Source organism: Amia ocellicauda, chromosome 17 (genome assembly GCF_036373705.1).
Source record: "Amia ocellicauda isolate fAmiCal2 chromosome 17, fAmiCal2.hap1, whole genome shotgun sequence".
NCBI classification, from domain to species: Eukaryota; Metazoa; Chordata; class Actinopteri; order Amiiformes; family Amiidae; genus Amia; species Amia ocellicauda.
Window position 1 is genome coordinate 14,541,177 of NC_089866.1, and position 275,068 is coordinate 14,816,244.

Below are 275,068 nucleotides of genomic sequence, written 5' to 3' on the forward strand. Positions count from 1 at the left end.
ACGCCTGGCAACTCAGAGCATCCTGCCGCTGCGTGTGGATCTGTCTGACACACAGCGACACGCCGATACAGATCCACAATAATCCGTATTTAACAGCGAGGCGACGCCGTTCCCCGCCGCCGTCTCTGCCCCGACTCCCCGGCCGGCCCACTCAGTGTCAGCGGCAGGTGTCTGTTTAGGGAATATTTTGTATCGTGTGTGTGTGTGTGTGTGTGTGTGAGAGAGAGAGAGAGAGAGAGAGAGAGAGAGAGAGAGAGAGAGACGGAAGACACGGGTATCAGGAGAGCCAGAGAGAGAGTTTTCATAACGATACGCTGCTGTCAACCTATTTACACACACATACACACACATGCATGTATGTACCTGTGCACATGCAGCTGTGTACACGAACGTACACACGGGGATACCGCCGGGATAGCGAAGAGGCATGTGTGCGTTTCTGAGGCATGCTATTTAAATTGCATTTTCTTCCACTGCAAAGAAAATAGCTGTCAGTAACGGCGCTACAGTGCCCAGAACAACAATCAGAGTAAATCAGAATAATCATCAAATAACAATCTAACACGGCTAATTACAATGAGCAACACGATGCCGAAAAGCGAATCCAAAACCTCGCTGTTAAAATCCTCAGCGGCTATTCGGAGATCCGCCGCCCAGCCCGAGAACCCGGCGAGCGGTCGCAGGACTCAAGCTCGTCCGGTTGAGGAGTCGTGTTGGCCGGCCGACTGCGACACCAGCTCCCGGAGACCCCTGTGTCACCCGCACGCCGTCAGCAGCCGGGAGAGGGAGAGGGAGAGCGGGGTGAGGAGGGGGAACCGGAGCCAGTCACATGCTCCCCTCGCCCCCGGCTACAGTCAAGGAGAGCAGCCGGGCAGGGAGGGGGGCTGTGCGGTTGACAGGAGAGCGACGGACCGGGGAAAGCAGTCCAGACAGCACCGGCCCCCCAGCCAGCACCACCACCACCACCATCAGCACCACCACCACAGGCCAGGCCGGGGGGAGCATCCTCCCCTGCCGCAGCCAGGAGACCCCGATCCGGCCCGGCGTACCCCCTCACCTGCCCTGACCCCCTCCCCGCACTCCAAGCGCCCCAGCACTGAGGACGCTGCGTTTTTCTTCGAGCCGAGCAGCAGGGAGAGGAGCCGGGCAGGGGGCTCGTCTCTCAGCCTGGCCTCCGACCACTCTGCCGCCAACAGCCAGCTCTCCCCCGGCTCCACCTCCCCGCTGCCCCCGTCCTCCAGTCGCTCCTCCGGCCGCTCCGGTAGAAGCAGCAGCAGCAGCGCCGCCTCCACACAGCCCGACTCCAGTCTGGCTCAGACCCTACACCCGATCCTAAACTCTGTATTCGGCCAGGTAAGTCCTGGGGGCTATTTATGATGATGATAATGATGATGATGATGATGATGATTGTTATGTACTGATGCACGCTAATAAAACGTGCAGGTTGACAGCGCCACTGGGGCGGGTGAATGGGAAGCGTGTTGCTCTCGCTATGGGAGGGATGCTGATGCTACAAGTGCATTAGATGTAGAGACATCGTTCGTGCAACAGTGTGTGCACTCCACTGCAGCCGGCAGAGCAGGGCGATTCAGCGCTGGTCAGTGTGTGTAAGTGTAGAGGAACAACTCCGTAGCAGCCCTGCCTTCCCGGGTGAAGTGTGTCTGTGGTTGCGGGTTCGAGGTCTGGTTCCTTACAAGGGGCGCTTGAGATTGGCTGCCCGCGGTCGGAGAGGCGGACTTCATTCAATGCAAGTAGGTTTTGTGCACCTGCACAATGAAGCGTCTCGCAAGTGGGTGCCGGTTTGATTTTGGGGGGTGTTCTGGAAAATGATGCTGCCTATACTTTCAGGAATTGTGGGCGTTTTTTGTGTGTTTGCTTTTGCCATTGAGTGAGGAAACAAATGTTAATAATTAACAAATTAATTATTAATGAGTTAATTGAATGTAGAGATTCCCATGGACCAGCCTGTGAGCTGTGCAGAGAGCTGGGGAGCAAGGACAAGACCAGTCTTATTGATTGACTGATTGATTGATTTACTTACTTATATTATTTAGTGGGTCTTGCTGTTTGAGTATGCAGTGGCTACCTGTGAGGTTTCCAGTCCAGCAGCATTCAGCCCAGCAGTGTCCAGTCCAGTCACAAGAAATCCAGACTGAAGGTGTTGTTGGTTTCAGTACCTGCTCTTTGTCGTGATTGAGAACCTCTGTAATTATTTAATTAGGGGCCCAGGGTGATGGTGTGTGTGTGTGTGTGTGTGTACATGCTTTTGTATGTGTGTGTGTGTGTGTTACAGCCAGACCCCCTAGCAGGACTCTCCTTCTCTCTGCAGCATCACAGCAGCGGTCACGGTGGACACTGTCCCACACCTGACTGACACAGCAGGCCAGTGCCAGGAACTGCCTGTCCTGTATTAAAAGTAAAGTATATGGGTTGTGTAAGGCGGTGACAGTCCAGGGACATGGCTTTACTCAGCACGGAGTCCAGTCAGACTCTGTGCACTGAGGGAGTTCCTGGCGCGTCTCTACTGGTCACACAGTGGAAACAGACCCAAGGCTACTGAAGCCAAACCTATAGGACTTCTTCATCCACATGTTCATATTCACCCTCGCCCAAGCAAAGGCTTTCAATATAAAGCATTATAGCAACGCTACCCCAACAACAGGCGTGAGCACTACAACCTGCTGACGATGTTGTAACCCTGAACCACACGGACGCCTGACCTATACACCTGTACACACCTGCGCACATCTGTGCACACCTGCACCCCTGATCAGAGCTGTGAAGCATCTTCTTAGTGATTCATGCTGGCAGCATTCAGCCCCTCAGGGACGGCCTGAGCACCTCTGTCTGACTGTGTCAGATTAGATCCAGTAGTGCTGTGTCAGTACTGATGTCATTAGTGGGGTATTAGCACTGTGAGCTCAGAGGCCCTGTGTCAGTACAGTATTGCTGAGACTGTGGAACTGGTTTTGCACATTCCTAAGGCATTGTTATGTATTTATGGGTTTTTGACAGTGAGTCAGTCAGTCCATCCGCCTATCAGTCAATGTGTCAGTCAGAATAACAGTGAGTTAGATTGTCACTCTGACCGAATCACATATATTTCTGATGGTCGGTCGTACCCACCCCCCATCCCATTCCCTTCAGCTATGCAACTTAGCCCCCCCCCCCTCGCCAGCCCTGCTAAAGGCACAGGGAAGGACACTTTCTCACAGGAGACCCGTCAGCCTCACTGCTCTGACACATAAGTCTTTTTTTGTTTTGCATTTGGGTTAAACTAATTAGTCACTCTATCCCCCAGGAGCAGACAGGACATTTATAAAAAGTCAGTTCAGAAGTTCAGTTAATTAAAAAAAAAAAAAAAAAAAAATATATATATATATATATATATATATATATATATATATATATATATATATATGTAAGAGTCACGTCCATGTTGTGAGAGCCAGCTGCTGTGGTCGTGGGGTGGCTGTTCTCATTAATACATTATTATAAGTAGTACATTTGTACATGCAGTGAATACATTGGTATTATTACACAGCAACACAGCACAGCACTAAGCACATCACTACAGCACAGCAGAGTGACACAGCACAATGGCACAGTACGGCAGCACTACAGCACAGCACATGCACTACAATACAATACAATAAATGCGAATAATAAGATAAGATACAATGCAGTGCTTTCTAATTGTGTACTTCCCCCACATCAAACTCACTCTCGCACTAACCACCACACGCTCACACTCCCACACTGTCACTCTGTAATACTCTCACTCTCTCACTCTCTTATACTCTCACTCTCTCACTCTCCCACACTCTGACATTCCCACACTCTCACTCTCTCCCACTCTCCCACTCCCACACTGTCACTCTGTCACTCTCTCACACTCTCACACTCCAAGTATAAGATTCCAACTCTACCTGTATGACTCTGATACAGCAGCTCTGAGACCCTAATATTGATGTTGTAACAGTGAGACACATTGAGGTCTTCCAGAGTGTCTGTTAGTAGAGCAGTGAGAGTCCTTGCACTGTTCTGTATTGTACCAGCAGAGGGAGAGAGAGAGAGAGAGAGGAGGTCGAGAGGGAGACACAGAGGGTGCAATAAGGGATAGACAGAGGATGGAGAAAGGGAGACAGGTGAAAGAATACAGAAAGAGAGAGAGGAGAGGGTGAGAAGGAGGGAGAGACTCCAAGCAGCAGACAACATTGGCCCACTGCTAACTGCACAGCTGCAACTTACTGCCAGCATACTGCCAACCTTCTGTCAACCTTCTGCTGACTGACTGATTGATTGACTACTCCCTCTCTATGCCCCTTTCTCTCTCTCTCACTCCCCTGCTGTTGTCTGTATCAGGTTCCCATTAATATTACAGCAATAATGTATCAATCCTGAAATAATATCACTGAAGCCACAAACACACACACACACACACTTTCTCACACACACTCTCTGACACACACATACATACACACACACTTTCTTACACACATACACACACCAGCTTGCACATACACAAAAGAAACAGAGCTAGTGGACCATAACATAGTAACCCCTCTGACACACACATACATACACACACATCTACCCTATATCCCATTCTCTCTATATTAACTCTCACACTCTCACACGCACTGTCCAACTGAGCCAGACAGACAGGTATGTGCAATACTGTACTATACTCTGCAGGACTGTACCTAACTATAGTATACTGTACTGCACTGTACTTAACTATACTTACTGTACTGCACTGAACTATACTAAACTGTACCTATCTATTTTGTACTGTATTGTACTTAACTATTCTCACTGTCCTGAACTAAACTGCATTTTACTGCACTGTATGGCACTGTGCTGTTGCAGATTAGACTTACTGTACTCGAGTTCGCTCTGGTGAAATGTATTGGGCTGTGCTATGCTGCATTTAAATAAGTTGACCTGTGCTGTCCTATTCTGCAATGTCCTGTCCTGCCCTATGTGTGTGAGAAGGAGTGTGTGTGTGAGTTTGCCAAGGTGACAGTGTGTGTGTTTGTCTGCCTGCTAGTGCCTTTGTGATTGACAGCTCTACTCCCAGGGGGCTAAGCCACACAGACTCCTCTCCTGCTGTGATTGGTGCATTTTTCTGGTGCTCTGGTCCTTCATTGGTGCATTAGCCCCCAGCCCCCTGCTCTGATTGGTGCCTGGGGCTCCTCACGACCTTCTGGAAAGGTCCTGCAGTGTGCTAATCAAAACAGGTCTGTGTGTCTGTATGACACTCTCCTTCTCCTTCTCTCTTTCTCTCTCTTCCTCTGTCCTGTCCCTCACACCTCCCTCTCTCCCTCTCTCCTGTCTCAGGGTGTCAGTGCTGTAATTGGGAGCTCTGCACATTCTGAACTCCAGTTCTGTCTTCCTTAAATTCAAAACACATCCCTCCATCATCCCTCCTCACAGGGCTACGCCTCTCCTCTACCTGTGTGTGTATATATCAGTGTGTGCGTGTGTATGTGTGTGTGTGCCTGTATATGTGTACAGCTGCATGTGGGTGTGTGTGTGCATGTGTGTATATGTGTTTGTGTGTGTGTATATGTGCATGCGTGTGTGTGTGTTGCTGCGCACTTGCGTGTGTGTGCTGTGATGTAATTTGACTGTGTGAGGCTGATTTGTGCTGAAGTTCACAGAAGGAGCCTGAGGGGGCGGGGGTAAGAGTGGGGGGGAGGGGGCACTGGGCGGGGGGGCAGGCAGGGGGCATGTGGGGAGTGTCGACGCTGGACTATGTTTGTTATTCATAAGGATGAATCATTTCACTGTCCCTTCAGCAGGGAGAGAGAGAGAGAGAGGGAGAGATGGAGTCATGTGTGTACTGAGGTTTTGTGTTGTTATCTGTGCTTTGCTGTTTTTGAAACCACAGTTAAGTCATTTTACTGATCTGACAGACATTGAGACTGAATGACAGGTTGACTGTGTGCAGACTGACTTCTCTGAAGGTGGAGAATGATTGAGAACCTCTGTAATTAATTAACTAGGCAGGTCAGCACTGTCCCTAAGTCACCGCTGCAGTGGGGCCCAGGGTGATGGCGTATGTGTGTGCGTGTTGTGTGTTGTACGTGTGTGTGTCTGTGCTACAGGCCCTCCAGCAGGGCTCTCCTTCTCTCTGCAGCATCACTGTCACAGTGGACACTGTCCACACCTGGATCGACACAGCAGGCCAGGGGCAGGTGAATGCACCACGTCGTTTATTAACATGAAGTGGACACAGCTCTCCTTGCCCCCAAGTCCCATCAGACATCTGACCTAAAGAGATGGTTTATTCATTCATTTATTTGTTTCTTTATATATTAATTTGTTCTTATCTATCTATCTATCTATCTATCTATCTATCTATCTATCTATCTATCTATCTATCTATCTATCAATCTATCTATTAGATTATTTGTTTCTTTGTTAATTATGTTGTGCTGAGAGTTTCGTTGTTGCTGTCCAGACCAGTCACTCGGTCACAGCCTATATTCCAGAGGTCTGGTGTGCCAGTGTGCGGCTCTGAAACTCTTAAACTGGGGACCTGCTGTGGCCCCGAGCGGCTACAGTGGGCACAGGGCAGCCTGCCCCCCTCTGAACACACAATGTGCCCCAGTCTACGCATGGCAGCCGTGCACAGCGCACTAATGAAGCAGAGACCCATTCGTATTCCTCCATCTGTTTCTGAAATATAATTTGTAACTCCAAGTCTGCTTGAGTTAATTGCCCGTTTCTGTGTGTTTGTGAGTGTGCGTGCGTGCATGCGTGTGTGTGTGTCTTGTGAGTGTCTGTGTGTTTCTGTATTTGAGTGTGTGTTTGGATTAGTGTGTGTGTGTGTGTGTATTCAAGTGTGTGTGTGCGTGTGTGTTTGGATTAGTGTGTCTGTCTTTGCTTGGGGGAAGGTAGCACTGGTTGACATGGCTGTCTGTGAGAGTCTGTTCATTTCTCTCTCTCCCCTCCCTCTATCTCCCTCTCTCTCCCTCTCTCTCTCTCCATCTCCGTGTGTGGATGGCTCAGGCTCCAGTCTGTGCAGGACCGAGAGAGCGAGGGAGTGAAAGAGTGAGTTAGTGAATGAGTGAAGGAATAAGCTGCTCTTGCATCTTTTTTTTTAAATTTGTTTGTTTTCCACTTTCTGCTCTGAGCGCTTACATCTCTCACCAGGAAGAAATGCATGCATCTCTCTCTCCCTCTCTCCCTCTCTGTTTTTCTCTCTGAGTGGCTCCGTGTATGTGTGTCTGCTCCTTTGGTCTCACTCTCTCCTAAGTGACAGGACTTTTCTTGTACTTTAAACCCTCAATCTTTCCCTCTCTTCCTCTTTCACTCTCTCCTTGTCTGAGTTTTCGGGGGATCCCCTCCACCCCCCCAGAACCCCCATTCATGGCTGTCTTGCACCCCCTAGTCTGGGTGCCCCCCCCTGCAGGCAGGAGAGAGACGCACCGGACAACTTCATCCTCCCCCCTGATAGCCTGACTGCGCAACAGAGACAGACAGACAGACAGGCAGACAGACAGGCAGGCAGGCAGGCAGACAGACAGACAGAGACAAAGACAGAGGGGAGAGAAGAAGAGAGAGAGGGGGAGAGAAAAAGAGAGAGGGGAGCCAGGGCTGAACGATGGGTAACTGTGTGAAATCTCCACTCAGACGCCTTTCCAAGAAGGTAAGCACTTGTTTTCCAGGCTCCTGTGCTAGTATTAGTTTTTATTGTGTTTGTTTGGGTTGTTTTTGTAACGTTCGTTTTGTCTGAGTGTGTGTGTGCTTGGCTTTACGAGTTAATGTTGCTGTGTGTTTATGCTGTGACTCCACTGTGCTGAATTACTGTTGTGCTGTGCTGTGCTGGGCTGCACTATGCTGTACTGTATTACACTGCACTTTACTGCACTGTACTGTACAGTATTTTACTGCACTGCACTGTTTTGTACAGTATTATACTGCACTGCAATGTTTTGTACAGTGTTATACTACAGTGTACAGCATTATACTGCACTGTACAGCACTGCCTTGTTGCTGTAGCCCTGGCCAAGAAATATAAAAAATGGTCCAGCTGGATACTTCACACAGACAAGGCACTGGAGCAGCACAAGGCTGGACAAAGACTAAAGCAGAGTGAGAGAGAGAGAGGGCAGGGGATGGAGTGCTAGCTTGACAGATAGATAAACAAGCAGTAGAGTCAATCGCTTGTCTTCTTCTCTCTCTACTTCTCTCGACTCAATGCACTTCTCCTCCCTCCTCCCTCCCCCTCTCTCTTCCTCTCTCTCTCTCCTTCCTCCCTCCCCTCGTCAGTCCATTCCACAGGCTGTAAAGTGACAGGCGGCCACAAGGGGGGGGGTGGGGAGGAAGAGCGAGAGAGGAGGACAGAGGGCAGAGAGAGGAGGGAAGGAGGAGGAGGAGGAGAGATAAACCCAGGGCTACAGAGGAGGCAGCACTGCCAGGGTTAACACAGGGTCTCTGTCCTTCATATGTGTTCATATATGTGTGTTCTTATCAGCACTATGGCGGGGCACTATGGTTGGGGGCTTAAAAAATGAGATTGAATTCAAGCTGCTGCTACCTCCCCAGAACTAATAATAATAATACATTGTAGCCCTGGGAGGAATATGTCCCACTCTGCTTTGAGAATGGCTAACTGACCACACTATCCCAGTGAATGGCAGTGGGGCAGCCCTCTGTAGCTGAGGTTTAGCACCAGTGCTGTCCAGTCAGGCTGTGTGAGCGAAATCCAGCTCTTCTGCCTATTCTCCATCACCCCGCCAACCCCCACTGCACCGTCTCTCTTACACTGCTGCCCCTCACAGCCTACAACCTGAGGGAGGGAGAGAGAGAGAGAGAGAGAGAGAGAGAGAGGTAGAGAGAGAGATATTTATACTACAGATGTGGGAAATGAGAGAGAGGAAATAAGGAGAGATAGAGAGAGGGAGAGGGAGGAGGGGAGACTGGGAGAGAGAGGGATAGTTATGGAATAAGGGGCGACAGAGAGATAGAGAGAGATTTACATTTATAATACAGAAAAAGGGGGGAGAGGAGGGAGAGAATGAAGAAGTGTCAGGAGGAGAGAGAGAAAGGATGAGTAGGGCAAGGAGAAAGAGGGAGAGAGAAGCAGAAAGAGAGGGTGAGTAGGGAGGGAGAAAGTGGAACAGATATTTACAAATAGACATACTGATTTGTGCCAGTGCAGGGCCAACACGTCAACCCTCAGCTTATCACCAGCCAAACAAGCCAGACAGCTCCAGGTCAGCAATCAGGGGGTTACAGATACAGGTCGTCCATACATCTGTCCATCTGCCTGTCTCTGTCTCTCTGTATGTCAGTCAGTCAGTATGCAGTCAGTCAGTCAGTGTGCCAGAGTGCCAGGGTGTCCGTTAGTTAGTGTGTCAGTTAGTAAATTTGTCAGTCAGTTAGTGTAACTCACTCTTTCAATGTGGTTAAGTAGCCTTTCAATGTAGCCTCTTATCCAAATTATAAAATCCCTCTCTCTATCTCTCTCTCTTTCTCTCTATGTAAACACACACAGAGAGACTGCAATTAGTGTTTCCACTATGCCCGGGTTTAGCATAGGTATAAAACTGGGTTTGACAAAAAAACAAATCATACTTGTGTGCACAGTGCAACAGCAAATGTATTCTTTCGTGTATTTTTTAATTCGATGAGAAGACTGAAGCGGGAATGTTAATTCAGTAACCTGTTGGCAAAACCTACAGTATAATTGAGCACTGTAGCAAAAATACGAGGAGTTCAAGAAAAATGTTCCGATCCAATCTCAGTTTGGTTCTACTTTCTATAAGAAATAAATGGCCAATCAGCCAGATGCAAAAAGTATCCAAACAAGGTATTGCAAAGAGATGGGAGCTGTACAAGGTCGCTTCAGTTTATACAAATGATCAATACATAATAACTATGTGAATTAATACATAATAATAATAATGATAATAATATTATCATTATTATCATTATTATTATTATTATTATTATTATTAACTGATTTTGTGTTTAATTTCAGTTCCACATAAAATACAGACAACAAAAAAGGCATTTATTATTTTACTTATTTACTATTACCTTCTTGATATGGCAAGGGGTTCTCGTTTAATGAATAAAATAAGGGGAAAAATAAGATTTCAGGAGTTCAGTCAACTAATATGTTTTATGTGTCCAACAGTGTGTCACAGAGTGAGGCGTGCGCCTGCGAGGTGCCGTGGTGCGCACACTGGGTTGAAAGTATTGTATAATTGCATTTGAGAGAGAGGGAGGAGAGAGAGAGAAGCACCATCGGAAAAGTTTAGAGTGAGCTTAGTGTTTTTTATTTACTTATTTTTATTTTCATATTGCTTATTTTTCCTATTTATATGCCTATGAAATAATTTTGTCACAAAGCCCGGGTGCCCCAGGGACCCCGGTTTTATAAACTTTAAACTCGAAAAACCCAGGCCTGGAATTTTCTCCCGGGTTTGGAAACTCTAACTGCAATGTTGTAGTTGTGTGCTGATCAGCAGTGCACATCACAGCAGGTTATGGCCTCCTCTCCTACACTCACACTGACACACTCAAACACTCAAACACACTGACACACATTCACACTCTGACACCCTCACTCACTGATGCACTGACACACACACTTTCCTATCCCCCACCTTCCTTCTTCCACTCCTGCCTGACGTTCTCTCCCTCTCTCCCTTTCTTTCTCCTGTTTACTGTGAGATTGACAGTGTGCAGTGCTTCTCTGGCTACTGTGATGAGTCTCAGTAAACAGTTATGACACAATGAGACTGAAAAATGTCAGTGTGTTTTGGAGCTTTGTGTGTGTAAGTGTGTGTGTAGTGTGGAACATTGTGTGTCATTCAGTTGATACAACTAATATTGTGTTATTAAATAATGACTGAAACTGACTGACTGCCTGACTGACTGGACACCCTGGCACATTGACTAACTGACACACTGACCGAGACACTGACTGTCTCTCTGAACGAGTGCCCTCGTTCCCCCTTTCAGACCCCAGAGCTGTGCACTGTTAGCAGGTTCAGACCTCTCTCTCTAACACTGTCTCTGCCCCCTCCCCCCCTCTCCTGGGCCCTCCCCGGAAGATGCTCCAGGACGAGAAGCGAAGTTACAGAGCAGTGCAGTCTGCGGAGGAGCCGGTGGCAGGGGGGGGCACGGGGGTAGGGGTGGGGGGCATGCCGGGGGCATTCCAGGAGCCCCTGGTGGCGCTGGCACAGAACTGCGCCCTCATGCACAACCTGCTGGGACCCGCCTGCATCTTCCTCCGCAAGGGATTCGCAGAGAGCAGGCAGGCTGTACGTAAGTCTGTGTGTCTTTCTGTTTGTGTGTGTCTGTCTATCTGTTTGTCTGCAGTTACTGCTGGGTTATGCTGTGACTGGGGCAGTTACTGCTGGGATATGCTGTGACTGGGGCAGTTACTGCTGGGCTATGCTGTGACTGGGGCAGTTACTGTGACCGGGGCAGTTACTGCTGGCTATGCTGTGACTGGGGCAGTTACTGTGACCGGGGCAGTTACTGCTGGGTTATTCTGTGACTGGGGCAGTTACTGTGACTGGGGCAGTTCCTGCTGGGCTGTGCTGTGACTGGGGCAGTTACTGCTGGGCTATGCTGTGACTGGGGCACTTACTGCAGCCAATCAAAAGTTTCTGATCCACCTACAGACCCATCAGACGATATACGGTTGCGTTGTTGTTGGTTCTGGTCTGCCTTACCGCCTTGTCACGGGGCTCTGTGATTGGTTGCTGTGCCGGTGACAGCTACCTGCTTGACAAATAGTTGTGGCCCTGGTGCTGTGGCTCCTCCCAGCCTTGCGATGGTGGCTAGGTGGGGACATTCTGCGCTGGAGTTTTCACATTTTCATATTCAAAACTAACTTTATCGGAACGATGGGCTCACACAGGTGTTGCCAAAGCGTTTTCAGACACAGTAAAATAGAAAACAATCAACAAATAAAATGAAGCACAATCCTAAAAAAGTAAACACAATACACAGACTTTATAATTGTACAGATATATTTTACATAATTTATAGACAATGCTTCCATCAGAAATTTTACAGTGTAACCCCCAACTACCCCACCTGTGTCTACACTACTGTACAGCAGTGCTTGTCTTTGTATCAGGAGTTCACACCGTTTATTAAACAGCTTGAAGACACACAGGCCTCACTGAGCTCTGTGCACTAATGCAGTTTTTGGCAGCAGAGAGACTGGGTAGTACGAGAGAGGAGGGGAGGGGAAGAGAGGATGAGAGGGGAGAGGAGAAAGGAAGGGAGAAATTGATAGGGAGATACTTTGACTGTTAAATACACTTTATTAACTGATTTTAACAAAACAGAACAAAACTATTAATTATATTCCACCCCCACCCCCACCCCCACCTCATACCTCTAGGAGCAGAAGGAGGGAGGGGGAGAGAGAGAGATGGAGAGCAAGAGAGGAGGAAAGAGGGAGAATAGTGCAGTTAGTTCACTCAGCCAGTCAGTCATTAAGAAACTCAGCTGGTTGCAAATGAAGACGACATGGGGGGGACGAGGACGGGGACTGGGGGGCTACTTTGAGGAGACACACTTTCACACAGACACATCTGCTGGTGTATATTGGGTGTTTGAAACTACTCCTTTTTGTGCTCTGTTTTGTATTGTTATTATTGTGTTTTTTAATGCCAGGGCTATCTGTGAGAATGTGTGTGAGAGTGTGAGTGTGTGTCAATGAGAGTGAGTATGTGTGTGTGTGTCAGTGTGTGTGTGAGAGTGAGTGTGTCAGACTGGCGCTGTTGTTTATGTGATGGTAAGAGTTGTGCGTCAGCCTCAGTCTCTGTCATTAAGCAGACCCCCTGTGTGACAGACTGGCACAGCGCAGGGCTCCCTCTGTCTGTCGGTTTCACTCATTTTCTCTGAGTGTCTTTCAGTTTCTCTAATTCAAATTCAAATTGAGCTTTATTGGCATGACCTTTTTTTTTTTTGCTAAAGCATGTAAGATGCAGGTGATACATAAAAACAACAAGCAAATATATATTTATAGATCATTAGGTACATTAAAACATATACATTAAACATCATTAAAATACATGAATAAATAATAATGAAAAATAATGAGCAGGATAGCAGGAAGTGCGTCTCTATTTCAATCTCCTGCACAGCCACTCCTCTCTGGCGACCCAGGATGGTCTGTGGTCACTGAGTCTGTACCTTGTCGATGTCTGCCTTTCTTTGGGTTTTTATATTTTTAGGTTTTCTGCAAATGTAATATACCTGTTAAGTTAATCTATTAATTTTAAACAGTAATTTTCGTTTTATGTCTCCTACAGGTTAAGGTCAGTGGTTTTGATTGTTGTGGTGACTTGACTCTTGGCTCTCTCTCAATGTAATGGAGTCAGTGTGATAGAGTCTGTGTGATAAGAGTCTGTGTGATAGAGTCAGTATGATATTGCCAGGGAAGTACTGTTACAGCTAACTATGGTGATGCCCTGTTGTGACCTCTCTCTGCTGTCTTCCCACAGGACCGTGAGTTGAGACCAGAGGAGATTGACGGTGAGTCTGTGTCTGTCTATCTGTGTGTGTATCTGTGTGTGTCTCTGTGTCTGTTACGAACTGTCTATGTAACCATATCTCACTGACTCTCTCTCACCTGTCTGTGCGTGTGTTTGTTTATGTGTTTGTGTGTGCAGAGCTGCGTGAGGCCTTTAAGGAGTTTGATAAGGACAGAGACGGCTTCATCAGCTGTAAGGACCTGGGCAACTGCATGAGGACCATGGGCTACATGCCCACTGAGATGGAGCTGATAGAGCTGAGCCAGCAGATCAACATGAACTGTGAGTGACTGACTGACTGACAGACTGACACGCTGACTGACTGACACACTGACTGACTGAGACACTGACTGGCTGACTGACTGACTGACTGAGACACTGACACACTGACTGACTAACTGACTGACTGACTGACTGTCCATCTGTCTGTCCTGCAGTGGGAGGTCATGTAGATTTCGAGGACTTTGTGGAGCTGATGGGACCCAAACTGCTGGCAGAGACGGCAGACATGATTGGAGTGAAAGAGCTGAGAGACGCATTCAAAGAGGTGAGATGGAGGGGGAGAAAGGGGAGGAGGAAGAGAGATGGGGAGAGGGGGGAAAGAGGGAGGGAGATGCAGGGAATAGAGGGAGGGGCAGGGTGGAATTGAGGATGGAGGGAAAGAGGGACAAAGTTGGTTGGTGACAGTTCCCTCTCTTTCCATTCCCCCTCCCTGTCTCTCCCTCCCTCGCTCCCCACTCCCCCTTCTCTCCCCCTCTCTCTCTCTCAGTTTGACACGAATGGCGATGGTGAGATCAGCACGGCAGAGCTCAGAGAGGCCATGAAGAAGCTCCTTGGGCAGCAGGTGGGACACAGGGACCTGGAGGACATCCTAAGGGACATTGACCTGAATGGGGACGGACACGTGGACTTTGAAGGTGAGGGAGAGAGAGAGACAGAGAGAGACTGAGAACGACAGGGGAGGGAGAAATATTATACTTCTTGTGTGTTTTGAAAACCTGACCCAGGCCCTTACAAGTTGCCAAAGCTTTTTTCGTTTTCATTTTATCAAGACAGTTAATTTTATTTTAGTGCACAATGTAGCTAAAATAAACACAGTAACACTTTGAATCAACCTCAGTGTGACAGTGAGACCAGGTCCGACTCACCTGCGTCCACAGTGACATCTTACAGGTGGGCCCCGATCAAGTTTGGGTGCAGAATCTATACAGAGCCCAGACTCCAGCAGTGTGCCTGGGTTTGAAGATTCACCTCTCTCCCTCTCTCCCTCTCCCTCTATCTGTGCAGAATTCGTCAGGATGATGTCACGTTGAAGGGGGAGGGGCATCTGCAAGGATTGTCACTGGAGGAGAGTTGCCGACCTACACTGTCCCGGAGAGCGAGAGAGAGAGAGAGAGGACGGGACGGGACGGGACGGGACGGGGGAGAGAGAAGACTGACTGAGCCATCAACCCTGAGGGAACTGGAACAGCATCACTGACCTCTGACCTCCAAACTCTAAACCTTGTACTGAGGAGAAAGGCATTAGTATCATACCCCCTCTCCTCTCACCACCCCCTCATCCCTCTGACTGACTGACGGACTGACTGACTCACCGAGACACTGACTGACTGAGACACTGACTGACTGAGATACTGACTGACTGACTGACTGACAGACTGACTGACTGCCAGCCTCTAGCACTTTCTAACCCCCCCCCCCAATCTGTCTCATATCTTGGTTGGGGGCTGGGACCCCCACCCTCCCCCCTGTTAAAACTGCAATATCAATGAATTCTGCTAATTACTGCTACATATATGTATGTCTTTCTGTCTTTGTGTGTCTGTGTGTCTGTGCCGGGGCAAGTCCTTCTGTGTGTGTGAGTGTGTGGGTGTGAGTGTCTGAGTGTGTGTATCTTTTATTCTGTGTGTCTGTGTGTCCTATATCTGTGTTTGTATGCATGCCAAAAACTATATAATAAACTTTAAAGAAATCTGTTCTTATTCAAATATAAATTAATAAATTCTATAATGTGATGATCAGTGTGTGTGTGTGTTTTGGCACTAGTCTCCCGCCTGCTTCTCCCACTCAAGAATGTAAGAAATACACAAATAAAAAAATCATAAGAAGTGCAGTGGGCTTTGGAGACAATGTTTAAAATTGAGGAGAGACATAATTCAAGGTGCAGTAACAACACGGCCAGGGTGGAAGTAGGTCGCCTGCCGGTCTCCCCGCAATGACTTTCTCAATATCAGCTGATGAGGACCGGCCGACTGACAGCCCCGTTGCCATGGAGACCCCGGATCTGTCCCGGCTCCCAGAACTGTGTGGCCCCCCGGTGGCCCCGTCCGGAACTGCAGTTGCATTACTTTCGTAGCTGCAAAAAAATAACTACAAATATTGGAGTGGTGTTAAAAACGTATGAAGAACTATGCAGCACAATATTCACAGCGTTATGACGAAAAAAATAAATCAGTCAGTACCAGATACAACGAAGGTGATCTGGAGTGCCTGTATTTTCGTGAATACTTTGACTTATTAATTATTCTTTATTATTACTATTAATCATTATTATTACTAATTACTATTATTATTCATTTTGATTAACATCCGTCTCGAACTGCACAGCATCTACCATCGCCATGGCAACGTGTTCAAGCTCTCATTCATTCGCCTGGTATCCCATCATGCACCGCACGCACGCTGCGCTGGATCAACCTAATTGGACAAGTCTGGAAGAAGCCATTTTTCTAAGAAAAGGGATATATAGCTTGCCTTCTGCCTTATTTGTGGATATTCGCTGATCAATCTCATGTAGATAATGTCGACATTTATAAGTAACCCGGGCTATTGTGTCATGTGTATTTTGTCGTGGTTCACAACAGAGTTGAATAGCGTGTTTACGATAGTCCGCTTTCAATGTGTCTCCCTGCAGTCGGTGAGCTTGTGGTACTGTCTGTCGGAATGGCATTCCGCCAGGTTCAACCATTTTCATAGAAGGGTGAATCCGACAAAAGTCAATTGTTATTAATTTGTCACAGTCGGCTTGAGGAAATGATGGAATAAATTTAACGTCAGTTCTGTCACTTTATAATGTAACCATTGTTATCAATGTTGCTTAACAGGGAAACGCGACGTTATCTCTCTGATTGCGTGGATCCATTTCCCCCCCATAGTGACAAAGTGGACTCGCCTTCCGCATTCTGCCAACCGAACAGCTCTGCGGCGCAACCATACTTTAGACCCCCGCCCCCCACGCCTTCCTATTGGCCCGCGATTGCCGCTTCATTATCATAACGGCCTGAAATTCGAACCCCCAGGGTCGCCGGTCTTTCCGTTCTTCTATGTGATTGGTCAACTTTGAGCCTGCGCCTTAATGCATACTTATAAACTCATGAATATTAAATAAAACATTCACGCAGAGCCTCTTGATTGGCTTTACTGGTTGTCAGTCAGGCTAGGTGACACGCAGAGGAAGTTCGGTTGCTTCCATGTTGAACCTGCATCAACTCCGAGCCGATGTACCGTGCAGGCCTGAATGGACATTAAGGAGAATTATAATACGGCCGATAATATAAATAATAATAATAATAATAATAATAACAACAACGAGAGTAATAATTTCAGATACGACGCAAGATTAAAAAAAGAACTGAACACGGAAGAGCAAACGCAGAGAGACACGGAAGACAAGGCACTGTACATGAGAAGAGGCAGTTTGCAGAAATATTTATAAAATCGTGCAGGACGAGAGTGACAGCGTGTGGGACAGCTGGACGCGGGGCGCAGCTGCACACTGCGGCTCTGCAGGAGGAGGCATTTAAACAACGAGGAAGTATTACTCCTCAACCGAAATAGTTTGCAGATTTTTAATATATATATTTATTTATTTTAAATTTAAAAGTGTACAGAGACTTTTCCCCCCTTCCTTCATACAAACACGTTCCTGCTTATCTCTCTTGACTTTGCAAACGAGCAGACAAGAAATCCACCCAATCATTTCTCTCCACTGAACTGCTGCTGCCGCTGCACCGGTCGTTGCTGGATTCTGAGACCCGGCTCGGAGGTCTCATGCGGCGGGATGTGGCGGTGTGGGGGCCGGGGCTGGCGGTCGCTGTGCTCTGGCTAGTGGCTGTGTGGGAGCCTGTCCGGGGGGACGGCGGGGGCAGCAGCTCCGGCACGGGCAGTTTGGCCGACCGAGTGATTTGGGCCATTAATGCCGGCGGCGAGGCGCACACAGACATCTACGGGATCCACTACCGGGCTGACCCGCTGGAGGGGAGGGTGGGAAAAGGTGAGCGAGAGGGATCGGGGGTGGGTACTGGAGCATAGGTGAGAGATAGGGAAGGGAGGAGAGACTAGAGTTATTGGGGAGAAGGTTGACTGATAGAGGAGAGGAGGGAGGTGTACAGGGGGAAGAGTGAGTGAGTGAGAGAGAGAGGCGGGGGGAGAGGAAGGTGAGACTGGGCTCCTGGGAGGAGAGGAGAGCACTAGAAGAAAGGTGAGAGTGAGGAGGCCAGGGGAGAAAGGGAGAGAAGGTGGCTGTGGAGGAGGGGCAGTGGGGAAGAAAGCTTAGAGTGGGACACTCTTTCACTCTCCACCCCCCTCTCTCTCTCTCTCTTCCTCTCTCTGGCAGGTGTCATTACAGTTCATTTGCATAGGCTGTGTCCCTGTCTGTTTCTGTCTGCCTGTTACTCCAGATTTTACAGTAGTGTGTCTCGTCTGTTCAGTAGTGATGTTTACACCTCCTGTTATTCAATCCCATGTTCTGAATTAAAATTCTGCAGCTCCTGGTGCTGTGCTATACTACTGTACTACACTGTACCATGCTAACTTATACTACAATACTGTGCCACCCTACTACATTGTACTACACTGTTCTTTATTGTGTTGTGCTGTGCTTTGTGTTGTACTGTAGCGTGTTGCGTCTTGGTGTGATATTATATTCCAGATAAGAATCCTGCAGCTTCCAGTGACCTCTGCAGTGGCTTAGCCTGCTTTGCAGAGAGGGACTCTCTCTCTCTCTCTCTCTGTGTGTGTGTGTGTGTGTGTGTGTGTGTACACTTCCTGTTTCTATTGCTCTCCTGCGGTTATTTCCCTGATACTTTGAAGCAGTAAGAAGAGATAATGGTTACTAGGCAACCAGCAGGAAGTTGGGCACTGGAGTCATGTGATTGGATGTCACTACTGCGGGGGGGGGGGGGGATGTGTTTCACAGGACTGACCTGTCCTGCCTGTCAGTCAGCTTACTGCTCTTTCTCTCCCTCTCAACACTCCTCCCTGCTCCACACCCACACTCTCTCTCTCTCTCTCTCTCTCTAGGTTTGTACAGTTTTAGCATCCAGTGTGTGTGTAGATTAACACCTTTCTGCCTCCTCCTCCTCTCCCTTTCTCCTCTCTCTCCCTCCCTCCCTGTCTCTCTCTCTCCCCCCACCTTCAGCCTCGGACTATGGCATGCGGTTGCCCATTCTGCGGTCCAGCCCGGAGGACCAAGTGCTGTACCAGACAGAGCGCTACAATGAGGACACGTTTGGGTATGAGGTGCCGGTGCGGGAGGAGGGCGACTATGTGCTAGTGATGAAGTATGCTGAGGTCTACTTTGCACAGTCTCAACAGAAGGTACCGGCACAGCACCCCGTCTCTGTCTGTCTCGCTCTGCGTGTCTCCGTCTGTATTGCTCCGAATGTCTCCGTCTCTGTCTCGCTCTGCGTCTCTGCAGCTATGTGTTTGTCCTCCTCTCCCAGGTGTTCGATGTGCGTCTCAATGGGCACGTGGTGGTGCGGGACCTGGACATCTTTGAGCGCGTGGGCCACAGCACTGCCCATGATGAAGTCGTGCCCTTCTCGGTGCGCCGCGGCAAGCTGAGTGTCCAGGGTGAGGTGTCCACCTTCAACGGCAAACTGACCGTCGAGTTCGTCAAGGTGAGTGGGGCTACACGCTGACTGGCACAGTCAGTTCAGAACAGGAAACCAGAGATGCAGAGGTGGGGGGGTCTGGACACACACTTCCCCAGCTAATTTGCAGAAATTAACTGACTGTCTGTCCTTCTACAGGGTTATTACGACAACCCCAAGGTGTGTGCGCTCTACGTGATGAAGGGAACGCTCGATGGTGAGTGAGGGGGATTGTGGGATACTGGAGATGCTGTGCAGTAGACATTTCTCTTTCACACTAAATGCATTAAGATCGTTTTTCCACCGTCAAGGTGCTTTTTACACCAAACGTGTTCAAATTGTCAAAGCACAAAAAACATCTGTTTAACAGATAGTAGAAAAATATACATAAATCACGCATTGCATTTCGTTATTATGAATCAAATATAATGTGTAAGACGTGTTATTATTTGTACACCTTGTAGTAAAGACCAGTAGGAGTAAGTTGAGGGGATCCTCAGATATGGGCTGAGGAGACTCGGTGTGAGAGAACCTTAAAGGGTACCTGTAGTGATCGCATATGTATGTATAGATCAGGTGTTCCTGATACACGTTCAACCAATAACAGCCGACAATTTACTAACAATACGTAATTTAAGCTGTTTATAGTCCTTAAAGCTCGTTAAGTTTCACTCCACTGGAGTTCGAAAATGGCACTGGTGCTGTGACGTCATGTCGTTGATATATGTATATATGCTGTATATGGAAACTAGTTTAAACAAAGTACTGGCAAATACTGAGATTGTGATAATCGGTAAAGTTCCACTCAGTAAACGGATGATTATTAGTTGAACAACTTAGTTTTTAAATATCCAATATGTCAAATTTATATTGGGAGGCTATAACACGTTCTGAATTGTGCATGCAGATGTGAAAGGGGAAACTAAACATAATATCGCTTATAGTAACCTGCACGGTGTTGTATTTAACCCTCAGAGGATGATTTGGGCGGATCCCCCCAAAATTGGGGCATCAAAGTATTAATTCACGGGGAAACGATTTGTGAGACGTTTTTTTTGCTGCGTAGCTGAGATTCTTCTGAAAAGAAACGTGTGGTTTCATGTACTTACTGGCTTTAGAAATGCACTATGACATTACTATGGTCTGTCATCATCTTAGAGATTTTGTAACCAATCACAGACCCGTGACTTTATGAATATCTTGGACAGCTATCCTGGCATGCATATCATTGTCTGAAGAGTCTGCCTAGGCCGGTCAACAACAATACGTCATATTGACCTTTTACCTGGGTAAATAAATGGCAATATGGCGCCACACTCGAGTGATACTTGACCCGAAATGTTGACAAAGAAACTTGAACCATTTGCATATGCGTGCTTTGTTGACAATACCAGCACGATCAAAAGTTGTTTGTTTTTGACTACAGGTACCCTTTAATCTGCTCTTTTAGTGCATCAGAGCCCGTCAGTCAGTGCATCAGTTAGTCACTCTCTTCCTCTCTCCTTCTCTCTCTGTTCCAGATGTGCCAAAGCTGCAGCCGCACCCTGGGCTGGAGAAGCGGGAAGAGGAGGAGGAGGAGGAAGAGTATGGGGAAGGGGGGGAGGAGGGGGGGCGGAAGACCGCGGCAACGGCGGTGCCCAAACACCGGGTGCAGTCGGGCCCTCGGACCCCCAACCCCTATGCCTCCGACAACAGCAGCCTGATGTTCCCCATCCTGGTTGCTTTCGGGGTCTTCATCCCCACGCTGTTTTGCCTTTGCCGGCTCTGAGAGAGGTTAAGGAGGAGGAGGAGAGGGGGGTGGGTACTGGGGAGGGATGGAGGGGGGGCCTGGTTGCACATCAGCAGAGATGTGGAGAGAGAGAGAGAGAGAGAGAGAGAGAGAGAGAGAGAGAGACACGAAGATGGAGATGCAGCCCTTGTTTTTGCGCTTGATCGAACTGGAGTCGCCGAGAGAAGGAGGGAGGGAGAGTAAGAGAGACACTGATATATATACACACACACACGCACACACACACACACACACACACTAGACTGATACACACAGTTGCTGTAGGACTGTGAATCTCCAAGACCGGATTGGCCACGCTCTGCAAGAAGTGGGCATGAACCGTCGCTCTGATTAGCTGCCCGATGCCTCCGTGAGAACTCTGGCTCGTGAGTGTGATGCTTTTCTGAAGGGTGTGGTTGGGGAGGAAAGGTGTGGGTGGGGGGGTTTTGGACTAACAAGGCTACCTTCATTAGGAGGAAAGACTTGGCTTTGTGGGTACGAGGGGGGAGGGGGGAATTTGTGAATTGTGAATTTATTTTCTGGATACCAGAGCAAGAGAAATCATACTGAGGAGGAGAGAGAGACAGTCAGTGACAGTTCAGACTCTGTGTAAGGTGCTGGATACCATCATTTTGCATTATCCTGCTGTGTTTTGATGGAGCTGTGTGTGCTTTCATATGTCACTGCTTGTGCGATCTTTTTACTTTTTTTATTTATTTTTTTATTACTGTTTTACAATCATAATTTTCTATGTTTCGCTCTTCCCCTGTGGAGTTCCCCTTATTTCTGCGGTTTTGTTTGTTTCGATTTGATGACTCCAGTGTCCTGAGTCCAGTGGACTTGCCTTCAGCCCACCGTGACCCCCTAAACTCCCGCCTGACTGAATTTCTGTTTATTATTGGGGTCCCCCACCCGGTCACCCCCAGAAAACATTCAGGGAAACCAGTGAGATTTATTTATTTATATTTCTGAAGTCAAGATCAAATTAACAGCTGGGTCCGATGAGGATGTGTTGATGCCTTACGGGAAGACGTGTGTAATATTCTTCAGCTAAGCAGTATTTTAAATATATACCCCAGTGTAAAATGTGCATTAGTAATATACCAGTCTTCTGTATTGGGGCAGACTTACACTTGGGTTGGGGGGCAGGGTCAGAGGTCAGGGTGCAGGGAGTTGGAGGGGGTCAAAGTGAATTGCCAAATTCCACAGTGCCACATGCCCAGTGTGTCTTTGTTCTGCTCTCTTACTGTCTGCTGGTCATTTCTTGAGCGACCTAACTGTCTGTGCCAAACCGCCCTGAGCTCCCCTGCCCCCCTCTGCGTAGCCCACCAGGACTGCAGTCGCAGTGCAGTACAATACAATGAGAGTGCAGTACAACATAGTACAGTGACATTGTGGTACAGTAGTGTACTACAGTGCAATCCAGGATGGTGACGGTGCAGTGTAGTACAGAGACTCATGTGAGCCATAGCAACCATTTGTGCAAATAACTGAAGGATATCCCTCTCTCCCACCTCAGTCTCTCCCTCCCTTAAAGAAGAAAAGAAACTGAAGCAATAGACTGATTGACTAGCTAGCAGGAAAACTCAACTGATATAGAAGTGGCTGAATGATAAACACCTGCAGACTGTGTGTGTGTGTGTGTGTGTGTGTGTGTTAGGGTCAGTGTGTGTAAGCATGTGTGGTGGACGCAGCCCCAGTTAGACTGGAGTGAAGTGGACAGCCTAACTGTCTTTGTCTTTTTCGTCAAGTGTCACCAGTGTGGTGGTCTGGACAGGCTTTCCCTACGTCAGCCAGAGGGGGGGGGCGTTGTGTATAGCTGTATGTTATCAGAAAGACGGACAAGGTACGGGGGGGAGATCTGTGATGCAGTCCACTGTTCCGGGGCAAAGGGCGGAGAGTGGAGCAGCAACACAAAATTATAATCTAAGAAAATAAAACAAAACTCCTTTATTCTTTTATTTTGTTCCCTTTCTTTCATCTGGCTTTTGAAACTTTAAAAACAATGCCAAAGTTACGATTATTTTTCTTTTTTTTTATTTCTGTTCTGTGTCAGTGTGTGTGGTACTGTGCTGCGGTGCGCATGCTGATGCCGAGGACTGAGTACAGTGTCCTCTGGTTGCTGTTCACTGTTGTGGCTGTGTTCGTTTTTTTTTTTTTTTTTTTTTATTTGACCGTTTTTTAACAAGGACGATAGAAACCTTTCTGATGGAGTGAGAGGGAGGGATTGTGGCCTCAGCTCCTTAGACAGACTGAGATAGACAGTGGGACTGACCGACCAACTGACACTGAGTGTCTGGACTGAGGGATGAAAGTGGGAGTGGAATCACAGGTTTCTTGGATTTTTTTTTTTTTAATGTATAATAAATAAGAAGAACAATCAAAACTAATAATAAATAAAGATTTGTAGCTTTTTATTTTGTTCTCTCTCAGGATCTTTGGGGCTCAGGGCAGTGCAGCTCTCTGCTGATTTGTGTTCCTGTTGTGGGTGTGAATTGTGCACTGCTTGGTGATTTGGACATCTGTTTTGTGTCTTTGATTTTGATTTTTTTTTTTTCTGCTGTTTGTGTGGAGAGAAAGAGACACAATCCACAATGCCTTCATGATTACAATACATGCAAACATGCTGAACCACTTGGCCTCCGCCTGCTCTCCTTCTTGATATTTCATCTTTGTTTTTTAGTTTTTTATTCTGACTGCATTGCATGACTGTTCTGTCTGTGTGAGTGTTTTTCTGAGAGAGTTTACTGTTGTATTCACTTGTTATCTTCAATACTGTTAAAGAGTGGAGCTGAGGGGAGGGTGTTCAGTATACTACTGCACTGGGAGAGTGTTAGGAACAGTGTTGTACCCCCCAGCTGTGCTAGCTCTGCTCTGCTCTGGTCTAGCCACTGAGCTGCATCACACTGGGGTGAATCTCCACTGCACAACAGAGAGGAACTGATACACACACACACTTAATAACACACCCACTGACTTTCTCATTCCAGTGAGTCTCTCTCCCTCAGTTGCTCCTGATTTGGGCAGAACCACATTGATAATTGATATTGACTAGTGATGATATTAACCCCCTCCTCCTCCCAGGGGTACATGTTCTTTTTGAGGTGAACAATGTGTTACAGACCTGCCCCCTCCCTCTCTCAGCTGGGACGTGTTAGTTGAATTGACACCTGATTCCCCTTCCTTTTTAATAAATGTGCTATTTTATCTAAGCCTTTCACCACTCTGCCGTTGTGTTATTCCAGTTGTGTGGGTTTTAATGTGACACTACTGCGAAGCACAGAGGATTAGCAGTAATTATATGTAACAGGAAGTAGCTGTATAACAACATAGCAGGAAATACACTCACCTAAAGGATTATTAGGAACACCATACTAATACTGTGTTTGACCCCCTTTCGCCTTCAGAACTGCCTTAATTCTACGTGGCATTGATTCAACAAGGTGCTGAAAGCATTCTTTAGAAAGGTTGGCCCATATTGATAGGATAGCATCTTGCAGTTGATGGAGATTTGTGGGATGCACATCCAGGGCACGAAGCTCCCGTTCCACCACATCCCAAAGATGCTCTATTGGGTTGAGATCTGGTGACTGTGGGGGCCAGTTTAGTACAGTGAACTCATTGTCATGTTCAAGAAACCAATTTGAAATGATTCGACCTTTGTGACATGGTGCATTATCCTGCTGGAAGTAGCCATCAGAGGATGGGTACATGGTGGTCATAAAGGGATGGACATGGTCAGACACAATGCTCATGGAAGGCCGTGGCATTTAAACGATGTCCAATTGGCACTAAGGGGCCTAAAGTGTGCCAAGAAAACATCCCCCACACCATTACACCACCACCACCAGCCTGCACAGTGGTAACAAGGCATGATGGATCCATGTTCTCATTCTGTTTACACCAAATTCTGACTCTACCATCTGAATGTCTCAACAGAAATCGAGACTCATCAGACCAGGCAACATTTTTCCAGTCTTCAACTGTCCAATTTTGGTGAGCTTGTGCAAATTGTAGCCTCTTTTTCCTATTTGTAGTGGAGATGAGTGGTACCCGGTGGGGTCTTCTGCTGTTGTAGCCCATCCGCCTCAAGGTTGTACGTGTTGTGGCTTCACAAATGCTTTGCTGCATACCTCGGTTGTAACGAGTGGTTATTTCAGTCAAAGTTGCTCTTCTATCAGCTTGAATCAGTCGGCCCATTCTCCTCTGACCTCTAGCATCAACAAGGCATTTTCGCCCACAGGACTGCCGCATACTGGATGTTTTTCCCTTTTCACACCATTCTTTGTAAACCCTAGAAATGGTTGTGCGTGAAAATCCCAGTAACTGAGCAGATTGTGAAATACTCAGACCGGCCTGTCTGGCACCAACAACCATGCCACGCTCAAAATTGCTTAAATCACCTTTCTTTCCCATTCAGACATTCAGTTTGGAGTTCAGGAGATTGTCTTGACCAGGACCACACCCCTAAATGCATTGAAGCAACTGCCATGTGATTGGTTGGTTAGATAATTGCATTAATGAGAAATTGAACAGGTGTTCCTAATAATCCTTTAGGTGAGTGTATATGTGCGGTTTTAGGCGCTATTCACAATTACTTCCGACTGATAGTTCAAAGGAAAGGCACCTGCGCAGGCGCCTGTAAAGCTCATTGGCTGTGCAACATGTGGTCCACTGTTGATTGGTTAGTCACCATGGTGCCGACACAGCGTAGCACCAGGTGTCGAATTTCGAGACGGATTTTAGATGTCCGATATATTATACATTAATAATGAATTATTATATCTGCATAAAAAGCACAAACAACATATTAGGTGTCATGGAGAATCAGTTTGAAGTTTGGTATATGTAGCGGAAGAACTATAGGTTTAGCTGAACGGAATAATACTAGTGAAGATCTTGCAAGAAAAACATTCACATAACTATTAAGTTCGTGCAAGAGAACGAGATTCCCAATATCGCAGTGTAGACGAGGTTGCGCTGTGCCCCGCAGCGGCGACAGTGACGCGGCGCCCCGCAGAGGCGTGCGTGGGTAGCGTGGCCACGCAGCGCGTCACGCCGAATGTGTTGTAGCCATGGAAACTGCCGAGCCCTCCCAGCCAATGGCGAGCGCCTCTCCCCTCGGCGCACCGTGCAGACGCAGGGGCGGCCATCTTGGACGGAGCAGCAGCAGCCGTAACGTCTGCCTCTGACACAAACATACAGAGAAAAACACACGGACTTCCCTCCGGACAATGAGCGGCTCTAAACCCAGAACTGAGCCACCGCCGACCATGGACCCTGGGCCGGATACGGACACGAGCCAGGCTGCCAGGGACCGCAAGGCAGGCGGCGGGGTCCTAAAGCGCCTCAAGTCTCGGCGGACGCAGCCGGACAGGCGGCCGGTGACGGAGGACGAGTTACGGGCGCTAGGGAGAGAGATCACGCCGGAGGAAGTGCTGGGGCTCCGGGCTGTCACCCGCGGTAAACACGGGGGAGGAGAGAGAAAGAGAAAGAGAGGAGGCGGGATGGGGGGAGAGGGTGAAATTCGGGGTTATTCGTATTATAACCTTAAGCTGAGTGGGTGTTTAGAGAGAGAGAGGGGTGAAGGAATAAACAGCACTGGACAGACCTAGAAAAGAGGGGATGAGAGTGAGAGGAGGTAAACACACAGAAGCATGCACAGTGGCCAGATGTGCAGCTGTGTAGTGTGTGTGTGTTGTACAACTACAGCAATACACCGCATCCCCACCAGAGCAGCGGTACAGCGCTGGGGCGCAGCCTGCCTCCCCCCCGTGATCTAGCAGTGCTGCTCGCCAATATTGACAATGTCATCGATATTCACTCAGTCATGGTCAATATCGGTCAACTCTTTAGTTTCACTAGTTTTTCACTATAGCCACAGAGTAGCTCAGTCTGGGAGTGTCTGATGGGGGCTGCAGCACACAGAGCCTGGCCACTCGGCAGTCCTGACCAGCTGCATTCCACACAGACATGAGAGGGAGGGAGAAAAAAAATTATGTAATATGTAATATTTACAGGGAGGTTAACACATCACCCTCTCTCTGTTGGTGTCCCAGTGTAAACCCTCCTCGCCCTCTCTCTCATGGTGTGCCTGTGTAAGCTCGTCAGTAACACTCTGCCAGTGGCAGATTGCCTGTGTAAACTCACCTGTCTGTCTGTGTGTCAGATTACCTGTGTAAACCCGAGGATAATATCTACAACATTGACTTCACACGCTTCAAGATCAGAGATCTGGAGACGGGCACCGTGCTGTTTGAGATCGCCAAGCCTCCCACTGCCGGTAAAGTCCCCCACTGTCTCTCTCTCCCTGTTATTCCCTCTGTCTCTATATTCTCCCTATTTCTCTTTCTCTCTCTTTCTCTGTCAGTTCATATTCAAAGTAAATGAATTCAGCACAGTTGAGTGTGAGACAGCGTGGCGTTGAGTGTGAAGGTGTGTGATGCAGTGTGAGACAGTGACTCTACCTGTGTGTCAGACCCTGATGAAGACGACGAGGAGGAGGAGAGCGGAGATGCGGACACCAGTACTGGGCGGTTTGTGCGGTACCAGTTCACCCCAGCCTTCCTGCGGCTCCGAACTGTGGGCGCTACGTGAGTCACTCCCCCACACCATTGACACTGACACACACAGACACACACCATTTCCACACAAACACACCCCCAACGCTGACACACACAGGACCCAGAATAAGGATTGCCAGAGCATTAGTAATAAATGATTCTCTCTGTGTCAGGGTGGAGTTCACAGTTGGCGATCGGCCTGTGTCCAGCTTCAGGATGATCGAGAGGCACTACTTCCGGGAGCGTCTTCTCAAGAGCTTTGACTTTGACTTTGGCTTCTGCATCCCCAACAGCAGGAACAGCTGCGAGCACATCTATGAGTTCCCCCCATTGCCCGAGGACCTCAGTGAGTCTCTGTGCATGCCTGTGTGTCTGCGCGTCTGTGTGCATCGTCTCTTCCTCTCCCTGTGTCTGGTTGTGTCTCTTCTGTGAGCACAGTAGCCCCAGATGACCAATCTTTTTAATCTCTCTCTCTCTCTCTCTCTCTCTCTCTCCCTCTCCCTCCTTCCCTCCCTCTCTCTCTCTCTCAGTCCGGTTGATGGTGGAGCACCCCTATGAGACGCGCTCAGACAGTTTCTACTTTGTTGACAGTAAGCTGGTGATGCACAACAAGGCTGACTACGCCTACAACGGGGGGCAGTGAGCAGGCCGTGCCGTGTGGACAGAGGGAGCGCCGGGCACAGTGCTGCCTCCATACAAAGAATCCTGCTGTTACTGCCACCCCTCTGCCCCTCAAACACTTGCACACGCTCCCTCACACACACACACACACACACACACACACACACACTCACACTCACATATTTACATACTTGACTTGTCCCATTCCAGTGAGCTGCAGTGCAGAGCTGTGCTCCTGGGGGGGCTTTGAGAGGAGGCATATCTTCTCAATCTCTGAGCGGAGTTATAGGGTGCACATCCAGCCCAGTCAGGCCCGGCCCAGTGTCACCGCAATGCTGAGGGTGGGGGCATCATTCCCTCCTATTTAACCCCCACCCTACTCTGCAGACACAGACCAAAACAGTCTGGGCTGTCCTGTAGCCCCTCTGTACCCCCCAGGACCTCAAGCATTAATTAAATATGGTTATATTAAATATATGGGGCTGGTTTCCCGTGCTCTCCCCTCTATGGTTAATTGCCCCTGTTACCCCCCTTCCCCCTTGCTGCATGGGGCTGGGCAGTAGGTGGCTTCCTGTTCTTTGGATCAGAGAACTCACTAACGAGCCAGGTGCACTCGTTACCAGGGACTGCTGTATCAGAGCTGCTAATTAGAGAATCGAGAGGCACCAAAGGCAGAGTCCTGAGGGCAGGGCTGGTGTGTCAGTGCTGTGGCCCCGCCCCCTCAGTCACAGAGCCTGGGTTTCGATCGCCTGTTCCCTGTAGACAGAAATACTTCTCATAGAAGATAGAGGAAGAAGAAGAGAATTGCTAAATGTAACTGACTGTGTACACTGTTTGTCTGTATGTGTGTCTGTCTGCACACCTGGGTGTGTGAGGTAATGTCAGTGGCTCTGTCAACCTCTAGCTTATTTGGACTGGCTGGGGTTTTAATTGGTCCGGGGTCCCTCGGCTGAGGCCGGCTATAAGCCCAGCAGGGCTGTGCTGCAGGAGCAGTGAGGAGATGGACGGACGGACAGACGGACGGTCGGTCAGTCAGTTGGTCTTAAGGGGGTATGGTGCATCTCTTGTCACACAATGAGATGTGGTCTGGGGGGGTGAGGCTGGTGTTTGGGGGCTTAGTGTGCAGTGAGGGGGATCTGTGCAGCCTCAATGTCAGCTGTTGTGGGTTTTATTTGGTCTTTGTTATTTTTTGTTTTAAATTTGGTGTCTTTTGGATTTGTACTACAGTAATGGTGCACATGCTGCTGCAGACCCACAAAGACTCGCACACTCACACTGCGTAAAGACCATCTAATCTGTCTCCTCCTCTCACACACACTGTCTCTGTGTCCAGCTCTGTCAGGGCTCTTCATGTCACTGGCAGCTGCTTGTGTGACACACGAACACACGCACATATTCACACAGTCAATTGTCACTCACCCCTCCCTCCCCCAGACACACACACACACTACACTATACAACATGGGATGTACTGCACTACTCCACACATCTCAGACACACAGACCCGTTTGTTTGTCTGTCTGTCCGTCCGTCCGTCCGTCCAGTGTTGAGTAACTCCAGGACTTTGCGATTCTCCCCAGTTGCAGCCTCGTGCAGCCCCTTGCTCTGGTGGCAGGCTGCTGCTGCTGACAATGATGACTCGGATTACTGGTCTGCTAGCGATTATTGATTATTTTCTATAACTTGTTACTGACTGTCTCCTATTGGAACTGGAGGCCAACTGTGGCACATGGGAAGTTTTCTCTTGTTGTTACTGTTTATTTGACTGCTCAACTGCCAGGGAAGCATTTGAGTTGTTGCTGTTATCATTATCATTATTATTATTATTATTATATGAAGGCTTGTTCCCTGCCTCTATTTGAATGAGGTTTTTTATTTTACTATATTTACTTTTTGTTGACTTTTCTCAGACGGAGAGAATCCACACCGGAGCTCGACTTACAGTGGGAGCTGGGGGGGAGATTTTAAATCTGTGTATAAAATTTTACTAAAACAAAAAACACAAAAAAAAATGTTAACTGGAAAACATGATCAATGAAATTAAGACATTGAGGTCCCGTGTATTTTGTAACCTTGTCTTTTCATGTTCAAAGTGAATTTTAGGTGTTTGTACAAAATGTTATTTTGTCAGCAGAGCGATATTACTAATAAAGAAACCTTTTGATTTTCGCAGTCCGCTGCCTGAGAGTGAGTGTATGTGAGAGGGAGTGTGTTCATGTGAAACAACATGCTGGAGAGGCACAGATAGAGCTTTATCCAGCTGTGCTGGGTACTGAGATAAGAATATGCATGTAGCACAACCCCAACCATAAAATGGAGGTGGCAGAAACATGGCTCTCGCCAAGCACCAGCAGCTCTCTCATGAGCCCCCAGTTCCCAACACAGCCCGGCTTCACTAGCTCAGCGTCTCAGATTCAATGGCCTGCTTGTAAAGAGGACCACAACTCCCAGAATGCTCTACTGCGAGTACTTCCCCTTTCGAGTAAAATGCACACGGCGGGGTTGCTTTATGTCCAACATGGCGGCGCCCAGGGCGGCACGGAGTGAGTCGGACTCCAGCAGCGAGGAGGACCAGGAGCGGTTTCGCGAGGCGGTTTGGAGCTTCGGAACCAACGGGACTAACGGCGTGCCCAAGCCGGGCCCAACAGGTACCAGCAGTACTGGATTCCCTGCCGACCCGGCCGTTGTCTTGTGTTGTTTGCAGAGCGCACTGGAGTCCCGCTGTGTTGCTGCTCTGCACTGATGATAACACGACTCCCTCTTGCAGCAGTTTAACGTTCAGGTTTAAATTTCAGATCGGCTTCCTTCTTTTTTAATTAATATACATGTTAGGGTATTTATTATTTAGGTTATGTATCGTTATTTATTTATGTATTGATGTATTCTTGTGTGTAAATGGCGTACATATGTTGTGTAACAGACCCAGCCAGGCTCTTGGACCTGTTGACATTAACAAGGCTGCACTGACTAGTCGTGTCCACGTCTCGTCGCCAAAAGCAAGTCCAGTACTGCGCTGTGTGTTGCTGTCTTTCCGTGTTTGTTGTTTTTCGTCAGTTATTGCCTTGTGTTGTTCTGTCGTTTCACGCAGCACCAGCTTTCGTCTGCACCGCAAAACAAACATATATGTTGGGCTTTTTGTAAGATCATAACTTTGTGAATACTGTTTATTTTGGTGGAGTATTGTACGTGTCAAATAAAAAACATACACATTAATACTTTTGATTTAAAAAAAAAAAAATCTAAAAAACATTAAAATCCTGATATAAATCATACAGAACTTGATATAAAACATTACATTAAACTAAATCAAGTGCAAAAAGTTAATACCTCAAATCGAAATAAAACAATCTGCTACATTGATGAATTAACGGTAAATGCATTAGACCAGGGTTTTTCAAACCGGACCTGGAGTACCCCCTGCCCTGCTAGTTTTTGTTCCAACTGAGGTCTTAATTTGCTGAATTGAATCATTATTATTATTATTATTATTATTATTATTATTATTATTATTTTAATTTCTTGGCAGACGCCCTTATCCAGGGCGACTTACAACATAAGTGCAAAAATTGACCTAACAAAACAATATACCATTCAATTAAGTAATTAAGACCTAGGTTGGAACAAAAACCAGCAGGGCAGGGGGTACTCCAGGACGGGTTTGAAAACCCCTGCGTTAGACAAACAAAAAAACATAACAAAACCATCAAAAAAACAAACAACAATAATCTATGCATTTTTTAAAGAAGGAAGAAGGGTCAATGCAACAGACAAATCATAAACCAAAAAAATAAATAAATCAGGATACAGAATTTAAAATACATTAAAAACAATTCAAATCATTTTCATCAATAAAAAGAATAAAAGCAGTTGACTCAGGCTCCAGCGGGGGGAGTATCCAACCCCAGAGGTGGCATCCCTTCATGGGCTTCTGAGCTCCCCCAGATCTTTAATTTTCCAGTTCTTCAAGGCCCTCTGATGGATCTCCAGATTGACGTGATTTCTTACTAGGATCATGCCCCTCCGTGCGATCGTCTTTGGGTCCAGCTCCTGCTTCTTGAACAAGCAGATGTTCCGTCCCTCCTGCAGAGCCTATTTCACCGTGCAGACGACACGCCACCAGCACCTCAGGGTTGTAGAGGGTCCTCTAGAGGGTCCATATAGGATCTGCTGAGCGGTCGTCTGCGCAGGAACTGAGAAAACAAGAGCCAGACCCTGCACGCAAAGGGGCATTCCTTAAACTTTATGAATGTGAGTGCATCCCTGTGACCGCTGCTGTTCTCTGTGTTGTCCAGAAAGGGGCGACGGTGACCAGAGGGCTGGAGTGTCGCTACAGAGACCAAGCCGGCGGTAAATTTCTCCTTCAAACACTAACACACATTCTCTCATACACAAATACACACTGACACACACACTTGTGTCTTATTTCAGTGTGAGGACCGGTGACCACGAGCATGATGGGAACGAACTCCAGACAACCCCAGAATTCCGAGCTCACGTTGCAAAGAAACTGGGATCCGTGCTGGACAGGTGAGTGACAGTGACATCAGTGCTGGGGGGGGCAAGAGGTCTTCTATAACACCATGAGAAGACAGTGACTGTGTGTTTTGTTGCAGTGTCCTCACAGAGGTGTCGGACACACGGATACACGCACATGCCCCTGCACTGGACTGCGAGGATGGTGAGAGAGTGTTGGAGGGAAGGGGAGGTCGGAGAGATGGGGTGGAAAGTGGAGGTGGGAGAGAGAGAGTTGAAGCAGGAAAAATGAGAGGTGAAAATGTGAGGAGAGGAGAGGAGAAGGAGAAAGATGAAAGATTTTCAACTGTTTGCCTGTCTCTGTGTCCAACTCTGTCTGACTGCGCGTCTCTCTCTGTGTCCAGGGTTCCTGCTGTTCTCCACCTCAGTGCCTGGTCAGTCTGCAGAGGCCCCCCCTCACCGAACACCACGACGCCCCACCCCCAGCTCCAGGTGTGTGTCCATCTGTCAGTCTGTCCAACTGGATGTTCTCTCATTTTCAAATGTCTCGCTCTTCATGTCTCCCTCTCTCTGTGTACCCTCCCCCAGTGAGTCAGACAGTGAGCTGGACTCCAGAGTGAGGCAGGCTGCGGTCTCTGTCTCCGACATCCTGCGGCACTCCGCCTGTCCCAGCATGCACCTGTCCGTGCCCCCCTGCACTCAGGAGGAGAAGGAGAAGAAGAAAAAGAGGAGGAGAGAGAACGAAATGGTGGAAGAAGGAGAGGGGGTCTCCGAGGAGTGTGCTACAGAAGGCACTGTGGGAGGAGAGACCGACACAGGCAAGAGGAAGAGGAAGAAGAAGAAGATGATGATGGTGAAGGAGTAGGAGAGGGGGAGCAGAGAGGAAGAAAGACCAACGGGCTGAGAGGAAAAAGAGGAGAAGAATACAAAAGGATGAGGGAAGGAGGGAGAGGGTGATATAGACAGACTGACCAACTCTCTCTCTCTGAGCTCCTGCCAGAGACAGACAGACACTGACTGCAGCAGTCCAGTCCAGTCAGTGACTCTGCAGCAGTCCAGTCCAGTCTGCTCCGTTCCAGTCAGTGACTCTGTTTTCATGTGTTCCTTAAAGTCAGTGTACAGAAACAGTCTATAACTGGTGTCATTAAAACCTTTTGTAGTGATAAACAAATACTATTTATATTGTAATCAACTGTTTGTCATTTTATTATTTTTCATTCATTTGTCATTCTTATTTTATTTTATTTTATTTATATATATAATATGGTCTCCCTGGAGCTCCAGTGTTCGTTCTGATACATTCTCTACTGAATCTGAATCTCTCCCCACTCTCTCACACGCACATACTCTCAATCTCATTGCCCCTTTCACTCTCTTTCTCCCTCCCTCTCCCCCCTCCCTCATCTTCCATCAGTGTGTTTTGGCTCAGTACCACTTGGCTCCCACTTTTGTGAAGTGGTACTGCCCAGGTCCATTGTGGTTATTGGGTGGAGGAGACCATCTGTGCTGGCATGTAGGGGTCAATATCTGTGGGCTCGGGGGAGAGGAGATGGGGGTGGTGCTGGTCGCCGGGCTGGGAGGAGGAATAGAGCTCTAGACTGCCTGAAGATCCTGCAGAGGGAGTGAGAGAGAGGAGGAGGAGGAGGGAGGTAGAGCAGGGTGAGGCAGTGGTGAGAAGAGGTGGCTAAGAACTCGCTGGAATAAAAGACTACAGACAGAGCAGACCTCCAGCTACAGCTCTGGTGTCCAGGGCAGGTCTACCTCTCTCAGGTGTGCATCCCACCTGGCTGTTTGAGTGTGTTTTGGGTTTGTGGATTCAAATGCACATTTCTTACCTTTGCCAGGTGAGCTGGCATGAGTCAGTGTGATACCTGTGCCGCGAGAGCTGGCGTGCATCAGTGTGTTACCTGTGACAGGTGAGCTGGTGTGCAGGTGCAGAGTGTTGTCCTGGTGGGGGAGCTGCCCAGAGTGGTCAGACTGGTCATCAGGGTCTGTTGTCAGGATCTGGAAGGAAAAGACAGAACTTTACCAGTCACAGGTGTCTTTTACTGTGTGTTTACTGAGTGTGGGGTGTATGTGGTGTGTTTTTTTCACAGATCAGGTATGTGTGTGTGTTACCTGTTTGACTGTGGTGAGGCTGGTGAGGGTGCCCAGGCTGCTGGTGTCCGTGATCAGCATGGCCGGGGGCAGCAGGCTCGAGGAGGGGTACTGTGGCAAGTCAGGCTTGTGTCCATACACTGCACACACACACAGACACACACACACACACACACAATACACTGATCAGCCTGATCCTTACTGGGACTGATACACTGACTGCCTAATACATTGACTGACTGACACAGTCCACAGTCCCCCTCCCCTAAAGACACTCACTGTGAGGTGACAGCTGGGCCATTGTGGCCATGAAGGAACCTGGGCCCATGTGACTGGAGAACTGCTGCATGATTGGCTGTTGGTGGGAGGCATGGAACTGCTGCTGGAACGGGATTGACTGGAGCGTGGTGAGCCCGCCCCCCACACTGTTAATAACAGGAACTGTCTGGGACTGACTGGAGGCCAGACCTGGGGAGAAACATTCTGATTGGGTAATCTGGATTAAGAGACGTGTCATCTTCATAAGAATGACAGATACAGACTGACAGACAGATGAACAGTGTCACAGTAAATCGATGGTTAGATGGACAGAGGGACACAAGTGGACAATCAGACGGACAGTGTTACCGATGAGCAGGGAGGACTCTGCTGGACCCAGACTGACCACACTGGGCAGAGATGCCATGAGGAGGCCCTGGTGGGAGCCAGGTGAGGGGGGGGGCATGGAATGTAGGGCCCTCAGGGTGCTAACAGGGGGCAGCAAGCCCCCCCCGCCCTCCCCCGCTGACACCAGCACCTGAGAGTGGGGGAAACAAGCAAAGATGGAGAGGGAGAGAGAAAGAGAATGAGAGGAGATGGTTAGTTACATAGGGTACACTCAGCAGTCTATCCCTGCCCCCCCCCCCGTCTCTAATAATTGAAAATCAAATTCAAATTGAGTTTTATTGGCATAACCTCTTATTTTTGCTATGTGTGATACAGGTGATACATAAAAGCTCAATTAAAATAATAAAACTTCTACTAATAAAATAATCATAAGTAGTAGAAATTAACACAAATTGTCAAGTGATGAGTAAGATTAAATCTCTCATCCTCTCTCAGTTGGTAATTAATTGGTAATTAATTGGTAATTACAGATTTGCAGGAGTTCTCCAGAAGGGTGTGGCTGGGCTCTAGTTGGGTGGGGCTGACACTCAGCTGACCCCCCATACCCCTGTCTCCATGGTGACCACTCGATACCAGGCTCTCATTGGTTTGGTGTTGGTTGTATTTCACACCTGACAGAGAGGGGGATGAAGAGGGGGAGAGAGATGGGAGAGATATGTAGATAGAAACTTAGGCACTGTGGATTGACAGAGAGACTGAGTACAGACTGGTGTTAGGACGTATGAGACAGACGGAGAGATAAAGATATACAGACTGAGACACGAGACAAAGAGAGAAAGAGACAGACAAAGAAATAAACACTGCAGACTGACAGAAAAACAGATAAACTGCCACCATACAGAAACAGACACACTGCAGACAGACAGACATTCAATCCACTTAGTGGGTACCATGGCTGGGGCTAGCTGTGAGGGCGTGGCTATGACCGTGGCCGTGGGGGGCATGGCCGTGGCCATGGCTGGGGGCAACTGATTGGCCGGTGTAGGAGCCGTCCTGCGCCAGTTTGTGCCGGAACGCCTCCTCTTTGCGGCGGTTTGCAAACCAGTTGTAAACCCTGACCTCAGTCACCAGATTAGAGCCCAGCCCGGCCAGCTGGGATGGAGACACACCCCTCTGCAGACACTCTGCCCTGAGAGGGGAGAGATGAATAGAAGAGAGGGGGGAGAGACTCAGAGAGAAGCTGGTAACAGACAAAGTGCACTCCTAATCACTTGCCCCCTCCCCCTCTCGCTGCTTCTTTCTCTCCTTCTTTCTCTCTCACCGGTTGCACTCCTCCACCAGTCCCTCTCTCTCCTCCTTGCTTGGATTCTTCTGTCGTTCATATGCCTGAAACAGAATCTGCTGTGAGGCGGGGCCCCACTTGAATCTGTTTCTTCTGCCCTTTCTATTGGCAACCTCCTCACCAGGCTCCTCCCCCAAGGACAGACCTCTGCTGGCATTGGTGAATTCTGGGGAGCGGAACAATGAGAGGATCTCAGACTTGATTAGCTATGAGCGGGTGTGTGAGTGTGTATGTGCGTATGTGTGTGTACTCACGCTGTGTGATCTCGCCCTGTTTGCGGATGTACCAGGCGTACAGCGCGGCGCGTTTCTGGGTCTTCATGGGCGTGCCCTTGTTCAGGTGCTGCGATAGGTGGGACTGGTTGAGGCCAGTGGAGTCCACCACCTCCCTCTGTGGAAGGTTGTGCTGCTTCATGTATGTCCGCACTAGCTTGGCCACCTGCCAGGAGTCCTGCCTGCACAAGCACACACGCCAACAGAATATAGTTACACCGTGGTACACAAATACACACATCATTACACAGAAAGCATGCACAGTGCGTGTGTGTGTGTTTGTGGGAGTGTATGTGTGCGTGGGAGAGTGTGGGAGAGTGAGTGTGGAGTGCAGCTGAGTGTCAGAGTGTTTACAGTGAGCGCTGACAGGGAGATAAGGGGGAACAGCAGAGCAAAGTCCACAACTGTGACACAATGCCTCTGTCCAGTAAACATGCACACACACACAGAATAATGCACATAATAACACTCACACAGTGACGCACATAATAACACACACACATTGACAAACATAATAACACACACACTAACACACATAATAACACACAGAGACACACACTAACACAGAGAGTCACACTGACACATACTCACTCACACATTGTCACTCTCCCTGGTTAATGAGGGAGAGGCAGTCTGGTGCAGTTCACTCATTAACAAGTGGAAGAAAGGAGGCATGTGAGGGAATAAGAGAGGGAGGAGCAATCAGCAGCCTGTCTGGGCTGATCCCCATATAGACACCCCACTGACAGAGCGAGAGACAGAGCGAGGGAGGGAGGTAGAGACAGGGAGAGATGGAGACAGGGATACACAGTGAGAGGAAGGGAGGTGTAGAGAGAGAGAGAGATCGCCCTCAGCAGCCTGCACAAACGTCAATGATGAAAGCTGAATACGTCAGGAAATGGCACAAAGACACTCTACAGCAACACAAGCTGGAGTGCCACTGTAGTCTGCAGAGGGACTACAGCCTGGATCAGTACTGGACCACAGTGACAAATACTGAGCCAGTACAGACTGAGCTGCCACAACCTGGAGAGAGACTGGCCGCCACCAGCAGAAGTGGAAGCCCAGAGAGGAGAGAGTTTGTGAGCAGGGGAAGTGGAGGATGAGGTCCACTTCCTGCTGCTCTGCCCCAAATACAGTGCCATCAGGGATGCCTACTCCCTCAGACTCACAGGCCCGATCCCTGAACTCAGCTCACGAAGCAGGGATGACAGACCGGCCATCCTGCCTATGTCTGCTGTACAGTGTTGAGTGTGTGTGTCAGAGTGTCAGTGTGTGCTGTACAGTGTACAGTGTACACACAGACAACAGAGACAGCAACGCAATACCTCACCACCTGCCACACACTGAGAGGCAGATTGAGGACTCTGGGGCGAAGACACTGTGTATACTGTCTATTCAACAATATGTAAATAATTGTATGTAAAAATGTGTGTAAATAAATGTTATATCTTCAATATGTAATGACTGTATTGTTGTTCCCCATCGCCCTGTTTCTGAGCACTGGACCTGTCTGTGGCCACACTGACAAAACTTAGTCATGACAATAAAGCTTTTTCAAATTGAATTGGATTGAGAGAGGGGGGGGCAGACAGAGAAAAAGAGAAAGAGAGTGCTAGACAGATGCAGAGACACAAGACACAAGACACACAGAGAGACCAGACAAAGTGAGTGAGGTAGACACACAGACAGAAAGACACTCACAAATCACACACACACAGACACATGTGAGAGTGGCTCTTACTGCAGCAGCCGCTCGACCTCTGCCCTCTGCCTGGCCGCCTCCTCCGGGCTCAAGGTGTCCAGCTCCCTGAAGATGGGGGGTGCAAACTCCTCTTCCTCCTCCTCCTCTTCCTCCTCCTCCCCGTCCTCTCCCCCCTCCCTGCCGTCCCCCTCCTCCTCCTCTTCCTCTCCGTCTTCTGAACCGGGCCCCCCCCCGGCCCGCGCCCCGCCCCCCGTGCCCCCCTCTCGTCTCTCCAGCTCTTCAGCGGCCTGGATCAGAGCGGTGCGGCTCAGCCCAGAGCCCAGCAGCGCCCAGACCAGCTGCTGCTGCAGGGCAGTCAGCCCCCGTGACATCTCTCACTGGCCCCCTGGTCCCCCTCCCATCAGCGATGCCCCCTGACTGTGCTGTACCGCAGTGCTGTCCTGTCCTGTGCTGTCTCGTGCGTTCCACTATTAACTAGACTCTTCAATGTCTTCCCCACACCCTCTCTCGTTCTCCGCAACCAGCAGCCCAGACCCAGCTAAGCACTGTCTGTCTGTCTTTAAGCTCTGATCAGTGCAGTCTGGACCCGATTCCTGTTGTTGTTGTTGCCTCAGGGCTGCTTGGTATCTGTATTCCTCTCACTGTCTTTTTCTCTCTCTTGTTCTATGTCTTTCTCTCTCTCTCTTTCTTGCTCTATCACTTGTTGCTCTCTCACTGCCGCACTCACACTCAGTCTCTGTTTTCTTCTGTCTTTATCTCTCGGTCTCTTTGCTTACTTTTTCTCTCACCTCTGTCCGTCCGTCTATGCTCTCTCTCCCTCTCTTTCTCTTTCTCTTTCCCTCTCTCTCTCTCTCTGTGACAAAGCCGCAGTGACAGAGCTGCAGTTTCTTGTTGTTTACCTGGCAGATCGCTGCTTTTTATTTAAGCTTCATTTTTCTCTCTCTCTCTCTCTCTCTCTCTCTCTCTCTCTCTCTTTCTTCCCACTCTCCTCCTCCCTTCCCCCCCGACAGACACTCTGCCAGAGACTGAACTTTGCACCCCCAGAGCAGTGCAAAGTGCAGGGGAATCACAGAGCTGTAAAAAGACACACACACACTCAGTGATACTAAAACAAACTGACACACACACACTTACACACACATTCTTGTACTAACACTCTCACACCAACACACATATACTAATACAGTGCGTGTCACACCTACCCAATAAAACACACACAAACACACGGATCACTCATGCTGGCAAACTGAGCCATTAAATACACACAGTGACAGACAGAGACAGCACCACTGCACTGACCAGCCTGACTCTCACTGGGACTCGCTGACTGACTGACTCTCTTGGATCTTACATTGAATAAATGGCGAGAGGTGAGATTTAGGGACTGTGTGCAGTTTAAACAGTCTGCCACCTGATGGTGCTCAAGCTTCCTCTTTCACCAGGAAGCAGAGATGGTAACCTTTGAATGTCCACCAGCATGCAGTTACCGTCAGTGATCAACAGGGGGCACAGGTGTACAGCAAGCTCCTGCGTGAGCTGATAAACAGCAGCCCTGTACACACTCCAGACTCCACTGACAGGGGAGCATCACTTAATAGAATACACAATCATCCTGAAGTCAGTCAGTGTATCAGTCAGTCAGTTAATCATTGTATGATAGTGTATCAGTTGGTCAGTCATTCAGTCAGTCAGTCTGTGTATGAGACAGTGTATCAGTCAGTTAGTCAGTTAGTCAGTCAGTGTGTATTTATCCCCACAGGCTCTGAAGTGACTGGGCTCAGGGTACAGCTCAGTGCTTCAGTAAAGAGCCTCTCTCAGCCCAGCTCTGACTGTTATCAACAGGCCAGGTGGTGTGCCCCCCTCCCTGCTCTTCATCCTTAGGGAAGTGGGGCAGCAGGGCACTCCTGGTTTCCACCTCCCATTGGTCCAGGCAAGAGGAAGTAGATGAAGAGATGCCTCTGATTGGTGTGAAGAAGGGTGGATGGGGTTGGATGGGGGTTCCATTCTCATTAATCTGCCCAGCATGGGAGGGGGCGTCACAGAAACAGATTACAGCTAATCTATGACCCTCTACCCCCCACCCCTCCCCGCCCCGCCCTCCCCTTTTAGAACCACAGCAGGTCCTGCCAGATTACAAATACAGATAATACCCAGACTGTCCCAGTGCCCCCCTGCCACCCCTTTCCAATAGTCAGCCACCCCCACCACTTGCCTGTTAGAATCTTTCCAGCTGTTTCCTTCCTGGTCCTAATATGTTTTTTTTTGTTTTTTTTTCAGAAAACAACTATAATATAACTCAGTAATGATTAATACCACCAATTATTATGATTAATTTGAATTAAACCCTTCAAATTAAAAGTTAAAATGTAGTGATATATATATATATATATACATTAATTAAACAGAGTTATAGTATTACAAATAATACTATAACATAAACAGCAATATACCAATAATAACAACGTGTGAGTTTTTTGTTTTGTTTTATTGCGCCGGTGCAAACGTTAGTTCAAGAAGCCGCATACAGTGAACGTGCACGTCAGCAACACCGCGCTCCCGAGAGCGACGTGCGCGCCCCGCCAACACGCACGCTCCCGCTCTCCTCGCAGAGGGCGACAGGCGCGCCCCCGCTGCGCGTCCCCACACCGCCTCCCGGCCATTGAAAACAAAGATCCTGCGCGGCTCCATTACAGCGGAGAGTCCGGTCCGCATCGCCCCCAAATAAACACTCGGAACCGGCCACTGACCATGGATTTACTGAGGACATAGGAGCCAGGCAGCACAGGGCCCTGCTAGGAGGCGCACAGACGGCAGGACGATCCTGAAATCCAACCGAAAAACAATATTCTTTTTTTTTTTTTTTTCAGGGGAGGAGGAGGGGGGCCCGGCTATAATTATAATCATTGTTATTTCGGTTAAAATCGAGCGACACCGGCATCGACACACAGAGAGAGAGAGACAGACAGAGAGAGAGAGAGAGAGGCGGACAGACAGAGCGACAGACAGACAGAGAACGAGAAAAGCGAGACAGAACGAGAAAAGCGAGAGAGAGACCGGGGTAGCGCCATGTTGTTGTAGCGAACCGAGCATTAAAACACACACACAGCGGTTCCTGCTTTTCCCCCAAAAATATTCCTACAAACACGGCCCGCGCTCTCCCCCCCCCCCTCCTCCTCCTCCTCCTCCTCCTCCTCCGACCCCCGACCCCGCTGTGGAAAAGCGAGCCCGACTCCTCGCCGCCGCCGCCGCCGCTGAGCTCCAGCCCGCAGGAGACATGGCGGAACAAGGCTATTCCTGGTGAGTGGGTCTGTCACGGTGGCATCCTCTCGAGTGGATGCGGTTGTGTGCCTGGGGCTGCCGTGTTTCTTGTCCGTGGAGTGGTAGTAGCGTCCGGAGTGAAACGCAGTGTGAGCTGGATGTGCGATTATGCACCCCCCCGGGAGTGTGCGCGCTTGTATTTGTGTGTTTATGTGTATAATAATAATAATATTCTGTATTGTTAATATACAAATAATAATGTGTTGTTATTAACACAACCCCCGGCTGGTTGTCAGCTTCTTGTTTTGGCAGCTGCACAGAAATCTAGGTTAATGTGATAGGGAGCACAAGACGCACACAGCTGTGCCGACCAGCACACAAACTGGCAGCACTGGTTGTTGTGGTGGTGTGTCGCCACATTGTGTGTGTTAACTCGAGTGACAGGAGTGCGACGCTTCCCCGGGGGTGTCTCGACATCGCGGCGAACCGCAGCTACGGGCGAGAAAAGGCCCCTTTCCAGTCAGTCTTACAGGCAGAAGAAAAGGTTTCGTATTGTAATTCACTGAGATAATTGTGAATACATTATTTTCGATGTATTTATTGCAGTCTCGTATTAAGCCGTTTATGTGTTTGTGTATATATGTTGTGTATCCGATCTTGCAGGAATCCACATCATATATGCATGCATATATATATATATATGTATGTATGTATGGATGTATTTATAATTTATTGGTTTATTTTTGGAGGCTGTCATCCCTATCGACAGGTGTGTGTTACCAAAATTGTGCATAGAACATCTTGCGTCTTTTCCATTGCGTTAATTAATGTATTTAGTTCGGGTGTACTATATTAATTTGATTATTCGTGTGTGTGTTTATTCAAATGTGTAATAGCAGCCACAGGCCTACAGTACTTGGTGTATGGTACTCGGTACTTCCACGGGAGGTTTGGAGACTTGAGTGGGTTCACACTGGCAAGCACGACTTTGGCCAATCTTAAAGGAAGCCAGAGTAAAATATAAATGAATGAATACATAAATAAATAAATAAATTACACATCATATCCAGCCTACACTGATTGAGAGTATTTTGTGTGTGTGTGTGTGTAATGATCAGGAATGAATATGTAAAATGATCACGGTTTTGGGGGTCATTTCTGTAGCAGCTGTCTTGGTTGGAAGTAAGTTAGTAAGCCAGGCATTTGAATGGGATCTGCAATCTCTCAGCCACTCAGAAGGAGCGAGACTTTGTAAAGGCCAGTGAAACGAGATTGTTAATGTAGTTTAAAAAGGCAGGACTAAATAAATAATTGTACTTTTACACTGCTGAGTGTAGCCTGGAGCAACAGTGTACCCCACAGCACAGATGACGTGTGCTACATTACAAATGTGACCTTTCTGCCTGTGCTGTATGAGAGTACAGAAAACTTGTGAGTTTGTCTATATACATACACATAAATGTTTAACACATTTACTTCACATTAAATGCGCATATATATATATATATATATATATATATATGCACATTATATATTTACACACCCAGACTTGACACAGGTCCCATCATTAAGTTGTGCTTATTATCCTGGGTTTCCAAATTACAGCCCCCAGCCTGTGGATCTGCAGCGGAGCGACCATGACACTAATTGTAGGGTCCTGGGCTGTGTGTGGAGGGAGAGAGACAAAACAAACGGGGGGAATGGAGGGGAATCCGAGCTGGTGTAGAAGACTTGTGACTGGGATCTGCATAGGCACTATAGTGACTGGGCGGTGTGCGTGGAGTGGACTGGCGTGACTGGGCGGTGTGCGTGGAGTGGACTGGCGTGACTGGGCGGTGTGCGTGGAGTGGACTGGCGTGACTGGGCGGTGTGCGTGGAGTGGACTGGCGTGACTGGGCGGTGTGCGTGGAGTGGACTGGCGTGACTGGGCGGTGTGCGTGGAGTGGACTCGTGTGACTGGGCGGTGTGCGTGGAGTGGACTGGCGTGACTGGGCGGTGTGCGTGGAGTGGACTGGCGTGACTGGGCGGTGTGCGTGGAGTGGACTGGCGTGACTGGGCGGTGTGCGTGGAGTGGACTCGTGTGACTGGGCGGTGTGCGTGGAGTGGACTGGTGTGACTGGGCGGTGTGAGTGGAGTGGAGTGGAGTGGAGTGGACTGGAGCCACTGGGCGGTGTGAGTGGAGTGGACTGGAGCCACTGGGCGGTGTGAGTGGAGTGGAGTGGAGTGGAGTGGAGTGGAGTGGACTGGAGCCACTGGGTGGTGTGAGTGGAGGACTGGAGCCACTGGGTGGTGTGAGGGGAGTGGAGTGGACTGGAGCCACTGGGTGGTGTGAGTGGAGTGGACTGGAGCCACTGGGTGGTGTGAGTGGAGTGGAGTGGACTGGAGCCACTGGGTGGTGTGAGTGGAGTGGAGTGGACTGGAGCCACTGGGTGGTGTGAGTGGAGTGGACTGGACTGGAGCCACTGGGTGGTGTGAGTGGAGTGGACTGGACTGGAGCCACTGGGTGGTGTGAGTGTAGTGGAGTGGACTGGAGCCACTGGGTGGTGTGAGTGGAGTGGAGTGGACTGGAGCCACTGGGTGGTGTGAGTGGAGTGGAGTGGACTGGAGCCACTGGGCGGTGTGAGTGGAGTGGACTGGACAGGGCTGGAGTGACTGGGCGGTGTGAGGGGAGTAGACTGGACTGGAGTGACTGGGCGGTGTGAGGGGAGTGGACTGGACTGGAGTGACTGGGCGGTGTGAGTAGAGTGGACTGGACTGCAGTGACTGGGCGGTGTGAGGGGAGTGGACTGGACTGGAGTGACTGGGTGGTGTGAGTGGAGTGGACTGTAGTGACTGTGGTGCGAGTGGAGTGGAGTCACTGGGTGGTGTGAGTGGACTGGACAGGGCTGGAGCCACTGGGCGGTGTGAGGGGAGTGGACTGGACAGGGCTGGAGCCACTGGGCGGTGTGAGGGGAGTGGACTGGACAGGGCTGGAGTCACTGGGCGGTGTGAGGGGAGTGGACTCGACAGGGCTGGAGTCACTGGGCGGTGTGAGGGGAGGGGAGTGGAGTGGACAGGGCTGGAGTGACTGGGCTGTGTGAGGGGAGTGGACTGGACTGGAGTGACTGGGCGGTGTGAGGGGAGTGTACTGGACTGCAGTGACTGGGCGGTGTGAGTGCAGTGGACTGGACTGCAGTGACGGGGTGGTGTGAGTGCAGTGGACTGGACTGCAGTGACTGGGTGGTGTGAGTGGAGTGGAGTGGACTGCAGTGACTGGGTGGTGTCAGTGGAGTGGACTGGACTGTAGTGACTGTGGTGCGAGTGGAGTGGAGTGCAGTGGACTGCTGTCACTGGGTGGTGTGAGTGGAGTGGACTGGAGTGGACTGGACGGTGTGCGTGGAGTGGATTGGCGTGACTGCGTGGTGTGCGTGGAGTGGCGTCACTGGGTGGTGTCAGTGGGGTGGAGTGGACTGCAGTGACTGGGTGGTGTGAGTGGAGTGGACTGCAGTGACTGGGTGGTGTGAGTGGAGTGGACTGGACTGCAGTGACTGGGTGGTGTGAGTGCAGTGGACTGGACTGCAGTGGACTGGACTGCAGTGACTGGGTGGTGTGAGTGGAGTGGACTGGACTGCAGTGACTGGGTGGTGTGAGTGGAGTGGACTGGACAGGGCTGGAGTCACTGGGTGGTGTGAGTGGAGTGGACTGCAGTGACTGGGTGGTGTCAGTGGAGGGGACTGGACTGTAGTGACTGTGGTGCGAGTGGAGTGGAGTGCAGTGGACTGCTGTCACTGGGTGGTGTGAGTGGAGTGCAGTGGACAGGGCTGGAGTCACTGGGCGGTGTGAGGGGAGTGTACTGGACAGGGCTGGAGTCACTGGGCGGTGTGAGGGGAGTGGACTGGACTGCAGTGACTGGGTGGTGTGAGTGCAGTGGACTGGACTGCAGTGGACTGGACTGCAGTGACTGGGTGGTGTGAGTGGAGTGGACTGGACAGGGCTGGAGTCACTGGGCGGTGTGAGGGGAGTGGACTGGACTGCAGTGACTGGGTGGTGTGAGTGCAGTGGACTGGACTGCAGTGACTGGGTGGTGTGAGTGGAGTGGACTGGACTGCAGTGACTGGGTGGTGTGAGTGGAGTGGACTGGACAGGGCTGGAGTCACTGGGTGGTGTGAGTGGAGTGGACTGCAGTGACTGGGTGGTGTCAGTGGAGTGGACTGGACTGTAGTGACTGTGGTGCGAGTGGAGTGGAGTGGAGTGCAGTGGACTGCTGTCACTGGGCGGTGTGAGGGGAGTGTACTGGACAGGGCTGGAGTCACTGGGCGGTGTGAGGGGAGTGGACTGGACTGCAGTGACTGGGTGGTGTGAGTGCAGTGGACTGGACTGCAGTGGACTGGACTGCAGTGACTGGGTGGTGTGAGTGGAGTGGACTGGACAGGGCTGGAGTCACTGGGTGGTGTGAGTGGAGTGGACTGCAGTGACTGGGTGGTGTCAGTGGAGTGGACTGGACTGTAGTGACTGTGGTGCGAGTGGAGTGGAGTGGAGTGGAGTGCAGTGGACTGCTGTCACTGGGTGGTGTGAGTGGAGTGCAGTGGACAGGGCTGGAGTCACTGGGCGGTGTGAGGGGAGTGTACTGGACAGGGCTGGAGTCACTGGGCGGTGTGAGGGGAGTGGACTGGACTGGTGTGAGGGGAGTGGACTGGACTGGAGTCACTGGGTGGTGTGAGTGGACTGGACTGCAGTGACTGGGTGGTGTGAGTGGACTGGACTGGACTGCAGTGACTGGGTGGTGTGAGTGGAGTGGACTGTAGTGACTGTGGTGCGAGTGGAGTGCAGTGGACTGCTGTCACTGGGTGGTGTGAGTGGAGTGGACTGGAGTGACTGGACGGTATGCGTGGAGTGGATTGGCGTGACTGCGTGGAGTGGCGTCACTGGGTGGTGTCAGTGGAGTGGACTGCAGTCACTGGGTGGTGTCAGTGGAGTGGACTGCAGTGACTGGGTGGTGTGAGTGGAGTGTACTGGACTGCAGTGACTGGGTGGTGTGAGTGGAGTGGACTGAACTGCAGTGACTGGGTGGTGTGAGTGGAGTGTACTGGACAGGGCTGGAGTGACTGGGTGGTGTGAGGGGAGTGGACTGGACTGCAGTGACTGGGCGGTGTGAGGGGAGTGGACTGGACAGGGCTGGAGTGACTGGGTGGTGTCAGTGGAGTGCAGTGGACTGCTGTCACTGGGTGGTGTGAGTGGAGTGACTTGACGGTGTGCGTGGAGTGGATTGGCGTGACTGCGTCGTGTGCGTGGAGTGGCGTGACTGGGTGGTGTCAGTGGAGTGGACTGCAGTGACTGGGTGGTGTGAGTGGAGTGTACTGGACTGCAGTGACTGGGTGGTGTGAGTGGAGTGTACTGCACTGCAGTGACTGGGTGGTGTGAGTGGAGTGGACTGGACTGTAGTGACTGGTGCGAGTGGAGTGCAGTGCACTGCTGTCACTGGGTGGTGTGAGTAGAGCGGATCGGAGTGGAGTGACTGGGCGGTGTGAGCGGATCAGACTGGACAGGGCTAGAGTCACTGGGTGGTGTGAGTGGAGTGGAGTGAACAGGGCTGGAGTGACTGGGTGGTGTGAGTGGAGTAGAGTGGACTGGAGTGATTGTGTGGTGTGAGTGGAGTAGAGTGGACTGGACTGCAGTGAAGTGACTGGGTGGTGTCAGTGGAGTGTAGTGGACTGAAGTGAAGTGACTGGGTGGTGTGAGTGTAGTGGACTGGAGTTGAGTGAAGTGACTGGGTGGTGCGAGTGGAATGGAGCGGAGTGACTGGGTGGAGTGGAGTGGACTTGACTGTAGTGAAGTGACTGGGTGGTGTGAGTGCACTGGACTTTATCCTGGAGAGCTACACTGCAGCAGAGTCTCCAGTTCTGATCCCGGAGAGCTACAGTCTTTCAAGGTTGTCTTTAGAGGCTAAAGATCATGTTAATCTTGGTTGTTTAAGCCCATAATGGGTTTAAGTCCGTAATTGAGAGCTGGTCTGGAATGAAAATCGGAAGACTTAGTTCTGGAGACCCTGATGTACTGTACTGTCTTTCTCTAGGAACAGGGCTGTAGACCCTGCTGTACTAAGGGGAGGCAGGGGCTGCGGTGATAGTTGGACTACCTATTTTAAACCTCACCAGCAAACCTGGGCAGGAAGTGATTGTGGTGGCACTCCTACTGTTTCATTGTGAGTGTCTCTGTGGTTTGTGTGTTTGTGTCTCTGTCTGTGTCTCACTCTCTCTGTCCATGTCAATCAAAGGTTTTGGAGTACCTTGTTCCAGCCTGTTAGTCAGTCTTCATTGCCACTTGTGTTGAGAGAGGGAGGTTAAATATGTGAGTAGACCCTGAGAGAGGTGCCTGGTTCAGAGGTCACAGGGTCTGCGTGTGAAGGCAGTTGCTGCTTCCTGCTCTAGGTGTTCGTTTATTTACTTGTTTGTGCCTTGCAGGAGAGTAGTGTAACCCATTAGCAATGCTGTCATTACAACAGTGAGTTCAGGTACTGGCCTGCTCTTTTTGTCTGCTATCCCTGCCTGCCTCTAAAGGTGTAATTAGTCTTGTTAAGTACAACCCGACTGATGGGGTTTGCTCTCCTGGAGTCTCTGTTGGCATGAAGTATTCTGTGAAGGGACACTGACTGACTGATTCACACACACACAGGCAAGTACAAACACACTCGCACATTGCAGAGAGCAGTACTGTGGTTTTAGCAGTTTTATCCAATGAAAGTGTATATGTGGACAGATACAAAAAATAATACACAAACTTGTGTCCAGAGGCTGTTTGCTAATGCCACTCTGATCTCAGTATGCTCCCTGTATGTCTGTCCAGTGCAGCAGTACCGTGTATATGTGTGTCCGTCTGTCTGTACTGTTGTTTGCATAGGTCCACTAACCGTTTCATGCTCCTCTGCACTGCCCTGTGCCTGCAGTCCTGTCTGTGACTGATGTACTGTTTGCAGTAAGGCGGGGCTGGGGGTCCCTCACAGCCTGTGGAGACATTCCTCTCTCACTGTGCTGTCTGTTCACTGAGCTGTAGTGCACTTTACTGTGCTGTATAGTGTTCTTGAGTGTGCAGTGTTATGCTGTGCTCTAGTGCAGTGGGTCCTAACCCTGGTCCTGGAGACCCCCTACCCTGGTAGTTTTCATTCCAACTGAGCTCTCAATTACTTAATTTAACCTTAATTGAAGTAACAATCTGCTTAGATTTGACTTATTAAAGAAGCAACTCTTATTACACAATTTAATAAGTTCTATATAGAATTCTATACGTAAAACCCCTACAGTTTAAAATAAAGAAAAGGCTCTGATTTATGGAATGATTGGTTCAATTAAGGGTTTAATTAAGTAATTGAGAGCTCGGTTGTAATGGATCCTCCAGGACCAGGGTTGGGGACCACTCCTCTAGTGTACTGTACTGTACTGTGCTATATAGTGTTCCTGAGTGTCTTGGGCTGTAGTGAAGTGTGTTCTTGCAGTATTGTGTTCCTTACTGTTCTGTGCTGTAGTGTAGTGTGCTGTGCTGTATAGTGTTCCTGAGTAGCTGGGCAGCTGCCAGATCTCTCACATTTCCCTTCTCTCCCTTCCTTCCTTCCATCGATAATATACCACACCTCCCTGCAGCCAGGGATGATTACAACACTGTAGCCCTCCTCCACTCACCCCTCCAGCCCACTGATCTGGTCTTCCTTTACAGGCTCTTGTCAGAGACAGACAGACATGGAGAGAGAGGGACAAACGCACAGACCGAGAGGGAGACACAGAGCATAGCTAGAATCAATAGCACAGACTGCAGACAGACTCAGACTTGAGTTCTCAGTGTGTGTCTGTGTGTGCTGAGTGAAATTTCATTACTATTGACTATAAGTTATTGTGAGGTTTTCATTTTAATGAGATTCAACCTGTTTTTTTGTTTTGTCTACTTGTGTATCGGTTTGTCTTTATCTCTGTTTCTTTAACCAGAGGCACTCCGACTCTAAACCTAACCCTAATCTTACCACACAAACCAATAGAGAAGCACTTGAAATGCTGCCAGCTGTTCGTTCTGTTTTATCATGAGAGAAGGTGCAGGGTAGGCTCGCACATGAACCGAACCAACAGGGTGTGAGAGAGACTCGCGTGTGTCCCGAGAAGCAGGTGCGCGGAGGCAATGGGTAACTTTAGAAGATTATCGCACAGAAGAAACAAAACCGTACTTTCATATTCCCAGAGGACTGTTTCTCCGCAGGGTGTCTCAGAGTTTGTTCCCTTCCATTGTGCATAGCAGGTGATGTCATCACCCCGCATCTCTCATTGGCCCTGCAGCTCGTCAGTAACCAATCTGTTTCATCACAGAATAACTCCCAACCTCCATGACTTACAGAATCATGGGGGTTGGGGTTCCAGTGTATGCGTGTGTGAGACCACACATCTGTGTGTGTTGGAGTCAGTGGGAGACTCTGTTTGTCACAGTGCTGGTGTTTGTATTTCAGTGTTATGGTTTTTGTAGGGTTTTGGTTTGAGTGTCTGTTGTCTTTGTATTAAATAATCTTCCCCCACTTCCTCTCACACATAGTCCAGGAAGTGTGCGTAGGAAGCCAATTTGTATTGTGCAAGCATCTTGTTATTCTATATAAACCTTTCCTGCGCTAACCATAAAATCATAAGTATCTTGTCAGTTCATGATGTAGAGTGATGCTAGTCTTCTACTGTTCCTGAGTGTGCTGTGCAGTGATATGCTCTAGTGCAGTGGATTCCAACCCTGGTCCTGGTGACCCAATACCCTGGTAGTTTTCTGAAAGCTTAACTGAGCTAATCGTGTGCTTCATTTGAATCTTAAAATGGTTTAACATTCAAAATGGTGGGGAATTGAGGTGCTTTTAAGTTTAAGCTTTTATATTTAACTTGAAGTCTGCAATGAATAATTTATTAATGATTTCTGATTAGGCAAATTATCAGTTCAATTAAGATTTTGACAGCTTGACTGGAACAGATCCCAGGTGACGGGCCTGTGCCGGGTCTGGGAGCCCTGCTGTCCCCCATTATCTGCCTGTGTTTCAGCTCCATCAGTCGCATTTTAATATTACAAAATCGTGTCATTTATTAACACTGTAGAAAAACATTTAAATCTCTCTCTCTCTCTGCAGGGCGTACTCCCTCGTTGACTCCAGCCAAGTCTCCACCTTCCTCATCTCCATCCTTCTCATTGTTTACGGCAGTTTCAGGTGAGGGCTGAACTGCTGTTGTGTGTTTTGGGGGGGTTGTGTAAGGGTGTGACAGTGCAAAGCTGGGGTGCAGCTGACTGGAGTCTAACTGCTAATTTAGGGCAATGGCTGTGAGAGGATGGGGGGGGTGTGGGGTGGTAATACTGTACTCTGCCGCAGCTGTAAAACCACGAGTGTGGAGAGAGGGAGGAGAGGGTGTCAAAAAGAGGGGTATAGGGCCTTCTACTCAATCCCACTCTCTTCCTTCTCTCTCTATGCTTTCCCATCTCTTTACAGGTCATTAAACATGGACTTTGAAAATCAGGACAAAGACAAGGATGGGAACGTAACCTCGCCCGGCACCTTCAACAACAACACCACCAACAACAGTGAGACTATCGCACACTGACGTGCTCGCACAGATGTTAATGGTATTCTGATGCTCTTCTAAATGCTGTGTGTCTGTCCTGTTCCCAGGTATTCAGACGATCGACTCCACGCAGGCGCTGTTCCTGCCAATCGGCGCCTCCGTCTCACTGCTCGTCATGTTCTTCTTCTTCGACTCCGTGCAGGTTGTCTTCACCATCTGCACCGCAGGTAGGACAGACAGATCGACAGTCTGACTGACGGACGGACGGACGAAGACAAGCAGGCAGACACAGACGGACGTGCTGACTTATACACTGATTGGTGGAATAATCTAATTCCCTCCCTCTCTCTCTCTCTCTCTCTCTCTCTCTCTCTCTCTCTCTCTCAGTCTTGGCGACGATAGCGTTTGCCTTCCTATTGCTGCCGATGTGTCAATACCTGACCCGGCCCTGCTCCCCGCAGAACAAGTGAGTTTGTGTCTGAGTGAGCAAGTCTCTGTCTCTCTCTATCTGTGCGTGTGTCTCTAACTGTGTACTGCTTACTGTCCCTCCCTGTCCCCTGTCCCCCCCTACTGCAGGATCTCGTTTGGATGCTGTGGGCGCTTCACTCTGGCAGAGCTGCTGTCCTTCTCGTTGTCTGTCATGCTGGTGCTCATCTGGGTCCTGACTGGACACTGGCTACTGATGGACGGTGAGATGGGGGTGGACACTGGTTCCTGGTGGATAGTGGAGATAGACTGGTTGGGCATGTCACGCCAGTGATGATGATGGTTGAATTATGTAATAATTATGCTAATGAGAATTGTTTTTATTCTCTCCAGCCTTGGCGATGGGCCTGTGTGTGGCCATGATTGCCTTTGTGCGTCTGCCCAGCCTGAAGGTGTCCTGCCTGCTGCTGTCAGGGCTGCTCATCTATGATGTCTTCTGGGTACGTCTCTGCTGCTGTACGCTCTCATCCCTCTCCACTACACGTCTCTCCCGGTCCCTCTGTCTCCCTCTATCCTTATGAAAAAATAAACACACTCTCTCTCTCTCTGTGTCTTGTGTCTGGCAGGTCTTTTTCTCGGCCTACATCTTCAACAGTAACGTGATGGTGAAGGTGGCCACCCAGCCGGCCGACAACCCCCTTGATGTGCTGTCCAGGAAGCTACACCTTGGGCCCAGTATGGCCCGCGATGTGCCCCGCCTCTCGCTGCCCGGGAAACTCGTCTTCCCCAGGTAGGAGAGAACGAGGGGGAGTAATGGGGAGAGGGAGAGAGGAGAGTAGAAGGGATGGGAAGAAAACCAGTTGAAAGGAACTTGGTCCAGTACTGAAGCCCCTACCCCCTTTTCTCTTCTCTCAGTTCCACTGGCAGTCACTTCTCCATGCTGGGCATCGGTGACATCGTGATGCCTGGCCTGCTGCTGTGCTTTGTGCTGCGCTACGACAACTACAAGAAGCAGGCAAACGGGGAGGGCGCCAGCACCCCTAACATGACCGGCCGCATGCAGAGGGTCTCCTACTTCCATTGCACTCTGATCGGATACTTTGTGGGTAAGAGTGAGGGATGGGAATGGAGGAGGGGAGAGGGAGGTAGGGTGTGGGGGGGGTGTGTACGTACAGTACTCAGTGTGTGTTCCACTCTGTCTGCAGGGTTGCTAACAGCGACAGTGGCATCCCGTATCCACCGTGCGGCCCAGCCGGCGTTGCTGTACCTTGTCCCCTTCACCCTGCTGCCTCTGCTCACCATGGCCTACCTGAAGGTCAGCCTGCGCGCCTCTCTCTCTCTCTCTCTCACACACACTGGCATGCACTCTCACACTGACACTCTGGCTCCTGCTGTCACTCGCACACACACTCTGGGCCCCTGATCCAGTTACCCCAGTGGAAACACAAGCCCAGCCTGGCCTCGAGCCCTGACACTTCACTTACAATGTGCCTGGCTTATCTGATTGGTTGGTCGCTTGATTTGATGGGGTCCGTTTGTCGTCATGTTTAGGGGGACCTCCGCAGGATGTGGTCCGAGCCCTTTCACTCGAAGTCCAGCAGCTCGAGATTCCTGGAGGTATGATCCCCCTCCTGCCCCCCTCCCCCTGCCCTCACCACCCCCCCGCCCCACCCCCGGCCTGGAGGGGGCGCCGCCGGGCTGCACTGCGGACTGCCAGCGAGAGCGAGGGAGCAGACGGAGAGGAGAGACGCGAGCGGGAGTCGGGTCCAGTCTGTCGCGCTCTGGTTCTGTTTGGGTTTCTCCTGCTGGGATGGGATGCACAGGGAGAGAGAGAATGCGAGCACGACCGGACAACAAAAGAGGAGAAAGAGGAGAGAGAGAGAGAGAGACTGCAGGAATATTTGTTTACTTTCTATTCTCACCCCCCACCCACCCCTCTCACACTCATTCTTCCCTACCCCTCACTCCTTCTCTAACTGTCCCCTCTCTCTCCCTCGTTTTCTAACCATTCCATTTTCTTTATTTTCTTTCCACCTTGGAACACGCACTGTCCTCTCACTCATTTGCTCGCTCCCTCCCTCCCTCTGGGTGGGTGGGCATCTCGCAGTGTGGACTGGGTCCCCTTGGTTGGACAGTGCAGTGCGGACTGGGGCCTGGCATGTCCCCTTTTGTTTTCGTCTGTCCATTTATTCGTTCGTGTAGAGGAAGGGGTCTTTTTCGTTTTAATTTTTTTTTATTGTTTTAACGACTTAAAACTTCGGAAAGGACAATGAACTTTGTGCTAAACACGGCAGCAGCGGCTCGGCACAACATCCCTCAACAATAACGACAACACAACAATTTGGTAGCAGAGCAGCACAGCACAGAAGGAGGACGCACTGCCAGGGACCACTGTCCAGTCCAGTCCAGTTTAAATTCCACTCCGTACTTTGCTTGTAAATACACAACGCAACTGTTCATCTCTCATCTCTTCAACCCCACACCCGTCTCTCTCTCTCTGCACTCTGTCCATATCCCTGAAGCATTCATTTTTTTGTATACTGAAATGTTTATTTGTAAAACAACAAAACTAGATCCAAAAAATCCCAGTAGTAAATCTAAAACAAGCTCTGGGCTGGAGAGGAGCGTCTCTGTGTGAGTGTGTCTCTGTGAGTATGTGTGTGAGTGAGTATGCATCTCTGTGTGTGCTTGTGTGTCAGTCTGGGAGAGAGTAGAAGGTGTTTTTTTTTTTTTTTTTTATATAAGTTAATCTGCCTTGAAAATATCTGCCCTGCTTTTTGTCTTTCCCTGCGCTGTGCTGCTGTTGTGCGTCTCTGCGATCCGGGTGGCCAGGCCTGTGTCTGGGCCTCTTTCGCTATTTGTGCGAGTTTTGCCCTTTGGCATCGTACTGGAACCTCCTGGACACAGAGAACAGGCAGGTGAGTGGAGAGGAGTGGGGACATTCAGAAGAGGAAGTGAGGACTGAGCCGCAGGATGTCATTGGTTATCTTAGTGCAGTGTCCCGCCTCTTGTCACGGTGGGGGACTGTCACCGTGGAGACTGGTGCTATCAGACACAGAGGCCACCGTGCGGATGGACAGACAAAAGACGCACGGATGGACAGACAGATGGACAGTCTGTGTGGCGCTCTGAGCATTAAAGACTGTAGAGCAGCACCGGCTCACTGCTTCTCTAAACCACCTGTATTGTTCCGGACAATGATGATGATAATAATAATGATAATTAATAATAATGATTTACAAAGAGGGGAAAAACTTTTGTTTTTGTTTTGTTTTCTCAGTTTTTTTAATGAGTTTTCCTTTTTAATCCCAGCAATTGTATTGTTTATTTTGTGTGGTAGTTTCCTGTCTGTTTTTGTTTTGTTACTATAGGTTTTTTTTTTTTTTTTTTTTTTTTTACTACTACTTCACTTCTTTTCTCCTCTCTGGCTATGGAGTGGAGTATTTCTGTTCAGTCCAGTCACCTGAGAAGAACAGATTCTGTATTAAAAAAAATAAATATATATATATATATATATATATATATATATATATATATATATATATATGAAAAAATAAATGAACATTGTGTAGTGAAACGGATCCTGACGAACTGAATTAAAAAGCAAAAACAAGAAAACCCCCATTTCATTTCCCTAACCTCATCAGCTCGGGACTCCTTTGTAAATAAAGCTGAAGTTTAACTGTAGCTGCTGTTGTCTGTTTTGTGGACGTTCCTTACGGAGTGGTGTTGGTCTGGTCCTGGCAAGACACCGTACCCTCCGGCACAGCAGGGTCTGCAGCCCTGGTCCTGGAGTGAGACCGTCCAGTCCAGTCCAGCTGTGTTCAACATCCGTGCAGTGTGTTCCAGAGTGCCCAGTTCTCCAGGGCCTGAATTGGGAATCAGTGCCTGCTGGGACAGTGGAGCCATCCTGGCCTTCACACAGAGCAGACCAGTGCAGTGTGTGTGTGTGTCCGCTGAGGAAGGTGATCTTGGACTGAACATGCAACACGCTGATCCGTGTGAAAATCAAACTTCAGAGTTTATTTCATCTTCACACACTTAACAAATCAAAAAACAAAGACATTTAAAAATGTAGAAATATGTGCAGCAACCTGCCCCCACTATAGCATGTTACACAAATGACTGTGGTACTGGCAGGTGGGTAAAAGGAGGGTGTAGTGTGTACTGATCTGTATTGAACTGACAGGCACCTTTAAAAACTTCATTTATTTTGGATTTATTTTTTTATTCGAGGCTCTGCCACCCCCTCTAGTGGAGGTTCCCAGTACCAGAAGCAACTTGTTATTTTGCTTTGGGAATAAAACAAAATCAGTCTAAATCTGTAGAGGTGAGTTTCATCAAGAAGGAAATTGATTGTTTTAATCAATTATTAATGTTAATTTATTTACAGTTTTGTATGTTGGTGATTTGACCCCAGACCCTGTTCGTCCCCCAAAATAATTCCAACATGGAACAGGTTTGAATTTAGGCACATAGGAACCAATCTGAAACTCCTCTCTTTCACTCTCCCTCTATCCATTATTTCTGTCCTCCATTTCCCTCTTCTCCTCCCCTCTCTATCCCTGGTACTCTTTCAGCAGCAGGTTGGCTATAACTAGTCTCTGGATCTCGCTCGTTCCCTCGTAGATCTCTGTGATGCGTGCGTCGCGATAGTGTCTCTCCGCAGGCATGTCCGTCACGTAACCCATTCCCCCCAGCACCTGGATTGCCTGTAAGAGTAGGAGGGTGAACCGAAAGTTACAGAAGTTATGAGAGATTGTGTGTGTGAGGGGAGGGTATTGCCTCACCTGGTGAGAGATGAAGGTGGCAGCCTCGGACGCAGCCAGCTTTGCCATCGCGGCTTCCTGGAGGGAATGGGAAACTCATCAGACACAGTTGTATGGGTGTTGCAGTGTGGGTAAGGTAGTGTTGGCATAAGGCTTGGGATCACCTTGGAGTAGGGTTTCCTAGAATCCCTCAGCATAGCGGCTCTCCAGGTCAGCAGACGAGCGCTCTCCAATGCCAGAGACATGTCTGCCAGCTTAAACTGAGGGAGGGAGGAAAAATTATCAGTCGGTTAGTATATCAGTGCATCTATCAGTCAGTCAGCCAGTCAGTCAGTATATCAGTATGTACCTGTATAGCCTGCAGTTTGGCAATGGGTGCCCCGAACGCTGACCTCTTCTGGGCATAGTCAGCAGCGCAGTCCAGGGCTGCCTGACCGATCCCCAGAGCCTGAGCTGCAATGCCAATACGCCCACTGTCCAGGGTTTGCTGAGAGTGAGAGAGGAGAGGAAGCAAGGCAAGAAAGGTAGAGTGATAAGAGTAGAGTGGTAAGGAGAAATGGAGAGAGAAGAAAATTACTGAGTTGGAGGAAAGGGAATAATGGTAGAAAAACCCAAATCTGCCCTCCCCCTTTATCTCCAGCCTTGACCCTAATTCCTCACACTTCCAGCCCTGTAGCACTCCCCCCATGCCGTGCCTGAAACCCCTCCAGCCAGTGGCCCAAGCTCATTGTCCACACTATATCCCCACCCGCCGCAATGCCCCCTGCACCCCATCGGCCATTACCATGGCAATCTTAAAGCCCATGCCGGGTTGCCCCAGCATGCTCTGGGGCGGCAGGCGGACGTCCTCAAGGATGAGGTTGGCGGTGGACGAGGCCCTGATGCCCAGCTTGTCCTCCTTCTTGCCCAGAGATACCCCGGGGTGGGGCATTGGCACCAGGAAGGCACTGATACCCTGGGGATGGGGGGGAGAGCGGTCTTTGGTCAGTAACTTGTGTTTGAGCAAGCAGTCAGAGGTCAGCGGTCAGTGGTCAGTACCTTGTGTCTGAGTGAGCGGTCAGTGGTGGCGAACACCACGGCTGCAGAGGCATCCCAGCAGTTGGTGATCCAGGCCTTGGTGCCGTTCAGCACCCATTCCTCCCCATCCCGCCTGGCCACCGTCGCCGCGGCGCCCGCATCGCTGCCATTACCTGGGACAAGGGGCAGGGGGAGGAAGGGTCTGTTCTGTACTGTAGTGCCCTGTGGCTGGCAGTGCAGTGTCAGGGCTGTGCTGTAGTGTATAGTGTCGGGGCTGCAGGGTACCTGGCTCACTCAGGGCGAAGCAGCCTACTTGCTCCCCGGTGGTAAAGGGGGTGACCCACTGCTGCTTCTGCTCCTCCGAGCCAAACTTCAGGATCGGACCCAAGTACAGAGACTGTTGGGGGGCCAAGGTGGGAGGAGAGGAATATATATTATTATAATTAAAAAGACCGCAAATGAGTTTGAGAGAAAGACGCACATAGGAAAAGAGAGGGAGAGAGGAACAGACGGACAGACAGAGGACTGACGTTGTTGACGCTGAGGATGACCCCGGTGGAGGCGCAGCCCCTGCTGATCTCCTCCACAGCGATGGCGTATGCCAGGTAGTCCAGACCAGCACCCCCTAGAGCCTCAGGGGTCTCCACTGCCAGCAGCCCCAGAGCACCCAGCTCTCGAACCTGGAAGAGGGAGAGTTGGAAAACAGAGGGTTCAGACAGAGACATTCCTGCTGTCTGACATTTGTGCAGTCAGCTGGGCAGTTACCTGCTGGGCAGGGAAGCGGTGCTCACGGTCCAGCTGTGCGGCGATGGGCGCCAGCTCACGCTCTGCGAAGTCCCGGCATGTTTGGCGCAGCATCTGATGCATCTCTGGCAGCTCGGCCAGCTGGGATAGACACCGCCGTCCGCACTGGGCCCAGGACACCAGCGCTGGGGAGGAAGGAGAAAGAGTATATAATATCAAATAAAAAAAGAAAACACAAGAAATACAATGAAATTATTGGTGTTGTTAAATAGAAATATAGTTATAATAATAATGAAGCTACACTGGAATCCACTCAACAGCGCCATCAATAAAACTGGGTGAAAGGCCATGTCTATTCTGTGCAGTGACCTTTGGCACAGTGATTTCGCCCTGGATCTGTACCATTGTTTATTAATATATGGTTTACGACACGGTAGATATGTTACTAATAATAATAATAATACTACATCTCACTTTATAGCACCATAAACGTGCCGTCTACAAAAGCGGTCACCTCACCAGAGAAAGAGACGGCAAAAGCACCAGTAGAGTTCGAGAAAGGGAAACGTGAGTTCATTTGAAGAGCGAATTTTGTTTTATTTAATTGATATTTAAGCCGCTGGATTGTATATAGCCAGGACAACGAACACAGGAACTGGCGGTGGTCCGTTGTAAAAGCGCTTCTATAAAAGCATCATATTTTCAAGTACGGATCTCGCCGGTAGTTCTGCAAGTAGTTTATAACACAGAAGGACCGACATTACAGGGAAAACTCAGAAACCACGTAGGTTTGTGCAGAATTAGGAGAAAGCGTGCATCCCTTAAACCCCTTTTTACTGTCCCGGGACTCTCGACACAAAGTAACTCTGAGGAGAACTTTGCGACACCGTCCCAGTCACAGTGTTGCACAGAAGCCAGGCGAGGGTGGCGTGTGTTGTAAAGCTACAGAAATAAGTTCAAAAAATAACTCTAGTTGGATTCATTTTAATGTAATTTATGCGTGCGACACAACGGGGGCAAAGGTCGCTCTAGGGACGGTCTGCGGGCTTGAACAATGTAGCTGCTCCGCACTGCCCTGCCCCTGTACCGGGCAACGCGCTGACCGGGGGTCGTGCCCGCCGCTGCAATGTACCGGCGGTGTCTCCCAACCCACCGATAATAGCTTAGTTCCTGACCTTTCCGAGCGCACAGAAGAGCCGCCATCTTCGCTGCAGACCGGTGGCGATATGGCTGTGAGAACCCAATCAATATAATATATGAGTGTATCTGTGCATCCTGAAATACAGTCCGACGTTGCCGTCTTACCCCGGTCTCCCAGTGCCGGCGCTGCTGTGTGGCTCCAGAGCCAGGGAGAGGATCGGACGGCGCAGTTTACTGGGCTTATGAAAACTTATTTATGGTGCACATGTCCCTCCGTATATCCACCTGCCCTCCACTTCAGAGAGACCATTACCCCATCACCTCACCCCCCCCAGACATCATTCAAGAAACACACACACACACACATTGGGAGAGCTATGTAAAGAAGTCCTGTTCGTTTATTTATCTGTTTGCATGGTTAAGGCTCGGTGTCAGTGTAACAAAAAAGCATGTCTGGCAGTATTAAAGCATTACAGGGTGCTGTTACTGTACTGTCTCTCTCCAGGGCCAGGGCTGGGGACGCTGCTGTACTGGACTTTATCTGATTAAAATGTTTCCATCAAAGAACCACTTAGTTGTTAAAAATAAACAGGATGAAAAAATAACAAACATTGATATTTTAACCCAGAAAACAGCAACAGAAAAAACTACAATAGTAATAATAATAATAATCATATTTAATACAAATTGACCCATAATAAAATACACCTCCACCCCACAACAGACAGTCAGTTATCCACAGAGCATCTAAGTGAAGCCCTGCGCGACACAGAACTGTTGCTGTGTTAGTGCCCCCTCCATTGCATGGCCAGTGTTGTGCCAGTGGTAGCGGTGTTGTTGTCTCTGTGGAGCCAGCTCCAGTTTCCAATGCATCGGCAAATACCTCGAAGACAGTGATCATGACTGGTCCTGAGCTCAGGCTGCAGCCCAGTCCAGTGTAGTATAAGCCAGTGTAGTCCAGTCAATGTAGTATAAACCAGTCCATACGTGTGGTCCTGCTGAGGGGCAGTGTGTCGACACACCACAGCAACTCCACTGTTAGTGTTTAATCACAAGGAGGGAGAGCAGGAGGGACGGGGATGTTGTCTGTTATTAATATTGTATTGTATGAATATATAACATCTATGTTGCTTAAATGCTTTGGCAACACTGGATCACTCCCGTCATGCCAATAAAGCTATGAGTTTGGATTTGAGAGAGAGGAGTGCTCAAAAAACTAAATGGTTTCAGTGCACTATCACTGTGTGGCCAGCAGGGGTCTCTCTCCCCTCTGCTCAGAGGGTCAGGGTGCTCGTCACTCTTCCCAGCCCCTTTCTCTCAATCACTCTCCCTCTCCTAGTTTCTCTTTCCCTCCATACCCCCTTACTATCTCTCCCTACCTTTCCAAATCCCCCCCTCCCTCTCTAACAGCAGCCCGGCCTGTCCAGCCCCCTGTCCTGGGGTTGCTCTGTCGCTGCTCTGTCCATTCCTGCAGAGACACAAACAGACAGTCACTGAAACACCGACAACAACTACAACAAAGGCTCCCCTTCCCTCTTTCTCCCTCTCCCTTCCCCTCTCTCCCCCCTCACCCCCATGTGTTCTTACTGATCAGGTCTCCCTGCCCGATGGCACTGGCACTGGTGCCGTGGCTGTTGAGCTCTCTCAGCAGGCTGTCCTCGAAGGCCAGCCCCGCCACACGGAAAAACAGCTCCCGTACATTCTCACCTGGTGCCGGGAAACACATACACGTCACCCCCACACACTGAGATGCAGAGGCACACAGACACAGACGCAATGTTTTCGATATTTGCAAATACACCCTGACACACAGGGTCAGAGAGACAGAGACACACACATAGACATAGAAAGAGGCACCATCAAACACGGAGAGACAAGACACACAGTCACTGACACAGAAAGAGAGAGACAGACACACGCAGTCACAGTCACTGACCTGTCTTGGCAGAAACAGACCAGAACTCTGCCTGGATCTCGGCCGCCAGTCGGACAGCATCTCTCTCTGTCCGCTCACACTCTGCCTCCGACTGGACACAGGGAGAGAGAGAGAGAGAGAGAGAAGGTCAGGGGTCAGGGAGGAGAGAGAGAGAGGGACAAAGGAAATGAGTCTATGCGTGTCAATGTAGGGACCGTGTCACTGAAGTGCGTTAGTGCATCAGGGTTCAGGAGAAGTCGGGAGGGTCAGTGTCAGTGTGTCAGTCTGTCAACATTAGGGGTTAGTGTCAGTGTGGTGGACCAGTCTGTCAGTGCGTCAGGGTTAGATTCAGAGCAGTATGTCAGGGTTAGTGTCAGAGTGTCAGTGCGTTAATGTCTCACCAGCAGGTCTCTCTTGGTGCCGACGAGGAAGACGAAGCATGAGCCAGACTCATTCTCCCTCAAAGCGTCTTCCAGCCACTGACTGACACACACACATAGACGCACAAAGACACACACACAGCCTGTTAGATGTACACACAAGTACACACCGTAATTCTCTCTACTCGGTGGCCCTTGAGAGGCTGTGCGGCTCCAGACGCAGTCAGAACGTGGCTCAGGTGGGTTGAATCACATATTCAGCAATAGATTTAATTTTTTTTACAGATTCAGTAGCTTATCGATCTACTGTACTTCACACTGATCACGTGAAGAGCTGTGAGGCGAGGGCGCTATATGGAATAGTTTGATTGATTGATTGATCGACCGCTGATTTGGAGTCTTACCGTGTGTGCTCCAGGGTCTTGATGTCGGCCAGATCAAACACTGTGATGATGACTGCGGACAAAGAGACAGATAGCACAGTACAGTGTGAGTGTGTATATCAGTGAGTGTGTGTGAGTGAGTGAGTGAGTGTGTGGGTTCTGCACACTCACCCTGAGCTCCTCTGTAGTAAGCTGAGGCAATGCACTTGAACTTCTCCTGACCTGCTGTGTCCCAGCTGGACAGACACACAGACAGACAGAATTAAAATATTCATGAAATTGAATGGAACAACATCTCTGAACAACAGCAAAGCATAGTGTAATAGACATACACTCACACACACACACACACACACAGCCCCAGCTTGGGCACTCACATCTGCAGGGTATAAGGCATGCCTGATATCTCGAAGCGCTCAATCTCGAAGTCCACCCCTATTGTGGCCTTGTAGTCCCTGTCAAAGACGCCCTTACAGAACCTGCGGACAGATGCACAGGAAGAGGGAGGAGCCTCAGAGAGACGGACGCACAGTGAGAGGGAGGAGCCTCTGAGAGACAGACGCTACTGTACTGAGGCCTGGGGAGAGTGTCCACTATGTAAACTTTTCTTTCTTTCTATTTTTGTTTGTTTCTTTATGTCTGTCTCTGTGTCTGTCTGTCTGTCTGTCTGTCTGTGGTGGTCTGGTACCTGTTGATGAGGCAAGTCTTGCCCACGTACAAGTCTCCCACCACCACCACCTTGGAGAGCTTAAGCCTGGGAAGTAAGAAAGAGAGAGAGACATACACGCACAATAAGAAAGATGAACAGCACTCTAGGGCCCTGACACTATGTATACTGTACTGTATATACAACGATTCTATACAAAATGTCTGTACATTTTAAATGCACATTTTCTGTATTTATTACCCTGTTCCTGAGCACTGGACATGTCTGTCAAGGCTTTGGCAACACTGATGTCAATTAGTCATTGAAGGAGAGAGAGAGAGAGAGAAAGAGATGACATACCTCAGCAGTGATATAGCATGTGTGTGGTGCAGTGCCCAAGCCTACCCCCCCCCCCCCCCCAGCAGCATAGTGCGCTCACTTTAACAAATTCAATTAAGGTCCCATGATTGATAAATTGAGTTTGGGCAAACAGGGACACGATGAAGCACACAGACCCCCCTCCACTGTTGCCCCCTGGGAAAAACATCCCATGAGTTGTGAGCACATGAGAGGGCAGTACAGGAGTCACCACCCTACCGTGTTAACTATTTATTTATATCTATTTATTTTCATTTCAGCTTTTGGCAGAGCCCGAGTCCAAGATCTTTTAAAGATCTTTTAAAGATTTTATGAATGATTGTTTTTAAAAGAAGATTTTAAATAACAAATCTTAATTGTTTTTAAAGACTTAGTTGTTTTTAAATCACAATTGTTTAGGGTTTCTGGTATAGTTTTGTTATATTTTGTTGTCAGATACATTGACCGTTTTGGGTTTAATTTAAAATGCATTAGACTTTTTTTGTTTGTTTTTTTGTTTTTTCCGTTTTAATTGTTTCTTTATTTTGTCTAATGCATTTTCAGTTATTTTCAATGTATCTGACTCTTTTGTTGGTGTGCAATTTTTTGCTTTTATCACGTTTTGTTTATTTGATTTGAGCACGTTTATTTTAAAGTTAATTGTTTTAGTTTTGTTAAAATCACAAAGATTTTAAAATTTTTAAGTGATTTTAAGGATTGATATGTCAATGTTTTTAATCATAAGTATTAAAAATCGAATTGTTTTTATTGATGAAAAGAAAATACTAAATCCAATAAAATAGTATTTTGGCAGAATTATTTTTACCTTTTTAATTGTTTCTTTATTTTGTCCAATGCATTTTCAGTTATTTTCAATGTATTTGACTTTTATGTTGGTGAGCAGTTTTGCTTTAATCACGTTTGTTTTGTTGTTTTGTGCACGTTTATTTTAAGTTAATTATTTTGTTTTTCGTTAAAATCACAAAGATTTTAAAAATTTTAAGTGATTTTAAGAATTGATTCTAAAAGATTTTAATCATAAGTATTAAAAAATTGAATTGTTTTTATATGTAAATGTAAAATACTATATACAATAAAACAGTATTTTGGGAGAATTCTGACTGAATGTCTGTGCTGTGAGTGAATGAGTGAATGACTGAGTGAGTGAGTGAGTGAGTGAGTGTGTGTGTGTGTGAGAGAGTGCTGTCTGTGCTGTGACACTCACCCCAGGCCTCTGGCTCCTCGGTCCTGGCAGGCACTCCTCACCTGGGTGTTCCACTGCTCCTTCAGCTGCACACAGGCCTCCGGGGTGTAGCACTGCAAAACACAACAGTGTTGCATACACACACACAAGACACACAACTCAGAGACCTCTAAATGCAGGGACATTAACATGGACAGCCAGAGATCCGAGGCAGACGCAGCCAGAGGAGTGCAGTGAAGTGCAGCTCCGGCAGTGCAGCTGTGACTCAGCGCCTCTTGTTGACACACTCGTTTCCACAGTAACAACAGACCTCTTTGTGCCTGTGTCGCCCAACAAAACACCGACCAGAGGCAAACTCACAGTCATCCCCGTCCACGGTCCACAGGGCCACTTTCACTACTTGTGCCATTGTCTTATTGTTATTATTAGAGAGTCTGTTGTGTGTATATCATTCACCCTGCCCCCCCACATCAGGGCAGTGGACTTTGGGCACAGTGGGTCCGTGCTTTGCTGGGGGGGGTGCTGGGAGGGATACCTGAGAGGCAGCGGTTAAAGGCCGAACACTCTGCTCTAAGTATTTCTGGAAAAGTGCCTTAATTTACCAGCAGAGGAAAGTTGTTTGCCGGGGTGGGGGGGCAGTCCCAGTGTCTGCCTGGCCCTGATTCCAGTCAGCAGGTCAGAGGCTCTAGGCTGCGGGTTGCCCTCCCTGTCCTGTGATTCTCCTGGACAGCAGTCTGTCTGTCTGTCGTGGGTCACAAGCTTTCAATAAGACTCTCAAGTGCATTCCTCCCTCCTCTTCCCCTCCCTGGGAGCAATTATATAAGAAGAAGGAGGTGGCTGGGGTGACTAGACTGAACTGGGGAGTGAGTGCTGTGGCCTGGCCAGCAGGAGCAGAACTGACACACTAACTGACACAGACTGACAAACACGCAGACTAACACAGTCTCTGACTCCAGTCCTCACAGGGTTAAAGGGCTCCTGCAGGTGAGCTTTATAGAACCACCCTTTCAATTGGCAATTAACTAGGTGACGTTAATCTTTACCTGGGGGAATCTGCTGATGACCCGGTCACGGCTGACCGGGGCGGACAGGTACAGTGTCCCGTTGTCCATTGGTGCTGTCCAGTCACTGGAGCTGAGGACAGGGAGGACAGGGAAGTAAGGGACAAATGGACAGAGAAAGAGGGTGTATCATACATCCCTGTGACATACAGGAGAGGACAGAGACAGAGACAGAGACAGACAAGGCGGACAGACAGAGATACAAAGTTGTGGGAAGAAGAATATGAGACAGACAGAGAGAGAGAGGAGGGCTTAACAAATACTTAGAGACAGACAGAGACACAGGGAACAACAGACAGGTGTGAGATGCACAAAGGCCAGGGAGACGTTTACAAAGGTAACCGAAGTCCCTCGCATACACATACACATACACACACACACACACACACACACACACACACACACACACAGAGACCATAGTTAACACTGACCACACACATGCGCACTCTCACTGTCACTTTAAAACAGCAAAACGACCGTTCACTTTCTGTCATAGATAAACAATACGAATAGAAATAATGTATTATTATTAACGAAACATAATATCCATCCTACAGCTGAACGACAGGCTCCGCGTTACACTGTGACAGCCGCCGCACTGCTGCATTGCGCTCCAGCTCCAGAGCCCCCAGCCTGCTCCGGTCGTGCGGCCCGTGTAGCCAGGCAGGTGGGGCGACAGGACGTGCTACTCACGGGTCGGGTCGGGTCGGGTCGGGTCGGGCAGGCCGGTCGCTGGTCCGGAGCCTCGGGCGCAGCCGCTGTCTCGTCCGCCGGGTCCAGTGCGTCTCACAGCGAGGGCCGCGCCATGGTAACCAGCGTCCGCCAGCGACGTCACCAGCGGGGCGGGGCTTAGGCAGGCAGCGCTTCATTAGAGAATTAGCCTTGTTCATATCGTCATACATTTTACACAAATGTGCTCATTTGATTCCTCCAGGCCACCGTACTAACACCTTTGCTTAAAGATAGCAAGTACTTTGTTTATATATTGTAGGGAGTTCGGTCAAAAACTCCCCAGTACAATACAATACAACATAACCCAATACAACACAGTAAAAAAGGAAATACGCAATGCAGCACATAGTGACAATCATACACGCAGATCAGAGGTGCAGTGGTAACACAATAGGCAGCTGTACAATATGGGCCAAAGAGAGAAACCTGCATCACATTTGTCCTTAAGTTACAATAAAAACACTGTTAAAACTGCAACTACAGTGTGTAGTGTGGGATCCCTCTTTGGGAATAGACTATCAGACCTCCACCTCGCCAGTAACAGTGGGAACAGGGCTCTTGCTTCCAGTGGCAGCGCTGTGGCAGTCAGTGGATGACAAGTTTTACATTGTAGGTACTGAATAGCATGTGCATCATATCACTGTTAATTATATTGTATCATAAAGTCATTTGCGATAATTCATTTTGTACCGTTTTAGTTCAGTGTCTACACAATCTGCTGGTTATGGAATAAGCAGATTTAGACCACAGTACGCGTTTATACCACAGTACACCACAATACATTTACCGTGTTTGTGACATAATGCAACGGTCTCCATTTCTCTATATTAACACTGTACTGCAAAATACTATTTTGAAAGATTAAACTGCATCCCACTCATACTGAAGCAGATTTTGCTCCATCCATTTTGCCCTCTACTCTGACAAGCTTTCCAGTCCCAGAGAACAAAACACTGTACATGAACACAGGCAGACTAATGATGAAGCTAGCTGTCGTTGCTTCACAGACTGTACTGCGCAGGTGTGAGCCAAGCCGGTCTCAGAGCGCATGCGCGGTCTCATAGCAACTGTGGCAAACGGAAGAGGAGCTCATCGACAGTGAGTTCGCCTGCGGGAAGTTTTGAAAATCAAACAAACAAGTAATTAATAGATAATTAAGTTAATTAAGCAAAGTCAGCAAAACAAACACTAACAGCAACGCGGTCTGTAATGAGTGGCAGACTGGCTCCTGGAGCGGGGAGCTGGAGACAGTATACTGATCTGAGGTGGTGATAGCGAACTACTTTAACACAAACAAACAAAAACTCGACTTAACTCGACAGAAATAACTTTACACAATCTGCTGCTGATATTGTAGTACATTTAAATATAACAAGTAAAAGTGGATTTTTCACACACTGCGCAGGTTCGGTGTGAAATTATTAACAGTATAAAGAGCGAAATGACCGGTACGCGGATCTCCGTCCAGCTGCCCCCCAACATCGACCCCACCAAGGCTCCAGTGGCGTTTGGGGACCGGGCGGTGCCCAGGCTGTCCCGGGAGTTGCGCAGCGCGGAGCTGTTGACCCGCCAGCGGGCCCTGATGTCGCTGTGTGACCTGGTGCGCGACCCGGAGAGAGCCTACGAGCTCATCCAGGCTGGTGAGGCTCTGTCTATGTACAACTCAATATTTCTGTCTGTGTGTCTATCTGTTCAGTCTGTCTGTGTCCCCTGCTTTCCTGTGTTTCTGTCTGTGTGCCCCCCCCCGCTGACCTGTGTGTCTCTCCTGCTGACCTGTGTGTCTTGTGTCTGTCTGTGTGTCTCCAGGCTGTCTAGAGAGTCTGAAGCTGCTGCTGTGTGACGAGGACAGCACTGTGCGGCTGAAGACCACAGAGTTGCTGTACCTGCTGGCCAATCACAACAGTGGCAGGTGAGCGCAGGCCAGCTGCCTCCTGTGTGATTCTCAGTGTCTCTCCCTGACAGTCCCCGTGTCACTCAGTCTGTGTGTCTCTCTGTCTGACTCTATTATTCTGTATCTTTGTCTCTCTCCCTCTGTCTGTCAGGGAGGCGCTCCTGAGCAGTGATGTCATCTCTCCGCTGTCTGACCTCCTGGAGGAGCCGCTGGAGGCGTGTCGCTGGAACACCCACAGGGTGCTGCAGGCGCTGGCCGAGCTCCCCCCAGGTAAGCAGAAGCTGCCCCACATACCTGGATACACCTGCACCACACCTCTGCACGAATACCTGGGCACCTGCAGCGCACACCTGGAGAAATCTGCATCACAACTGGAGAACAGCTGCATTAAACAGCCTAACTTCACAGAGTGACACACAAGCCTTCTCACTCGTTTTCCACCCTTTTTACAGTGTATATGCCCCAGATGTTTTTCACAGTTACCCTCCACATACACACTTACTCAATTAAACACACACACACACACACACTGCATCAGACAATGCGAGTTGCACAAGAGCGGCTGTGTTGTGGTATTTGGGCTGTGTGGTGCTGCAGGGCTCTATGCCACTCAGCTGAGCTCATATCCAGGTACTGTCCTGACTGGCCGACTGATCGAAGTCACTGAGAGTCTGCCTGTGTTCTCTGGAAGGCTTGGCTGGAGTGCAGGCATGTGCACAGGAGGGGGCGAAAGGGGTGACTACAGTGCTGCAGTGCCCCTCCGGTCTAAAAATCGTTTGCCCCCCGTCGATACTCACCCACCGACCCAGTCCACAATCTCTTTATGAATTTTCTCCCCTGGAAACTGTGCTCGGGCCTGCTGGTGTGTGTGTGTGTGTGTGTGTGTGTGTCTCTCTCTCTCTGCTTGTCCTTAGTGGCTGCAGTGTATTACTTCGCCAGCAGGGGACAGTGTGTATTGAGACACAGGCCTGCTAGATTTGGTGCTCTTTGCAAGTCCCTCCCTGCCAGAGACAACGATTCTGATACTGCAACAGGCCTAGAGTGGACCTCAGGCCGTAGTCACCGCCTCACTGTGTGACAGACAACAACTTGAGCAGAGAATCCAGGCACATGCACTATCTATTAATAATAATAATATTAATATTAATTATTATTATTATTATTATTATTATTATTATTATTATTATTGTCATCTCAGGCTCACTGTGACCCTGTGCTGGATGAAGCAGTTATTGAAAATGGATGGAGGGTGGGAGGGGGTGGATGAATATGTTTTTTCTCCTAAAGCCTGGGTGGTGTGTTTAATCCAGAAAAAACACACAACAAACTATCTGCACAACTTTACAACTTATATATATACACACATATACACACACACATATATATATATATATATATATTTACTCATACACACACATATACATATATATACATACATATACACACATATATACATATATACACACACACACACACATATATATACATACATATGTATCGGTCTGAGGAGTTCAGGAGGGCTTGTTCAAAAACTGGGTCACTCTCTGCTCCTTACAGACTCCCTTCTGACAAACCTGCACCCTCCCCAGCAATGCTCCCTCCTCCCCCCTCCCTTCACACCCCGGAGGAGGAGAGAAACAAGCAGATCTCCTTGGTGTCCTGTTTGGGGTTATCAGTATTATCCTCATTATAACACTGTCATTGTCTAGAAGAGATAAGCACCCGCCCCCAGGGGGTAATTTAATTATGGCCTCGAGGGAGCTGCCTCGCCATCAGCTGTGCAGACCCTGGATATAGAGGGGGGGGAGAAGCAAGGAAGGGAGAGAGCGAGCTACTAAAAGAGTAAAAGGAATAAAGAGAAGTTTAGGTTTATTCCCTAAAAAGACAAACAACTGTGAGTTTGTCATCTGCTGTTAGGGCCCAGGAGTCGCTCACAGAGCAAGTGGTCAGTGTGTGGAGTCTCTGCGTGTGGACAGTGGGAGACACTGTGGGACATAACGTACAAAACTGCCAAGGTTGACCAGCACAACAGTGACATCATCAACAAGTGCCAGATAGTGGTCTTAAGAAGCTCTGTGTGTGGTGAAGGAGATGGATGAATGATTTCAGACTTAGAGTAAGTACAGAGGGGCGGGATTCACACAGCCAGCAGGCAGGACAGCTTTCAACAGTAAAATCAAAATGGCATTGGAAGTCAACCTGGGAAGTTCTGTATGCTGTTTTTATCCTACACTGGTCTACCTGCCTATGTATGTGTGTGAGAGAGAGTGTGAATACTGTAACTACTGTAATCAAGCCAGTGTTAATAGTGAGAATACACAACACGCCCACCCCTGTCCATCTCTCTCTCCACCTCTCTCCCTCCACAAACACCCCAGGAGAAATAACCCACACCCTCCCCTCATTAGGAGGGACAAACATTTACAGCCAAACAAGTGCAGGTTTGCATCATTCAGTTTTAATTACATCATTATTAGAATTAATTTATTCTCTTATAGTTTCTTGACATGGATACCTTGTAAAAGTCTCCCTCAGAGCCCTTATCTGTGTGAGTTCACAGCAGGTTTGTCTGTTGTGGTGGTGAGGAGAGGAGCACTTAGCTTTCTGTCCTCTCTCTCGCTCTCTTTCATTCTCTCTTGTCTTTTCCATTGTCTGTCTTTTTTAAGAGAGTGTGCTTTACATGTGTATGTACACGTGGTGTCCGTTATAATGTCCACAGAAATAACATTTACGGCATAGAATTATTTTAACATGATAATTTGTGTTAAATTTGTGAATTTCTCCATTTTTTTTTCTTTCTGTTTTAACGGTCTCGCATACCTCTCACCTCCCCTAACCCCACTGCCACCTACCCACACACACACTACCCCCCATACACTTGTTGTTTCATTACATGTTGAGACGTTTTGCAGCACAGATTGTTACCCCACCCCTGGGCCCCGTTGCCCTGCTATGGGAAACCTCTGAAACAGACAGCCCTCCCGACCGCGTGCTCACCCTGTTGTGTGCTTCGCTCTGAGTATTATAGTGTGAGCAGTGCGGACCGTCCCCAGGGGCAGTACGTGGAATGGGCAGGAGCAGGAGCTCAATTTCGGGACCTTTACCTGCTAGGCCACCAGGTGACTGAGTCAGTGAGCTGCTGCAGAGGCAGGGCCCGGGGGCGCAGACTAGAAGAGGGAGAATGGGTCAGGGACCAGAAGGGGCAGGACTGAGAGTATGGGGTGGAGCTTATGGAGTGGGAGACTGTGAGGGGGGTGGAGACTGGAGTCAGGGGGAAAGGCTGGGATTGGCGACTGGAGGGTGGAGTCAAGTGAGAGACGGGGAAGGTGGAGGGATGTGAAGGTACAGGGGAAGTGACACTTGTTCCCTGATCATGTTCCTTTTGTGTGGAGAGGGAGGAGCTGATTCGCTGAACTGAAGAGCATGAGTGATGCCAGACTGGGGGAGGTTGTCCTGCTCCCCAACTTTAGTATTAATCTCCAAATCTCATTTCTTTCCCCTTTGTTTGCGTTTATAGAATCAATGTGGTTTTGTTTGTTTGTACAGAAACACCCTTCTGCACAGCAGCTGCACACCCCATACTGTGTTTGTGGTTTAAAAAGGGGGGTGTGGGGTTGTTTCAGAGCTAAATTAAATCAAATTAAAAAAAGCACAAACTGACAATCAAAATGTTGTTTGTTTGCTGAAACTGAAACTTTTGTCCATGCATGTCTCAGGTTTATCAAAAACAGAACAAAATAAACAATAACAACAACAACAATAATAATAATCATAATAATATAACAAATCATAAAATTTCCGCTGGGACGTTTGATTCTTGAGTTGGCACTGCTTTGTGCTGTGCGGCTCCCATACTCGTTGCCTCACCAGAAGCCTGCTGCATGGGGAATCCCGCACAGAATATGGCACAGGAACTGGCGCCAATTTTTTTTTATGGACTTGCAGTGACATTTGCTGCAGTGATATTTGTAACATAATTATAATAATAGTAATAGTAATAATAATCACAAGTTATGGAGTTTGCAGAGGGAGTTCTTGGCTGGACGGTTGGGTTTCAGCTCTGTAAAATCGTACTATTTGCCTCGGTTGTATCACTTGCTCCATTAGCCGTTCTGCTTCTTTTATTCCTTGCTCTCTCTCTCTCTCTTTTTTCTCCATGTATCCGGTTTTATGGATCTTCATTCTTTAATGTGTTTTTGAGGGGGTGAAGTTGGTAGTTGTATCCCGCTTGTCTTTTTTTATTATTATTCATCCAGTCTCGCCTCTGGTAACAGTGACAGAGTCAGAGAGGCGACAGAGAGTTTAAAAAAAAAAAATTCAACAATGACTATGGCGATTAAGAGTGCGATCTCCTGGATATTCTTTTTTTTTTTTTTTTCATAATAAAAAAAATGAAACTGAAATCTTCTAAAATAAAAACAATAATATAATTTAAAAAACAGGTTATTTCTTCAAAGCAGCATCGATTGAACCAGGCAGATCAAAGGGCCATTTGCTTCAAATTTTCTAGGAATAAGAATTTAAAAAAAGAAAAAGAAAATGTATATATATTCTCAGAACGCCTTTACGGTCTGCAGTACCACAGAGAGGGCATACTGTCCCATACGCACACTGATATCCATTCAAAACCAGCTGCTAGCTGTTCAGTCCCAGACTCTGAGAGACTGTGTGTGAGTGTGTCTGTGTCTGTGTGTGTGAAAGAGTGTCTGCGTGTGTGCGTGTGTGAAAGAGAGTGTCTGTGTGCAGAATTGAGTTTTTCTTCTAATCCTGTCATCTTTCTTTTGTTACGTTTCTTTCCATAAAGCAACAAACTAAAGTTCTTACAGAATTGTGGGGGGCAGAGAGGAGTGCAGTGGAATGGAGTTGAGTTGAGTGGGCTAGGCTTTGGTGGACCAGTGTGTTCTATCAATCAAGTCTTTAAACTGTGCAACCCAGCAAACCCTCTCCCCATCACCCCCGCTGTGTCTCCTTGCCCCTGCACCTGCCCCTGTTTTCACCCCGTGTTGGGGAGACAGGTAGCAGGTTGTGTGTCTGTGTCTCTCTTTCTCTGTGTCTGTCATTGTGTATCTGTGTCTCTCTGTGTGTCTATTGCTGTGTGTCAATGTGTCACTATGTCTGTGTCTCAGGGTCTATGTATCTGTTAAACGTGTCTGTGTCTCTGCCTCACCGCATGTCCATGTCTCTCTGCGTCCATCCACTCCACACTCCTCATTTTCCCACACGAAACCCCACACGAAACCCCCCCACCCCCTCCCCCAAGGGTCTCCTAGCACAGCCCGATGTACTTCAGGTTGTTCTGGATGATGACATCAGTGACGGCGTCGAACACAAACTGGATGTTGCTGGTGTCGGTGGCGCAGGTGAAGTGGGAGTAGATCTCCTTGGTCTCCTTGTTCCGGTTCAGGTCCTCAAACTGGCGCTGGATGTAGACAGCTGCCTCCTCGTAGGTGTTCTGGCCCTTGTAGGCCGAGAAGCAGACGGTCAGCGGGATGCGCTTGATCTTCTCTGCCAGCAGGTCCTTTTTGTTGAGGAACAGAATGAGCGAGGTGTTGACGAACCAGTTGTTGTTGCAGATCGAGTCGAACAGCCGTAGACTCTCCGCCATCCGGGACTGATAGGGAGGGGGAGGGAGAGGGAGAGAGAGGGAAAAGAGATGGGAGGAGAGGTGGGGCAGGGGGAGTGCGAGAGAAAGAGAGGAGGGAGAGGAGATAGTTTAGATTATATTGTTAAAATTATTTAAATTTGTACTGCTGTTTTTGTGTTAGAGGCACTCACACACACCTGGCTGCTTCACGTCACTGGTGATGCAGTGTTACATTGTAAACAATAACAGGGATGGAGAGAGTGAGAGTGGTAGAAAAGGTGAAGAGATAGAGTCACAGAGAGAGAGACAGATAGAATCAGATGGAGAGACAGAGACAGACACAGAGTGAGGCAGACAGACAGAGAGAGAGACAACTCCAATGGGTGGCTGAACAGAGTGGATATAATCTGATTAATTAAGTTGCATACCAGAATTAATTACTGCAGAGCTTAATGAGTTTCAGTCGCAGTCAAGAGAGCAAAAATGGGTGAGCAGGGGTGAGGAGGGGGGCCTTTATTGGTCAGTCATTCCACCCCCCAAAAAAATCATTGCTCTCTTATCTGTGTGATGTGCATGCATGCCCCTCTGTGTCTGTTTCCGTGTGTCTGTGTCTGTGCGTCCGTGTATCTCTGGGTGTGTGTCTGTGCGTGTCTCTCTGTACATTTGCCTTTGGTTTTGTGTTTTTTTAGGGAGATGAGGCAGTCAGAGGAGGCTTTGGTCAAACTGTAATCTAGAAGAGTCAGGGGGAGGGCAGGGAGAGAATCAGGGTGATTCAGTAAAGGTAATCAAAATAAGGAAGTATGATTGTCAAAGTCATTTCCAATTAATAAATAAATACATTAGATCAATAAAGGAAATGCCCGTCTGCAGACCCGTGCCTTGATCTCCAACTGCTGTCGGTGGGTCGGTGCTGCTCCCACAGCTTCATAAGCAGAAGCTAGCAGTGCGGTGCGGCTCAGTCACAATGGGCCGGGTTCCTCACACAGCGCCCGACCCGCCACCCAGCTCCTCTCACATGCCTTTTTACATTTTTTTTTAAATGTATCTATTTTTAGAAAATCACACTGCATTTGTGAAGTTGTCCCCCTTGCGATCAGCACCTGTTAATTGGTTCAGGCAGGATGTTGGGGAGGGGGGGGTGAGCACTGTCGGTCTCCTCTCCAACAGGAGGGGAGGGAGGAGGAGGAGGAGGGATGGAAAGCAGTAGAAACAGGAGGGAGAGGGGCACATGGTCTCTCTCTGTGCCTCCTCTCACACTACTACCCCCTCCCCCCCGACTTCCTCTGCTCTCATGTGAGACAAACACACAAACAGAGTATCAGACAGTCGAGCAGCAGGAATCAGTGTCTTATCTGTGTGGTTCCACCAAAAAAAAACGTTTTTGTCTTATCTGTTGACTCAACTCATGAATGACGTGCAAACCCTGAAGATCCCTATCGGTCAGACTGCAGCAGTGCGAGAAGCACAGAGAAAATGCAACGTGTTATTTAATTTCGGTGTGTGTGTGTGTGTGTGCCTGTCTGTCTGTCTGTCTGTCTGTCTGTCTGTCTGTCTGTCTGTGCATGCGTGCATGCATGTGTGTGTACGTGTACATGCGTGTGTATGTGTGCGCGCGCGTACATGCATGTGTTTGTGTGTGCCTCCTCTCTCTCTGTGTTGTGTAGCGGGCCTCTCCTGGGTGTGGTCTCCTCTTCTCTCAGGCTGTGACTGTACCAGTGTGATTTTAATCAGAGTCTGGCTGACTGGGGTGCCTGCTCGGCTCTGACTGAGAGAGCAGGAGGAGGAGAGAAATTAAAAACTGAAGATCAGTGCAGTGAAGACAGCCATTGTGCGTCGATGAGAGCGGCCTTTGTCCTGCTTTCCGTGTTAAATCGCAGAGACTCCCTCCCTCCCTTCCTGCAAGCCTCTCCCTCTGCAGACAGGACAGACAGGGGTAACTCCCTGCACGGCACTAAGCACACAAGGGAGCAGGCTGTAACACACGCAGGCAGTGGGCATGGCTGAGCCCATCCTCCCACAGGGCCTAGTGCAGACCCTCGTGATGGGAAGGCTAATATTATGTTAGTGTTTTCCTTCTTTGCAGACAGACACTGTCTCATTAATTTAGTCATTCATTCTCTTGTAAGATTGCACTTATACAACATTTTGTTATATGCTTGCCTTTGCATTACTTGCACTTGTATTGTTTATTTTGATATCCCCTACACTCTCTTTCCCTTAGCTCTTAACGTTGACTTAACATCTTGTCTGCAGCTTTTTCATTCTAGGATGTAAGACCTTATATATTGCACTGCAAAAAATACAAGTCTTATCGAGTATATTTATCTTGTTTCCAGGCTAAACAATCTAACCATGCTTAAAATAAGATACATTTCCTTAACAAGCAAGATAATAACACTTGTTTCAAAGAAAATATGCCTTGAATATGTTGTATTTTGTCTTGTTCCACTGGCAGATTTTTTCACTTATTTCAAGCAAATTTCAAGCAAAAATACACTTGCGTAAACTGTGAATTGTAAAATGTATTATGCCTTGAATTGCACTGTATTATTGTACTTTGTATTGCACTTATATTTTGTAAGTCGCCCTGGACAAGGGCGTCTGCTAAGAAATACATAATAATAATAATAATTAGTGCATCCATCTGATTCTATCTGTCTCTCATGGCTTTGAAGGGCCTCTCGTTTCATACTCTCAGAAATGTAACTAAATACAATATTAAATTACTTACTGCACTACATTCATAATAATAATACAAGATATATAATGACGAGAATAACTCATAACTGGTTGTATTGAATAAGTTGTGAATTGTATTATATTTATGTATGTACTTGTGTATTGAATTGTTGCGTGGTGTGTCTGTGACCTGCTGCCCCAGTGCTGGGGGCTGTACTGCTGACCGATGACTCTAGGGTCTGCATCTGTGTCTGAGAGCTGTGTGTTGTCCAGAGTATGTGGACAGGGAGGGAGGGAGGGAGTGAGTGGGAGAAAAGGAAGGAAGGAAAGAGGGAGAGAGAAGGAGAGAGGGAGATTAGGAGACAGGAAGAGGAAAAGAAGGAGAAAGGGAGAGGGATTAAGAGGGAGAGAAAGAAGAGAGATGGAAAGAGGGAGGGAGATTAACAGTCAAAAGGAAATGAAGAGAGGGAGATCAGGAGACGGGGAGAGATGGATGGGGATTAAGAGAGGGAGGGAAGTGAAAGGGAGAGGGAGAGAGACAGAGAGATTAAGAGGCAGAGGTAAGAGGGAGCAAGACGAGGGAGGGAGAGGCAGTATCAATATGTGGATGTAATGTGTGTCCCTCACACTCTGTCTCCTCCCTCTCCCATCTCTCTCTCCCCTCTGCCTCCCTCTATCCCCCTCTCTGCTCTCTGCTGTGTGTCCCTCGGTGTTCTGTTCCCTGGTGGTTTTCATCTTGCTCATCAAACACAGAGTCCCTGCAGGCCCCCCCCCACCCCTCCCCAGCCTGGCTGTGTTGTTGCTGTAATAATCCAGTGTGTGCTACACATCCTGACATTTCTCTTGCCTTTGTACAGCCTGGGGGGGGGTCTGCTGAGCCGGAAGGGGGGGTTGGGTTGCTGAGGGGGCGCACAGGTGAGGTGTGTAGCTATTTACTGTCCTGCATGGTGTTGATTACTTACTTGCTTTTGAGAAAGAGTCAGAGGACAGAAAGATGAGAGAGGAAGAGCATACAGTGGGAGAAGGTGAGAGAGTGGGCAAGAGAATAGGGGAATAGCAGAGAGAGGAAGTGGGTAAAAAAGGGGGTGGAAGAGGAGTACAGCTGGAAGAGCTGCCTCAGTGCCCAGCACATCCCCCCCCCCAACCCAACCTAATCTCTCTGTTTCCAGTAAACAGAAATCAGTGGAGCCTGCAGCACAAACTCCTCACCCCGAAACCCCTTTGCCATTTTACCCTCTCTACCTCCCCCTCTCTCTCCCTGTAACACTCTCATACTCTCTTCTCAGGGTCTTAATTGCTAAGTTGTTATCAGGATCAGAAGGTCTTTTCTCACAGATTGTTAACAGACATAATAACTAATTGAAAGTTGCCTATAAACCTGCAGGGACCTGTGAACCCCTCAAGGACTGGAGCCCCACCCCGCTGTGCTATATGCTGTGTATAGTGACTCTGTACTTGTACAGTGACCTTGTGCTAGATGCTATGTTTAGTGACCCTGTGCTGTATTACAGTGTACAGTGACCTTGTGCTGTATTAGTGTAGAGTGACCTGTGTTTAGTGACACTGTGCTGGATGCAGTGTTTAGTGACCCTGTGCTGTATGCTGTAGTTATGCTATTGAGCGCCTCAGTGTTTCTGCTGCGGTGCTGAGTACTGACCTCCTGACCCAGAGAATCCCCTTTCAAACCATCTGGAGAGACAGAGTCGCCCTCCTCCGTCCACCTTCCCTCTTTCTCTTACTCTCTCTCTGTCTCCACAGCCAGTCTGGGCCCCTATACTCTACTCTACTCTATTATACTCTGCTATAGTCCACACAGTGCTGGCTCTGGCACAGCAGCTGGGGAAGAAGAGGATGACAGAGATAGACAGGGGGAAGCCAGGTGGTGGCAGTGGTGGCAAGACAACTGAGGTAATCCACAGCTCCCCCCCGGCATGGCTCGAGCGTCTCAGCAGCTCTCAGTTATTAGCCGGCGCTGATCCCGGCCTCCGCTGGCCTCAACCCCTGACAGCTAAGCCTCTTGCCTCCCCAGATTAGTGTGATTTCTCTGCTTTTTTGTTTTTTTCCCAACACACCCACCCCCTTCATGCCCCACCACCATGCCGCCCCGCTAAGTAAGACAGGCAGCAGAAAATCCAATGCTGTCTGTAGCTGTGATAAAAACAGAAAATAAATAAATAAATAACAAATGGTGCAGCTCTGCAAACCTACTGAGATACACACAGCTAAAGGACAGACAGAGATCAGAGGAGTGAATTAAAGACAACCTCTTTATCAGTGGCTGCTCTGTGGCATTCTGGTGTCGAATGCAGCAGCTCCCAGTCTGCAACTCTGCCCAGATTGACTTCCTGTTCCCCATTTTGATTTCATTGCTTCAAATAAAATTGGTGCTGATGCACATGTTGGCTGCCTGGATCCTGCTGCTCTCTGCCTCTCAGTTAGACATAGGCAGCATGTGGGATTGATTGACCCAAAACTGTCTCCAATCTGTCCATCTCGGGGACACTGGGAACTGCTGCATCCCACACCAGCCACTGGCCTCCTCAGCAAATGTGCAGATCCACTTAGACACACAGCTGTACAGGGACACCAAACATCTCTCTCCCTCTCTAACTCCTTGTCTCCCTTCCTCTCCATCTGTCCCTCTTTCTCCCTTTCGCTTACTATTGTGTTTGTTCTTCTGAAGTTCTCAATCAGATTTCCTCAGCCGCATAAACTCTGTCTGTGCCATCATGTGTGTGGTTTCCAGCTTGACTCTAAATTACTTAATTGATTTAATCAGTTATTGGCTTGATTGTACCAATTTATCAGCCCCCCCGCCTCTCCTCCAGTCTTTTAGACTCTGTTCCTGGCTGCATGCTATAACAAGGATGTCCCTGTGACCTCCGCTGCTCCAGCGTCTCAGTGGGCTGTTTTATTAAATTACCTTTAACTGCATTTCCTCATACTTCAGTCCTGTTAAGTTTTTTTTTTTTTTGGAATTCAATTGGAAGGAAGAAGCTAAATAAATAGATAAATAACTAAATAAATAAGTGCAGGGAAATCTAATCTTAGTTTCCCTGTTTCAATTAGCCAGATCAAGCCTTTCAGAAACTGTGCAAACAGAGATAGGAGGTTTGGGACCGCACCTCTGTGGGAGAAGGAGAGAGTGAGAGAGGGAGGGAGTGCTGGGTTGTACTTTAGTGTAATATTGTGTTGTGTTTCATTGAGCTGTAGTGTAGTGTAGTGTAATGTGCTTTGTTGTGTTGTGCTGTAGTGTAGTGTAATGTACTGTACTGTGCTGTCTTCTTTTCAATCAACCCATTTTTATTTGTTATAGTGCCCTTTGCAAGGTTGTCACAGAGTGCTGCACAGAATACAACAATATAACAGTGATTTAAAACACACCTTTAAAAAATTAAGATATAGATATATATATTATTATTTCATACTGTCGTACTGTCCTGTGCTGGGTTGTACTGTACTGTTGTACTATACTGTTGGGCTGCAGAGTACTGTTGTACTGTACTGTACTGTACTGTACTGTAATATTGTGCTGGGCATGGCTGTATGCAGACTGCACCCCCCCTTCCCCATGCACAGTAACGACAGCGGCCTCAGAGCAGCCTGGGATTAGCAGGAGCGTATGACTGGCCTGTTACCAGGCAACCGTTTCCATGGCAACCAGTTCACATTGAAAAGAGGAGGAGATGGGGAAAGAAAACAGGAGAAATAAAAAATAAAAGGTGTGTGTTTGTGTAGGGGGGTTGGATTTATGTATTGTTTCTTCTTCATACCCAGATGGATGAACAGGAAGTGTAAAGTGAGGGAGGAAGTGCAGAAATCATCCCTCACCCCCCCGCCCTCCTGCTCGACATCCATGTACAGAGAGAGACACTGCTATAGATGGACACAGAGCGACAGGCAGCTATAGATAGACAGAGAGAGAGAGAGAGAGAGAGACAGGCACAGATACAGAGGCAGGACTAGATGTAGATGTAGCTAAAGATACAGTTGTATCACCATTGTATGACAGTAGTAGGTTACCTACCCCATTTTAGGCCCTAACAACAGCCTGTGTGTGTATATCTATGTCTGTGTGTGTGTATATGTATCAATGAGTGAATATGTGTGTGTGCTGGCTCGTACTGTGCTGTACTACACTGTGCTGTACTCTACTGGTGTCCTGACCCTCTTAGAATTAGTTGATTCATTAATGCATTTATTTTCAATTATCAGCACAGACAGGTTCCTTATTTCAATGCTGTAGATTGCTTCATTTAATTATCCGGCCCTGTGCCCCCCTGCTTCCGTTTGCACAGAGATAAATTCACCCTTAGTTTGATCGACAATCAGGCTGCCTTGCAGATTGCTTTATGGCCCTCTGCTCCTCACTGTCTAGCTGTACTCTGGTCTCTTGTTCTCTGTGTGACTCTGTGTGTGACTCTGTGTGTGACTGTGTTTCACTCTGTGTTTCTATATGTTCATTTCTGTACTGCACTGCATTGTGTATTTCTTGCTATCCTTCTTTGCTTGTTGAAAGTCTTGTCTAATAATACTACTACTAATAATAATAATAGTGGTTGTAGTGGTAGTTATAATAACAACAATAAATATAAATACAGACACACAGTACACAGCAGAACCAAGCCAGCGTTGAGAGCAGCAGGAAGGGCAAGGTGGTGTGCGCCAGGGCAGCGGGCACTGCTCAACTTCAACAGTGTGCTTTTACACAACCCATATTACAGAACGAATCCAATATGGCCACCAGAGCAGTCTCCCTCTGCTGTTCTGGAGCGCTGTGGTGTTTCACTCGCCAACTACAGGGCAGCAAACGCACACAGAGCCAAGTGCGTGTGCCATTCCCCTCTGATGGATAGTGTGTTCATTTATTTAAAAATATTTATACTAGGAAGTGACAGAACAGAAACTGGTTAGCTCTGAAGTATAAATTTGGGTTTGACCATCTTTGACTGCTGCTGTGTCCCTGCTCTCAGCTGGATTAGCAGAGAGGAGAGAAGCACAGAGAGAGCGAGCAGCTCATCAGCCATCAGCCATGGCCATAGAAATATACAGCTCAGCTGTGCCACTCTGTCTCCTGCAGAGCACAGCGGAGAGAGAGGGGCAGAGAGGGTGTGTGAGTTAGAGGGAGAGGGTGAGAGAAAGAGGGAAAGGGAGAAAGAGAGGGTCAGAGAGATTGTGAGAGAGAGAGGAAAAGAGGGAGTGAGAGAGTAATCCAGAATGCAATTAGGACAATATTACACACAGGAGGATGTCAGAGGTCAAGATGATCTCTCATTTTCTCTCCCCCTCCCCCTGTTCTGTTTCTCTTTTTCCCTCTGTGCCTCTCTCTCACTTCTGTCTCTTTCTCCCTCCACACCCCGCCCTCTCTCTCTGTCTCTCGCTCTCTCTCTCTCTCTATCTGGTTCACTGTCTTTCTCTCCCTCCTCCCCCAACCTCTCTCCTTCTTCTTTTCTCTGCATCTCTGTCAACTCCCCCCACTCCCCCCCCACCCCTCCCTGTTTTTCTGTGCAGTCTGTTCAGCAGAGTAATGGCGGTCAGAGGGAGGGGCACTAAGCAGTAAGCAGTGAGCATGCTCAGTGTGGCTTCTTCATAAATCACAGCTCACAGTGGGAAGTACTGATAGCCTGGGCACTGGGAGCTGTGGTTTTACTATCTGGACCCAGCAAGCAAGAGACAAAAAGCAAAACAGAGGGAGAGAGAGGGAGAAAGAGAGAGATAGATCCAAGTGGCTTAAAGAGAGTGGGGGGTGAAGAGAGAAAAGAGATGGAGAATGATAGAGAGATAGATCAGAGTGGCTGTAAAAACTGTTTTTTCTTTCAGTATCCCCGTCATACAGTATGAAAAAGAAAAAGAAAACAGTACAAACGAAGACCACGTCCACTGCCGCCTGCCTGTGTGTCTCTGTGTGTTACGCCCCATGTAGGCAGTGCCCTCGCTCCACCCTTTCCCCAAACTTTGCCCCCCAGCCACCTCATCCCCCCACCTGTTCCCCAAGCCCGGCCCCCTTACCGTCTGGTTGTCCTCATACAGCTTGAGGTCGTAGCCGCTGAGCTCCACGCAGAAGATAATGGCGGTCACGCCCTCGAAGCAATGGATCCACTTCTTGCGCTCAGACCGCTGGCCGCCCACGTCCACCATCTTGAAAGTCAGCTCCTTGAAGGTGAACTTGTTCTCCACGATGCCGGTGGTCATGTCACGTGAGCGCAGGATGTCCTCCACCGTGGGGATGTACTCCGCGGCGGCGATGCGGTCCAAGTCGTTCAGGTAGTAGGCCGCGTTGTCCTCCAGGTGGTACTCGTTGGAGCGTCCGAAGCACGCCTGCACACCAGGGTCGCCCCACAGCCGGCGCATGACCCCCAGTAACTCAGGCGTGATCTCCCCCTTGCTCTCGGCTGGCCCAGTCAGTGCAAACAGCTGCACTGCGTCATAGGCCCGGTCGGCATTGTGGAACTCGATCTTGAGGGTGGCAAGCGCACGGATGATGCGGGTGAGTGAGTCGATGGCGTTGTACAGGATCAGGGGCTTGTACTCCTGGCATGCCTCCAGGTTGAACCCCCCACTGTGGATGATCTTCATCTGCTTTACGATGGTGCTCTTGCCTGAATTGCTGGTGCCCAGCAGCAGCAGCTTGATCTCGCGGCGCTGGCGCTGGCTCTCGGAGCGCAGGTGCCTGTCGATGCGCCGCGAGCGCCGCGCTGCCTCCTTCTCCTCGGAGCTCTGACGGCATCCCATGATCGCCCTCTCCCTCTCACTCTTGCTCTCTCACTGTCTCTCTCCCTGTGTTTGCAGGGGGGTAGGGGGTGGGGAGGCAAGGTTTTTTTTGAGTTTATGTTTTCTGACAGGGAGGGGATGGGATAAAGAGATGGGGAATGGAGACAGAGGATGGCAGGGTCAAAGGAATCAATTAGCAGTAGCAAGAGCTCCCTGCCTCCTGTCCCCCTCTTCTGAGTGAGAGTTTCCCGCGCTGGCTCTCCCTTTCTGCTCTCTCTGCTTTTGTTTCCTCCTCCTCCTCCTCTTTCTCCTTTCTCCTTTACCTGCTGCTTAGGCGGCCCACAGGATGAAGGGAGAAAATGGAGAGAGAGAACAAAACGAAACAAAATACAATGGAAAACAGCCCAGGTCAGGCAGGGTGAGCACAGGGAGGAATGTGTGGAGGGTTGGTTTTGTTATGGTGTTTTCCCTGTTTCCCCCTCTCTCTCTCTCTCTCTCTCTCTCTCTCAAGCTCTCTCTCACACTCTCTCTCTCTCTCTGTGCTGCTGCCAGGTGTCTATGTTTGTCTCTTATCACTCAGAGCACACCGCTCTCTCTCCAGCCACCCTGATACACAGAGACAGGTGGAGCCGTTCCTCCTGGCCAGGTAGAGCGTAGCTGGGTGGGGAAGGAGGGGTTGGGTTGGGGAGGGGGGGGGGGACAGGGCAGGGTAGGGTCAGGGTGGGGTCAGGGCAGTGCTCAGCAGCCTGTGTGAGGTGGCAATTGGCTCTCCAGGTGCTCTGTCATTGCCCTCTCCCTGGGGGCTGCAGTTCATTCCCCGGTCAGCGGGTGGCACTGTAGTGCCTGTGTGTCAGCCCAGTGCGGGGGTACAACTCAGCATCGCCAGCCCTGCCTTCCCCGGGCATGGCTACCCCCCGGCCCCTCACTCTCCCTCTGCTCACAGAGCCAGGGCCACACTCATCCGCCCAGTGCTCTGCCCTCTCTCTCTCACTCTCCCTCTCTCTGTTTGTCTCCTGGTCCCCTTGGAGATGGCCGAGGGCTGTGCTGTGATTGGTGGTGGTGGCGGCAGCAGAGAGACGCTCGGCTGTAGTAGGGGAAACCCCCTCCGTTAGCTTTTCCTGCTGTCCTACTCTCTACTCTCCTTGTCTTTCTTTTTAATGTCCTTCCCTCGCTCTCAACGGAGGAGCTGCGTGACCAGAATGGGGTCTCTGCGCTGCCAGTCACTCCTTCCCTGCGTAAAAATAACAAACACACAATCAAATAAACAAACAATCTAGCAAGCAAACAGACAAATACATTAAGTAAGAACATTGACTGAGCCGCCAATTAGCACCAGAGCGCGAAGAGCGGGCGTGTGGCGTAGGGAGAGGGGCCCAGACTTACCACCGCGGCTGTCTGGGGTGGCTGTGCTGCGGCCGTGCCTGCAGACATGAATAAACATGGCAGCGCCGACCGCATTGAGATGCTAATACTCCTGCGAGAGCATGTCAGGTGGTTTATATTTTTTATTAAATATATAAATATTATTATTGTTGTTGATATTATTATTATGATTATGAACATTATTATCAACCACAGTGCAGTAAGCCATAGATACGATTTTCAGCTAAATCATGTCTTTATTCTTTGTTTTGTTCCTTCTGTCGGTGTCTGGGCTCAGGCAGGGTAGTTTGAGGCTGTGTGGCAGGTCTGAGTGCACAGAGACGCAGGCACACTGATGAAACCCTGCTGCACACACACCTGCACGCTGCCACAGACCTCCATTCACAAAGGCTCGTGAGCACACAGGCACACACATGCACACAAACACGCACACGCGTTCTATTCATTTATTGTCTCAGTTGAAAATAACCTCCCAATACAGTCAGTGCCTCTTTCTTTTTTCCTCCCCACTCTCCCTCCTCTCCCCCTCTATTTCCCCTCTCCCTCCCCTCTATTCTTTTTCTTACTTCATCAGTCTCAATCTCACACCGTCCACATTTCACAGCTCTGAATCACCACCAGCACAGCCATCACTACCAGCTCCTCCTCCTCCTCCTCCTCCTCCTCAGCTCTTCACACCTCGTAATCATTCCAGTCCATGTGTATGCAAGGCACTGTCGCTGTTCCCTAACCTGCCCACCTGTCTCTCTGTCTCTCTCTCTCTCTCTCTCCCTCTCCCTGACACACCCCTCTCTCCTCTGTGCCAGGTGTGCATACAGTCTGTGTGTTTGCCCTGTAAACACCAACTCTAGTAGCCTCTACAGATGAGGGAAGGCAAAGTTAAATCGCCCTTTGTGTGAGTGTGCGTGTGCGTGAGTGTTTGTATGTTTCTGTGTTTTCTGGTGTTGTTTAGACTAGTGCTGCACAGCTCAGTGCTCCTACAGGGCCCCAAATTCAGTCCAATCAAATCCAGTCACCCCGCCAGAGAGATGGACCCTTTTCCAAGGAGTTCATGGAATAACCCCCCATCCAAGTCTCTGCTGCTGCACAGGCATCCATTTGTAAGCAGGAGGCCGTGGCTCGGCGGCGCCCCTGGGCTCCAGCAGCAGCTGACTGCTCATGTGGGCGTCATGGCCAGCCAGCCCCTCACTCGTGTCTGTTCTGTCATTTAATTTGTTTTTTTACTTATTTTATTTTATTTATTTGTTTGTTTGCTAATTAATTAATTAATCAATTAATTAATTAATTAATTAATTAAGTGTTTTGGCCATTGACGGAACAGCGGATACAGAACTGCCACCATGGGAGTGGGAATGTGTGGGCGTGTGGCAGTGGGAGTGAGTGGTATTTGTGATTGCAGGACAGAGTGGGGGGTATTGGGGGTAGAAAGTGAGAGAGGAGGTGAGAGGCAGGGACCCTTTAAACAGAAGGCATATAATTATCACACCTGTTGCTATCCATGGCTGCTGTGATGTTTCCTACTGTCTTATGATTTCCCTGCTATGTATTTACCCACTTTTTATTAATATTATTATTATTCCATTCATCAATGTGTCTCAATGTGTCTCAATAAGGACTGCTTACAGTGGTAATAAAGCACTTTGAATTTGAATTTGAGAGAAAGAAGGGTAGATGGGGCAGAGAGGACGGTGGGGGACAGGGAGAGAGGGAGAAAGGGGGCTTTGACAGGCTCTTGGTTGGGGCTGTATTGAGTTTCCTGTAATCAGATCAGGGGACAGATTTAGAAGCAACATTTGTTCCTCTTTGCTGTCCCCCCCACCTGCAACAGACATGCACTATCAACACAACACACACTTACACACACACAAACACAATGTGTAAGCATCTCTCTCTATCTCGTCTGGTTGTTTTTTAGGGCCAGGTTTACTGTAAACAGTATTGATAAGATTGTATTTTAGCTGTTTGTTAGATATCCTTCACATTGATGTAATGACATTGCATCCTTACTCAATATCATGACAATCGCGCAGTCCCTGTACCGAGAAGTGTGTGTGTGTATGTGTGTGTAGCAGTAGGATGGTGCTCTGTGTGATCAGGACACAGTGTGCCTCTATATCAGAGCATCACAGTCTGTGCACACACTTCCTTTTACACACACACACACACAGTACAGACAGGAAACATCCACCTGAAAAACACCCAACGCACAGAGAGGGAGACAGAAGCAGAGAGAGAGATGCTTTTCTATGTTGTAAATACTTTGGCAACACTGACAAATAATAGGTCAGGCCAATAAAGCTAGTTTGAATTGAATTGGATTGGGGTGGCGGCGGGGGGTGGGCAGAGGAGTATGGAACAGAACAAAAGATTGTACAGAGAGGAAAAAAACCCTCAGACACTCATGCCAGCTTTCAGCCTGAAATTTGAGTTCGAAAGAGAGGGACAGACAGACAAACAGACAGAAAGAGGGGGAGATAGACAGAGAGAGCATAGCCAATTTGCTGCAACACTGTAGAAGGGTTCCCCACTGAGAATTTGCCCCTCTCACCTCTACAAAAACACACTTTACACCCTGTACTCTTTCCACCTGTCTGTCTGCCTGTCTGTTCCTTGCTGATGTATCTGGAGACTGAACAGGCAATTTATGGACCAACAAGGGTGTGTGTGTGTGTGTATTTGAGAGTGTGTTTGAGTGTGTGAGTGTGTGTGAGAGAGTATGTGAGAGTGTATGATAAGCAGTGCTGGCAGTGACTCAGCTGTGAGCTCAAGGTTATCTCCCTTTAGCTTCCTTCTGTATTTGTGACTCAGCAGCAACAGACAAAAACTTGCACACACTCACACATGTACACACACACTCACATACTCACACTCACACACACTCACTCACACAGCTATTGATCTGAATTGATCGATCAATCGCCTGATTGACTGATTGATTGTTGACATCCACTCAGTTTCAGTATCCATCCCCTGTACTGGATCATAGTTTGGTTGTTAATAAAGACATATAGATCAAAGGTGCGCGTGTCACCTTTTATCACAGGCTGCATATCCAAAATATTGATTTAACCATTTCTTAAAATGGGCCACATATAGAATTTTTTTAAAATTATTATTATTATTTTTATTTTTATAACTTCTAGTGTACCAGAGCAGAAGCACCTTATACCGGTACTGCTGTCAGCACACAAATCATGTAGTTTCCAGTTGTTGGTCGTGTAGTTTCTGGCTCATAAATCATTTGTATTATCTTGTAGTATCAAGTACTATCTTGTATTGTATTTTAATGTATCCTTTATTGCAATTTTGTTTCCTTCTAAAATACAAAACCACTATTTAAATAAAAGTAATACATGGGCCACAATCATGATAAATGGGCCGCAAGCAGTAGGTTGGGTATCCCTGATACAGATATATGACTGGACACAGACACCGCCTGCTCCCTTCCTCTTTTCTTTCCTCCCTTCTCCTCTCCCTCCTCCTCCTCCTCCTTTTCGCTCCCATCGCATCCCTATCCCGCCTCCCCCCCCCTCCTCCTCTGATCCTTCACTCAGGCCCAGTACTGACACAGAGGGACAGATGGCGAGGCAGAGGAGTTGGCTCATTGGAGCTAAGCAACAATTGGGGGGTTAGCTGTGGTGTTGCAACAGGAGAAAGCTGTGCCGACCTGCATGGCCGTGCTTTGTGTTTTATTGTGTCTGTGAGTTAGTCTATCTTCCTGGAGGCCTAGAGATGTAAAGTGATGGACTTTCCCCCACGCTTGTGTTACATCTGGGTGGACTGAGTTGAGGATGGATATACACACACTCACACACACACATCACAGTGCAATAGTACTCAATGACAGTCTACACAGAGCTCTGAACCACTGAGCTACTGATCATCCTGATATCACAGTAGATTACACCAAGACATGTTCTATAATATAACGTTGAGTGTGTCATATTTTTATGCCAGTTTGCAGGATTGTATCAGTGAATGTCTGTAGGTTAGTCTGAGCAGGAGCAGTATTTAGGTCATCGGTTGTGATCCTGTTGATCTAAAACAGACGTTTATTGTGCCTTTATATAGTCTTGTGTATTGTGTCTCTGTGGTGTCTCGGGATAGTGCTGTAGTGTAATATAATGCAGTGTAGTGTAATATAGTGCAATAGAGTACCGTACTAATGTAGTATACTGTAGTGTCTGGCCGTGTGTGTGTGGTTTACAGGGAACGGACAATGGTGCTGTATACTGCTATGTCATGCTTAACATAAAGACGTCTGCGTTCTGTTGCTGTTTTACTGCACTTTAATGTGGGTTCACACTGCCTCTTAACCGGTATCATATGTATAGTAGTTATAGTAGTGCATCTTTGAGAGGGTTTGACAGGGAAGCAGGCAGGCAGTGACAGTGATGTTGAGTAAGTTCGTATAAGTGTGTATATATATATATAATGTGTGTGTATGTATACAGTATCTCAGAAGAGGTGATTCTACAGTATGTACGTAACCCCCCACCCCTCACCACAGTGTCTGAGATACAAGATAAATTTTTACTGAACACAGCCTGACTGCAGCAATGCCCAGAATACAATGTACCAGGTCTCATTCATGTTTGGATGAGCAGAATGAAAATGGCACAGAAGAGAGAGGGACAGAAGTTCAGTTTCAGTACTTTCTTTTTAACAGCAGCAGTTTCCGTGTTAGTAGAAGTAGCAGTGTTTTAAATTACAATCTGGACACAAGTCACCCCGGAGCACCAGTAGGTGTGGGCATGAGGATGTGGGTAAGGGGGGGTTGGGGGGCATGTCACAGTGCACAGTTTTGTTGCACTTGCCTCCTGCTGTGTGCTGCAGCTTCAGCTCCAGCCGCTGACTTCATTGGAGTGATTTGCTAATTGACTCTGCCAATTAATGTATCTTCCCCCTGGGCAGCAAATTCCCTTATTGTTCCTGACACCTGGTGCTATGCAGAGCATGCTGTGCCACTGTGTGTAGAAGACTTCAAAACCATGTTAGCAAGGCACTAATTGATAAAATAACCAGGTTAATTAACTAATTGCAGGCGGGGCCAGAGCAGGCATCAATGCAGGCAGCCTATGCTGGACCCTGCCCCACCTCCCTGTGTGGCTGGTTATCTGTGTGTTGTTTTAAGAGGCCTAATTCCTCACAGTCAATCTGATTATCAGAGTCTAATAATCTCAGCAGTTCAGCGGTAATCCAGTTATCCGCATACTCAATCCTGCTAACAGGATCGTTTTATTTTATTCTATTCTGTTTTATTTATATATTTTTAGTACATATTTATTTATTTGTTGGTGTGTATGTTATGTTTTTTGTGAGTTTTGTGGATGTGGCCCATGAGACTTTTCTGGAAATGGGATGGAGTAGGCCCAGGCTCAGAGACAGTACAGCTCCACTCAGACCAGCACAATGCAACACAGCACAACACAATGCAACGCAACACAACACAGGGAGCAGAGACACTGCTGTGTGGAGCTGCCTCTGGGTGGATGATGTTTGTTATTCATCAATCCAGGAAATGAAGCTGCTGCCGAGAATATCGACCTGCTGGATCAGAGCTGCTATAGCAATTACAGCTGACACTCTCTCTCAAACACACACACAAAACACACACAACACACACTCATAATAAGAAAAATACCTTTATCATGCAGAGTTATCTCAGTGTGGCTGTTTTGCAAGAAGTAGCTTCTTGAGAATGTGCAGATATAACCATACAGAACAATAACCATACATATAACCATATAGAACAATGCGTAATGCAGCTTTCAATTTACACACACACTGTACACCCCTATACACACACACACTCTCACAGCAGTGACACACAATGTTGAAATTGTGGCCTGTGGTAACGTTATCATTTACTAATTAAAGTGACATTTCGAAATTCCTGTTCCCTGATGCACTGCTAAGTCCGCTGAGCTGCTGACTGAATGCACTACACTAAACTGCACTACACTGCACTGCATTACACTACACTGCACTACAGTACAGCACATTACACTACACTGCACTGCACTATACTGTACTACAGTAGAGCAGTACACTGCAAACAGTACAGCACAGCAATACATTACACTGCACTGCACTACAGTACAGCACAGCACAGCACAGCACTACGCTACACTGCATTACAGTACAGCACAGCACTACACTGCACTGCACTACGCTATGCTGCACTACACTGCACTGCATTAGAATACACTACACTACACTACTCTACACTGCATTACAGTACAGCACTACACTTCTCTACACTACACTGCACTACACTACAGCACTACACTATACTACACTACACTACAGCATACTACACACTAATACACAGTCCCCTTATGCATCAGAGAGAGAGTGATAGGGAGGCACAGTCACACACATTACTTTGTCCCACTGCAGGGGGACAGGGGGGTTGGGGGGAGTGGTCACATGAGCATGGCCCTCCAGCCCTGTCCAGCACCCCCAGGCTGTCTTGTGTCTCTGCAGCACAACAAAGACTGCCTTGTTCACAGTGCTGCTTGTTTTTCTGTTGAGAGTGCAGTGTGCAGTGTGCATCAGCGTCACTGTCTCCCTCTCCACTGCGTGTGTGTCTCTGCTGTGTGTGACATCTTATAAACTTGGAATTGTGATAATGTAAAGTATAGTTATAGTAAAGATAGTTATTCACAGTTCAAGGAGGGGGACCGACTGACTGAGACACTAACTGACTGACACACTGACTGACTGACTGACTGACTGACAGATACTGACTGACTGACTGTCAATGTATCAGTCAATCAGTGCTATCTCTAATTGTGACACACAACACGGACACACTGTACTAACACACTGCACTGACACACACACCCTGGCACACCTGGCCTCACTGGACTGTCTGTTTCAATAACTACAGGTAATCCAAGAGCAACAAAGAAACGCCTTGATCGATTGAAAGAGAGTGAGAGAGAGATGGAAGGGTGAAGGAGACAGATGTGTAGATAGAAAGACAGATTCACTGTACATATAGAGATAGATAGATAGATGCTCTAAATAAATCAGACACATACAGATATGATGACAAACACAGAAATATGGAGGGATAACTAGATAAATGCTTGAACGAATGAACGAAAAAGAAAGAAAGAAAAAATTAAATGCATCAATGACAGGGCAGGGCTTGGGCTGGGGGAGGGTGACACTGAGATAGTCTCTCAGTCGACACCCTGTTGGCCCTCCCTGAGTAGCCCCAGTAACCCCTCTCTCTCTCTCTCTTCTGGCCATTTCTTAACACACTCTGCGTCTCCATTAAATAATTCAGCCACTTCGGCTCCCAGTCATATAAGTGTCCCTGTCATGTGCAGCCGGCTGCCTCTCCCTGCGCTCAGCAGACACACCGCGGAGACACGGAGAGAGGAGAGGAGGGAGAGAGAAAGAGAAAGAGTGTATGTGCTCGTGCTGCAGTCTCTCTCAGCCTCCAGCAGTCCATGCAGTCCTTTATCTTATTGTGTTTTATTTTAATCTGTTTTATTTAATTCTAATAGTGATCCTCATTTCTCTCTTCCCCCCCTCCTTTTTAACCTCTCCAAGCCACCCCCCCCCCTCCCCTCCCCCTCCCCCGGCCATGGCCAACCCACTCACCACCACCACAACCACCACGCTCTACACAATACACAGAAGCGCACACACACACGCACCGATCCTCTCTCACCCGGCCCGCCTGCGCCCCTCCCCTGCTCCCGCAGTGCCTCATGACAGATCCTTGGACCCGTGCTGCCAGGACGCTGGGGCAGAGCAGGGCTTACGGGGACAGAGGCTCCCGCGCTTGGAGCCAGGGAGGAGGGTGGAAAAATGGCAATGGCAAATACAACACACACAACGCACCACACACATATCTGCACATCACACGCTGTCCGCTGGATGCTGCTGAGCCGTGTGAAACAGATACAACCCAGAATGCCCAACCTGCTACATACCGATGCACAGCCTCTACTCGCACCAGAGCCCAGCTGCTCACACACCGCACCACCAGCACTGCCCTCACCGCCCTCCCTCTCTTTCCCCCTCTTTCCCCCTCTGTCTCTCTCTCTATATGTTTATACATATATATATATATATATATATGTTTGTATGCGTGTGAGAGTGTGTGCTTCAATCTCATCTCCCTCTTTTTCTCTCCTCCCCCTCCCTCCCTCTCTCTCTCTGTCTGTCCCTCTCTCTGTATACATAATTCATGTTCACTCACACACCTAAATATTAATTTTGTTTGTACAGTACACTCGCCTGCTCGGCTATGCGCATACGAGTGTGTGTGTGTGTGTGTGTGTGTGTGCGCGTGCGTGCGTGCGTGCGTGCGTGCGTGTGCATGCGAGTGCGCGCAAATAAGATTGACCGCATGAATTAATTTTATTTCTCACACGTACACACACATTAAGGCATCAATGAGAGGAATAACAACAAAATAAATCAATACTTAAATAAATAATAACAAATCTTAACACAGCATTTAAGAAACAGTCCTTCAGCAATAACAGCACAAGAAATACACACACCCATGTCTGTGTATATACACATACATATATATATATATATATATATATATATATATATGCATCTTAACACATGCACTTTTCTGTACACACGTAGATGGCCACTGCAAAGCCTGCCTGCCTCTCCAGCACAGTCATCACAAACACAGAGATAGAGACACAACAATCATCTCCTCCTGCCCACTGGGAGAGGGGGAGCAGCAGCCCTCTCTCCCCGGCAACCAGCACCCAGCCTGGCTACTGCCCGAGAGCAACGATGGGAGAGGCAGAGGGGGAGTAGACAGGAGGAAAAAATATTTTCTTACCGTTTCTATGTCCTCGGTCCATCCGTGTTTTAGATATGCACACACCACTCTCTCTCTCTTGCGCTCTCTTTCTCTCGCTCTCTCTCTCTCGCTCTCTCTCTCTCTCTGACTCTCTCTCTCCCTCTCTCGCACGCTCTCTCTCTCGCTGGGGGAAACAGTTGAGTGCAGCTCTCACTCAGCACAGCCCTGCCAACATCTCTTCTCTGTCTCTCTCCCTCTCTCTCTGTATGTGTGTGTGTGTGTGTGTATTATTGTTATATGTGTGGTTTCCTCTTTTTATCTCAGAGGCAGTTAAAAAATACTGCAGAGAGAAGATGAGGAGGAGGATGTTTGTGTGAGTGTGTGTTTGTCTGTGTTTCTCTGTCTATCTATTTGTGTGTGTGTTTGTCTGTCTGTGTATGTGTGTCTCTGTCTATCTGTCTGAGTGTGTTTGTCTGTGTGTGTGTCTGTCTGTCTGTCTGTTTGAGTGTGTGAGTGAGAGGAGAGAGGGGACTGGATGAGTGAATGGAGGAAAGAGAAAGTCAGATAAAAACCCTGAAAAGATAAAATAATAGCAGAATGGTCTAGGATTGATTGACTGAAAGAATCAATCTTCCATTCAGGTAGATACATTCATTCTAGGCCCCCTCTTGCCTCCCCCAGGGCAAAAAACATCCAAAAGCCAGCAATAATCCCCACAAAACTGAAATGCATTGATTTAAATAAATAAATTAAACAGCTGAAATTATAGTCCACTTGTGTTGCGTGTGTCTCCTCTCTGATGTGTCAAAGAGAGAGAATGAATTGTGATGTTGTAGATAGCTGGGGCTGGGGAGAGAAGGGGTGGGGAGAGGGAAGGAGGGACAGGGTTGGGTGATGTGGAGAGACAGTAGTAGTACCGTTTCCGTGCCGACCGCCTCCCGGCAGAGCTGGACCGCTGCGTCTGAGATGCCCGTTAACGACATGGACACACCGTGCTCCCATAGGCAGGCGGTTCCTTGAGTGACAGCCCCTGCCCACCAATCAGAGCTCGGGATTAAGGAGAGGATTGGGATTGGGGGGAGGGTGGGGACGGAAGGAAGGAAGCAGCCAGGCAGCAACCAAAACACACCTCCCCTACTCATCTCACCCTCCCTCCCAGCTGTACCATGTCTGCTTCCTCTCTCTGTAGGCAGGAAGAGAGGTTTGGAAGGCAGGTGCTTTGTGCTATGCTCTGCTGTGCTGTACTGTAGTGCTGGGCTGGGCTGGGCTTTGCTTCACGGTGCTGTACTGCTGGTCTTAAAAGCTCTCTATCTCCTTCGCCCTCCCTCCTCCTTTCTTTCCCTCTTCCTCTATTTGTCTCTCTCTACTCCTGGTCTCTGTTACTCCTCCACTGACTGCCTGACTGGCTGATACACTGACTGACTGACTGACTCTTGCAGTGCTGGCTGTAAGCAGAGTGTGTCTCCTGTGTTGATGTAGGTGTAAATTAACATTTCAGCATTTCCCAACAATACTGTGATTAAAACAGCGAAGAAAACAGAGATACTGAGAGGAGAGGAGGGGGTGTTAATTATTACTGACTGCCTGTGTTTGTGTGCTGGCTATGTTGTACTCTTGGTTCTCTGAACACACACACTCACACGCATTCATGCACTCACACACACACACACACACTCACAGTCTTATCAGATTTACTGAGAAGCAATCTTATCTTTGCCAAGAAACTGCCCCAGTCATGCTGCTGACTCTTTTCCTCCTTTTGGTTTTGTTGATCAAACAGAAACTGAGACATTGTAAATGTATTTTGAATTACTATGACTATCATTGTTTCATTTTTTTAAATGTGCTAATGGCAGCTGAGAGGATCTGTTCAGTTAGTTTTGAGCAGCAGCAAGAGCAGAAAGACAGCTAGCAGCCCCGATCCTGCAGGCCAGGGCTGAGAGCTGTGCTGCTGCCTCTCTGGGGGGCGCCTGGCAGAGAGAGTGCCGATGGGATCTTTGTCACCTTTTTGTTTCCACAATAATGATTATTATTATTATTATTATTAATCCACACAGCACTGGCTCCAGTCTGGGCCCCTACTATACTATACTATACTATACTATACTATACTATACCAGAGTTTCCCACCGATACTGAATCATTGAGTGGGGGGGCGATCGTGCATTGTGGGGGGAAGTGACTGCGTATTGTCAGGGGTGCTTGCGAATCAGGTTTAACCATGACAAACAACAGCGGGGGGCAGAGCATGTGCACTTGTGCTTTAAAGTTTTTTTTTTGGGGGGGTTAGTGCAGCGGGAAACCCTGTATACTATAGCACTGACTGCACATATATAGGAGGATGAGGATGAAGATGAGGATGATTGTGGCTGTACGCAGTGTGTGCTGGGAGCAGAATGCCTCTGCAGGAATGTGTGAGTTATTAATAGAGCCATCCTCCTGCCCTTATTAATCCCACTGACATTCCCACCGGGGGGGGGCTGTGTACTGGGCGCTAGCGGAGCAGCGAGGGGGGGGAGAGCAAAATCGGATCAAAACCATCAGTTTCCTCACCTGATTAACTGACAACAGCAGCTCCCCCCCTTAGTCTGAGAAGGAAAGAGAGTGAGGGAGCGAGAAGGTCTGCTGTGCTGTGAGAGCAGAGGAGGGAGGACAGAGGAGGGGGCAGAGGAGAGGGGCTGCATTCAGGACCCTCTGTCTCTCTCTGGCTCTGAGTCAGTCAGTCAGTGTATCAGTCGGTCAGTCTAGGAGGGTGACATCACTGTTATAGGTTCATGCTCACAGTGTGCCTGGGTACTCTGGGATCTCAGCAGTACAGTAATCAGATATTTTGTTATTTTTCTTTGCTCTCTGTCTGGTTTCTTCGTTCGAGGAGAGTGAGGTCTGTCCTGTACTTCCAAGAGTTATACTGGGCAATTCTGAACATTTTACGTAATGGTCTGTAAATAACTGTGGTGTTCTGCTCTGTGAATACTGCACTGTTCTTCCCTACAGTGCAGCACTGTACTGTACTGCACTGTACTGTATTGTATTGTATTGTATTTGTGCACAGAACTGTATCTTACAAAGCACCAATCGGAGCAGACTTACACACAGCAGGGTCTCACTGCAGGCTGGCCCCTTGGGGAGAGGAAGGGGGGATTGTTGGACACACTGGACCATGTGCTGTTTTCGTTGTTTTGTTTGTGTGTATTCTCCCCCACTCCTCTCTCTCTCTCTCTCTTTCTCTCACTCCCTCCCACTCTCCTGCTTGTCTCTCCTAATCCCCAATCCTGTCAGATCCCTTCACGCTGCACTGCTCCTGCCTGTGGACTTTGATCAGGATCCCATGTCAGGCTCCCCCACTGCCCCCCCGAGGAACAGTCCCCAGCACACACTGTCCCCCCAGAGTGAGGCTCTGACACAGTGGTGCCCAGCATACAAAACCTTGACATCTGGGCCCTGTGTTCTGTTGACAGTTGACATTCTCTCCCATGATTCCACTTGTTGTGTCCCATTAGCCAGCCAGTAGTGTACTGTAGTGTACTGTAGTGTAGTGTAGTGTATTGTACTGTAAGGCTGCTTAGAGTGACTGGCTACGCTGTTACCCTGCGTGTGTGCATGCCTGCGTGTGCATGCCTGTGTGTTAGTGCCTGTGTCTGCCAGTTAAGGCTCTAGCTCACTGCCAACCAACCTGATGAAGCAGGTATTGAGCTGTACTGGCCTGTATTGGGCTGCACTGCGCTGTCCTACCCTCTTCTGCTCCTGGCCTCCTCTGCAGCCCAAATCCCCAGCAGTCAGAGCCACGCTGCCCCACAGAGTTCTGTGTTATTACTTTGTCTTTGTCTTCTGTTTGTTTTACCCCTGCAGATGAATCTCAACTGGTGTTCTTGTGTATTATTATTATTATTATTATTATTATTATTATTATTATTATTATTATTTATTTATTAGCAAACACCCATTACAAAATATAAGAGCAATACAAAGTGAAATAATACAGTGCAGTTCAAGGCATAATACATTTTACAAATTCCAATTTACACAAGTGTATACAAGATATACAGTAAACAATATATGAGGTCTTTCATCCTAGATTGTAAAAGCTGATCAGTGCAGACAAGATGTTAGGTCACAGTCAAGGGCCAGGGGAAAGGAAGCATAGAGGAAATCAAAATAAACAATACGAGTACTAGTAAAGTGTGGGGGGGGTAATCTTAATGGCTTTACTGTTTTTCTCCTTTATTATTGAAAAATAAAAACCGGTGGCTTCATCTGCCAAGGTGAGCTTGCATAAGGGGACCTACTAAGATGCGCACACACACACACAATAGCAAACAGGTTAAAATGTCAAACCTGGGTGTGATTGTTCCCTGCAGCCCCCCCTGCCTCCCCTGTATGGCCCCCCATTCTCTTCTCCCAAGACCCCTGCTGTTCAACCCACAGCCCCCCACCTGCCCCACTCTGCTCGTTAAAATTAATTAACAGCAATTAAGAGCCAGGCTGCCGAGCTGTGTGTATGACTGTGCAACACCTCACACACACACACTCTCACACTGATACAGACAGACACACACACTCTCTCACTGATACAGATACACACACACACTGTTGTGACTCTGGGCATTGTGTGCTCCCACTGTAATGTGCTGTCAAAAGTGCAGGCCTTCCTCCTCCCCACAGGTGTTCTCTGAGCCCCTCACTGCACTTGCACCGACACTGCTTCACTCTGCAGTCCTATCAAGTGCTTTCACTGTGTGTGTGTGTGTCTTTTGTTTGTGTATCTGTCTCTGTGTGTGTGTGTGTGTGGGTTTCGGGGCCTAATGGTAAGGTGGGTTTAATCACTCACTCTCTCTCTCTCTCCCTGTAGGGCACATCAATGTTCTCGCTGGTCTGTCTCGCTGGCAGACAGGTTCACTCGGATACACACTGTGAATAGAGCACTTAACACTGACAGAGAGACAGAAACAGACAGAGAGAGAGGGAAAGAGAGAGGGAGGCAGGTATAGAGGAAGGGTTCTCCATAGAAACATGCTTTAGCCTGTCAGCAGTCTGAATGGGAGACAGAGGAACAAAATAAACAATTGTGTTTATTGTGTCTGTCTGTCTATGTGTCGTCTATCTGTCTGCCTGTCTGTGTTTATGTGTGTGTCTGTCTGTTTGTGTGAATGAGAGCTGAGAAAAGGGAGAGGGATGGAGAGAAAGGGAGGAGAGAGAATGAAGAGAGGAAACAAAATGAGAGAGAGAGGCAGAGAAAGAAGAAGAGACAGAGAGAAGCAGAGAGAGAAGAGGAGACAGAGGCAGATGTAAGAATGGAGAGATAGAGACAGGGAGAGGCAGAGTGGAGAGATATAGGGCTGGAGAGGGATAGTGGCAGAGAGAAGGGTGGAGAGAGAGGCAGAGAGATTTGAAGCGAGATAGATGGAGAGGCAGAGAGGGATGGAGAGAGAGGCAGAGAGAAGGGTGTAGAGACAGGGATGGAGAGAGAGGCAGGGCTGGTGTTTAGTGTTTAAAGCAGGCTGGGGTGTGTGTGCTGTGAGTGGAGCTGCCCCCCCACCTGACCTAGTTTCCACTGCAGTCAGCTCTGAATCCATTACTCTCTCCCAGCTTCTCTCACATTCACACACACTGCACAACACTAAACAAACTTTAGAGTAGGAACTGTGGTATTTTGCCTTCCAGCAATCACACACATACTCACAAACCTTATCAATTAAGCAATTATCACATCATGAAGGCTGTCAATTAATCGCCAGACATCTCCCTCTCTGACTGGGACCAGTGCTATCTCTCCTACCTCTATATCGCTGACCTAGGCCTCCCTGCACTTTTTCACTCGTCCTCTCTCCCCCTCTGATTTATTTCTCCCTCATCTCTCTCTTCCCCTCTTGCCCCTTGCCTCTCTGCTCTCATCTCTTGTCTCTCCTCTCTCCTTCTCTTTCTCTAGTCCTTGAAAGTCAAGGCTCTCTCTCTCTCTTTCTGCCTGTTCTAACTCGAGAGTTTTGCCCAGACCTGCCTCTTGCTGTGACAGTGACAAAGAACACAACCACAGCTGCAGCACCACTCCCTGCACACTCTACACTTACAGTATATAACCTGCATCTCTCTCTCCCTCTCCCCCCGTCTCTCCTCCCACCCTCCTCCTCGCCCCTCTCTCGCCCGCCAGGTGCGTTGGGGGTGCTGGAGGCGGGACTAGTGCCCAGGCTGGTGCTGAGGCTCTCCAAGGAGGGGGAGGCGGTGCAGGAGCTGATCCTGACCACACTGGGCTCCTGCCTTCGGGTGGACGCGCTGCCTGCTCTGGCCAGCGATGGCGTTTCGGCCTTGAGGGTGTCCCTCATCCACCCCTCCCCCCGCGTCCGCGCACCCGCTGCCCGCGCTCTCGTCGCTATCAGGTCAGGCAGGGCATGGCCAATACACCGACACTACTGAAAGAGTTAAACCAAAACAGGAGACACTGTGTTCTCCTGTGAGTGTGCGTAACAGTGTTTGTGAGTGTGTGTGTGTGTGTGTGTGTGTGTGTGACAGTGTGTATTGTGTGAGAAGGCAGTGCTGCCTGTCTTGTGACTGTTGGAATGTGCATTACTGCAGGGAAGAATGGAGTGCAGTACAGGGCAACAGTGTCTGTGTGTTTGTGTGTAAGTGTGTGTTTGTGTGTGTGTCTGTGGATGTGTGCGTGCCTATGTATCTTATGACAAGTGTAAAATACAATATACAATATACAAGGTGGGTCCTGCACCGGTGTACTGCAGATCAGAAGCCAAACAAGCAAGAGACCTAATAAAATACAAATGGGAGAGGGGGTGTATGTATGTATGTGTGTGTCCAGCTATATAAAGGCACTGCACGGAACGCACACTGACTCCTGATTCACCACTCAATTCATTGACTAAATTAATTAATTGTGCACTTTGTGCGTGCGTGTGTGTGTGTCCATCCTGCAGTGTTCCTCTGGAGGGGAAGGTGAAGTTGTGTGAGGAGGGGGTGGTCCCTGAGCTGGTGCGTCTCCTTGGTGACGACAATGCAGAGGTCAGAGGTCATGCTGCTGCAGCTCTCATGAATACGGCCGTCACCACACAGGGTACGAGATAGTGGGATAGAGGGGGCAGAGGGGGGCAAATGGGGAAGAATTGGGAATAGTGTGAGAGGAGAGGGAGTATGGGAGCTCTTCCCTCTCCCCTCTCTCCTCCCCTCTCACTCCTCTCTCTTGCCCCCTCACACACCCCTCTCCCCACTCTCCCTCCCTCTCCCTCTCCCTCTCTCTCCTTAGGTAAGTTCCTGGCCCTGGAGGCCGGTGCAGTACCAGCCCTGTTGGTGCTGGCTCAGTGTCCAGGGGCTGTGGAGAGCTGTAATGCCCTGCGCTGCCTGACATGCCTGGCAGAGGCCCCACCCGGCCGCGCCCAACTGCTCCCTTACGTGCCCCTGCTGCAGCAGCGCCTCTCCCACCCCAGCGACATCGTCCGCCAAGCCGCCCTCACCGCCATCCAGGTCATTACCTGGACACCCTGACTCCCTGACTCTGACTTCACATCTTCACATACTGACTGACACACCTGCACTCTCAGACACACTGAGTGACCTAATGAAATAAATTAATAAACACACTACCTCCACTGCTGTACCTGTCCACTATTTTGCTGGATTTGAGCGCAGGTGTGGGGACTGCTTGCCCCCTGCAGGACAAACTGTGAAACAAACTTCTTAATTTCTATTATTATTACTGTATTATTATTACTATTATTATTAATTGGCAGAATACCCATGACTACAGTTATTCCATAAACAACCTTTTCACACACATACAAAATCACATTATATGAGAAGTGAAAAATACAATATACAATATACATGGTGGGTCCTGCACCAGTGTGGAACTGCAGATGAGCTGAGATCAGGAGCCAAACAAGGAAGAGACCTAATAAAATGCAAGAGGGAGAGGGGGATTGAATGAGAGAGGGAGAAAGACAGCTGCTCCACAGCCACACCACACAGGCACCCTGTATGTGTGTCAGTCTGTCCCCTTGTGTGTGTGTGTGTGTGTGTGTGATTGTGTCTCTCTGAGTCTCTTTGCGTGTGTCTGTCCCGTTTTTATATGTCAGTCTGTGTGCTGTCGTGTGAGCTGAATGTTTTATTATTATCATAAAGGTTGAAATAATCTAATACATAATTTCATACAAACACTTTAATTGACAATCCACCTCTGTCGCCTGCTGGGATACTATCAGCTGTTGCCGTTTCCAGACGGACATGAAACAGTGTAACACAAGTTGTGTACGAACAGAGGAACAGGCGGAAGCAAAGGCACCAAAACAAGAGGCAGAATAAAACAAACAGGAATAAAACACAACACACGGCGGAAGTCCTGATGGCCCATGTGTGGCCGTCTGTGCAGCGGTGCGCGGACTCGGGTCGGAGCGGGCGGTGACGTAGCCACGGCTGTGATTGCAGCGCTGGGGGCATCTGCCACTGCCCCAAACAGGGAGGCTGCAGTTGTGGACATTGGGTGAGAAACGATCTCCATTCAACCACTTCGACTCCACAGCGATAGCCGCTGACTGCACCCTCGGTTTAGCGCGTTGGTCGCTGTAATGTATTGTTATATTGCGGAGATAGCGGATAACGTCATTAACGAACTGCGTCAGAACTCGGTCTGTCAAAACTCTAGTGCACTGCATTAGTTACACTGTATCGCATTGCACTGTACAAAACTGCGCTGCTCTACACTCACTGTAGTATACTGCACTGTACTATACTACACTGTACTACACAACACTGCATTATGCTACACTGTACTGATATACTGCACTGAACTGTACCACACTACATTATAATACACAATACTGCATTCAGATCACACTGTTCATTATACTGAACTGTAGTAGATCTGACAGTATTGAATAAAATACTGCAGTATAGTTGTGCATACTGCAGTATAGTTGTGCACAACTATACTGCAGTATTTTATTCAATACTGTCAGATTGTACTGAACTGAACTGGTGTTGTGTGTTGTTCTCTGCAGCGTGTGCAAGTGCCCAGGGTGGTGGGGGGCGGTGTCACACTGTTTCTGTTCCCCAGTCCTAGCCGGGCAGCGTCGCCATGAGGACCAACAAGTCCTACAAGCTGGTCATTCACAAGAGGGGCTTCGGGGGCAACGGTGAGTCCAGCCCCTACTGCTGCCTCTCCTCCTCTGGCCCTCTCTGACTCTGTCTCTCTGTCTTTTCTTACCTCTCCTGTTTCCATCTGTCTTTGTGTACTATTGTTATTACAATGATCGATTATTATTATTGTAGTGCTGACAGTGATGTTGTTTCTGTCCCCAGAAGATGAGCTGATGGTGAACTCTAAGGTGTTTCCTCAGGTGCGTCCCGGCGACATTGTGGAGATCGCCCATCCCAACGATGAGTACAGGTAAGACACACGCATATTCACACATACAACACACTCACAGATGCACTCACCTGTACCAACAACGAGTACAGATGAGACACATAATATGCTTAGTAAGAAATTATGAGTAGACACTGCCCTCTAGTGGTTCTACAGGACTTCATCACACAGACGTCAATGGACCAGTCACTCCCAATTATTCCATATAAATGTGTGTGAGTGAATGTGTAAGTGTGTGTGAGTGTGTTAATCTGAAACCTTTTAACCCTCCCCTCTGCCCCCCCGCCCAGCCCACTGCTGCTGCAGGTGAAGAATCTGAAGGAAGATCTCCAGAAAGGTGTGTTGTGGTTTTTATTTTTTATAGGGGGTGGTGGAATCTACTCACTTGTCATTCCCAGTGGCAACAGTGTCACAGGGTGAGTGTCACAGGGTCAGTGCTGTGTTTCAGAGACTGTAAGTGTGGACCAGACTGTGGCCCAAGCCTTCAAGCTCCGTGCCTACCAGGATGTGTTCGTCAACATTGTCGACCCCAAGGTACCCCCACACTCCCCCTGTTGAGATAAATACTTGAAAGAAACAAAAGATAAATCAATTCAATTTAAGGTGCTTTATTGGCATGACAAACAAATTTGTATTGCCAAAGCAATTGAACATACATGTATGGAAAATAAATAATATAATTATAAATCACAATACCTTATAATAAAGTACAGAAAAATAAAATATAAATTATATTTTATACATACAAAAAATAGATTTACTATGTACAGATTCATTTCTCTTTTGTTTTTCAAACAAATACAAGAACATATATTACAAATGAGTATTTACACTTCCCTTATAACTTTATAAATCTCTCACTCATCGTCCCTCCTTTCCCCTGGGCAGGATGTGACCCTGGACCTGGTGGAGCTGACCTTTAAGGACCAGTACATCAGCAGGGGGGACATGTGGCGACTGAAGAAGAGCTTGGTGAGAGAGAGAGAGAGATGAAGGAGAGAGAGTAATGGAGCAAACAGAGTCAGTGAGAGTGTATTAGTGGGCTGGGTTGTGTGTTACAGTGATGGGGAGATAGTGAGTCAGTGATGTCTGTGTGTGTGTTACACTAAGGCACCCCTCCCTCCCTGCCTCCCTCCCTCTCTCTTTTCTCTCTCTCTCTCTCTCTCTGTGTGTCCAGGTGAGCTCCTGTGCGTACGTCAGTCAGAAAGTGGAGTTTGCTGGGATCAGGTACAGACACCTCTCTCCCTGTCCACCAGACTCTGTCTGTCTCTGTCTGGCTATCTGTGTGTATCTCTCCCTGGATGTGACTTTGTGTGACAGTGTGTGACAATGTGTGTTGCAGGGCTCAGGCCAGTGAGCTGTGGGTCAGGGGGGAGAAGGTGACGTGTGGCTACATCAGCGAGGACACGCGGGTGAGTGGGTTGGGGGGCCGGGGAGGGGGTGGATTGGGACTGTGCTAGTTGCTGTTATCATTGTGTCGATCTGAAAAACTGAACCTTGCTTTTTTTTTCTCTGCAGGTGGTGTTTCGCTCCACCTCTGCAATGGTCTACATCTTTATTCAGATGAGCTGTGAGATGTGGGACTTTGACATCTATGGTGAGGCTGCAGGTCACTGTGTGAACAGCGGGGGGGGGGGGGGGGGGCATTCTGCTCTCTCTGTTATTGTACTGGACTCTTGCGGATTCATTTTTTTTAAATCTAAATGTACCTGTAAGACCATTCCTCAGCATGTCCATCTCCCCTCCTCCCCTCTCCTCTCCTCTCCTCCCCTCCCCTCTCCTCCTCAGGTGACTTGTACTTTGAGAAGGCAGTGAATGGCTTCCTGAGTGACCTGTTTGCCAAGTGGAAGGTGAGGGGTTGGGGGACGGGGGGTGGCTGAGGCTACACCTACAGGCTAGGAAGAGGAGGGAGAAGCAGGGGGTACTCAACACTGTTACACTGCAACATCTTGTATTAATAATTAAAGAACCTAATTGATTAATTGGTTTCCGCCAGGAGAAGAACTGCAGCCATGAGGTCACCGTGGTCCTGTTCTCTCGCACCTTCTACCAAGCCAAGAGCATCGGTACAGTGTCCGTCTATCTGTCTGTTTGTTTCTCTCTTGGTCTCTCTCTTTCTGTTTATCTATGTAGGTTATTTATCGATCGTGTGAATTGTCTCTCACCTGTCCTCTTTGTTTCCTCCATCTCTCCCTCTCTCTCCAGATGAGTTTCCTGAGGTCCTTAGAGGCTCTGTGTGTCAGGACCACGAGGGTCGCTTCTATGAGGATTTCTACAGGTCAGTTCTCAGTCCGTCACTTGCGTATAGTGCTTGTGTGATGAACAATAAAAACAAATTAGTATAGCAAGTAAAGTTAAAGTTTGATATGTAAAGTTTGTCTGTCTATGTGTGTCTCTCTTTTTCTGTGTGTGTGTGTGTGTGCAGGGTTGTGGCTCAGAACGAGCGGCGTGAGGAGTGGATGTCCCTGCTGGTCACCATTAAGAAACTGTTTATCCAGTATCCTGTACTGGTGCGTCTGCAGGGGGCAGGTAGGCCACACTGCCTGCTACAGTGTGTTGTTGATGTTAGTACTATGTGTGATATTGGTGCTTTGTGTGTTCTTAATATTGTGTGCATTGTGTTATTGATATTGTGTGTGCTGTGTTGTTGATATTGCGTGCGCTGTGCTGTGTGTTTCAGATGGGTTCCCCAGCGGACACAACTCCACTGCAGCTCAGGGCAACTATCTGGAGGCCATTAACCTGTCCTTCAATGGTGAGACAGGAACGCCATTCCCCTGACTCTCACTCTCTCACATCCCATCTCTGTCACTCTCTCTCACCTCCTCTCTCTCTCTCTCCAGTGTTTGATAAGCACTATATAAACCGGAACTTTGACCGCACCGGTCAGATGTCGGTTGTCATCACTGCGGGGGTGGGTGTGTTCGAGGTGGACCGGCTTCTCATGATCCTGACCAAGCAACGCATGATTGACAATGGTGAGCTGTGAGGGATACGCCATGCACCAGCACGCCAATATGCAATCACACTAACACGCAAACATGCCAACACACTAACATCCAAACACACACATGCCAACACACACATGCCAACACACTAACATGTAACACACTATTATTACATTTCTTAGCAGATGCCCTTATCCATTTGTTACATACCCATTGGTACAGCTGGGTTTTTACTGGAGCAGTCTGGGTACATTACCATATCAAAGGTACAACAGCAACCTGGGACTGAACCCACGACTTCCACTCCAGAGCCCTGACTCTTACCACACACTGCGGCCCTCCACTAACAGACTAACATGCCAACACTCAAACGTATAGCTGCACTCCGTCTGCCTCTATTCACTGTCTGTTTCTCTGGTGGGGGGCAGGTATCGGGGTGGACCTGGTGTGTATGGGGGAGCAACCACTACACGCTGTTCCACTGTTTAAGGTGAGAGCCCTGTGCTGTACTGTGTTGTGCTGTACTGTGTTGTGGTATTGTGTTGTGTGGTGTGTTGCTGTTCTGACCACCCTCTCTCTCTACAGCTACACAATCGCACAGTGCCAGGAGACTCCAGACTAGGGGATGACTACAATCTCCCCCACTGGATCAATCACAGGTAATGTGTGTGTGTGTGTGTGTGTGTGTGTGTGAAAATGTGAATGGGTGAGTGTGTGTGTTTGTGTGTGTGTGTGAGAGAATGTGAATGGGTGAGTGTGTGTATGTGAACGTGAAAGGGCACAGGGAGGCTGGTCTGTCAGCAGTACTGGTGCTGGGTCTCACTGACTCTCTGACTGCTCGTTAAGGAATTAATATAATTTGTTTTGTAATTGCTGAGCTGCCCCAGAGCCCTGCAGAGTGAGGGCAGCAGTGTGTGGGACAGTGTGTGAGTCTGAATCTCTCTCTCCAATTCACTCTCTCACAGTTTCTACACCTCTAAGAGTCAGAGCTCGTGTAACTGTTTCACCCCCCGAATCAAACTGGCCGGGCGGAAGGTAAAGACTGACAGACACACTTACACAGGGACTGAAGGCCAGACTGACAGACAGACATTTGCTGACGGACAGACAGACACACTGACTGATGGACATGGTTGTAGGTAATGTCTGTAGTGTGACAGTTCCTCTCTCTCTCCCTGTGTCGTCTGCAGTCTCCCTCTGAGAGAGGCAAGAGCAGTAAGGAGCATGGTAAGAACAACACAAGAGTGTTTGTGTAACTGTGTGCACATTTGCTTACTAGTATATATCCAGTGCATGTCTTTACATGTTTACATGTGTGTGTATGTGTTGAGCAGTTTATATCCAGCGTGTGTAAGTGTGTGATTGTGTGAGGTTTCTATACAGAGTCTGAGTAGTCAGTGTGTGTATATGCATTGTGTGTGAGCAGTAATAGTGCTATCTGTGAGCACTCTCCCTCTGACCCCTGACCTCTGACCCCTGACCCCCAGCCCTGGGAGCCCCAAAGGACTCTGAGAATAGCCTGCCCATCCAGGTGGACTATGCTGCCCATGATGCCCAGGTGTTCCGTCTGCCAGGACCATCCCGCGCCCAGCGCAGCACCCACTACAGGTACACTGTCACAGCACACAGGCATACTACAGGTACAGGTACCTCTCTCCTCTCTAAGTCTCTCTCTCTGTTGTCGTGCAGTCGGCCAGTGCGGGACCGGGACCGCGAGCGGGACAGGGAGCGGGAAGTGGGCGGCAGGAAGAGCTCGAGTTCCTGTGACGTGTCAGGAAGCCCCACCCCCAGCCGCGCCCTGGTGCCCCCCCCCGAGGAGCAGCGCAGCCTGGCCTCGGACGACAGCCTGGGCCGCGTCTCCAGCATCCTCCTCATCCCCCGCGGACCCCCCGCACAGTATGAGGTCAGCAGCTCGCTGGGCTACACCAGCACCAGAGGTGAGGGCCCTGAGGCTGCGATACTGGGATTCAAGTGTTCTGTGCTGGCAGTGCATTTTGTGTTGGCAATTTGTTTACCTTTGTTTACCTGTGTGTGTGTGTGATCTCTCTCTCTCAGAGCTGCTGGAGAAGATGCTGGAGTCTCAGCGGGACTCCAGCGCACCGGGCAGGTTCCACGTGGGCAGTGCAGAGTCCACCCTGCACGTGCGGCCGGGCGGGTACACACCCCAGCGCGCCCTCATCAACCCCTTCGCCCCCTCCCGCATGCCCATGAAACTCACCTCCAACCGCCGGCGCTGGATGCACACTTTCCCCATGGGTGAGAGGGAGGGAGAGGTTCCTGTCTGAGTGTCAGTGTCCCAGTGTGTGGTTGTGTGTCAGTGTACCAGTGTCTGGTTCTCTTCAGGCCCGTCAGGGGAAGCAATCCAGATCCACCACCAGACCCGTCAGAACATGGCGGAGCTTCAGGGCAGCGGCCAGCGAGACCCCGCCCACACCTCTGCAGAACTGCTGGAGCTGGCCTATCACGAGGCCACAGGCAGGTGAGACCCACACACCAGGGAGGCAGGGGAGGAAGCGGAGGGCTGAGTTCTCCCAGGGGGCTGCTGGGTAATTAAGTTCCTGTTCTTGACCCCTAGGATTTGGCTGCTGTTGTTTCTTGTGTTTTATTGAATGCGTTGAATGCATTTTCAGGGGATACCAGAGTCCTGTCCATCGGTTTCTCTTTGTCCATCTCTCTCTCTGTGTCTGTCTGTGTACCTGTGTCTCTGTCTCTGTACAGGCGGACTGCAGTCAGACAGCTTGGTGAGAACGGGTTCTATGTGAGTGGCGGCAGTGCAGACGACTTCACCAGCAGCCCGGCCAGCAGCAACAGCACAGGTACACTTGTTGTGTGTTGGTGCCATGTTGTGTATCAGTGCAATGTTGTATGATGGTGGTGTATTGTGCATCGGTGCCGTGTTGTATGATGGTTCCATGTTGTGTGTCGGTGCCGTGTTGTTTGTTGTTGCCATGTTGTAAGATTGTACTGTGTAGTATGCTGGTGCCATGTTGTACGATTATGCTGTGTAGTATGTTGGTACCGTGTTGTATGACGGTGCTGTGTTGTGTGTGCAGGGACTCCAGTGAACAGGGGCAGCTCGTTCGAGGACTCCTCCTCCAGCAGCCCGGACCCCAGTGAGTGACCCTGCCTGCCCAGTGCTGTCCTCCACTGTCCCTCCAGGGACTCGTCCATTCATAGCTTGTCCACTTGAGACAGTGCTGGACAGGACTGTGTGTTGGTACATTTTTGTGTGGACATGTGACTGGGACATATTGTTAAAATGCATGTGTGTAAAAATCTTTGAAGTATGTGCGTGCACATATTTATAATTATATATACACGTACAGTGAGGGAAAAAAGTATTTGATCCCCTGCTGATTTTGTACGTTTGCCCACTGACAAAGAAATGATCAGTCTATAATTTTATTGGTAGGTGTATTTTAACAGTGAGAGACAGAATAACAACAAAAAAACCAAGAAAAACGCATTTAAAAAAAGTTATAAATTGATTTACATGTTAATGAGTGAAATAAGTATTTGACCCCTTCGACTTAGTACTTGGTGGCAAAACCTTTGTTGGCAATCACAGAGGTCAGACGTTTCTTGTAGTTGGCCACCAGGTTTGCACACATCTCAGGAGGGATTTTGTCCCACTCCTCTTTGCAGATCCTCTCCAAGTCATTAAGGTTTCGAGGCTGACGTTTGGCAACTCGAACCTTCAGCTCCCTCCACAGATTTTCTATGGGATTAAGGTCTGGAGACAGGCTAGGCCACTCCAGGACCTTAATGTGCTTCTTCTTGAGCCACTCCTTTGTTGCCTTGGCTGTGTGTTTTGGGTCATTGTCATGCTGGAATACCCATCCACGACCCATTTTCAATGCCCTGGCTGAGGGAAGGAGGTTCTCACCCAAGATTTGACGGTACATGGCCCCGTCCATCGTCCCTTTGATGCGGTGCAGTTGTCCTGTCCCCTTAGCAGAAAAACACCCCCAAAGCATAATGTTTCCACCTCCATGTTTGACGGTGGGGATGGTGGTCTTGGGGTCATAGGCAGCATTCCTCCTCCTCCAAACACGGCGAGTTGAGTTGATGCCAAAGAGCTCGATTTTGGTCTCATCTGACGACAACACTTACACCCAGTTCTCCTCTGAATCATTCAGATGCTCATTGGCAAACTTCAGACGGGCCTGTACATGTGCTTTCTTGAGCAGGAGGACCTTGCGGGCGCTGCAGGATTTCAGTCCTTCACGGCGTAGTGTGTTACCAATTGTTTTCTTGGTGACTATGGTCCCAGCTGCCTTGAGATCATTAACAAGATCCTCCCGTGTAGTTCTGGGCTGATTCCTCACCGTTCTCATGATCATTGAAATTCCACGAGGTGAGATCTTGCATGGAGCCCCAGACCGAGGGAGACTGACAGTTATTTTGTGTTTCTTCCATTTGCGAATAATTGCACCAACTGTTGTCACCTTCTCACCAAGCTGCTTGGCGATGGTCTTGTAGCCCATTCCAGCCTTGTGTAGGTCTATAATCTTGTCCCTGACATCCTTGGACAGCTCTTTGGTCTTGGCCATGGTGGAGAGTTTGGAATCTGATTGATTGATGGCTTCTGTGGACAGGTGTCTTTTATACAGGTAACGAGCTGAGATTAGGAGCAGTCCCTTTAAGAGAGTGCACCTAATCTCAGCTCGTTACCTGTATAAAAGACACCTGGGAGCCAGAAATCTTGCTGATTGATAGGGGATCAAATACTTATTTCCCTCATTAACATGCAAATCAATTTATAACTTTTTTGAAATGTGTTTTTCTGGATTTTATTGTTGTTATTCTGTCTCTCACTGTTAAAATACACCTACCATTACAATTATAGACTGATCATTTCTTTGTCAGTGGGCAAACGTACAAAATCAGCAGGGGATCAAATACTTTTTCCCCTCACTGTATATACAGTATGTGCGTGTGTGTCTGCGTGTGCGTGCGTGTGGGTGCATGTGGGCAGAAGTTGACCACCAGATCCTCCTTCCAGTCGGGGTTTGCTCTCTTTGTCATCTGCCTGGGAGGAGCATCAGTGTTGCTGCTGGGTTTTACTGAGGCGGGTTGTTGGCTACACTGAACTACATTGTTAGTCCCCCCTTCACTCCAGTGTGTGTGTCTGCAGCCAGAGCAGGAGTTCTAATAGGAGCTCGTGTGGTCATATTACAGTGCCAGTAATACTACAAAACAGTCATACAGCAATACAATCATACTACAATACAGTCATACAGCAATACTGCAATACAATCACACTATAATACAATTATACTACAGTATGGTTTGCCAATAATACTACAATCCAATCATATGTTTCTGGATTGGCCTCGTCAGTGGCCTTCAGGACCTCTCGCCCCCTCCAGTGAAGGACCCTGGACCCCCACTGCCCTTCTTCGGTCCCTGCCTCCCTCTTTTCTCTCGCTCTCTGTATCATGCGAGTCATGCTGCTGTCTGGCTGTCTTACCACTCTCTGCTCATCTGAAAAATAACATTTAAACACCTACACACAGCACATCTGCACACAGCACACCTGTACACAGCACACCTGGGAATGTAAACTGCAGCTTTATTTCAGTGCTATGTGGAGCACAACAGCAGCACCTGCCTGGTATAAATACACCTCCCACAGATCTCACCTTCACTCCCTCTCTCTCTATACATATCACCCAGTCTTTCCCATATCTGTCTCCCCACCTCCTCCCTCTCCTCCTCACCCCCTTTCTCCCCCTCACTCACCCTTTGTCTCTCCACTCTCCCCGTCAATCTCTCCTGTGTGTGGGTCTTGTCACCAGTATGTGCCATGACATTGCAGTTTAACTAACAGACTGCTATACTTCTATCCTGGCCTTTGCTGGGCTGCACTGTAGTGTGCTGTAGTGCACTGTACTGCACTCTAGTGTGCTGTGCTTGGCTGTGCCGTACCTTGCCGTGCCGTGCCGTGCCCTGCTGTGCTGTGCTGCTATAGTGTGATGAGTGTCTGCACAAGCTACCTGAAAATCTGCATGATGAAAATACTCACTATTACTAACCCATTGATAATTAAACAACAACAATAATTCCACCCTTCTTTTTTCTTGTTTTTTTTCTCTCGTTTGTTTGTTGTTTGTTTGTTTTCCTCTCTCTTCCTCTCTCTCTCGTTCTCTTGCATGTTCTCTCTCTGTCCATCGATGAATCTGGGGATCGGTCCACCTCCTCCCTCACCTGCCCCTTCCCTCTGCCTCTTTCCCTTCGTCTTCTATCCGCTATCCCCCTTCCCTCTCTCCCTGGCTGTGGCTGTCTTGGTGTGGTGTGCCTCCTCCATCCTTCCCCTTCCCCCTTCCCTCTCTCCTCTTCTCCGTCTCCCTCCTTGTCTGTGTGTGTACATTTGTGTATGTGTGTGTGCATACGTGTCTGTGTGTCTCTGCGTTTGTGTTTGTATGTCTCTCTGTGTGTCTGTCCATGTGTGTGTGTATCTGTGTGTGTGTTTCTGTTTGTCTGTGTGGTGGCTGGGGGGCTGTTGCTCTGACAGCTGTGGTGCTGTCTGCCCCCCCAATAGTGCCAGGGTTCTGTTGCACGGTCGGGGTGGACTGGAAGTCCCTGACCACGCCGGCCTGCCTGCCGCTCACCACCGACTACTTCCCAGAGAGACCCACCCTGCAGAACGACTACACTGAGGGCTGCTACGACCTGCTGCCACACACCGACCTGGAGAGGTGAGAGAGAGAGAGAGGGAGAGAGGGAGGGAGGTAGAGAGAGAGAGAGAGGGAGGGAGGGAGGGAGGGAGGGAGGGGGGAGATAGAAAATTATTACGTTCTGCCTTATTTTTCTCTCTCTTTTCTCCTCCCTCTCTCACACCCTCTCCTCTCTCTCCCTCCCCAGGCGTGAGGAGGACAGCAGTTTGATGTCAGCCCCCCAGGTGTTTGAGGAGTTCATTTGCCAGCGGCTCATGCAGGGGTATCAGCTGATTGTGCAGCCCAGCACCAGGAAGCCCCCCCCGTCTACCGCACCTCCCCTCAGCAGCAGCCCCCTCTACTCCCGAGGTACTGAGAGGGAGCGAGGGGGTTGGGCAGGGTGAGAGAGGGAGGTTTTGGTCATTGTCTTTTTGACTTTTTTCCCCTCCTCCACTTCTCTCTCCCTCCGCCTCAGGGCTGGTGACGCGCAGGAAGATAGAGGAGGAGGAGAGTCAGTACTGGCTCAGCATGGGCCGCACTTTCCACAGAGTCTGCCTGAAGGATCGCATCATCACAGTCACGCGCTACCTGCCCAAGTGAGGGACTGCCTGCCTGACTTGACCGACTGACTGACCGATACACCAACTGACTGACTGACAGTTGAATTTTTGCCGGAATGACACAGTGTCTGTCTGTGTGTCTGTCCGCGTGTCCACAGGTACCCGTACGAGTGCGCCCAAATCCAGTACAGCTACAGCCTGTGCCCCTCTCACTCGGACGGGCTCTTCCAGTCCTGCTGGGTGGACTTCAGCCACGAGCGCCTGGAGGAGTACAAGTGGAACTACCTGGACCAGTATATCTGCTCTGCCGGGTCCGAGGACTTCAGGTAGAGAGAGGGAGAGGGACAGAAGGAGGAAGAGAGATGGAGAGGGGGAAGAAAGGAAAGAGGGAGAGACGGGGAGAGCGATATTCTGTATGCATGTAAAAATGATATAATTGCAGCTTCTCTCTGTCTGTCATTCTCCCCCCAACCCCAGTCTGATCGACTCTCTGAAGTTCTGGCGGACGCGCTTCCTGCTGTTGCCTGCGTGCGTGGGGGCCGTGCGGCGCATGGCGGAGGGGGAGGGGCGCTGCGATGTGTTTGGGGAGCGGCCGCGTGGCGAGGGTGGCGACTGGGCCCTGCTGGACGGCTTCATCCGCTTCACTGAGGGGCTGAACCGCATCCGTCGGCGGCACCGCTCTGACCGCATCACCAGGGTGAGACAGCCAAAGCAGTGAACTTGTCAATAAAGAAACACTTCTAATGAATATCCCTATTCCAGCTGAACTTTTACCTCCCACTTCTCTTTCTCCCTCTCTCTCTCTGTAGAAGGGACCAGCCATGAAGAACCTGCCAGTGTCAGGGCCTCTGGCTGCCTACCCCCCTGAGCCATCAGCGCCCCCCATGGGCAAGAAGGGCACCTCCGCCCTGTCTGCCCTGCTGGAGATGGACCAGAGGTGAGATTGAACTGCACTGTCGAACTGAGTGAGTGTGTGTGTGAGAGTGTGTGCGCATATGTTGCGTATTCTGTGCCAAATGCAGAAATCTTTTCAGTAAGCAAAGTTGTCACCAAAATAAATTAATTAATCCAGTTCCTAATTGATTAACTGGGTATGTGACATCTGCCCTGTGTGACTCAAGCCCTTTTGACGTGTGATGCATTTCCTTTGCAGGTGTCTGGAGGAGCAGCAGGCAGCTATGCATGTTGGGAAATCTGTAGCACCGCTGAATGACACTGCAACTGTTTCCATGATGCCCACTTTTGTCGACAGCCCCCGAAAGGTGAGGGAGGGAACTCACACTCACACATTCTCACACACATGCACATATAACTTAATAGATATTTGTATAGAGAGAGTTTTGTGTGGTATAACTTTTTGTTTGTTTTACTTTTACTTACTTTTATTTTAGCAGCTGGTTATGCTGTGTGTTACAGTGCATGTTGGTGTGTTACAGTATGTGAGTGTTGCACTGTTTTTAAGTGTGCAACTGTAAATGTGGTGCTGTGTTCCAGTGTGTTACTGTGTTGCAGTGTTGTGTTGCTGAGGACTGTGGGTACTCTGGTTTTCCCACAGTGGTGACTATATTCTCTAGTATTCTCTCTTTCACCTCTCTCCACCTCCTCCTTCTCTCTCTCCTCCTCCTCCTCCTCTCTCTTGCTGCACCTCCCACACACTTTCTCTTTCCCTCTCCCTGTCTCTCTCTCCTGTCCTCCTCATTCTCCTTCTCCTTCTCTTCCTCTTCCTGCCACCCACTCTCCACTCTTCTTCTCTTTCCGCCTGTCTCTCTTTTTCTCTCTCTCTCTGCGCTGACAGGATGGTGTCTTCTTTCTGGAGTTTGTTCGCAGCCCTCGCTCCTCTTCCATCTTCCACCCCCAGGTCAGTGACCCCCAAACCTGCCCCAGGGGGCAATAACAACTGCCCCTACCCCACTTCCCTCTAATACACCCTGCAGAGCAGACAATCCAGACTGACAGGGCAGAGACACACGCCCAGTGTAACACAAAGCCACATCAACTACCACCCCCGACCACGCCCAATGATGCACAGAACTACACCTATGACTGGATGACACCCATCATACCACTGTCACACCTGACCACACCCACTGTCGCTCTCTCTCAGCTCGGCCTCCAGGAGCAGGAGAGAGAGCTGGGCAGAGTCATGTGTGTCTGAGCTTCAGTCCATCGGAGAAACTGTCTCATTATCTGCCTACCAACTAAACTGACTGTCTGCCTGCCAGTTAATGTCTCTGTCTTTCTGCTGAACTATCTGTCTGTCTCCCTGCCTGCCCGCCTGCCTGCCACACTGACTGTCTGTTTGTCTGTCTGATAAACTGTCTGCCCGCCATTTTATCTGACTATCTGTCAGTGACTGCTTGTATGTCTGTCTGTCGATGCCAAGGGTGCCACAGGAGACTGTCCTGACCCCTCCCTCAATCAGGGGAAACTGTTTGCTGCCCCCTTCCCCCATCTCACAAAGATGAAGCTGAACGAATCCCAACCAGGCCGAACTGGGCCAGACCTCCTCTTGAGTCGGCATCTGTCCATCTGTAGCAGGAACTGTGTGTCTGACCTTATGTCTCTCTGGTCCTGTGTCCCTTCCTGTGTGACTAGTTGTCCGGGGATCAAACTTCAGCCAGTGCTGTAGAGAGTGGAGCGACTGACAAGGTGGCTGTCCAATCAGGAGAACGGGCCGGAGCCCAGCCGGGGGCCACACTGGTTTCTCAGAATTCTGTGGAGGCGGGGTCAGTGTCGGGGGTCGCTTTGGAGACCAGGTGAGGTGGTTTGGGAAAGTAACAGAACCATGTGTGTGGGACAGTACGGTGCAGTGTGTAATGAGTTGTGTTGTTACTTTGTGTTGGTGTTTTGTAGTGTGTAACAGTGTTGTGTTTTCTTGTTGTGCTGCAGTGCGGGGACGGGGCCCGGCGGAACAGCTCTTTCTTCCTCCTCCACACTGACAGAGATCCTGGAGGCCCTCAGACACCCAACGTGAGACTCTCTCTTGTTGTTTATGTGTTACAGTAGGGGGTGTGTGCGTCTGTATGTGTGAGTGTGTGTGTGTTGAGTAGCATGTTGTTGTGTAGCAGGATGAGTGTTGTGGTTTTTTGGCAGTATAAGGTCACTGGGCCTGCACTGTATTGTGTTGTGTTGCAGTATAGGATGATATTGTGTTGTTGTGCTGTTGTTGTGCAGGACAGGGGTGCAATTATTGCCAGAGCAGAAGGGTCTGCCTCCCAACTGCTTCATCAGTGCGGAGGTTGTTCATTGGCTGGTCAACAATGTGGAGGGCGTGGCCACACAGAGCATGGCCGTCGACATCATGCAGGTACCTCGCCATGGCTCCTCCCATCCCTTGTCCAGCCCCGTCCTCTCCATAAAGCTCTGTGTCTGTCTTTTTGTGACCCTGTCTGTCCCTCTGTGTGACCCTGTGTCTGTCTGTCTGTCCCTCTCTGTGCAGAAGATGCTGGAGGAGCAGCTGATCACGCACGCGTCAGGGGAGGCCTCACGCCCCTTCGTCTATGGCTTCTACTTCTACAGGATCGCAATGGACAGGGACAGGGACCCAGACCGTGGTGAGTACGCTCCGTCTGCCTGCTGTCTGACCATGTTTGTATGTCTGTCAGTCTGTCCTTGTTTACTTGTGTATGTCTGTATATGTCTGCCTGGCTGGCTGGTAGCTTTCTCCATCAGTCTGCATGTGCGGTTTCCTCTGTGTGCCCTGACTGTCCACTTGTCTGTCTGTGGAAGCCTGTGACAATCTTTCTCTTCTTCTTTCCTTCCTTCCTTCCTTCTCTACCTCCTCCCCAACTCCCCCTCCCTCCAGCAGGTGGCGGTGGTGTCCAGCAGTCCCAGCAGCAACAGCCCTCTGCGGCCGCCCTCGAGGACTTATCGCTGTTCCAGAGGAAGTGGTTCGAGGTGGCGTTTGCTCCCGAGGAGCGCCCCCCTGCCGACCTGCCCGCCTTCCTGCTGCCCTGGCTGCCCAGCCGCCCCGCTTCCTACGCCAGCCGGCACAGCTCCTTCAGCCGCAGCTTTGGGGGAAGAAGCCAGGCCATAGCACTGCTAGGTAGACCCCCGAATGACCCCTGCCCCCTCTCTTTAATGTTCCTGTGTCTTGGATTGTTTCTTGCTGTCCCTCGCTTTCCTTCTCTCTCTCTTTCTCCCTCTCACTCTCTCTCTCTCTCCCCCACCCTCTTCCAGCTGCCACAATGCTGGACCAGAAGACCGTGACCCTGGACGTTGACGTGAATAACCGTAGCAACCGGATGGAATGGTGCAGCTGCTATTACCATGGCAACTTCTCCCTCAGCACCGCCTTTGAACTGAAGCTGCACTGGATGGCTGTGACTGCCGCGGTGCTGTTCGAGATGGTCAGCCTCGCCTCCTCTTCTCCTCTCTTTTCCACTTCTTCTCCCCATCTCTCCTCTCCTCTGCTCTCTTGTCCTCCACAAACTCTCCCTCCCTTCCCTGCCTTCATCCCTGTATTGTTGTGTATGGTTGTACTGTATTGTGTTGCTGTGTATGGTTGTTTTGTACTGTGTTTTGTTGCGTGTTCTGAATTGCTGTATATTGCTTTGTTGTGTATCACTGTGTTGTGTTTCGCAGGTGCAGGGCTGGCACAGGAAGGCGGCGTCCTGCGGGTTCCTGCTGGTGCCCGTGCTGGAGCTGCCCTTCGCGCTGCCCAGTGTGTTGTACGGCGACCCGCTGCGCGCCCAGCTCTTCATCCCCCTGCACACCGCCTGCCTGCTGCGGCCGGGCGCTGACAACATCTTCGAAAGTGAGGCGGGGCACTGGGGGGGCAATGGGGTACTGGGACATGGAGGGGGAAGAGGGTACATGGATTCACTTTCTTCTCTCTCTCTCTCTCAGACTTCGAACCCGAAACCTACTGGGATCGCATGCAGCTCTTCCAGGAGGCCATCCTGTACAGGTGAGTTTATCAGCCACCTCTGACCTTTCACCCCTCATCTCTCACCTCTGACCTCACCTGTCACTAATCACCTCTCTCCCATATTCCTGTCCTCTCCTGCCACCCCTCACCTGCCAGCTCCCTCACCCTCATCTTCTCTTACCCCCTTTCTCTCCCATCTCCCCATCTCTCTGTTACCCCTCATCCTCCCTCTCTCCTTTTTTGTTGTTTTTTCATTTCATGTCTTTGTTTTGGTTCAATAAAGTGTTTTGTAAAACTCAAAAACTCTCTCATCCCCTCTCTTTCTCTCTCTCAGGTTTGGATTCATTCAGGACAAGTTCTCCGCCTCCACCTTCAGCTTCCCAGCCGACATCAAGCCGCAGTACATCCATGTGACCGGTGAGCTTATTCCCTCCTCTCTGTCCCTCCTCTCCCCTCACTCTCCCTCCCTCTGCTCCTCCCCCTCACTCTTCTCTCCCTCTTTCCCCCTTAGGCACTGTGTTCCTGCAGCTGCCCTACTCCAAGAGGAAGTACCCGGCGACTGGACAACCGAGGCGTCGCCGCAACTCCGCCAGCTCCTCCACTCAGAGCCTGTGCGGGGGCGGAGTCGGGGGAGACGAGCATATGATTGGCTACAACTGGGCCTACAACACCATGCTGACCAAGGCCTGGCGCTCGGCCGCCACGGGGGATGAGAGGCTGGCAGAGAGGCTGCTCAGGGACTTCACCGACTTCTGCACCAACAAGGACGACCGGCTGCTGCGCTTCTGGGAGAGCTGCCAGGAGAGGATGAATGCCAGTGCCCCCTAGAGGGACGGAGGGAGGGAGAAGATAGAGAGAGAGAGAGAGAGAGAGAGAGAGAAGGAGGTTAGGTGGAGCCCCACACCTGTCCAGCAATGTGGACAGTCAGACGGACATAGAGTGTCCACTTGACGGGGGTATATGACCTGTACAAGAAGGTTTTTTGTGCATAAAAATAACTGTAAATTAATAAAAATATTTCTCCAATGTGTTTTGTGTGGTTTGTGTGTCAGTGTGTGTGTCTGTGTGAGTGTTTAGTGGGACAGGGGGGTATAAATGCAGAGGCCTTGGCAAGGAGACTTTGCTGCACTTTATTTCATCTGAAGCTTTCAGAGAGAGAGAGAGAGAGAGGGTGGGAGGAGAATAGTAATCTATTGCATCACAGGATGAGTCGAGAAGGGGAGCAGGAGTTTGTCCTACTATTGCATCAGCAAGCCTTTCAGAAAGATGGAGAAGGACCGCAGTATGTAGATCATAATTAACCCGATACTGAGCATTTAATTTGCAGAAACATGCACACAAATATAAATAATATCCATAACTATAAACGGAAGTGGTATTATAGTGAGAATGCAACCGTCTTCGAGAGGCAAGCTGCAGTTCTACTCGGAGGCCACCAGGGGACGGGCCTGTGCAGCCCAGTGTGCCTGAACCGCAGAGTGCAGCGCAGAACAGTCTAGAACTGGAAGTGCTCAGTCCAGGCCTCCTGCCTGGCACCACTCCGGGATTTGCCTCTAACCAAGATTTAATTTAAATTTTGTTCTTTTTCTTTCTTTCTTTTTATTTGAAATAATGTATTGGTTATGAATATAATCTCTCATGAAGTGAAATGCTGATGCTTTGAAGATTTGCCCTGTTGTAGTTACAGTATTATGATTTAGGCTGTAGAAAGAATGTATTTCCTGTGTTTATTTGAGTTTGTTTTCATTTTTGTTTTTCACAGTCAGTATTCATTCATCCCAGGCCTGGGGCAGGGTTTCAGACGGTTCATTTAAGTGAAAAAATGAGTTCAGTGTGTGTGTGTTTGTGCAGTGCACAGACAGTTGTACAGGATTCAGATTACAGTCACAGTGAGAATATCCCCACACTGAGCTCTTTGCACTGGGAGCAGAGTATGTGTGTGTGTGTGTGTGTGTGAATGTTGTGTTTATTGTTTGTGTGTGTATTCTGTGTGTGCAATATTGTGTTCAATAATTGTGTGTGATTGCATGTGCATTGTTTGTTATTGTGTGTTGTATATTTTTGCATAAGTGTGCATATTATTGTTTTCTTTATTATATGTGTGTTATTGTGTAGTGTCTACCCCTAGCGAAGCAACTTTCTGCTGAAGACCCCCCTCCCCACTTCCTGCTGACTTCACCTCTGACCCCTATGTTGCTAGGCAGATGTGGGAAGCATGTTGACAGGCAGAGAGTGACAGGGGGAGACGAGCACACTGCACTACCACCGACATCGATACACACACTGATACACACACAATCACTTGGCAGAACCCCGCCTCTCCCTCTCGTTTCCTTTCTGTCTCCCTCTGATCTCCCTTCTGTTGTCTCCTCCAACCCCGTCATCCCTTGCTCTCGTTCCCTCTCCCTCTCAATTCAGATCAGTTCCGAATGCTTTATTGGCACAACTGACCTGAGCAGTGTTGCCAAAGCTGTGCACATTGAGACATACACACAGGTACCACAGACAATTCACATGTAACAGTGAAACAGTAATGCAGTTAAATAATACAAGTACGGCATTTACTATACCGATCTCTCTCTTTCTGTGTTGTCTTCCCGAAGTCAGGGCAGATTTATTAGAGCAGAACTGGAGACACACTAACTAGGTCAGCACACTTGTCTGTGTGTGTGTATACGTGTGTGTGTATTTGTGTACGTGTGTTTGTGAACTGACTGACAAGCCAACTGACAAACTAACCAACTGACTGATATGCTCCCTGACCTCACCCTGAAACACACACACTCCCCACCCATCTCAAACACACACAAGCAGTACACTCAGCACACATGTACCCGCACACACGCAGACTTACTAAAAGCAATCCATATGTAGTACACAAACAAAGACACATGCAATACTGGTGACAACACACACAAGTGACACGCGTAGTGCATTCCTGTGAAGGGGGTGTCATGTGTCATGTGCATTAAATAGAACATCTGTAAATCTGTACATTTACAGCAACATCTGGGGAGCACAGAGCAGTGTGTGTGTAGTTACAGAAGCTGCTCCCTCCCCCCTCCCTCCCCGTGTCCCGTCACGATCAATCGATATCGATATTGCACCGGCTGCAATTTGGGTTCAATGCAGCTGACACCCCTCCCCCGTTCCCCTCTCCCTCCCCAATCCGTATCCGCCGCTGCGCCGAAAAATGCAGCATGGCGCACTGCGCAGGTGCGTGCCTACTGTGCGAGATGCTATTAATAGAAGGTGACGTCACCCTGAAATAGCAGCGACCCCCCCCCTCCATCCACCGCCACTCCCCCCCTCGCTGGAGGGGACTTGAGTGCGCCTGCGCGACTGCGGCAAAGTGCGCGAAGCACCGTGGGAAGCAGTAGCAGCAGCAGCGACTGAAGAGGCGCTAAGGTAGCTTTCAGGGAGAGAGAGAGAGAGAGAGAGAGAGAGAGAGAGAGAGAGAGAGAGAGAGAGAGGCAGGCAGGCAGGCAGGCAGGCTTGGCTGGGAGAGAGAGAGAGAGAGAGAGAGAGAGAGAGAGAGAGAGAAAGGCAGCAGGCAGGAGCCAGGAGCCACAGTATATTATATTTCTTTCGCAAGTCTTACAGATCGTGTCAGGATATATAATTCCTGTCATTTTTTGTATATTTTAAAAAGACTGGACATTTGATTTGATTTTAATTGAACGGATTTATTCCCCCCTCCTCGCGTTGGCCAGTGAGACACTCACACAGGGTTACACAGACACCGGCTGGAAAGCGGCTGTTGCTCTGCCTCTCTCCCGCACGCAGGCGGCCAGGCCGTGTCCGAGGGCTGACAGCGAGCGAGCGGTGCGCGGCGCCAGCATGGTGGACAGGGAGCAGCTTGTGCAGAGAGCCCGGCTGGCCGAGCAGGCGGAGCGCTACGACGACATGGCTTCCGCGATGAAACTGGTGAGTCACTATTATTAATGACATTAGTGTGAAGCAGACCCAGCCCAGACCAACGTGTGTGTAAGCATGAGAACCAGACTGAACAGCCAAGGTGCGATTAATGCAGGTTAGTCGACTAGGTACCATGAAAAAGAGATGGTCTGTATGGCTTGCTGCGGACGTGCCAGCTGTGTTGGTGTGAAGGGCAGTGGTGCCATGCTGCCCTGCTCTTTGGTTCGGGGGCACAAGCTGGAGCCCTGCCCGGCGGGGCGAGATGTGCCGCTACAGCGCGTCCCGTCATCACTGCACGATCATGTATGCCTTGCCATCGGTCTGCAGTAGCTGACACCTACGACGTGCTGCCCATTCAAATAAACGAATAGAAAATAAAATAGAAAACTTCAGAGATTTGTTTTGCTACGACGATGGCGGCTGTTATTTGTACCAAACCCGAGACACAGGGGCATGAGTGACGGGCGCTAAGCGGTGGCTGGTGCGTTTTGGTGCATAAGGAACGCTTGTCCTTTGTAGGGATAAAAAAGCACGTCCTGGTCCTCACAATGGGCATCATTTGGTGTCTTTTGTCTTTGTTGGCGCAATGCTGCGCGCAGAGGCGCTGTGCTGGGCTGTCACTGTGCAGAGGCGCTGGGTGTGGCTGTCAGACAAAGAGGCGCGTCCCGTTTTGCGCACGTTTTGCGCACATAATTAATATGAATACTAATCTGTGACCCCCTCCGCCCGACGGGGGTATAAAACTGTAGTCATTGTATTTTATTATTTAACACCCCCCCCCCCTGCGCACCATATACATGATTGGAATAGGTTAATCTCTTATTATAGGCAATGCGTGATGGATACCCGTCTTTGTCTTCATATGCAGTAATACATAATCGAGACGCATTTTATCGTTATTATATTAGCATAATCCATCATACACATTTGGATTTGAATTTCCTTGAACTGCATGATATTAAGGACAACACAAGTGTCTGCAATATGAACGGTGGAGATATTGGAGACCTGAAAGGCGCGGCGGGGGCGCAGGACGGTGCCAGCAATGTCCTCCTCCCGGGCAGGCGTGTGTGGTGGCGGCGGCGGCGGAGCTGCACAGTAGCCTGGCTCAGCAGGGCTGGGCGTGAACTGCCGCAAGCCAGAGACACAGACAGAGCTGCAGCCAACCCAGCACTTACACACACCGCGCACAATACGAGTAAAGAACATGCACATTATACGAAATAAGTATTCATTAAAAGTTAATAAATATATCTGTAAATCTTAACATTAGGGTTACGAAATTCCCGATCCAGCAAGCTTGCTTTTACGGCGTCATTATGCAGGGAGTATTTTTTTAATTTATTTTTTTAAGATGAACAGCTGCCGTTACCAAGAAGACATGGCATGTACAGGACGGCAGGGCACAGCCTTCATGAATAAACCCCACCGCCATTCATTCTGCGCAGCGGGCATTACCACAGCGCACCAGGTGTTCTACTGCCCTTTTAAACCAGAAGTGTTGGCCTGCTACGCCATTACCAGCCCAATTATTTAATCAGTTTCTTGACGATTATTATTATGATTATTATTAGAGTCTCTCAGCAGTATTACCCATTCAGGGTGTGAGGCTGCAGCCTGGGGGCTAGGCCTGCTCCCCTATACAGGACACCTGCTGTTGAACATCACCCCTGGACCGCTGCACTCTCGCTCTGCAGTGACACTTTGCACAGCACACTGTAGTGGACAGGCACAATGCTCAGGGACGGGCTGGACAGGGCTTGGGTCAGTGCCGGCAACGGATCAGAAAAATAGCTGGAACAGTGTGAAATATAGGCCCAGTTATGAAATTAACCCACTCTGCGGCTGTTGGAGAGCCGGAGTGAGAATCGTACTCACGCTGACTCTCCCTGTCCCATGCCTGCATAGTCACACCCCATCTCTCCTACTATCACACCACCACCCCACCCACCGCCACACTGTCAGGCTGCAGTCTCCCGTCAGCCGCCCCGGGTGTGGAGCTGTGGGCGGTGTTGGTCACAGAGCCTGCAGCTTTAATCACCATAGTGCAGCCCTGAAACCAGTGAAGGCAAAGACGAACTACAACCACAGTAATCGTAAGAACGATAAGAATACATGTGTCACGGCAGATATTTCACCATATCACCTGTGCATGCTGGTTGTGTCCAGGGGGACAGTGAGTTCACATCCTTATACAGTGGGCACACAGAGGCCTGACAGGGAAACCCCATGACCTCAGTCCAGCTTGAAAAGACTTTCCCATCTCCATGTCATACTGGCCTGGAGGGGAGGTAGCCATTGGCACCTGGCCTGAAGCCGCGGAGCCCCACAGATTTACGCCCTCTGGCACCCGTCTCTGACATCCAAAGGAGTCTGTTTCTCTTTTCCTCCGTGCCCAAGGCATTTCTGTTCTGTGTGTTTGTGTGTTGTTGTGATGAGCCTGGCGCTATCCTCAGTATTATCACAGAAGTTCATATCGCTATCTGTACATTCTTGTTTCTCCTGTGTGCCAAGCGCTCTGGGCTGATCTCTCGCATAGGGGCGAGGGGCCTGCCAGGGGAACCACGGCGGGCACAGCCTGACCCTTTCACACTGCACTCCCATAGGCTTCACTCCGCCTGCATTGTGGAATGATGGCGTAATTTCAGAGCAGGGGCGGGTGCCTGGCTCTTGTACCTGGACTCACGGAGCCCCACGCAGAAATGCTGAATGTCAGCAGGATCAGCACCTGGTGCTGGCTGATACATGAGCACATTAAAACTTTCTCAAACTGGGAGGCATCTTGAGTGGAATAATAATTAAAAAAACGGAAACATTGGAGATCTGCGTGTTTTGACAATTATCAGACTGCCAGCGGAGTTAGTTTCCGTTTTACCAGTCAAATTATTGTTCATAGTTACTAATGCTTTTTTTTTTTGTTATTTGTTTTTTGAGAAGTGAAAAAAGTCTATATGTAAAAAGCCACAATGACACAGTGCCTTGTGAGAGTGAGTCACCTTCAGCATTGTGGGAGAGCTTGTGTCTGGATGCGGTAGCTGCTCAGACCTTCATCCAAGATGCATTGTTGGTTCACTTCAATAAAGTGAAATCCCCAAGAGCAAAGGGATGATCAGGGCTGGGGGCAACATATAGCAGCCCAGAGAGGCCGAGAAGCCAACCCCACACAACAACCGTTCTCCAGAGGTGTGGCCTGGCCCTGCAGGAGTGCATCACACTGTTCCACACGCATCACCCCTTCACCATCACCCTTGGATAATACCAGATTAACTACTACACCTACAGGATACACTCAGCATTAACTACTGCAACTACTACACCTACAGGATACACTCAGCATTAACTACTGCAACTACTACACCTACAGGACACACTCGGCATTAACTACCACTGCTACATACACTCACAGACTCACACACTCACTCACAGTGCAGAGATTGTGTTGGATCTGGATTGTGGGCTAGAGAGACTCCTCCTCCAGCTGTGCAGTTCAGGTGTAGGTTCTGGAGGTGGCTGACAGCTGTGGGCGGAGCAGGTTGTGATTTAATGCAGTCCTCAGGTGTCAGACGGGCAAGTGGGTCTGGGGTGGCCAGGCACAGAGAGTCAGTGAGGGGAGTTGATGAGTGGGTGCTGCTCTCAAGGTTGTCTTTAAGGCTCACTATAAGAGCATTCCTTCTTTCCTCTCAGTCCTCTCTCCTCTCCTCTCCTCTCCTCTCCTCACCCCACATCTTACATAACAGCAGCCTTTTGAGCGTTGTCGCAGCCTATGATGCATTTCACCCCCCGGACTGACACCAGGAGGGATGGGGGATGGTGGGGAGCGAGGTTATTTTTACAAGATACTATTTTAGCCAGCGGTTTTTGGCAGGCGACTCCCTGGCCTGTCCCAGCGGTGAGAACCCAAGACCTGCTTCCCATACTCTGACGCTAGCCTGTCCATATCGGGTGACTGGGCTTGTAAAGCGATCCATGCCGGGCGCGGTACACAGAGCGCTCAGGTAACGGTTGGCCGTTGCTCACTGCGGCCTGGCTGGGAGCCTGTAGTCTGCTTGGGTTTTTGCTTCTGACAAAAAAAACGACCTGAGAGAAAAATCATGCCAGAAACGAGTCGCCCCAGAGCGCAGTGTCGTCCGACCGCCCCCCCGAATGTGCCGTGGTCTCAGCCCCCTACTGTCTCTGAGTGTCGTCTACCCCCACCCAGCACAGTCCTGCTGTGCCCATCACTAAGAGCAGAGGTTTATCTTCCAGTTCATTAAAAGGTGGAGAGTGCAGGTCAGGGGGCAGGTGCTACTGTGTCCTGAGCTCTAAAGGATTGGAAAATGCCATAGTACAGTATATTTACTTTGATTTAGTTTTTCTTTATTTTTTTTAAGTTAAATACATTGTAAATGCTCTGTATTTTAATACCTTAGTTGTTGGTTTTAGTTGTTGTTTTTGTCTAGAATGCAGTCTCCTTTATGTTGTTTCATAACCACATTTTACAGTGCTTTGACAGTATCTACAAAGCGTGTCACCATAACCTCATATCGCTGTGTTCCCTGTGTCACAGCGCTGCCATGATGCCTGGGCCCCTCCTGCCCGCTCTCATGCCTCCAGAGAGGCAGTTCAGTGTTTAGATATTTTACGCCCAGGAGAAACTGTGAATAACATATTCTCTCCCTCTCTCCCCTCTCTCTCCCTCTCTTCCTCTCTCTGCCCCTCTTCCCTCTCTCCTCTCTCTCCCACGCAGGTGACGGAGTTGAATGAGCCGCTGTCCAACGAGGACCGCAACCTGCTGTCGGTGGCCTACAAGAACGTGGTGGGGGCGCGGCGCTCGTCCTGGCGCGTCATCAGCAGCATCGAGCAGAAGACCTCGGCGGACGGCAACGAGAAGAAGCTGGAGATGGTGCGCGCGTACCGGGAGAAGATCGAGAAAGAGCTGGAGACGGTGTGCAGCGACGTCCTCTCCCTGCTGGACAAGTTCCTCATCAAGAACTGCAACGACTCGCAGTTCGAAAGCAAGGTGTTCTACCTGAAGATGAAGGGCGATTACTACCGGTACCTGGCGGAGGTGGCCACGGGGGAGAAGCGGGCGGCTGTGGTGGAGTCTTCCGAGGGCTCCTACAAGGAGGCCTTCGAGATCAGCAAGGAGCACATGCAGCCCACCCACCCCATCCGCCTGGGCCTGGCCCTCAACTTCTCCGTCTTCTACTACGAGATCCAGAACGCGCCTGAGCAGGCCTGCCACCTGGCCAAGCAAGCGTTCGACGACGCCATCGCCGAGCTGGACACTCTGAACGAGGACTCCTACAAGGACTCCACCCTCATCATGCAGCTGCTGCGAGATAATCTGACCCTGTGGACCAGCGACCAGCAGGATGAGGAGGCAGGCGAGGCCAACAACTGAGGAGAGGGAAGAGGGAGGGAGGAGGCGGAGGAGGAGGAGGTGGGGAAAGAGCAGCAAGCGCACGAGCGAGCGAAGGATCCTCCCCCTGCCCCTGCTGTACCCAACTCCTGCTGCTACACCACCCACCCCCCCATCCCCCGCCCGCCAATAATGCTGGCTGCTGCTGCTTCTATCCCCCGACCCCCTCGCCCCATCCTTAACTGTCCCGTCTCCTCTTTGTCTTTTTCCCTTTCCCCTCCACCTCTTCCTTCTCCTTCTCCATCCTTCCCCTCTCCTCCAGCCCTTGTCTGACAATCCTCCCCTGTCCTCTGTGTCCTGTCCCCTCCCCATCTAATCAATAAACTACACCCTCTGTTCCCAGATTGCTTCTTCAAAAAATCCCGCGATGAGAGATCTGTACCCCCCCTACGTTCACACAATGCCCCCGTCCCTTCTCCTCCTCTCCTTCTGTTCCCCCGATCCATATCCTCCCTGTCCCCCCATCACTCCTCCCCTTCCCCTCCCTCTGTCTCCATGCTACTCAGCCTGTCACTGACTATATCTACTGTCCCCTGAGCTGGTTCAACTGCTGTCCACTGGTCTGAGTACAAACATTTATCTCAAGTAATAATATTGTCTTCATTGCAAGTGATGGGTGTGTGTTGGCATTTTTAAAACGGGCCTCGAGCTTTTCACATGCCTGTATGTATACGTATACACACATTTACACACACGGATAGTCGGTGTATATTTCTACTCGTATATAAACGCTACAGGGCATGGCAACGTACACACTCAGAGAGGTTTCTATGGATGGGACTGTTTTCAGTTTCTCTGTGGAGTATATATGTTAAAATCAGTACAGAAATAATAAATTAATGAATACATGAAACGCTCCTGCTTACCTCTTTATGGATTCCCAAGAGGATGAGGCCTCCTGTCTCTCCTCCTCTCTTCCCCCCAGCTCCGTACAAGTCCTGTGTCATATGAGTGTCTGTCTGAATGTGTGAGTGTGTGTTTTTGTGTGTGTTTCTTTGCTTTCACAGCTACAGCATTGTTTTGCTGTTGTTGTTTGCGTCTGTGGCTCGCCTCCTCAAGGGCAGTTGCATAATGGCACAAATGACACATGTAGAGACACCCATATACACAGAAACTCACATGTAGACAGACTTGCAGACACACACACACACACACACACACAGCTACACACGTCACCACTGTGACCCTCAGAGGAGCCAGAGCCCGGGCCGGCTGAAGAAGCGGGTTGACTGGGCAGGAGGGGTGGCACTGTGGTGCTTTGCTCTGGCGCTACATTCACAGAGAGGTTAAGGGAACAGAGTCTCAGTCAAACAGTTGACGTCCTGACGGCATGCGTCATAAATAGGTAAGCAGATGGAAGAAAACAAGTGAAAGTCAAGAACTGGCATTTAAAGCTGTTTATTCTATATATATTTTCTTTTTTCTCCTTAACATAGTTGCATATGAACTGTTCTGAAATAGCTGACATGTTTCCAAGTGAAGCATATTGTTTAGATGATCAATACAAAATGAAATAAAAAAACAAGACAGTATAATGATAATATTAATCTAATGAAAATAACAGTGTTCCTATATTCCACATCTGTTATTAAGGGAATTAAGTGAGGAATCAGGCTGCAAGAGGAAAAGCTGGTTTAATGCTTTGCATTGCAAACGAAAATAATGATTCTAATCAAAGGGTTTTGTAATTAAACCTGGTTATCAAGCCTGTGGAATCAGGAATGTGACTGTACTGAGAGCAGAACCTTGTGTCTGTTTACAGACTGACTGTAACGCTGTAACATTAACCAGACAATTCTTTTACTGTTTTATTTTGTTGCCATGTGTACGTGATGTGAATTTTCGGTGTCACAGGCATCTGTTTGACACACCCGTTGCCTTTGCTGAGGCGCTTGTGAGACGCGTCTGAGATATAAATCTTATTGTTTAACTGAACATTTTAAGTGATTTCTACTGTTATCTTTTATTTGTATTTATTGATTTATTTATTTGAAGAAATTTGCTGATCAGTTGGTTGCTTGCAGAGTTTCTTTGACCAGACTCTGTTAGACCTGATGAGAAGTGAACTTGGGTCTGAATGCCAAAATTAGGGTTATAAAAACAAAATCTAACAAAAACAACCAATCAAAGCAGTGATGGGAATGGTGTTGGGTTGGCTGGGCTGAAATAAAGGCTTCTCCAGGTGTACTGTGCTGTGGGGCTGCGGTGTGCTTCATTGGGTGTCTGCGTGTGTCTCCAGTCTCCCACAGGGCCACAGGGGCTGCCTCGCAATGTGCCACATTGCAACACATTGGGAGCAGGTTTCTAGAGCACAGTAGAGTACAGGATAAAACAGCACAGTGTAAGTACAGGTATGTTCCCTGTATGGCCCGTGCTCTCAGTGCAGGAGGGCCACAGTGTGCAGGCTGCGGTGCTGACCCACTTGGATCCCAGATACCTAACCGGCTCAGCTCGCCAAACTGTCACAGAGTCATTTTTGAGCAGATGGAACACTTCGGAACTGTCCTAGGCTTTCAGAGATCTTCACTATGCTGTGCTTTCCTCCAGTAAATCACATGACCATTTCTACTCCCCCCCTCCCTCATCCCTCCATTTCTTTTTTGGAGGTGCTTCCCACCAGGAAGTAGTGGGAGAACGAGCACATGGCAAACAGCATGGAGACGACGACAGGCCTCCTTCCATCTCCACACTGTCCCCACACAGGTAGGGCTCTGGGGCTCTGAGCTACAGTGTCTGTGTGTGTGTGGGAGAGTGTGTGTGTGAGTGAGTGTGTCAGCAGAGTATATCATGGCGAGATTCTGGCAGGACAACAGTTCATTTCAAGGCCACCCCCACCCCGAGTCAGGGCCCAGGCCGTGAGAATGTCCCTGCTCTGTACGCTTCTGTCACCCCCCCACTCTGAAGACCTGGCACCTGTGATTTACATGCCATCCCCCCCAAGTCTAAAACCTACACCTGCGGAGCCAGGAAAGGGAGCAGCTGGATGTGGGGGGCCGTGAGAAGTGTGTGTTGTGTCCCTGCTGCTCGAATCACTGTTGCTGTTGTTCCTGTCCCCCCCCCAGGTCCTCTGGTATTTGCTCATGACTCAAGACAAACTGACCCTGCTGCAGTGTTGACTGAAGGTGTGGGGGGCAGGGCTTTTTTCCCAGGGGGTATCGCTGTCTCCCAACCCCTCCCTGATAACCGATAATAATGCATGTGTTTTGGGTGAAAGCATGCAAGTCACAGCCCAGCCTCTGTGTAACACACCCAGAAATCAGGGTTTGTGTTTCGGTGTTTCGCTCCCTCTCTCTCTCTCTCTCTCTCTCTCTCTCTCTCTCTCTCTCTCTCTCTCTCTCTCTCTCTCAATTCAATTCAATTAAATTCCCTTTATTGGCATGGCAACAGTGTATTGTATTACTCTCTAATGTGTTCTCTACCTCTTGCTCTACTTTGTGCTCCCTCTCTCCAACTCCTTCTTCCTCTCGATCCTTTGTCTCATCCTTTCCCCTCCTATCCTTCCTCGCCCCCCCCACCCACACACACAGCCAGACACAGATCAATATTAGCACTGTGTAATATAATGATCTTAATATTGCAGTAAAATGCTGAAAAGGTATCCCAGTATCCTTCACCTCCCTTGTATAAGTATCTGTAGTGTGAGGTTATTATTATCAATAACTCCTCAATCCAAGGCAACATACAAGGTGTTTCGAACACTAGTACACAGCGCTGCACACATACACACAGCGTCAGTGAGTCCCAGACAGGCAGACAGGCTCCCGGAGAATCACAGTCTCTCCTGGGGGGGTGTGGGGGTGTAACACTGCAGGCTGTTTAAACTTTAAAACGACCTCATCCCCAGGAATGGCACACCCTCCCATCCCAGCTGTCACCTTCTCTGCACCTTGATTGGTCAAGAAAGGAACGCAGATCCCACCCTACCTTCATTACATCATTACTCTGGAGACCGTCACCAGGGTAACCACATGATGTCATGTTGCCGCTCAGAGGGAACGGTTTCTATGGATATGGGGTGATGTCATCAGAGACAGTTGCTATAGATACGTGTTTGAGAATGGCAGGCAGGCATGGAGAGAGAGATGGAGAGAGAAGCAGGGAGGTGGAGAAAGAGAGAGAGAAAGGGAGGGGGAGAGTGAGAGAGGAGTGGAGAGGGATGGATGGAAGGAGTGATGGAGGACTGTGAGAAAGAAAGAGGCTGTGAGACAGAGAGAGGAATGGAGGGAGGGAAGGGGGGAGTGTGACAGAGAGATGGAGAGAAAGTCTAATTTCAGTTAACTTATTTTATTTATGTAGTGTCTTTCATTCTCAGGGCCTCCCTTTTACAGTGAAACATATAATAATGAAATTAGAGCAGTGCTGTAGTCCAGCTGAAAGACTGCGTTACAAACTACTGCCCTCAACGGCGGCTTAAAAATATTGACAGACAGACACCTGACACCCAGAGCACTGGGGCTTCTCTTACCAGCCCCCTCCCTCCGCTCAAGCCCTAGCAAAAACTGAGAGCAGGGGGGGCTGGCAGTGAACAGAACAGTCTCTGAACCAACTTTTCCAGTCAAACTATCAGTTGCCTCCTGAATGTGGTGAAAATTGTGTAATTGCCCTCAGTCTCAGTTCTGCCACCCTGCTCCCCCTTCCTGACCCTACTGAGGAGTTCTTCTCAGCGTGGAGATGGAAGTGTATGAAATCCCTCCTTGTGAACAAATATCCCTGCTGGATGCAATGAGCGCAGGCTGAGAAGCCATCGCAGCAGAAGACTGCAGGGGGGTGCGTCACGCCAGACGAGGTTAGGGAGAACATTCGATCTGGTGGGAAACGAAAACTTGTGTCCAAACAGAGAAGGGGGATGGCGGGTCCCTGAAGTCACATTCAAATAGAAATCTCTACTGTTCTTTGTTTTTCCTGTTCTTCAGTATATAATATTGTTTATCTGTTTTGTTACATAATGCACAATATGTCAATTGACATTGCTGGCTGTACAATATGAGGAGCATGGGTCCACAATAAAACTTTTCTGTTGCTCTAACAGTGTGTGTGGTAACATGCTTACAGTATTTACAGCAACACAGTTTCAGGTTGACTGCAGCAGGAGGGGACTGGTATTTAGCATTTCATGTCATATTGAAGCTCATCCTTAGTATTTGTTTACCCGTTTTTTAAATACTGATAAGGTGAGCGTTTCATTTGATGACATTGTTGTACTGTTTCAATTGTGGAATTATGATTAAGCAATTGAGAAAAGCTGTCATTTGTGGCTGTTTAATTTTGGCCCACTGCTGCGCACTGGAGGGTGACAGACAGTATCGCTCACTGTCCTCTTGTCCCCTCTATTATTAGTCAATAAAGCTCATGTAGTTTCAGAAATATTTTATTATTATAGTTAATCCCATAAAATAAATAATTTTGTACACTTTGTAAAAGGATGGAAGATAATAATAAAAATAATTACTTATATACATATGCTTGTTTGCACATACAGTACATTCCCAGCGCGCTGCGTCTGAAGTTCTCTGACCTGCGCCTAAGCAGCGGCACTGCCCCCGTGTGGAGGGTTGTTGTCAGTACAGCATGACAAAGCAGATCTGTGCAGTGTGGCAGCAGAGACGGGAAAACTCCACACTAACGGATTTAGAAGTTGACCGTCATATATATTATAATACAGTGCCGTGTATTATAGTGCAATACAGTGTATTACAGTACAGTCGGCCTATACTTTGGCGATAGGTTAAGTCGATAGGCTTCTCTAAAGCAGCAGACGAGGCAGTAAATAATAACTTGTATATGTAAATAATAACTATTGTAACAAGTATTTTGTCCAAACGTGCAACAGCTCTGCAACTATAGCTAGATAACTATAATGTGGATGCATATCGGCTGTCCTGTGACACCGCATAGGGGACAAATACGAGCTACGACCCTTTATGAGATTTCTCCTCTTCTGTGACATTGTTTCTTCCCATGTGACACTTTGTGGCTGCCCTGTACCACACTTTGTATATAATTTATTTATTATTTATTGCAATTTGTGCTTTTGAAATGTTTCCTAGAAGCTCTACTCTATTGTATCACAAGTCATTTAAGTGACTTAAGTGCCAGTGTGCCACCTACTGGCAACGTCACCAAAGCGTTTACAGATACAGCGAAGAGAACATAATTAATAGAATAACAAATAAAGAAATATAATAAGTAAAAAGCTTTACCAATTTTTGTCCAGATGTTTACAGGGCTGGTGTGCTGTGTTGTGTACTGTGGCCTTGTGGGAGGCTGTTATTTACCGTGCTGTGCTGCTGTATCGAGTGTGCCTCTCTGCCTTTGAGGTTAAGCAGGTGTGACCGAGGGCTGGAGAAGCACTGTGGCCCTGCTGGACAACAAGAGGACCGAGCGTTTCCACACAGCCTGCTGCGTATCTGACGGCACTGGAGCGGCACAGGGGGCAGAGCAGCACAACATACACTAACGCCTCACACGGGTCATTAAACACTAACACACACTGACTGACACTCACACACTGACTCACACACACTGACTGAAACTTGCACAGAAAGAGAGTGAGAGAGGGAGAAAGTGAGGGAAAAATAGGGAGGAAAAATTATTGTTATTGTATTTATTCAGTTCTCTTTACTCTGTAAACACTTTGGCAACCCTTGTGTAAACCAGTGTAAACCAATGAAGCTCGTTTTGAGTTTGAATTGGATTTGAGACCTTAAATACCTGTTCACTTGCTAACCCCACATTCTCTCTTTCTCTCTCTCTCTCTCTCTCTTCTGCTCCCTCTGTTGGGTACTTTCTATTGTTGGGCCATTTCTATTGGGAAATGTCTCTTTTTATCTGTGTTTTTATGATTGCATAGCAACAGAATGTGCACTTTCTTTTTCAGCATTTCCCCCAATCAACTTTTCCTGTTTGGCTGATGATCTGAAAATTTGCACACACACACACACACACACACACACACAAACACAGACTCTCACATACACACATACATATTTTACCTGGGTAGGGCAAGTGTGCATGGCCAAGGTTAGGAGTTACTTTAAGGAAATAACAGGCTCTGCCTCCCCCCCCTCCGACACACACACACACACACACTTTACTTGGGCAGGGTTTGAGTGTGGGGCAGTTTATGAATTCAGTAGGCAAGTGGGGAGTGTGCAGAGTGCAGGTCGGAGAGCGTGAGTAAGAACGAGACTTTGACACTCAGACTTACACTTTGAGACTCTCTCCGTCACACACAGATACTCTCAGACACTCAGAGACACACTCTCCGCCAGCCACGCGCTCCCGCGGACCTGTCCAGTTTCTTTTATCGCTGACCAGGCAGAGCCATGAACCTTCAGGTCACCACAGCCGTGCCGCAGGCCGACAATGGCACGCTGGCCATCAACAACCCCGCGGACATCTCTGTCATCGTTATCTACTTTATCGTGGTCCTGGTAGTGGGGCTGTGGGTGAGTTCTGTGATGTGCTGTGGTGCTGTCCTGTGTTGTAGTGCTGCACTGTGCTAAAGAGCTGTGCTGTATTGTAGTGCTGTGCTGTGCTGTAGTGTTGTGCTGTATTGTAGTGCTGTGTTGTGCTGTGCTGTACTGTTGTGCTCTGTTGTGCTTGTGTTGTCATTGTGTGCATGCAGTTCACTTGGCATAGATTGATTCAATCAATCAATCATTTTTTATTTAGTATAGTACCTATCCCAAACAATTGCCACAGAGCACTTCACACATGCAGAGAGAAAGAGAAAAAGTAAAAATAGATACCCCATGTATTCCCCAGCTATGCAGTGTGCAAAGTCTGTATACTCCAGGTGTGCGGTGTATTACAGGTATTTTTGTTCTAATTAAGCAAATCATTTTCAAAGGTAGAATGAACATGGATTGTCTGATTGTCTGATTATCTGACTGTCTGATTGTCCGATTGTCCAACTGTCTTATTATCTGATTGGTCTCTCGTTGGCAGGCGATGCTCAGCACCAGCCGCGGCACTGTGGGGGGATTCTTCTTGGCGGGGCGCAGCATGGTGTGGTGGCCGGTAAGAGAGGGAGGGAGGATGAAAGATAATGTCACAGTGAAGAACCCTTTTCAGCCATCAGCAATAAAACAATACACCTCTACTGCATGCAACAGACAGACAGCGCAGGGCTCAGAGTGTGAGCACGGTATATGCTGCATATGTTTTCATATGTGTGTGTGGCAGAAAAATTATAAAAATGCCAATTACAAACCAAATAACAAACAAGCAAACAAATAACAAACAGATAAATACATGCATTCATACATTATGGCTTCCTGCAGGACACAGAGCCCTGCAGCAGCTTGGGGTGCGATGGCTCTGAGAGAGGCCATGACGTGGGGCTCTCAGGTGTGCAAGTTAGACCTTGGCCAACACTGATCTCTGCTCCACTGCACTAATGGTTTCCAGGAGGAGCCATTTATGGCCGGTGTCATTACACCTGAACTCTGAGCACGCTATCTTAGCACCACTACCTGACTGTGGTGTGTCACTCTGGGGTTATTCAGTAGCTGAGGTCTTTTAATCATTTCTGGATCTGTGCATAAGAATCAATATCCCACATGTGGAGTTCAGTTTGCCTTTCCTCCTCCCTCTTCGGTGTGTCCTGTCCCTCAGCACACTGCAGGAGAGACGTGCAGTACCCCAACACAGCCAGCTTCCCCCAGAAGTGCTCTCTGCTCCTAGCCTCGGGCCCTGGGCTCAGGTGCTGATGTCACTGGATCCCTGCATTTTGCTGATTATTTATTTATAACTCCTAGATATGGAAATTCTCTGGAAGCTCCAGTATATCGCAGTTAATATGCACCGTTTGCAATCTTGCTCTGTTGCTGAGTGTGCGAGTGGGAGTTTATCTTTGAAGTCTGACACTGCTTATCAATTCTTAACTGCAGTCATAGCCCCCCTGACCTGGGATTGAGTGACATGGATTGGGGGACTGAGTTGTGAACCCCCTTTATGTCAAGCAAGTGGGGTGGGGGGTTTGGCAAGTCCCTCTCTCTCTTTCCATCCCTCTCTCTCTCTCTCTCCGTCCCTGTCTCTTTCTCTCTGTCCCTCTCTCCCTTTCTTCTGGAGTGGAGTAGGAGTGGTGTGAATGGAAGTGGAGTGACTCTGATTTCTGTCCCGCAGATCGGCGCATCCCTGTTCGCCAGCAACATCGGCAGCGGGCACTTCGTGGGGCTGGCGGGCACGGGGGCAGCGGCAGGCATTGCCATTGGGGGCTTTGAGTGGAACGTGAGTGCACAGAAAGAGTGGGGGACGAGGGAGGGTGTGTGACAGAGAGAGAGAGGGAGAGATGAAGGTGTGGGGTTTTAGAGAGAGGGGAGAGGGAGAACCAAAGTGTCGTTGGGATACATTGTGTGCCTGATGTGTTCTGTGTTGCGTGTTGCTGACATGTTGTATTGTGTGCTCCACAGGCTCTGGTCATGGTGATTATCCTGGGCTGGTTGTTCGTGCCAATTTACATCAAGGCCGGGGTGAGTGTGTGAGTGAGAATATGTGTGAAAGTGTGTGAGAGTGTCTGTGTATCTGAGTGCCCACTCTTGTGTTTGGTTGGTAGCGTTGTTGTGTTGCTGATGCTGTGCTGTGCTGTGTCACTGAGTTGTGCTGTGTTGCTGCAGGTGGTGACGATGCCGGAGTACCTGAAGAGGAGGTTCGGGGGGCAGCGCATCCGAATCTATCTGTCTGTGCTCTCACTGATGCTCTACATCTTCACCAAGATCTCGGTGAGAGACCGGGTGGGAGGGAGAGGGGAGAGAGTGGGGGAAGGTGGGAAAGAGAGGAGGGGAAGAGGGGAAAGTGGAATGTTTTGACAATTTCTCTCTCTCTCCCTCTCTCTCAGGCGGACATGTTTTCTGGGGCGATCTTTATCCAACAGGCTCTGGGTCTGGACATTTACGTGGCGGTGGTGCTCCTGCTCATGATCACAGCTCTGTACACCGTGACTGGTCTGTCTGCCTGTCCATCTGCCTCTGTCTATCTGTCTGTGTGTGTCTCTGCGTCACTCTGTCCCTCTGTCCACCAGTCTGTGAGTGTGAGTGTGTATGTGAGTTTTTCAGCCTGTATGTGTGTGTTTATGTGTGTTTGTCAGGTTACATATCTGTGGCGGTCTTTCAGCCTGTATGTCACTGTGTGTGTGTGTTTGCTCGTTAAGCTGTGTGTCACATCCACACATACACACTTGTCTCAGCCCATGGTGAAAAGGTTAGAGGGAGAAAGTCCTCATTCTTTCTCTCTTCTTATCCTGATTTCCCCTCAGTAATAACAGCAATAAAAGATACAGAAATTGGCAATCAACAATCTCCTTACTCTAATGGCAGCGTGTGTGTGTTGAGGGGGGGTGCAGTAGGCATTTTATATAATCAAAACAAAGCAAAAGGACAAGAGGAGCTGTGACACCCCCCAACCCCCCATCTACACCCCCACCCTGAGTTTCCTGCAATATAAAGTGCTCTGTGTGTGTCTTATTGACAATGTGAGTGTGTGGATTATTGACTAAGTGAATGTGAGTGTAATTGTATTTGGCTGCAACGAATCCTAGTGTGTGTGTGTGTGTGTGTGTGTGTGTGTGTAGTGTACAATTACAGGGTGTGTTTGTAGTTTTCGTGTAGTGTTTGTGTTTAGTGACAGCGTGTGTGTTTTTAGGGGGCTTGGCTGCAGTGATTTACACCGACACACTGCAGACGATCATCATGGTGGTCGGCTCCTTCATCCTTATGGGCTTCGGTGAGTGCTGTCTCCTCCTCCTCTTCCCCGCTTCTCCACACTCCTCCTCCTCCTCCTCCCTTCTTCTCTCCTCCTCTTCCTCAGTCCTCCTCCTCTTCACTGTCATTTTGATGATGATGATTATTTTTATTATTAGTGTACCACTCTAATAATCAAAACGATTCTTTCTGTCTCTCTCTCCGTATCTCTGACTCTCACAGTTTGTGTGTGCATGTGTCTCCCTCTCTCTCATTCTCCTCCCGCTCCTCTCTGCAGGCTTTAACGCAGTGGGGGGGTACGATGCGTTTGTGGAGAAATACATGCAGGCCAAGCCCTCCGTAGTCACCTGGCCTGGCCTGAATATCAGTGCCCGCTGCTACACCCCCAGCCCCGACTCCTTCCACATCTTCCGAGACCCGCTGACAGGAGACATGCCCTGGCCCGGCCTGGTGTTCGGACTGACCATCCTGGGCATCTGGTACTGGTGCACTGACCAGGTACCCTGCTGCTGGGAAGGGAGTGGGACACAGTGGCCGAGAGAGGGAGAGGAGAGGGAGAGTGGGGCAGTGGTTTGTGTCCAAAACAAAGCCAAGCTCTTTTCACACTGGCCTTCCCTTCCCCTCTTCCTCTCCCTGCCTCTCTCTCTCTCAGGTGATAGTGCAGCGCTGTCTCTCTGCCAAGAACCTGTCACATGTGAAAGCGGGGTGCATCCTGTGTGGCTACCTCAAGCTGCTGCCAATGTTCCTCATGGTGTTCCCTGGCATGATGAGCCGGATCCTCTACACAGGTCAGAGAGAGAGAGAGAGGGAGGGAGGGGGAAGGGGAGCAAGACAGGGAGTCAGAGCAGTTCTCTCATGAATCTCTCTCTGTACCATGATTAGTAGTGATTAATCAGTACTTACATCCTTCTGTTCCCTCTCCCTCTCTCCTCCACTCCCATCCTTCTCCTTCCCTCTCCCCCTCTCTCTCCCTCCCTCTTTCTCTCCGTGCTGTAGACGTGGTGGCCTGCGTCGTTCCTGAGCTGTGCACTAAGTACTGCGGGACATCGGTGGGCTGCAGTAACGTGGCATACCCCCGGATGGTCGTCGATCTGATGCCCAACGGTGAGTCCTACTGCCCGCCCCCACATACACACATACCCCACCCGCCCCCCACCAGCAGCAATATCTCCAGTGTGCAATATTTTCCAACTGGATCCAGAAGAAAACTTACATTTATGCGAGATCTCCTCCCTCTCTCTTTCCTCCCTCCCTCTCTCTCTCCCTCTCTCTGTGTGTGCAGGGCTGCGGGGGTTGATGCTCTCGGTGATGCTGGCGTCTCTGATGAGCTCCCTGACCTCCATCTTCAACAGCGCCAGCACTCTGTTCACCATGGACATCTACACCAAGATTCGGAGCCAGGCCTCGGAGAAGGAACTCATGATTGCCGGGCGGTACTGAGAGAGTGGGGGGGGGGGAGGGGAGAGAGAGAGAGGCAGGGGGTGGGAGATCACCAACACGGCCCATTAACCATGTAGATTGTGTCTAAAACTGTAAATAACCTGACATTTTTCATTTTTTTGTAAAGCTATTTAATCCTTTCATTACTTTATTGATTTTTTTATAGTATCTATAATTACTTTGGTGATACATGTGTGAACATGTCATGCCAATAAAGTTTGTTTTGAATTTGAATTTCAGATGGGGAGGGAGAGAGTCAGAGAGACAGTGAGACACACAGAGAGAGAGATGGACACACTTTTATTTTTATTATAATCTCTCCATCCCTCTCTTCCTTCCTCTCTCTCCTCCCAGGGTGTTCATCCTGGCTCTGATTGGGGTCAGTATTGCCTGGATCCCCATTATACAGTCATCCAAAAGTGGCCAGCTGTTCGACTACATCCAGTCCATCACCAGCTATCTGGGCCCCCCCATCACCGCCGTCTTCCTGCTGGGCATCTTCTGCAAGAGGGTCAACGAGCAGGTAACCCCCACTGACCTCCGACCTCTGACCTCGGACACTGACACACTGATATACTGACATGCTGATACTCTGTCTGTCTGTTTCTGTGTGTCTGTGTGCATGTGTGTCCAGGGGGCATTCTACGGGCTGCTGGTGGGTCTGTTTATCGGCCTGGCCAGGATGATTGCAGAGTTTGCTTACGGGACGGGCAGCTGTGTCACCCCCAGCAACTGTCCTAAAATCATCTGTGGTGTCCACTACCTCTACTTTGCACTTATCCTGTTTGGCATCTCCTGCATCCTGGTGCTGGGCATCTCCCTGGCCACCAAGCCCATTGACGACAAGCATGTGAGTGCAACCCCCAATCTCTTGACCCCTGACCTTTGAATATCTCCCCTTCCCTTGACCTCAGTACCCCTTTCCCCTTAATGTTGGCCCTCAGCCAGCCTAACCCTACCTTGACTCTTTACTCTTGCCTTAACCATTGCCCACAGGCTAAGATGACCCTTAACCTTTTACCCTAACCTGGTCCATTAAATGTTTACCTTAACACCAACCTCTCCCTCTCCCTTCTTCTCTCTCTCTCTTTCTCCCTCTCCACCCCCCCAACCCCTCCCTCCATCTCTCAGCTGTACCGGCTATGCTGGAGTCTGAGGAACAACACAGAGGAGAGGGTAGATCTGGAGGTGGATGACTGGACAAACACACAAGACCAGGAGAGCACTGGGGTGGAGGGTGAGGAGAAGTCTGAGAGTGTGGTTTGTGTGTGTGTTTTGAGGTAGTGAGTGACACAGTGAGTGTGTGTGTAACAGTGTGTTTATGTCTCAGAGCCGCATGAGGAGCCGGGCTGCTGCAGGAAGGCCATTAATTGGTTCTGCGGGTTCGATCAGGGCTCTGCCCCCAAGCTGAGCGAGGAGGAGCAGGCGGAGCTGCAGAAGAAGCTGACTGACACCTCAGAGCACCCGCTGTGGCGCAATGTTGTCAACGCCAATGGCATCGTGCTGCTCACCGTGGCTGTCTTCTTCCATGGGTTCTACGCCTAGATCCTCTGACTGTAACACACTGTACTGTACTGTCATGCAGCTGTTGAATGTAATTCTGACTAAAGCGGGAAACAGAGGCGCTGAAATGTCACACAGCAGCTTCATACGACCTGATTCAATTAACCCTGCTCTGGTACCATTGGGGTGGGGTCACAGAGACCCCATGGTACCACAGCAGGGTTAAAATCCTCAGCTTACACTGGGCTGATCCACAACACTGCTCTCAGACACTCTGCTGTGCCCTGCAGTGTAGTGTAGTGTAGAGCAATGTGTAGAGCAGTGCAGTGTAGTGTAGTACAGGGTAGTAATGTGTAATGTAGTACAGTGTAGTGATGTGTAGTATTTTAACTGTTAAACTGATTTCTTGGAAGGGTGTATTGTTTTCATAATAATAATAATAATAATAATAATAATAATAATAATAATAATAATAATAATAATACTGTCGACAGGAGTTTGTGTGTGTGTGTGTCCAGCATTCTTCAGTCAAAACACACTGGCCAGTACAGACGAATCAAGGTCTAGTAAACAGCAGCTTCCTCATTCCTGCAATGATTTCCTCTGAAGTCTGTAATCAGTAAATATACCCAAATGAGTCACTGTGGTTTCTTAGACAAATGTTTATGTGTGAGTGAGTTTGTGAATATATCAGTGTGAGTGTGTGTGTGTGAGTGCGTGTGTGAGTGTGAGTTTGTATGTGTGTGTGTGTGTATGTGTGTGTATGGGTAAATGTGTGTATATAGGGCATGCCACGCTCTCCTCAGGGCAAGAGACCCCACAGCCTTTGTTTCAGAGGTCTTTTGTTTTTATGGAAAACTTGTCCACAAACTTCTTTGTAAGCAAGGACTAAGCCCAACGATTATTTTTTTATTCAAACCTGGTTCCCAACCTGCCTGCAAGAGTGGACTTCTCCTGTTCAATCTATTTTCCCTGTTCTCTGGTGTAGTGCCCTATTGTACTGTGCTGTCTGTCACTGCAGCCCCTTGTTGGTACAATTCTCTATTGTAAAAACTATTCCACTGTACTGGACTGGCAGGCGATGTTGTAACAGCACTGTGCTATTGTATTGCACTGTTCTTAGCCCCTGTTGTAACAGCACATGATATTAGTATTTTATTTTTGAATTAATCAAAGTACAATTTGTTGATTTCTTAATTGTGAATTAAATTACTTTAACTAGTCTGCAAGGCCATCGAGGGCCTCTATTCTGTAAACACCTTTTTCATATTATCATTATTATTTACTACTACTAAAAACTCCTAAAGCTTTTATTCTATTTTTTTTTTATCCGAACATCACTTCTAAAGTAACAGCTTTGCGCTACTAAACTTAGTCAGAAACACATAAGCTTTGTCCATTCCCTACAAGTATCCTTATCCTACATTCTGTAAACACTCTTTTATTTAACGTTGTCAGTAACTCTGCGCTCTGCAATATGACTGCGCCCAGTAGAGTGATAAATCCATGCTACACTACACTTTACCATCATTAACCATGTTTTTACCATGGTTATACTATGTTTTTTTTTAATGACATTGTAGCCATGATTTTATAATACTTTTACTACATTCTTACCATGCTACATCACACTGCACTCAACCATATTTAAACATATTTCTAACATGGTCATTTATTATTAACCATATGTTTATCGTGCTACACCACACTGCACCTTACTGTGTTTTTACTACAGTACACCACAGCAGGGGACAGCAGTGTCACAACCTCATAGGTGGCCCAAGGTCCCGTGTGACAATTTTAAGCCGCATTGTGGTTTTTCCTTATTGGGCTCCTATTTGCAAATTATAAAGGTTATGATGTAAAAACAACTTAAATACTCTTGGGGCTATTTCCACTGTATGATCAATAATAATGACAATACGTACCTATAGCAATAGTACATTACATATTATCACGAACAATAATATAACAATAACAATTATTACACTATGTACTGTATTTTAATGTAATTATCACTCAAGATGGCGACTCTGGGGGCTGGTGACGTATGACCTGTGGGCGGAGCTGGGCCCGCGTGGCGGCAGTGTGCCGGAAGCGGTCATCCTGCGCGTGAAGGGAGTCTCGGGCTGCGCTGCCCGCGGACGGAGCCTCGCAGAGACGGAGCCCAAGAGCTGCAAACAGGGACAAATAACCCAGCAGCACCGGGGCGGCCCAGGTAAGCGCAGCGGTTACCAGCTCCATGAGAAGTGCCGTTTGTGTGCTGAGTTGCAGAGGGACCGGCGGGACCGAGAGCGCCCCGGTCCCCCCACAACAGCTCTGCGGTGCCCGGCTCTGCTCTCGCAATGGCTGCTTACATAAACAAAGTTGACTTCTCTCCCCGGAGCCGTGGCGTGTCTCCTGTGCTTATCTAACCTGTTGTTTTACTGTAGTATTATTATATAAATATCTGTGATGTTGAATCGGTCAATCACGTAACTTTACACTTTCTCACTGAGTCGATCATCTGTGTAATTCATTTGCTGGTGTGCATTGAGATCAGTTTAAAGCGCTCCCCCCTCTCATTTTTGTAGTTTTTGTGATTAATGTATGTGTGTGTGTGTGTGTTTACTATATTCAAATGTAAATAGGTTGTTTGTTGGTTTAAGATAGCACGGTTACGTACTTCCGGAGTTAGCCTCTTCGCTGATCAGCAGCCATCGAACGGGGAGAGGAGGCAGTTTCTGGAAATATAGTTCCTATATAGCGCAGTGCAAATATGCCTTCAATCGCCAAAATCATAATTCACGCATTTAACTGAATTCGATTTTAGATCGTGTTTTTGTGTGTGCATGGTTGTATTATTTGAAAACGACGATCATATATTTTGCAGTTTTTAAAAATGCAATGCTTGTTGTATTTGTTTTATTTTGTATATATATACATATAAAATATGCACTTATATATGTGTGTGTGTGTACAGTACATGACCCGGCCTCTCGGGGGGCTGGCTGGTAAAACCTCGGCAGATTAACGAGCCTCCTGCTGTAAATATTATCCCTTAATTTAAATCCGTTTTTATTTAGGTCTTGCTGTAGCAGTGCTGTCACACCCCAGTTAGCTTTTCGGCTGTGTGGGCTACATAACCTGTTTAAAAAAAAAAAAACCTTTGCAATAATATGCTTAAGGACAAATGACATGACACCCATTTATTTTATTATAATAACAATAACCCTTTGTTTAGTATTTACATGTACAATACTCCCCACATTTCCTAATTCTAATTACAAAGGCAGTGGACCATGGTGGACACCAGCTGTGTCCAGTTGTGGGACAGTGCACATGCTGACAGCCTTCAGAGGGAAGGAGAGGCCCGGCGTAGCACACACGCACACTGTCACCCACAAAAACTGCAAAAGGAATGGAGATATTAAAGTGTTCATAGATGCAGATATGGTCAAAAGTACATAAATGTATATGCATATGGCAGCAGAGTCCTGTGGTGAGGGCTGAGCAAACGAGCCTCCTTGTCCTTCAGGTTAAGGAAGGGCCTGCTACCAGATTTCACAGTTAGAACAGTCAGTGCTGCAGGCAGTACAGGAGGTGTCAGAAAGGCAGTGAGAAACTCAGTGGACACGAGTGCAAGCTGTTTTTGGGAAGGAAGGAGGCAGAGAGGAAAAAGGAGGATGGGTAGGTACTGTGCACTGCAGGGGTGCGTGTACAGTGCACTGCTGGGGAAGGGGTTCAAGTCAGCTGGTATTGATTGTCTTGTTCGGTGGTTTTGTTACTGGAACGACAGAGCGATTGTTTGTGTGGAGTGTCAGGTGCTTGCTGGTGTTTGCTTAATTTGCATTGTTGGAAAAAATCTGTACAAGCATCCTTCAACCCCCAGAACAAGCATGAGAAGGGCGATGGCGTGTGTGTCTGTGTTGTCTGTGCTGCAGGCCCTCCAGCAGGAATATCCTCTTCTCTGCAGCATCGCTGTCACTGTGCACACTGTCCCACACCTGACTGGACACAGCAGGCCAGAGGCAGGCGAATGCGCACCACCTTGCAAATTACAATTAAGTGCATTGGGGTTTTCATACTTGTTAGGCTAAGAACACGCATTTTATCTTCCACTTCAATTTCTCTCCTGGTCCCCCCCTCTCCCTGTTCAGCCCCGTGTGTCCAGGTCATCATGCTGTCCACAGTCCCCGCTGATCTGGGAGGTAGTCAGCAGCTGCCCCTGTCTGTCTCGAACCCCCACCCTCTGCCCCAGCTCTCTCCAGCGCTTTACCGGGAGCGGCCCGGGCAGCGAGGTGGGGGCAGGCGGGGCTCTGACGGAGGGAAGGAGGGGGCTTGCAGAGCTGAGAGGAGAGAGCAGCCTGCTGTAGATGATGTCCGGGACACAGGAGGCCCTGTACTGCAGGACCCCGCTCTGGACTCAGTGATCAGCTTGGCTGCCTGTGTGGACAGTGCCTGTGAGGACAGAGGGAGCACAGCAGGACAGGCGGACGGAGAGACGCTCCCAAGCAGAAGGGTGAGACTAAGACGCAGGTGCTTTTAGGCAGAGTTTAAAGATGAGGAGACAGGTGTTTTTTTTTTATTTTGCTAGCGGTACAGCACATGTGCAGGAACAAACACTGGGCCACTGTTGCATAGTGTGCAGTAACCAGTGTGCTATGTCTCTCTCCAGGAGTTCGGGGAGAAGCAGCCCTGTGCAGAGGGTGAGGGTGGTACGGGGGCGTCACACGGCCAGACACTCCGAGGTACGTCTAAGCAGCTGGGAATAAAATTGTGTGGTCTGTTGTTCTTTCCTCCCTCTTGCCTCTCACCCTTGCCTGTGTGTCTGAGTTCATTGTTAATTTTTAATCAATTCTTTTCCCTCTGGTCTGTCCATCTCTGAAGACTCTCCTGAAGATATCCTGGAACGATGGGACACATCTCCTCCTCCTCCTCCTCCTCCTCCTCTTCCACCTCCTGCCTCTGCATCTCGCTCTGGCGGCGAAGCTGCCGAGGTGCAAGCCACGGGAGGGCCGGGTCCGGTTCTGGGAGCTCTGGAGCTTTGTTTGGCTTCCCACCAGGGGGAGCTGCGGCGGCTGTTGGCGGGGTCACTGGGGTTGCTGGGCAGGCGACTGGACAGGATGGAGCGCAGGCTGGACCGGCTGTGTGTGCAGGGAGAGGCAAATGCTCAGGGACTGACCACACTGACAACGCAGCTGGCTGCACAGCTGACCAGGAGCTCAGACACTCGCACAGCAGCCCCCCAGCCTGGTGTCCTGTGTCCTGGTGAGTGTGCTGTTTTGTGTGTGTGTGTTGGGGGGGTTAAGTGTAGTTACTGATGGGACTATCGGGGGGGAGGAGGAGGAGGAGAGTGTTCAGAGTCTTCCCTTGATAATGACGATATTTCTTAATTGTATATATTTATAGTGCAATTGAAAATTATAGCACCTCTACAACCTTGCATGTCGAATTATAGCGCCTTCGCAGCAAGGTGCTTACACAGCCTGGGGAAGACTGGTGTTCTGTTTCGGATGCATCCAGCTTTCTCTTTCTCAGTGGGAGCGCTGTGCCTGGGTGGAGAGGCTGCCCTGCATTTTCTTCAATACCCTGTTATATTAATTTATCTTCCTTTCATCTCCCGGTTCCATCCTTCTGAACAGATGTGGCTGGACAGAGGACAGAGGCCGCCAGCCTTTCACACTCAGAGCAGCAGCAGCAGCAGCAGCAGCAGCAGGAGGAGGAGGAGGAGGAGGAGGCGGCGGCGGCGGCCCAACCTGCCGAGTCACCCTCTTCGTCTTTGTGGCAACCGTCGTCATGGAGCCCCTGTCTCCGTAGCAACCAGCCTGCTGCGGCTGCCGCAGATGGAGCCGTGTCCGTCTGCGGAAGTGCCCCGTCCCTGGAGGATGCCACTGCTACGGACCGGGGGGCTAGCCATATGGATACCATAGAGCCTGACACACTAGAGGAGACTGGAAACTTGCCCAGCCGTCCTGCCCCCGCTCTTGAACTCGTCTCAGTGTTTGGTTTTCCGCCTGGGGAGCAGGGGGCCAAGGATAGCCAGCTCTCGATCCTGGGGGAGGTTGCGGAACCACATGCCCCAGCCCCCAGCCTCACCCCCAGGACAGGTGCCACCCTCCGTTGCCAGACCTGCTCCCCTGTGTGGGACTGTGAGCAGAAAGAGCCTCCCGGACCAGAGCCCCCCCTGATCTGTGGTGCTGGAGATTCTGGTGGCAGGGGGGAGCAGGTTGGCGGCGTCTGTGTGGGACGACTCCCCCAGGAGGATGCCACCCCCCCTGCTTGCACTGACTTCTCTCCTGCGTGTCCCTCCTCTCATGAAGACGACCCCCAACACCCTCTCCGCCCAGACCTTCGCGGGGCAGAAGATGGCAGCCTCGCTAGGACAACGTCTCCGCCTCTGTCCCTGTCTCTCTCTCCGCTCTGCAGCTCAGACTGTGTACCCCCCAGAGAAAGGAAGGACCCTCACATGGCACCCCCTCACTGCCCAGAGATAGCTGGACCCATGGCGGGTCCCTTCCCCGCAGGAACAACAGCTGCTGGGGAGGTCCAATGCCTTGGTGAAACGTCGGGTCAGAGCCCTGGGCGACCGGGAGAGCAGCTGCCCATCACTGTTGTACTGGAACAGCAGGACGCAGAGATGCCAGCTGATGGAGAGAGAGAAGGAGGAGAGGAAGAGGAGGAGGGCCGAGAGGTTGCAGGCGGGTGCGTTCCGGAGAATTCCCAGAATGCACAGCAAATGGAAAACATGGATTTTTCACAAAAGACTTCTGTAACAGACAGCTGGCATCTGGAGGAGGAGGAGGAGCAGCAGAGTGGGAGGGGGGCACATAGGGCAGTGGAGGAGTGTGGGGAGGAGGATGTGGGGTTTAGGCAGTCGCTTGAGGCTCCAGTTAATCCCAGAGATCTGTGTGACCTGGACAGCCCTGTCCTGCCCTCAGTTCCTGATGCCTCTGCCGACTCCGGAGTGACCTTGGAGGCAGGTCCCACAGGACAAGGGCCGGCAATGTCCCTTGTCCAGAGCTGTAGCACCGGGACTCACAGTTCTGGTAGTGATACGGACCCCTGGGGCATGGCTGTGAAGGGACTGGAGGGGCCAGAATCAGAGCCACCAGATAAGGACATAGGGTCACTGGGGAGGCTGGTCATGGTCGGACTGCAGTTGGCGGAGGGCGAGGAGAGGAGCAGTTCAGCGGTGCCTGTGGAGAGAGAGGAGGGGGTCCCGGACAGGTGCTTGGGGCTGGACAGCGGTGCTCTCCACTCCTGCACCAATGTAGTGCCTTCCTCAGATAGCAGCATCCACAGCACTGAGTCTGCATCTCCCGGCTCTGACCAGCTTGGGAGCGATTGGCTGCAGTCAGGGGGCGTTGCCCAGAACGCCGGTCACACCGGAGAGCTAACCAGAGGACCCAGCTGCTGCCAGAGTCCCACCCCCAGCCCCCCTCAATTGGAGCCCCCTCCTGCTTGTGCTCCCTCTTTTCCCTCCTCCTCCACTCCTTCTTCCCCTTCCTCACTAGATCTGGACCCTTGTGTCCCCCCCTCCTCGTTCCCCATCCCGGTCGGAGTTAAGGGGGTATTTGGGAGGCCCCCCAGGAAGAAGATGCTCATGGAGTCCCGGCAGCAGCCCATGCGCAAGTGCAGGGGGGTGGGGGGTGCCCTGCAGTCTCTCCCAGAGCTGCGGTCAGTAAGGGAGGCTACCGCTGTCCTGTTTCTCGTTCCCGACGACTCGCCCTGCTCTCCAGGCTGCTCTCTGACCTCCCACCAACCAGCCTGGCCTCTAGAGTCCTGCAACCCGTGCATGGGGGTCGGTACCCGTTCTTCCTGGGCCCAGACAGACTGCACGCCCCCCAGCCTGAGAAACGGTCTCACAAAATCCCTCCCTTACCCCCCCACCCGCGACCAGTCCTGCCTCTCCCACCTGCTGCAGCAGCTCTCCGAGGTCGCCAGCTCCCTGGTGCCCCTCCCCTCCTCTCCTCCCGTCCCCTCTTCCTCCAACCAGGTGGTCATGCGCAAGCGGCGTGGTGCCCTGGGGACCTCCTCAGCCCTGCTGTTCAGCCTGGCAGCCAGACTGAAGCCGCTCAGGGCCTGGGGTCTGCGGGGGGGTGGTGGCAGCACTCGCTCACTCTCTGGGAGGTGTCTGAAGGGTCAGGGCTGGGGCTCGCAAGAATCCCAAGGGCTGTCCCAGCTGCCTGAACTGATCTCCGGCGCCCAGTGGAGGCCTCTTATAGACTTCAACAGCAGTAGTATTTGTAGTAGTAGTAGTAGTGGTGGTGGTAGCAGTATCAGCCTCTCTGCCTTCTCTCTCCACCTCACTGGCTCTGCAGTGGGGGGTGCCCAGTGGGCGTGCTCAGTCCTGCTCCCCAGTGATGTAGTGGGGGTGGGCCCCCGACACGTTGCAATCAAAGATGCAACAGGGGGCTGCGATCAGGCCTGTTGTAGCAATAACAGGTGTAGTAGCAGGTGTGGTAGTGGTAGAATTGACTCCAGCAGGCATGCTAACCACACTTTATTTGACTTCAGCAAATGCTGGCCGCCCAAATGGACCACCCACCCCTCCTCTTCCTCCTCTCACTCCTCTTCATCCTGGCTGGGCCTGCAAACTTTCCTGGCTCTGTCCTCACCCTGCTGGTACCGCCTTTTGACCCGACACCGTGGCCTAGGCAGCACATGTCAGGAGGCGCACAGACTGTCTGGAGCCCTGTCTACCCCGCTAGCCCTGCCTCCACCCCCCCAGGACAGAGACAACCTGCTTCCTTCCTTGCACTATGCGTTGGCCCCCATTTTAGCATCCTGGGCTGCCCAGTGTCCCCCCCGGCACTGCCTGGCGGACAGCACAGTCATCTGCAGCATGGAGACTGACCACAGGTGAGAGAGAGAGTGTGAGTGGGAGGCAGGGAGGAAGGTGGAAAAGTGAGGGAGGCAGTGGGTGGAGAAGGGAAGAGAGGGAGAGGGTGGACGGACGGTGTAAATAGGAGGGGGTGGGTGAGGGTGAAGTAGGAGGGAGGGAGAAAGAAAGAAGAGGGGCAGGAGTGAGATGGGGAGGTATCTCTGTGCTGTGAGGGATACAGTGGCAGTAGTCAATATGTAGCTGTGTGTATGTGTGAGAATGCTGGCTGCAGTTAGTGTGTGAGAGTGAAGACTGTTATCCCTCTACTGGGAGTGTATGAGAATGTGGCGTCTCTGAGTCTCTCCGTGTCTTTTGGCTATATGGGTTGAGATAGAAACGAATCGAGCAGGATCCGACTGCAGGGTTAAACAGACCTCCCTTTGACTGTTTGAACTTTTGGTCTCTGACCTGCGACCCCCCCCCTTTGCTCTGCAGCTACGCTCGGCAGCCCAGCCAGGTAACCCGGCAGGCGGGGGCAGAGTCAGCAGCCAGGTGAGACGCTTCTCCTGCAGTCTTCGATGGCACCCGAAGACTCGGGGGGGCAGGCGATTCTTGACTTTATTATTATGGACCTGTTGGTGGTTGTGGTTGTTGTGGTTGTGGACGTTGTTGTTGTGGTTGTTAGCTGTTAGCTTTTCAGATATTTTTAAGATTGTAATTCCACTCACACCTATGTGCTCGCTCTCTCACTCTGCTCCGGGTAGAGGAGGTGCTGAGTACAGTCTTAAAGGTATTTGCAAAAGCGATCGAACCCGTAGTCTGGTAGATGTCTGTGTGCCTCAGTGTCTGGATGAGCTGGAGGTGGAGTGGGCCTGTGTCTGCACTAGAATAGTGCTTTCTGTCCTGGGTGTGCCCAGAGGTCTGGGGACATCCTGTGTTGGGTAGATGGGAAATCTCACTTAATTTCTGTTGTCCCTCCCTACCCGCCCTTGAAGCTGCAATTAGTGTGGTTAGTCCAGTTCAATTGTAATGTGTTGGACTCGCAGCTGCATTTATCTGGAGACCCTGCTGTGCTGGACTGGACCGTGTCTCTCCAGGGATTGAGACATTGCTGTACTGGACTGTTGTTCACCAGGACCAGACTCCTCATCCAATGAAGTGCATTCAGACTCCCATTGTAAAGCAGCACAGCAGACTGATCCAGTCCAGGTTTTACTGTGCGCCACAGGGACTCTCATTTGGACATGCAACTGTCTGGACAAATGGACACTTTTACTTAGTGTGTTTGTAATGTGTCTTTGACTATCTTCTCTCCTCTCTTCTCCCCCCCTCCACCTCCTCTCTCCTCTAATCAGTCGTGTGACGGTGCTGGACTGTGTCTCATCCCTGTCTCCATGCGTGCTGTCTGTCCCGCCCTCGCCCCTGCTGTCTCCCCTCCACCTTGTGGAGCCCTTGCCGCTGCCATCCTCCTCCTCCTCCTCCTCCCTTGCCCCCCCCAGCCCGGAGAGACAGGGTGCGGAGGGGTGGGGCACCGAGCAGAACACAGTCGATCTATCCGCGCTACCAGCTCCCCCCCATGGGAATGCCACCGAGAAATACCCCCCTACACACAGCCATGCCTCCAGCAGAGAGGTAAGAGGGAGGGAGAGAGAGAAGAAAGTGGGGTGGAGGAGGGATAAAGGGGGAGATAGACCCCCACACATAGCCATGCCTCCAGCAGAAAGGTGAGGGGAGAAGGAGGGCAGGAGAGTGAGGTCTGTAAATGCATGTTACATTTAAATGCATCATTCCTGTACGTTGTTCCCATTGCCCTGTTCCTGAGCACTGGACCTGTCTGTCACTGCTTTGGCCACACTGATGTCACTTAGTCAGTGGTGCCAATAAAGCTCATTTGAATTTGAGAAAGAGATGCATGCAGGCAGAGACACAGACCCCAGTGTGCTGCAGGCTGTAACAGTGTCCTGGTAAACAAACCATTTATATATATTTTTTAATTCTATTTACTATTGTCTTTTGCGGCTCCTCCCTCCCTCTCTCAGGGCTGTGTGTATGAGAAGAGGCAGGGGCTGCGCTCCAAGCGTGTGTCCCAGATCCGCATCCGGAAAACCGTCCCCAAACAGGACAACAACCTGACCCCCATGGGGCTTCCGAGACCAAAGAGGTGAGCAGGGGTCACAACCCCCCGAATCTCAGTGTGGTGCGTCTGTGAGACGTGTCAGTGCATCGCAAGGTGTGCGAGTGTAACTGCCGAGGGGGAGGCTGTTCAATTTTTTTTTTTTTTTTTTTTTTCTCCCTCTCTCCAGATTAAAGAAGAAGGAGTTCAGTCTGGAGGAGATCTACACCAATAAAAACTATCGTTCCCCCCCGTCCAACAGGTCAGTCCTCCCATTGCATGTCTGTCTTCCTGGTAATCCTGAATTTTAAGTTGAAGAGGACAATTAAAGAATTTAGAGCCAATTAAATAATTAAGATCTTTTCTCTACCGCCCCTTCCCTCCCTCTCCCTGCCCCGCTGTCCCTTTTCTCCCTCTCTCTCTGCATCTCTCTCTCTCTCTCTCTCTCTCTCTCTGCATCTCCCCCCTTCTCAGCAGTCTGGAGACCATCTTTGAGGAGCCCAGGGAGAGGAATGGGTCGCTGCTCTGCATCAGCCAGCAGAAGAGGAAGCGTGTGCTGGATTTCCCGGACTTCACATTGCCGCGGAAACGGCGAGCACGGGCGGGCAGTGGGAGCAACGGGGGGGGGGGCACCGGCAATAGCAGTGGGACAGGGAGCAGGGTGCGGGGGGGACGGGGCCGGGGTCGCCGGGCAAGGGAGTCCGACGCGGAGCTGGACGTGCGATTGGTCGAGAGGCTGAGTGAGCTGGAGGACTTCTTTGCTCGCAATGGGCTGGAGGTGTGAGGGGAGGGACAGGACAAGGGATGCACACGCAGTGAAGGTACAGTAGTGTGGACCTGGAAAGAGGGAGAGGGACACGTGTACACACAATCTCTCCCTGTCTCTCCTCACTGACTCACACACCCTCTTGTCAATGTCGGTGCCAAAAAAATGTTGTCTTGGGGGTGTAGTGTGCGACCTCTGATAGGACAGGCTTGGAGAAGAATGAAAAGAAAGAGAAAGAGAACAGAGGTGGTGTGTGTGGGGGGGTGCTGCATAGACCCAGGGGTTGCGATGGAGGGTGGTGCTGTTTTAGTGAGTGTGTGTGTGTGAGCGAGAGATTGGTCTGTGTGGTCAGACAGCTTTAATTATAACACAAGAGAAACTGCCCCTTCTTTTTATGTGAAGTTGCATTAAGAAAAACGATTTTAAACAACCCTTTGGTTGAGAAACAGACACCTGACTGTTAATGGTGGGCTGTTCTTGTTGCTGTTGTTGGTGTTATGAAATTATTATTAGTATTAACATTGCAGGTCTCTGCTGTAAAACCAAGAGCTTTTTGTGATTGCATCGTTACAAGTCAATTACTCAATCTAACAATGAATTAATGAGATGAACTGAGATTCTGAAACTGGTGGCAGGCTGTACCTTACCTATGAGAACCCACCCTGCTCTCCCTGGGGAGGGAATATGCTGCTGATTTTAAGACGGGGGTGCAGCTTTTTTTGTTGCCGGGGGGTTGGTCAGCTGATTAATTAAAACAATGAAATTGATCAATTCATGTTCAGTCAACTCCTCCACAAGTCTGTGTGACTCCGTCCAATTACAGTGACTGTGTCTCTGCTCCAATCCGATCTATTTTATACTCTCTGTGATTGATAGCTCAGTGGGAACTCAAATCTGTGGGACACTGGGGCTCTTTCGTGGCACATTTTCCCCGAAGTGCAGCACGTACAACCCCAAATAACTTTTGTGAACACTGGTATTATTACTGGCTGATATGAGTTTGTGAGTGTGTATGTGTGAGTTTGTGTGTGTTGCTTTTGCATTTATAATTATTTTTTCCTGGTTTTGTATGTAACTGTTGAACAGAGAGGTGGGAGTGGGGAGGGTGGTGGGGGGCAACAACACATTTCATTTATTTTCTTTTTAAATCAGCATTACACAGACCAACACACTAAAGGATAATATTGTTAATCATTGATTTTAATTTTAATATATATTTTTCTTATTTATAAAATAAAGTGTTGACATTTGTTTACAAAAATATGGCCTTTAATTTTAATTTTTATTGTTGTATGTTTGTGTGTGTATTCCTCTGTGGTTCTCACAGGGTAGGCCATGACTTGCATGTGACACATTTATTTATGTAATAAAACTGACCAAAGAAAAGGAACAGAAGACACCCTGGCCTGGAGACTGGATCTGTTAAAATCTTCCCTCCCTCTAGTGCTAGCTTTCTTTCCTTCCTTACTTCTTGCCCCCTCCATCTCTCCATCCTGGGGGGTGCTCTCCATATATACTGCAGATGTCCTCCGTGCAGAAATCCAGGATTTCTGAGAAGAGAGGGAGAGGTCAGAGGCGAGTGTGTGAGTCTATAGATATATTGGTGTCAGTGTGTGTATAGGAGTATTTCAGTGTGTAGGACTGTGCCTCTGTGTCAGGGCATGTGTGTCAGTGTATTGGTGAGTGTCAGGGTGTGTTACCGGATTGTGTGCAGTTGAAAGTGCGCTCTGCCAGCTGGTAGAAGTCCTCCCCCAGGATGGCACGTGGGGTGCGGTGGCTGGCGTGAACCAAGCAGCGGGCGCGGTCGCTGAACAGCAGGTCACTCTCGCTGTACTGCGCCGACTCAAATAGACGGAACCCGGATTCCTGCGCGGCCAGCGTCTCCTGAGAGCAGTACAGGTGTGTGGGTCAATGCACCAGGTGTGCAGTACAGTGTGTGCTGTGTAAATAGTACAGTGTGTACAGGTGCTCCTCTGTACCTGAGATTTCATAAGGAAGTCGTAGACGCGGGCAGTGAGCACAGGCCGGGTCATCACCACACTGGGGGGCACGGCACCCAGATGGCACTGTGTCCATTGAGACAGAGGGACTCGCCCACCATCTGGGCATAGCAGCTCGAAGTCCCACGGCACCCAGCCCTCCGCCCAGCCACTGCTCTCCAGCTCTGAGAGAGGGGGAGCAGGAGGATGTCATTGTCAGTGTCAGTGAATGAGTGTGTGTGTGTCTGTGTTAGTGAATAAGTGTCTCAGTGTGAGTATGTGTGTGTGTGTGTCAGTGAATAAGTGTCTGTGTGTGTGTGTCAGTGTCAGTGAATGAGTGTCTCGGTGTGAGTGTGTATCAGTGGGTGGGTGTCTGTGTGTCAGTGTTTCCCCCCCTTTCCTCTTTTCCCTCTTCTCTCTCTCACTCTGGATGTTCTCTTCCAGGCTATGTTGTTCCAGGAAGGCCACGTCTCCATAGCTCCGCCCACTGGGGTCGCCCACCAGACACCTGGCCACAGAGAGTCACAACATCACGCACCTGATGCTTGCCCCCACAGACATCATCATCACATGTCAGACACCTGTCCACACAGACACACAATACACACAGATATACTCAGCATTGTATAGTAGTGATAAGGGCTCTGGCCTGTGTGGAAGTCGTGGGTTCAGTCCCAGGTGAGGGACACTGTTGTACTCTTGAGCAAGGTACTATACTGAGACTGCTCCAGTAAAAAGACTGCTGTATCAATGGGTAATTGTATGTAACCATAATGTCATATATTGTAACAATGGCTTCTGCTAAGCAATAAATAATAAACATCACACACATACACAACACACACACAATCACACACGTACACAGCGTGCAGAGACGATTACACAGATTGCTTGCCTCAGAGCGCCCATGTTTCCGTAGTAACGCTCATTATGGTTATCCACACACCTCTGATTGGCGGGTTTGACGCCTGGCTCCTCCTCCCCCCCGACACATACCTTGCACAGGCTGCCCCGCGCACCAGGCAGACAGCCCTTCCAGAAAAGCTCACTGTACGCTGAGAGAGGTAGGGGATAAGATATTTTACCATGTGTCTCTCTGTGGCTTGGTGGCTCTGTGTCTGTCTGTCTCATTTTGCTCTGTGTTCTGTAGTGTAGTGTAGTGCTGTTGTGTACTGTATTGCTGTAGTGTAGTGTATGTCTGACCTGCATTGGCATCACAGCTGTGTGTGTTGTTGGGATGGGCATTGCGCACATGATCTAGGGGGAGCAGCCAGCCAGCCGGGCTGTACAGGTGACCCTGGCAGGAACGCCGGGATGCCAAGCTGCCGAACACCACTCCCCGGCTGGACTGACGCACCACGGCAACGCCCCACAGACCCGGCAACTCTGCCGAGACACACATTGTCAGCACACTGATAATGCATGCACACACTGTCAGCACACTGATACTGCATTCACATACACACACACACACACACTGTCAGCACACTGATACTGCATGCACACATGCAAACTGATACTGTTCACTCACACACAGTTTGTTATTATGGGATAGTTTTATATTATTATATTATGAACTTGTTTCTCCTCACCATCACTCTCGAAATGTGCGGCTCCCTTCATTCCACTTGCTGCTGCCACACACTCCTCCCCTGACAGACAGACAGACGGACAGTGCTGAGCAGTGTCCAGAGAGACAGACCGACAGCAGCTTGGCAGAGTGTACAGACAGTCTGACATACGTACACACACACACAGCTGACAGACATACACACAGACAGTGCTGACTGACAGACAACAGACAAAGGGTGCTGACAGACAGATGGACACATGGATAGACAACTTTATACAAATGGGTACAAATGTCAACCCAGCCTGTCCCAGCACACTCAGAGTGCGGCTGACAAGATGGGACTGGACTGGACTGAATGCAGTGGAAAGCAGTTGAGAAGCAAATCCCCCAGTCACAAAGACCTGTGCGTCAGTGAGATCAGTGCGAATGAGGCTGTTTGTCTTCCTCTGCAATTCTCTCTCTAAGCTCTTCTGCCCCTCTATCTTTTCTGCTCTCCGCCCCTCTCCCCTGTCTCTCTCATGCTCTCTCTCTCTTTCTCTATCAATTCAATAATAAATAATAATAATAATAATAATAATTCAATTTGCTTTATTAGCATGACAACAGTGTATTGGTATTGCAAAAGCTTTTTTTTTTTAACAAGACAAATTATAAAAGAAACTATTTCAGTAAATGATATCTATGATTCTCTCTCTCTCTCAGTGCCAGTGTGGTAGATCTCGGTGTTACCATAGTACTCGGCAGCCACAGGCGCCAGGCCACAGCGACTGGCGATGTACACGTGTGTAGCGTCCAAGGAGGCTGCGTCCACCTCGTCCCTCTGTGGAGACAGATGGTGCTCTGTGAGGCAGTGAGAGACTTCGTGTGCTGTAGTAGTGCTGTGTGTGTGTGTGTGTGTGTGTGTAGTGTGCAGTATGCAGTATACAGCAGTGTGTGTGTACAGTTTACAGTGTGCAGTATAGTGTGTGTGTATGTGTGGGCAGTGTCTTGCCTTGATCATCTGTATGCAGTGGCTCATAGAGGTGGCACGGACGCAGACCAGCGGGTCAGACTTTATGTTCAGAGCCCAGTGCTCACACTTCATCTGCTCTGCAGCACTAATACAGCACCAACGCACTACACTGTCCTCCAGAGAGCTGCCTGCAACACAGACACATTAATACACAGACATTAACACACACACACACACATACTGACACAGTTCCAGCACACCATATTGTCCTCCAGAGAAACTGCATGCCTTCCACTCTCTCTCTCTGTCCCAGAAGGCCAGTGATTCTCATTACCGTGTTGTTTGGCACTGGACATAGTGAGTGTATGTGAGTGTGCGTGAAAGAGAGAGAGAGAGATTGTGTGTGTGAGTATGATGTGTCTCTGTGTTCCAGTCTCTGTGCCAGTGACCTCTGCCCGGTATCAGCCTGGGCTTCATTTCTCCAACTCTGTTTCCTGTTGCCACTATACTTCTGCCAGCTGTTCAGAGTTTTCTGCTATTTATATTTAAAACAAAGCCAAACACAGCCCGGGCTGGAAGGAGAGAAGGAAAAAGAGAGGCAGAGGGAGGAGGGGCTGTCCCAGGAGCAGTATCAGTCTTGATTGTGTCATGTTGTTTTGCTTTTGCTGATGTCCAATAATGTTCTCAGGCAACAGCTGGATGAATGGCTGGAACATTAGATTAATTTATGAGCTAGTGTCACACACACACACACACACACGCACAGTGCTGTACCTTCGTGGCCCAGGCCCTTGAGCAGGGCAGTGTAGTCCAGCCCCAGCACGTGGCTGATGTCAGTCCCATCAGGCAGCACTTGCAGCCTCTCAGTAGTGTCCCGGAACAGCAGGTCCGCTCCCCCCTGCCCCCCCGACTCAAACATCTGGAACAGTCGCCGCTCTCGCCCCCGCCGCCCGAACAGCCCCTGAGAGGGAGGCACACAGGTCAGAGACAGCCCGGGTTCGAACCCCAGTCACTCCCACGCCCAGAGCTGTTTCTATACTGAGTGTGCGACTATACTGCGCCCCAAAGATCTGAGGAACTGGCGGCCAGTCAGCCTCCTGTGCACCGACTACAAGATACTGGCCAAAGCACTGACGCTCCGGCTGCAGCGGCCACTCCCTCAAGTCGTGGGTCCCGACCAGGTCTGTGGTGCCCGGGGGAGATCGGCGGCCGACAACGCCATGCTGCTCAGGGATGTCGTGGCCTACTCGAACGAGAGAGGGCTTCCCCTGGTCCTAATCAGCTTGGACCAGGAGAAAGCCTTCGACAGAGTGGGCCACGAATACCTGCAGCTCGTCATGGAGAGGATGGGTCTCGCTCTTGGCCTGAGGAAGTGGGTCAAGATCATCTACAGCGGCCTAAGCAGCAGGGTCCTTGTGAACCGCCACCTGACCGAACCATTTCCGGTCAGGTCGGGGGTCCGGCAGGGATGTCCCCTGTCGGCCCTGCTGTACGTCCTCTGCTTGGAGCCGTTCATGCAGGCGATCCGCCGGGACGTCCGGGTGACAGGTTTCCATCTCCCGGGTTCCGGCGGAGAGCAACTGAAGGCCCTGGCCTATATGGACGACGTGGCCGTGGTCTGCACGGACGCTCCGTCCGTGGCCAGGGTCGAGGAACTGCTGGACGGCTTCTGCAGGGCGACGGGGGCCGCTGTGAACAAGGCCAAGAGCGAGGTCTACCTCTCCAGGGCATGGCCTGTCGGCCGGGGCCCGCCAACCGTGTTCCCTGTGAAGCCGTCTATCAAGGTTCTGGGGATCACGATCGACGGGACCAACACGGGCACCCGGAGCTGGGAGGAGGCCATAGCAAAGGTCCAAAGGAAGATCCACGGCTGGAGCACAAGGACCTTGACGATGGCTGGTAAGGTGCTGGCCGTAAAGGCCATCCTCTTCCCGATACTCCTCTACGTAGGAATGATCTTCCCCCCAGACAAGGTCATCGCAAAATTAGTGACCCGAATTATATTTCGGTTTGTCTGGGGGAGCAAAATGGAGAGGCTGAAAAGAGTACAGATGGTGAAGGGTACCCTGGATGGAGGTAGGGGGGTCCCGGACGTTGTGCGGCTGATAAAGGCGCAGGGGCTGGCTTATGTGGTAAAGAACATCCAGGCTGCTGGCAAGAAAGTGAGTTTTATGAACCGCTTTTATTTTGCCAGCAGCCTGAGACCATTCGGCCTCTGCGCCATGGATAACACCAGGCCGCACTCGTGGGATCCCCCGCCGTTCTACAGGGCGCTCCGAGCCTTTGCGCTCGAAGTAGGCCTCCATAAAGTCGTGCTGGCCTCCTGGGATTATAAGACCATCTGTAGTCAGATGAGATCTACCCAGGAGACCAGCCGGATAGAAGATTTCCCTCCCGAAACCTGCCGGTTTATCTGGGCTAACGCTACGCACGTTTGCCTCACGAATACGCAGAAAGATGTCTCCTGGATGGCTGTGAGTCGGTGTCTCCCCACCCGAGTGTTCATGCACAGAAGGGGCATAGCTCCTTATGACATCTGCCCCTATAAGGGTTGCCTGGGGAAGGAGACGGAGGCTCACATCTTTAGTGAGTGCCCCTCCGCCCACAGGGTCTGGCTCCTGTTTTCTCCGTTCCTCCACAGGTTTGCTGTTCCTGCGCGGGCGACCGCCCAGCAGATCCTGTACGGTCCGGCCAGGGGAATATCAACATCTACCCTGAGGTGCTGGTGGCGTGTCATCTGCGCAGTGAAGCAGGCACTGTGGGAGGGACGGAACATCTGTTTGTTCAATAAGCAGGAGCTGGACCCGATCGTCATCGCGCGGAGGGGCATGGTGTTTGTAAGAGACTATGTCAATCTGGAGGTCCATCAGAGGGGCAAGGAGGAAGCCTATAAGAACTGGCGCATACAAGATCTGGGGGAGCTCAGGATCCCATGATGGGACCCACCTCCGGGGACGGTTAGTTCCCCCTGCTGGAGCCCGAGTCCAAGATCTTTTAAAGATTTTAAGGATGATTGTTTTTAAAAAGATTTTAAATAACGAATCTTAAATGTTTTTAAAGATTTAGTTGTTTTTAAATCACATTGTTCAGGGTTTTTATTGGTATAGTTTTGTTATATTTTGTTGTCAAATACATTGACCGCTTTGGGTTTAATTTAAAATGCATTGGACTTTTTTTGTTTGTTTTTTATTTTTACTTTTTAATTGTTTCTTTATTTTGTTCAATGCATTTTTAGTTATTTTCAATGTATTTGACCCTTTTGTTGGTGTGCAGTTTTTGCTTTTATCACGTTTGTTTTGTTGATTTGAGCACGTTTATTTTAAAGTTAATTGTTTTAGTTTGTGTTAAAATCACAAAGATTTTAAAAAATTTTAAGTGATTTTAAGGACTGACATTTTAATGATTTTAATCAAAAGTATTAAAAATTGAATTGTTTTTATTTACGTAAATGTAAAATACTCAAACCCAATAAACAGTATACTGCGCCCTACTGCACTGCATTGCATTCTAATGTACACTGCACTACAATATACTACACTACAATACCTTGCAGGCTGTGCTGTGTGGACTGTGTGGGTGTAGTACCTGGGCGACAGTGAGGAACTTTCGGGCCACTTTTCGGAAGTTGTTCCGGGTCACCACGCCCCCCCCCGGCCCACGACCCAGGTGACAACGTCGGAACTCTCTCAGGGGGGCGACAGAACCGTCGGCACACAGCAGCCACAGACCTGCCTCCTCTGACTCAGAGAGAGAGGGAGGGAGTGGAGAGGGGGGTAGTGTCAGTGTCTGTAACTGTGTTTTGGTATTGCCAAAACATTACAAAAATTATACAAGACAAAATATTTAAATAATAAACAATATAAATTATACATATAATACATATATATATATATATAAATCTTACACATACATACATACATGTACACACACACTTATATATATACATATATACCATACTATACACCTACCCTCCCATAACCCAAATATAAACAGAATAGGTCCACTTCCATCCCCCCTTCCCTTCCCTCCCTCTCTCTAGCAGGCATGATATCTATACACTATCCCTCAGGCTGTGACAGGTGGACACATATTGGGCAGCCAGTGGGGCTGTGTGTCCCTCTTCCAGCATGACTGATGACTTTCTGTCTCCATCATTTGTGAGAATCGTGGGATGGAGATTAATCCAATTATCCCTTGTTTGGGAATATTTTACACAAATTAGGAGAAAGTGCATTTCTGTCTCGACCTCTACAGTCTCTCCCTCTCCTCACCCTCCATCCCGCTGATGGCCATGTGATCCAGGAACGCCACGTCCCCCCTCCCACTTCGCAGACACCTGCTGACACACAGCACAGTCAGAGAGGGTGTGAACACTGTACAGTGTTGTGTTGTATGCTGACCTGAGCTTTCCCTGTGTGTTGTTCTGTGTGATGAGTATTATGTGTTTTGTTGTTTGTTGTGTGCTGAGCTGAGCTCGCCCTGTGAAGTGTGTTGTTGTGAGCTGTTCTGTGCTGTGCTGAGCTGAGTGCACCCTGTGTGTTGAGTTGTTGTACACTGACCTGAGTGTGCCCTGTGTGTTGAGTTGTTGTACACTGACCTGAGTGTGCCCTGTGTGTTGAGTTGTTGTACACTGACCTGAGTGTGCCCTGTGTGTTGAGTTGTTGTACACTGAGCTGAGTGCGCCCTGTGTGTTGAGTTGTTGTACACTGACCTGAGTGCGCCCTGTGTGTTGTAGAAGGGCTCGCTGTCCGAGGTCTCGCAGTAGGCGTTGCGGGAGCGGATATAAGACTTCTTACCCTGGCACAGTGAGCACAGACTGGGCGCCAGGCCACTCGCACCCGGGATGCAGCTGGCACTAAAGAAGGAGGCCACCGCTGCAGACAGGGGGACCGTGATTAACATCGCACAGCAGCAGGTGATGCTGCACATGAATCACTAAATTACACCCCACTACCCCACCCCTCTGCACTATAATGTCTTGTAATGCACTGTACTACACTATGCTGTATTATAACACACCGCACTGCCCTCTTTCACTAGCACTGCACTCTACTACACTCCTCCCCTCTCCTCTCCCTCACCCTGGGTCAGTGGCTGGTCCTCGGCCCAGGGCAGGTAGTTCCTGGACAGCAGGAAGCCCAGAGGGAGGCTCCAGCCAGCCGTCCAACGCACCCCAGGGTGACAGCTGCGGCTGCCCTGCAGTGACCGCACGTCCAGGCTGGCATTTCTGACCACTGCCACGGCCAGCACACAGCCTCCTGCAGCGAGTGGGAGTAGAGGAGAGGGATGGGCAAGAGAGGAATCAGAGGGAGGAGGGGAGAGAGAAGAGGGGAGGTCAGAGAATCACATTTCAGTGTAGTATTGTGCTGTGTTGTGTGTAACTATGCTGTACCCACCGTCCTTGTAGATCTCCTTGGCGACCACAGTGAGACCAAACTGCTTGGTGGCGGTGTAAACCTCGCCCGCATCCAGCGTCACGACATCTGCACGGTTTGCCTTGGCAATACAGGAAATATAGCACCTCATCAGTGACACACAGGAGAGAGAGAGAAGAGGAGAGGTAGTAAAAGATTATGTAAAACAGAGAGAGAGAGAGAGGAGACGATATACAGAGGGGTATATACGAGTACAGAGGGGTGAGAGGAGGGAGACAGAGTGGGCAGTGTTGTGAGGGAGAGAGAGGCAGTGTGAGAAGGAAGGAGGGGAGGGGAGGAAGGGAAAGGGATGGGGGTTGTACCCGTATCTTGGAGATGCAGTCGACAGTGCTTGGTGCTCGGATGCAGGAGAGGCGAGCGAAGGCAGCGAGGTCCTGGGGGCGCAGCGTGGCAGCCAGGGTGCGGCTCAGCTCTGCGCATTTCCTCTGCTCACGCTCAGACACACAGCACCACCGGACCTTCTTACCTGGGGGGGGGGTGAGGGGAGAAGAGAGAGAGAGAGAGAGAGAGAGAGAGAGAGAGAGAGAGAGAGAGAGAGAGAGAGAGAGGGAGGGAGAGGAAAGGTGAGATGGGTGGTGGAAAGGAGAGAGGGAGAGGAAGAGATAAACTTGACGAACTGACAGATGCATTCCTACATCCATCCTTATAGCTACTCAGCAGCTCATCTGCTCAACACACCAGCGGCGGCCTGGACTGGGCAATCAGGACCAGCTTGTCTGTGATCAGTTCTCTCAGGGCCTGCTCACCAGAGCAGCAACACCAGCTGGATTTATCAGAAACAATCAAGACAGAAATGCATACATACTGTACATACACACACACACACACATATAGCTATAAAAGAGAGACAAGACAGACTGAGAGGCATTGACAGACAGATAGATAGGTAGATGGACAGTTCCTACCCCATGAGGGACAGGCACATGCGCAGAGGATCAGAAGTGAGAGCGCCGAATTCATCTCCCGCTGCTGAGAGCGTCTCCCTGTGCGGCGCTGGTCGTGTGCGCAGTTTGCCTGTTTCGCCGTCCGGGTCTCTGCGGGCGCACTTTCTGTATCTTCGTATGCGGAGTTTGTAGTGTCTCTGTGCGCAGTATGCGGTGTCTCTGCGCAGTTTGCAGCGTGTGTCTCTGTATTGCGTCTCTTCTTCCCTTTACCCTCGGCAAGTCCTTACAGAGTGGAGGTACAGTCCCGTCACGGTGCAGAGAGAGAGAGAGAGAGAGAAGGAGAGGGGGAGCAAGTGATGAAATATGGCCCTCGCTGCTGTGAGGAGAAAAAGGTGTTGCGAAGTGAACAGATTTTCTTCGCTTCTCTTTCTTCTCGTGCATATGGAAGACATTTGCGCAAACCGGAGCACATCCGTCACGACCGAGCTCTGCGCCTGACAGCTTAACTGCGCAGTGTGCGCCAGCGAGCACCGCTGCACTTATTATCATTATTATTACTCATTGATCAATTTCTTTTAGACGTAATTCTTTAGAGGTTTTAGAAGTTGTTAGTGCAGAATTATTGACCCCCTAGGACGTTTAACTTTGACTGCACATGTTGCACATCTAGTATGGGAAGCACATTTTTATTGAAACTATTCAATCAAACAAATAAAAATCGTGTAATAATCACGATCATCACAGTGATGTGCGTTAATAACTGTTTCTCGTTGCTCCCGCACGCCCCCTTGCTCTCCAGCCAGGCAGTTTAACTCCATAGTTGACAGTTTCAGTACAATCTGGCAAACACATTGCTGCTCCGTGTGTGTATCTGTGCATTAAGATTGCATTGTGAATGGGGAGCTGCCGACCTCAAAAACGTCAGCCAGACGCACAGACACACTTCGGTGGCCGACACTGACCCGAGACTGCGAGTCACATTTACCGCCACATATTGGGTTTGTCCCCCAGTCAGAATAGCAACCAGTTCATCCCAGTTTCTCTTGACATTACTTCGTCATGATCCGTTTTTGTCTCCTCTTCCACTGACGTGTTAAAGTACATTTGGACCAACTTCCATCAAATGCAATATACAGTGCAGTGTGGTTTACTGTGGTATGAACGTGGTAAAGTGTAGTATTAGTTACTATGGTAAAGCCAATTCTTGGAATTCTCAATGTATTTTGGAGACCAAGCATTTCCGTGTATGTGTAATTCTCTCTCTCTCTCTCTCTCTCTCTCTCTCTCTCTCTCTCTCTCTCTCTCTCTCTCTCTCTCTCTCTGTCTCTCACTCTCTCACACACACACCGTTTTTTTAACATGATAATGAACAACAGCCAGCACATACGGTATATCTTACGTAGATGAGAGAAAGAGAGAGGGAAGAGGGAGCAGAGGGAGAGGCAGAGAGGGCCCCGCTGTCACGCATATGTTTGCAGGGCTGTGTGCCGCACAAACCGGCCTCTCTAACTATGCAAGTGTTTTGTGCTGCATTGCACGGCGTGTTAGTGTTTGAACAAGAGAAAAGGTGTCAAACCGACTTAAAAAATTAAAATACTTAATAATAATAATAATAATAATAATAATAATAATAATAATGTTAACGACAGCTACCATCTAAACGACTGCGCTTGCATTGCTCCTGTGGCTGTTTATATCATTGTAATATGTATTTTGTTCTTGTAACTTGTAATGAAATAAATAATATATAAACATAACGAGTCTTGTGGGACCTAGTGAACATGATTACGCAGTCGTGTACAGAAGGCATGTTTTGTGTGTGACTTAGTGTCTCCACGGCATCAGAGCTGATTGTTCTGGATGTTTATCAAATGATTTCTGCTCGTCAAAAGCAGCCGAACAGGCGGCAGAGTGACTCACAGCCCGCCGGCCTGGAGATGATGCCGCTGTAGTGCTTAAACAATAAGGAGTGTGCCACATGGGCCAAAGCTATGACGACACATTTGTGTGTGCTTAGGTCACTGTGTGCTTGTGTTATTGTGTGGTTAGGTCACTGTGTGCTTGTGTTATTGCGTGGTTAGGTCACTGTGTGCTTGTGTTATTGCGTGGTTAGGTCACTGTGTGCTTGTGTTATTGCGTGGTTAGGTCACTGTGTGCTTGTGTTATTGCGTGGTTAGGTCACTGTGTGCTTGTGTTATTGCGTGGTAAGGTCACTTTGTGCTTGTGTTATTGTGTGGTTAGGTCACTGTGTGCTTGTGTTATTGCGTGGTTAGGTCACTTTGTGCTTGTGTTATTGTGTGATTAGGTCACTGTGTGCTTGTGTTATTGCGTGGTTAGGTCACTTTGTGCTTGTGTTATTGTGTGGTTAGGTCACTGTGTGCTTGTGTTATTGCGTGGTTAGGTCACTTTGTGATTGTCTATCCTATTAACACAGTGACGTGTTGTGTGGTGTCTTTCATATTCTCTTCCTCTGATTATGATTCCATAGTGACCACAAACTGCAAAGATACAAAAGTAATGATTGCAAATGTGTTTATTTTAAAATATAATGACATAACAGTGAAATGATATGCATGATTGGGCTATAGAGAAAAGCCAATATCGAGTATCGAATCACTCGAGGTAATAGCAGGTCAGTATCAGTGATATATACCTCAGAAATCGTGCCATTACGGTATAGAGTTTAGTTATAGTAGTGCATGTAAGCTGTCAGTCATTATTAGTGTATGTCAGTCAGTGTTGTACAGGCAATTGCGTGTCGTTTCCAGGGTTTGTAAGGGACAGGGGCCGTTCGCAGGGACAGGTCAGGGCCATAGATTACTCTTTTTGCTCGTATATGACACTTTTTAATCTTGCGTGGCATTTTTGTTCCAGTATGGCATTTGTCTTATTCCCTTATGAGACTTTTTGGCTGCCTTGACCCACACTTTGTCTTTTCCTTATTGGGCTCGTATTTGCAAATTATAAAGGGGTTATGATGAAAAAACAGCTTAATTACTCTAGTGGCTATTTCCATTATATGATCAATACTACTAATAATAACAACAATACAAATACAATATGCTATTAATACTCGTAACAATAATTATAATACATATAATTATACTAACTGACATACTATCATGAACATACACAATTGTACATAATGACTATGACTGATGCACACTACCCCTAACCCTAATTATAGTATTACTACTTCGAAAGCAAACTCTCACGGATATTATCCTGCATATTACCATACAAATAATAAATATCCAATATCATGCAGAAAATATACAAGGTATCTTCAGATTCTAGTTTTAGTTATGTCTTTATGTTACATACGAAATATATTTATATGTTTACGTATCTGTTTTCTCCTTTTCTCCTCCGCTGCGACTCATTGGCTGCCGGTCATAGGCCACGCCCCCTTACGGAACAGGCGTTGATTGGCCGTGCGTAGGGCGCCTCCCCCAACGCACGGAAGATGGCGGCGTCCTTGGTGAAGGTGTGCGCCTGGGCTGCGGGCCGCGATGGCAGGTAACTCGCTCCACGACCGCTGTCGGGTTGAAACCTCGGCGCAGTTTTTGTACACTGGGTGTAGATACGGTCGGTTCATAGACAGGGCGTATTAGGCTTCTAAATGGGCTCAATTCGCACAGCTTCTGCATTCCTTGGGTAACGTAACGCTATAGTCGTACGGAGGCAGTTGCTGTTCTTGGTTTCGTAATACACCTGGCGGACCAGTACTGCCCACAACAAAAAAGACCATTCATGGTGTGAGTGGCAGTAGCCAGTGGGCGGCTGCGTACGAGATCGTCCTTCGCTCTTACAGTCAAGCTATTTAATTCAATAGGATTCAGTATTTTATATATATGTCTAAGGTGTTCCACAATCATTCACCAAGAGACTACAATGAAAGTTACACAGTATTACACTCTGCTAAGGTTTCATATTCCGGAGTGGAAAATTATAGCATCATAATTATAAAATAGCAGCGTAGCAGCGTGTCTGCAGGCACCCCAATCACCAGCAGCCCAAGAGTCAAAAGATCAAAGCGGCTCTTGGGGAAGTGAGTTAGCTGCACATTCACAAACAACCCTAACTGTTGCCAAACGGGTAACTGTTTTGGCACAGACACGACATTTATTTTACACGTCCAATTGGGAGATGGGGAATGGGTACATCTATATTTGCACCTTGTACTTGTGTTGAAATTGATCTGATCTGATTAAAACAAACACTTGGTCGGACAGCGTGTCGTTCTGACTCGAATCCAGGTGATCTTTGCAGTTCTGCGACAAGTGTCGAGACACGTCACCAACACTGCAATAACTGTGTTACTGGGGTTGTAAATTACAATATTTACCAACCGCGTCAATCATAATACTGAGAGAAACAATAATGCTAGAAGTATTAATGTCTAGGTTATTTTATAAGAAATGTATATTTACATAGATGGAAAATTATACATACAAATATTGAAAATGTCTGTACAAATACAATACTACTAATAATGAGTAAGTATTAATCTCTCTCCTCTCTTTCTCAGTGGGCTGAGGTGGGGGCAGCTGGTATCCAGTCGGGGAGTGTCCACCAGTAAGTGTTGAGTTTGTCATCAGTGTTCATTAATTAACACATGTATGTATGTATGTATGTATGTATGTATGTATGTATGTATTTAGCTTGGTAGATACTGCAGCTTTCAGTTTCCCCGTTCATGCAGCTTCTACCTGTCTGTAATGTCTGATTCTGCTGCAGTTCAAGCAAGAGCCTGTAGATGGCAGTGTCTCACCTTTAATACAGACAATCCTATTGTTGTGTATAATTTCTGCTACTACACTGTACTGCACTGTGCCCTGCTCTGACTGCGCTACAATAATAAATATGCAACTGCAACAAGTTTTCTCTCATTCTCCCCTGCCCTGCACTGTACTACAATACAATAATAATATAATTGAATATATTAAAAATGTAAGAACAATAAAACACTCTCTCTCAGAGGGGCGCAGGCTGCAGGCTGCCTCCCTGGCACTGGGGGCTCGTGTGCGGCCATTGCACCTCCTGCTGGTCACGGGGGGAGGCTACGTGGGCTACTCCCAGTATGGACACTACCAGGATCGTCAGCTGGAGAAACTGGGCATCGAGGTGCCCCCCAGGGTTGCCAACAAGGCTCAGGTAATGACAGCAGTGGAGAGGGGCAGAACTGGTGGGGGTCTTCTTCAGCATGTTTTATTTCTTCTCATGCTGTGGGTACTGTGGCTGATTGTGTTTGTTGAAGATATTAAACAGTGAGAACTCCCCACTGGGCTCTGGATGCTGGGGGCCTCTGGAGTGCGTGTGTGTGTGTGTGTGTGTGTGTGTGTGTGTGTGTGTGTGTGTGTGTGTGTTTGTTTGTTAGTGTCTGGTGTTGTGAGTGTGTGTGTGTGTGTGTGTGTGTGTGTGTTAGTGTCTGGTGTTGTGTGTGTGTGTGTGTGTTAGTGTCTGGTACTGTTTCTGTGTCCCTTCTTACACTGTTGTTTTGCTATTTTTGCTGGTGCCATTTTCTCAGTGTTGCTGTGAATTGTGTTCAATACAATACATTCTGCTCAGGGCCAGTGAGCCAGATAGATGGGGGAGGGCAGAGCTGAGTGTGTGTGTGGACTGTGTGGGTGTGTCTGAGTGTGTCTGTGTACATAGTGTGTGTGTGGTCCATATTGACCGGTGTGTCTGGCTGACCGGGCGCTGGAGCGGTCAGTGGCGGTCAAAATTGTGTTGTTATTTGCTGTCTTGTTGTCTGTTTGTTTGGCTGATGACTTTGTCCAAAACAGCTCTGTTTACTCCTCCATCACGTTAGAAACGTACAGGGACCTGTCACAAATAAATATACAAGTGTATACGAGAAGCACAGAATCACACTGCAGGGTATCAGAGCAGGCCAGTTCACAAGCAGCAGACAGGCGGCCTGGTACAGGAGACTGCATGTCATCTGTGATATCAGTGGGGTGACTGAGTGTGAGTGTCAGTGTGTGTGACTGGAATGGAGCAGTGTCTCTTGGATTGTGGTGACATTTGGTGTTCTGTTTTTAGCGGAGCCCTGCTGGCTGCAGCTGTGTGTTCCTTTGTTGCCCTGTTTGGAATGGAGTGATGCTCTCTGCGTTTTGTTGTTGCCGTGGTAGGAATTAATATTTTTGTGTACCATTGCAACACGCACATGCATGATGTCAGCCCACTCATTCACTCAGTGCGGTCCAGGTGTTATTTTACAGAGAGAAAGGATGATGTGATTGTTACAGATAGAGCTGTAAAGCTGTCAGAGCGCCCCAGACCAGAGTACACTTTAAAAGCTCTCCTGCACTTTAAAATTCGTTATGGTGGAACTCCGCCTCTGACACAGGGGTGTAGTGGAGCAGGGCGGAGTGGCGCAACTCTTTCAATCCCATGCTTCTCAATTCTACTTATTTACAATTATTAGTGTATTTAAAACATTTCCTTGCGCGGTGTATTTGTATTAAATAATATCATGAGAATAAGCAATAAAGCTTGGTTATTAACGTAACAATTCATATAAAAACAGTGCATGCAGCACCCTCTCCTTTTTGTTCTACCACTACACCACTGGAGGTGAATACATATTTTGACAAAACTATAATTCAATGAAAGAAAATGCAGTTGTGTTGGAACCAGTATCAACTGCTTGTCCTTGCAAGATTGGCTGAAGTGTATCTTTCTGTACCACCCTACAAAGTTAATGTATTCTCAGCTCAGGGCGGTTTTTGCAGGAAAATGCCAGAAAGGCTGGTTTACACGCGTGAGAATAACACTTAAACACTTCCATCACGGAATCCATGGCTGTCATGTGACAACGTGTTCAAATTAAGTAGCTATGCCTTGCGGCTTTAATAATTTGTATTAGTGCTTTAAAGGTAGGATTACAACATGATGTAAAGTATCAAACGGTGCACAACAGACCCACAACATAGAAAGCATAATGATCAAAAAAAAAAAAGCTTTGCACATTATTATTAACAATGAAACTTCCATCAGCAACTTACTTTACTTTTAAATCTTGCACTTCTATAATGCAGTCATTTATTGATGTATAAGATTAATACTGTTTGTATTTGGAATGGGCGTGCTTTTTCATTTTTCCTCATTTCTACATCATTTACTCGTGTATTTGGGTTTGACCCTGTCCTTCTCTGGACGTTTTTCTTGACCACATAACTGATGCCAAACGTGCACGTGCAATCACTTCACGAGTTAAAACACCTGGATGTCAACTCCCCCTGTGATGCTCAGAGCTGCTTGTGTTTTTGAAATGTAATGTACAACTACTAGCCTAAACTACATGTAAGTAGTAAAGTGTCTAGTAATAGTGGTGTGAGATACATGTTAAGATCTTAAGAAACCATGTTGAATTGTAACTTTTGCATCTGAAGTTAATTGAAAATGTCTGACGACTCATGCAATTGGTAATTTGAACAGTGAAATAGTAATAAAAGTACTCCATTACATTCAATTTTTTAGACTTTGAGCTGATGTTTTTTCATCTCTATTTCACATTTACAGCCTTTAAATAATGTATTTTTTGTCGCAAACTGATTTTGCAGTAATACTAGCAAATACAAAATGCCCCTCAACCTACAAGCAAATACCCTACGTCTGCATCTGCATTCGCATTTCTGCATGCGGATTTCTGTCAGCTCCGTCACATCCCTAGTGGTCGGAATGGAGTTATGCTTTCTGTGTTCCGGTGTTGCCGTGTTCGGAATGGAGTTATGCGCTCTGTGTTCCGGTGTTGCCGTGGTCGGAGTGGAGTTATGCTCTCTGTGTTCCGGTGTTGCCATGGTCGGAATGGAGTGATGCTCTCTGTGTTCCGGTGTTGCCATGGTCGGAATGGAGTGATGCTCTCTGTGTTCCGGTGTTGCCATGTTCGGAGTGGAGTGATACTCTCTGTGTTCTGGTGTTGCTGTGATTGGAAGGGGGCCCTGCTCTATGTTCCACTTGGCTGGGGCAGGCTGGTCTTTTGTGCTGTTGTGGTTTGGAAGTGAATGAACAGTCTGTACTCAGAGTGATTAGTGGATGGGGGTTTGTGGGGGGGGGGGTTGTGATGATGTAATGTCCAAAGTCTGCCTGACACGCTCACTCTTAAAATGGTTTCATCATCTTTGGCTGGGGAAGAGAGGGAGCTGAGAGAGTGAGTGTAATCCATATATAGAGGTATAGTCAATAGTATGTGATTTATTAAAAATATTGAGAGACAAAAAGAGAAATCTGTAAATATGTTAGTCTTCAATGCGTAGTGACTGTATGTGTTACTCCCCATCACCCTGTTCCTGAGCACTGGGCCTGACTGTGACTGCTGTGGTCACACTGATGTCACTTAGTCATGACAATAAAACTTTTTTAAATTGAATTGAATTTGAATTGAGAGATACAGACAGACGGAAACAGACATACGCAGCTCCTCCACTCACTGAAACTGTTAGCCTCAGTTATCTTACCCAGAATGCTCTGGGCCTGGAATGTGACAGACAGCACATGACCTCGCCCACCCTTAACACCCAACATCCTCAGGCCACCCCCCAGTTAAAGGGGATGTGGATTTGGCTGCGGTGTCACAGGCTTTGTTCTCGCATAGAGAAGACAGCTGCAGAGAGCCCTGCCCCTTTAACAGTCTCCGGAGTAGAAAGTGCGAGATAGTGGGAGGAATTGAGGCGGGCAGATTGAGGAAAGAAAGAGAGAGAGAGGGAGTGAGAGTGAGAGTATAAACTTCTCCTTCTTTGTGATTTTGTTTCACTCTTCTCTGGTCTTTCATACCGACAAGGAGTTTTTAAACCGAAGACCGTCAGACTTCCCTGGGTCTCTACTTTTATATTTAAATTAAATCCCTTTTTGTAAGTCTATGCTTTTAGTTTTATTTAATCATTAATTGATAAAAAATAAACAAAAATCCTGAATGTGTGGAGATAGCCGAGCTCGTGAATTACTGATAAACTATCCAGGAAAACAAAATACAGGTCAGTAATTTTCTTCTATACTTAAATTGTTAAGAGGTTCTTGTGTAGAGTTAGGAAACACAGACACACACTGGTGAAGGGAAAAGTTAGACAGCTGAAAGCCTGCGCAGGTCTTATTTTGTTGATGCGGCGTGGCTGGGATCCAGACTGAGCTGTGTTTGTAAAACTTGAGATTTGAATTCCAAAGCATAGAAACAGTCCAGCATGGGGTCTATGCTGAGAGATTTAGTTCTTTAAATACAAAATGTCATGATTTTAAACCTACTCTTTGATATTATTTCTCTACTTACCATACATTATTATTATGATAATTATGTTCTTATTATTATTTTATATTTTTATTATTTTTGCATCAGTCAGCCAGGCAGTGTGTAAGTGTATCAGTCAGTCATCAGTGTAACAGTTTGTGTGTGTGTGTGTGAAAGAGCGTGTGTGAGCATGAGGGTGTGTGCCGAGGGCAGGTGTGCCGTGGCCTGTCTTGGCCTGTCCTGTCCAGGCCTGTCTGTCTGTCTGTGACTCAAAGCGAGTGAGTCAGGGGAAGTGCAGCAGGCATCAGCATTACTTCCTGTCCCTGACATTGGGAAGGGGCGGTCCCCAGCGCACAGCCCGACACTCTGCTAGTGTTTGTACAATGTTTGTGCACCTCTAGCAAACTGCCGTCTCCTGCGTTCCTCTTGCCAGACCAGTTCAAGTCCGACTGGCACACTGACTGACACACACACACACTGACTGACTGATTGACACACTGAACGACTGACACACTGACTGAAATACTGCGCAGTACTGTAAATATTAATTAATTTATTAGCCAATGCTGTAACTTCTGTCTCAGTGCTACACTACACAATACTGCACTATCGTCTGCAGGGGGAGGGAGGGAGTGAGTGAGAGATGGGGAGGAGGTGAAGGAGACAGACTATGTGTGTGTGTGTGAGAGAGAGAGAGGTGAAGGAAATTATAAAGGCCTATTATAAATACTCACAATGCCTTACGGGATTAGTGTGAGTGAGGCAGACAGGGTGGATTACACAGATAACCTACATCAACAAGAGCAGCGCAGGACAGGACATGGCCCACTGACATTGCTGCCAGCACTGCCTGCTGGCTTTGGGTTTAAGCACTTTTTTATTTTTTATTTACTTATATTGAAAGAGAGAGAGAAGGATGCAGGGATATATAGAGGGGGGAGGCGAGAGAGGGAGACTGAGAGGGGGTAGGGAGATTAGGAGCTTGCAGAATAAAGGAAAAGATGGAGGGGGGCAAATGGGGGTCGGGGGAGAGGAGAGGAGAGGTGAGAGAGAGGAAAAAATGAATGATCTTATAGAAGGAAAGGGAAAGAGGGGAGACCTGGGTAAATGTCCAGAAAGACCTGGACTCCCTGTGACACTGTGCTGGGGGCCTCCATGCTTCATAAACTCTTTTCAACGACCAGTACATTTTATTTGTAATATTTTAAAATAAAATGCATAATTATACTATTTTTAGTTTTTGTCGACTTTCACCCAATGAGTGGAGCTGCTGTTTGAAGCTGGAGTCACTAAATAATAAATACAAACACCTAGTCAGTGTCAGTGGGAATCCCCACTAATATCGCCAAACAGAACGTGTGTGTGTGTGTGAGAGAGAGAGAGTGTGTGTAAGGGCACTGTTGGACTCCACTCATGTGGCTTATTTCTCCTTATAAAGCTTGGACGCCACTCCCCACTCCCCTCCTCCCATCTCTCCTTCCCTCCCTCCATCCCACACACACAGCACTGACGGAGGCTGGTGTTAGAGTCACTCATCTGGGGCTGGAACGACTGCAGCAGCGAGACTGAGAGAAAGAGAGCGAGAAGAGACTGTTCCGGCTGTTGCTCTCTGTCCTCCATCAAGGCTGAAGCTGAAGACCTCAGAGGAAGGATAAAAAATCTAATAAAAAGATAATCATCATAAACAAAAACTGCTGTGGTCAGCAACAACCCTGACGGACCGGAGTATAGTGAGGAGAGCGAGCGAGCAAGGTGGAGATTATCCCTTTTTCATTTTTATTTTTTATTCTTCTGGGGGACGACATCACATCTGTCTGTGCCAGGAGCTGAGCTTGAGAGAGGGAGAGGGAGGGGGGATGACAACGAACAAAACAAAACAATAAAAAACAATCTACACGGAGACAGAAGAGCGGAGTACAGAGACGCACACAGGGACAAGAGCAAGAAAAGAGTGTGCAGGAGAGGAGGAGGAATCGTCTTTGTTTTTTTTCTTTCTGTGCTTGTTGACCATGTGTCAGGCCAGTCTGCAGAGAGCACCAAGGAGCACAGGGAAATGGTGAGATGCTCTAGGTCTTTGCACAGCCCTCCTGCTTGCTACAATCTGCACAGAGTTAGAGTTAATGTACGCCGACTGCGTACCTCCCAGCCAGGGGAGAGCTGCGTGCTGGGGGTGGGAGGCAGTGGCGGCGGCGGCGGTGGCTGTGGCGGCGAGGGGGGGGGCGGCCGCGGTGAGCCTGGCGCTGCTGTCAGCCCGCGGACACGATTCAGGTAACTAACTCACTAACAGACTAGACTAGACCAGACCCGGGGTGGCCCAGACAAAGCCATACCTCGACACGCATGGGTCGAAACAGAACACGATGGAATGGCACGGGGTACGCACACACACCCTTACACACACTCGCACACCTATGCAACCTCACACGCACAGATGCACACTCACGCATGCACATGTGCACACACAGACCCTCACACACACTCACAAATGCATGCTCACACACACCGACGCACGCATGCACACACGCATCCTCATACACACACTTACACTCATGCAAGCTCACGCACACTCATGCATGCACCCACACACACACACTCACTCACTCACTCATGCACGCATGCATGCACACACATTCAAGCATGCACATTATCTTACAGACACACACATATACACACACACACACTCAGGAACTAATAGAAAGAAACAGAAGATGGGTGAATGGCCTGACTGATCTATTGACAGACTGGTACCCTGACTAACTAACTAATATACTGACCAACTGCCGTGCTTTACTGACTAAGACTATGTATACTAGAAAAAGGGAAAGTTATTTTACTGAAGCTACAGGTAGAAGAGGCACAGAGTCTGTTAGTGTGTGTACATGATTGCATGTGTAAGTGTGTGTGGACATGAGTGTGTGTGTGTTGCCCAGTATGTATGTATGTATGTGAGTGTGTTTGTGTATGTGTGTTTCAGTGTGTCATTTCAAAGCTCTCCGGGCAACAAATTGCAAAGCCAGTGTTTGGCCTAATTACTGCACTAATGCCTGTAAGCTGGTCTGTGCCTGAGAGCTGAGGGAGAGGGAGAGGGGGGGGGGAGCGAGGGAGAGAGCGAGCGAGGGAGAGAGAGAGACAGCCGTCTGTTACAGTCGCAGTGCTTGGCAAACTGGCTAACTGAGAGCAGATCTGAGCCGAGCTGAATGGGGGGTGTGAAGTGGGGGAAGGTATGTGTCCAGCCAGTCTGTCCACAATAACAGTGCAAAGTCTGTGCTGTGAGCTCCCGGAGTCAGGCATCCTCCAGGGGGCTTCTCAGTTGTGGTTCTCATTATTGCAAGAGGCAGGAATAATGATATGACATCATAATAGGAAAAAACAAACAAGAAAACAAGCAAACAAAAAGAACAAGACAAAGATATGAGATAAACATCCGCAAAATGGTTAATTAGTCTTGTTGTTGTCATTGTTTTCTGTTACTTATTGTATTGTTCCTCAGTCTTGTGCTTTTCTGTGTGTTTTATCATATGTGTGAGTGAGGGAGAGAGAGAGGGGTGGGGGGGGTTGAAGGTAAGTTTTTTATTGCCACTGATTGGCCAGGCTCTGTCTGCAGTGAAAAAGGGAGGAGGGGTGGGTTATGGAGAATGGAGAAACAGAGAGAGGAGGGGGGTTAGAGAGTGGGTAAGAGAAGTGCGGGGGGATGGGACTGTGAGAGGGGGGATGGAGAGAGAGGGAGAGATAGGCTGGTTGTAACAGAAATGAGGAGAAAGGGGCGGGGGGGCGGCAGGCACAGGCAACAGAGGAGAGGAGAGAGCTGAGACGGGCAGAAGAGGAGGAGGAGCATGAGAGCGAGCCAGCGTGAGAGGGAGAATGTGGTGTTTGGGATCTGAGGCCTGTGTTCCTGTGATCTGCGCTGGCCGTTTTCGAGGGCAGTGCTGAGTGGCCATTGTTGGGGCAGTGCGGAGTGGCCCTGTTCAGGCCGGAGCGAGGGAGTGGGATGTGTGCAGGCGGGGGGGCAGGGCTGAGCTATGGCAGACTGCAGCTGTGGTGAGTTTGTACTTCTGTCTGCATCCCTCCATCTTTGCATCTCCATCTCTCTCTTTGCATCTCCACACTCTCACTCTCCATCTTCAATGTATGCACTTCTCACTCAGTCTACAAACAAAGGAATGGAAATGTGATAATTGTGTTGTATCAGATTGTGAGTGTATCAGAGTGCGTGTGTGTGTGAGTGAGTGAGTGTGACTGTGTCCGTCTCTCTCTCTCTCTCTCTCTCTCTCTCTCTCTCTCTCTCTCTCTCTCTCTCTCTCTCTCTCTCTCTCTCTCTCTCTCTCTCTCTCTCTCTCTCTCTCTATATATATATATATATATATATATATATATATATATATTGATTCTAAGATATTCACTCTGTATCTGGGACAGTGCATTAGTTTCCCTGTCTGTCTCTTATACTGGACTGGACTGCAACATTCAATGACCGGACTGTTGAGCACTTACTGTGTGGTTGTGTATCGTGCTCGGTGTGTGTTTGTGTGGGTCAGTAGGTTCACACTGTGGCTGTAGTGAACTGCGTGTGCAGTAATGGGGTGGGCTGGGGTTATCCAGGCCGTGTGTCTCGCAGTCATGACAGAATGGGTTGGGGGGAGCAGTATGGGAGGTATTGTACTGTCAGGGCCTGCGCTCTCAGTGCTGTGGGGGGGCAGCCAGAGCAGGGCTCGAGGCGCGTGTCTGTGTGTGTCAATACGTTTGTAACATTTTTATTTATTTTTTCTGTATACATTTTTTCTTTGTCTGTTTGTCTATACTTGTGTACGTCTGTGCCTGCCTCTCTGTTTGTGTGCGCGTTTCTCTGTGCGTGTGCATGTGCGTGTGTGCATGTGTGTGTCTGTGTGCGTGTGTGCAGGTTGCAGTTCCCTCAGCTGGCTCTGCGCCGTCGGCTGGGTCAGCTGAGCTGCATGTCTCGGCCGGCGCTGAGGCTGCGCTCCTGGCCCCTGTCCTTCCTCTACTACCTCCTGCCCTTCGCAGCACTCAAACCCCTGGCCAAGGTGGGCTGGAGGCCGACCAGTAGGGTGAGTAGTGGACTGGGGTAGCGGCTGCACTGTGCACTAATGTACTACATTGCACTGTATTACAGAGCATTCCTGTACTGTAGGATCCTATACTGTGGTATTCAATGGTGTGTGTGTGAGAGAGATGAGTGTGGCCCCAGCATCCAGAGTGTGTGGCTGTAGCCCTGGTCTTACAGGGGTGTCTATAGTACAGCCTGTTCTCACTGCCTCCCCAGGGCTCCTGCTGCCAGGGGTAAAACTGGTGCAGCTGGGGAGAGCATGCATGGGAGGGAGGAAAGGGGAGGTTTACTGGTCTTTCTTTTCTTTGTTGATTGATTTATTGATAGATTGCCTGATTGATTCTAACAATGTAATTGATTTTGTAATGATGTGTTACTGTCAGTTTTCTTTCCATCTCTCAGCTAGAGGGATGGAGAGGGGGAGGGGCTGAGGGACAGAGAGAGGGGGATGGGAAAAGGAGATGGGAGAGGGGGTGATTGAGGAAGAGAGAGGGATGGACAATGGCAGATGGAGAGACTTAATTTCATTGACACACTATGTAACTATTCTCCTCTCCCTGCCTGTCTCTCCCTATCCTTCACCCCTCTTCTCTCCTCCTCCTCGCTCTCTCCACCACCTCTCTCCCAATTCTCCCTCCCCTGCCTCTCCAGGTTGCTCTGTACAAGTCCATCCCGACCCGGCTACTGTCCCGGGCGTGGGGGCGGCTGAACCAGGTGGAGCTGCCCACCTGGCTGCGCAAGCCCGTGTACAGCCTGTACATCTGGACCTTCGGGGTGAACATGCGCGAGGCGGCGGTGGAGGACCTGCAGCACTACCGCAACCTCAGCGAGTTCTTCCGCCGCAAGCTCAAACCCCAGACCCGGCCGGTCTGCGACTCACACTGCGTGGTGAGGGAGAGGAGGAGGGAGAGATGGGAGGAGGAGGAGGAGGAGGGGAAGAGGAAAGAGCAGAGTAGGGCAGGGGGACTGCGTCACTGACAGTGCTGTTGCGTGTCCATGCAGATCAGCCCCTCGGATGGTAAGATCCTGCACTTCGGCCGTGTGAAGAACTGCGAGGTGGAGCAGGTCAAGGGCGTCACCTACTCCCTGGAGAGCTTCCTGGGGCCCTACACCTGGACAGACAGCAGGAGTGAGTCTCCATCTCTCTGTTGGTCTCTTTGTCTCTGTTTGTCTGCCTCTCTGTTGTTCTGTCAGTCAGGTAGTCTGTCTACATGACCTATTTGCTGTAACCAAAACATTCACAGAAATAATACAAATACAAACTAATAAGGAAAGCACACACTCACACACATACTCACTCACATATACACACTTATACACAGAGGCAGACATAAATATAATCTTTCTCTCTCCTTCTGTCCCTGTCTGTCCAGATGAGGAGGACACCGGGTCATTCCAGGACCTGCTGGTGACTAAGGAAGGGAACCAGTTGTATCACTGCGTCATTTACCTGGCCCCTGGGGACTACCACTGCTTCCACTCCCCCACGGACTGGAGGGTGGCCCATCGGCGGCACTTCCCAGGTGAGCACACCTGGCCTGTACAATACCTGTGCTACTGGACACCCACGTGTCTGAGCACATCTTCCCTACAGGTGCTGGCTGGAGGTCATCACAGGATCACGCCTGCACACCTGTACACTTTTATACCTGTACACCAGCAGCACTGACACTGCGCGGGTAGCTCATATCAGAGGGTGTTAATCTGACAGGTTTAGATTGTCGTGGGTTAGATGACAACACTACATACCCTGACGTAACACTAATACAGTCCCAACAGCACACACACAAGATTGACCGATTCGCTGTCACGGGTGTTGTCGTCCTCTCCCTTCCTCCCTGCTTCTCTCCATTCCTCCCTCTCTTCTTACTCCTCCTCCCCCCTCCTCTCTTTCTTTCCCTCCTTCCCACCACCCCCCCTTGTTTTGTTGGTCCAGCAGTATTAAGAGCCTCAGAGTTGCTGACTTCTGCCTGACTCTAATCCACTTTCATACAACCCGGGACACTGGGTGGGGGGGCAGAGTAACACTAAGATACAGAGAGATGCATAGGACAGCTGTGCAGAGTAGCTGTCCTCTGGGTGTGGGGCAGTCCAGTCCAGTCATTGGTTTCCCACTCTCTCTAGGCTCTCTCATGTCTGTGAACCCGGGCGTGGCTCGCTGGATTAAGGAGCTGTTCTGCCACAATGAGCGCGTAGTCCTGAGTGGGGAGTGGATGCATGGCTTCTTCTCACTGACCGCCGTCGGGGCCACCAACGTGGGCTCCATCCGCATCTATTTCGACAAGGTGGGTCTGGACACAGCCCCGTGGCTGCTACAGCTACTATTACTGTCACTGCTGCTATTACTGCTGTTGCTGCTATTATTCATTTTATAACTGCTGTTATTCTTGCTGTTATTACTACTGCTATTACAGCAACTACTAATATTACAGCCGTTATTACGACTACTGCTATTCTTGCTGTTATTGCATCTATTGCTGTTATTTCTACTGTTACTGCTGTTTTTGCTATTACTGCTGCTGTTACTGTAACTGCTGCTATTACTGCTGTTATTACTGATGCTATTACTGCTACTGCTGGTGTTTTGCTGCTGCTACTGCAGTTATTGGCTGCTGTCTCTCTCTCCCTCCCTCCCATTCCATCTCTACTCCATTAGAATCTCTGCTATTCTACCTTCTATTCTCACCTCATATAAAATGCTCACTTCACCCTCTATTAATTTATCTCCCTCTGATCTTAATATAAATAAATAAGTAAATAAGAATTCAGTATAATCTCCTCCAATTCTCAATCTGCCCCTCTCTCCCTCCACTGCAGGAGCTGCACACCAACAGCCCGCGCTACAGCAAGGGCTCCTACAACGACTTCAGCTACCTGTCCAACAACAACCGCGAGGGCGTGAACATGCGCAAGGGCGAGCACCTCGGCGAGTTCAACCTGGGCTCCACCATCGTGCTGCTGTTCGAGGCGCCGCAGGACTTCACCTTCAACATCAAAGCTGGCCAGAAGATCCGCTTTGGGGAGGCTCTGGGGACCATGTGAGGAGGAGAGAGAGATTAGGATGGACAGATGCACGTAGGCGCGGGCGGAGGGGCCGGGGGACATGCACTGATGGGACGGAGACATGCACTCACTCGTGCTTTTTTCAAATACACACACACACATATCCTTTTTAAAACACATTCAAACACATTTCTACATCACATTCTTATCCAAACACGCACTCGTGCACACATACATGCATACACAGGAACACACACACACACACACGCTAAACTAGACTACTTGAAGCATTTCTCTTGAATCCCAAGGGGGAGCTTGAATGTACAGGAGTGACACAGAAGCCTCTGCTGCTGCTACTCCCACCACTATCCTCCGCATCCCTGCTTCCTCTCTCTCTCGCTCCCTCCGTCCACACGACTCCAAACACACACTCTGCTCTCTCGCTGTCTGGCCTCACTCCCACTCCCTGCGCAGTGGCAGTGCCAGGCCTCACTGCGCCGCCGAGAAGAGGAGCGTCCGGACACACCCACACAAAACAAAGGAATGGAATGAAGAAAGAAAGAACAAACTATTCAAGATATTCCACCAACAGAAAAGACATTTTATTTTATTTTGGTAATAAACAAATGTTATGATGGCATATACTGTATGCACCTTCTATGGTCTTCACTGTTAGTTGTATGCTTGGGCTCAGTTCCACTTCCCATTCCAGAGCCATTCCAAACTCCAGTTCCAGGTCTTTTGGCAGAAGAGACTCGACCGGAACTGAATTGCAAATGGAATTACAAACGGAATTGGAATGGAAGCCCTGGAATTGACCTCAAGCCTGGTTACTTATTATTATTATTATTGTTATTGACAAGTTATTTATAGCAACATTACTGCCAATTTTTCTGCCATGCAAGCTTCACTACCAGAAAGGCCAAACACTGAAAACACAGGTAATGAAATGACAGAATAATAATAATAATAATATTAATAATACCTTCACAAAGGAAGCTGAGTGTTGGAGGTTGTTCTGCTGTTGTTACCTTTGGTTTCCCACATCTGAAGTATTGTCAAGTTGTGCCAAAAAAAAAATCTTTGCAAAATCTATTTTCTTTTTAAAAAATGAAACAAAAACAAAACAACAAAAAACTTTTGCTTTTATAACCAGGATTACAGTTTTGCTTTGACTGAGATGCCTACAGTATAACTCATAGTGCTGTTACCTTAACTGAGTTGATTTCTCATGGCGTGTGTGACTGGGACTGCGTGTGTGCGTGTGTGTGTGCGTGCGCGTGTGTACACTGTTTTAACTAATAGAATGCTGGGAGTCCAACCTCCCTTCCCCCTCAGAGCTGTCACTCAGCCTGTCACCAGAAACAAACAGAAATCCGATCCTCTGTGCTGGGGTACTGAGGTGGGGTGTTGGGGGATGGGGGGGGTGGGTCACAGATAGCCTTTGAAAGGGGGCCAGTGATGCTAAGAATCCTCTAGGCTGAGTAGCTCCAGTCAGGCGTAGACCGCAGCAGTGCTGATGACAATGCAGGAGCCCAGGGAGAGACCTGCTTTAGTTGCACAGTATTTTTATATGTACAATGTTTCAAAGGAGATACTTGAATCATGTACTCATTTAACACTGCATACATTTGAAATATTAAAACAATGCAAAAGTCATTAATAAATTTTGCCTATTCTTAAAAAAAAATAAAATACAAAAAAACAAAACATGCTCCGATGTTGTTTTCTGTGTGGGTATAAGGGTGAGTCTGTGAGTGGGGGTGGGGGCTGTGTTTCCACATGTCTGTAAAGTGTTTTGGGTCTTCAAGTCTGATGTTTTAGCTGCTGCATGAAGATATATTAATCTAATTCAGCATCTTTACTAACACTACTCTGGGCTGTGCGCTCACTGGGGCTGTATGTGAGAGCTGGGCTCAGTTATGTAATCAATCCATTCAATTAACTCATTCAATTGCCTGATCTGAGGAATTTATTTGTTTTTAAACAGTCAGGGGATTCAAAGTAAATAAATTCAGCATTTTGTAACGTACCTTTAAGCAAATTATCAATTCATAGTTCAATTCATAATTAAATTAGGATATTAAGAGCTCAGCTGGAACAGACCTCAGCAGGCAGCTCGGCGCAGGGCCCAGAGCTGAGCTGCTCCTCTGATCAACACCATTGATTACTGTCAGGAGCTCAGAGGGAGGAGGGCCTGAGATAATGCTTTCTGAAGAAATCACAGGAGTTGCGCAGCCAGCTATTTCAAGTCATGATCCAGTAGCTGCAGTCTCTTTTTATATTTTTTTATTTAGTACATAATTACAGTACAGTACAAAGTATATGGCTTGTATTCATAAAACTTTTAAGATTTACAAAACAATGTTTCTCTTTTATTGTTGATTTAAATAGGTTTTGTGTTGTCACACACACTGGTGTCTACGCAGTGTCTCACTCGTTAGGATGAATAGTGCTTAATAGCTGACAGTGAGACTTGAGTGTGTGTTTCAGTCGGAGTGAATGTGTGTGGGACATGCTGTGTAACAGTGGGATGTCAGTGTGTGTGTGTGTGTGTGTGTGTGATACAGTGGGGTGTCAGTGTGTGTGTGTGACATGCTGTGTAACAGTGGGATGTCAGTGTGTGTGTGTGTCAGTGTGTGTGTGTGAGAGACAGTGGGGTGTCAGTGTGTGTGTGTGTGTGTGAGACAGTGGGGTGTCAGTGTGTGTGTGTGTGTGTGTGAGACAGTGGGGTGTCAGTGTGTGTGTGTGACATGCTGTGTAACAGTGGGGTGTCAGTGTGTGTGTGTGTGTGTGTGTGTGTGTGTCAGTGGGGTGTCAGTGTGTGTGTGTGTGTGTGTCAGTGGGGTGTCAGTGTGTGTGTGTGTGTGTGAGACAATGGGGTGTCAGTGTGTGTGTGTGTGTGACAGTGGGGTGTCAGTGTGTGTGTGTGTGTGTGTGTGTGTGTGTGTGTGTGTGTGAGACAGTGGGGTGTCAGTGTGTGTGTGTGTGTGTGTCAGTGGGGTGTCAGTGTGTGTGTGTGTGTGTGTCAGTGGGGTATCAGTGTGTGAGGAGCTCGGCGATGCTGTTGATTCGTGCAGCGAGACACCGCACCATCGGCCTCCTCTCCTTAAGCCCTGCGGACAGCACCCCCACCTTACTCACCAACTGACAGACAGAGAGAGAGAAGGGGGAAATGAGCAGAGAAGGGATGGGAAAGAGGAAGAGAGAGAAGTTCAGTGTGAGCAAGAAGTGGAGAACAATGTCCTGTGGAGGGGGAAAGAGGGCTGGACGGCTTGCTGCACAGTAGCTGTTCTGTCTCCCTCCTCCTCTCTTCCTCCCTCCCTCCTCTCACCTCCTCCAGCTCTTGCCATATCTCCTCCTCCGCGGTTCCCTCTCTCCCACTCGTCTGCAGCCAGGCTGTGAGAACGGCCACCTGCCCGCGCCACGCCCTGCAGACAGACAGAGCGAAACAGTCAGAGAGACGGACGGAGACAGAGGCAGGCAGACAGACAGACAGAGAGACACTCAGAGTAACAATGGGAATGATTCTGTCTGCGCCACAGATCACAGATGGAGAGGGAAGAGAGGGGGTGTATTGTGTGAAGGGGAATGAGGGGAGGAGAGGAGGGGTGCTAGGGAAAGAAGGATGGAGAGGAGGAGGAGGGACGGGCAGTCCTCACTTCAGTCTCATCTTGTCGTCATGGAAACACTGCATCTCCAGACGGATCTGCTGCAGCTCAGTCTCCAGGGCGACTTGGGCAGGGTCTGTATCCACCGCCCCCTGCTCCGGATCCTCCTCCTCCCCATCTTCACCATCATGCTCCTCGGCACTGCCAGGGCTCCTCACGTCTGCCACGGGAAAAAGAGCCTTTAGAAAATCCAAATTTTGTGAGTGGGTACCTGTGTGCGAGTCAGTTTTGGGGTCACCTGTGTTTTGGGGGCTCTGTCTCGTGGTGAAGGTCTCCGGGGACACCAGCAGTGGGGGGAGGGGGTCCCAGTGTGGCTCCAGTCCAGCCCCCATTTGGGTGGTGTTGGGCAGGCCTGAAGGGCCTTCACCAGCCTGCATGAGGAATGGAGAGACGGTGAGAGAGGTAGGGGTACAGGGAGAGAAAGAGAGGGAGGGAGGAAGAAACAGAGAGAGAGAGAGGAGACGCACAAAGCGTACCCAGTTCGTGTGGAGGGTGGCTCTCTCTGCAGGGGGGGCCATGAAGCAGGATGGGGGGAGCAGCCTGTCCCCAGTGTGCTGGAACATCCCTGGTCCAGGGGGGGGCACTGCAACCCCCCCACCCCAGACAGGCCGAAGGGGGCTGCTGCTCTCCTGCCCCCTCCCTGGGCTGGATGGGGGCGCAGGGCCAGCTGACCTGAAGCAAAAGAGAAATGGCAACTGAGTCAGTGCAGGGCCTCCCATGTGCCTGTCCGTCTGTCTGTCTCCCTCTCTGCCTGTCTGTTTGCCTGTTTCTGTGTCTCTCTATCTGTCTGTCTCTGTTTGTCTGTCTGTCTTTGCTCCATCTGTTGCTTTGTCTACATCTCTACCGACCCCCTCTTCCTCTTCCCTCCTGTTTTGCTCATCCCTATTAATTCAATCTTCTCTCGCGCTGTCTCTCTCTCCTCTCCCTGTGTAGTGGTGTACCTGGTTCCTCCGGCTGGGGCGGGTCTAGGAGAGAGCAGGAGGTCATCCGGCCGGCGGGGCTGTAGCCGGGACTGACGGACAATCGGCCTGACAGACAGACAGACAGACAGGCGCAGTCAGGTACAGAGGATGTGTGTGCAGACATTACAGTGAAAGGGAGGGAGCCTAAGGTAGGGACACGGTGGAGGAAGGGAAGCAGAGTGAGAAAACACACTCACAGTGTCCTGGGTGCACAGTCTCTCTCCTTGGTTCCAGTCATGGCCACCTCCCCCCTGCCTGCCTCGATCTCACGCATCCCCCCCCGCAGCTCCACGTTGCCCTCACCCGGGAGGACAAAAGTCACGGTCTTCCTGCGCGGGGCGGGGCCGGAGGTCTGTCGGCTCAGTGCCCGTCGTTTCCACAGCATGGCACAGCGGTACACCAGGGCCTGCACTCTCACCGCTGACTGAACACACACACACACACACACAGTTAGACCCACACACAGACCTGGACAAACACTCCCCCTTGCCCTCTACCTCCCCCCCCAGTCTGTACCTGTGTGTGGCAGTGCAGTGCGCTCTGTCTACGAGTCTGTGCCGCGTGGGCTCCGTAGCGCAGTACGCAGGTGACGCCCTGGCGCAGCAGCTCCTGCCGGTACAGCTTGGCAGCGCATGTCACCCGGGCCAACTTCCTGTGCCGCTCCTGCACGAAGACACGCCACGCCCACAGCACCTGCCAACCACCACAGCACCGCATGAGCACGCCACGCAGCCCGTGTGCTCAGGTGTGCTCCGTATCAATCATGTACACACACGCCATGCAACCCTGGGCAGGCGGGAATGCCAGCCACGGTTCTCTCCAGGTGAGAGCAAGGTGTGCTCACGTGTGCTCAGTTATACCGGTTTGCACAGGTGTAGTAAGGTTAGGATCAGGATGTGCTCCTACCTTGCCCTGCAGGCTGAGGGCCCAGTGCCACAGCGCCTGCACCGTCTGCTCCTGCTCCTTGTGTCTAAACAGCAGCTGCAGGCAAGAGAAGCAACAGGCAGGTGAGTCACCTTAACACAGTCAGGAGGACACATGGGCGATGAGCAGGGGGGTGGCGGTGTACGGAGGAACACCTGTGCTCAGGTACTGACAAGGGCGGGGCCAGGCGGTTGGCTCACCTGTGTCCTCCAGCAGGTGAAGCAGGTCAGCGATAGTCTCTGGCTCTGGTACCAGGCAGCCTGCCGACTCAGCACCTGGAACGCACACACATTAACACAGAGACACACACACAGACACTCAGTCTCTGTCAGTGGGTCAGTGGGTCAGTGGGTGCACTTACCTGTGTCCTGAGGCAGGTGTGGTGGTACTGTATCCAGGCGGTCAGGCCCCTGCGCAGGACAGCTCTGTCTTGGTGCCGGACAGCCCTCTCCACCTTCGCCCTCTCCTCAGCTTGGACTCTGCCTCTCTTCCTCCATTGCCAGAATTCCTGCCGCAACCGCACTGAGAGAGAGAGAGATATCTATATCTATTCACCCTGGACAAGGGCGTCTGCTAAGAAATAGTTAATAAAATAATAATATTCCTCTTCACCCCATCTTTCTCTCCCCCTGACCCTCTCTCCATCCCTCTCACCCCGCTCCACTAGTTTCCGTCCCTCCCTCACTGCATCCTCTGTCTGCAGACGCCGGTAAATGGTCACGGCGACCACATCTCTCCACCCGGCGATGACCTGGAGATGAGAAGGGAGAGAGGGAGTGAGAGAGAGAGCGAGAGAGAGCGAGAGAGAGCGCGCGAGAGAGAGCGCGCGAGTGTTTGTAAATGTTAAATGCATGATTCTGTGCTTCATGTAACTGGAGAAATTCAGATTATTCAGTTGGACAGATTATTTCCTCATAAGTAACGGAGAGCTGAGCCAGCAGAACAGTGGGGCCCCGGGACACACCCAGCGACATGCCTAGCCATAACACTGCCAACACCCTCTGTGACCCTCCTACCTTGGTGAGCAGTGCCAGGTGATAGTGTTCCTCTGCCCGACGCTCTGCCCTCCTGCTGGCCGCGAGCTCGGCTGCGTTCGCCCTCCACACCCCCAGAGACCTCCTGACAGGGAAAAACAGGAGGGAGAATGAGAATGAGAGGGAGAGAGAGAGAGTTCAGAGAGGAGAGACTCTTTACTGTAACTCACTATGCCGAGTTCAGTATGCATGTGGCAGTGTGTGACAGTGTGTGCCAGTCTGTACCTGAGCAGGGCCCAACTGTGCTGACTCTCCCTCTGCAGTGCTGTGAGGTAAACCTGCTGCACGGCGCCCTGGTAGTCCTGTGGAGAGAGACAGGTCACATTCACTGCACACCTGCATTACTATGAGAACTATTCTTAATATTATTATTATTTGATTACCTTTGCTCAAAAGGTACAACTCTACCCGCCCCACCCCCGAGTCCTCTCTCATTAATCTCTCATTATCTCTCTCCCTTTCTTTCAATCCTCTCTTTCCTTCCCTCCCTCCCTCTCTTGCTTGCTCTGTCCACCCCTCTGGGAACGTGAGCACCGGTCAGTGATGCTGATTGACAGTAGGGGCGGGGAGTGGGGCAGTGCCTGGGCTCAGAGAGTCACATATCCTGTCCTGTCACTCTGCTGTGGAGGGCACGGGTTGAGGCGTGCGGGGGGTTGTCAGGATTATAGAGCAAACCGGGCTGGAAATGAGCACCCAGATAACCAAAAGAGCGAGAGAGAGAGGGAGGGAGAAATGCAACAGATAACTATCTATCGCACTACGTTTGCTACTGACTTTAGTGCACTGAGTGGCTCTGCAGGCTGATGTCCTACAGAGTCCAGGTGCTGAACCCTGGATTTGACTGCCCTTGCAGGAGTGTCACTCGGCTCGGTCACGCTGCTCCCTCGTGTGTAGATGGCAGGGCGTGCTGTGCATGTGTGTTTAAGTGGTGTGGCAGGGGTGGGAGGGGGCATCCTGGCACTGGAGGAAAGTGTGTCAAGCAGGACAGGATTGTGACGGATTCGTCCCGGATTAAGACATGGAATAAGACAGCTCAAGGGCAGGAGGAAACGATCAGGACAGCCTAAGTGAGAACTGACACCCTGACACACAAAGATAGAGACACGCTAACACACACACACACGGAGACACATTGACACACACGCAATGACACACATAACACAGACACACACAGACACACAGATGGAGACACACTGACACACATACACACAATCACAGACTCCCAAACACACGAACGGTCACATTCACACTAACACAAAATCACACACACAGATTACACTCCCCCTTATACACAGACACCAACACACACTGTAGTGCACTGTGGGACTCTACGGTGTGAAGGCGCTATATGAGAATAGGCGCGGTTTGACTGTCTGTTTGTCTTTCTCTCTATCTGTCTGTCTGTATCTCTCAATTCAAATTCAAATTGGCATCAGTTTTGCCAAAGCATTGACAGGTCTGTGCATGTGCCCTACCCTCCACCCCTGCAGAGCGCGTGTCATCAGTGAGCGCCGGCAGTGTTCCTCCGCAGCCTCCAGCGCCCGTGCCCGCGCCCTCCTGCGCTGCACAAACTGCCAACACAACAGAACATCCGTCACTGATATGCAGAGTATGTTAGATACATGCACACACGCACACACACACACATTCCTGCAACAGTCACTGCGGTGTGTGTGTATGTTTGTGTATCTTTTTGTGTCTGTATGTATCTGCATTTGTGTCTGTGCGTGACTGTTGTGTGTGTGTGTGTGTGCGTCAGTCAGTGAGTGTGTGAGTCTGTATCAATTGTGTGTGTTGTGAGTGTGTCAGTGTGAGAGTCTGTATCAGTGTTGTGTGTGTGACTGTGGTGTTTGCTGCTTAGCACAGATCCTATGGAAATGCAGCTCAGCATCGCCACCATTCAAATACAGGCTGGCCCATGCTGCCCCCTGCTGGACCCACAGGGAACAACACAGACCGACTCAAAAACTGTCAAATTAAAAATGTAATCAGATTTGATACAACTCCCTCACCATGATGCTGCATTTCACCCTGTGTGTGCGTGTCTATTAATGTCCTGCTTTGACCGTGCATTCCTGCAGAGTAATACAGAGACTGAGCACCACACAGCACTGTGCCATACCTCTCTCCAGCTGTCCCAGGCTCTCTGGACACAGTGCCGGGACCAGTGTCTCTCTGCCTGCGTCTCCTTCTCCCTCCTGCGGGCCACATTAACACTATTATTACTATTACTATGTCTTTTTAGTAGTACTACCCGATGCACTTTAGTGTGAAGGCACATTTCTTCCACTCCCTCTCCCTCTGCCTCACCGTGTGCTGCGCAGGATGGCGTTGCGCCTCCAGTCTCTCAGCACGGTCCGCGCCAGTGTGCGGCAGTGCAGCCTGCCTGCGGCCCCCTCCCTCTCTCGTGCACGCTCTCTCTCCGCTGCCTGCCTCCGCCATTGTGCCCACGCCCGGCCCAGTGCTGCCCTGTGCGCCTGCAACACAGCCTGGATGCAAAGGTGTGGAGAGACAGAGGAGGGTCAGAAGGAGAGAGAAAGAGAGAGGGGCAGGTGGAAAGAAGGGGGAACAGTTCAGCGAGGGGAAGAGGGGATGAAACAAAGGAAAAGAATAGATGATCAGGGATGTGGAAGGAGAAAGGGAGCAGGGAAAGTAGACAGGAGGGGGAGGAGGAGACACTGCAGTGAGCATGTCCCTACCATTCTCTCGGCTAGCCTCTCCTCCCTCTGTCTCTCGGTCCTCTCCTGCCAGTAGCAGAAAGCCCAGCGCTGAGCCTGCAGCCTGGAGGACAACGACAAAGAGCTGCTCTGAGCACAGAGAGCACCCCAGCACACACTGCCACACAAACCCCCTATATCTCTCAGTCTGTCTCTGCCTGTGTGTGTGTGTGTGTCTGTGCGTACCTGAGCTGTCTCTCTGCATGGACCCTGGTCTCTCTCCGCTCCCTCTCCCTCGCACTGAAGTCCCACCAGGCGCTGAAACACTGGGGCAGAACCCTGAGCCCAAAGACCCGGTCCGCTCGCCTACACTGCTCCTGGGGGAGGAGAGGGGTGTCGTATTCTTTGTACTCTGCATTGATTCTTCTGCATCATGCGACTGACACAGACACACACACACACACAGCTTCCCAGCGTGCAACAAACAAAACAGACGCATACAGAGGAACACAGACACACACACAGCAATACACACAGAGCAACAGAGACATACAGAGCAACAAACAAAACAGACACACACATACCATTCATGTAATGAAGCCAGTCTTACTGTTCAGTGTCACTGTGTACCTGTGTGTGTCTCTGCTGTGTCAGGTAATCCCTCCAGTGACTCAGACATCGTCTCAGCACACCAGTCCTGTGAGGAGAAAACACACACACACACAAAAACACAGAGACACAGTCAGTGTAGCGAGTGTTTAGGGTACCTAAGCACGGTGTGTGTGTGTGTGTGGTGTAGTGTACCTGTAGTGTGCAAGTGCAGTGTCAGTGAGGGGCTGCAGTCTCCTCTCCTCCTTGTCCTCTGTGCTTCTCTGCCAGCGTCTCCAGCACCTGCACATCAGCTGCACACAGCACAGGTGGCACTATTACAGCACTGTCGCTGAGAGCACGAGGCCCAGAATCGCACAATATAACATACGGCATTCATTCCCAGTTTGGTGCAAAACACAGCAAAACCAGCACAGTGCGAGTGTGTGTGTGTGTGTGTGTGTGTGTTTGTGAGAGAGAGTATGTTAGTATACAGACCGTGGCATGGTTGTGCTGGACAGACAGGTTCTTCATGATGCGATGAAGACGAGACTGAGTGACGTTCTCAGACAGGGCTCTCAGTCCCACACGCTAGAGAGAGAGAGAGAGAGAGAGAGAGAGAGAGAGAGAGAGAGAGAGAAAAAGAGAACATTTCCTAAATATTCCATAACAGCAACAACACCAACAACAATAACAAGGGGAAGAAAGACTGTTGTGTGCTACAGTGTGGGTTTCTCACCAGCATATGGCACCTGTGGTGATGCTCTGCAGTCAGCTGTCTCTCAGCCTCCTCTTCACACAGGGACATATCTTCCAGTATGTTAAGAACAAACAACAACTGTGTGTGTGTGTCTTCATGTGCAGTGTGTGTGTGTGTTATATATCATGTCTCAGAGTAAGGATACAGTGACCCCAGTGCTGCAGTGCCCTCCTGGCGATGGCGCGCTGTGCCAGGCCGGTGATGCTCTCTTGCCGTGCTCTCTCACTCTGTCTCCGGCCCAACGCCCGCTGCCACTCCTGCCAGGCCCTCCTCACCACAGAGAGGTGCCACAGTCCCTCTGCCTCACCTGCAGCACCAAGATGGGGAGGCAGGGCTTATCACACAGGTGTGGAGAAATACTGTAACCGTTCACTCCACACTGAGCTCTTAGCGACCTAATGCAGCTTGTCAGTGGACTAAGTGAACCAACTAAAGCAGTGCATGCTGGGTAGCACCCTCCAGCCCCCTCACCTCCGAGCCGTCTCTTGGCCAGCCGGCAGTGCCAGTAGCCAGTCCAGGCCTGCAGGGCAGTGCTTTGGAGTCGGCGGTGACAGTGAGCGACCGCCTTGGTCTCTCGGCCCCTCTGCAGCACAGCCTGGACACACTGCTCCCTCCACTGCAGCCACACCTGAGGGGGACACAGCATTGAGTGACTGGGGACACAGAGAGACAGAGAGACACAGAGAGACACAGAGGGACACAGAGAGAGAGCCAGAGGCTCAGCGCAGTACTCACCCTGGACTGTAGGCCCTGTGCCCAGTGCTGGAGGGCATGGGCATCCATGACACACAGAGCCTGCCTCCGCTGCAGCTGGTACTGCCACACCCCCCACGCACACCTGCCATTTACAGAGAGACACACACACACACACACACAGAGATGCAAACAGACGCACACAGACAGCACTTAGGCAGGCACTGGCTGTTCACACACTACTGGAAAAACATGAATTCATGTGTTTGTTTGTTTGTTTGTTTCAATTTATACAATTCAGAGTACAGGAATGCACCTTGTGTTTGTGTCAATCAGACAGACAGATGGACAAATACAGATGTACGAAGACTCCTGTCCTTACCTCAAGGCTGCACAGTCTGCGTGTGTCTGTGCAGTATCCTGCATCCTGCCTTTGATCCTGCGCAGCACCACATACAGCTGCCAGTGCACCCACGCTCCCCGCACTGCCCGGGCTGCGTCTGCGCAGACACCCGCGTACATGAGTTCATGGTTATTGTGGGAGCATTTACAGCCGTTCAATCAGATGCCTTTCCTTTAAATTACTGATCACACACGCCTCCCTGTCAGTGCTGATTGTCTCCACAATGCCATGCTGCACAGTGATTTCCCACTGCGCTCCTGAAACCGCATATTACTTGATTTCTGGTTATGATACTATATAATACTAATACTACTGCTGCTGCTACTACTACTAATAATAATAATGTGAAATAAAATTAGTACAGACGGGGCTTTAGGACCAATTTTTAATATTATTATTATTCCACTTTTGTGCTACAAAACATAATCAGAGACACATGCTACTTACATGTGTCCATTCTCTTTAATTATCCTTATCCTATATTCTGTAAAATCATGTTATCATTATTTTTCACTAATAATAATAATAATAATAATAATAATAATAATAATAATAATAAATATAACTCTTAAAGCTTATTGTCATTATTATTGATATTATTAGTAGTAGTATTCATATTATTCCCTTGTGAAATTATGGTTTGGGGTTTGTGTGTAAAAACACAATCAGACTTATAGTTGCATGTACTGTGGTAAAAACAGGTTAACATTTACCAATTTTTTACCATGATTTTACAATTTATTACCATGATTCCCCCACATTTTTACCATGTTGTTACCATGATTTTAGCATGTTTTTAACACAATGTTACTATGTTCACCACACTACAATTTACCATGTTACCATATTTTTACCACAGTGCACCACACTACTAATCTATTGTAGGGGACTAAAGTGTCACTGCCTATTTGGCCATTTATACTCCAAAACAATAATATCCAAACACATATCATGCAAAAAGTATTGTCACATGCAAACAAATTATATTCAGATACTTGAATTCTAGTTAATTATCATTGCTGTTGTTATTATTGCTATTATTAATATTAAAATATAATTACAATAGTACTCCAGCTATAGAGATTTTGAAAGCAATGCTCATCCCAGCTCAGGAACCCCAGTAGAAATGCAATCCTCGCTTTATCAGAGGTGCTAACCCTCCCTAAAGACTGTGGCTGTCGTGATTACCGTGCTGTACGGCCACCTCACTCTTCCGCTTCTCCTCCCTCTGCAGCAGCAGGTACTCCCTCCAGCCGCGGAACGCCAGGTTACACAGGTGATACCTAGGTAAGAGCGCACACCCACACCGCCAAGCAGTCAGCCAATTAACCACTTAACTCATCGGGCACTCTTCATTTAACAGAGACGGCAAGCACTCCCTCACACCTACATGTCAATTTTCTACCTTCTCTAGTTACTAATGATGCGCCAGGTAAATTAAATTCAAGTCAGTTAAGTTCAAGTGTGTTCAGGTGTGCTCAGGTGTGGGTGCTCACCTGTAGTGACAGTCAGACCGCACCGCCAACGTCCACTCCCTCCTGGACAGCCACCACTCGTCCCTCCACCCCACAAACACTCTGCGCAGACACTGGAGTCTGTGGTGAGATCTGTGGGGGGGAGAAATAGAAAGAGAAAAGACAGACAGTGGGAGAGAGAGAAAGGAGGACTAATAAAAAAGTGAACTACAGTCTTGGGTGTGGAATGGACACACACGCACACACAGCTCACCTGCCCCTTGGCCTCCACTGAACGCATGCAGCGCACATAAATAATACACAACAGCAAATAAGGATAATTAAAAAAATAAAAAAAAGACACACGTACACAGGATTAAACTAAAACTATTTCCAGGTTCCTGTGGGACTGTGTGGGGGGGTGACCCCTGCATGACCCTAATATAATGACTGAGTTAGCTGGGTACAGTGACCTGGTGCGGCTGAGCAGGAGGGGGCATACCTGGCTGTGGACAGGCGCACACGGCCAAACGTCCTGCTAACCCACAGCAACAGGAACTTCCTTGCCAGGTGCCTGAAAGAAAGGAGGGGAAAAGAGAAAGGGTGACAGGAAAATGTTTAAAACTCCTGGTTAAATTATCATAATAGTTATAATTATAATTATTATTATTATTATTATTATTATTTTGATGGTAATCTTAAATCCTGGTTAAATGAGAAGTGGTTTACCTGATCCTGATTTCTTTCAACCTGCCGCCCATGTTCCAAGTGTACCCCACTCTGTACCCAATCCTGCGGGCAGTGGGGGGTGGTGCATTGCCTGGCACTCCCCCAGGCATACTGCGCACACTGCCAGGGAGTGAACAGTGCTGGGCCTTGCTTGGCAGGACGCCCCTGAAACAATCACAGATACACACAGGCACAGAGTCACAGATACACACAGGGATACACAGGCAGAGTCACAGATACACACAGGCACAGAGTCACAGATACACACAGGGATACACAGGCACAGATACACACAGGCACAGAGTTACATATACACACAGGGATACACAGGCACAGATACACACAGGCACAGAGTTACATATACACACAGGGATACACAGGCACAGAGTTACATATACACACAGGCACAGAGTCACAGATACACACAGGCACAGAGTTACAGATACACACAGGCACAGAGTTACAGATACACACAGGCACAGAGTTACAGATACACACAGGCACAGAGTTACAGATACACACAGGGATACACAGGCACAGAGTCACAGATACACACAGGGATACACAGGCACAAATACACACAGGCACAGAGTTACATATACACACAGGGATACACAGGCACAGAGTTACATATACACACAGGCACAGAGTTACAGATACACACAGGCACAGAGTTACAGATACACACAGGGATACACAGGCACAGAGTCACAGATACACACAGGGATACACAGGCACAGAGTTACATATACACACAGGCACAGAGTTACAGATACACACAGGCACAGAGTTACAGATACACACAGGGATACACAGGCACAGAGTCACAGATACACACAGGGATACACAGGCACAGAGTTACAGATACACACAGGCACAGAGTTACAGATACACACAGGGATACACAGGCACAGAGTCACAGATACACAGGCACAGAGTTACATATACACATAGGGATACAGAGTCACAGATACACACAGGGATACACAGGCACAGATACACACAGGCACAGAGTCACAGATACACACAGGCACAGAGTTACATATACACACAGGGATACACAGGCACAGATACACACAGGCACAGAGTTACATATACACATAGGGATACAGAGTCACAGATACACACAGGCACAGAGTCACAGATACACACAGGCACAGAGTTACATATACACACAGGGATACACAGGCACAGATACACACAGGCACAGAGTTACATATACACACAGGGATACACAGGCACAAATACACACAGGCACAGAGTCACAGATACACACAGGGATACACAGGCACAGATACACACAGGCACAGAGTTACATATACACACAGGGATACACAGGCACAGAGTTACATATACACACAGGCACAGAGTCACAGATACACACAGGCACAGAGTCACAGATACACACAGGCACAGAGTTACAGATACACACAGGCACAGAGTTACAGATACACACAGGCACAGAGTTACAGATACACACAGGGATACACAGGCACAGAGTCACAGATACACACAGGGATACACAGGCACAAATACACACAGGCACAGAGTTACATATACACACAGGGATACACAGGCACAGAGTTACATATACACACAGGCACAGAGTTACAGATACACACAGGCACAGAGTTACAGATACACACAGGGATACACAGGCACAGAGTCACAGATACACAGGCACAGAGTTACATATACACATAGGGATACAGAGTCACAGATACACACAGGCACAGAGTCACAGATACACACAGGGATACACAGGCACAAATACACACAGGCACAGAGTCACAGATACACACAGGCACAGAGTCACAGATACACACAGGGATACACAGGCACAGATACACACAGGCACAGAGTTACAGATACACACAGGGATACACAGGCACAGAGTTACATATACACACAGGCACAGAGTCACAGATACACATAGGGATACAGAGTCACAGATACACACAGGGATACACAGGCACAAATACACACAGGCACAGAGTCACAGATACACACAGGGATACACAGGCACAGATACACACAGGCACAGAGTCACAGATACACACAGGCACAGAGTTACAGATACACACAGGCACAGAGTTACAGATACACACAGGGATACACAGGCACAGAGTTACATATACACACAGGCACAGAGTCACAGATACACACAGGCACAGAGTTACATATACACATAGGGATACACAGGCACAGATACACACAGGCACAGAGTCACAGATACACACAGGCACAGAGTTACAGATACACACAGGGATACACAGGCACAGAGTTACATATACACACAGGCACAGAGTCACAGATACACACAGGCACAGAGTTACATATACACATAGGGATACACAGGCACAGATACACACAGGCACAGAGTCACAGATACACACAGGCACAGAGTTACAGATACACACAGGGATACACAGGCACAGATACACACAGGCACAGAGTTACATATACACATAGGGATACAGAGTCACAGATACACACAGGCACAGAGTCACAGATACACACAGGGATACACAGGCACAAATACACACAGGCACAGAGTCACAGATACACACAGGCACAGAGTCACAGATACACACAGGGATACACAGGCACAGATACACACAGGCACAGAGTCACAGATACACACAGGCACAGAGTTACAGATACACACAGGCACAGAGTTACAGATACACACAGGGATACACAGGCACAGAGTTACATATACACACAGGCACAGAGTCACAGATACACACAGGCACAGAGTTACATATACACATAGGGATACACAGGCACAGAGTTACATATACACACAGGCACAGAGTTACATATACACATAGGGATACAGAGTCACAGATACACACAGGGATACACAGGCACAAATACACACAGGCACAGAGTCACAGATACACACAGGCACAGAGTCACAGATACACACAGGGATACACAGGCACAGATACACACAGGCACAGAGTCACAGATACACACAGGCACAGAGTTACAGATACACACAGGCACAGAGTTACAGATACACACAGGGATACACAGGCACAGAGTTACATATACACACAGGCACAGAGTCACAGATACACACAGGCACAGAGTTACATATACACATAGGGATACACAGGCACAGATACACACAGGCACAGAGTCACAGATACACACAGGCACAGAGTTACAGATACACACAGGGATACACAGGCACAGAGTTACATATACACACAGGCACAGAGTCACAGATACACACAGGCACAGAGTTACATATACACATAGGGATACACAGGCACAGATACACACAGGCACAGAGTCACAGATACACACAGGCACAGAGTTACAGATACACACAGGGATACACAGGCACAGAGTTACATATACACACAGGCACAGAGTCACAGATACACACAGGCACAGAGTTACATATACACATAGGGATACACAGGCACAGATACACACAGGCACAGAGTCACAGATACACACAGGCACAGAGTTACAGATACACACAGGGATACACAGGCACAGATACACACAGGCACAGAGTTACATATACACATAGGGATACAGAGTCACAGATACACACAGGCACAGAGTCACAGATACACACAGGGATACACAGGCACAAATACACACAGGCACAGAGTCACAGATACACACAGGCACAGAGTCACAGATACACACAGGGATACACAGGCACAGATACACACAGGCACAGAGTCACAGATACACACAGGCACAGAGTTACAGATACACACAGGCACAGAGTTACAGATACACACAGGGATACACAGGCACAGAGTTACATATACACACAGGCACAGAGTCACAGATACACACAGGCACAGAGTTACATATACACATAGGGATACACAGGCACAGAGTTACATATACACACAGGCACAGAGTTACATATACACATAGGGATACAGAGTCACAGATACACACAGGGATACACAGGCACAAATACACACAGGCACAGAGTCACAGATACACACAGGCACAGAGTCACAGATACACACAGGGATACACAGGCACAGATACACACAGGCACAGAGTCACAGATACACACAGGCACAGAGTTACAGATACACACAGGCACAGAGTTACAGATACACACAGGGATACACAGGCACAGAGTTACATATACACACAGGCACAGAGTCACAGATACACACAGGCACAGAGTTACATATACACATAGGGATACACAGGCACAGATACACACAGGCACAGAGTCACAGATACACACAGGCACAGAGTTACAGATACACACAGGGATACACAGGCACAGAGTTACATATACACACAGGCACAGAGTCACAGATACACACAGGCACAGAGTTACATATACACATAGGGATACACAGGCACAGATACACACAGGCACAGAGTCACAGATACACACAGGCACAGAGTTACAGATACACACAGGGATACACAGGCACAGAGTTACATATACACACAGGCACAGAGTCACAGATACACACAGGCACAGAGTTACATATACACATAGGGATACACAGGCACAGATACACACAGGCACAGAGTCACAGATACACACAGGCACAGAGTTACAGATACACACAGGGATACACAGGCACAGAGTTACATATACACACAGGCACAGAGTCACAGATACACACAGGCACAGAGTTACATATACACATAGGGATACACAGGCACAGATACACACAGGCACAGAGTCACAGATACACACAGGCACAGAGTCACAGATACACACAGGGATACACAGGCACAGATACACACAGGCACAGAGTCACAGATACACACAGCCACACACACACACACACACACACGCACGCACGCACGCACACACACACACACACACACACACACACACACACACACACACACACACACACGCACACACACACCTTACCCCTTCCAGGCTCTGCCTTTGCCGCCCCCCTCGCCAGCCCGACAGCGGCCACCGCTCCGAGCCGAAGCGAGGGCCGCTGTCCTGGGCTGGACTCTGTCTTTCGTGCGGTCTGTGTGCATCTCTCCGTCAACAGCACACGCCTCCACCGAGGAAAAAACGCTTTACAGAGATTCACAATCTGGAGAGAGAAGTACATGGAGAGGGTGTGTGTGTAAGACAGGAGCTGGTGTCTGATTAAGAGATAAAGAGAGAAAGTGAGAAACAAAGGTGAGTGTGTAGGAGAGGGAAAGCGGGGATTGATGCTGCTCGTCAGCACGTCGCTCCGTCGGTTTCGTTCAATCTGTCAAATCCCGCTCCGCCGTTCCTCCCGCCGCCCGTAGTTATATCCCACAATGCACCTGCTGCGCTGGTTGCCATGCCATCGTGACGCTTGGGTCCATTTTGTTCCGTTTCCTCCTCGAACAGGTATTGCGCCATCTAGTTGTCGGAGGACATACTTGCTTTCTACGGGCATAGAGTGAAACTGTCTTAGGTCTGGGGCTCATTACGGCTCAAACTCATTATACTGCACAGAGCATGATATTATTTGATTGTGAAGTCTCCCTTCTCAGTGATAGCATGTTAGTGTAATTTAATTAAGAACCGTTATAAATTAGTGATGATGTTAATTACCTTAGGACAAAGCACAAGTCTTTTGCTGTTTTATATGAACACTTTTATCAACATCGCACGTTCATGTATGACAGTATTGTTTACTCCTAAAGTGGCGCCATATCAGTATGTTGACCAAGTTATTATCTATTTTATTTTATTTATATTGCAGTCATGGTTCTGGATGAGTTGATTAGTCGAATTGAACAATGCAATGATCAATTCCTGTATGTATGTATGTGTGTGTGCATATGTGTACTTAATCTATCTGCATGCATTTGCATCACTTTAGTTTGTTGCGGTGTTTTGAGACAGAGGTTTCGCTGCTCTAGGAATGTGGTGGGCTGACTTGATGATGCACTGCGACGTCTGCAGTTTCAGTTTATGACACAGCTGTGTGTGTGTGTGTGTGGAGAGTGTGACTCGCCTTTCTCAGTTCCACACTGACTGACTAACCAACTACTGCAATGCTGAGCTTTCAGAGGAATAATCTATTCAAATATATCATATATACGTAAGATAGATGGATATATGGTTTTATGGTCACTTTTAATGTGTTTTTTTAACACCCTCATCCAGCTGCAATGGAAAATATCCGCCCTTCATTTGAAAGTGTTATTTAAAAATAGTGTTAATAACTGTACCTGTTTAACAGTGTGCTAAACACCGATTCAGTCTACAGAAAACAGTAGGGGTGTGTAAAGTTTGGACTTTGAATTGATTTCTGCGACTGACTGCTAACCCGTCTGAAGGATATTGTAGACACACGTGCATTAATATAATCAGATACTAATCATTTAATTTATAGTTTTTTTACCACTTGTTAAAATGGTCTTATATTAATATATAACTACATATTTGTCTGATGTCTGTCTGTTTGTTTGTTTGTTTATTTAAAAACAATCCGCTCCATCCAGCCTCTGCTCGCTTTCCTGTGTTACGTCACTGGCGCCCCGGTTCCTCTGTCGTGATTGGGCCTCGCTCCTATACCGTGGTAATTAGGCGGCCTCCTCGGGCGCCTGTGGGGTCCTACGTTTCTTCCCTTTAAAAAAAACGGCCATTCCCCTTTTGTCACTACCAACAGGTTAGCGGGTTCACTTTGGGCCACATCCGTACCCGAGAGACGGCTACAATTATTATTTTTTCGGAGTGCGAGTTTTCACCGGCGGTCGATTCAGGCGGAGTTTCGGCTGTATATAATCCCGGCTAAGACCGCCCCCCGGGCGCAGCGAGCTATCGGAGAGGATACCGCCGCTTGTGCGACTCGGAGCGGAGAACGCAGAGAAGCCCCGAGGTAGAGTTGGAGACGGAGGCGGGGATTGAGTGCTCTCACAGCGGCTTGTGCTCCGGCAGTGCGGACGGCAAGAAAGCATTGTTCTGGTTATCTATTATCTTAAAACATACATTACATTAAAAAAATCCTAAAGGACGGGAGAACAGGGGGGAAGGGTTGGTGTGTTCGCCTGTGTTTTTTTGGGGAGGGGGGGAGTTCAAGTTTTTTTTTTTTTTCTTTTTTTCCTTTTTTTCTGGAAGCCGGCGCAGACGGAGTGAAAGAGGCGCAGTGTCTCTTTCTCTTCGCTTTCTGGCCGAGTCGGCCGGCCGGCCAGCCAGCCCGTCTGCCTGCCGCACTAAACCTACACAGGAAGAAAGACACCAACCGAGCACAATAACAAACGTATTCACAGACTCGCAGAAAACTACAATAACACAAAGTGCACCTTCACAGACGCGCACACCTCATCTCTCGGACAGAGAAGGAAAGCTATTGTATTTTATTCGCAGGTAAGTTGAACGATCCTTTCGCTTTTTTTTTTTTATACATATTTTTGATAAAGCAATCCGTTTTTTTTACGGCAAGCCCGCTATTGTAAGTAAAGCCTACCGTATTACTGAGCTCCACAATAAACCGGTACTTTTGATTTGCGGTGTTGTGTCTGAGCGCTCAATGAAACGTCCCTTTCCCACTAACGTGTCTCTGCGTGGCGGCTCCTCCGGGTCGTCTAACCCGTGGGCCAGCGGTGTGTTCGTGTGAGGTACTGTATTGAATGTCTGGCACAAACCAGCACCGGTCAATCTCATTCCTTATTGTGCGTGTTCGGTGTCTTTCTCCCTCCAGTTCAGACTTCATTGGATTATTTTTAAATGACTGATGCAACCACAGTTCATTATGGTTTGGTTTTTCTTTCCTCCATTGTTTTTATAGCATCCTATCCATTGTCGTTTAAATCTTGGATAAAGGGAATGGCTTGGTTTTATTTTTACTTTAAAACTTGTGTACCCCCATTATACTTTAAGTTAATTTAGCTGCATTTTACAAGTTATTTCTATTTTTTAACGATCAAGTGATGGAAATCGCCGTTTTGTGACTTCTTGTGGCACTTCTTGAAGTTCTTGTAATGCATACAGTCCCGCTGCTTGTTCTGTTAAAGGCAGCGCATGGCAGACTGGCGACATTCAAAAGTTACAACAGTTTTACAAGTTTGCCCCAGACTGCTGCTATTGATAGGCTGGTTATAATCTGACAGCCCAGATGGAAACGCGTTCCTACCTCCTTCCCATAGCCCCCATCATGGACTACGTCTTATAAAGTTTTTATTGAAAGGTTTGTTTGTCTACCTGGAGTATTTTACTTAAAGTAGATCCATCTGTTGTATTTATCACTTTTTAAGATGTGTTGGTGTCTGATTCTTTAAGATTTATGTACCTGCCCTGTGACGTTCTCTGCCCTTGGTTCAGTGACCGCTAAATGTTGTCTGTCCTAGCTGAGCTCTTTCTTAATTGAAACCCTAATTGAACATTTCTTAATTGAGCTGATTTAGCTTACACAATTTAAGAATTGTGGTTTTAAAATCACGTAGGAATTGTGACTTCGGGTAAAGACTTTAGCAAGCGCCAAAGAGAAACCAGCAGGAACTATGGTGAGAAGCACTGATGTAAGGTGACTTTCATTGGGGGGGATAAAAACACCTGCCTGGTCTTGTTGGGGAAATGCATGCAGATGTGCAGTGCCGAGTGACTTATGCAAAGGAGGCCCAATGAAATGCACATAGTCTAGGATCACACGACTTTTCTTTCCAACCAGGTTTCTGGTTTTTATTTGACTTTTTGTGATTGAAGATATTGGACAACCATGGAGAAGGAAGAGTACCCTGATCCAGGGAATGGGGAGGTAGTGGCAGAGGAGGCTAGGGCTGGTGGGCGGACATCCCCCTACAGATACACAAAGGTATGGCTGTGGCAGAACTGCAGGAACCCTGTTCCTTTGGACAAGGTTTTTTTTTTTTTTTCTTCCTTCTCCATTATTCATTTTACATCAAACTACATTCAGTTTACTACTTCAGTGTTTTGTTTATGCTCTGCTTTTGCAGGAGGAGCTCTTGGAGATAAAGGAATATCCCTGTTCCAATGAAAGGCCAAAGTGTCTCTCTGAGAAATACGACAGGTACTGTGTACACCCACCTCCACCTGTCCCCCCTCCAGCCTGATCAGCGGTGGCCCAGGGCTGGGTCGTTGTCCAGAGTCACTCTGTGTGTAATGTGCGTTTCTCTCCGCTCTGTTGCAGCGATGGTGTGTGGGACCCTGAGAAGTGGCACGCCTCCCTGTACCCCAGCTCTGAACGAAGTTCCCCAGTGGAGGGGTACAGGAAGGATTATGTGGACGACAGGGCACCCCTGAAGCGCAGAATCGCAGGTGAGGGACGCAGGGCCTTGCCAGTGCGTCAGGAGTTCATTCCTGTGCTCGAGAGGACCAGCACTGTGGCTGACCAGCTCCTTCCTTATCTGCATGTTCTCCTTTCACCTCATCCCCTTTCCTCTTTCTGACTGTCTCCTTCTTAAACCTCTTCTCTCCTCCTGTCAGACCCCCGTGAGAGGCTAAAGGAGGATGACCTGGACGTGGTGCTCAGTCCTCAGCGCCGCAGTTTTGGAGGTGGCTGCCAGGGTAACGCAGCACTGGGCCCACCCCCACGCCAGGCCGTCAGCCCCCTGGAGAATAAGGAGAATGAGAGTCTGAGGCTCGGGGGGGCACGCCGAATCGGCAGTGGCAGGATCGTGCCGGCACGTGTGTTTGAGAGAGATGGCCGTGGGGACAAGGATGTCAGGGACAGAGACCGGGACAGGGAGCGAGACTACAAGGACAAAAGATTCAGGGTCAGTATAGTGTGGGGGGGGGGGGGCTTATACTATTATTATACCCCCCAGCACAGATTAGCCAAATTAGCATTTCAATTAAGGGTACAATTCTGTAGCGGATAAACGGGAACAGTTTATCCCAGCAGCTCCCAGCCAACTTGTATTTCTTATTTTTGCTTGCAGAGGGATTTTGGGGACAAGCGCATCTTCAGCGAACGCAGACGCAACGACTCCTACACTGAGGAGGAGCCGGAGTGGTTTTCGGGAGGCCCCACCAGCCAGTCGGAGACAATTGAGCTCATCGGCTTCGACGACAAGATCCTGGAGGAGGACAAGAGACGCAAGCGATCCAGGAAGCGGTCAGAGTGCGTCAGGGAAGGTCAGTGTCCAGCAGAGGGACCTGTTGGTTGCACAGCCTTGCCACGGCTGCAGTTGTATTTTCTAAGGAAATCTTTTTGTGGATTTTTGGGGGAAATCTGATGCATTTAAATAACTTATTTAGATTTTTGATCTTGGTAACTATACAGGGAGGCTGCTAAGGAGGAATGAAGCCCTTTTGTAAAGCACCTCAGGAGCTTGTGTATTTCCCCCCTGTGTGTTTTGTGTGTGCAGCGGTGGAGTGTAACGGCGGACTGGCAGAGGAGCCTGAGGCGGAGCTGTGTGCGGAGTCGGCAGACCAGCAGGTGCCGCGCGGTGCAGTGCCGCCCAACGCTGCACCTGGGGAGTTCGACTTCAACGAATTTTTCAACCTGGAAAAGACCATGCCAGGACTAGCCTCGGTAAGGGGGTGGGGGGGGAGCACGGCATGTGGGGGCGGGTCTGGAAATGAACGGTATGTTTGTGAAGCAGTGATGGAGAGCCCTAGTCTTGGAGTCGGTCAGTATCCTCTAAATCGCTTAATTGGGCCGGTATGCTTTAATCTGGATCTCGGGTGGCTTGTCCATCCTGTGCAGACTTGGCAGTGTTTTTTTTTCTGTTGGCTTGCCACCCCCCCCCCCACTACAATTATTAACCCAGGAGATTTCTTAATGAAAAAGAATCTGATAAATTATTGAGGAAGTATTGAGAATCTGAGTGTTCCCTTCCCAACTCCTTGGGTTTGGGGGGTAGAGGATGGTGGCTGTCTGCTCCTTACCATGAAACCTGCAATTGACTGGTCTACAAAGTCTGTTGCAACTGAGGCTCTTCTGGTGTCTGTCACTCGCATGGGTGGGGGGCAGGGCACTGTGGTGGGTTGGCAGTGGGGTCTGCATTTGCAGATGTACAAGCCCATGCTCACTTTTTGATGGCACCAATAGGAAATGATTATATGCACACCAAAATGGGGGTGGGCTGTGGACACAAGGCTCTCTCGACCTGGGTTTGGGGGGGTTGAGCAGCAAACTGCAGTGAAAGGGGAGGGGTATTGTGAGGCTTCTGGCTCCTGTTTGTCTGCAGCATGCTGCACGCAGCGCAAGAATGCACTTGACCTGCAAATCCTCAATGTTTTCTTTCCCTTTTTTAGGTCTTGTGTTGCAAAAATATTTAAAACTTTAGCATTTTTTTGGCAGGGGGTGTCGCAAAATTATGCCCATCACTTGTTATGACTGCTGCGCGTGCTCTGCTATGGCTAAGACTTGTGTATTTAAAGCTGGCTGGCTTTAGATATTTGTTTTGTCCTGTGACTTTATTGCTCTTGCAGACAGTTGGGGCACTGACAGTGGGCTAGTCTGGGCATGGATGCATGCATATGAACTGGTCTGTATTTTCTATTTCCTAATTTTTGCTTTGGATGATTCTGTATCTGAGCTCCATGTTGTGACTGCCAACATGGTCAACTAGCTCATGACCCCAGGGTTGGGAGCCACTAGGTTAGGGACTGGAGTGTGTGTTTGACAATACCATGGTCACTCTGTTTGTTTTGGGGCTGTGTTGACTTTTTGGCTGTATAATGTCTCCGGATTGGTTTGGGCTGCGATTGGTCAGCAGTTTCTTCTGCGCTCTTCGTTAGTTGGCCTCTTCGCATTTCTGGGAATTTATTATTGATCTTGGCATTCCATCCCTGCCTGATGAGCGTGTTGTGATTTGTGTGTGGGGCCTCAAACTTGCATGAGCCCAGCTAGTTTCCTGCCCCTCCCCCACAGGCAGGAGGCATGGGCGTACTGCTCACGTAAGTGCTGTTACATTGTCTCTTTGGGAGTTGCCATAACTGGTGTGTGTCTGGGTTCTGACCCCTATTCTCTCCTTTCTCCCTCCTCCTTCTCTTCTGCCCTCTTACTTTGCCCCTTCCACTCTTTGGCCCTCTCCCCTCAGATGATTGAGGATGTGCTAGGGGAAGGCTCTGTGTCGGCCAGCCGGTTCAGTCAGTGGTTCAACACAGTCAGCCCGTCGGGCAGCCGGTCCAGCAGCTTGCGCTCCACCCCCCACGAGGAGCTGGAGCGTCTGGCAGGTAAGACCAAGCTGGGCACTGACCCACACCGCTGCACTGGGGTTTGTGTGTGAACTTTATTGAATTCAGGATTATTGAAGCGTGTATGTTTTGTGGCTGGTGTTTGAGCTTCCTGACTGTCTGCCGCAGGGCTGGAGCGCTGCGTGTCGCCTGGGCATGGCCTGCCCAACTACTTTGCCCCGATCCAGTCGCAGGAAGAGAAGAAAGAGAAGGTCGACATCTTGGAGCTACTGCAGCGTGCCAAGATTGACCTGAAGCCCCTGTTGTCCAGCTTGTCTGCCAACAAGGAAAGACTGCACGAGAGCTGTGAGTGCACTGAGCCAGATGGGCCTGGAGGCATCCTGGGCAGTTGATTTAGTTTATAGCCTTTGTCCGTTCACGTACTGCTCGTGTTCTGGACTGACCCTTATGAAACTCATTTGTTGGGAGGGGGAGGGGGTGGGGGGGGTCCTCTTGAGTTTGAAGGGCTGGGTACATTGCACATGTTTGTAGACTCTTGCCTTGTGAATTTAAAACCCCCCATCTCCCCTTGCAGCCCACTCGGGTGTTGTCCTGTCTCTGGAGGAGGTGGAAGTTGGCCTGAAGGGGCTGAAGATGGAAGGTGAACGGCGAGGAGGGGGCAGCACAAGAGGGGGCTGTGGTGGAGGCACCCCCTTCATGGCTGAACACCTGGAGCAGGCCCTATCGGGAGGGGGTGTCCCCGGTTCACGGCCCGCCAAGCCCAGAGACCCTGACATGTCTGCCTTCAACAAGCTGGTCAGCACCATGAAGGCAAGTGGCACACTGCCCAGCCACCCCAAGGCCAATGTAAGTCTCCGTGCACGCTTGGCAGCATCCAGTTTCCCGGTCTTGCCGAGCAGTTATATTGTAGGCAGTGACCTTCGCATGAATTCTGTGTTTTTTTTGTTTTTTTGTTTTTGTTTTTTAATCACCCCTACCGTGTGTGGTGCTTTTCAGGATTTCATATTTAGCCTGAGGTTTTAAGTGTGCAGCAGGGACAGGGAGCCCTGGTCTGGGAGCAGCACACTACTGTGAGCTGTATAGACATCTTGTAATCCTCTGTAGACCAATCATTTTTAGTTTATTAAGGGGGCTTTGGGAAAATCAAACCCTAAAGTGTCTGTTGCCCTCAAGGACCAGTTAGGCTCCCCCTGGTGTACAGGCCCGGACTGAATGAGAACTGGGATTTGCCTGTGATTGTGCCAACTACATAACCTGTCCTCCTGTGGCAGGTCTTACTGATGTGTAGTAAAATGGGCATCTGATGAAATGATGGACTTGTCTCCCGTTAATGGGACGTGCTGCAGACAGGCGTGGAGAGCACGCGGCAGTGGCTGCAGGCGCTGGTACAGGGCTGGCTTAGTGTGGTTGAAACCTTTGTGCAAGGTCTGAATTGGGAAACATTTTATGCGTGTGACTTGTGGTGTGGCCACTCCAGTCAGGAAACCGATTTGGGGGTTTTGCTGCCTCGGTGAGTTTATGGTAAACTGAACCACCAAACTAAACTTCTGTCATTGTGGTGTCCCAGGGACGTGTCGCTAATCTTGGACATCAGTTTTGCTCTTCTCTCGGGTGGGGGTGGGTGGGGGGGACTGAGGGTGGGGGGCTGGATAACCTATAAGAGTTGAATTGTAGAAATGATTGATTTATCAGCTCGAACCCTGTAGTCCAGTCAAGCTTGTGGTGTGTTATATTGTGGCAGTGCAGAGGTCTCTGGTCCTGGAGAGACAGGACTGGACACCCTGCTGTACTGGACTGTCTCTCCAGGACCGCTTGTGGAAAGACTGTTTTTATGATTTAATTTCCCTCTGAATGTAACAGTGATGGGCATGACTTTGTGATTTCTCTGGCATTTTCAAATGGAATAGGACTTGGGGGGATTTTTTATTTTATTTTATTTTTTCTGACCAACAAGATGGAGCCCTGCCACATCAAAAATAAGCACCCAAAAAGCATCATCCCCCTTTACAACATTCCCACACCTGTGCTTATAAATGGCAGCCAAATCCTTGCTGTGCTCCTTTCTGCTCTGTTGACTTCATCCAGTCGGTTCTGAGGAATGCACGATGCCAAAAACACTGGAGCCCTCAATCTCCTGAGGATTTATACTGCTGTTTTGGCTTTTCGATCCTCATCCTCCTCCTCCTCCTCCTCCCTCTCAACACCTGTCACCGCCCCCTTTCTGGACCTCGGCCTCCCCTTTTCCATCCAAAAATAAAAAAAGGGGTTATAAGCAATTGTTCTCCTTTCTTCCCCGTCTCCTCCTTCCCTCCAGCAGACGGCAGAAAGCCAGTTCATCCCTGCTGCAGAGGCTCCAGTCCCGCAAGCACCGCAAAAGAACATCCTGCAGGTTAGTGCCCAAGCCAGCCGGGTGCCACACAAGCCTTGGGCTCCCCGGCTCACTCCCTGCTGTGGGGGTGGAGCTGCTTTGAGTTTAGGTTTGGGATGGGGGGGTGGCCGTGCAGTGGGCTAATGGTATAAAGCAGGTAAAGGCAATGCACTACTGTGATTAGCAATGGTTTGACCCACTTTACAATAGGGCTGGGCGATATGGCCAAAATACAATATCGTGGTATTTTTTACGGTATGACGGTATTTTTTAATGGCCATTTTATACTGTTCATAAAGCAAAAATAATAGGACATCTGACAGTGAATTACTTTTCCTGTTCTGTGTCAGTTGTCTTGAAACCAAATCCTGTCCACACTATCGACGACACCTTTATTTGGGACAGATTAACTAGGGTCACATTGCTGTGAAGTTTCAGCCACACTACTCCTCCATCTCGTCTTCCTTGATTGTGCATTGATGTTTGTTTTGTTTGTCAACATGCAATACACATGGAATTTATTTGATATTTGGCTGAGGAGCATTCCAGAACAAGGGTTGCGTTTGAGAAGCGCAGTTCTGCGCAGAGATTCACAGATGCATGTTACTGCATTGTTTCTGTGTAACACCACTAAGCCCCGCCCACATCTGCACAGAATTGGGCAGCCCAGCACAGCTCTGAGATGCTGCTGCAGGAGGTGAGCTGTGGCTGTTAGACAAAAGATTATGCTGAATGAAAACTACTACTGCCCCCTTAAGGCAAATGTCAACTTTCATTACACAATGAAGCTGTGAACAGCATTGTCAAAACCATAGATATAGAATTCTAGATCGACACTTGTCAATGCTTTATTAAATTACATCAATTTTTAAAAAATTGAATGTAAATCTATGATGCACAATTAAGTTGTTACTTAAATGATTGGCAATTCTATTTTTTAAAATGACAAATGATTTCTGCAGGGTTTGTGAAGAAAGGTGGTCGGGTTCTTGTAGCGCAGATCTGTGAAAATTTGCGTTACACGAACACTATCGGTGTTTTTTGATCAGATGCGTCTCATGTCAGACAGCGCAGCAAGCAGCCGGCGCAGCAAGTTGTGGGATATGTGAACACGATCCAGTTTATTGGTAGCTGAATGCTATGATTGAATGACTCCGTAAATTATTCAAAACTTTAAAATACCGATATGAAACTGGTCCGTAAATGAATACCGGTATATAGTTTTTTACGGTATACTGCCCAGCCCTACTTTACAGTAACATAAAGGTGATGCAAGGCTGTAATTAATTGATATTTAACTTCTTAATACTGTCTTGTTTCTTGTTTCTTCCATATATATAATGGTATATATACACATATATAATAGTGTGTGTGTGTGTGTGTGTGTGATTATAATTAGACGCACTTTTTTTTTTACAAATGGTCATTCTTTAGGAGATTCTGCGTCCCCAGGGCCCCCCCCGCTCTGGCTCCCCCAGCCTCCTGAGCAGCCTGCTGGGGCAGCGTGGCCCCTCGCCCCCTCTCTTCCCCCAGAGAGCGCCATCCCCAGAGTACTTCCCTGTACATCTGCAGCCCCCAGCAGGTGAAACTGAACATGGCAATGTTTCTGAATTATCACGCTTGTATAAGTTAATGGGTTGCAGGAAGAGTATTGTAGAAATGTCTTGTGAAAGGCTGTGATTTATAATTGGTTCCACCCATTTGCCTTAATACAACCTTTTGGGTTCTTGGAAATGAGTGACTGTTCACTATTTTTTTTTATATATATATAAACTATTTTCAAAATGGCAAATGCTAGTGGGTGCCAGTATTTTGCCAACACCTTTAACAGCAGTACAGATATCTTTTGAGACCTTTGATCTGGATGTGTTTGCTGCTGCAGAGTTCCATGCAGGAGGGCAGGCCATGCTGCCAGACCAGTTTCCTGAGCTGCACAGACCGCTGAGCCCCGGTGCCCCAACGCAGGTCAGCACCCCTCCCCAGCTCTGTACACATCACAGCCTGTCCTGTACTGCCCCTTGGTACACCTCAGTCTACATGAAATCAGATGTGCTCACCACTACTTCACAAATATACCAGCAAGTGTGAGCATGTGCGTCTGCCTCCCTCCCTCTTGTGGAGTGTTCATTTTGACTTGTGGCCTCCCTTGTCCAGATGGGGTCTCTGCCTCTGGGTGTTGACCAGGCAGCGCTGGAGGCTCTGGTGTTCCACCAGGACCTGGCAAGGCAACTGTACCAGCCAGGTTATGGCAAACTTCCACAGGACAAGAGCCGGGAGCCCTACCGCACCAGGTACTGGCCGCATCCTGCACCTCACTGGCTCTGGATGGTCTGGAGCACAGTAGTTTACATGTGCTGATGTAATATGGTGTCTTTTGGTCTCCCTCTCCCATCTCTCTGGTTGCAGGCAGCCCCGAGTGAGCAGGTCTCCTGGGCCCAGTGGACACCGTGCCAGCAGTGGCTCCCCAGGGGGCACAGTCACCAGCATGGTGAGTCTGTACAGTCTTCCCTGGCATTTCTCAAGTCTTCATGGTTAGTTTTGTTATATAAAAAGAGCTTCATGGAGACATTGGTAAAATGTATGTAAAATATTTGAACAAAGAAATTGCCCTTGTTGGGGAAGTATTAGTCGTTTTTCTGCTATGCTGGCCTTCCACAACGGGAGCTCTGCCCAAAGCTCGTCCCAGCACAGTGCGTGCAGTGCATGTCGGAGAACATTGCTGATGTCTTCTCACCTGTGTGCAGCTCTCGCCGTCCTTCACACCTACCTCAGTGATCCGCAAGATGTATGAGACTAAGGAGAGGAGCCGAGAGGACGGGGGGACCACGCGCATTGACGGCAGGGAGGACGGAGCGCGCTCACAGGACGGTACGGTGTCATGGGGGGGGTCAGAGGTCATCTCTGCATGTGCAGCTTGGCCTGGTTTAAACCCATCCAGTGTCTTTCAGCTTGGATCGGTTATCTTATTTCCACGGTTACTCTGTGCTGGATGAAGCTCTGTGCTTTTACTCTGTACTTGAATATTGATGGATGTCCTGGATGCTGTATAACCTCCCTCCTTCTCTGCCTCCCCCCCTCAGACAGCAGTGCCTCCCCCAGCTCCTACCTGGAGGGTCGAGAGTCTAATGGCTCCCCCGGTGGCTTCCCCCGCTCGGCCTGCTCCACACCCCTGTCCAGCCACCCCCGCTTCGCCAAGGAGACCGCTGCCACCATGCCGATGACTGCAGCAACGGAGCCCCCTGCGCCTCGGCCACCCGGCCGCCGCACGCCCACACTGGTGTCCCCCGGCCCCCCCTCACCCTTCCCCCGGCCAGTCTGCCCTGTGCCCCTGCTGTCCCATGTGCCCCTGGTGCGGCAGCCGCCCCCCCAGCTCCACCCCAGTGTGGTGCAGAGGATGCTGGCTCAGGGCATCCAGCCCCAACAGCTGCCCCCTGCCCTGCTACAGGCAGGTCAGTACAGAGCAGGGCTGTGTCTCGGCACAACATGCTATATTAGTCTCCGTAAAATGCTGTATTGTATAGATTGCATTATGCCTCAGGGTCACGCTCTAAACTAGGGTAGTCTGGGCCATCTACCTCCATACAGCTGCCCTGCACTTCCCATCCTCTAACACTTCCTCTTCCTTGCAGGCATGTTTCCTCCAGGCGTTGACCTTTCCCAGCTGCAAGGTTTGCCCCCACCACTCCTGGGCCAGCCCTTCTACCCCCTGGGTGCGGCAGGTCACCCCCTGCTGCCCCCCCGGGGTGCAGGCACCCCCCTGCACCTGGCAGTCATTCAGCAGCAGCTACAGCAGAGACCAGGTGAGTGGGAGAGGGCACCTGGTCAGTGCACTCGGGGCCCAGATACCTGCACCTTTTTAGGAACTCGCACCTCGGACCACCTGCCCAGTGCAACTGCTGTTTTCTCTGCATCCAATTTATTTCTCTCTTCACTCTGCAGTGTTACACCCCTCTGTCCCCGGCCCCCACCACCCCAGCAGTCTGTCCCAGAACGCTCTGCACAGAATGGCACACTCGCAGAGACGCGGAGGCAGCCCCCCTGCCGGACTGGCCAAGTGGTTCGGCTCAGATGTGTTGCAGCAGCCCCTCCCCTCGATGCCGGCCAAGGTGATCAGTGTGGACGAACTGGAGTTCAGACAGTGAGAGTGGACATGTGGACACACCCCACCCCCCGTGCTGCACGGACACCACATAGCCACGCGCACTCGGAAGGTCACGGGGACTGGTTTGTTTTCTAGAAGGAATTTATTTCTATTGTTTTCTAAATGGCAGAACTTCCCAGATCTTTGAGCATCTTTCAGGTGTTTTTTTTTTTTTTTTTCTTGTTTTCCTCCCCCGGTTTTATTTTAAAGAGGGGGGGGGAAGAAACACATGTGCAAGGAGCTTGTTAACTGGGGGACTAGTAATCACCAAATGAGAATCCTATATTCTTGGCAGATGCGTTTTTTTTTGTTTTTTTTTCCCTCTCTCTCTCCCCTTTTCCCCCTCCTCCATGCTGTTGTTGCTATGTGCTGGTGAGCCACTGTCCCAGTGCTGTGGTATAGGGTTGGTATTGGGTTGGTTTTTGTTCAGGTTGACTTCTGCAGTAAATATGAAGAATGTATAGACCCAAACTGTACAGCCCATGGGTGTAAATTTAAGTTTCATTTTCCTCCAGTGTACATACAAACGTTGGTTTCTGGGAATGTGAAAAGGGGTTCTGCTGTATATATTGAGTCTCAAGAAGTGCAGCTGGAGTTGTGAATACAGAATGCGAACTTGACTGGAGACTTGCTATTTCGTCCAGTCTTATCCAGTTTGGTATAGAACTGATCTCTTCTTCTCTCCAGACTGATTGGAGTTATTGGCACTGAAATCTTTTTTTTTTTGGGGGGGTGGTGGCGGCGGCGGCGGCTCTTGTACTTTTATTTTCCACTTTTCTTTTTCCTTTGTTACTGATCAATACCGAGCTCCCAATGCATGGCCGATCACTTCAGGTCTCCTGAGCAGCCCTTTTGTGTCAGGCAGGTGCTGGAGCATTTCCAGCTGATTTGAGTGGGGAGGGGATTAAATAAAATCTGCTTTCTTGGTAACAAATGTGACCAAGTTTGTTTCTCCGGGTGGTCATCTCATGGGTGGCAGCAGTGGAGGGGGGGGCCTGAGTGAGGACCTCCCTGCTGTGTGCTGGGGTGGAGCCGGGTAGCTCCACTCAACCAAGGCCTGTTCCCTGCAGGTTTTGCAGCAGTCCTCAATTTGGCATCTGATGAAAGCCTGCAAACTATGTGCCATATCTCATTGCCCAAACGATTGGTGCAGATAAGTCATTCCGATCTGGGATCGGGATTGAGAAGTAAGGGGGTGTCCGGGAGCTGTGAGGGGACTATGGTGGGTCCCCCAGATGGGCACTGCAGCTTCACATGTAGCAGTGACCATGAAGTGGCACCATTGTGGGCAGTTACAGAAACTTTTGTTGTCGTTAAGCGCTGGAATGGAGTAGAGTACTGTAGCTCCCTAGGTCCTAGGCTGCAGACATGGCTGGGCTTCAGGTGTGGCTGGACTTCACAGTGTGATGTATTTTATTTTAATGAGCTGTCCTGTTTTTGTTTTGTTCACTTTCTTTGCTTTGGTCAGAGTTCTGCAGTTGTTGAGCATCATTCTGTTTTTTCCAGTCCGAGCCCTGCACCCCCCACCTTGAAAAGAAAGCACTGTTCTAACAGGTCCAGAACCTATTTGTTTTGTTTTTTTGGAGAAAATGTAAAAAATATATTTGATCTATCAAAGTGCTATTAAATAAAGAGCATAAATAGTCCAATAAAAGTCACTCACTAAAAAACAAAAAAACAAAAACTCCCTTAAATGCTTTGGAGTATGGCGGTTTTATTGTACTGCTTGATACATTTGGCCTGTCTAGTGCGTGTGCGTCTCTTCTCGTACAGGAGTGACGGCTGTAATCAGGCGCATCAGTGCTGAAGACGAGCAACTGGCTCTCTCGACCAGTCCTGCAGCGGGAGGGTCACAGTCCACTACACGGGTCCCAGAAAAGGCCCAAAGCCACTTGCCTGAATTACCCCTACTCTGCTGGAGCCACAACCTTCTCTCCGTGGGCTTTTATTCCCTCCAACTGAGCTCTTGATTGAACCCTTAACTTGGTCACGGCATAATTGTGAACCTTAAACTAGTGGAGATGAACAGGTGAGCACACGGGCCACAGATGGAGCCCTCCAGGAGCAGGGCTGGGAGACCAAGCCACTTGGAAGCCATCACTCTGTGCTGTGCTGCCCCCCACCCCACCCCCAAGCTTCCCAGTCCAGTGCAGAGGCGAGTGTTTTGGTGTAGCAACCCTGTCAAATACCTTCCCAATCAAATGTGATTCTGATTTGAAGGGACTGAATTAACTGTATTTGTGTGTAAATAAATATATCTGTAAATATAGAAGGCATGTCTGAACTTGGCTATTTTTTTTTTCTTCTGGGTGGGGAGAGGGAGATTGACCTGTTGAAGAAATTAAGCCCTGGTGGAGATGGGAGGGTTTCAGATGGACACTGAAGTGGTTTTAAAAAAAAAAAAAAAAAAAATCATGGGCTTGCCCACTGAACTGTAGAAAGTTGAATGTTTGAAATTGCCTAAATCCTTAAACTATCCAAGCCACGAGCTGCACTGAAGGAAAGCTAAGTCTATACTATTTTATTGGTATAAGTATTTTACATTACAATAATAAAAACAATCAAAACCAATTTTAATACTTGTTATTAAAATTTTTTTAAATCAATCCTTAAAATCACTTAATTTTTAAAATCTTAGTGATTAACATAAAATACATGAACTTCAAATAAACAAGTGCACAAAACAATAAAACAAACTAGGGATTAAAGAAAAAACTGCAAACCAACAAAAAAGGTCAAATATATTGAAATTAACTGAAAATGCACCGGACAAATCAAAAAACAAATAAAATGATAAAAATAAAAAACAAACCAAAACGGTCCGATGCATTTAAAATCAAAATCCTAACGGTCAGTGTATTTGACAAAAGAAAAAAACAGAACAAAACTAAAAAAAAAAAAAAAAAAAACTAAATCTTTAAAAACAATTAATTCTTTTTTTTTTAAACCTATCTTTCATAAAATAGTTAAGATCTTGCTAAGCTAAGTCTATACTGTTTTATTGTATGTAGTATTTTACATTACATATAAAAACAATTCAATTTTTAATACTTATGATTTAAAACTTTTAAAAACAATTCTTAAAATCACTTAATTTTTAAAATCTTTGTGATTTAACAAAATCAAAAACAAAAAAAAAACTTAACTAAATAAACATGTGCACAAAACAACAAAACAAACGTGATTAAAGCAAAACTGCTCACCAACATAAAAGTCAAATGCATTTAAAATTAAATCCAAAACGGTCAATGTATTTGACAAAAGAATATAACAAAACTAAACCAAAAAACCCCTAAAACAATTAGTGATTTAAAAACAACTAAATCTTTAAAAACAATTAAGATTCATTTTTAAAATCTTTTTAAAAACAATCATCCATAAAATATTTAAAAGATCTTGGACTCGGGCTCCAGCAGGGGGAACTGACCGTCCCCGGAGGTGGGTCCCATCATGGGATCCTGAGCTCCCCCAGATCTTGTATGTCCCAGTTCTTATAGGCTTCCTCCTTGCCCCTCTGATGGACCTCCAGATTAACGTAGTCCCTTACGAACACCATGCCCCTCCGCGCGATGACAATCGGGTCCAGCTCCTGCTTGTTGAATAGACAGATGTTCCGTCCCTCCCACAGTGCCTGCTTCACTGCGCAGACGACACGCCACCAGCACCTCAGGGTAGATGAAGAGATTCCCTTGGCCGGACCATACAGGATCTGCTGGGCAGTCGCCCGCGCAGGAACGGCAAACCTGTGGAGGAACGGAGAAAACAGGAGCCAGACCCTGTGGGCGGAGGTGCACTCACTAAAGATGTGAGCCTCCGTCTCCTTCCCCAGGCAACCCTTATAGGGGCAGGTGTCATAAGGAGCTATGCCCCTTCTGTGCATGACCACTCGGGTGGGGAGACACCGACTCACAGCCATCCAGGAGACATCTTTCTGCGTATTCGTGAGGCAAACGTGCGTAGCGTTAGCCCAGATAAACCGGCAGGTTTCGGGAGGGAAATCTTCTATCCGGCTGGTCTCCTGGGTAGATCTCATCTGGCTACAGATGGTCTTATAATCCCAGGAGGCCAGCACGACTTTATGGAGGCCTACTTCGAGCGCAAAGGCTCGGAGCGCCCTGTAGAACGGCGGGGGATCCCACGAGTGCGGCCTGGTGTTATCCATGGCGCAGAGGCCGAATGGTCTCAGGCTGCTGGCAAAATAAAAGCGGTTCATGAAACTCACTTTCTTGCCAGCAGCCTGGATGTTCTTGACCACATAGGCCAGCCCCTGCGCCTTTATCAGCCGCACAACGTCCGGGACCCCCCTGCCTCCATCCAGGGTACCCTTCACCATCTGCACTCTTTTCAGCCTCTCCATTTTGCTCCCCCAGACAAACCGAAATATAATTCGGGTCACTAATTTTGCGATGACCTTGTCTGGGGGGAAGATCATTCCTACGTAGAGGAGTATCGGGAAGAGGATGGCCTTTACGACCAGCACCTTACCAGCCATCGTCAAGGTCCTTGTGCTCCAGCCGTGGATCTTCTTTTGGACCTTCGCTATGGCCTCCTCCCAGCTCCGGGTGCCCGTGTTGGTCCCGTCGATCGTGATCCCCAGAACCTTGATAAACGGCTTCACAGGGAACACGGTTGGCGGGCCCCGGCCGACAGGCCATGCCCTGGAGAGGTAGACCTCGCTTTTGGCCTTGTTGACAGCGGCCCCCATCGCCCTGCAGAAGCCGTCCAGCAGTTCCTCGACCCTGGCCACGGACGGAGCGTCCGTGCAGACCACGGCCACGTCGTCCATATAGGCCAGGGCCTTCAGTTGCTCTCCGCCGGAACCCGGGAGATGGAAACCTGTCACCCGGACGTCCCGGCGGATCGCCTGCATGAACGGCTCCAAGCAGAGGACGTACAGCAGGGCCGACAGGGGACAACCCTGCCGGACCCCCGACCTGACCGGAAATGGTTCGGTCAGGTGGCGGTTCACAAGGACCCTGCTGCTTAGACCGCTGTAGATGATCTTAACCCACTTCCTCAGGCCAAGAGCGAGACCCATCCTCTCCATGACGAGCTGCAGGTATTCGTGGCCCACTCTGTCGAAGGCTTTCAGATTTTGATCCACCACCTTCTGATCGTACAACTCCCTGTAGAAATCCCGCACCACTGTCTCAACAGCCTCTCTGCCCTCCACCTCTTGCCCTGAGGAGTCGATCATGGAGGACATTGCAGGCTGGATAAGTCTATAGCTGGATGCTCGGTGAGATCCAGTTTCAAGTTTCTCTTTCAATGTTAGTTCAACAATGAAGCACCTAGCACACCACGTCCTCTGGGCCCGGGGCTACTCTGCTGCCCTCGGCCCTGTCCCTGGGGCTGTTTTTCATTCCATAGGAGCTTGGGAACTAATCTGACTGTTAAAATTGCTCAATTTACATGTTTGAGGATTCAAGTGCCTTTTATCACTTAATAGCACCCCCATCCAACCGTTTTTATTATAATAGAAAAAGATGCTGATTTGACCAGCTTTGTTTGAGTTGGCATGAGGTGACCTGGCACAGAACCCAGGACAGTATAGAACCAGCACTTCTGTAACTGAGCTACTCCTAACTCGGTTAATGAGCACAAATATTTTTGTTTTACATATAAAATGTTTTTTGTTTACACTGGTGCAATTGACACCACATCTAACAATATAATAAGACTGAACCTCCAGCTGTGCATTACACTAATTTACTTTAAAAATAAAGACCCATGTATCAAATGTTTAGTCTAGATAATGTCTGGGTATCATTTGGGGAAATGCAATTTAGTTTTGGCTATATATTTTTGTGCCATAATCTTGTTTAAAGTGTGTGTGTGTGTGTATGTATGTATGTATGTGTATATATATATATATATAATTAGACATAAATTCACAAACAAAAATATTTCTGAAGAAATAGTATTATCAATTATGCTACCAAAATAAATGTAGCATTATATCGTGTTGTTTTATGGTATTTGCATTTTAACCGATTAGTGTTGCCAATGTGCAGCAGCAATAGCATGTCAGCACTGGCGCTCTGCTCAGGTTTGCTAGTGGAATCGAGGCCCGGCCTCTTCACTGCCCAATTGGTAGTATAATATCAAACTTAATCCTCAGTGCGGTACCAAAGCTGGGAATCGGCAAGTTTCCAACTTTGTCCCCCCATTTTTTGTTTTTTCATACCAGCTAAGTACGCAACTTAGTACAAAGCTCCATACTGACGTACTGTGCGTTTGCTGCAGTTGACCCATTGAGAGCAGAAGGCGCTGCAGGCATCTGGACACTGCACTCATCACTGCTCCAGTTTAAATCTGTCCAGGGTTGGGAAAAGCCAGTCTGAATGTTTGTCTGCTCACTGTTACTGGTCTTTATTTCTATGGTCACTGTTAGGCATGCAGGAGACCCCCCACACAGCTTGGTGACCCCAAAACAGAGTATTTACACACTCCACTGGGCACTTACTCACAGGAGCTTTATTTATTTTGGTCATCAGTAATGAAGACTTATACAGACAGCTCAAGGATCTAGATGCAATGATTTTCAGAATGGTAATTTTATTTTTTATTGCATTTTATTTATATATATATAATGTACACATATGTAAGGGAAGCAGGAATAATTGGCAGTATTTATATACACACTATAACAGCAGTGTGGTGTAGGGGTTGGGCTGCGTGCTGCCTGGCATCAGTCTTGTGATTGACTGGTCCCTCGGGCCGTCACACGCCCCAGTCACACCCTCTGAGTCCATCTGAAGTTCACTGCAACACACTGGTGGCATGGCTGGGATTGTGTCACACGCTTTACTCGTACCCCAGTTTGAATTACTTTGGATTTTATTTAAAATATGTACTCATTTTTTCACATCCAGAGACGTCACTGTGGCACAATCCGAGTATTAGACCGCGTCTGATGGTCTTCAAGCTGCCGCCATTAATTCAGTCTGTGTGGCGCCCCCCGCCCTCCCCCTGTCCCGTGAGCATCATGGTTTATTTACATTATGGTTTATTAGCGGTACAACTGACCAGCCCAGCCGTCCTCTGTGATAAATACCCTCTTCCTCTCCACCCCCCTTCCTGCGAGCCAAGTGGGGGACAGAGAATGGGACGGGGGAATTTCGGTTTACTTCTTGACAATCTGAATGACGTCCTCATCCTCCATCACATGATCCTTCCCCACCTTCTGGGGGTTGTGCTTCACAGACGACCCCCACACCAGGGCACTAGAGAGAGAGGAGAGGAGATTTTGGTGAGATTTCTTTCCTGGTATTGTCCCATTGCCCCTCATCATCCTGGCTTCCTATCCTGCATCAACTGATCAGCTGATCGCTGGTTCTGGCCAGGTGCTACACCCGTGGCCAACAGGAAGTCACTGTCTTAAACCTACAGGAAGCCCTGGCCCTCAAGGAAATCAGCTCAGTTCAGCTTTCATAGGGTACAGTGCTCTTCACATCCTGCAAGAGTCCAGGCCCCAGAAACCACTTTCAGTGCCTCATGAGTTCCACATGACACATTGCTAACGTTTTACTGCTGGTTTCACCCCACCCCCCCCATTTCAGTTTTTGATTATGTTGAACTACAGAACAGTGGGCTGATGCCTAAATACAATCACGCAAAAGATAAAAACAAATACATGGAGGGTGTGGAGGTGGGTTTCTGTGGGGGGGCTTGGGTTGGGCTCAACTCACTATTTGAACTCCTTGATGAGGTTTTTGTGGATTTTGAGGCAGAAGTCCTCCACAGCGGTGTGGTCATCAGGCAGGACGACCGGGGAGCTGTAGTCCGGCAGCTGGCCCTTGGGTTTGGTGTAGCTGAGAGGGAGAGAGACCGAGAGAACAGTGTTACTATGTGGTGCAGAGGAGAGCAGATTAGTGTGTGGTGCAGAGAGACTGGGGAGGAAGCGGAATAACCCTGTACAAAAAAATATATTTACACCCAGAGGGGAAAACCTTTAAAAGCCAGCCAGCTATTGAGTAAATGAGAGCGGGTGTTGAGTCCCCGGTGGCGGGCATGGGCTCACATTCGGACCAGCTGCAGGTAGTCCCAGATCCGCTCTAGCAGGTCGTCGAAGTTCCAGCGGTGGTGGGCGGAGATGGGCACACAGTGCGGCACCTTGTAGATGATATCCAGCTCCTCGATGGAGATCTGGTCGATCTTATTCAGCACGTAGATACACGGGATGTACACCCTGCAGGGGAGAGAGAAGTTTTATTTCGTCATCAATGGAGTGATTTATTGAGGAGTTTTGTTAGTCAGTGGGGTTAGGCTGTCCGTACCGGTTGCCCTCCACCACGTCGATGAGGTCATCAGCTGTGACATCGCCACGCAGAGTGATGTCAGCGTTGTGGATCTTGTACTCGGCCAGGATGCTCTTCACTGTTTCTGAGTCCAGCTCGCTCTGTGCTACCTGAGAGAGACAATGTGAGAGAGAGAGAGAGAGACCAGGGGCCAGTTACATAAACAGACTAAGTCTTTGTCTTAGTATAATTATTTAACTCCTACTAACAATAGACACTCAGTTAAAACCAGTGCATTCTGGGAACTTTAAGACACCTGAAGAAAAGTTTCTCTAACAGCGATGATCCCAATTAACTAAAAATCTATGCTAGTTACTGAACTATAACACAGAGAAATGTATAATTTGGGCACCATTTTCATAAAAGCCATGGGATAAAATGAAAAGTTAACATTTTTAAGCTGCTGTGTGTGCGCCGTGCGGTCTGTAAAAGACAGCAGAAATGATTAAATACGCTAATTTAAGAGGAAACATACGCATATTAAACTATTTATTCCTTTGCCAGATGCCCTTATCCAAGATGACTTGTACTGGCTATAGGATACAATAGCAAAACAAAAGTGCTAAATACAGCACAAAATTACTGATCAGTCATAATACAAATTAAATATTCAAAATGACAGAAGTGCAGGTAAAATATACAGTTAGTTACTGAAGTTTGTGGGGAGCAGTCTCGGTGTTTGTGGGGATTGCTGTGTGCGGGACAGCGGAGTGTGTGAGCCTGTCAGCAACAGTGACTGTCGCTGTCGACTCAGGTCAGCAGTTCAATTGAAAGTTAGACTTGAGTTCCAAGTTAGCCTCGGAGTGAGGAGGCTAACTTTTCAGGCTCAGTCTTAATTTTTATGCAACTGACTAACTAGACTAGTCAAACTGTCAAATTAAGACCAATCTAAGGTTTAGACTAGTCTAATATAGGTTTAATGCAACCGGCCCCAGAGCTGAACTTGTCAAGGGTCTCTAGACAGTCTAACAGCATTCTTTACATCAGCTCCACATCAGAGGACGCTTGGGGTCAGGTTCTCGTGGACCGATTAATTTTTTTACAGGCATCTCTGGGCCTTGTTTGTGAATGTGAGCATGAGGGACCTGCAATCTGACAGTGAGATCACCAGGGACCTTGCTTGCACCCTGCCCTGCAGTACCGTGTTGGTGAGGTTGATGCCACCCTTGTCCTTCTTCTTGAAGCCAATGTTGGGCGGCTGCTTGTTGAGCCGGATGCCGAAGCCCTCCAGCTCGTGCTCAATCAGCTTCTTGTGTCCCAGTGGTTTCAGCACGTCCAGCACAATCAGGATCAGGTTGCAGGTTCGAGCCACTGGGGAGGGGTTTGAGAAGGGAATGGAAAAAGAGGGAGATGCTTCAACACGGGGCTGTGAAATCTGTCATCTTTCCTTCCCACACCGAATAAATGTTTTTTGTTTCTCTGCTAAATGTTCAGCCTCTATACAGGAGCACATGTGAGTTGGCCAGCAGTGGGCCATGCCCTGCCCTCTCCTGCACTGCCAGTCTCACCTGCGATGACCTGCCGGCCTCTACCCTTGCCATCTTTGGCTCCCTCAATGATTCCTGGCAAGTCCAGCAGCTGGAACACAGAGCAAAAAGCACCGTCACGCAAAAGTCACACTACACAAATTACTCTCACACACAACTGCATGCACCTCAGTGCCGTACCTGTATCTTGGCACCCTTGTAGCGGATGACCCCAGGCACGGTGGTGAGGGTGGTGAACTCGTAGGCGGCCACCTCAGAGTACACGCCCGCCAGGTTACTGAGCAGCGTGGACTTGCCCACGGAGGGGAACCCCACGAAACCGATACGTGCATCACCCGTCTTCGCCACATCAAACCCTGTACACACAAACACACACCTGTCAGATGCAGATATTTGTTGTGGTGTTGTTTTCATGTTGCTGTTCAATTGCTTTGTTTCTTTTACCCTAAGGATGTAGCCCAGGTTCATTTTTTTAAATTACAGATACACACGTTTCCCCATTCAGGTTTTCTACACTGTACCAAGTTTGATTTCTGTATAACAGCCATTGTCCTTTGAGCCCAGCAGGATTCTTTAGGAATATAACTTTATAATAAAAGCTAGGCACAGGACATTCAGACTGCCTCCTCCCTCCCCATGGTTGGCGAGGGAGGCTGTGCTCACCTTCTCCCGGGCCCCCTCCGCTGCCACCCTTGGGTGTGATGAGCTCCCGGCGCAGTTTGGCCAGACGAGCCTTCAGCAGACCCAAGTGATGTGCCGTCGCCTTGTTCTTCTGGGTCCGAGCCATCTGGAGCATACAGCACACGGGGAGAGAGGAGCAGGTGAAAGAAGGGACGGGAGAGGGGGGTGAGAAGGAGGAGAGAGAAAGAGAAAATTGAGAAGTGTTGTTATTTATGACAACTTACATGGTTTAACAAACCTTAGCACACCCTGTCATACATGTACACAAGGCATCACTATCACCAGCTGTATTTATAGTCCTTTTTTTAAACATCGTTCAATCATTCAAGTGTCATTAACACGTATAAATACCCGACCCATAATAATCATTTCGCCATTACCCAGACCCTATAGAAATCGAGCGTCTGAAAACACTGAACAGTCCAAACCCGTTACTTGTCAACCTAGAGTCTGCAAATGTAATTTTGTTTAGTTATTTGTTATATAGTTATAATTATTCCAAAATAAAATAATAAATATTGCAGTCAAAGTGTAATTGAAGTTACGATAACTGCACAACATCGCTAACTTACGGTCTGGGTATCAAATCATCATGGGATTTTACATGAAAACGGGTGAGACAATTAAAATGATTTAGCATTTAAAACAACTTGAAAATCACATACAATAAGCCTCTATTTTTCATTCAATCGCAGTTACATACAGCAAAGTAGGCCTAGGTACAACAAGACAGCAGTGCTGATAGAAACAGTACCTCGGACTCGATTTCGGCTATTTTTGCAAGCAAACTCATCGTGGCGGTACAGTGGCCGTCGTTTCACGGTATTATGGTTCAGTTATTCTCCAGTTGTCGGATATTTATATTTATTTGGGGGGAATTGCTCCAGTAAATCGAAGACTAACGCGGTCGCTCACGTTTTCGCCACACCGTTTTCTCCGGCCCAGTGACGCGTTCTCGCGAGAGGATGACGAGATTTGCGTGAGAGCAGCGTTTTTAAACACGCACAGCGCCCCCAAGCGCCGAGGCTGACTGACTGCAGGCCACTCTCCCGGTGCGGGGCGCCACCCCTGTACAGTTCAGCAGTCAGTTTCATCATTATTCTGTCCATTAATTGAGCTAATAATTACACTAGTCAGCACTTTTTAATTGTATATGCATTCATTTGTAAGTAACCTGTACTGTAGCTCTGCAGGACCAGGGCTGCAGACCCTGTTTTATGCCCCTTTTCCACTGGCACATCCGACCTGACCCTGAACCAAGCCGAGCTGGCCTGGTGCGGGTCTGGTGTTTCGCACTGCACTACCTGAGTTGAGGTAAATGATGTCACACGCTGTGGACGTTGAGAGGTAGGCGGGTTTTTCAGATGACTACAACGGAGGATCTTGAGAGCGTGGTTGTTCTCATCATTTTTGTTTTTTATTTTTTGCTAAATGGATCTGAAAACCAACGGTGCGCCGACTATGAAAAGAGGCAAGACAAACTTCTTTGAGAGGGAAAGAGAGAGAGTACCAATATGAGACTGACACTACATGATGACAAGTTCAGTTAACTCCTCCCCTTGGCCCCTTGAAAACGCACAGCCCGGTTCAGGGTCGGCTCGACAAACTTGCCAGAGGGTAACGTGCCACACCGCGCCAGCCTGGTTCTTGGTCAGGTCGGATATACCAGTGGAAAAGGGGTATCAGTGTCCCATACTGAACTGTAGCTTGAGATCCCTGCAGCTTTAGTTTTGCACATTTTATATCAGTGATGTCTATACTCTGGAGAGAAGGGGTTAAAGGTCAGCATAGTACACACGACAATTGTTGTGGTTTCTGTCAATAGGTTGCTATGAATAATTTATGGTAAAAGCTTTAAGCCATGGAGACAAATACCGCTTTTCCACTGGCATATCTGACCTGACCCAGAACCAGTGCTGGCATGGTACAAATTGGTACTCTCTTCCAGAAGCTTGTCTCATCTTGGTTTTCACTTCCATTTAGCAAAACATAAAAACACTTTTTTTAGTGTCTACTGTGATTACATAGAAAACTGTTTTGCAGAAAATCTATAGTCCTATACAATAATCATCATCATCATCATCATCATCATAAATGCCCAGCCATGGTAGATCAGAGGGGTGGGACATATTTAATTTTATTAGCCTGAGCCCCCCAGTGTTTTTATGTGGAAGTCAGGATCCAGTTTAACGTGAAGCCCCCCTCCCCTGGCTCCTCTATGTTGCGTTTCTAATCCGTGTACACGTGCAACCATGTTTTCTGTTTGTTGGTTGTTGTTTCTTTCAGCTCCAGGTGTGTCAGTCTGTGTCCAGTCCCGTGTGTGTCTGTGCCAACATTGCAACTGCCACCCCTACACCACCCCCCCACCTATATGTAACTTGATACACTGGGAAACTCTAACCGACAGCTTAATGGTTAAATGCCCTCCTTACACACCCCCACCCCATAATGCAATGCAACACCCCCCCCCCCGCATCTCTCCAACCCACCCCCTGCCCCCTCCCCCTCCCTGCCTGACAGCTAACAAGCTGCTGCTACACCTGCAGTCTGTGTCCTTGTCAGCCTCGGAGAGCGGAGAGGCTGGGGGCTGTGATGATCTCTACAGTGCGTTTCACCTTTACTTTACCTAACATTGTATTCCTTGATTGACAAACAGTGGTTTTTCCTCAGCACTGCACAGAGAGACACAAAGTTTGCAACAGGCAAACAATACAAACAAACAAAAAACAAGATCAGCTTTATTTATTGATTGATTTTAATTACAGTTGTTGGGAAGGATACAAAGATAGAGAGGAAGAGGGAGACAAATGTGATAGTGGGTGTGAGAAGAAGTGGGGGGGGGGGGGGGTTGTCAACGCAGCAGAACACAAGCAGATCCCAAAGACGGGGTGGTCGGAGAAATAGTTCTCCAGTTTGTATGTGTTTAGGTTATGGGGAGTGTGCGTGTCTGGGGGATGGTGCGGGGGTGCATGTGTGTGTGAGAGAGATTGTCTGAGTTCTATTCTATATATTCTAGAACACACTCTATTGCTGAAGTAACCTTCCTCGGAGAGGGCAGGGAGAGAGGGAGGTAGCTGTATTTAAAAATAACAAGATTACTGTATTTTTATTTGTGTTTTAAGTCGATCACACCACATTCCTCTCAGATGAAATTTGAATGGTGTGGGTCTTTTTTTTTAATGGCCAGCAATCTGTGTCACCGTGTTTATTTATAATAATTCATTTCTCCCAACTGCCCCGAAGCGAATACATTTGATTTTGCTGCCAGTTTAAACGGTTCTATAATGAAGAAGCAGCATCCGCTCTTGCATTTGTAAACGCACAGAGCTTTGTGCTGGGGGAGGAGGAGGAAGGGACTGTGAGGAGGGGGGGTGGCGGCTAGGGGGAGGGGGCACTTCTGGTGGAAAAACAGGAATGCGAATTCGTGGAGGGGAGGGGAGGCAGGGAGAGATAAATACCCCCAAAAACAATAACACAACAGCAAATCATAATCACAATAATAGCGGCGGCGTCCGCACAGACAGTGGAGCGAGCACTGCGCGAACTCCCGCCGCCTCGCCGGGCGATAACTTTCTGAAAACGCATCGCCTTCCGAGAGGGAAAAAAACAAGCATCGCCCCCCCTCTCTCTCCTCTCTGATCCACCCCCCCCTTGAAACAAAGGTCAAAGTTCACAGGAAGCTGGGGGGCTGCCATTTTTTCTCCCTGCAAACAATTTTTTTTAGATGCAAAAGAGACGGGGAGAGACACTATTGCCGTGTGTGTGTGTTTTATTTTATTATTTTTAGTTTGGTGCCTTTTCTTTTTCCCCTTTTCAAATTTCCCACTCCCGTTAACATAGTTTTCTTATTTATTTATTTATTTTTCCCCCCCACACACACACACTTTATACAGAGAAATATATATATATATATATATATAAATAAGCCGAGCGCCCGTCGTTCTTGAATGAAGACAACATGGAAAGGATCTCCGAGCAGCCGTGGAACTCGTCCTACACGTACCAGGTGAACAAACACAGCGCCGAGATGCTGCACAACCTGAACACGCAGAGGAAAAATGGAGGCAGATTCTGCGATGTTGTGCTCCGCGTCGGCGAGGAGAGCTTCCCCGCTCACAGGGCGGTCCTGGCGGCGTGCAGCGAGTACTTCGAGTCGGTGTTCAGCTGCCAGGCGGACGGGGACGGGGAGGCGAAGGATTTGGAGATGCACACGATCAGCCCCAAAGTTTTCAAAGACATCCTGGATTTCGCGTACACCTCCAGGATCGTGGTCCGGCTGGAGTGCTTCCCCGAGCTCATGACGGCCGCCAAGTTCCTGCTGATGCGCTCGGTCATCGAGATCTGCCAGGAGGTGATCAAGCAGTCCAACGTGCAGATATTGGTGCCGCCGACCCGGCCCGATCTGGCGCTGTTCCGGACCGGCGGCGGGGCTGGCGACCTGGGCTTCCCGCTGGACATGTCAAATGGCGCCGGGCTGCTGTCAAACGGATCGGTGTTTGGCAGCAACGGGCAGGCGCACGAAGTGGACGCGGGCGGCAGGGCTGGCGGCGGGGCCAGTCTGTCCGGCAACGGCAACCAGTCCGGTATGCCGGTCCTGCAGCAGGTGGAGCGGCTCCCCGTCAACAGTCAAGAGCTGGGGGGCTTCCAGGGCATGGCGGGGGGCTCCCAGGCTAGCGGGGGTGGGGGTAAGAGGGGTAGGGGGCGCCCCAAGAAAATCCCACCGATGGACCCTTTACTGTTCGGTAACTCTGGGGTCTCCAAGGACCTGGGCATCTTTCCCTGCGGGCTTTGTGGGAAGATCTTTACGGAGGCAGTGAGACTCAGGCACCACGAAGCCCAACACGCCGCCAGCAGTGGCCTCCACGGCGGCGGGGGCAACCCTGGCGGCGGCGGGGGGACCTCCACGGGTGTCGGGGTAGGAGTCGGCGCCCCCAGCCTGGTCCCCCAGCCGGCCAGCCTGCTGGAGAACGGGCTGGGCCTGCATGTCTCCGTGGACTCGAGTCGCAAACGAGAGCGCACCAGGCGGCACGTTGGTTGTGACATCTGCGGGAAGGTGTTCCGGGACGTGTACCACCTCAACCGGCACAAGCTGTCGCACTCCGGGGAGAAGCCTTACGCCTGCCCGGTGTGCGGCCTGCGCTTCAAGAGGAAGGACCGGATGTCGTATCATGTTCGCTCCCACGACGGTTCGGTCGGGAAGCCCTATGTGTGCCAGAGCTGCGGGAAGGGCTTCTCCAGGTGAGTCCGCAACACCACTGTACACCCCACCACAGTACACCCTACCACCGTACACCCCACCACCGTACACCCCACCACTGTACAGTACACTACACAGCAGTATGCTACAGTTCTCTATACTGTACACCCCACCACAGTACACTACGATAAAATGCTACAGTAGTATGTGGTATATTATTCTACACAACAGTACAATACGTTGCAGAATTCAGTACTAAACTACAGTGTGCTACAGTAAAGCAGACTGCTGTGGACAACAATACAGTGCTGTACACTACTGTGCCACACACAACCCCACAGTACAGATATGCAAACCAGAGGGAGCCTGCTGTCAGACAGTCTGATCCATTGCAGTCTTTACTGTGAGCTGTACCGTTAAAAAACAACCCAAACCAGACAGACTATGGGGGGGGGGGTGGAAATCTGAAAAGAAAAACCTTTCCCTCAAATATTTTCGGTCCATCAAATGAGCCCATGCACCTGGAACACCCTCCCTCACTCAGTGTCTGCACATTGGAATTACATAAATGGTATAGGTAAAGAAATTAAACTATTTGGGGATACCCAGTAAGTAATACAAAAATAAAATAATACATTAGAACAACTGCCTTTACTGATGTGACAAATGCAATGTGATTGTGTATCGATCTTGAACTGTAGCCTGCTTGTCTGTCTGTCTGTCTATGCAGTAAGTTAACAAAACAGGAAGTATACAACAGCTGGAGCAGATTTGTACTAAAGAGCTCCTTGTAAGAGGCTCAGTCTGCTGTGCACCTGGAGTGTGAGTGCCAGACCTTAACACACACACACACCCCAGAGGGTGAAAAAAACAACCAAAAGATCACACTTATAATTCAACAGAATAGACCTGACTTCTGACTGAGCGCTGAGCTGCGCTTCGACTGTTTTTATAGTGCCTTTTCCGTTCACTTGCACTCGGAAGCAAGCAAGCAGCACAGCTTCTAAGGAGTGTAAAAACAAACACGGCCAATGGCAAAACACAGCTCTGCTCCGCGCTGCAGACAAACTTACTTGTGACTTTGCTGACAGCTGTGTAGAGTCAGTGCCTTGTGTGAGACACAGAGGGGATTACAGTGGTGTTGTCATTATTGTTGTTGTTGTGATATTGATTTGACGCACACCTATGTCTATCCGCTGCATTCAAGGCGACTGTTGACTGAACACTGATTGGCTCCAGTTATTAACTAACTGATTTGTTTGGGTTGACAAGTGTATTTGCCATTCACCTCCAATTTCACAATAAACCTACAAGTGTGCTTTACCAAAAAGCAAAAGCTGCCTGCGTGCTGGGCTCTGTACCAACAACCTCTGGCCTCTGTGTATCTGCGGCCCCTGGCTCTTCTGCTTTTTCTAATACGGTGCAGATCAGATTGGTCATTTTCACTTGATGGTGGAAGTTATCTGATCTGACTGCTGTCAATGGGCAGTCATGGCCCAAACTTTTTATTTTTCCTCCTTCATCTGTAAATGTGTGTATATATATATATCTTGTGTTATTTCTGGAGTACTCACTTGCTCCAGCTCTGGTCCCCACCATCAGAGGTAGGCAAAGGAAGAGGGAAATCTAAGCATTTCTCTCGGACTCCTGTGGTGTGTTCAGGTCTTTACACCCTGCCCAGCGCATGGGGCTCCTGCAGGGACTACAAGGTTCCATGGGTCTCAGGACCCTAATACTGTGCTGTGGCTCCCATGGCTGTGTGTTAGATCAGGACTTGACTGTATGGTGACCCTGCTGTTACATCAGATTTTGTACAATTTGCTTAAAAATAAGTAAACATTATAGCTTAAAATAAGAGCAGAACCAAGCTCTGATCTGTTGAACTGCTGATCTGCCCTGACTGTTTGTGTGTCTGACCCCTGTCCAGGCCCGACCACCTGAATGGACACATCAAACAGGTGCACACCTCCGAGAGACCTCACAAGTGCCAGGTGAGCATGAACCTCTGAACCCCCCCCCCCCCCACACACACACACACACACACACACACACACACACACTCACACTCTTGCACACTGTCACACACTTACACGCCTACAGACTCTCACCTGCACGCTTGCACACACACACACTCATGCACACTTGCGCAAACAAATACCTGTTCAGATTTTAGCTTGTGAGAGTGTGCTTCTATGGGTTTTATCTGTTTGCATATTTGTATTGTGTGTGTGACTGTGTATATGTACAAATTTGAGAGTGTGTTTGTCTTTCTGCAACTGTGAGAGTGTATGTGTGTGTATGTGTGTATAGCTGTGCGTTTGACTGTGTTTGTGAGTGTGTGGTTGTTGATATGTATTAGACTGAGTGAGAGTGTGTGTGTGATTGTGCAGGGTTAGCGGGGGAGGGTGTGTGTAGCTGTGAGTGTGCGACTGAGAGAGTGAGAGTGTGTGTGTGAGTGATTTGTGTGTGTGAGAGTAAGTGATTGTGCAGGGTGAGCTGGGGAGGGTGTGAGCACAGAGACTGCAGCTCCACAGGGACACAAAATGGTTTCCAAGCCTGAATGATTGCACGAAGAAACGGGGGGGGGGGGGCAATGGTGGGGGGGAGGGGAGGGACTCTGTGTGCGTGTTGAGAGAGAGAGATGGGGGGGCTGTATAGAGGGAGGGGTGGTGGAGAAGACTGCGTCTGTGTGTGTGTGTTTGGGGAGAGGCTGTAGTGAGGGATTGTGGGTGGGTAAGGCTGGGGGGTGGTGGTGGTGCTGGCTCGGGGGGAGGGAGTGACTGACTGTGTGTGTGTGTTAGAGAAGGAGGGAGGAAGAGGGAGTCTGCAGAGTGGATCTGTTCTTTGCAGCTGGGGGGGGAGTGTCTTTGCATATTTGTGTGGGGGTGGGATGCCATGGGCTGTGTGTGCAAGTATGTGTGTATGTGTCTTGGTAAGTGATGTTTGTATCTGGGAAAGTGACTGTTACTGTGTGTTTAGGTAGTGTGAGTTTTTATATATATATATGTGTGTGTGTGTGTATGTTTCAGTGGTGCTGCAGTATTGTGTGGGCGTCTCCTGACTGCCCGTTGAGAGAGAGAGAGATAGAGAGGGTCGGGGGGGACAGAGTCGTGTCTGTACTGATAAACATGATGCTTGTGGCTTACACACACACACACACACACACACACACACATTATTTAGCACTGACTCACATCGGGATAATGTGTGCAGCACAACACCAGGCTTGAAAGGGAACGCACACTAACACGGCAGTATTGCAAGAGTAATAGCTACACCTAGGGTGCACCTCATGCGGGGCCTGACACAGCTGCTCCTGCTTTGTAGCAAGGCAAGGAACAATTTGCACTGTATTTTGGGTTGGGAGTTGCTCAATATAATGTGATTGTGCTAGGTGTTGTGTCGTGGCTAATGTTATTGTGAGGGGATCTAGAACAACGCTACACCTGCTGTGACAGGCAAGATGAGTACGGGAAACTTACACACTAGCATGCTGCCATATCATTTTACATCATTACATTATAGATTATATGATGTATATTATACATTATAATAATAATGTAATAATTAGCAGACATCCTTATCCAGGGTTTACACAAGAAACAATGTAAAGCATTACAAAATGCAGTAGTGCAATAAGCAACATCCAAGTACAATGAGATTACAAGTGCAGACATAATACAGTTAAGTCTCAGGTATGTGCTAAAGAAAAGAGGGGGGAAGTCCCAAAAAAACAATGGAAGTTCTAACAATACATAATTATACGAGAACACACAATATTAAGTTATTATTTCTCCACATTGTCACAAAATTGTCACAAAATACACACATTTCAAGAAACTTAAGTAAGAGCAAGAAAATGCAACATAAAGGCCTAATAGTCAAATGAACTTGGACTTTAAAATATGATAATTATATTATACATATAAAAGATACATGTGTGTGTGTGTGTGTATATATATATATATATATATATATATATATATAAAGGGTATTTAATCAGAGCAGAGTGAGTGAATAATTACTATGTGGTTTTTGAATTGGATGTATTGAAGTCCTGGGCTGGAGTGTTGTCTCATTGGGGGTAGGGCAGCAGCACACATGTGTTTTGCTGGGTTGGGCTGTACTGAAATCCAGATTCTGCTGCTTGGCCAGTCCACCCCAGAAGTTGTATTTGTCTCCCTGGCTGTGATTCTTTAATTGGTGCTGATGAGGATTGATGAGAGTGTGAAGGCTGTAGGTTTTAATTGTGGGGAGCACTGATGTCCTGCAGTTAAATTAATTGGAAGAGAGAGCCTGAAGCTCACTCACAGCACTGCTGGTGGTGGGGGGGCTGCGTGTGTGTGGGGGGGGGGGTTTGTGTCAGTGTGTGAGAGAGAGAGGGGGGGTTATTATTGACTTTGAGGTCACTGTTCCTTCTGCAATGAGAGCATGTGACTGAAACAACACAGGGAGATGAGGGGGGGCAAGGACAGAGAAAGATGGAGAGAGACTGAGAGGCTGAGGGGGGGCGGGGAGGTAGGGAGAGCACGCACGGAAATAGAGAGAGAGAGCGTGTGGGAGGGGAGTTGGGGGGGTTGGGAGAGGACAAGGGGGGGTTGGAGCTGGTGGAGGGGAGAGGAAGACAGGAAGAGAGGGAGGGAACAAGAGAGGCAGAGAAGAAAAGAAGGGAGGGGGAGTGGGAGGTTGGGCGGAATAGATAAAAGGGCAGCCAACGATAGTTGCCATGGTGACCGCTGTGTTTGGAGCAGGGCAGTGAGCGGATGTTTAAAGAGACCGTGCAGAGTCACACTGCTGGGGGGGGTGTATATTGTGGCACGGTGTGGTATCCACAGTCATGGGCAGGGACACAAAACAAAACGCTCTCCTTGTTGAGCCTCCGTCAGGGTGCCACAGGTCCCTCTACACACACCGCTTAAAGACACAGATAACCAGTCCCACCCATTATCCGCTTTCAAATCCCAGTTGTAAACTGAGGTTCTTTACTGTAATTCACCCCTCTCTCTGTGTGCCCACCTGCCCTCACCCTTGGCAGACCTGCAACGCGTCGTTCGCCACACGTGACCGACTGCGCTCCCACCTGGCGTGCCACGAGGACAAGATCCCCTGCCAGGTGTGTGGGAAATTCCTGCGCGCTGCGTACATGAGCGACCACCTGAAGAAGCATACGGAGGGGCCGCACAACTACTGCAGCATCTGCAATAAAGGTAACGCACGGACTCGCAACACGTGCACAACACACACACACCAGTACTGAAACATCTGCAATTAAAGGTATCGCACACTCAGATACTGCAGCCTCTCTCTCTCTGTCTTTTTCTCTCTGTCTCTCTGACACACAAGCACTGACAGACACTGTCCTTCACACAACAAAGATAACATACTGACACACTAGCGCGCACACACACACGTACGATAACTGCAGAATTTGTACCTGTGTGTAAGATGCACACACACCCATACTACTGCACGATTGGATATGCACAACTGTAATGTTTTTATTTTATTTTTTAATATTTAATGACGTTTTGTATAGCATCAGGTCAGCAGTGGTGGAGCGAGAGTGTGAGAGGCAAGCGGCAGTGTTCAGCTGGGGTCAATAACTGCTTTTATCAACACAGTCCTGCACTGTCCGAGTGCAATCCTGCTCCAATACATCTTTCTTTTGCTGCCCGACTCTGAGAACAGTGCGAGGAGAGGACTCTGACAGAACTCTGTTGTGTGTCTGTGTGTGTTTTTTATTTTATTTTATTTTATTTATTTGTTCATTTGTCTGTTTATTTATGTTCTTATACGTTTTTGTTTCTCTGTCTTGAGTTGTGGGAGGTTTTCTCGGCACTGGGAGCCTGTAGGTCTGCAGCAACACTGTCATACTTTTATGGTGGTGGTGGTGGTTGTGTTTTTGTTTTTTGAGGACAATCTGAGAGATCTGCAGAGGAGGGTTCTGTGCAAGGTGTGCAGATGACCTTCCTCCATCTCTTGTCATGACTGTTGCTCTCTGGTTCTTCCTTCTCTCTCTTTGTCTCTCTGGGGTTCTGTGCCCTCTCTCTGTGGTGTCTCTTCCTCCTCTCTCTCCCACTGCCTTCTCACTGGCAGAGTTTTTCCTTTACTTGTTGATCTATGTCAGGGGTTTTCAAACCGGTCCTGGAGTACCCCCTGCCCTGCTGGTTTTTGTTCCAACTGAGGTCTTAATTGCTTAATTTAATGGTATCTTGCTTTGTCAGGTCAATTAAGTATCCAATTAAGCAATTAAGACCTCAGTTGGAACAAAATCCAGCAGGGCAGGGGATACTCCAGTACCGGTTTGAAAACCACTGGTCTATGTTCTTTCCTTCTTTCTTCATGTCTGTGCGTGTGAGTCCTCGTGTCTATCTGTGTAGGTGTGTCTTATGTGCGGGTTTTGTGTCTGTGTATCCGCGTGCGTGTGCGTCTGTGAGCATGTTTGTGCGTGTGCAGCTTTGGTCTTTTTGCATACCTGTCTGCGTCTGTGTGAGCAGGTGTGAGTGCCCAGTGCTGGTGCTGCAGTCATGCTCTCCTGGTCTCTCTCCAGGTTTCTCCACCGCCTCCTACCTAAAGGTGCACGTAAAAACGCACCACAACGGCTCCTCAGGGGCGGGCTTGGCCCCCGGCGCCCCTGACCCTCGCCAGGAGCCCGCCTTCCCCGCCGGCCGCACGTGTGCTGTCGAAGGCAAGCTCCGCCCCTACCCCATGCCCCGCCCCCATGCCCTGCCCCACAGTGTCTCGTGTATCCCACCACCGCTGCTGCTGCTGCTGCTGCTGCTGCTGCTGCGTTTGCTTCTTCTGCTTGTGTTAAAAAAGTGTTGCATCAGCCAGGCTCCTGTCCAGAGAGGCGCACACACACACACACACACACACACACACACACACACACACACACACACACACACACACACACTTCACAGACACCCCCCCCTGGATGAGATGAAAAACAATAAATGCCTGTGGCTGTTTGCAAGAACTTTTTACAACCAGGAGCCCTCCTTTGCTGTCATTCATAGATTTATTTATTGATTGATTGATTGGTTTACCACGCAGAGGTGTGTGTGTGTGTGTGTGTGTCTGTGACGCATGTCAGCTGTGTTTGTAGGCTTGGAGAGGGTGTGCCCCACTGGCTACTGCTGTGCTGGCATAGTGTCTGTCTGTCTTCGTAAGCATGGCACGATCTGCCCCTTTTTGCTGCTTGTACCATTACACAATAAAGAGAGCAAACAAACACAAACGTACCCACACAGAGAGCACTTTATTGTAACACACTTGCATGCACACTACCACATACAGACACACTCAAGGAGACACGCACTCTCATAGAGGGACACACTCATATAGAGACACTCCCACACACGAGGACTCGCATTGACCGCTTCCACAGTGTTTCACCAGTGTACTTCATGGTCGGTGCAGATGCATGTGTCATGATACCTGTGTGTTCAAACAACCGCGCATTCAGACTTGCTTTTCACAATCTCTCGCTGATCATTACTGTGTGTTTCTCATTTAATGCCGTCGTTAATGGATCTTTTTCACAATATTATTGCCATTGAGACCAGCAGCATCTGATGATCTCTGAGAGGGGGGGGGAGGTAGGGGGACCGGGGGCAGATTTGGGGTTTTGGGAGTTGGCAGACTGGTGGGGTGGGCAGTAGGCAAGACAAGAGCCCTTCAGAAAATTTGCATCTGAAAATGTTAAAAAACAAGCGAGCGAAACAAATGTCTAGGAGTGCGTCTGGTGTATGTCTGGTGTGTCTGGGCCAGAGGTGGGGGGCAGGGGCAGCAGCTGCACACCTCCTTGCCGGTCCTGGATCTGTAGCCCTGTCCTTGTCTTGCACCTAAAGACAGGGGACATGGGTAGGGGTGGTGGAGGGTAGGGTGAGGGTTTGGGGGGTGGTGCAGTAGTCCAAACCTCTGTTTTCCTTTACTGTGATGCATCTCCCCTACCTCTCCTCCTTCACAGGTGTAAGGGGACAAGCGTGCATCTAGATCTCTGTGCTGTGGGACAGGCATGTGCGTGTCAGCGTCCCGGTGCACACTGCCTGCTCCACTGCTGAGCTTGTGAATCCCACTCTTGTGCCACCATAGTCTGTGGCATTTCTCTCTCTTCTATATAATTTTGCTTTTGTTAAGTTGTATTTCAGTTTAATTTCTATTTCGTGTGACTGCATCCCAGGCGCCAGTGCCTCTTGGCCGATGGTGTGCCTGCGTGCAGCCTGGGACTGTGATCCAACAGCCTTCGTCCGAGCTGTCTGAGCAGTGCATGATTGTGTGATTGTGCAGGGTGAGCTGTGGAGGGGGTGTGTGTATGTGCTTGAGAGAGGGGAACAGACGTGCACACAGAGGTGTCGCCTGGATTGTGTCGCTGTAAAGCCAGAGCAACTGTATGTGCAGGGAGGGTCCATGCATTAAGTCCTGGCTGGGGGGCATGGCTGTTCTGGTGTGGCCTCCCAAAGCTTCTCAAGGTGACTTCCACTGCCATTTGTATTGTCACAGCAGAGCCTTATTGTGTGTGTTTGACTGCGGGTCCACCTGAAAGTGGAGTCACACTCTAAAACTGGCAACAACGCGGACAAGTCACTTTTCGTCACTTAAACATGAGTCAGGCATGTCATCACAGTGCCAAAGGGGTGTGTGGTCTGCAGGTGGTCAGGCCAAGAGTCAAGAGAAGGAGAGGGAGGAAAAGACGACAACGAAGGAGCAGCGGCAGGAGGAGGAGGAAAGTTTCCAAGCCATGAGAAAGAAACTGGCACTTTGCTCTCTCTCACTCCCGGATTCCGGATGTGTGTTGAGCAGTTTCTCTGGCATGTTTGTTCCTGTTGCGCTAAGTCCTCCAGCTGCGTGGAGCTGCGCAGTCATGTCAGTGTGCAGCACCCCGTTCCACCCACCCACCGGTGCATGGCTGCCATCGCCATTTTAAACCAGTCAAAGGAAGCAGCAAGTTACCACATTACAGTCAGGGTGTGGAGGTGTGACTTCTGACCTCAGACTTTTGGATCATGCCACCCGGGGGCAGGGCAGCTGTGTATGTGGAGCTTGTGTGTTATTGGTGCAGTCAGTCACGGACAGACAGATGGTCAGGGTTCCTCTCTCTCTCTCTCTCTGTCTCTCTCTCTCTGTGCTGTGGACACTGCGTGCGTTTATCCATTCATATTGGGGGGAAGGGGCACGTGTGGGATTACAAGAGGGGGAGGAGGAGCAGGGGATACCAAACGTGGGGCGATTTGAACGAAAGGGGGAAAAGAAAGGAAAGAAAATGTACAGGGAAAAGGGGAGAATGAGGCCAGATGCACAGAAATCTCAGTCGTTACCTTTACATCAGTGAAGAGCAAATCCTCGTCAGCGTAATAATAAGTCCCAATCCTGCTGATGACTACAGCCCGCTGCAGGAGGCCCCTGGCACTGGCCAGCAGTGTGGCCGCTCGGTGCCCTGCTCATCGAGGTCTGCTGGCTTGGCAACTAATACAGAAAAAGTTTCATCTTTTGCATTTTTGTTTGCTCATCCCTGGTTTTATAGGTGCACACAGGGTGCTGGGAAGGTACTTTCAACATAAAAACAACTACGCACACTCACTAACTCACTTACTTATACATATTCCAGTGCGTGTATTAAAAAACGAAAACCAAACCCGCACCACAAACATGCATGTTAGCGCGGTTATGTGTGATCCCATGCTGGGGCTCTGGGCAAGGGGCCCTGGGGTGTTTCCAGAATCTTTGTGTAAAGAAAGTGTTAAAAATAAATAAATGAAAAGGAGTGCCAGTATACTTAATTCTGCTAAACACACATACGACAGCAACACACACGCACCACGGCACACTGCCTTCAGAGCCGCCCTGTCCGTGCACCTGTGAAGCTGGAGCGCTGGGCTGACGACTGTGCCACAGAGCTGGTGTAAAGTGAATGTCTCTGATTGATTGTTTATCTGTTATTCCTCTTCCTCCTCCTGGCCTGTTCCCCCTTTTTTTTTATTTTTTTATTTCCCCCCCTTTCGCTCCTGTCCCGTGTTGGTGTGTCTGTAGACCTGTGCAGCAGTCGTCGGCTGCTGGTTAATTACCCCGAGGTGGACGGGCGGTTCCGCGGCCTGCCCCCCCCTGCCGGGCTGCCCCCCTGCCCCCCCCCGCTGGGCCTGCAGCCCGAGCTGCTCCTGGGAAAGACGGGGGCGCCGTATCTATGGGAGTGCCGGGCGGCCGCTGTGCCAGGGTTTGCCATGCTGGGGCAGAGCCCAGGTCAGTACGTGGGCACGGGGTCAGGGGTCAATGGAGCAGTCGGTGGGATTCAGTTTATTTTAGTTTTTTTATCGATTTCCATGAATCTGGCACTCTGAAAAACTTGCCTGTTTTAGATTTGTTTATTTACCGTTCCTACGGCAAGCTGGGAAATGTGTTTACAAGAATTAAAGTAAACAATCCTACCATTTATTTAACATGAAAATAAAGACAAAACAACGATAAAAAATCTAAAAACATTTGTAATGAACAGGGAACACCTCCTGGCTCTGCTGTGAAGAGGGAGGAGGCGGTTCAGTGGCAGAGTGTTCGGTGCCTGTTCCCCAGTCCTCCTCTGGCCCAGGGAGAGTGTTCTAGGTACAGCGGTGCTGGCTCTGTGCATGAGCCCAGTCTGACTGCCTTGTGTTTCTTTGACTGGAAAAAAGAGAGAGAGACAGACCGAGGTGGAGAGAGAGGCATACAGGGGTGTGTGGTTGGTACTGGGTTGAGGGTTGTGGGGTCATAGGTCAGTTGTATGATGTTGGCGTGCCCTCTCCAGACTTCTTGCTCACGCTCTGCGTAGTGGCATGCCACAGTGAGGTCACGGGGGGGCGTGGGGAATCTGATAGGAAACGAAGGTTTGAACCTGCTGGAAAAGTTCAAAGACTGCATTGAAAACACCTGCTGCTCCTCCGGCGGCTGTCTGTCTGTCTGTCCCCCCCAACTCTGGGCTCGGGGGCCGGTGCTCTTTGAGGGCTCCATAACAGGACAGAAAGGACGAGAGAGAGAGAGACAGAAAAGCAGATGGGCTGGGGGTTCCAGGCTTTTTACCAAGGTGTGCATCTTGTAAGACCTTACTGACTGTGAGATGTATCTATTAGACCAGCTCTTCATTATTATGTTTTTAATTACTTTGATTAAGGGTTATGACTTTCGCCCTTTAATTACTGCTGACACCATGTGTGCGGGTGTGTATGCATGTATAACACCAGTGTCATTTTCCCTTCCCTTTTTTTGGGTAGGCTACGTTCTTAATTGTGCTTAACAATTAACTGTTTTGTATCTCTCTCTCTCTCTCTCTCTCTCTCTCTCCCTCCCTCCCTCCCTCTCCCCCTCTCTCCCTCTTTCCCCCCCATGTCTCTTCCCCAACCCCATCACTCCCCATCTTTCCTCTCCCCTCTTCCCTCACTCTTCTGCATGGGGCAGAGTGAGCAAGAAGAAAGAGAGAGAGAGAGAAAGACAGAGGAAGGAAGGAGGGAGGGAGGAGGAGGTAGGGGGTGGGTGGCCGTCTGTTCACTGTGCAGTCCGTGCATTATTAAGGTCTCATTGGGGACTGGTTGGGGGGCTCGCCCTGGGAGATATTCCTGCTGCTTTCCCCCCCTGTTCCTCACTGTTGGGTTGTGGAGGGAGGGGGGGCATCTTGGCAGACAGACAGACAGACAGACAGACAGACAAACTCCAAAAGAAAACAAATACAATGGTGGAAAAGCAAAGAGGAGGTTTGCCTGGTGGTAAACGGAGAAACACGAAGCAGGCTAGGAATTGTGGCCCAGTGGGGCAGTTCCAGTCAGTCCTCATCACCCCTTGGAGGACTGGGACCGCCACACAGCTCTACACACAGACTGCTGCGTTCTGATGAGCTGTGTGTTTTGTGTGTTGCCCTCATTGTTGGGAAGGTTACCCCCATCCACCCCTTTGCAGGACGCACCTCTTCCATGGAAGCACACAGGACACCGGTCTCTGTACAGTGACAGCAGACAGTCCTGTTTTACTGTTTGGAGTGTCTGACCTCTAATCTGTGCCTCTCTCTCTCTCTCTCCCTCCCAACCCTTCCCTTTACCTCTCCCCTTCTTCACCCTCTCCTCTCTCATCTCTCCACTTCTCTGCTCTCCCTTTCTCCTCTCCTCCCCCCTTCAGATGGTCAGGAGGACATGGCGAAGTGCCCTCACCAGGACTCGCAGGAGAGCTCCGATGCCTCCTTTGGGGAGCTGTCTGACGGGGGAGACCTCAAATCCCACCACCACCACCAACACAAGGGGGCTGCAGCAGCAGCGGCAGTAGCCGGGGGTGGCGAGGAGGACGAGGAGGAGGAAGCAGCGGCCGCGGTGCTGGGTTACGCCGGTATCGGGGGCTCGTCCGGGGGGAGCGGCAGACTGAAACACGGAGACCCCGATAAGAAGCACAGCTGCCCCGACTGCGGCCACTCCTTCCGCTCCAAGTCGTACCTCAACAAGCACATTCAGAAGGCCCATGTGGCGCCGCAGAAGGGGCTGGCAGGAGCCCCTGGGGCACTGGGGGACCTGGCCCCTGCCCTGGGTTCGCCCTTCTCCCCCCAGCAGAACATGTCCCTGCTGGAGTCCTTTGGGTTTCAGATCGTCCAGTCGGCGTTCGCATCCTCGCTGGTGGACGCAGAGGCGGGACACAGTGGGATGGGCCTGGGGGGGAAGTGACATCGACCTCCTCTTGCTTCGCTTTGGATTTTAATTTTATTTTTTTCTTCCAGGGATTCACAGATTTATTGACTGGATTCTTGCTTTTACTCCCCCGCCCCCCCCCCCCCAAACCATGTCTCTGACCAACTGACTAACTACACCCACCCCCCGCAACCTCAAAATGCACACACTCGCCCCCAACCCATACCTGCACACACTCGTTTGCACTCTCTCGAACACCTCCTCCTGATCTCTCGCTCTCTGTGCCGGTGGAATCACGGACTGAAGGACTGCAGCCTGACCACACAAACCCTCTCCCACAATCCATTCCTGCAGCCAGTGTGGTGCCCCTACCTCCAGAGAGAGCGAGAGAGAGACTGAGATGGAGAGAGAGAGAAGGGAAAGATTCTCCACAGCTCATGTGCAGAATTCAGGAAGAGAAGAAGAAATTTGTAACCTATATATACTACATTGTTTGTGTGCGTATATATACACATATAGAGAGGAAGATGGAGAGAGAGATTTTTTTGCTTTTCCATGTTTTTGTCTTCTGTTTTGCCCTATTGCTACAATTGAGTTATCACGCATAACAGGTTGCTGGCTGGCACTAGTTTTCTGTAGTGTCAGTGGATTAACCATCTCTGTTCTCAGAGGAGTCCAGGCCAGGGACGGGTCACTCTCTCCGGCTGCGTCTCGACTGCTCTCTGTACATAACCCCCCCCCTCACACAGCTGCCTGTCCTGGCATTTTTAAACCTCACCCAGCCACAGCAGGGTCTCCAGCCCTGGTCCTGGAGACAGACAGTCCAGTACAGCAGGGTCACCCGGTTTTCATTCCTGCCCAGCAATTGAAGCAGTTACAGACTGCAGCTCCTCTCAGACACTGCAGTACAAACTCACTTTTCCTAGCCGAGCATTTTGAAGCAGGGATACAGCAGAAGGTGCTGCCCCCCAGAGATTGTGCTGCAGTGTCTGCAGTCTGCCCATGGGCCGCAGTGGGCCTAGTGTCAGTGTCAATAAGGATGTACAGGACTGGAGATCCTTTAATGGGTTGTAGGTCAAGGATGATGTTTTTAGCTTTATTATTATTATTATTTTAGATTTTTTAAATTGTTTTAAGGAAGTCCTGTTATCTCATGGTGTTGGTTAATCATGCTTAGATACTCTCTCTCTCTCTCTCTCTCTCTCTCTCTCTCTCTCTCTCTCTGTGAGAGGTGCTGATCTGTGCATGTGTGCTTGTTTGTGTTGATGTCTGTTGGGGGATCCTAAATGTAACTGTAAGATGCATTTCTATAGCTGTTCCTAATCTTAGTGCAGAGTAGTTGAGTATTTTATTCCCACCCCCCACCACCAGCAAGGTCCAAGTCCTCGACGCTTGCACACTCCTTGTTTATTTATAGACTTTTTGCCATTGTGCTTGTAAAAACATATAAAATAAGCCGTTGTGTTTATGTAAATGTATATGCTGTACATAAAAAGTATATTTTTCATTCCTCAAGACAGAACTGTTGCGTGTCTCCGGCCGTGTTGGTACTGAATGACACTGGGCTACATAGACACTGCGCTAATTACTGTTATGTTTGTTGCGGTTACATATTTTCTAAGGTCACAGTCTGAGGATGTTGAACATGTGACTAATGGGTCACTTCAAGGAGCGTTTCCCATTTTGGGGCCTTAGCTGGTCACCACATGGGCTCTTTACTGTAAAACTAAAAGTTAATAAAGAAATGTGTGATAGTATTTTATTTATTTTATGTTTCTCCCCTATTTCTAGTGTGGGAGTCTGTATTAGGATGAGGCCAACAATACAGCTCCGTACAGGAAAGGGGAAAACTGTATTTTACACACAAGATATTTGAGTCGATTGCCGCTGGTGTGTCCCAGTCAATCCCTCCTGCTGTGGCCGTGGAACACTTATCCTGTCTTGATCGGTTTCAGTCAGCCCAGCCCGGCCAGCCCAGTCCGATCACACGTTGAAGGGAACCTGAGTACCTTGAAGGAGTGTCCAGGTGGTGTTTTTATTAGGGATGACTGAACCCACCTCTTTGCCTCCTGGAGCTGCACTGATTGGACTCTCAAATGCTGCCTTTAAATCTCGCAGTGCTTCCCCTAACCAATGAGAGCGAGGCCGGCTGTGTTGCTCCAGGCCCAGAACCCCCCGCTTCATAAACGCCCTCCCACCTTGCACACGCCCTTCGAAGACACAGGTCTTAAATTGTCATCATTGTGTATTTCTCTCTCTCTCTCTCTCTATATATATATATATATATTTATACATATACATTGTTATATATGTTGTTTTGTTATCGTCCCCCCATTTGTCTCTGAGAGTCTAAGGGTCTTCAGTACCCTGTCCAGCCTGGCTCCAGAACCGCAGCTGTGCAGAACCAGGATACACAGCAGCAAGATTGGTGTTGGGTCTACAGCAAAGTGCCTTTCAATCACTGACTGCAGAGCAGCGGGGAGACACCAAGTGAAATGAGGCTGGTACGAACGCAGGAGCCCCCCGTACAGGCATCTATACAGCGCAATCGCACAATGCACACACACACACACATATATATATATATATATATATATATATACATACACACAGAAACAATGTGTACGTTGGGAAAAGATTCATAATATTTATCTTAGAGCTGTTGTTTTTTAATTATTAATGATTTATTCCTGTTAATATTTGCTTCTTTCCTTTTGTTTTTAAAAATCTTTTTTTCTTTTCAGATATATTAAATATATATACATACCTTTTTCTATAAGTGGGTGTTGGTTTTGTACACTGTTTTGAGTCGCTTAGTCTCTGTAAATTTGATGTACAGAGATTATTTGAATTGAATAAAGTGTTAATCTCATGCTGACTCCACACCTTTTTGTGTGTACCTGTGCAGGAATGTATATCTCTGTGTGTCTCTATGACTCTGTCTGTATTTCTGTGTTTGGGTATGTGTCTGTATGTGGGTATCTCTGTCTCTGTCTCTGTCTCTTTGTGTATTAGATTGTCTGTTGGTGTGTGTGTATATTAGTCTGTCTGTCTGTGTTTCCTGAGTCCCTACAGGCACCAGGTTGTTGTGCAAAGCCCTAAATGCACTACATCTCAATTCCTAAATGTTTAATTGCCCTAATTAATCACTTAACTGCCACACCAACAATGCCCAATCCCCCCCATCCTCCCCTAGATGTTCCAGGTATTCCAGATGTTGCAGCTCAAACTTTTCCAGCCCCCCACCGCACAGACACAGACCCGTGGGTTCCAGCCTGACAGCAGACGTCTCCGCAGTGGTGAGTACAGTCTGTCAGGCAGGGCAGCCACATTGCCTCTCCTTCTCTCTCCCACACATTCTCTCTCAACCACTCCTTTGTCCGTTTCTGAAATCGTCTCCAATCTTAGCGACAGCCCCCCTGCAGTTACACTGTCTGGACGCTAGAGGGGGCTGGTGCTGCATCGCACAGCACAGCTCATTTTAAGTATCTGAGTCTGATCCTGCCAGAGGTAGTTTTCACGGTAGTATGCAGGTTGGTATCGGGGACAATGTGTAAGTTAGTCGACTCAGTAGTAATGTTTCGTTTAGGAGCAGTATGCATCAGTGATTGCAAGTCGGTTAGCAGCGCTAGTGTAACAGCAGGTAGGTTAGTGTCCCTGATCGCATGTTAGTTAGCATAATGCATATACGTCAGAAGAAGTGATACTACGGTCTGTAGGTAACACCCCATCACAATTCCTGTAAATAGCCCCACCAACGCAGGGCGTAATACACAGTAACATGTGGATGATCGGAGTGACGTAGCAGCAGAACTAAATTCGTCAAACGTCAATTTTAAGCGCTTCCTATATATCGGACAGTATTGAAGCGGTTTTCACGATATATCCGGGACTTTCATTACCAGGCTGTCTCCCGGTTCGCTTCATACACTGTGGTTACTGTACGTGGGCCGACGGAAAACCCTAGTGTGAAAGATTTATATGTTCTAGCTTCCACACGATTATGCCATTTTCACATGAATAATAATAATAACTTGCAAAGATGAAAAAAATCCCACACCCAAACTCTTTGCTGTTTATATTTCAGCTGAGACATTTAGCGGATTCTCAATAGCAGCAGCAATAATAATAATAATTTATAATAGGGCTAAGAATCATCAAAAGTTAAAAGTTTGTAGCCAGCAGATTTGCATCATTGGGTCTCAGGTTCACACCTCTGTGGCTCTCGGCGCCCACGGCCCCAGTGCGGCCTGGCTGTGAGAGTGGTAGTTTCACTCTGACTGCTCCTCTGTGCCTCTCACTGTAAATCAGAGCGGCACAGTCAGAGGGAGAGAGGGCGAGGAGGTGGAAGGGTAAAGCTTGCAACCCATTACAACGACCAGCAGCCCCAGACTCGTATCAATCACACACTGTTCTCTACTGGTAATATCTGTACTAACTGTAATATTGGCCATTTATCCTGCCGGGCTCTGACGCCACTGCACACACTGTTGCGGTAACTATTGCAGTGTGTTTTGGTCCCTGGTTTTAGTTCTCATGAAGCAAGACTTACGCTGTGTGTTGTATTTGATAACAGATACTATTACATGTGGACCCTGGCTTGTGAAAAGTATTTCTAGTGACTGGAAGGTAAAGTGATTAATGACTTGAATTAACTAATTAAATGTTAAATGAGGAATGGTGGGGGGGGAGACTGTCACAGCAGCCCTTCAAGGACAGGATGGATGATGAAGGATGATGCTTGTCCGGCAGTGAACTTTAACCTTTAACCTTTAACCTTTAACCTAGGCTGGACTGTCTTTGAGGGGATAACGGGTTCCGGCAGCTCTTATATGTACCTTTCAATCAGTGACTGAGGGGAGCGAGGGTAGCTGGCGGGGGTGGGGGGCACGTGTCTCACTGTGGTTTCTCTCTCACCGTGCTCCTACCCCCCTCAGGGGCTCAGATCACACCACACACGCTGTCTCACTCTTGCACACTCTCCCACTGGTCTAGACGCTGCCACCCCCCCACTTCCCACTCTGCAGCCCCCTGTCTGTGCATTTCCCTGCTCTGCCCCCCCCGCCATACACACACACACACACACACCACCACTACAGTCTGCTCTGGTCAGGAAAGGTACAGCATTGCATAGCATAGAGCACCATTGTGGCTGCGTTACACGTACACATGCAGTCCATTCTCTCGATCAGTGTCGACCACTATATAAATGTATACAGAAATAGATGTGCACAGGATGCTGAGATGCTTGTAGATGCAGCGCAATTGTGTTCACATATACGCGCACACACACACAGACTGTGACTATGAGTACCTATGAAGTTAGTACATAGGTATGCATCCTGTGTTCATACCCACAGCAACTGTTCAATGCAAAGAGCTGCCCACCCAAGCGTGACACGCGATGCTTCACTCTGTGTGTGAAACCACTGAACGGGTAATTAGCTAATTAAAGTCCTGCAGTGTGCAAGAGCAGCCCGTCCGTGTGCTGCAACATGTTCCCCCTCAGACAGGAGGCTAATATTTTCCATTTAATTAGATGGGTTTTAATAATAAAGTGATTGTGAACCAGCTGCAGTGGGTTTCTGCCAATACACCCCAGACATCATAATAACAATAATAATTGTGTTGTGGACCCAGGGTCAGATCTTGTTAGACAGAAACAAAAATATATTTTAATTAAAACTTATTTATTGACTTTTTTATTTTATTTAGTTTTTCTTGCTAAGTATTACAAGCTTGTTTCTATTTGTAATAATCTATTATTACACTCTAATATGTTGTTACACAGATGGGTGTCCCAGTAAAGCAATATCCAGAAGAAAAACACATATCTTCAATGAAGTCCCATTTGATTTTAATAACACGGTGTGTTGTGGTTGCCAGAGGCAGTAAGGCAGCACTGGCTCTGAGCTCCACACACGCCATGGAAAACAGACAAACACTAGAATCGACCTCGAGAGGCAGGGAGAGGAGTTCGCTTAGAGTAACAGAGACAGGCAACACACAGAGGCTTCTCATAAGAAACCAGGGTTCTGTGACATCGCCGGAGAGGTGTGTGGAGGAAAAAAGAACAGATCAGAGATGGACAGAAGCAGCTGTGCAGCGGATCCCAGGAGATGGAAAGAGGATGTGGGGATGAGATCAGACGCTGTGCTGGAGAGACCTGGACAAGAGGCACTAGATGGAGGTGATGGGAGACATCTTGGGGAGGTCTTCACCAAGCAGTGGATCCACCAAGGCTGCTGCAAATTTTTTAAATATATTTACACTACCGGTCAAACGTTTTAGAACACCTCAATTTTTCCAGTTTTTATTGAAATGTATGGAGTTTAATGTCTCCATGTACTCTGAAATTAAAGCATAGAGCAAATAAACAATTGCATTAGGAATACAAAATCTCAGAAAATATTGACAATTATGACATATTCTGGAAACAGACAGTCTGATCAAAACAAGACCAAAAAGTCAAGATGGAAAACTGTTTACAGTGTACTAATACACAACGATTTTACATAATTGGATCTGAACTTCTCTGTGTTTGATAGAACATCAGATACTATAAACTGGATTATTTGTTAGGTTATTCTGAACAAAACAAGCCTATTTGCAAAGAAATCTGATCGAAACTGATCTGTGACCGTCTGAGTGAAACCCCCCCGGGCTCTGAAAGACAGCGGGCAACACAGACTGTAAATCGGATGGGTCTGAGAATGAAACGCGCTGATAGCCAAGAGAAAAAGCTTTCAAACAATGTGCGCATTGTAGGAATACAGTGTAACTTCTGTGCACAGGAGCTGCGCGTAACACTGACAAATAATGCTTAAGAGGGTGTAGTAACACAGTATATAACTCTGAAATGTACATTATTTTTCAGTTTTTGGTAACCTAAACTTTTTTTTTTAAACCTCTGGCAGTTCACCGCTTACCTTTGTATCATTTCAGGTTATTCACTGGACTGCTTAAATATCAATAAAAACTGAAAAAATCGGGGTAGTGTATATATAATTGTTATTATTTTATTTGTGGCTTTTGGTCCTACCTTATATACATTTATCTATTTCTCCTGTCCCTTGGGGTCAGCGGTGGACGACCGAGTAAACCACTTCCTTGTCTTCCTCTCTGGGTCCCGGGCTCAGAGTCTGTGGGACTGAATCTCTAGGTCCTGCCTCCCTTTTCAACTGTAAGTGAGAATAATTAAAACATTAATTAATCAATGTCAATATATAAGGTCAGTGCAATGAATAAGAATCTGCAAATGATTCCATACAGTTAGTTCCTCAGTACTGGACTAAGTTTACCCACTAAATTAAACCACCAGGCTCTTCAGGCAAGGGCTAGACCAGTGGTTCCCAAACCTGTCCTGGAGCCCCCCCCATGACCTACTGGTTTTCATTACAACTGAGCTGTTAGTTCAATTAAGCAGCTGAGAGCTCCATTGCAACGCTCCAGGACTAGTTTGGGAACCACTGACATAGACCAAGGACCAGATTAAATCATATATTTGACCTTCATGCTAATACCAAGCTACAAACCTGCACATCATAGCTTACCTGTACACCATACATTTGTATAGATGTTAGTAATCAGTGATGGTTTGGATGTAATCCCAGCCCAAACCAAAACTTTGACATACCCAGCAATTGTAAAAACAACTGTAGACTAATTTGATGTCTGAATTTATAATTAGTAGAAAGTAGCTTCTGGGGTAGGTTTTTGATTTGCTCCAGTCCTACACAGAAGAGAGCCTTATAAACTGCAGATACGGTGGAAAAACTCGTTTTCCATAATGATTACAATGACTGTCTAAATATTTAGGCTGTATATTAATCATCATCTCAAATGTTAATGCTAATAATGATGTGTGTATTTATTTCTTCATAGATTTATGTATTATTTATATCTATCTGTCTCTTTTGAACTGGAACCGACACGACGAGATGATCGCGGCTGTTATACCCGTGTGCGACTAACAGCCCCAGAGACTTAGAGCTTTATTGTTCAATTTGAGCATCAGCCAAAATAAAAACTAATATCAATAAAATGAGAAACGATCAATTGGTGTGGTTTTCAATATGGGAATGCAGTCGTGTTAGGTGATAGTAAATACATCGTTATTATTATTATTATTATTATTATTATTATTATTATTATTATTATTTGACAGAGGCGACCTGAATTTAACAGGGAATTCTTAAACAGTTTAACATAAGAAAAAGAAAAGAAACCAGTTCCATAGTGCTATTGCATACAACAGTATTAAAATCCTCGGAGGAGGTGCGCAGGGGTTGACACACACTCAGCGGCGCACCTGTCTCTCTGCCCGGCCGCCGGCGACACCTCGGGCCCCGGAGCCGCTCAGGTGCACTACCTCGGCATAGAGCAGCTCTGACACCTGCAGGGCCAGTCGCACTGTTAGTCATGTAATAATCACAATTAGAAGCAGAAGAATGACAATTATGATAATGATAATAATGCTTCTTACCACAGTCTCCCTTTGCTCCTCAGCAGAAACTGTTGTATTACTGCCTGTAAAAAAAATATTAGAATCAATTAAGTAATTAATATATGTCTAGGGTCAGGTGGACAGACAGGCAGGTAGGCGGGTGATTACTGTAATTCAATCAAAACTTCTACCAACAAAAATTACAACCCACCTACTCGCCGACGTTTTGTTTGTTTTTTTCTCCCGGAGGTTTTTTCCCCCTTTCTCGTAATAAATAAATATATACATAGAAATTCCGCCTTCTTCAGTGAAAAACTGTAGCAACTTTAAGTCAATTGTTTAGTTTGAACCGACCCCTGTTTACCATGTCCAAGTGGTATGTGCGCACTTTCCATTTAAAGGGAGCCGCCGCCACTCTTGGTTAACCTGCTGCATTGTTAGCTCGGACGCTGAGACCTTGACTTCCCTTCAATTGAATTTCAATTTTCTTTCGCTGCCAAAGAGCTGGAGAATACACGTGCCTTTTATAATTTCATATGTTACTGGAAACATCAGTTTATGAATGAGATCGGATGATTAGTTCAGAAGAAAAGAAGAGGCGCACAGATGCGCACAGAGGCGCAGGGACCCGCTCACGCTGCCGGGCTGCGCTGGCAGCTCACACAGATATCTAATAATTATCATTACACTACAGCCTGTGTTTGTTCTAGGACAACGTCATACACTTAATCAAAGGAAAACACATTATTGTGGTAAATTTTAATACAAAGTTGTATTATACTTGAAGAAACACAGAATGTATTAAATTTAACAAATTCTAAGAGTGCATTATTATTATTATTATTATTATTATTATTATTATTATTATTATTATTATTATTATAGCCCGGGTACCTTTGACCTTGCAGCGCCGGTAGGTGAGGCAGCCCACCCCCACCGAGGCGAGAATCCCCGCTGCCGTGCCCACCGCCGTGGCCGCAACCCGGTGCGTTTTGTCTGCGGGAGATTTCGGCCGCGTCGCATTGGAAACTGTTAAAGTTAAAATAATAACTAGCATGTGCGGAATGTAGGAGATTGATAGACGACAATGATCAGATGTCTCTGTTTAGGGATCTCACACCCTGAGGAAATAAATGAACATTTCAATGTATGAGAAACATCTTTAAAACAGTACTGCTGCGCTGTCTATGTGTTTATTTATTGGTACTTTTATTTATGTAAGTATTTATTTCTTTATTTTGGGGGGTAAACCTACCCCTCAGACACACAAAGGCTGTTTACAGCTGCTGATTTATTTATTTTTTCCTAGGACGCAATTCAATACAGTATTTCATTTATCGATATTTCAAGCATTAAGGCACTGTCTTTATTTTTATATTTGTTTTGCTTCATTAGCTATCAAACAAAATAAAATGAAGATCTGAAACAAACAAACAAGTCAATAACCAAGCCACAGTTATCTTCTTGTCTATGTGCCCTTGATCAATCTTGAGGTGCAATCAATAACAACATTCATTAAAGGCACTTGCACTGTTTCTGACCAGTGGGTGCACCAGTATGTGACAATACCGTTAACAGCAGCAGCAGTGTGAAGGACAGCAGTGGCCCGCTGTGGCTCTTACCTGTCACGGTCAGTACGGTGCCTGTGCCGTCGACATCATCCAGCGGTCTGGGGATGATTTGCTTCACCCGGCAGTAATATGTCCCGCTGGCATTCCGCTCCACGGCACGCAAGAGCAGCTCGTCCGTCTTTGCTGTGTTTTCGGTAACATTTCTTTGTATATATCTGAGCCCAGTGATGGTAACGTTATCTGTGGGTTTCACGTACCACTCCACGGAGACTGTCCCCAGTTCAGATCCATTATATGAGCAATAGATTGTGACATCTCCCCGCTCCTGCACGGTCACGGAGTCGGGCCGCTGCTGGACATCTAATCCACAGGCTGGAAAGGAGGGAGCGTGGGTCAGTCACAGCTATCCAGCCTTACATACAATTCATGTATGGGTCAATGGCTGGGTTGATTCTTTTTCTGCAGACCCTTGATTTAATCAAATAATAATTTCAACTTGAATTCCCTCCGAAAACCTAAACCGCATCTACAACCAAAAAACGCATATACAATACAATCACAATAATTTTTAATGAAAAGCGAATCAGGAGATAATAGTGAAAAACTGCAAATTAGAAGTTGCGTTTTACAGGACAAGAGTCCAAATCTACTGTTAATATTATTATTATTATTATTATTATTATTATTATTATTATTATTATTATTATTTCTTGGCAGACACACGCATAATAATAAAGATAATAATTGCACAAAATATATTACTTATTAGCCTATAATTAATTTAATTAAACAATTTTACTTTCTTTGTCACTTTTGCCGTAGCATCTGTTATCATACGATCTATTGCAAAGCACTTTGCACCAAAAAAAGTGATGAAACAGCAAGAAGCGGCGTGTGAAGAGGGAAATCACTAAGGTGTGGTAAAACCCGTTAATAACAACACAATGGTGTTTTTGTTAACGCAAGTCTGCTGATATCAAACGGTTATCAGGAGAGCATGTCGGCTGTGCACAGGTATATTACATTATACGGTTATATTCACTAAACACGTTGTGACTGATGAAAGCCACATTTTTTCTTTCTTTGTATTTGTTGTACAGCGCTTTGAGATAACGGAGGCCAAAGAAAAGGCTGCACTATCACACAATACAACTGCATTTATGTAACACTTTCCTAAAAATAATGTATTGCACGCAAAATGTTTTCTGCGTATTCACAAAAATAAAATGTAGTAAAATGTAAGACTACTACTGCTACCAGTACTAGTAATAATATACATTTCTTACCTGACAAACAGCACATATGAACCGTAACCAGTACTTTTAGCAGGGCCGTTTCCCTCATGTCATTGCCGCTGTGGTTTAAAACTCAAAGTCTGTCGAGAGATATATGAACATGAATTTTATCTATCAAATGCACAAAATCAACAAACAAACAAACAAACAAACAAATAATATTGCGAGCCCAGAAAGCTGCAAAACGAATTTTCGTCGATTCTCAACACTAACCCTAGCCACGGCCCGGGAGTCCCCTGCCCCGGTACATTCAATTGTGATGCAAATGAGCCGTTTTTCTTCAGACTTTTGTTTCAGTGTGTGATCGAGACGTGTCGTTCCGCAGGCTCGTCAGTGGGTGTGGAGCTGACAGTGCAGCGTGGTTACCGCTGTGTATTTGTTAAACAGCTTCCTTTATGCATTGTGTGAGAAACTTGAAAAAGCTAAAACAAAAAACCGCCTGATTCTCTGTGAGGAAATCCTGCCTGCAAATCCATGTATTTGTTCTTACCATGTTTTTGTTTGTTAAAACTGCAGTCTTTCTCAGGCTGGGCCTGCCTACGTTGCTCATCGTACAGGTTACCAAACCAGAGGCGCTTCATTCGAGGCCTGTCTTCTGTGGCTACATGCCATCTCAAACTCCTACCCAGTACCTACCCAGTACCCACTGAGCCCTTCCACCAGCTTCCACAGCAGGGCTCCGGGGGTTTGTTCCAGCACACTTCGCCTCTATATTTTTTTAAATGAACTGAACCAGTGTGCAGCATAACACCCAATGCATTGAAAGATCAAGATGCCTATATGGGAACGGCCTTCCCATTGAAGTCAGGACTGCAGAGTATTCAGAGTATACCTGTAACCTAGTTGTTATTCCCCTGCGTGGCACAGTTCTACTGTAAAATTGCACTTTATATCTATTTTTCATAATATAACTTGTTTTTACATTGCTAGTACTCATGTTTATTTTGATTTACCCTATGTCTTCTTCCTTTGAGCTACATAAGAAGTCTTCGATTACTAGCTCACAATCTAGGATGTAATACTTGTATTAACTATTTTCTTAAACATTAATGTAATTTTGAATTTGTACTGTTTTGATCTGTAATTTTATACTCTATTGCACTTTTATAATGCTCTTATGTTTTGAAAGTTGCCCTGGATAAGGGTGTCTGCTAATAAATACATAATCATAATAATAATGTAAAAGCGTGGACTGAGAGATACAGTACATTGTACTACAGCAGGGTCTTCACTGTTGCATTTTATTTATTGATGTTTTAATACTGAACAAAAATATAAACGCAACATGCACCAATTTAAAAGAGTTGACTGAGTTACAGTTCATATAAGGAAAGCAGTCAATTGAAATTAATTTGATACTAATCTAAGGATTTAACATGACTGGGAACACAGATGTGCATCTGTTGGTCACAGATACCTTAAACAAATAAGGTACTGCAGTCCAGTTGTCACGTTTGCCTCGGGGGCTCGGGAACAGGGGACCCAAGTGCAGTGCTGGATCGCGGGATGGTCGGACAGGCGTGGGTCGGGTACCGGTGGATCAGGGCAAACAAGGGCTGGGCGAAGACGTGGTCGTGGTCGTGGTCACGGGTGATGGTCGGAGGAACAGGGCTTGGAATCGCAGTTGGCACTGACGAAACTTCGCCCCGACTGAGGGAAGTGAGGGGATTATAAAGGGGAACAGAAACCAGGTAGGGAGGTGCAGGGCGAATAGGAACAGAAGGTTGGAAGCAAGAGTGCACATGGTAGACCTGAATGTAAATGATTGATGTGAGCAGGGAGAAGGCTGGGAAATGGTGACCCCTAGTGGGGATAGAGGGGGAGCGCTAGGGGACCATGACACCAGTCAAGACCCTGGGGAGGGTGAGCACACAGATGAACTTCCCTCAGACGGTTTCTGAAAGTTTGTGTAGAATTTTGCGGAAAAATCACTGTCTTTATTCTGGCAAATAAGGGGACCCTTGCTCACCCAGTGCGATCTCACCTCCTCAGTTATCGGACCCCAACATGCTGTATCAGAACTAGCAATTGCATGATCTGTATCGTAAGTTTCTCCCGCCTTAAGTTCGCAGTGCCATGTCTGGCTCTCACTTTGCTCATCTGCTGTGGCTCAGCGCTAACCTACTCACCACTCTCTGCTCGCTCCTCTTCCTCACTTTCATTCTTCTGACACTGACTTTTAAACAATGTAGTTAGTTTTGGTGTACTTTTTATAAGCTCCTCGGCTTTATCTAGTTTGAGTTTAGTGAATTTTTTTTTTTTGGACCGCTCTCATATTTCCGTGACATGTTTGCCGCTAGCTACTCATCTTAGTGGGTATAGCTAGCATAAGATTTTTTAATTACGTCAAATAACTATGGCATGCCAAAAGGACACAAAATGTATAAAAAATGCAAATTGTTTAGTTTAGTCCATGTTTTTATTTATTAGCCAACCGTTATCAGTTTGACTTTACAGGGACAGCGGGGCCCTGGGCTTCAGCCCATGTAGCCCATTGGTTTAACACAGCCCTGTGTGTGTTTATTTGGGATTATCCAATTGTGAAACATTAATAAAAATGAATCTGCCAATTAAATGATTGTTTTGTTTTTTATGTTTGTGTGTGATGAAGAAGATTATTGATTAATGCAGTAGCTTAACCTAGCCTGCTAACGTTAGATAGCTATAGTGGATATATTTTTTGCTAAAAGTAAACTATAGAGATTTGAATCAATTTGCTACCATGTCTAAGAGACAAAAACTATCAGAAAGTGAATATAAAAAAAAAACGAATGAGAAAAGAGGCACAATCTCTAAACCAAATACATTTGCTGCTGAAATTTATCAGCGTGCAGCAATGTCCATCAGCCAGTGTGGAGAAGAATGACTCAGACTCGTCTTCCCGTCCCCGATGACAGTGGTGGTGCTGCTGCTCAATCCAACTCCCAGACGAAAAACATTAAAGATCCCGGTGAGTGGCCAATATATATGAATGGATCTTTACGCGATATATTAGTGCAGGCTGGGCCACATCAGGATAAAGAGGGGAATTTAAAGATGATGTCTATGATGTAATTATTTTCAAACAGCATTCAAACAAGACACTTTGAGAAATGTGTGTGTGTGGGGCGGCATTTTTTTGTCTTGCCTAGGGCAGATCGTCCAGGACCGGCCTTGCTGCCTCCTAAAGGAATATAACCAATCAGGCGTCAGAGAGATTGTGTCAGGTTAGAATTGTTTTAATTCACAGAACCGGGAAAATATAATACTGGAGTTTGGAGTTTGCAAGCATCGACCAACTATAAGATCTTCATCGTGAAATGGAAGTAAGATACTGTTTTATATATTTTATATGATTACATTTTGCATTGAATACATTCTGGCATTAACAATTGTACATATTGCATTTCCATTGTGTTTGATCGTTAACACTTTCAGTAGGCTATAGGCTACAGTATAGATTCACTATAAAACATGAACAGGTGTCATTGTTGGTAGGCTTACAGACAAAAACGTTTCTCCAATCTGGCAAACATATTCACAGCTCTGGAAAATATTAAGAGACCACTTAACATTGATTAACTCTTAATTTTTTCCAGAGCTGTATATGTGTGTGTGTGTGTGTATATGCGTATATACAGGAACTAATTAGCCTACATACATACCTACCTATCTAACATAATATCATATTTCCAGACATAATATATAAGGAAATAATTGTGGGGCGGGGGGGTACTTAGAAGAGGGGTCCTAGAAAAACATCATAGCCACCGGGCCCAATGTGGTTTAATGCGTGCCTGCATGGAGCTCTGAGATCTCTCCCCCACTCTCTCTCCCCCCCCTCTCCCTCTCCCTCCTTAATTTTCTCACCATTTAACTTCCTTCCTTGTCCCACTCAACTCCTCCCTCCCTCTGTCCCTCCCTCCTCCTTTCTCTCCCCCTCTCTCTCTCTTCCCTCCCTCTCACCCTTTCTGTACTTCTCACCCTCTCTCCACTACCCCCCTCCCTCTCTCCCTCATTCTCACACCCTCCCCACCCTCCTTCTCCTACTCCCTCTCTCTCTCCCTGAGGAGGGATAATATTCTTCAGTCAGACGGAGGTCAGCTGTCTCAGTGTGTCATCTAGCTGAGGGTCACTTCTCCCCGATCGTCCGTCCCAGAAACCTATCTGCTGCTGGACTGTACCCCTCCGTCCTCCCTCCATACCACCGGACTATTTTATTTTATTGCTTTTTATCTTTTTCATTTTATTCCGTTTCTCCTTCTTCCTCTTTCTTTCTTTTTTTCTACTTCTGCTCTTCCTTCTCTTTCATCTTCTCCTTTTCTTTCTCTTCCTCCTTCTCCTTTTCCCTCTCTCCCTTCTGCTCCCCCCCGTCCCTGCGTGTGGCCCCTGTGGTCCAATGATGTCCGTCACGGTGGTGTCCTCCGATGTGAAGAGCACGCTGGACCAGGACAAGGAGCTGGCTGGGGAGGGGGAGGAGCAGGCCCCGGAAGTGCCCCCCCCTCGGAATTACCTCATTCTCACCATCTTCACCTGCTTCTGCCCCGCCTACCCCGTCAACATCGTGGCTCTGGTCTTCTCTGTGATGGTGAGCACCCACGCAAGCCCTTGCACCCACACGCACCCACGTACATGCCCTTGTACCAACACATGCATGCCTACGCACCCACATGCACCCTAATCCCCCCCACACACACACACATGTCTGCTAAAACTGTGATAAAATCTGTAAATGGGACACTGGGAATTTTGCTCCCTTGCTAATATGGTTTCTGTGGAGTGTGGAATATGTATATCTAGTGTGCCGGAGTGGTCGGGGCTCTGGACTCCTGAGTGGAAGTTGTGGGTTCAGTCCCAGGTTGGGGACACTGCTGTTGTACCTTTGATAAGGTACTGTACCCAGTCTGCTCCACTAAAAACCCAGCTGTATCATGTAAAAGTAAGGTGATATTGTAACAATTGGAAGGCCACCATGAATAAGGGCTTATTCATATAATAATAATATAATAACATAGTTATGCAGTCTGCCAGTGAGGTAGCAGGTAGCTGATGTTGTAAATTGTAGGTGGCACAGAGTGAGGGAGAGAGGTGGGTCTGCAGAGGGGTGTGGCGGGCAGGTGGGCGGGCAGGCGATGCCCAGCACTGCTTTGCTGTGTGATGCAGACTTTGGCTCTGGAGTCGGAGCTCCCATGTTCAGATCCCAGTGTGTCTCGGTGTCTGCGCCAGTCGCACTCTGAGTGACTCTAGAAAAGCCAGGCCTTTCACCGGACTGTTCTCATGCGCTGGACTGAACTGCAGTGGAGCAGACCGGACTGGACTGTGGCATTCCGGGACGTGATGTATAGTCCCTGGTTTATAGTTTGTAACAGAAATCGTGACTGGCCAACATAAACCTCTCTCACCCACCTGACCAGTGATTCTCACTCTGTTCCTTGCACCTGTGCCGCTGCCAGTGTGCAGATGCCAGGTGTGTGCTGAGCGAGTGGGGTAGTGTATTTAATCTCTAATCAGTCTGAGCCCCTGAGACTGCCAAGCAGTATGTGGAATAGGACATGCAAACACAGAAACACACCAATACATAAATAATGCAATGCGCTAAATACATGTGCTATTAAAATGAAATTAACTTGTGTATGAACAAACAAAGAGACATGCCAATATATAAAAGTATAACAAATAGAAGCTGGAGCCTGTGACTAAAGATGAAGGTAGTTTTAGTGTTAGAGCTGATAGTAAAATTAGTGTGCTCTGACCTCACAACCTCCACTCACACCCCCCACTGCAGCATTCCTTAATTCATGTGGCTGTGGCTCCCAGGGCAGAGCACAGCAGGGCCAGGCGTGGGTTAAGCAGCAGTGCCCTTACTGCACAGACTCTGGGTGGTGTGAGTGTTATCTTGAGGTGGGGGGGGGATTGACAGGCTGCAGTAATGAGCTGAACAGCTGCTTCAGAGACCAGGTTTCATATCTTCTAAACACCGCGCTGGCCCCCTGAGCAGCCTGGGAGAGCCGCACACGCACACAAACTATTTCAGGAGCTCCTTAAATGTGGGACAGACAGGGGCAGGGGCGGCGGGGCATCTTTTCCTGTGTGTGTGAATGTGTGTGAGCCTCACTTTTCCCACAGAGAAAGGGGTCCCTTATCAGGGGAGTTCAAATGGAACTGGGAGACCGTAGTCGTAGAACAGGTGAATCTTAACAGTGTAACACCTTGATTGTGAAATGCAGGGCTTGGGTTTCAGAGCAGCGCGCAACCTCAAAGAACTTCCTCTGGTCCGTTCCTCGTTAATGCTCTTTGGGAATTCTTTTGGGCGTCTTTGTGTCATCAGGGCACACAGGGAGGGGGTGGTGTGGTGTGGGGTGGTATGGGGTGGGGGGGGGTGACACAGGAAGGATATTTAAAGGCTCTTGTAATGTTATGAGCTGTTATGAGCACCTCCTCAGAAATGTGGATTTTCTACGCGTGTCAACAGTTACTAATTAAAGTGTGTTTGGGAATGGGGAGCTGGCTGGCTCACTGGCCATACAGAGTACATGCAACAGGGTGTCCAAGTTGTGAGTGTGAGTGTGTTTGTTGTGTGTGTCTCTGTGTGTGTGGCATGTGTGGACCTTGTGTGGTCAGGTGTTTAGAACAGCCATTAGACAATAAATTCTTCTTCATTCTGGATTTTGAACCAGGCGACCCCTGCTGCTCAGACAGTATTATGGCACCTGGGAAGTTTCCTGATAGAAACTCTGTAGCGTGGAGGAGAACAGGAGAGTGCCTGTGTTAATTTGTCAATCGTTCTGCCAACAATTAAAATAATCAATTAATCGAATTTAGAAATACGAAAAAATAGAAAAAAAAGGAAAATCTCCCATGAGCACCTGTGTTGGGAGTGCGAGGGGCTGCCCCAGGGCTGCCTCAACCAGAGTTTTGAGCTTGTAGAGTTGTTTGCAGAGCAACACCTTGGTTTCACACTGACTGACACACACACACACACACACACGCTGACTGACACTGACACACACACACACACACAGCTCTGAGACCCTGAGTAACAGAAGCAGAATGAATGGTTGTGCTGTGAGTCATCAGCTCTCTACTGACTTTAATATCAAATAAAAACAACATTAAATAATTACACAAATATACACACAGGGATTAATGCTGTTGCTGTGCTGTTGGAAAAAAGGAAATAAACACATAAAGCAATTAACAATAATACATACATAAATACCTACATACATAATTAAAAAAGTACTTTGTGTCAGGGCTGTTGCAAGGAAGTTACAAATAAACCAACAAACAAGTAAATCAATAGTCCAGTTATTCAGCTCCCTCAGTACCCGCTCCTCCCCACCTGCACCGGTGACAGTTCTGCGGTGGGACAAAAGCAGGTGAGTGGAGGGGGAGGGAGGGAGCGGCAGTGGTAGAGCAGTGATGGAATGAGCTTGCCTTGGCAAGCAGGGCTTGGTCTGAATTGGTTAATGCAAGAATGGACACATATGCATGTATACAGTATATATATTTGTATGTATATATGTGTCTCCATCTCTCTGTTTCTTTTTCTCTCACACACTCTATAACCTCCCTCTCTCTCTGCTCTCTCTCTCCCTCTCTGCAGTCTGTGAGCAGTTATAACCAGGGTGATGTGGAGGGCTCTGAGCGCCTGGGCCGCAATGCTCTGTATGTGGCCATCGCCTCCATCATCATCGGCATTCTGGTCATCACCATCTACTGCACAGTGCACTTTACTACGGTACGAGCCCAACCCTGCACACTGCGCACACACTGCACACACACAGCACACACACACTGCACACAAACTACGCACAAACTATGCACACACTGCGCACACACTGCGCACACAGTTCACACACTGCACACACACACTGCGCACACACACTGTGCGCACACTGCACACACACTTCACACACTGAACACATACTGCACACACACACTGCACACACACACTGCACACACACACTGCACACACACTGAACACATACTGCACACACATACTGCACACACACACTGCACACACACTTCACATGCATGCTCAGCCCTGTGTGTCCAGTCCTCATGCTCAGTCTCTGTGCACAGTCTTTGTATGCAGACATTGTTGCCAGTCCATCTGTGTCCAGCAGTGTGTGTCTACTCTGTGTGTCCACTCTGTATACCCAGCCCTGTGTGTCCAGCATGCTGTATGCACTGCAATGAATCATCTCCTGTCATCCATCATCCTTGCAAACAGCATGGCATCTCAGTGCTATACTGGTGTCACAACTGTGAGTGTGTGGGCATGTGTGTGAGTGTGTATGTTGGGAGGGTGGAGTCAGTCAGACATCTAATCATATGTGTTTCTCTTTAACTCCCCAGCATGCTATCTGACCTCCAAACTGCAAGGTCAAACGATCTCCCCAGAGACTAGACTACCCCGTCAGACAGATACACAGACACACAGACAGACAGACACCAAGCTCTCACTCCGTTCCTTGAGAAAGGCACAACGCGAAACGCCTTGCCCTCAAAAGCCACTCCTGAGTCTTTTATTTTTTTATTTTTGTTTATTTTTTTCTTCCCTTCTCACAGAGTCCACTCTGTGTCCTGTACAGCCTTGAATTTGCACCCCTGAATGCTGAGCCCATACAGAAAACTCATCTATGTGCGATATAATATAGATTATATGTTTTCATTTGTTTGCCATCTTTTTAGAATATATTATAAATATATGAAAATATATCATAAATATGTGAGTTTTCCAAATGGATATGAGTGTTCATTTCATGTATATATTTAATGTATGGTTGACAGCTGGGGGATTTATGTCAAGGGCAAGGAAAACGCAAAAACGAATTTTGTCTGATGGAAGTTAGGGCTGTGTGGATCAGTGGGTCAGTATAGGGAGATGTCAATGTTGTAAAACAATGTTTCTTGTTCAGTTTTGGATGGGATGAAAATGAATATATATATATATATATATATATATATATATATATATATATATATATATATATATATATATATATATATATTCATGTATATATATATATATATTCATGTATATATATATATATGTAGCCTATAATATGCATGTCTTAACATGTCTTATGTATCAAATACAGTACAAACAATGCATTTTGTAGACATTTGTATATAAAAACTAATTACTGATTTTCTTCCTTGTATGTCTGTGTCTGTGTGCATGTGTTGCAATGTGTGTCTCTGTGTCTGTGTGTGAATCTGTCTCTGTGTGTCTGTCTTTCTATGTGTCTCTGTGTGTGTATCTGTCTGTGTGCGTGTCTCTGTCTGTGTGCGTGTCTCTGTCTTTCTGTGTCTGTCTCTATGTGTCTCTCTGTCTTTCTCTGTCCGTTTCTGTGTGTGTCTCTGTCTTTCTCTGTCCGTCTCTGTGTGTGTCTCTGTCTTTCCCTGTGTGTTGTAGGTAGAGCTTTAGGAAGCAGAGCAGCCACGTCATGATGGGAGAACCTGCAGCCGGTGTGTCTGTGTGTGTGGAGGGGGGTAGATGCTTTCCTCCTGTATGTGGAACTCCATTAACCCCCACCCCGCTGAGGGCAAGGAACCATTGACCCCCCGACAGGCCCCTCACAGCCTGCCACCGGCCCTCCCCATAATGCATTGCTGATTTGTCTGTTTCTCTATTGCTGTTCTCTGTGTCTGTATGAACTGCTATGCTCTTGTCTTCAGACTCTGTGATGTGATGCAGGTGCAACTGTACTATTATAAAGTGGGGGGTATGGGGTGTGTGTGGGTAGGGTGGGATTGGGCAGTGGGACGGAGAGGGGGAGGGGTGTGTGCTTGAGAAAAGGGGGGTTCGGGTGGGTGGTCCCTGTGCTCCTGAAGTTTTGGTACCCTCTGAGACCTTTAAAAAGGGATGCTAGGCCATAATGAATTATTATATTTGTTGTTATTATTATTATTGTTGTTGTTAATGTTATTATTCTAAGGTGAATGACGTTTAACAAAACAAACTTAAAAAAAAACATTAACAATGACAGGTGAAAGGTGAAGGTAGGAACAATCTAAGTGTGGTCAAATGCCACAAAACAAACAGCCGTCACAATACAGAACCCGGTCCTCATGAAGATGTCTGTTGCCCTGTGGCCTCGAACGACTGTCCATCTCTGCAGGGCTCTGGAGCTCAAGGGGCCTTGGGGGGTGGGTTTCGCACTATGAGTGTGTTATACTGAGTGTACCTGCATAGCAGTTGTCCAGATAGATGTCATTACTCTGTGTACTGTGCTACTGTGCTGCCATACTACAGACAATGGGGAGGGGCTGGCCCGATGTTGGCCCTGGGGAGCCACAGTCCGGCAGCTTCTGAGAGTCACCGCTTAAAAGATGTGCAACAGTGTATGTGTCTTTTTCCTTTTTTATTATGATTTTAGCAAGTGATTTTCTCAGTTCAGTGGGCCAGTGTGGTCCTGGGATTAGGGCGGTGACTCTTGATGAAGTTATTATAAGAATTATTATTTTCACCAACACAACACAATGCAAGAGACCTGTGCGAAGTCTGGATCTCCAGGACCAGGATTGTCCAGCTGCCCTGTCATTGTGACTGTCGAACCTCAGACTGCACTACGCCTTAATGCTGATAAATTGTTGACTGTTGTTCTAATTCCTTTAAAAGTACAAAAACAAATGTTCCTTGTGTGTGGTGTTTTTACAAAGGCATTGTGTTTTTAACTAAAATCATGGATTTTTAAAAAATGGGTTTACGAATGTATGTTTTAATAAATGGTAGAAAAACTGGACCCGTTGTGCTGCTTTATATGGTGCTGCTGTGTGTGTGTGTGTGTGAGAGAGAGAGAGAGAGAGTGTGAGAGAGGGAGAGAGACAGTGTGAGGTGTGAGACAGATGCAGAGAGAGAAATGCCAGTTGCTCCATCCTGTGGGTTACTGGCAGGCACAGTTGCCGGGTGTGTATCATTGGACTCGCCTCTGGCCCCTGTTCACAGTGCCCCCCTCCTGATCACCCTCTGATCCCCCCATCTCTCACCCTGATCTCTTCAGCTCCCTCTCCCCCTCCCCTCCTCCCCCTCTCCCTCGCTCTCCCTGCATTCTGCCGACTCTGGAGGATCCTGTATTCTGATATGTAATCTTATAGCCAACAGCAGCTACATTTAGTGCAGCTGTTGGTCTATGCTGGCATGGAGCTGGGCTGGATTGGGCTGTGTTGTGTGTGCTCAGGGCAGCTGATTTATAAAAACATTAGGCGATAGGTGTGCAGTGTTCTTCCCTGTGCACTGTCCCTATTACACTATGGGCACATCTGCAATGTCACTAGCACCTGCAGTTGCAATTGCTTTATTGGCATGAGGAGAATAATGAGTGACAGAGCAACACTCTCTGTGCTGGGCTGTCGTGATAATTCTCTCCCCACCAATCGCCTTCCAGCCTTATCTCCCGTCTCTTATTTGCATGAAACTCCTGGAGAACACCCCCAGATCACGATGGTGCCGGCGCGGTGAACCACAGCCTGCAGAGAGGGAAGTTAGTTACACCAGTGGCAAGAGCCGGCCCAGAACGCAAGAACAGCACTGGAAAGCAGAGGAAAGAACACCACCATGACTGAAAGATCCTTTTCTAGAGAACTGATTCATTTGTGTTTTAGAAAGTATTTTGTGATTATTTTCTTGTTTTTTTATTTGTTTATTGGAATTGATGTTTTGAGTTTTGTTATGTATTTGCTTTTGTTTATGAAATGAAAATTGAAAATGATGAAAATTATTTTATGTGAAGAAAATGTAAAATACAAATAAACAATATTTTACTAAATATTTCTGTGGAGAGGAACAATTATGAGTTTCAACAAATTTGTTGACCGCCCTGTCTCACGCCGGGCCCCCATACTTGTGAAAAAACTAATATAATATCACTGCATTAATAAATATTAAAACTGATACCCCCTGCGACCCTCACCAGGATAAGCGGTTTCAAAAATGGATGCATGGATAGATGGAAACTGATTCCATATAGCTTCATTAATAAATACTAAAACAGATGCAATATGGCTCCATTAAGAAAAGCTGTTCACGTTCAGAGAGCCTTGAATGAAACACATGTATCAGTGGGTGTTTAACTGAAAATCTAATCCAAGTGAAGTTTGCATGTATAATAACTGGAATGATTGCAATATGTTTGTCCATGTTGAATACGTTCTATCTTTTTGATTGTATAATTAGTTATAAATATCTGAAAATACTTTGTTATGAACCAGCCAGGTAGGTTGTTGTCCAAGTTACTATGTAAATTAGAATAAGGACATGTATATCAGAAGCAGTGATACATCATCATCATCATCATCATCATCTACTGGCCCGAAATATCTGCAACGTCAGTTTAGCCGAGGCGCTCTGGCGTGGTCTGGGCAGTGTTGCGTTGTGTTTGTCCAAGCAGAGCCGCCGTACCGGGAATGCAGCGGCTGAGCGGGGAGCAGGAAGTGGAGGCGGGTCCGCTGTGGGGTATGAAGGTTACTCGGCACCGAGACGCAGGAATGGCGAAATAGGAAAACAAACCCACCGGAGGACGCGGAAACGGACGGAAAACAAGGTACAGCAGCAACGTGTATCTCCCACACTGCCGGCGTGTCTCTGTGTCTCTGCCGGTAATATCAGGGCCTTTGTGAGGCGGTGCTGTACTTTGCCAGCGACTCTAGCTCCCTGACTCTCAGTGCCCATAAGCGCCTGTAAACATCGGAAACATGGATGCGGTGTTGCTCATTTATATGTGTATCTATATCTATATCTCTCTCTCTCTCTCTCTCTATATATATATATATATATATATATATATATATATATATATGTGTGTGTGTGTGTATGTATATATATATATATATATATATATATATATATATGAATGAATGAATGAATGAATGAATGAATGTATGTATTAGTATTCTCAGTAAATTGGAAACATAGGGGGAGAAACTTATGTATTTTTCTTAAATGCCACCTTATTTTGTTATATTAGGTGTTTGGCCTATAATAATAATAATAATAATACAATAGGCCTAATGATTATTATTTAACTTTTAGTTAAAAGTGTCTATTATAAGAAAAACACTTTTTCTTTTCTGTACTATTGGCTGAAGCTAGAGGGTGGCGGTGGGGGTTCCAGTCTATCTATCTGTCTGTCTGTACAATTACTTATCTGTATGTGTAATGAATTATGAAGTGAGGGGGACAGGGACAGGGGGTCCTTTCTCTCCTTCTCAGTCAATCTGATCTTCTGTTCCACACCCTGTCATATCTCTCTGTCTCTCTCTCATTGATGGACGTCTGTCTGTCTGTTGCTGTTATGTTTGTTCTTTGTTGTACTGATTGTCATCGTTGTCGCCATGGTCTGGGCAGTGGTGACCCGGTGAACCCAGTGACGCAGGCCACTGCCATGGGCAACACGAGCAGCGAGCGGGCGGGGCTGGAGCGGCAGGGAGAGAAGGGGCACCGGCGCGACAGCAGGGGGGCCTACGGCAAGGAGGGGGAGCGGCCCCAGATACTGATGGACAGCCCGGAGGACGCTGACCTGTACCATGGAGAGGACATCAAGGTGCAGATGAGAGGAGTGAGAGAGGGGCAGTGGGTATTAAGGAAAGAGAAGAGAGGGAGGGAGGTTAGGATTGTCAGAGCGGACCATGGATAGAGAAGGAAGGAGCAGCATAGAAGCAAAAGAAAATAATATATATATCGAGAGAGAGACTATTTAATATACACCAGTCACTTGGGTAGTCTCTGTTTTCATCTGTGTGTGTGTCTGTCTCCCCTCTCTCACTGCTCTCCTCCCCCTCTCTGGCTGCTAGGCTCCCCTGGAGAAAGAGGAGTTCCTGGCCTGGCAACATGACCTGGAGGTCAACGAGAAGATGTCGGCCCAGGACCGGCCCACTGTGTTCCGCTGGACCGGCGCTGCCAAAGACGTCTTCATCTCCGGCTCCTTCAACAACTGGGTCTCCAAGATCCCACTGACCCGCAGGTGAGGAGGAGTGGAGAAGAGAGCAGGTGGGAGGAGGATGAGAAAAAGGAGAGTAGGCCCTTCTCTTTCTGCTTGTGTGTCTCAGTTCGTCTCTCCCTCCCTCTCTCTTCCCCCACAGTCAGAATAATTTTGTGGCCATAGTGGACCTGCCTGAGGGTGAGCACCAGTACAAATTCTATGTGGATGGCCAGTGGACCCACGACCCCTCCGAGGTGAGTGCGCTGTGCCAGCTTTGCAGTGGAAGAGTATTTGAGCCTTTCACTTTTTTTTCCCCCCCAGAATGGAAAAACAGTCCCAGTTCTTTTTGAATTTAGAAGTTCAAAAAAACAACAAGCTTACTCTTTCTTTACCTCTCTTTCTATTCCCTCACTCCTTGTCCGTCTGCTTGTGCCCTGCAGCCCGTGGTGACCAGCCAGCTGGGCACAGTCAATAATGTGATCCAGGTCAAGCCGACCGACTTCGAGGTGTTCGACGCCCTGATGGTCGACTCCCAGAAGAGCTCTGATGTGTCAGGTGGGAATGCGCTGCTCCCCAGTCTCTCTCTCTCTCACTTTACCTTTTTATCCCCTTGTTTTTCTTCTTAACACAGTTTAGAAAATAAAGCCAGTTTAATTATAACACACACAAACCCACACACTCATATATAACTTTAAGTAACATTAAAATAAGACTAATGAACACTTACGGTTTACTTAATGACAGTATCGACACTGCAGCTTTTTGACTGATAGGTGCAATACTCCTTGCCTGCCACCTGGGGGCAGGATTGTTTCACAAAAACGCACCTCAGCAATACACAAGAGAAGGAACCGAGGCTACAGCAGTGTAGTTGTGTAGAGCTGCTCTTGTACATGTTCGCCCCATGAGACATCATCCAACATGGGATGGAGGGAAGTTTGGCCAGTATCCCTGTGTTAGTTTTAGAGAATCAATATTTTTTAAGTACAAGTTAATGGTGGTTTATTAATGCTTTTCAGCCACTTGAATGTGCTGGACAACCTTAGTCTGGTTGTGTGTTTTTAAAGTGCATATAAATCATGATTTTAATTTAAATTAAATAAAGTAAAACACAATATTAGCAGTTTAATACAGTAATTGAAACTAAATATGATCATGCAATATAGTACCATCACATTATGGAAGGCATGGGTGTGAGTAAGGTTGTCACAATATCAAAATTTCTGTTTTTGATAAATATAATATTTTCCGAAGATATCTACGATACAATATTTAAATTAGTTCAGCATGGCACAAACGTTTAATCCTATTTGGAAATTAAGAATAATTTTTGTATAAATACATGCCTCTAATAGGACATAATGTGTAAAAGTTACTATAAAGTAATAATAAAATAACTAATAAACACTGTCATTATGTATTAAATTAAAAACATATTCGCCTACTGTTTATCATTTTCATATTTCCAAGTCAATGATGGACACAATATCTGTTAGAAAAATATTAACCTTTATTTGAATAGTGCTTTAAGATTTATTGCATCCATCAAGATACAACTCGCAATCTGTTAGTATTGTGCAATACTCCAAATAAATGTAAATGTACACTTTCACCTTATAATGCTATTGTTTAGTGTTTGATGTCATCACTGTATCAAGGAAAGAGAAAAAATATTATATAAAAAATATCTAGCACATTAAAATGAGATTTTTTATCCTGGCCCCCAGAAAAGTAAAAAGTTTAGTTAATTTAAAAATATGTAAAAAAGCAAATTTAATTGCATGAACTTTATCATTACTAAAAATACATACAGCTTTGCATTTACTTGTAGTCTTTTACTACAAACTACTGCATAACATATATTTTAATCACTGGTGTGAAAGGATAGTGATATGTTTTTACATGCACTTTTATAAAAGGTTTAGGTTTTAAAGTAGCGGTCTGATACTGAATTATTGAGCGAGGGCAGGCGGCGACCATTGCGTATTTTTGAGAGGATCGTGTATTGTTGGGTGCTTGTGGATCCGGTTTAGCCGTGGCGAAGGAGACTGCAAACATACAATATTTTGAAAATACTACGATAAGTTGTATCGTAGGGAGACGTGAGCAGGGCTGGGTCCTGTCTGGCGGTGCTTTTTGCAGACAGCGCCCCCGTCAGACAGAGGCAGTACTGCAGTGTGTGTTTTGTGTGTTGCTCTTAGACCTGTCCAGCTCGCCACCGGGGCCCTACCGCCAGGAGGCCTATGTGTCCAAGACAGAGGAGCGCTTCAAAACCCCCCCCATCCTGCCCCCCCACCTGCTGCAAGTCATCCTCAACAAGGACACCGGCATCTCTGTGAGTTCCACTCTCTCTCCTCCCATCCTCTCCCTCCTCCCATTTGAGTTATTGTAGTTGATGTTCCCCTCACCCTCCTTACAAATATCTTCTTTTTCACTGTATATATATTTATGTATAATGTTCTCTCATTCTCCCGTCTTTCCTTGTTCCTGTTCTCTCTTCTGCTCATTTCCCTTGTTCTTGTTCCTTCTTGTCTTTTTTCATCTTCTTGTCCTTTTTGTAACTGATTGTTCTTGTTCTTCTGTCCATCCTTTGTGTTTGTATCCCTTTATTCCTCTCATCTTGGATCTTTTGTCCTTGTTTTTTTTCGTCGTTGTTTATTCCTTGTTCTTTCACAAATTTCTCAAATCTCAAACAAGATTACATGAACAGGAGCAGCCACACCTAAACTAGTGTGTATCATATTAGTGAAATAGTATTTACATTTCTACTCTTCTTGTGTAGTTTATTTATTCTGCAGTTCTGGTTCCTTTTGCTAATGTTCCTGTTCTTGTTCTCTTGGTGGGTTACTGTTCTTTTTCATTTCATGACTACTGCTCTACTACAGTTGTTGCTTTTAATTGTGAGTCTTACTGTTCATGATCATTTTGCTCCCAATTTGATCTCATTCCTTGTCACCGTTGTTTGTTACTGCTACAATTTTAATATATTTGTGTTAATTATAGTTAGTTTTAAAGAATATTAGTTATATGTTAACTTTAATTATTTATATTTATAAGTAAAATAACACAAATAGTGTTCCCAATAATTAAACTGCTTCTGCTCCTCTCAGTGTGACCCCGCCCTGCTGCCCGAGCCCAACCACGTGATGCTCAACCACCTGTATGCTCTGTCAATCAAGGTGAGGGTGGAGTCTATCACCTGCATATGAGACAGTTAAATGTATGTGTCTATATATATATATGTGTGTATATATACACACACCCACATACATTCACATACATATATATATATATACATATATGTTTATGTGTATATATACAGTGAGGGAAAAAAGTATTTGATCCCCTGTTTATTTTGTACGTTTGCCCAATGATAAAGAAATGATCAGTCTATAATTTTAATGGTAGGTGTATTTTAGCAGTGAGAGACAGAATAACAACAAAAAAATCCAGAAAAACGCATTTCAAAAAAGTTATAAATTGATTTGCATGTTAATGAGGGAAATAAGTATTTGACCCCTTCGACTTAGTACTTGGTGGCAAAACCCTTGTTGGCAATTACAGAGTTCAGACGTTTCTTGTAGTTGGCCACCAGGTTTGCACACATCTCAGGAGGGAATAAGTATTTGATCCCCTATCAATCAGCAAGATTTCTGGCTCCCAGGTGTCTTTTATACAGGTAACGAGCTGAGATTAGGAGCACTCTCTTAAAGGGAGTGCTCCTAATCTCAGCTCGTTACCTGTATAAAAGACACCTGTCCACAGAAGCAATCAATCAATCGGATTCCAAACTCTCCACCATGGCCAAGACCAAAGAGCTGTCCAAGGATGTCAGGGACAAGATTGTAGACCTACACAAGGCTGGAATGGGCTACAAGACCATCGCCAAGCAGCTTGGTGAGAAGGTGACAACAGTTGGTGCGATTATTCGCAAATGGAAGAAACACAAAATAACTGTCAGTCTCCCTCGGTCTGGGGCTCCATGCAAGATCTCACCTCGTGGAGTTTCAATGATCATGAGAACGGTGAGGAATCAGCCCAGAACTATACGGGAGGATCTTGTTAATGATCTCAAGGCAGCTGGGACCATAGTCACCAAGAAAACAATTGGTAACACTACGCCGTGAAGGACTGAAATCATGCAGCGCCCGCAAGGTCCCCCTGCTCAAGAAAGCACATGTACAGGCCCGTCTGAAGTTTGCCAACGAACATCTGAATGATTCAGAGGAGAACTGGGTGAAAGTGTTGTGGTCAGATGAGACCAAAATCGAGCTCTTTGGCATCAACTCAACTCGCCGTGTTTGGAGGAGGAGGAATGACCCCAAGAACACCATCCCCACCGTCAAACATGGAGGTGGAAACATTATGCTTTGGGGGTGTTTTTCTGCTAAGGGGACAGGACAACTGCACCGCATCAAAGGGACGATGGACGGGGCCATGTACCGTCAAATCTTGGGTGAGAACCTCCTTCCCTCAGCCAGGGCATTGAAAATGGGTCGTGGATGGGTATTCCAGCATGACAATGACCCAAAACACACAGCCAAGGCAACAAAGGAGTGGCTCAAGAAGAAGCACATTAAGGTCCTAGAGTGGCCTAGCCAGTCTCCAGACCTTAATCCCATAGAAAATCTGTGGAGGGAGCTGAAGGTTCGAGTTACCAAACGTCAGCCTCGAAACCTTAATGACTTGGAGAGGATCTGCAAAGAGGAGTGGGACAAAATCCCTCCTGAGATGTGTGCAAACCTGGTGGCCAACTACAAGAAACGTCTGACCTCTGTGATTGCCAACAAGGGTTTTGCCACCAAAGTACTAAGTCGAAGGGGTCAAATACTTATTTCCCTCATTAACATGCAAATCAATTTATAACTTTTTTTGAAATGCGTTTTTCTGGATTTTGTTGTTGTTATTCTGTCTCACTGTTAAAATACACCTACCATTAAAATTATAGACTGATCATTTCTTTGTCGGTGGGCAAACGTACAAAATCAGCAGGGGATCAAATACTTTTTTCCCTCACTGTAGATGTGTGGGTCTTTTATTCAAACAGTACCGTTCAGTCCTCTATGTACGTATTAATGACTAAACATAGGTGCTCTAGTCTGTAGGTGTGTGATGATGATGAACGTGGCCTTACAGTTTATTTTGGAACCTTAAAGGGAATAAAGTGGTAGACATGGAGGAGATTGTGAGTCAGAGTTACGAGCAGCTTCATATCACAGAGCTTTTACTGCTTCCCCTTCCCTCTCTCCCTCTCAGGATGGAGTGATGGTGCTCAGTGCCACTCACCGCTACAAGAAGAAGTATGTGACCACACTGCTGTACAAACCAATATGACCCCAGCACGACCTCTCCACGACCCTGTCACGACCCTCCAGAAGAGAGAGGCAGTGTGGAAGGTGCAACCAGATTTTTTTTTTTTTTTTTTACTGCCAGCAAGGAATCTTTTTGGTTCTGAACAAAACGACAAAACAAAACAACGAAACACCTGCCAACTCCGTCCGTTTCTGTGGGCATTCCATGTCGGGTGAGGTGATGAGATGGGCGGAGACTGACAGTGACCCCCACACCCCACCTCCCCCTGACCCCTGGTGCACCCACCCCTTTTATTGTGTAATTGTATCAACTGTTAATTCTGCAATTAACGAGCGCCGTCACAATCTGAGCAGGGCAGAGGGTGGGGGCAGGTGTGGAAGGGCTGGGGTCAGGACAGGTGTGCTGGTGTTTTGCGCTCTGTGTGCCAGTAGTGCTGAGTTGCGGGTTATTGCACTGTGCAGCGCTCCCTAATCCCACAGGCACAGGTTTCTGGGACAACTACTGAGTTACACTCTCTATTGATTTCATTTTTGTGTGAAACGTGACTTTTTTCAGTGGACCCTCTTCATGTAGACAGGGGGCCAGGCACCAAGACAAACCTCTTATAATTTAGTCTCAATATCATTAAGGATTTTCTCATGGATTAAAGTACAAATACGTATATATATATAAATTTTTTACTCACACTAATCGAAAGTATTAAATCTTAGTGGTGCATTTTTTTTAAATTGCATTACTATGTTTCATATTTAATATCGCAGATCTGGCAATAGATTTAAAGCCTTTTCTAGTTAAAATATAGATCCTATTTGGGCATTAAATACTGTACATATGACACATTCACATCACCAATCTCTGTTGAACAGAATTAGTAATGAATTTAGTTATACAAAACCAATAGGCAGTTTCTAATTGAATATAAATGGAAATGCTTGAATTGTTGTCTTAAAAAAAAAAAAAAAAAAGATATTAAATGTGCAACCAAACATCTTCTGTTGTGATTACCTGTGTGCGTATAATGTGTTGAGACAGTCCTAATGTGTCCAGTGTGCAATTGCTGCTGGACATGAAGTGGTTACACACTGATAGGTTCTAAATCAAAGACACCAGTGATTACATGTGCCCAGCGCGATTGTGTGTAACTGCATCCAAATATAATTCCATTTATAAATTATCAATAAATAGCTTTTTGGAAGCTCCCAAAACCATATTTTGTTGTACTTGTTTAAAAAGGTTTATTGATCATTTATAAATTGAATTATTAATGGTTCATAACTCTCATGTACTATCTACAAATCATTTATTATTGACACTGTAATATAAAGTGTTACTGATAATTCCCACTTGATGTAGTGTTATAAAGTTCTGCAAAATGAGTACCAGCACATCTCGGGTCGCCATGGCGGCTGTGCGCTGCAGACCCCTGACCCAGTAGTGCTCAAGCCTGGTCCTGCAGAACAGCTGCCCCACTGCTTTGTGTTCCAACTGAGCTCTCATTTACTTAATTGAAGTAATTTGATTACATCTGAATCTTTAAATTTTGTACCAAATATAAAGTTGGTTCCTTAATAATTTCCTTATACAATTTTATACTTCACTTAAAACTGTTAAAAATAATGAACAGGCTCCAATTTAGGAAATTATTCATTCAATTGACTCAGTTATTCCCAGTGTTAGGCTACTAAAGATCGAGATGCCAGTGCGTTGTGGCCTGAGTGTGTTAAGATCATGTGTGCTTGAAAACACAAAGCACAAACTGACTAAGCAACCGGTTGTATGTCTTTTACACACGTGTGCGTACATGCGTGTGGATGTGGTCTCCAGGTCTGACTGCCACTTTATATAGACAGAAAAGCAGGACGTGAGGGTTGGGAGCCCGGGACTTGTGCATCGACTAAGCCAGCCTGTGGTGCAAATGTCAGGCTGTTTGCGTGTCAGTGCAAATAAATTTACATGAGCTTAAGGAAATAATGCACTAAGATACCATGCAATAATTCAGTCATATATTTAATATATTTTGTACATTTAAAAAAATCTACAAGGAAAGCCCGTTGTCCTCTTTTTAGCAGTTAACGATATGTAACAATTTCTTTGAATGCACAATTTAACAAAATTACTAAAAAAAAAAAGATTGAAGACAAAACAAAAAAGTTCAAACAAATCAAGAAAACTAAAAATATGGGTGTGAATAAAAAAAGGTAACAGTTCACATGCGTAATAGTGCCACTTTACAAGTGCATTGGGTCACTGAAATGTTTTTTTTTTTTTTTAATTAGATTTTTTCCCCCCAAGTATTTTGTATTAAAACATGTTGCAGTATATTACTCCTAATCTCACAATGAAATAAAGCTTTTACAATAGTAGCAAATATAAAACAAATCCAACCAAAATCGTAGTTACTGGAATTAATTTCTCACGCACAAAACTGAAGAAAATGTTTTGCCGATATTACCATATTCCTTGCATGTCTGTGCATTGGAAAAATCATCATCATATATATATATATATATATATATATATATATATATATATGAATAAAATAAAAAATAATGCTTTGTATTTACCTTTGTTTCCAAAAACTACAACAAAACCACATTTAATATTTTATTTTTCATTATTATACATCGTACGGAAGCGCCCAGCTAAACAGATGAAGAGCGATTGTGTTATTTATTAAATCAGTCCTTCTGCAATACCGGTTTAGTGCACTAGAGGGAGTAAAGCTTGCACAGGTCAACTGACTGACAAAAACAAAATCCTTGACAGAAAGGAAGAGAAGAAACAGTCACAAGAAATAAAACGGCAAAATAATGTCTCCCAGCGCTCCTTCCATGAGCATCAGCAAGCACAGAGGGAGAGGGAAATCAGTGATAACAAGAACAATAGTAGTGATGTGGGTGTAGGACTGTGTATTAATAGGAAGCAGTGCAACACTCTGAATGACAGTATAGATAAGAAACACTTTTTAATAAAAAATAGACTTGGTTCTTTCCCCATCTTAATATTCTCTTTTGCAACTATAAAAACGTCAGGAATCTATGTACAGTGCTGTAGGTCAAGTACGGTTAGAAAGACGTGCTCTGGGCACAGCTGGGCCGGGTCAGACAGGCGTGCGGGGGGGCGGCTCTGTGCGTGATGCCGGGGACTTGGGGGTCAGACGTGTAAAA

At 48.3% G+C, this 275,068-nt stretch overlaps 24 protein-coding genes across 48 annotated transcripts in view; 15 read left to right on the forward strand and 9 right to left on the reverse strand.

Moving 5' to 3' along the window:
* The first annotated feature begins 200 nt into the window (after positions 1-200).
* Positions 201-15,538, forward strand: cabp1a (calcium binding protein 1a). Of its 2 annotated transcripts, XM_066689711.1 has the most exons (7): positions 6,390-7,660; positions 11,088-11,288; positions 13,494-13,524; positions 13,662-13,805; positions 13,961-14,070; positions 14,293-14,440; positions 14,811-15,538. In XM_066689711.1, exons 1-7 carry the CDS (start codon positions 7,616-7,618, stop codon positions 14,834-14,836), a joined length of 705 nt encoding a protein of 234 aa, XP_066545808.1. In that variant the 5' UTR covers positions 6,390-7,615; the 3' UTR covers positions 14,837-15,538. The 2 variants fall into 2 exon arrangements, with proteins under 2 accessions (XP_066545807.1, XP_066545808.1); XM_066689710.1 differs by lacking the exons at positions 6,390-7,660; positions 11,088-11,288 and adding an exon at positions 201-1,353.
* Positions 15,539-16,955: 1,417 nt separating this feature from the next.
* On the forward strand, positions 16,956-24,376 carry mlec (malectin). The gene is made up of 5 exons (XM_066689963.1): positions 16,956-17,796; positions 18,943-19,121; positions 19,247-19,423; positions 19,556-19,613; positions 20,917-24,376. The coding sequence occupies exons 1-5, from the start codon at positions 17,574-17,576 to the stop codon at positions 21,162-21,164; spliced, it is 885 nt and encodes a 294-aa protein (XP_066546060.1). The 5' UTR covers positions 16,956-17,573; the 3' UTR covers positions 21,165-24,376.
* A 1,913-nt stretch (positions 24,377-26,289) lies between these two features.
* Positions 26,290-30,520, forward strand: unc119b (unc-119 lipid binding chaperone B). 2 transcript variants are annotated; one of them, XM_066689968.1, is made up of 5 exons: positions 26,290-26,627; positions 27,334-27,447; positions 27,643-27,757; positions 27,901-28,073; positions 28,258-30,520. In XM_066689968.1, exons 1-5 carry the CDS (start codon positions 26,399-26,401, stop codon positions 28,368-28,370), a joined length of 744 nt encoding a protein of 247 aa, XP_066546065.1. In that variant the 5' UTR covers positions 26,290-26,398; the 3' UTR covers positions 28,371-30,520. The 2 variants fall into 2 exon arrangements, with proteins under 2 accessions (XP_066546065.1, XP_066546066.1); XM_066689969.1 differs by having other exon boundaries at positions 27,655-27,757.
* A 315-nt stretch (positions 30,521-30,835) lies between these two features.
* c17h12orf43 (chromosome 17 C12orf43 homolog) lies at positions 30,836-34,009 on the forward strand. Its single transcript, XM_066689967.1, has 6 exons — positions 30,836-30,996; positions 32,641-32,695; positions 32,777-32,875; positions 32,962-33,026; positions 33,226-33,313; positions 33,410-34,009. Exons 1-6 carry the CDS (start codon positions 30,858-30,860, stop codon positions 33,684-33,686), a joined length of 723 nt encoding a protein of 240 aa, XP_066546064.1. The 5' UTR covers positions 30,836-30,857; the 3' UTR covers positions 33,687-34,009.
* On the reverse strand, positions 31,481-39,837 carry hnf1a (HNF1 homeobox a). 2 transcript variants are annotated; one of them, XM_066689964.1, is made up of 10 exons: positions 38,883-39,837; positions 37,121-37,320; positions 36,846-37,032; positions 36,475-36,713; positions 36,053-36,195; positions 35,546-35,714; positions 35,198-35,386; positions 34,940-35,058; positions 34,729-34,825; positions 31,481-34,432 (listed from the first exon to the last, which is right to left on the reverse strand). In XM_066689964.1, exons 1-10 carry the CDS (start codon positions 39,212-39,214, stop codon positions 34,302-34,304), a joined length of 1,806 nt encoding a protein of 601 aa, XP_066546061.1. In that variant the 5' UTR covers positions 39,215-39,837; the 3' UTR covers positions 31,481-34,301. The 2 variants fall into 2 exon arrangements, with proteins under 2 accessions (XP_066546061.1, XP_066546062.1); XM_066689965.1 differs by lacking the exon at positions 38,883-39,837 and adding an exon at positions 37,734-37,819.
* A 1,631-nt stretch (positions 39,838-41,468) lies between these two features.
* On the forward strand, positions 41,469-55,467 carry sppl3 (signal peptide peptidase 3). Its single transcript, XM_066689970.1, has 11 exons — positions 41,469-42,140; positions 51,217-51,294; positions 51,571-51,662; positions 51,751-51,870; positions 52,031-52,109; positions 52,220-52,332; positions 52,463-52,569; positions 52,696-52,859; positions 52,985-53,175; positions 53,275-53,384; positions 53,621-55,467. Exons 1-11 carry the CDS (start codon positions 42,118-42,120, stop codon positions 53,690-53,692), a joined length of 1,149 nt encoding a protein of 382 aa, XP_066546067.1. The 5' UTR covers positions 41,469-42,117; the 3' UTR covers positions 53,693-55,467.
* Positions 55,468-56,071: 604 nt separating this feature from the next.
* acads (acyl-CoA dehydrogenase short chain) lies at positions 56,072-59,880 on the reverse strand. 2 transcript variants are annotated; one of them, XM_066689971.1, is made up of 10 exons: positions 59,775-59,880; positions 58,621-58,784; positions 58,386-58,535; positions 58,141-58,252; positions 57,877-58,028; positions 57,623-57,793; positions 57,188-57,325; positions 57,003-57,098; positions 56,860-56,916; positions 56,072-56,781 (listed from the first exon to the last, which is right to left on the reverse strand). In XM_066689971.1, exons 1-10 carry the CDS (start codon positions 59,800-59,802, stop codon positions 56,629-56,631), a joined length of 1,221 nt encoding a protein of 406 aa, XP_066546068.1. In that variant the 5' UTR covers positions 59,803-59,880; the 3' UTR covers positions 56,072-56,628. The 2 variants fall into 2 exon arrangements, with proteins under 2 accessions (XP_066546068.1, XP_066546069.1); XM_066689972.1 differs by lacking the exon at positions 59,775-59,880 and adding an exon at positions 59,753-59,771.
* A 239-nt stretch (positions 59,881-60,119) lies between these two features.
* On the reverse strand, positions 60,120-66,610 carry rab36 (RAB36, member RAS oncogene family). 2 transcript variants are annotated; one of them, XM_066689973.1, is made up of 11 exons: positions 66,379-66,610; positions 65,668-65,758; positions 64,646-64,737; positions 63,106-63,171; positions 62,795-62,896; positions 62,589-62,653; positions 62,439-62,490; positions 62,056-62,137; positions 61,676-61,766; positions 61,327-61,446; positions 60,120-61,207 (listed from the first exon to the last, which is right to left on the reverse strand). In XM_066689973.1, the coding sequence occupies exons 1-11, from the start codon at positions 66,585-66,587 to the stop codon at positions 61,143-61,145; spliced, it is 1,035 nt and encodes a 344-aa protein (XP_066546070.1). In that variant the 5' UTR covers positions 66,588-66,610; the 3' UTR covers positions 60,120-61,142. The 2 variants fall into 2 exon arrangements, with proteins under 2 accessions (XP_066546070.1, XP_066546071.1); XM_066689974.1 differs by lacking the exon at positions 66,379-66,610 and adding an exon at positions 66,241-66,372.
* Positions 66,611-67,470: 860 nt separating this feature from the next.
* Positions 67,471-101,048, forward strand: LOC136712361 (radial spoke head 14 homolog). 2 transcript variants are annotated; one of them, XM_066688899.1, is made up of 7 exons: positions 67,475-67,556; positions 67,823-68,057; positions 68,224-68,326; positions 68,460-68,578; positions 99,605-99,830; positions 100,380-100,516; positions 100,706-101,048. In XM_066688899.1, the coding sequence occupies exons 2-7, from the start codon at positions 67,859-67,861 to the stop codon at positions 100,942-100,944; spliced, it is 1,023 nt and encodes a 340-aa protein (XP_066544996.1). In that variant the 5' UTR covers positions 67,475-67,556; positions 67,823-67,858; the 3' UTR covers positions 100,945-101,048. The 2 variants fall into 2 exon arrangements, with proteins under 2 accessions (XP_066544995.1, XP_066544996.1); XM_066688898.1 differs by having other exon boundaries at positions 67,471-68,057.
* gnaz (guanine nucleotide binding protein (G protein), alpha z polypeptide) lies at positions 69,696-94,247 on the reverse strand. The gene is made up of 3 exons (XM_066688897.1): positions 93,499-94,247; positions 82,581-84,513; positions 69,696-73,919 (listed from the first exon to the last, which is right to left on the reverse strand). The coding sequence occupies exons 2-3, from the start codon at positions 83,301-83,303 to the stop codon at positions 73,575-73,577; spliced, it is 1,068 nt and encodes a 355-aa protein (XP_066544994.1). The 5' UTR covers positions 83,304-84,513; positions 93,499-94,247; the 3' UTR covers positions 69,696-73,574.
* A 631-nt stretch (positions 101,049-101,679) lies between the features above and the next one.
* depdc5 (DEP domain containing 5, GATOR1 subcomplex subunit) lies at positions 101,680-118,886 on the forward strand. Of its 5 annotated transcripts, none has more exons than XM_066688891.1 (43): positions 101,680-101,938; positions 102,456-102,590; positions 102,757-102,844; positions 103,114-103,160; positions 103,272-103,357; positions 103,712-103,795; positions 104,001-104,050; positions 104,166-104,235; positions 104,342-104,420; positions 104,612-104,673; positions 104,820-104,889; positions 105,029-105,101; positions 105,249-105,352; positions 105,504-105,578; positions 105,667-105,801; positions 106,200-106,261; positions 106,357-106,430; positions 106,737-106,806; positions 106,962-106,998; positions 107,259-107,379; positions 107,461-107,708; positions 107,827-108,027; positions 108,115-108,250; positions 108,490-108,587; positions 108,825-108,884; positions 112,289-112,472; positions 112,639-112,799; positions 112,906-113,026; positions 113,149-113,316; positions 113,468-113,687; positions 113,800-113,927; positions 114,144-114,252; positions 114,786-114,848; positions 115,586-115,746; positions 115,880-115,960; positions 116,165-116,297; positions 116,430-116,544; positions 116,796-117,035; positions 117,170-117,339; positions 117,575-117,746; positions 117,839-117,899; positions 118,195-118,277; positions 118,372-118,886. In XM_066688891.1, the coding sequence occupies exons 2-43, from the start codon at positions 102,533-102,535 to the stop codon at positions 118,686-118,688; spliced, it is 4,875 nt and encodes a 1,624-aa protein (XP_066544988.1). In that variant the 5' UTR covers positions 101,680-101,938; positions 102,456-102,532; the 3' UTR covers positions 118,689-118,886. The 5 variants fall into 5 exon arrangements, with proteins under 5 accessions (XP_066544988.1, XP_066544990.1, XP_066544991.1 ...); XM_066688893.1 differs by having other exon boundaries at positions 116,799-117,035; XM_066688894.1 differs by having other exon boundaries at positions 112,316-112,472.
* A 2,300-nt stretch (positions 118,887-121,186) lies between these two features.
* Positions 121,187-129,371, forward strand: ywhah (tyrosine 3-monooxygenase/tryptophan 5-monooxygenase activation protein, eta polypeptide). 2 transcript variants are annotated; one of them, XM_066688901.1, is made up of 3 exons: positions 121,187-121,268; positions 121,574-121,787; positions 126,505-129,371. In XM_066688901.1, exons 2-3 carry the CDS (start codon positions 121,701-121,703, stop codon positions 127,159-127,161), a joined length of 744 nt encoding a protein of 247 aa, XP_066544998.1. In that variant the 5' UTR covers positions 121,187-121,268; positions 121,574-121,700; the 3' UTR covers positions 127,162-129,371. The 2 variants fall into 2 exon arrangements, with proteins under 2 accessions (XP_066544998.1, XP_066544997.1); XM_066688900.1 differs by lacking the exon at positions 121,187-121,268 and having other exon boundaries at positions 121,349-121,787.
* Positions 129,372-134,313: 4,942 nt separating this feature from the next.
* On the forward strand, positions 134,314-141,462 carry slc5a1 (solute carrier family 5 member 1). Its single transcript, XM_066688896.1, has 15 exons — positions 134,314-134,627; positions 135,130-135,201; positions 136,309-136,413; positions 136,596-136,655; positions 136,800-136,904; positions 137,021-137,126; positions 137,824-137,904; positions 138,160-138,380; positions 138,535-138,670; positions 138,879-138,986; positions 139,165-139,315; positions 139,677-139,845; positions 139,957-140,172; positions 140,454-140,559; positions 140,653-141,462. The coding sequence occupies exons 1-15, from the start codon at positions 134,505-134,507 to the stop codon at positions 140,865-140,867; spliced, it is 1,974 nt and encodes a 657-aa protein (XP_066544993.1). The 5' UTR covers positions 134,314-134,504; the 3' UTR covers positions 140,868-141,462.
* A 1,219-nt stretch (positions 141,463-142,681) lies between these two features.
* LOC136713039 (uncharacterized) lies at positions 142,682-153,771 on the forward strand. Its single transcript, XM_066689930.1, has 11 exons — positions 142,682-142,686; positions 142,850-143,043; positions 144,965-145,326; positions 145,483-145,555; positions 145,695-146,075; positions 146,450-149,669; positions 150,127-150,183; positions 150,987-151,263; positions 151,671-151,792; positions 151,935-152,006; positions 152,219-153,771. Exons 1-11 carry the CDS (start codon positions 142,682-142,684, stop codon positions 152,526-152,528), a joined length of 5,073 nt encoding a protein of 1,690 aa, XP_066546027.1. The 3' UTR covers positions 152,529-153,771.
* Positions 153,772-153,962: 191 nt separating this feature from the next.
* sxph (saxiphilin) lies at positions 153,963-163,812 on the reverse strand. The gene is made up of 16 exons (XM_066690371.1): positions 163,355-163,812; positions 162,752-162,915; positions 162,411-162,510; positions 162,096-162,272; positions 161,726-161,888; positions 161,286-161,350; positions 160,600-160,751; positions 157,789-157,975; positions 156,792-157,202; positions 156,082-156,141; positions 155,693-155,875; positions 155,385-155,544; positions 154,915-154,997; positions 154,490-154,674; positions 154,211-154,394; positions 153,963-154,060 (listed from the first exon to the last, which is right to left on the reverse strand). Exons 1-16 carry the CDS (start codon positions 163,407-163,409, stop codon positions 153,975-153,977), a joined length of 2,415 nt encoding a protein of 804 aa, XP_066546468.1. The 5' UTR covers positions 163,410-163,812; the 3' UTR covers positions 153,963-153,974.
* Positions 163,813-166,778: 2,966 nt separating this feature from the next.
* On the forward strand, positions 166,779-182,337 carry pisd (phosphatidylserine decarboxylase). Of its 6 annotated transcripts, none has more exons than XM_066690011.1 (8): positions 166,779-166,852; positions 167,865-167,911; positions 168,315-168,490; positions 178,276-178,512; positions 178,627-178,753; positions 178,998-179,147; positions 179,749-179,909; positions 180,442-182,337. In XM_066690011.1, exons 1-8 carry the CDS (start codon positions 166,800-166,802, stop codon positions 180,664-180,666), a joined length of 1,176 nt encoding a protein of 391 aa, XP_066546108.1. In that variant the 5' UTR covers positions 166,779-166,799; the 3' UTR covers positions 180,667-182,337. The 6 variants fall into 6 exon arrangements, with proteins under 6 accessions (XP_066546108.1, XP_066546109.1, XP_066546111.1 ...); XM_066690012.1 differs by lacking the exon at positions 166,779-166,852 and adding an exon at positions 177,460-177,625; XM_066690014.1 differs by lacking the exons at positions 166,779-166,852; positions 167,865-167,911; positions 168,315-168,490 and adding exons at positions 172,037-172,314; positions 174,001-174,618; positions 177,460-177,625.
* A 562-nt stretch (positions 182,338-182,899) lies between these two features.
* On the reverse strand, positions 182,900-199,848 carry sfi1 (SFI1 centrin binding protein). The gene is made up of 32 exons (XM_066690009.1): positions 199,394-199,848; positions 194,503-194,667; positions 194,276-194,347; positions 193,816-193,926; positions 193,508-193,602; positions 192,299-192,416; positions 191,959-192,061; positions 191,695-191,851; positions 191,369-191,530; positions 191,203-191,273; positions 190,962-191,054; positions 190,680-190,777; positions 190,506-190,572; positions 190,122-190,252; positions 189,918-189,999; positions 189,529-189,707; positions 189,341-189,416; positions 188,694-188,789; positions 187,444-187,520; positions 187,201-187,303; positions 186,839-186,935; positions 186,546-186,706; positions 186,385-186,459; positions 186,167-186,241; positions 185,777-185,953; positions 185,458-185,684; positions 185,240-185,326; positions 184,775-184,970; positions 184,537-184,669; positions 184,290-184,458; positions 183,962-184,058; positions 182,900-183,774 (listed from the first exon to the last, which is right to left on the reverse strand). Exons 1-32 carry the CDS (start codon positions 199,510-199,512, stop codon positions 183,667-183,669), a joined length of 3,777 nt encoding a protein of 1,258 aa, XP_066546106.1. The 5' UTR covers positions 199,513-199,848; the 3' UTR covers positions 182,900-183,666.
* A 1,238-nt stretch (positions 199,849-201,086) lies between these two features.
* On the forward strand, positions 201,087-215,344 carry eif4enif1 (eukaryotic translation initiation factor 4E nuclear import factor 1). 3 transcript variants are annotated; one of them, XM_066688917.1, is made up of 19 exons: positions 201,087-201,338; positions 203,162-203,270; positions 203,413-203,486; positions 203,607-203,734; positions 203,903-204,192; positions 204,358-204,553; positions 204,787-204,953; positions 206,467-206,602; positions 206,732-206,908; positions 207,138-207,409; positions 208,878-208,952; positions 210,366-210,513; positions 210,814-210,896; positions 211,086-211,222; positions 211,338-211,419; positions 211,676-211,799; positions 212,012-212,380; positions 212,561-212,731; positions 212,871-215,344. In XM_066688917.1, the coding sequence occupies exons 2-19, from the start codon at positions 203,175-203,177 to the stop codon at positions 213,071-213,073; spliced, it is 2,928 nt and encodes a 975-aa protein (XP_066545014.1). In that variant the 5' UTR covers positions 201,087-201,338; positions 203,162-203,174; the 3' UTR covers positions 213,074-215,344. The 3 variants fall into 3 exon arrangements, with proteins under 3 accessions (XP_066545014.1, XP_066545013.1, XP_066545015.1); XM_066688916.1 differs by having other exon boundaries at positions 201,088-201,826; XM_066688918.1 differs by having other exon boundaries at positions 201,088-201,826; positions 208,881-208,952.
* A 4,183-nt stretch (positions 215,345-219,527) lies between these two features.
* Positions 219,528-224,497, reverse strand: drg1 (developmentally regulated GTP binding protein 1). The gene is made up of 9 exons (XM_066689492.1): positions 224,295-224,497; positions 223,523-223,646; positions 223,040-223,215; positions 222,881-222,950; positions 222,514-222,683; positions 221,352-221,482; positions 221,096-221,263; positions 220,764-220,886; positions 219,528-220,298 (listed from the first exon to the last, which is right to left on the reverse strand). Exons 1-9 carry the CDS (start codon positions 224,331-224,333, stop codon positions 220,199-220,201), a joined length of 1,101 nt encoding a protein of 366 aa, XP_066545589.1. The 5' UTR covers positions 224,334-224,497; the 3' UTR covers positions 219,528-220,198.
* Positions 224,498-226,952: 2,455 nt separating this feature from the next.
* On the forward strand, positions 226,953-244,241 carry patz1 (POZ/BTB and AT hook containing zinc finger 1). Of its 2 annotated transcripts, XM_066688903.1 has the most exons (7): positions 226,953-228,778; positions 230,665-230,728; positions 233,773-233,944; positions 235,288-235,465; positions 237,141-237,145; positions 238,770-238,976; positions 240,873-244,241. In XM_066688903.1, exons 1-7 carry the CDS (start codon positions 227,499-227,501, stop codon positions 241,403-241,405), a joined length of 2,439 nt encoding a protein of 812 aa, XP_066545000.1. In that variant the 5' UTR covers positions 226,953-227,498; the 3' UTR covers positions 241,406-244,241. The 2 variants fall into 2 exon arrangements, with proteins under 2 accessions (XP_066545000.1, XP_066544999.1); XM_066688902.1 differs by lacking the exons at positions 235,288-235,465; positions 237,141-237,145; positions 238,770-238,976.
* A 2,963-nt stretch (positions 244,242-247,204) lies between these two features.
* LOC136712962 (uncharacterized) lies at positions 247,205-253,031 on the reverse strand. Of its 3 annotated transcripts, none has more exons than XM_066689809.1 (8): positions 252,895-253,031; positions 252,673-252,761; positions 251,438-251,758; positions 250,710-250,844; positions 249,855-249,898; positions 249,681-249,764; positions 248,412-248,550; positions 247,205-247,611 (listed from the first exon to the last, which is right to left on the reverse strand). In XM_066689809.1, exons 2-7 carry the CDS (start codon positions 252,728-252,730, stop codon positions 248,449-248,451), a joined length of 744 nt encoding a protein of 247 aa, XP_066545906.1. In that variant the 5' UTR covers positions 252,731-252,761; positions 252,895-253,031; the 3' UTR covers positions 247,205-247,611; positions 248,412-248,448. The 3 variants fall into 3 exon arrangements, with proteins under 3 accessions (XP_066545906.1, XP_066545905.1, XP_066545907.1); XM_066689808.1 differs by having other exon boundaries at positions 247,205-247,614; XM_066689810.1 differs by lacking the exon at positions 250,710-250,844 and having other exon boundaries at positions 247,205-247,614.
* Positions 253,032-256,727: 3,696 nt separating this feature from the next.
* Positions 256,728-262,385, forward strand: LOC136712993 (transmembrane protein 233-like). Of its 2 annotated transcripts, none has more exons than XM_066689877.1 (3): positions 256,728-257,248; positions 260,267-260,401; positions 261,022-261,608. In XM_066689877.1, exons 1-3 carry the CDS (start codon positions 257,060-257,062, stop codon positions 261,031-261,033), a joined length of 336 nt encoding a protein of 111 aa, XP_066545974.1. In that variant the 5' UTR covers positions 256,728-257,059; the 3' UTR covers positions 261,034-261,608. The 2 variants fall into 2 exon arrangements, with proteins under 2 accessions (XP_066545974.1, XP_066545975.1); XM_066689878.1 differs by lacking the exon at positions 261,022-261,608 and adding an exon at positions 262,085-262,385 and having other exon boundaries at positions 256,730-257,248.
* Positions 262,386-265,076: 2,691 nt separating this feature from the next.
* On the forward strand, positions 265,077-273,242 carry prkab1a (protein kinase, AMP-activated, beta 1 non-catalytic subunit, a). Of its 2 annotated transcripts, none has more exons than XM_066689934.1 (8): positions 265,077-265,211; positions 266,015-266,225; positions 266,461-266,630; positions 266,749-266,842; positions 267,029-267,143; positions 268,790-268,923; positions 269,699-269,767; positions 271,845-273,242. In XM_066689934.1, the coding sequence occupies exons 2-8, from the start codon at positions 266,052-266,054 to the stop codon at positions 271,920-271,922; spliced, it is 834 nt and encodes a 277-aa protein (XP_066546031.1). In that variant the 5' UTR covers positions 265,077-265,211; positions 266,015-266,051; the 3' UTR covers positions 271,923-273,242. The 2 variants fall into 2 exon arrangements, with proteins under 2 accessions (XP_066546031.1, XP_066546032.1); XM_066689935.1 differs by having other exon boundaries at positions 266,015-266,210; positions 271,845-273,111.
* A 648-nt stretch (positions 273,243-273,890) lies between these two features.
* The window catches only part of LOC136713040 (citron Rho-interacting kinase), a 54,091-nt gene continuing 52,913 nt past the window's right edge, over positions 273,891-275,068 (reverse strand). For both annotated transcript variants that reach the window (XM_066689933.1, XM_066689931.1), the window contains one exon: positions 273,891-275,068. This exon is cut by the window's right edge and continues 838 nt beyond it. The gene's annotated coding sequence lies outside the window, so the exon portion shown is untranslated.

Coding starts and splice junctions, on each gene's coding strand:
- ywhah (XM_066688901.1), top strand. CDS start 121,701: ATGGTGGACAGGGAGCAGCTTGTGCAGAGAGCCCGGCTGGCCGAGCAG. Junction 121,788..126,504: donor TGGCTTCCGCGATGAAACTG/GTGAGTCACTAT, acceptor TCTCCCACGCAG/GTGACGGAGTTGAATGAGCC.
- unc119b (XM_066689968.1), top strand. CDS start 26,399: ATGAGCGGCTCTAAACCCAGAACTGAGCCACCGCCGACCATGGACCCT. Junction 26,628..27,333: donor GCTCCGGGCTGTCACCCGCG/GTAAACACGGGG, acceptor TCTGTGTGTCAG/ATTACCTGTGTAAACCCGAG. Junction 27,758..27,900: donor CTCCGAACTGTGGGCGCTAC/GTGAGTCACTCC, acceptor TCTCTGTGTCAG/GGTGGAGTTCACAGTTGGCG.
- pisd (XM_066690010.1), top strand. CDS start 174,616: ATGGTGAGATGCTCTAGGTCTTTGCACAGCCCTCCTGCTTGCTACAAT. Junction 177,626..178,275: donor GCTGGAGGCCGACCAGTAGG/GTGAGTAGTGGA, acceptor CTGCCTCTCCAG/GTTGCTCTGTACAAGTCCAT. Junction 178,754..178,997: donor CACCTGGACAGACAGCAGGA/GTGAGTCTCCAT, acceptor CTGTCTGTCCAG/ATGAGGAGGACACCGGGTCA.
- mlec (XM_066689963.1), top strand. CDS start 17,574: ATGCGGCGGGATGTGGCGGTGTGGGGGCCGGGGCTGGCGGTCGCTGTG. Junction 19,122..19,246: donor TTGCACAGTCTCAACAGAAG/GTACCGGCACAG, acceptor CTCCTCTCCCAG/GTGTTCGATGTGCGTCTCAA. Junction 19,614..20,916: donor GATGAAGGGAACGCTCGATG/GTGAGTGAGGGG, acceptor TCTCTGTTCCAG/ATGTGCCAAAGCTGCAGCCG.
- c17h12orf43 (XM_066689967.1), top strand. CDS start 30,858: ATGTCCAACATGGCGGCGCCCAGGGCGGCACGGAGTGAGTCGGACTCC. Junction 32,696..32,776: donor CTACAGAGACCAAGCCGGCG/GTAAATTTCTCC, acceptor GTCTTATTTCAG/TGTGAGGACCGGTGACCACG. Junction 33,314..33,409: donor CGCCCCACCCCCAGCTCCAG/GTGTGTGTCCAT, acceptor ACCCTCCCCCAG/TGAGTCAGACAGTGAGCTGG.
- sfi1 (XM_066690009.1), bottom strand. CDS start 199,512: ATGCACACAGACCGCACGAAAGACAGAGTCCAGCCCAGGACAGCGGCC. Junction 194,348..194,502: donor TTGAAAGAAATCAGGATCAG/GTAAACCACTTC, acceptor CCTTTCTTTCAG/GCACCTGGCAAGGAAGTTCC. Junction 185,954..186,166: donor CCCTCAGCCTGCAGGGCAAG/GTAGGAGCACAT, acceptor GGTGGTTGGCAG/GTGCTGTGGGCGTGGCGTGT.
- depdc5 (XM_066688891.1), top strand. CDS start 102,533: ATGAGGACCAACAAGTCCTACAAGCTGGTCATTCACAAGAGGGGCTTC. Junction 104,674..104,819: donor ACCTGTTTGCCAAGTGGAAG/GTGAGGGGTTGG, acceptor GGTTTCCGCCAG/GAGAAGAACTGCAGCCATGA. Junction 112,473..112,638: donor CCACACACCGACCTGGAGAG/GTGAGAGAGAGA, acceptor CTCCCTCCCCAG/GCGTGAGGAGGACAGCAGTT.
- LOC136712361 (XM_066688898.1), top strand. CDS start 67,859: ATGACCGGTACGCGGATCTCCGTCCAGCTGCCCCCCAACATCGACCCC. Junction 68,058..68,223: donor CTACGAGCTCATCCAGGCTG/GTGAGGCTCTGT, acceptor GTGTGTCTCCAG/GCTGTCTAGAGAGTCTGAAG. Junction 68,579..99,604: donor GCTGGCCGAGCTCCCCCCAG/GTAAGCAGAAGC, acceptor CTCGCCCGCCAG/GTGCGTTGGGGGTGCTGGAG.
- gnaz (XM_066688897.1), bottom strand. CDS start 83,303: ATGGGATGCCGTCAGAGCTCCGAGGAGAAGGAGGCAGCGCGGCGCTCG. Junction 73,920..82,580: donor TGTATGAGGACAACCAGACG/GTAAGGGGGCCG, acceptor CCTCCCTATCAG/TCCCGGATGGCGGAGAGTCT.
- rab36 (XM_066689973.1), bottom strand. CDS start 66,587: ATGTATGACGATATGAACAAGGCTAATTCTCTAATGAAGCGCTGCCTG. Junction 62,897..63,105: donor AAGACTTGCCTCATCAACAG/GTACCAGACCAC, acceptor ATCTGTCCGCAG/GTTCTGTAAGGGCGTCTTTG. Junction 62,491..62,588: donor TTACTACAGAGGAGCTCAGG/GTGAGTGTGCAG, acceptor CTTTGTCCGCAG/TCATCATCACAGTGTTTGAT.
- sxph (XM_066690371.1), bottom strand. CDS start 163,409: ATGAATTCGGCGCTCTCACTTCTGATCCTCTGCGCATGTGCCTGTCCC. Junction 154,998..155,384: donor GGAAACATGGGCGCTCTGAG/GCAAGCAATCTG, acceptor CTCTGTGGCCAG/GTGTCTGGTGGGCGACCCCA. Junction 154,675..154,914: donor CCTGGAAGAGAACATCCAGA/GTGAGAGAGAGA, acceptor CCCCTCTCTCAG/AGCTGGAGAGCAGTGGCTGG.
- LOC136712962 (XM_066689809.1), bottom strand. CDS start 252,730: ATGAGGGAAACGGCCCTGCTAAAAGTACTGGTTACGGTTCATATGTGC. Junction 249,765..249,854: donor AGGAGCAAAGGGAGACTGTG/GTAAGAAGCATT, acceptor CTGGCCCTGCAG/GTGTCAGAGCTGCTCTATGC. Junction 248,551..249,680: donor GCGGCCGGGCAGAGAGACAG/GTGCGCCGCTGA, acceptor TCTCACTTACAG/TTGAAAAGGGAGGCAGGACC.
- LOC136712993 (XM_066689877.1), top strand. CDS start 257,060: ATGATGTCCGTCACGGTGGTGTCCTCCGATGTGAAGAGCACGCTGGAC. Junction 257,249..260,266: donor CTCTGGTCTTCTCTGTGATG/GTGAGCACCCAC, acceptor CCCTCTCTGCAG/TCTGTGAGCAGTTATAACCA.
- drg1 (XM_066689492.1), bottom strand. CDS start 224,333: ATGAGTTTGCTTGCAAAAATAGCCGAAATCGAGTCCGAG. Junction 223,647..224,294: donor TAGCCGAAATCGAGTCCGAG/GTACTGTTTCTA, acceptor TGTATGCTCCAG/ATGGCTCGGACCCAGAAGAA. Junction 223,216..223,522: donor CGGAGGGGGCCCGGGAGAAG/GTGAGCACAGCC, acceptor TTGTGTGTACAG/GGTTTGATGTGGCGAAGACG.
- prkab1a (XM_066689934.1), top strand. CDS start 266,052: ATGGGCAACACGAGCAGCGAGCGGGCGGGGCTGGAGCGGCAGGGAGAG. Junction 266,843..267,028: donor GGACCCACGACCCCTCCGAG/GTGAGTGCGCTG, acceptor TGTGCCCTGCAG/CCCGTGGTGACCAGCCAGCT. Junction 267,144..268,789: donor GAAGAGCTCTGATGTGTCAG/GTGGGAATGCGC, acceptor TGTTGCTCTTAG/ACCTGTCCAGCTCGCCACCG.
- acads (XM_066689971.1), bottom strand. CDS start 59,802: ATGGCGGCTCTTCTGTGCGCTCGGAAAG. Junction 58,785..59,774: donor TCTTCTGTGCGCTCGGAAAG/GTCAGGAACTAA, acceptor CTTCCTCCCCAG/CGCTGGTGTCCTGGGCCCAG. Junction 56,782..56,859: donor CCACCTTCATCTCTCACCAG/GTGAGGCAATAC, acceptor CTACTCTTACAG/GCAATCCAGGTGCTGGGGGG.
- LOC136713039 (XM_066689930.1), top strand. Junction 145,556..145,694: donor ACACGGCCAGACACTCCGAG/GTACGTCTAAGC, acceptor CCATCTCTGAAG/ACTCTCCTGAAGATATCCTG. Junction 150,184..150,986: donor GGGGCAGAGTCAGCAGCCAG/GTGAGACGCTTC, acceptor TCCTCTAATCAG/TCGTGTGACGGTGCTGGACT.
- sppl3 (XM_066689970.1), top strand. CDS start 42,118: ATGGCGGAACAAGGCTATTCCTG. Junction 51,663..51,750: donor CAACAACACCACCAACAACA/GTGAGACTATCG, acceptor TCCTGTTCCCAG/GTATTCAGACGATCGACTCC. Junction 53,176..53,274: donor TCTGATCGGATACTTTGTGG/GTAAGAGTGAGG, acceptor CTCTGTCTGCAG/GGTTGCTAACAGCGACAGTG.
- patz1 (XM_066688903.1), top strand. CDS start 227,499: ATGGAAAGGATCTCCGAGCAGCCGTGGAACTCGTCCTACACGTACCAG. Junction 228,779..230,664: donor TGCGGGAAGGGCTTCTCCAG/GTGAGTCCGCAA, acceptor ACCCCTGTCCAG/GCCCGACCACCTGAATGGAC. Junction 238,977..240,872: donor CATGCTGGGGCAGAGCCCAG/GTCAGTACGTGG, acceptor TCCCCCCTTCAG/ATGGTCAGGAGGACATGGCG.
- hnf1a (XM_066689964.1), bottom strand. CDS start 39,214: ATGTCACGGGGGCTGACTGCCCTGCAGCAGCAGCTGGTCTGGGCGCTG. Junction 37,321..38,882: donor GAGGTCGAGCGGCTGCTGCA/GTAAGAGCCACT, acceptor GTGCTTGTGCAG/GCAGGACTCCTGGCAGGTGG. Junction 35,387..35,545: donor AGAGTCCTCCCTGCTCATCG/GTAACACTGTCC, acceptor GTTTCTCCCCAG/GTCTGGCCTCCAGTCAGTCC.
- cabp1a (XM_066689710.1), top strand. CDS start 577: ATGAGCAACACGATGCCGAAAAGCGAATCCAAAACCTCGCTGTTAAAA. Junction 14,071..14,292: donor TGAGAGACGCATTCAAAGAG/GTGAGATGGAGG, acceptor TCTCTCTCTCAG/TTTGACACGAATGGCGATGG. Junction 14,441..14,810: donor CGGACACGTGGACTTTGAAG/GTGAGGGAGAGA, acceptor CTATCTGTGCAG/AATTCGTCAGGATGATGTCA.
- slc5a1 (XM_066688896.1), top strand. CDS start 134,505: ATGAACCTTCAGGTCACCACAGCCGTGCCGCAGGCCGACAATGGCACG. Junction 136,414..136,595: donor TTGGGGGCTTTGAGTGGAAC/GTGAGTGCACAG, acceptor TGTGCTCCACAG/GCTCTGGTCATGGTGATTAT. Junction 137,127..137,823: donor AGCTCTGTACACCGTGACTG/GTCTGTCTGCCT, acceptor GTGTGTTTTTAG/GGGGCTTGGCTGCAGTGATT.
- eif4enif1 (XM_066688917.1), top strand. CDS start 203,175: ATGGAGAAGGAAGAGTACCCTGATCCAGGGAATGGGGAGGTAGTGGCA. Junction 208,953..210,365: donor CGCAAAAGAACATCCTGCAG/GTTAGTGCCCAA, acceptor GTCATTCTTTAG/GAGATTCTGCGTCCCCAGGG. Junction 211,223..211,337: donor CGGGAGCCCTACCGCACCAG/GTACTGGCCGCA, acceptor CTCTGGTTGCAG/GCAGCCCCGAGTGAGCAGGT.